At 43.0% G+C, this 243,793-nt stretch overlaps 3 protein-coding genes and 1 long non-coding RNA gene across 9 annotated transcripts in view; 2 read left to right on the top strand and 2 right to left on the bottom strand.

Moving 5' to 3' along the window:
• Positions 1-2,955: 2,955 nt before the first annotated feature.
• Positions 2,956-41,050, bottom strand: RAD1 (RAD1 checkpoint DNA exonuclease). Of its 4 annotated transcripts, none has more exons than XM_033933009.1 (6): positions 40,917-41,050; positions 32,233-32,500; positions 21,383-21,491; positions 13,640-13,898; positions 4,408-4,506; positions 2,956-3,779 (listed from the first exon to the last, which is right to left on the bottom strand). In XM_033933009.1, the coding sequence occupies exons 2-6, from the start codon at positions 32,425-32,427 to the stop codon at positions 3,596-3,598; spliced, it is 846 nt and encodes a 281-aa protein (XP_033788900.1). In that variant the 5' UTR covers positions 32,428-32,500; positions 40,917-41,050; the 3' UTR covers positions 2,956-3,595. The 4 variants fall into 4 exon arrangements, with proteins under 4 accessions (XP_033788900.1, XP_033788916.1, XP_033788890.1 ...); XM_033933025.1 differs by having other exon boundaries at positions 32,233-32,511; positions 40,917-41,044; XM_033932999.1 differs by having other exon boundaries at positions 40,854-40,918.
• On the top strand, positions 40,941-129,922 carry DNAJC21 (DnaJ heat shock protein family (Hsp40) member C21). 2 transcript variants are annotated; one of them, XM_033932987.1, is made up of 12 exons: positions 40,941-41,149; positions 48,970-49,063; positions 54,509-54,632; positions 61,632-61,754; positions 65,611-65,915; positions 69,558-69,721; positions 71,176-71,266; positions 76,239-76,403; positions 84,969-85,008; positions 100,957-101,147; positions 115,133-115,214; positions 128,948-129,922. In XM_033932987.1, exons 1-12 carry the CDS (start codon positions 41,053-41,055, stop codon positions 129,110-129,112), a joined length of 1,641 nt encoding a protein of 546 aa, XP_033788878.1. In that variant the 5' UTR covers positions 40,941-41,052; the 3' UTR covers positions 129,113-129,922. The 2 variants fall into 2 exon arrangements, with proteins under 2 accessions (XP_033788878.1, XP_033788871.1); XM_033932980.1 differs by having other exon boundaries at positions 40,942-41,149; positions 128,945-129,922.
• Positions 129,923-137,174: 7,252 nt separating this feature from the next.
• Positions 137,175-221,405, bottom strand: AGXT2 (alanine--glyoxylate aminotransferase 2). The gene is made up of 14 exons (XM_033932919.1): positions 221,122-221,405; positions 219,091-219,176; positions 218,540-218,724; positions 209,552-209,675; positions 205,067-205,161; positions 193,897-193,990; positions 189,612-189,705; positions 180,559-180,659; positions 173,832-173,924; positions 172,141-172,273; positions 163,309-163,397; positions 162,422-162,571; positions 148,346-148,444; positions 137,175-137,556 (listed from the first exon to the last, which is right to left on the bottom strand). Exons 1-14 carry the CDS (start codon positions 221,234-221,236, stop codon positions 137,443-137,445), a joined length of 1,572 nt encoding a protein of 523 aa, XP_033788810.1. The 5' UTR covers positions 221,237-221,405; the 3' UTR covers positions 137,175-137,442.
• LOC117355013 overlaps positions 221,312-243,793 on the top strand; it is a 39,134-nt gene continuing 16,652 nt past the window's right edge. For both annotated transcript variants that reach the window (XR_004538263.1, XR_004538262.1), the window contains exons 1-3: positions 221,312-221,417; positions 229,412-229,542; positions 229,897-230,011. This is a non-coding gene — a long non-coding RNA (uncharacterized LOC117355013). The remainder of the gene's footprint in view (positions 221,418-229,411; positions 229,543-229,896; positions 230,012-243,793) is intronic.

The raw sequence follows: 243,793 nt of genomic DNA, 5'->3' as shown, positions 1-243,793 counted from the left end.
ATGAGGAGAAGCTAAAGCATCTAGGGCTCTTCAGCTTGAAGAAGAGATTGCTCAGGGGTGATACAACAGAGGTCTATAAAATACTGAGTGGAGTAGACAGGGTAGATGTGAATCGCTTGCTTGCTCTTTCCAAAAATACTAGGACTAGGAGGCATGCGATAATGCAATGAAGTAGATTTAAAACAAACGAGAAAAAATATTTCTTCACACAATGTGTAATTAAGTTCTGGAAATCAGTTAACTTAGCGGGGTTTTAAAAAGGCTTGGATAATTTCCTAAAAGAGAAGTCCATAGGCCATTACTGAGATGGTTTGGGGAAAATCCACTAATTATTTCTAGAATAAGCAATATAAAATCTGTTTTAAATAGATAGGATCTAGCTAGGTACTTGGGACCTGGGTTAGCCAATGTTGGAAACAGGATACTGGGCTTGATGGACATTTAGTCTGTCCCAGTATGGCAATTCTTATGTTCTTAATCTAAAACAAGATCACAGACCATACAAATGGGACTGCACCATACTGGTAAAATTTTCAACCATGATGGAGAAGCAATAGAAATGGTAGACGACTTCAATCTGCTTGGATCAATAATCAGTATCGAAAGAACACACAGTGAAGAAATCCAATGACAAACTGTACTTTCAATAATGTCATATGGATATGAAAGTTAGACACCGGAAAAGCACGACAGGAAGAAAATTGAAGCCTCTGAATTATGGTGCTGGGAAGAAATACTGCGGAGGGTTGTTCCCTCCGCAGAATAAGTGCATGATTTCTTAGTGCTGTTTAATTTGGAGAATGCTAATCATGATGTCTCTTGGGTTTCAGCTTTCCCCATGTCGCCTTGACAAAGAACTCGAAACGCGTTGGCGTTCAGGGGAACGATTTTACAGCTGAAAGCTAAGTACTCAGAATTGATACGTATGAGCAATGATACATAATAGCATGCTCTAATATTAGAAATGACTAACAAATTAACAACTAGATAAATCGATAAAAAGAAAAGTAAAACAGAAAAGAATTAATACGGAGGAGGAGGTACCGTGGGGTAAATGAAGAGTTTATTCCCCTCAAACTATCTGGTTTGTGGAGCTGTCTGATACCCCTATCGGACCTCATTTAGAACTCATTGCAGTGGACTCTGTGACTATTTTGTTATAGATATCTCAAGCTATTATTAAGAAAAACTGATAGTGAGATGGCTCAAAGGGAAGAAATACTAGCATTTGAAATGCAAGAGGAGAAGTTCTAGAACAGTGGTTCCCAACCCTGTCCTGGAGGATCACCAAACCAATCAGGTTTTCAGGATAGCCCTAATGAATATGCATGGAGCAAATTTGCATGCCTGTTACTTCCATTATATGCAAATCTCTCTCATACATATTCATTAGGGCTAGCCTGAAAACCCTGCTGGTCCTCCAGGAGAAGGTTGGGAACCAGTGTTCTGGAAGACAAAACAAGAAGACATAAACCAATACCATTTACAAAGATATTGAGATCCACAGCTGGAGCAACAACTAGAACGAGATTCTAAAAGAGGAAAATACATGCAGGTAAGATAACTTTAGTCTATCCCTTTAGCCTTAGGCAGAATTACTAAACATGCTAGAGAGATTGTTTTGAACCTATAGGGTAAGATGATCACATTTGTGCTTTTCTCTACTCCCAGCTCTGCACTTGTTTTACTTTGCTGCACCATATGTCTGAATAGCCTTCTTGAACTGGTACATCACGCGCCTTCTCTAGCCATATTCTTATTCCTCCTAAAAGCCACCTTTTTTTGAGTCTGCTTTTCAATCTCCCCGTCTTGTTTATTTTAACCATATTTTCTTAACACTTTTACTGACATCTTTATTTGGCTTTTCTGTGTGTTCTGACTACATTGTAATCTTCATGGACCAAGGACCATCTGTCATAGAAACATAGAAGATGACGGCAGAAAAGGGCTATAGCCCATCTAGTCTGCCCACTTTAACAATCCCACCCCCTGAATTTACCCCCCTAGAGATACCACATGTGTATCCCCTCTACATTTTATTACCTCCCTAGAGATCCCACATGTGTATCCCATTTCCTTTTAAAATCTGGCACGCTGCTGGCCTGAATCACCTGAAGCGGAAGTTCATTCCAACGATCGACCACTCTTTCGGTGAAGAAGAACTTCCTGGTGTCACCATGAAATTTCCCACCCCTGATTTTCAGCGGATGTCCTCTTGTGGCCGAGGGACCTTTAAAAAAGAAGATATCATCCTCCACCTCAATACGGCCGGTGATATATTTAAACGTCTCTATCATGTCTCCTCTCTCTCTCCGTTCTTCGAGTGAGTATAGCTGCAATTTATTCAGCCTTCCCTCATACGGGAGGTCTTTGAGTCCCGAAACCATCCTGGTGGCCATTCTCTGAACCGACTCAACTCTCAGTACATCTTTTTGGTAATGTGGCCTCCAGAATTGTACACAATATTCCAGATGAGGCCTCACCATGGATCTGTACAACGGCATAATAACTTCGCGCTTCCGGCTGATAAAGCTTCTTCGGATACAACCCATCATTTGTCTTGCCTTTGAAGAAGCCTTCTCCACTTGATTGGCAGTCTTCATGTCTTCGCTAATGATCACCCCCAAATCACGTTCCGCCTTGGTCCTAACTAAGGTTTCACCATTAAGTGTATAAGTTTTGCATGGATTCCTGCTGCCGAGGTGCATGACCTTACATTTTCTGGCGTTAAAGTTTAGCTGCCAAGTTGAGGACCAGTGTTCCAATAGAAGTATCTGTCATGTGTATCTGTTCTGAGCTGCCTACATCTTGTAGAAGTGGTAGTAGTTATTAATAAAGTTGTTGCTACTGGGATGACTGCTGCTCCTTAAAGCAAATCTCCTGGTTGGCAGCATTGCGTGTACAGCTCAGTCATGGTGCATGGGTGGGAAGGGATATATAAAAGAGAGGGCAAAATAGAGGCAAAGTAGTTTAATTTTTATGCTATAAGTATAAAAAATAAATACAGAAAACATTTTTTATAAAGTTAACATAAACAAATGTGCCCTTTTAGTGCTCAGTTATCAATTTTGCAATACATGCAAAATCAGATTCTTCACACTATGTGGTCCTTTTATTAAGGCGCACTAAATGCTAAGGTATTCATTATATTCTATGGGCGTCTTAGCATTTAGCGCACCTTAATAAAAGTACCCCTGTGTTCCTAACTCCTTTTTAGACAGTAAGAGCCTGATTTCATATAACAGGGCCTAGTGGTGCAATTCATCACAGTTGCAGTCAACTGCTAGGTTCCATTTATCGAATCACACCTACCTCAACTTAGGTGCCAGTAGGCATCTTAATGTTAAGTACCAGTATATTAGGCCAGGTTCTTAATACATCTTGACATTTCTACCCATGTCTTCAATGTTTACAACCACTGCTTGGAGCAGAGTGTTACCAATGCCAGCTGCTACCAATGTATTGCAATAAAGTTATCCATTAGACTGTTCAACTCTGCTTTCCATATAAGATGTGTTATTTCTCTGCAACTATTAGCAATATAAATATCCTAAATATAAATGAACAAATGAACTGCAGAGCCCATAGGCTGCATCTATGGCTCTCTCTCATCAATGTTTTCATCAGGACAGCAGTAATACTCCACAAAACAGATCTGTCCATCTTCATTCCGGATCATGTACTGCAAGGAGAGAAATCCCCGGTTATCGGTTCGAATGGACACTTTACAGGATAATGCCAGGGCTTTAGTAGATGGCTTGAGCAAAGATAGCTTATACCTGCAAACAGAGAATAATAAACCTAAGTTTCCAATAAACACAGTTTGCATAAATTAAATGGAGTGTCTTGAAGCTTTACTAGTCTGGGTGAAAACGGAATTCTTTTTTATAGCTTTTATTAAACAAACTAATGGGAATGTGAGGCACAGTGGTTAGAGCTACAGCCTGAGCACCCTGAGGATGTGGGTTCAAATTCCACGCTGCTCCTTGTGACCCTGGGCAAGTCACTTAATCCCCCATTGCCCCAGGTACATTAGATAGACTGTGAGCCCACCGGGACAGACAGGGAAAAATGCTTGAGTACTTAAATGTATACCACTTAAGACTATTTAATTGGTATATAAATACTAAAATAAATAAAATAATGCAAGTGTCTTCCTAAGAAGATGCTGTACATGGGATCTTGAGACCATAAAGGTCCAATCTGATGATGCCTAGCTGCTATCCAAAATCTGAATGAAAAATCTAATCTCACATTGCTCTCTTTGTAGGCCCAAAGATAATTTCTAAACTGTAAAGGAACAAGTTTACAAAGTTTACATATGAATATGTTAGTATATCCAGAAATTAACACTTTGAAATACTTTCAGAATTTACTACAAATCCAGTATTATTACTATGGACTAACCTATTGGTCTGCGTCTGACTACAGTGGAAAGCTTCCATTAAATCCGAGTCTTTGGGATAGTCCAGGTGTGCACTTCCTGAATCTCCAAATGTAGATAATCTGAAATACAAATTCAAAATATTGGAACAAAGTTTGCCAATGAAGCTAATAAAAATATGATTTTTAACTAATTGGGGAAAACATAACTAAGATTGATGATTCATATTTCTAGATTTTTAAATCAGAAATAGCAATATGGCCTGAAGGACAGATCTCAAGTGATATATGCAAGATGAGAGAAAAAAGGTCAGGAAACATTGATGAATATGAAGCATTCCATTGCATCCCTCCAGATTGGCTTAGGTTGATGGGTTGTTATGCACTCTAATCAGCACATGGAGACTGAGAACGTCTGACTTATAAGTGAGCCAATATGCTGTGCAATCCCCAAGAATTAGTATTTTTCAGGCTCCTGCAGGTGGTGGATGTGGTAAGCTTTTGCAGTCAGCTTTTAGGCTTGGGGATTCTCGAGGAGCCTTTGTTTTCCTTGCTCAGTTAGTGAAAAAAATAAAACAAACAATAAATGTTTCTAGTGCCATTTGCTCTTTCAGTGCTTATTTTTGGTTTTCCTTGCAGCTAGACCAGGCTGGGGGGGGGGTCTGTGTGGGTCTCCTTTGTCTCAGAGATGTCACATCTAGGTGACTGGGTTATTCCCCTCCACTCCCCTTAAGGACTACTATTTGTGTGTGCCTCACCTGTCCTTTTCTGCTTTGCAGCAGACAGATAATCTTGAGAGCTGGTGGAGGTTTTAGCCATATATTTAAAAAAACAAACAAACTAATAACAGATTAGGTTCTTACTCCAATAATCTGGGTTCTATTAGAATACACAGGAGTCCATACTTGAGCTGTTGACTCCCACTTCACGCAAAACTGCAAAAGAGTATCACTTTAAGAACTTGAAACTTCTCCCCTTCTGCAGTGGAGAATAGCTCCCTCCTCAGTTGGTACCAAAGCAATTGAACTCCACTGTAACAAAAAAAAGGAGAAGGAGAGGGACAGGGAAATCCCCCAGCAACCATTCTACTCTAAAATTTAGGAAGTAAAACAATGATTAATAAACAATTAAGAACATAAAAATAGCCTTACTGGGTCAGACCAATGGTCCATCAAGCCCAGTAGCCCGTTCTCACGGTGACCAATCCAGGTCACTAGTACCTAGCCAAAACCCAAAGGAGTAGCAATATTCCATGCTACTGATCCAGGGCAAGCAGTGGCTTCCCCCATGTCTTTCTCAATAACAGACTATGGACATTTCCTCCAGGAAATTGTCCAAACCTTTCTTAAAACCAGCTATGCTATCTGTTCTTACCACAACCTCTGGCAATGCATTCCAGAGCTTAACTATTTTCTGAGTGAAAAATAAATTCCTCCTATTGGTTTTAAAAGTATTTCCTTGTAACTATGTGTCCCCTAGTCTTTGTAATTTTTGACGGAGTGAAAAATTGATCCACTTTCACCAGTTCTACTCCACTTAGGATTTTGTAGACTTCAATCATATTTCCCCTCGGCTGTCTATTTTCCAAGCTGAAGAGCCCTAACTCATACGAGAGGAGTTCCATCCCCTTTATCATCTTGGTTGCTCTTCTTTGAACCTTTTCTAGAGCTACTATATCTTTCTTGAGATAAGCAGACCAGAATTGAATGCAATACTCCAGATAGTCGCACCATGGAGCGGATAAAGGGGCATTATAACATTTTTAGTCTTGTTAACCATCCCTTTTTTAATAATCCCGAGCATCCTGTTTGCTTTTTTGGCCGCCGCCACACATTGGGCAGAAGGTTTTATTGTATTATCTATGATGATACCCAGATCCTTTTTTGGGTGCTAATCCCCAAGGTGGACCCTAGCATCTGGTAACTGTAATTTGGGTTATTCTTCCTAATGTGCATCACTTTGCATTTGTCCACATTAAATTTCATCTGCCATTTGGTCACCCAGTCTTCCAATTTCCTAAGGTCCACCTGCAATTTTCCACAATCCACATGCGTTTCAACAACTTTGAACAGTTTAATGTCATCTGCAAATTTAATCACCTCACTTGTCATTCCAATTTTCAGATCATTTATAAATAAGTTAAATAGCACCGGTCCCAGTACAGACCCCTGTGGCACTCCACTGATTACTCTCCTCCATTGAGAAAAATGACCATTTAACCTACCTTCCGTTTTCTAGCCGATAACCAATTCCTAATCCACAACTCAACTTTGCCACCTATACCATGACTCTTTATTTTCTCAGGAGCCTCTCATGAGGAACTTAATGAAAAGCTTTCTGCAAATCTATATACACTATATCAACCGGCTCACCTTTATCCACATGTTTATTCACACCTTCAAAAAAGTCGAACAAATTGGTGAGGCAAGGTCTCCTTCGGCTGAACCCATGCTGACTGTCTCATTAATCATGTTTATCTATGTGTTCCACAATTTTATTTTTTATAATTGTTTCTACCATTTTGCCTGGCACGGAAGTCAGGCTTACCGGTCTGTAATTTCCTGGATCCCTTTTTAAAAATCGGTGTAACATTGGCTACCCTCCAATCTTCAGGTAAACAGTAACGAGTGAACAATAAATCACTCACATGAGTAACTAAGAGCCAATCTGTTAAGTGTAACTAGCAGGTGCTATAGGACCCTCCCAAGAGGAAAGAGAAAAGGAAACCTCCTGTTCCTGTAACACATCTCTGATGGACCCTGTCAATGTCCGAGGCAGAAATCAGGTAGTTCAGACTCCTGTGGATCCTAACAGAACACAGATTATTGAGGTAAGAACCTAATATCTTGTTCTGTTGCAGATACACAGGAGTACATATGTGAGCTGATGTACCAAAGCAGTGCCAGATGTCTAGGGGGGGCAGATGAGCCTGCCCACAGAACCGAGGACCCAAAGGCAACATCCTCTTGCGCTGCCACATCCACTCTATAGAACTTTGTAAAGGTGTGAAGAGTAGCTCAAGTAGCTGCTCTACAGATTTTATCAGGCGAAACAGCTTGAGACTCTGCCCAGGAAGTCACTACACCTCTCGTAGAATGTGCTGCAAGAGAAATGTAGTTAGATGAAATCGCCACGTGGATCCATCTGGCAATGGAAGCTTTGGTCAGCACAAAAAGATGATCAGAAAGCCTGGAGTCATTGGTCCTCTCCAGGTGCATAAGCAGGGCTCTGCGCACTAGTGCTGTCCAATTCACAAATTTGAATCGGGTGAATCAATTCGAATCGATTCGTTTTGTAAAAAAATTGGCCTGGCCGATTCGATGACTAATCCTCCTCCCCCTGTCCGTCTCTAGCTGGCCATCTACTGCTGCTCCTGCTTTTGGGGGCGAGGGTCAGTCGGGAAGGCGAGGGCGAGAACGGGGGGGGAGGAGGGCAGAGTCCGGGCGGGTTCTGGAGCTAAAGGGAGGGTGCAGTGTCGGCTGTCAGTTGAACAAGAGCAGCCGCAGGAGGAAGCACCAGCCGTGCGCCACTGAAAGCTGGAGGTGTGAGCTGGGCGCTACTGAGAGCTGGAGGCACAACCCGGGCGCCACTGAGAGCTAGAGACACGCACACTCCTGGAGAAGATCAGCGAGGGGGACCGGCTGACCCAAGCCGCTGCCATTATATAAAAGGGGGGGGAAACATGCAGGCCTTGGGGGGGGGCTGGTGTAGAAGTACACGGAGGGAGGGAAGAGGGGATTTCAAAGAGATGTACATATACCGGACTGGGGGAGGGGGGAAAGAAATAATGGCTAAAAACAGAAGAGAGGGAGAGAGACAGTGGAAAATGGGATTTAGGGAGTGAAGGAGCAGAAAGGGAGAGAAGATGGACACAAGGGATGGTGTGTGTGTGTGTGGGGGGGGAGATACAGATATTGTATAGGAGGGTAGTTGGGAAGAGAAAGGGAGAGCTGGTGGACCCTGGGGTGGTGGGGAAGGAGGGAGAGATGCTGGATGAAAGGGTAGTTGAGAAAAGGAGAGATGGTGGATCTGGGGATGGTGGGGCCCATCAATGCAGCTGGGGGGATGGCGATGAAAAAAAGAAAAGATGCCAGACCTCCAGGGGAGGGAAGGGAAATGGAAGGGGAGGACAGAGATAGAAGATGGATTGTTAGCACAGAGAAAGAAGGAGACTCTGGCAAGCGAGTTATCAGAAGACCTCCAGAGTCTGGGACCAACATGATTTGAATAATGACTAGACAACAAAAGATAGAAAAAATAATTTTATTTTCTGTTTTGTGATTAGAATATGTCAGATTTGAAATGTGTATCCTGCCAGAGCTGGTGTTAAATCCTAGCTCAGGTTTGTGGTCTAACAGAGAGAGGAAAAGTCTTTTTTGTTTACACCACAGTGCCAGTGTAGATAAGAGAGGGCAAAGGGGGTGAAGAGGCTATAAAATAAACCCATCAGGATGTTTGAAAAAAACACTCAATTGGGCAGGAAAATCGAATCGAAAAATCGATTCAATAGGCTGAATCGAATCAAAATTTTTTTCCTGAATCAGGCAGCACTACTGTGCACATCCATCTTGTGCAAAAGCTTGTTCTGTTTGGCAAAACCCATAGGCTGAAAGGTGGGCAAACAAAGTTCCGGATTAACAAAGAAGATGGAACCACCTTCGTAAGAAAGGAAGGAACTGTGTGCAGAGAAACACCTGCCTCCATGAAATGGCTCCCTCCAGGAGAGGGCCTGCAATTCTGAGATCCTTCTTGCTGAGACAATGGCAACCAAGAACACTGTCTTGACTTTAAGGTCTAGCAGGGAAGCCTTCGAAAGAGGCTCGTACTGAGCACAGGCCAGGCCCTTCAAGAACACAATGAGGTCCCAAGATGGGAATTGGTCTGCACATCAAAGGTCTCAGCCTGAGAGCCTCCCTCAAAAACCGAGTGATGTCCAGGTGAGAAGCCAGAGACCGAAGGCCACTCCGAGCCTGAAAGCATGAGATTCCAGCTAGAGAATGACATGGTGGCGGGTTACCCGCGGCTAGCCGCATTTAGCCACGGGTAACCCGCCGAAACGGGGAAGAAAAAATAGTGGCCTCTGTGGGACGGGGACAAGGCCATTCACCGTCCCGTGGAGCGGTGAATGGACTTGTCCCCGCAGTGAGGCATTCAAAGATCGCGCGGTCCCCGCCATCTCCCTCCCTCCCTCCCTCCTTACCGCCAGTTGAATTTCTGCCGGTCCGCATGAAAAAAAAAAAAAAAAAGCCTCCTTCCTTTTCCCCTGCTCTTACCGCCATGCTCATGCTGCAGCTACTAAAGCCGAAAGGAAGTCTTTCCGACGTCAATTCTGACGTCGGAGAGGATGTTCTGAGCCAGCCAATCGCTGCCTGGCTGGCCCAGAACATCCTCTCTGACTTCAGAATTGAGTCGGAAAGACTTCCTGTCGGCTTTAGTAGCTGCAGCATGAGCATGGCGGTAAGAGAAGGGGAAAAGGAAGGAGGTGTTTTTTTTTGTTTTTTTTTAGCAGCAGGGAGGCAGCAGGCTGGCTTTGGCTAGGGAGGGAGAAAGGTAGGCAGGCAGGATTCTGGAGTGGGGGTGGGACAAAGTGTGGAAGGCAGTGAGAGGGACATAGAAAGGAGTCACTAGGGGCACTAAAGACATGGGAAGGAGGCACTGGGGGCACTAAAGACATGGGAAGGAGGTACTGGGGGCACTAAGGTCATGGGAAGGAGGCACTGGGGCACCAAAGACATGGGAAGGAGGCACTGGGGGCACTAAAGACAGAAAGGGGCACTAAGGACATGGGAAGGAGGCACCGGGGGCACTAAGGACATAGGAAGGAAAGAGGGAGGGAATAGAAAGGGACAATTCTTTGGCCCGAGTGCCTGAAGTTGTAAGAGAGGAGAAGATTGATCAACTCGAACAGCTGCGCAAGCGCGGCTTTTTGAACACGTGCGGCTGGGCAAAAAAGAAAGCCGGCATACTCTACATCAGTGTTTTTCAACCTTTTTACACCCGTGAACCGGCAGAAATCCCTCCTTCCTTTTTTTCTTCTCCCTTCCCTCCTCCCCCTATCCAACATTAACTCTCTTCCCATACCTTTCCCTTCTCCCCTCCCACCAGCATCTCTCCTTCTACTTCCCTCCAGGTCCAGTAGCAGCTCTCCCTTTATCCAGCAGCTTCCCAGCCTCCTACAGTGGCTTCCTCCCCTTCCAAAATTCTCAGTACTTGCCTGCAGCAGTGATTTACTTAGGCAGCCTTGGGTTTGTTGCCACCTTTGAGGAAAGAGGAAGTTGCTGGTGAATCACTGCCCTGGCAAGTAGGAGAGCTGCTGGGAGGGGAGACAGCCACTGTGAAGGCTCCCCAGGATCTTGCTCGCACACGCTGACCATCTCCCTTGTACCTGCAGCTCTCTCCCTTCCACCTGCATCTTCCCCGCGGCCCTCTTCAGCAACTCAGCAGGGGCGGCGATCAAGACAGGCTGCCAATGTCGGGCCCTTCACTCTCTGAGTCCCACCTATTTTGTTTCAACTTCCTGTTTCCGAACAGGCGAGACTCACAGAGGGAAGGCCCCGACGTCGGCAGCCTGCCTTGATCGCCTGAGGCTGGGAGGAACCGCAGTCGGCAGGAAATTTAACTGCCAACTCGATCTCGCCGGCCCTGCGCGGACAGGCAGAAATTTTCTGCCGACCGGCACCGGTCCGTGGACCGGCGGTTGAAGAACAGTGCTCTATGATACTGGCTTGGGAGCAGCAGTCATCCCCTGCAGGATTGCATCCTTTCCCTGACAGAATATGGCCGAGCAGGGGACTTCTGAGCACCAAAGCCCCGAAGAATTTTTTAAAAAATGATGGAAAAATATCCAAAAATAACAAAGCACACCTTCTGAGTTCAATTGAAAAAGGAAAAACTGAGGAGGGAGCTGTTCTCCACTGCAGAAAGGGAGGAGTTTCAAGTTTTTAAAGTGATATCCTTCTGTATTTTCACGGGAAATGGAAATCAACAGCTCAAGTATAGACTCCTGTGTATCCGCAACAGAACTAAATTTAATAGAAAGCTTGCCTTCTCCTCATAGCACTGTGAGCTCAGTCCCAACTGCCTGTCTTCCCTGTCAGGTTCAGAAGGCGAGACCTACTGGGGAAAGTCTACAAAAGATTGCTACTCCTTCTCTGAGTAGTAAGGCCTGTTCTATATGAAAAGAGGGACACTGGGAGATACATGATTTACTTTGTGATGCCCAAAAAAGAACAGACCTTCAGGTCCACCTTGGATTTGAAGGGAGTGCCCTTCATGTGCCCAGTTTTCATATGGAAACCTTATGATCAGTGATCCATGTAGTAAAGCCCAGGGATTTTCTAACTTCCTTGGATCTGACAGAGGCCTATGTACATATTCCTATTTAGCAGGGTCACGAGAGGTATCTTTGCTTTGCAGTTTTGGGGAGACATTATCAGTTCTGTGCACTCCCTTTTGGTTTGGTAAAATCTCCTTGCACATTAAAGTAATGGTGATGGTTGCAGCAGCCCTAAGGAAAGACAGCATCTTGGTGCACTCTTATCTGGATAACTAGTGTGTAAAAGTTTAGATATCCTTTATTACTACTACTGCTACTTATTTCTACAGCGCTGCCACATGTATGCAGCACTCTACATTAAATTGTAAGAGATAATCCCTGATAAATAGAACAAATAGGGATTAGGGAATTTCTCACAGAGGGAATGATGAAACAGACATTGGTAAGAGTTAAAAGCAGCCTCGAAAAAGTGGGCTTTTAGCCTAGAATTGAACACTGCCATAGACGGAGCTTGACGTACTGACTCAGGCAGTCTGTTCTAGGCACATGGTGCAGCAAGATAGAAGTAGTAATCCTCAGTAATTTCCAAAGCTGATGCAATATTTACATAATAGAAGAATGAATATTGAAGGGAGTGGAGAGGCTGGAGTGAAGATTGGAGAGGCTGGAGCTCTTCTCCCTGGAAAAGCGGAGACTCAGAGGAGACATGATAGAGACCTACAAGATCATGAAGGGCATAGAGAAAGTAGAGAGAGATAGATTCTTCAAATTTTCAAAACATATAAGAACAAGAGGGCATTCAGAAAAATTGGAAGAGGATAGATTCAAAACAAATGCTAGGAAGTTTTTCTTTACTCAGCGTGTGGTAGACACCTGGAATGCGCTTCCAGAGGAAGTAATAGGACAGAGTATGGTACTGGAGTTCAAGAAAGGATTGGACAATTTCCTGCTGAAGAAAGGGATAGAGGGGTATAGATAGGGGGCTACTGCGCAGGTCCTGGACCTGTTGGGCTGCCGTGTGAGCAGACTGCTGGGCACGATGGACCTTAGGTCTGACTCAGTGGAGGCATTGCTTATGCTCTTATGTTCTTATGAATATGTTATCTTTCAGCAAATTTTAATGTAAAATTACAATTCTACGATTCAAAATAATTTAAAAAATACAAAACAGTGGCCTCTATTATTCAGCAGCACATATCTTAGAATTTCACTCTTTTATAGCATTCTGGCCATGCCTAGTGCAACTGCATACCAGGATGCACCACACAGAGTATGGTACTGCCTTTTTGAAGATGGCAGCGTTAGAGGCAAAAGCAAATTGGCATCACTCTTGCCTTCAGGTATGGGGGGGGCCTAAAAAGGGGGTCAGGCAGTTAAGGGATGTCACTAGATACCAGGGAGGTTTCCTTTAACATGAGGGGTGGGGGAAGAAAGAGGGCCCACAAGACCATCAAGGATTTTTGTGCCAATGTTGGGGGCAGGGAGGTTGGATTGGGGGATCATATTGGGGGTACAGGGAGCCTGCTAGACTATCAGGTATTTTTAGGAGTGGGGGGGCATAGACTTTTTTTGCTTTAATGTAGGGGGATAGGGAAATTGGATTGGGTCAGGTCAGAGAGAGGGAAGGAGATCATTAGACTACATGTAAGAAAGCTGTTTTGTTGTTGTTGTATTTTTAATTCAGTGTTACCTTTCCTGTCAGTACCTGAGCCAATCACTGCTCAGGCACTGACAGGATAGGTGACTTTTAGCAATAAGCTGCAGATTACAGCTGTGATTTTAATGTGGCAGTAAATTGCATGCCCGTTAATTATATAGCATGCCATCTTTTCCTCAGTAATTTTGTGTTAGGGTCCAGGCTCTACTGTGAGGCTTTCTTCATGGTTTCCCTAGCACAGCTTAGTGAATAAGCCTCTAGATGTTATAGATCCACTTAAGCAAAAAAGCAACAAATCCAAAATGTGGAGTGGAATTCATTACCTGAAATACGGCTTGTCTGGAGACATGGTAATCTGCAGTACTTCACTGGTCATGTCCAGCTCAGCAAATGCCTCTCGTAGGCCCTCAGACTGAAGAATAATCTTATTAATGACATTTGTGCTGCAGAAATCAAAGTCGAGTGTATCTTCAGGCTCCTGGGTATGAATTTTACATACTGTTACCACTCCTCCTTCTTCAAGAAACAAAGTCACGGGATGCCCATAGCCCTTATAACACATCCGCAGAGCTGTTGAGGAGGCTAAAATAGAGAAAGAAAAGTTAGAAATAGTTCCAAGGTAAAAAGATCTGTGAAGGCAGGAGCCAGAGAGATGTAGGATAAATTGGAATTATCTTGCTCTCATCAATAGCAGAAAAGCATAAGAGGATCTGATCTGTTACAAAAGAGGAGAGGCTTAAATGCGTATGTGGTATGTGCTTTTTTGGTATGCTATGAAAATTGAGTATTTGGCACAGCAGGCAGTGGTATTGTGTGAATTATCCATTCTGCAATAATGAATCAATCAGGTTATTTACTACAATACTATAAAAACATTACATGTTTTAAATTTTTTTTCCTTTGGAAAAAAAAAAAGCTCACATGACTATTCAGTATGAATTCTTATAATGCATAGTCATCTGGTGATTTTTATGCCTAATGGCCTTTAAAACAGATGAGTAATAGTTGCTGTTTCTTAAACAAGTTGTTTAACTGCTATGATCAACAATTCCAGAGTGCAAGGTAAGATCAATCAAACTGCATTTCCTGAATGACCCAGTGCTGGTACAAGGGTATTATGTGCCCTAAACAACTCTTCAGTCTTGCAGTCCCTTCAGTTTTCTTTCAACTCCCTAAGCCCCGACCATGAGATTTTAATTAAATTCAATAATCATGATTATTCAAACATCAACCCTCCCAGAATGATCCTGTAGAAAAACCCTATAATTAGACATCAGACTTTGAAGTAACTAAAGAACCTGACTTACAATGCACCTTGAGCTTGGATTTGGAAAGGCAGTTATTAATCTAAAAGGCCAAATCTTAAATATTAAACCAGTTTCATACATACAGTATATATATATATATAGTGGAGGAAGGGGTACTCTAAAGATTTCTCTGCTTTATATGTGGTGCTCAAGCCAGGCTGGGAGACTTGAACAGCGGGACTGAAAGAATTACCAGAATGGACTCCCTCTCCCAATATGACTGGGCTAGGGATTCCGTTCTGTGAATTCAAATAACAGACATGAGAAAAAGCCGTGTAATAATCTAATACATGTTTATTAATGCCTTTCATGTCTGGGGAGAGCCATATATGGATTTTCTGTCCTATTAACCCTCTTTCTTCCTCCCCTCTTAAAGTCAATCGATTTGTACCTTTGCTTAATCTTTGTAAACCGCATAGAACTTCACGGTATTGCGGTATATAAGCTGTTATTATTATTATTATTATATGTTATCAAATTTTCTCTGCTCTCCAAGGGAGAAATGAAAGTCAAAGAAATTTATACCATGTGACATCTAATATAATAAAACCCTAAGCGCGCATGCGCACTCTTACCTGCGTGGTTCCGTTTTCCATTTTCCATGATCTGTAGGTCCCCAGCAGGCAAGAGAGCGCATGCGCGCTTCGACTCCTTCCCTCCCTCACTGTAAGTTCGCCGCCATTGTCACCCCCTCCCACCCGTGCACCCTTTTCCGGCGCACATGAACCCCCATTGACCCTTCCACCGCAAGACGCACAAACCTCCCAGCTCCAGCAGTGGCCGCATCACACTAAAGATGCTGCTTCGCAGCCTTCCCATGCTCTGATTTCCTCTGCGGCCTCTCTGATGATGTCATCAGAGACGCCGGAAGAGGAAATCAGAGCATGTGAAGGCCGCGAAGCAGCGTCTTTAGTGTGATGCGGCCGCTGCTGGAGCCAGGAGGCTTGACGGTCGTCTCGTGGTGGGAGGGTCAGTGCGGTCGGCTGCACAGTGGCGATAGTGGGCAGGGGGGAGAGGGTTCTACTGCACAGGAGGATGGCTGGCAGGCAGGTTGGCTTTGGAGGGTGCGGGAGTGACAAAGTATGGAAGGCAGTGAGGGTGAGCAGGGAAGATGTGCTGCTGGACCGGAGAAGCAGGAAAGAGGGACAGGGGGAGCAGGGAAGGGGTGCTGCTGGACAGGGGGAGCAGGGAAGAGGAACCGGGGAGCAGGGAAGAGGTGCTGCTGGCAGGGAGGGAGAGAGTTCTACTACACAGGGGGATGGCAGGCAGGCAGGCAAGCTGGCTTCAGAGGGAGGGAATGGGACAAAGTCTGGAAGGCAGTGAGGGGGAGCAGGGAAGAGGTGCTGCTGGACCAGGGGAGCAGGGAAGAGGTGCTGCTGGACCGGAGGAGCAAGGAAGAGGGACAGGGGGAGCAGGGAAGAGGTGCTGCTGGACAGGGGGAGCAGGGAAGAGGGACAGGGGGAGCAAGGAAGAGGTGCTGCTGCACAGGGAAGTGGGTTTAGGGAGGGAAATGCTGCTGCTGCTGCTGCACAGGAAAATGTAAGGGAGAGGGTATGCTTCTGCTGCTACTGCACAGGGAAGTGGAGTGGGGAGGGAAATGCTGCTGGTGAGAAAAGAGGGCTGGGGCTGAAAGGGAAAAGATTGGAGAAGGGGGCTGGAGGGGGTAAAAATGGGTTTGGAGCTGGAGCTGAAAATAGGGGGTCATGTGAGGGAAGGAGGCTTTACTAGCTCCTGTTAATGTAACGGGTTTAAACACTAGTCATTTATAATAATTATCATGTTAGAATACAATGGCACATGACTTCCTTCCCAGGAATACCTTACGTCACTTTACATTTAAATCCAAAATTTGCCAATGTTAAGCCTGATTTTTAAACCCAGCAGATGGCAGTATCTTACTTTTTCTATCCTTATAACTTCTGTATGAACGTTTCCTAATTAGCTTGTGTGTTTTAATCTATAAGGACCAGACTTCCTTTTAAGGCCTCTTTGTAAAGGCCTAAGTTTCCTGTTTTTCTGGCAAAACCTATACCCAGCCCTTTTTATTTCCGTGCAGATGCCTACCTTACAATGGGGTCTTATTATTTCAATCATGTCCACAAATTAATCCCTGTCCCCTTTGTTTTAACTTTGCCTGTCAGCGTGTGTGTGTTTTTTTTTTTTACTTTCTAACTCTGGATTATTTTTCCTTTCTGAGAACTGTAGCTTATAAAACTTTAATATTCTTATTCAGTTCGATTCTATCATAGCCATTTAAAATAATCTTTTACAGACAGTTCTACAATTCACCTGTCTCATTTACCCCAAATGATTTCAAAGTTAATCTCCTTGTATCACTTTGCATGCTATTATTTTCCAGTTTAAATCATTAATAGCAGCTGGGCATGCCCATGGTGTCCACATATCTTCACTAGTAGAAAAGCCTGTGCAATTTTATAAAAGGAGGTATGAGTAGGTGTACCTTCCCTATCCTTCTCCGTACTCTTCTGCTCTTCCTTCTACTCACTGCTGGAGACATCAACCCCAATCCTGGCCCTCCTTATCAAGCCTCACCCTATTCATGCAGATCACACTGCAATTCTCCAATTTTATTCCTGTTCCTCTCCTTCACTACCTTTCTCATGTGTTCTGTGGAACACACTTTATCTCCAACAAGCTTGCTTACATCTATGACCTCTTTCTCTCTCTTTCTTTCAACCTACTTTCACTAACTGAAACCTGGCTCCCCCATGAAGACCCTGCTTCCCCCCTGAAGTCACTGCCCTATGATATGGAGGATACCACTTCTTCCAAACACCTTGCACAGTAGGTCATGGAGGAGAGTATGGGCTGCTACTCTCACTTGCCTGTATACTTACGAAGGAAATTTTTAAAAAATAAAATACAATTCTGGAATCTCTTCTGGCACACCCGGAATCTCTTTGGGGCATACCACTGTCCTAACCTAACCAACTTGTAAAGCTGCCATTTCTCCTGTTCATTTCTTCTCTAGTCCTCCACCCTATCAGCATTATTCCCCTTCTAATTTCCTAACTGAGCAGCATATATAGATTCACCCTTTTGTCCTATGTGTCTGTCATAATTAGATTGTAAGCTCTATTGGGCAGGGACTGTCTCTTGAGTGTATAATGTACAGTGCTAAATGCATCTGGTAGCGCTATAGAAATAATAAATTATTGTTGTTTTTTCTTTGTTATTTCTGGGCCATAGAGCTCAGAAGTCCACTCGGTACTGTCCTTAGATTCCAACTACTGGAGCTGCTGTCGAAGCTCACTCCAGCCTATCCAAACCATCTCATCATTTGCGGGATTCAGACCATGAAAGTCTGTCCAGCACCATCCTCATGTTCCAAATTACTGGGGCTCCCGTCTAAGCACTCCCAAACCCAACCTAAACTGAATTACCATATATAGGACACAGATCGTGTAAGTCTTCTCGGTACTGGTCTTAGTTTTTAAATTTATACCATTTATATTCTAATTAGAGATCCTCTATATTCATCCCATGCATTTTTGAATTCTAGCACCAAATTCCTCTCTACCACCTCCCTCAAGAGGGCATTCTAGGCATCTACCACCCTCTCTGTGAAAAATAATTTCCTAACATTACTCCTAAGTCTACCACCCCATAACCTCAATTTATGCCCTCTAGTTTTACAAATTTCCCTTCTCTGGAAAAAATTTGGTTCTATATTATGGATGCAAGAATTTAAATTCAAATTAAATCATGATAAGACCAAATTCCTTGTTGCGTGTCCACCTAGAATTTTACATGAACCATCAATTACTATAGACTCAACACTCTATAAGATCAATCCAATGATTAAAATATTGGGAGTTGTTATAGATCAACACTTGACCATGAAAAAGCAAGTAGATGCTGTGGTGCAAAAGGGTTATTACACATTGTGGGAGCTATGTACTATAAAAATCATATTTTGAGTTTCAGGCCTTTAAACTTTTAGTTCAGTTGTTACTTCTAAGTCTTCTCGACTATTGTAACAGTGTCTAGGCTTAGACCGATTCAAAATACAGGGGTCAAATTAATTTATGGTCTAAAGAAATATGATCATGTGACTCCTTTCTACCGTGAGTTGCACTGGCTTCCAGTGGAGGAGCGTCTTTTGTTTAAGCTGGGTTGCCTATGGTATTGCTCCAAACTATTTGACCGATAGATTTCTTATAGCATTCCATAAACATAGGAGAGAATCACATGCATTGTTTAATTTTCTGTCTGCTCAAAGTTGTAAGAGCAAGAAATCCTTGGAACATACACTAGCATTTCAGGCTGCTTTCTATGACAGGGAATTTAGGCCACTGTTGTGTAGTGCTTGCTCTTACAAGCACTTTAGAACTCAATTGAAAATTCATCTTTTTTCAAAATATTTAGTGAACTAATTTAAATCATCCTTAGGTTATGTTATTTTTAATCTTTTGTTCACCGCATTGAACTTATGGTTATGCGGTTTATAAGTACAATGTTATGTTATGTTATTTATTTAAAACATTTTTAAAATCCATCTTTATCCAAGGTGGCTTACAGTATTACATACATATTTCAGGATTAATACCTTTAAGTATTTAAATGTCTATCATATCACTCCGTCCCTCCTCTCCTCTACAGTATACATGTTCAGGTCTGCTGGCCTTGTACGTCTTCCTTTGGTCCACTTCAAGTTTTCTTATATCCTTAGCCAAAAATAGCCTCCAAAACTGAACACAATACTCCAAGTGGGGCCTCACCAATGACCTGTACAGGGGTATTAACGCCTCTTTTCTTTTGCTGGTTATGCCTCTATGGCCTAGAATCCTTCTGGCTACAGCCACTGACTTGTCATACCATTTTGCCACCTTCAGATTCTCAGACACAATCACTCCAAGGTCTCTCTCCCCGTCCATGCATGTTAGCCTCTCTCCTCCCAGCACATACATCTCACTTGGATTTCTACTTCCCAAATACATCACTCTACTTCCTTGCGATTAATTTTAGTTGCTAGATATTAGACCATTGTTCCAAATTTTGCAGATCCTGTTATGTTTTCTACTCCCTCTGTCCACTCTGTTACAAATCATCTGCAAAAAGGCAAACCTTACCTTCTAATGCTTCGACAATGTCACTCACAAACATATTGAACAAAATAGGCCCCAGAACCAATCCTCAGAAAATTCCTCTGACATCTGTCCATCAACCAGTTTCTAATCCAGTTCACCACTTTGGGTCCTAACTTCAGTCTGTCAAGTTTGTTCAAGAGCCTCCTATGAGGAACCGTGTCAAAAGCTTTGCTGAAATCTAAGTAAATTACATCTATCACACATCCTTGATCAATTTTCTGGTCTTCCAGTCAAAGAATTCCATCAGATTAATTTGACACAATTTACCTTTAGTAAAACCATTAGATTCTAGGAAATTCACTATCCTTTCCTTTAGCAACGCTTCCATTATTTTTTTCAATAACTGAAGTGAGACTTACTGGCCTGTAGTTTCCCTCTTCATCTCTGTGACTATGTTTGTGAAGAGGGACTACATCCTCTCTTCTCCAATCCCACAGAACCTCTCTTGTCTCCAGGGATTTACTTAACAAATCTTTAAAGGTATCCACCAGAACCTCTCTGAACTCCCTCAATATCCTGTGGTGGATCCATTCTGGTCCTATGACTTTGTAAACCTTCAATTTTTCAAGTTACATAGAAACATAGAAAGTGATGGCTGAAAAAGGCCGAGGCCCATCGAGTCTGCCCACTCCATTGACCCACCCCCCCTAGTTAATCACTCTCTGATGACTTTTCCCTCGAAGAGATCCAACATGAGCATCCCATCTGTTCTTAAAATCTGGCACACTTTCTTCCGTGAACGGCATGCTATCTTCTCCATTCTCATATGCATCTTTACCAGCCAATTGCGGTCCTTTTCCATGATTTTCTTCTGTGAACACAATTATTTGTTTAGCGCGTTGGCTTTTTCCTCTACATGGTGGTTCATAGCTTCTTTCAGTCACACAATTCTATTTGTCGTCTTCCTTCTTTCACTAATATACCTGAAAAAGATTTTGGCTCCCTTTTTTGGTATTTTGAAAGATGGCACAATGGAGGCAGGGGAGATTTAGTATCACTCCTACCTTTAGAAGTGGGTGAACATAAGAATAACCATACTGAGTCAGACCAATGGTCCATCTAGCCCACTATCCTGTTTTCACAGTGGCCAATCCAGGATACAAGTACCTGGTAAAAACCCAAATCATAGCTACATTCCATGCTACTGATCCTAAGGCCAGCATTGGCTTCCCCCATGTCAGGTAATTGGGAAGTCTGAGTGGAGACAGTGAGGTATCCATGTCTTTGGGGGGAGGAGGAAGGTTACCAAAAGCAGGAGGGATTATGCATTGCTCTTGTGGTGGGTAGATGGGAAGCCAGCAAATCTGAATGGCATTCTGAGAAGCTGTAGATGTGTTCTGAGAGGACTGGTTTTGGGTTTGGGGGTAGGGCAAAGAAAATTATGTGGAATTATGCATGCCCTTATTAGTTATGTGGGAAACTATGCATGTAGATAATCCTTTAATTCCCTGGGATGTAGCTTTTGTTAGGGATAGTAGGTAGTTCAGTAACTTTGGATAGGCTGATCTCATTTCCTTATATTTACACTTAAGACTATAAATTCTTTGGATTAGTAACACAGTAGGCAAATTAAATATCTTATGATGGCCCTAGGAATATGAAAAAATTTAAAATTACAGTATTTACAAATACCTGATATTTACAATACCTGGTAAAGCATTGGTCCCAAATATAGTCAAGCAGTCTAAAAGTACTGTTAAATTAATTCTAAATACCACCGAGTCTTCCTTGATTGTGTACTCTTGAAATATTCCTGCCTAAAAAAAGAAGACATAATAAAGTTGCCTGTGTTCCTCTCCTCCTACTCCAATTTTGCAAAACTCATATCAACCAAGTTACATAATCTAATCCAACAGATCAGATTTTACTTTTACTACTTGTATGTATTAATTGAATTTATGAGATGTCAATCATATATCATATGTAAAATTTCCTTTATAACTACTAAGGATTTTATCTATATTATCATACAAAAAATAATTTGGTTTTCAAAGTCTAAAATAAACAAATTTAACAAAATCTTTTAAACTACAAATCAGAAAATATAAAAGTCATATTTCTACACATACCACACATGGGCCACTAAGGGCTCCTTTTACAAAGGTGTGCTAGTGTTTTTAATGCACGCAACGGATTAGCGTGCACTAGCCGAAAATCTACCGCCTGCTCAAAAGGAGGTGGTAGTAGCTAGTGCACGCGCGCTATTCCGCGTGTTAAGGCCCTAGTGCGGCTTTGTAAAAGGAGCCCTAAAAGTCCAGTGTTACACTACAGTGTCTCATAAAAGTCTTCATATTCTGTTGCCTAAAATAACAACAAAAATTGTGGATCAGGAGATCGGATGTACCTGTTTGTAGTTTAATATGCATCCAAATAGCATAAAAGCAATCTGCAAAGGATATTAACAGTCACAAGTGACTCATACGAGGGTCATTTCATAAATAATGCACACTGTTTTTTAAAATTTACATGTTTTATTTTTTTTCAAGTATTTCTTTACAATCCTTCAATATAGTCTCCCTGCTTTGCAATGACTGTGTCCCAATGTCCGGGAAGCTTCATTATTCCATCCAAGACACCATTTTTGTTCAGTTGCTGAATGGCTTGGGTACCGGCGGAAGAAAGCTCTTCAAGAGAAGCAAAACGATGCCCACGCATAGGTTGTTTCAACTTTGGAAAAAGGTCAAAGTCTGGTGGACTGATGTCTGGACTGTAGGGAGCATGAGGTAACACCTCCCAGCCGTATTTGCATAATTTTTCAATCACAACATTCCCTATGTGTGGGTGAGTATTGTCGTGAAGAATGAGTGGCCAGCCAAGAGCAACTGAGGTCGTGTTTTGTGCATTTTTCACAAAAAATCATGATAATACACTGCTGTGACACTTCTTCCACATGGAACTTTGTCTGTGATGATGATGCCTTCATGATCATAAGCAAAAATCATCATTTGTTTGTCTTTTGATTGAGCTAATTGAAATTTTTTTGGTCAGGGGGGGGGGGGATGGAGCTCTCCACTCGTCATTGAAAAACTACACAAATAAGGCTGAGAGGTGTTACCTCATGCTCTCTACAGTCCAGACATGAGTCCACCAGACTTCAACATTTTTCCAAAGATGAAACAACCTATGTGTGGACATCATTTTGCATCTCTGGAAGAGCTTTCTTCCGCCAGTACCCAAGCCATTCGGCAACTGAACAAAAACAGTGTCTTGGATGGAATAATGAAGCTTCCCGGACATTGGGACTCGGTAATTGCACAGCAGGGAGACTATATTGAATGATTGTAAAGAAATACTTGGAAAAAAAAACCACATATAAATTTAAAAAAAAAAAAAGTGTGCATTATTTATGAAATGACCCTCGTAGAATAAAAACAAGTCAAATGGTTTATAAAATTTCAAGTGACCCGAAATAGGCCGCATTTCAGCCTTCCTCTGAGGTCCTAATGGGTTCTTGGCTGTCATATATAAAGACATGGAACATTTTATGGAAAAACTAAAAATGTCTTCCTCAGGGGCTGTCATATAAATAAAAAAAAGACATGGACCGTGCTCATTGAGGGTTTGCTGCTAGAAGGGACCCATGAGGAAGAACAACGGGACGTATGAAGAACAAAAGTAAGTGCAAACCTCCTATCTTTACTTTCTATTTAAACTACAGTACTTTATTTTGAGGACTGTTTCTTAAATGTTCTTTAATATTTAATGTTTTTATAGATTGTGTTCTGTACAGGATCTGAGTTACATACAAATTCAACTTAATAGCAGTTTAAAAAACGGAACCCATTCTTAACCCGGGGACTGCCTATACAAGACAATCAAGAACCCATTAGGACCTCTGAGGAAGGCATTCTTAATTTTGCTGAAACACGGCCCATGTCAGGTCACTTGAAATTTTATACACCATTTGGATTGTTTTTATTCTGTGGGTCACTTGTGACTATATATATCCTTTGTGGATTGCTTTTATTTATTTATTTGATTTCTATCTCGTTCTCCCAGAAGCTCAGAACGAGTTACAAGTAGACATTCACAATTGTTTGAAGACAGAGACTAGTCATGACAACAAATAGGTTACAGTAGACAACAGAGCTTATTCTAGAGACCAGACTGGTCATAGCGAAGAGTACTAGGAGAAGTATATTGAGGAGGCAGTTTTTAATGGCCCGATTGGTGGAAGAGGAAGGTCTTTACTACTCTGCGGAAGGTCATTAGAGAGTCTAGCAACCTGATCTGTGTGGGTAGTCGGTTCCATAGCTGAGGTAGGAAATGGCTGTAGGATCGTTTATATGCCGTACTCATTTGGAGGGATCTCCCTGCAGGAATGCCGAGTGTTTGTTCTGCTTTGAAGCGGAGGGGGCGGTTAGGGGTGTATCACAAGAGTACATCTAATTTCCTGTTTCACAATTTTTGTTGTTTATCTGCTTCATTTATCTTGTGGAACCCTTTGGTGCCATCTGCATTTTGTTTGGTCTAAAATATACAAACATAATATACTCTAAACTTTCAGTGCAAAAGAATTATTATAGAAATTAGCATCAGTGAAGAAGAGAATGCATCTTTCCTCTTCTTTCTGCAAGCAAGACTATACTGAGCTGGAATCACGCTAGTGTTCCTGCCACACCCACTGTACAATGAACAAGAGGAAACAATGGTTGAAGAGCAATTTTGGCACCCCTGTGCAGCCATACAACTCGCAAAGTCTTCGGTAAGCCACTTTGTGCAGGAATCAGTTGATGCCTGGTTGATGTTCAAGGTCATTTTCAGCAGCGACACTATCAGCAAATGCAACTGCACGCAGCGTTTTGGGACTGAGCAACTATGTTGATTAGTAAGCTTTTATATACAACTTGAAAGCATTCCTTTTTGGTTTTTATGAGTATATTGGCACTATCTACTGGATTTCATAAGCACACACCTGAGGAAGGATTTCATAGCTGAAACACAAACCGTGTTGGGGTCCAAAAAGGATAAAAGACTCTCTGATAGGCTTCCATTATTATTTATTTTTTTGTATAGGTTTTACCCATTTATATGCTTTTAATAAATTGATTGTTCTTGTGGCTAATGTGCTGTGTCCCTTCCCCACTTTCTTGTGTGATGTTCAAGGTCAATCATGATGGAACAATGCAGCGAAAGCATCTGATGAAGCTTCTGTACCCCTTGAGATTGATGCTGATGGACCAAACTTAATTGTTCTGAAGGTCATCTGACACTGCTCTTCATGGCCACAAATTTCTTTCTTTATCATTTGGAAGCACAACTGATGCTTACAGGGATCGTGACTAGGCCATGGCTCTGCATTCACCAGTTGTGGATATCTTCTCTAGATAGGGTCTTATACACCATACATGTCATAAAAAAGAGTCACAGAAAAATAAACGACTCAATTTTTAAATGTAACCTTTGCTTCCACACCTTAAACCACAGAGAATGCTAGATAAGGATTCATGAAAAAATAACAAAAGCTTAGAAAACAGGGAAAAAACCTAAGGTAACTAGGAATATGATAAAAGAAATCTGATAAAAGCCTGAATAACAGTGACAATTTAGAATGAAAAACACTAAAAACAGTTTTCTCTCACAAAGTGCAATAGGCACATGTCCAAAAGGAATGAAGAAGACAATTCCATTTGCATGATAGATATTATCTTGAATTTGACTTTATCATTTTGATTGTGGATCTCAACTCTCATTTACGTCGTTTTTCTGCCACTGAAAAATTAAGATAACTGAATCTCAGCTGACGTGGCCAAACATAGGGCTGCTAATTAGTTTGGTGATCCAAAAATTAACTATTGAAATGAGATGCAGAATGGAACAAACCTACTTTTGTCTTTGGAAACTGGGCCCACATAGACCATGAATTGGGTTTTCAAGAGACCTCTCCCTAGGTATACAAGGCCTTACCATTGGCCTCACATCTGTTTTTCTTATCTGACATGTCCATATTTGCACTACTTTGTCACTGAATCCCCTTGCCACAGTCAAATACCTGACTGGCTGACTCATTCAAATATACGATTACATTTAATGTTTATAATCTTTTGTAAACTGCGTAGAACTTTTCGGTAACGCGGTCTTTAAGTATAATGTTATGTTATGCCCTTTTTCTGTGTACTTGCACATTACCCTGACTGGGCTTTGTGCATGTATTTTGATTGGTTGCCCTGTTCAGGTTCTGCCCTGTTTTGGGTTGGGCAAAGCAAAAATATAACTGCATTATGCTCTGGTATTTTTTAGGGAAATTTCTTTATAACTTTTTCTTTGGCTTTTTATTCTGGAAGAAAGATGGAATAAAATATTTAGGAATTTGGATAAAAAGTACATTGGAAGAAACAATGAAAGTAAATGAAAAATCCTTATTACTAAAAGTTACAGAATTGTATGAGCAATGGAATCCTTTGCATATTTCTTGGTGGGGGAGAGTGCAAACAGTAAAGATGATGATTTTGCCTATAGTTTGTTACCAAATGAGTATGTTACCAGTTTATTTTCAAGAGTCCTTTTACAAAAAAATTAAATAATATTTTGACAAAATTTGTTTGGCTTGGGAAAAAACCAAGAATTGCTTTAGTATCGTTGCAAAAATCAATTGTGGAGGGTGGGGTAAATTTTCCAAACTTCTATAGGTACCATCAAGCCTATATATTGCGTCAAGGTATGTATTGGATCCTCCCTGAGCTTATTGATCATCAACCAGATTGGTTATATTTGGAACGGAATTTGGTGTCCCCTATGAGACTTCCACATGTATTAAGTATCAGATTTCATAAATATGCTAAGGACAATATAATTTTATTGGATACTTGGAAAACTATTAAATTTATTGATAAATTAACAGAGGTACCAATAATGAAATCTACTTTACAGTCCTTATGGTTAAACTCCAAGATTCAAATAGGCGGTGCTGGAATCGCTTGGAAGAATTGGATGCAGGCAAATATTAGGACATTAGATGATCTTATTTCTAATGGTAATCTGCTTGAGTTTTCACAACTGCAGCATTCATTTGGTATTTCAAACACTCAACAATATATGTGCTTACAGTTGAAGCAGGCTATTCAGATGGAGTTCCCTGAATGGAAAAATTTGAAAACTTATTTTAGCTTGCAAATCCTTTGCTACCAAATAGATTTAATAGGACATCAGGCTGCCCAGTGGTATAAATTGATTTCTGGATTTTTAAATAAAAAACCAAAAAATAGTCTTAGAGACATTTGGAGTATCGAGTTAAAACAGCATATTTCTGTTTCTCGTTGGCCACAAATCTGGACTTGGAGATTAAGATGTACAATGTCAGCATCTATGAGACAAACATGGTTGTTTTTATTACATAGAATTTTTTGGACTCCAGTTCGGTTGAATAAAGTAGATAGTTCTAAATCTAATAGATGTTGGCACTGTCATATTGATATTGGGACTTTGGATCATCTTTTGTTTTTTTGTCCATTGATACTTGGCTTTTGGAAGTCGATATGGGGGCAAATTAATAATATTCTTCAAACCTCTATTCCTTTGACATATGAAGCAATAATTTCTGGTACGATTCTTCAGGATAAACCCACTTTGAATAAAAATAATAGTTGTCTTTTTATGATCCTATCAGGAATAGGGGTTCAAATGATTACGTCTAATTGGAAACATCATGATAGGATTAATTTTAGTTTTTGGTGGGCAACTGTATGTGCAACATATAAATATGAAAAGATTATGGCAGAACGTCTAGGGTTTATTAAATCTTTTAAGGGGATTTGGGCTCCATTAACTAATTTTCTCGCATTATAATTAAAATGATTCCTTTTTTTATGTTAGATTCCTATGCACATCCAGAGGGGTTCTGGGGTAGGGGGATGTTTTAATTATTTAGAGGTATAAATTTCATAATATTTTATAATATTGTTAGTTAAGTATACTTCATTATTATTGTAGGTTAAGAAGGGATTTAAAATATTTCTTGTATTAATTCTGATGTTAATAATGTATTTTCATACAGTATTCTTTTGATTTTATAACTGTATACATTGTCAAGTTCAAAATATCAATAAAGAAATTGAAAAAAAAATAAAAATTGAAAGATGCTTGAAGTCTGAAACCCTACTGTTTAAAACCTTTCTCCAGCACACTACCGGAAACTCCTTGGCAAAGCCCTTGCTAGGCTGATGATTCCAGATTTTGAGACTATCCAACTGCTGGTTTTAAGAAAGGTTTGGACAATTTCCTGGTGGAAAAGTCCATAGTCTGTTATGAGACAGACATGGGGGGGGAAGCTACTACTTGTCATGGGTTTTGCCAGGTACTAGTGACCTGGATTGGCCATCATGAAGATGGGCTAGATGAACCATTAGTATGACCCAGTAAGGCTATTCTTATGTTCTTATTTTGAGATGTTTGTAATATATCTTATTTTTAGATAAAGTAACATATCATAGAACCTGGAATGTTTTTTGGCACATGGAGGCAATATTTTGGAAAGTAAAGCCTCTTTTCATGTATGTAAAAGGGCTTTTATAAAATTGCACACACACATGCAAGTGAAATGTATGTACGCTCATGTAACAGAACACCAACATGTGCCTTTCATTTAGCAACTTTAGGAACATTCTGGGTCTCTGCTCCAGAGATTGTACTAAAACTGATAATCTCAGTAGGAGAAGGTGGTTCCTCGTATTTGGAGGGAAATATAAAATCTGGTGCAAGGAGGAGTCAAGGGTCTTTCCCCCACTGTCACCCGCCCTGATTAAGGTTGGAGAAGAAAGGAGAGACTGTAGGAGATTTGGACTAGGGAAACAGATGGAGAAATGTCCTGGATTACTGTTAAGATAGTCAATTTAGGAGCACTGCATCATAGGGTCTACTCTGCTTACCCTTTAAACTAGTGGCTTTACCTAAGAGAAGAGTAGATCACAGAAGTATCTGAATAGGGGACTGCTGGAGACAGAAAGAAGTTCATTTCTTCTGGGAGAGCTCCAGGGTGCCATACCATCTGCAGCACTTTAATTTAGAGAGTACCATGAGGAAGCCATGGAGAATTTGCCACTTCCTAGAAAACAAATGGCAAGTCAAGGAAAAGCGGATCCATCTAGGGGCAATTAGGATTCCATCAAGGAAGAAGAAGAGGACAGAGTTCATCAAAGAGATCAAAAACTATGAGTAATACTTAACCTTTTACTCTCAAAGGATTTTTCTGGCATGTGCTATTGGCCTTTTAATTTATATCTTTCACATTTTGTATACATATTATTTGGGGATGTTACAGATTAAAGAAGTTTACTGAGATTAGTCTCCATGCGAGCCTTTTCCTGTGTTCTCACTGATTTCCAGCTGAGGCCTTGAGAGCACTCTCTTGAGCTACCATGTCCCTTCTGTCTGTGCATTTAGGCTGCAGTATCTTTCATCAGAGATCTTTTCAGAAATAACGCAGTAGGGACAGGTAAACTAAGGGCTCCTTTTACAAAGGTGCGCGCTAGCCACTATCGCCTCCTTTTAAGCAGATGATAATTTTTCAGCTAGAGTGCGCTAATCTTATGCGTGAGCTAAAAACACTAGCGCACCTTAGTAAAAGGAGCCCTAAATCTATTTTTGAAATGCCTCAGGGGACACCCTCACTCCAAACAACAGAAAATAGCTACATTAATTAAAAAAAAAAAATAAAAAATACAGTAGTACCTTGGTTTACGAGCATAATCCAATCCAGGATCATGCTCGTAATCCAAAATGCTCGTTTTTCAAAGCAAAGTTCCCCATAGGCTTTAATGCAAACTCAGAAGATTTGTTCCACAACCGAAGTTTGCAATGGTGGCCGAGGGGTGAGTACTAGAGAGTTGCGCGGGGACAGAACTCCCACCCGTCCCCGCCAAAGTCCCACCCGTCCCCGTTAGGACTCCCATCTGTCCCCACGAGGAATCCCTCCGTCCCCGCGAGGAATCCCCTACGTTCCCGCCCGTCCCTATAAACTACAGAAATAGTTATTTCATTTAATTATGCTACAGAACTAAATGCTCTGGTAGAAACCCATTTAAAAATAAGCAAAAAGACTATTAATTTGGAATTATTAATTGGGAAGAATACATACTTTGTAAATGGGTTTCTACCAGAGCCTCTAATGTTTATACATTTTTATCAACACAACTAATATACTACTTTATCCTAAAGCAAAAAAAAAAAAAAAAAAAGAAATAGAATTTTTTTCCTACCTTTGTTGCCTGGTTTCTGCTTTCCTCATGTACTCATTCAATTCCTTCCATCCACTGTCTCTCTTCTCTCTGCGTCTTCCATTTGCTCTGTTACTGTGCCTCTCCCTTTCTCCCCCTTCCCAAATTGGTCTGGCACCCATCTTCTTCCCTCCGCTCCCCCCATAGTCTGGCATCTCTGTCTTCTTCCCTGCCAGCGTCTTCTTCTCACTCTCTCTTCCCCATTTCCTTTCAGCGTCCTTTCCCCCCCCCCCATCTTCCCCATGTCCTGTCAGCATCCTTCTCCCCCCTCTGTCTTCCCCATGTCCTTTCAGCATCCTTCTCCGATAAAGGACGGCATTTGCGAGCACATTGAGAGAAATGGCCTACTGAGAACAAGCCAGCACGGATTCTGTAAGGGAAGGTCGTGCCTAACGAACCTTCTGTACTTCTTTGAGGGAATAAGCAGTCGGGTGGACAATGGGGAACCCATAGACATCATTTACCTCGATTTTCAAAAGGCTTTCGACAAGGTGCCACATGAAAGGCTGCTTAAGAAGCTGTGGAACCACGGGGTGGGAGTGGATGTGCACAGATGGATCAAGCACTGGTTGTCGGGTAGACTGCAGAGGGTCGGAGTAAAGGGTCAATATTCTGACTGATTTTGAAGAGAAGGGATTTTCCCAGTTTGCCTGAATAGTGGATGCCGCGTGAAGAGGGGAAGGCTAGTTTAAGCCTTTGGGCAGTTCTGGAGGAGTCGGGACTGGAGGAGTTGAAAGACAGTGGGATAAGAGGAGGCAGGATTCCGTGAATGATCTTGAAAGCCAGGCAGGAACATTTGAAATGGATTCTGGAGATTATTGGGAGCCAATGAAGTTTGGCAAGGAGTGGGGAGGCATGGTCAGACTTGCGTTGCTTAAGCCCTCCCTCCGATGTCAGCGCTGACATCGGGAAGACTTCCATTTGGCTGTGTGCTGCGGCAGGGCAGGTAAGGAGGAGACTAGCCTCACGGCTCGAGTGCCATCCAACCCCACAGGAACCCCGCAACCCTCGGAGGCGTCCCCACGGGATCCCTGCGACCCTAGGGGGCATCCCCACGGGATCCCCGTGACCCAAAGGGGGAACCCGCGGGATTCTCGTCGTCCCCGTTCCTGTGCAGCTCTCTAGTGAGTACCTGCCTGCGGGTGCTGCACAGCGATTCCAAAGTGGTGCCTTCCTTGCCTCGGGGTCACCATGCGGCTTCCCTCCTGCTTCGGCGATGCCTCTGCCGTCCGTCAGCGCTCTCCCGGCTCCCATCTAAACCGGCCGCCATCCTGAATGAGCATGCGCGCGACTTCTCTCTCCTCTCCTAAGTCAGCCGCTCCCCCGACAACATGCTCACCACGTACAAGGACGTCCTGCGTGCTTGTACGTGGTGAGCGTGTTGTCAGGGCAGCGGCTGACTTAGGAGAGGAGAGAGAAGTCGCGCGCATGTTCATTCAGGATGGCCGGTTTAGATGGGAGCCGGGAGAGCGCTGACGGAGGGCAGAGGCATCGCCGAAGCAGGAAGGCAGCCACATGGGGACCCCGAAGCAAGGAAGGCACCACTTTGGAATCGCTGTGCAGCACCCGCAGGCAAGTACTCACCCCTGGGCCACCATTGCTGAGTGCTCGTTTATCAGGGCAGTGCTCGGTTTACGTGACAAAAGTTTGCCGAGTGTTTGCTCATCTTGCAAAACCTTGCAAACCGGTGCACTCATAAACCGAGGTACCACTGTACACAGATATATGTGTAAAGTGCACCCATACTTTTACACCTTTTTAGAGCAAGTGTACATTGGTGCATTAGAATTCACGTGTTATCACGGAGAATAAATTTTAATTGGCAGCTATGTTGCTTTTATAAAATAAGCTTTGTGGTCTTCTCATGTAGGCATCTAATTATAAGATCAAGCCTATTAATGATTAATCAGTTCTGATATATATACCATCCTGCATGACACTGCTTTTCACTCAATTGTAGCTTTAGTAAAATATTAATGTGTAGTTTCTTTAGATTATGATGTACTTTTCCTTTGAGTCCTATTCATTCTATGATTTAAGCCTGTGTGCATTGACTTTGAAGCCACTCTTCTTCCTTTGCGCAGTGTACTCCTCCAGATATTCAAATGACATTTTGGAATCCCAAAATATTTATGTTTAGTCCTGTCCACTTATCAAATATTCATGGTATCCAGAAATAAGCCACCTGCAATATCTGAAACCATTTCAGCACCTGTTTACCAGAAATTGATATTAGCTATCACATTGTATCTATGGGATGACATGGAAGACGACATTGCAAACATACCTGGATGAAAGCATTTGCCTGCATGGACTTGGCATTTTCAACTGTCACTTTGATGCCATTCTTGGTTGCAAAACATGTTGCATGGTCCTTAAAATGAATAGCCTTTAAGATATTTGACAGATTTCTGACATTGTCAAGGTTGGCAACTAAAATATACTGATCATCGCCAGTTTCTGGCTGAGTTGAGAGAGGCATTGCCTGGTTTTTCACTCTCACAAGTTTCCAGTGATGCTAACAGGAAATCAGAGGAACGGTTTATCAGGAAAACCTATAAAGAGACTGTGATTAGGTTTCACATTTACTGTTGAATGAAGATATGGAATTGTCTAACAAGCTACTAGAAACAAGAATTCTCTGTTTAAAATAGCAGTTACTTACCTGTAACCAGTGTTATCCAGGGACAGCAGGCAGATATTCTCACATGTGAGTGACATCATCCATGGAACCCAGCATGGACCAAAGTGAACAGTCAATTTAAAAATCAAAAGACTTGCCATTACCGTGCATGCATAGGGACCATCAATTCAGTTACAAAGCTAAGAAGGGAAGGTAGGCAGGTTATGAGAATATCTGTCTGCTGTCCCTGGATAACACCTGTTACAGTAAGTAAATACTGATTTTTGGCAGTCCAGCACAACTTTTTATGATAGTTTCAGCGATGCTAGCACCATGGATGCAAAAGCCCACTTAAAATTTTGCTTAAAGCATGCCTTAAAACTTGTCACAATTTGTCGTGACAGATTTTAACCAGTTTATCAGCTGCTATAGCTCCAGAGCAAAAGTAGATACAGACTTCAGATTTTTATCATAGATTATCCTTGCACTGGTCATTACACTGTCAGATTTGCAGCAATTCAGTATGAAGAGCTGCATCAGAATATTCCTTCAAATTTTGCAACATTGACACAAGGGCTGAAACGTATCAATTATAAAAAAAGTGTCTGCCTGAATCTTTTTCTAACTAGTACCAACTGAAAGAGGAAATATCACTCTACATGATTTATATTTATTTGTTTTGCAAAGCAACCCTTCTTGAAATATAAGGATATTTTATGTGCATGGCCCATGATATACACACATCACATGGCTAGAAAATGTATATGAAATAGGTGTTGCGTTGATCCATGGTGGTTTCCAAATGAGCAAACCAGTATCCCCATCGCCATAGGGGCCACACCCAATAGCCATGCAGGATAGTCAGTTCAGTCACAAAGTTCTCCAAAGTTTTATCTCCAATTAGAAGCCAATCTCCCTCCAACCCTAATTGTTAGCTAGGGAGACCTCACATGTTGAGAATATGCTGCCTGCTTGTCCTGGGATAAAGCACAGTTTTCATCAAATATTATGAGCAGCTAAAAATGACATTTTATTCACTGCTGTGCACAATGCTACCAGCACCCAGTAAAACAATGGACTTTAGTTCAGTGACTTTTGTTACTAAGGTCCGATATTTTGGGAAGTTTTGGGTTTTTTTTAATGCTGTGCTAGTTCTGCATACAAATTTTGAACAAAATCTGAATCATAATGGTATTTATTTATTTATTTCAATTTCTATCCTGTTCTCCCAGAAGCTCAGAACGGGTTACAAGTAGACATTCACAATCGTTTGAAAACAGATTACCGTATTTTCACGCAAATAACGCGCACCCGTATAAAACGCGCACACGGGTATAGCGCGCAGAAATCACGATGATATGTACAAAAACTTTGGTATACCGCGCTCACGGGTATACCGCGCATGCTGCCCGACGCTCCTTTCGCCCGCCCTGACTTTCCGACTCTCCGTTCACCCCCCCCTGACTTCCGTGCACTGTCCCCCCTTGAAGGTCTGTCCCCATCCTGAAAGCCTGATGCCCCCCCCCCCCGACGTCCGATACATCCCTCCCCCCGAAGGACCGCCGACTCCCCAACAATATCGGGCCAGGAGGGAGCCCAAATCCTCCTGGCCACGGCGACCCCCTAACCCCACCCCGCACTACATTACGGGCAGGAGGGATCCCAGGCCCTCCTGCCCTCGACGCAAACCCCCCTCCCCCCAACGACTGCCCCCCCCCAAGAACCTCCGACCGCCCCCCCAGCCGACCCGCGACCCCCCCTGGCGACCCCCACGACCCCCCCACCCCCCTTCCCCGTACCTTTGGTAGTTGGGCCAGAAGGGAGCCCAAACCCTCCTGGCCACGGCGACCCCCTAACCCCACCCCGCACTACATTACGGGCAGGAGGGATCCCAGGCCCTCCTGCCCTCGACGCAAACCCCCCTCCCCCCCAACGACCGCCCCCCCAAGAACCTCCGACCGCTCCCCCAGCCGACCCGCGACCCCCCTGGCGACCCCCACGACCCCCCCACCCCCCTTCCCCGTACCTTTGGTAGTTGGCCGGACAGACGGGAGCCAAACCCGCCTGTCCGGCAGGCAGCCAACGAAGGAATGAGGCCGGATTGGCCCATCCATCCTAAAGCTCCGCCTACTGGTGGGGCCTAAGGCGCGTGGGCCAATCAGAATAGGCCCTGGAGCCTTAGGTCCCACCTGGGGGCGCGGCCTGAGGCACATGGTCGGGTTGGGCCCATGTGCCTCAGGCCGCGCCCCCAGGTGGGACCTAAGGCTCCAGGGCCTATTCTGATTGGCCCACGCGCCTTAGGCCCCACCAGTAGGCGGAGCTTTAGGATGGATGGGCCAATCCGGCCTCATTCCTTCGTTGGCTGCCTGCCGGACAGGCGGGTTTGGCTCCCGTCTGTCCGGCCAACTACCAAAGGTACGGGGAAGGGGGGTGGGAGGGTCGTGGGGGTCGCCAGGGGGATCGCGGGTCAGCTGGGGGGCGGTCGGAGGTTCTTGGGGGGGGGCGGTCGTTGGGGGGGGGGGGGGTTTGCGTCGAGGGCAGGAGGGCCTGGGATCCCTCCTGCCCGTAATGTAGTGCGGGGTGGGGTTAGGGGGTCGCCGTGGCCAGGAGGGTTTGGGCTCCCTTCTGGCCCGATATTGTCGGGAAGTCGGCGGTCCTTCGGGGTGGGGGTGCGAGTGGTCCTGCCGGGGGGGGGGGATGTATCGGACGTCGGGGAGTCGGCCGGGCAAGAGGGCTTGGGCTCCCTCTTGCTCCGATCGTGGATGCGGGTGCGGGTGGGAGCGCGTGCGAGCGGTCGTTCGGGGTGGGGGTGCGAGTGGTCCTGCCGGGGGGGGGATGTATCGGACGTCGGGGAGTCGGCCGGGCAAGAGGGCTTGGGCTCCCTCTTGCTCCGATCGTGGATGCGGGTGCGGGTGGGAGCGCGTGCGAGCGGTCGTTCGGGGTGGGGGTTCGAGCGGTCCTGCTGGGGGGGTGAATCGGGCGTCGGGCGGGGTGGGAACTATGTTTTAAAACTTTTGTATACCGCGCTCACGCATATAACGCGCGAGGGGTATGCGCGGTAGGTAAAAACGCGTATAACGCGCGCGTTATATGCGTGAAAATACGGTAGTCATGATACTAGTTAGGTATGGAGCTTTTTTTTATTTTAGACCACTTGGTATGGAATAACTCCTATGTATAATCTATATTTCTGCAGAATAAAGCAATCCCTAGCAAAAATAGCGATCACTTCCATTGTTAGAAAAAGCAATGTTCAGCTTCTTTACCATTGGTATTTAACTCCTGATCGCTTCAGTTGGTGGTATCCTCAAGTGTCTGCCTTATGCTGGAGAAACTGTAGAGCCAGAGGCACTATGTGACATATCTGGTTGACCTGTGTGATAGCTAAAGCTTTTTGAAAAGTATCCAATTTCAGATTCTGAAGATTACAGTACTGCAAAAACCTTGGGACCCTGGCATCTTTCTTTTAAATAGAGACATACCGTACTTGGTCTTCACAAACTACAGACCCATTTGGTTCATCATCTGCTATACGTTGCTAAACTTCCTTTGGCTTCAGCGTAGAAACACTCAGATGTTCCTTCAATGCTAAAACGGATACTTAAGACTGTATTACATATACAAAATGTTATGGGCCCTATGCAGAACGCTCCAGAAAGAACACTTTGGAGGCAAACAGGCAGATGGTTGGCTTCATTGTGCCTCTGACTGCCCAAAGATTTTAAAATACAGTGGCGGGGAGCTGGTAGGTGGGGGAAATTGGGAACTGGGGAGAGGTTGGATCCAGCTGAGAGGAGTGGGGGGCTGGAGTTGGGAATAAGGGAATGACAGATGCTGCAGGGGGGTAGGGGTTAGGAAGGGAGGGAAAGAGAGATGCTGCCTGTGGGTGAGGGAACAGGAAAAGAGAATTGTTGGATATAGGTGTGGAGTAAGGGGAAAAGAAGAAAGAGGGAAATTGGGCACAGAGAGAGGTAGAGATACATGGGGAGAGAAGGATGAGAGGGAGAAATGTTGGGTATGGTGATGGAGAGGGACCAGAGGGACAGATGTGGCATAGTACTGGAGAGGGGTGATAGAAAAAGTGGGCATGGGGCTGGTGGGCAGTGGTGAAAAATGCTGCACATGTTCCAGGAGATGAGACATGGAGAAATGTTGGATGTGGCAGTAGAGTGGGTAGGAGAGATGCCTGGATCTCTCAAAACAGATGGACAGTGAGAGAGGGAGAGAGACATGTTGCCAATAGGTGTATAGGAGAGAGGAAGAAAAGTTGGACTTATGGAGTGACAGAGAGAGATGTTGGTTGGGGAAGAGAATGAGATCTGGAGGAGATGAAGCTTGCAGGAGACAGAAAGAAAGAAATATTGGATGCAGCCAGACAGGCAGGCATTTCTGAAACTACAGTAGAATCCCAATTAACTGGTACTCTCGCTCAACTGGCAAAAAATTGTCCTCCTTCTAGCTCCTGAAACAGCAACGGTAGTAGCCTGAGCCATGAACACCCCTCCCTCTCTCCAGCCCTGAAGCTGCGGCAGCGGTTCTGAGCTGCGAAAACCCCTCCCTCCAGCCCTAAAGCAGTGGCAGCAGTCCTGAGCTGCATACCCCTCATCCCTCTAGCCCCGAAGTAAGCCCCAAAGCAGAGGCAGTGGTCCTGAGCCATTAACCCCCTCCCTTCCTCCAGCCCCGAAGCAGCAGCAGTGGTTCTTTTCCTCAAGCCTCCCCCTCTTACTCAAAGCAGCAGTGGCAACTGGTTAGCAGAGGCAGTGCTGAAAACAGGCAGCTTGTGGCAAACCCCGGCAGGGCCTTTCCTCTGACATGTCACATCCGAAGTGGCAGAAGGAAGGCCCTGCTGGGGCTGGTCACGAGAAGCCTGCTTACAGCGCTGCTTCTGCCGATTGGCTGCTGCTTCGGTAAGTGATGGGGGGTCCAGGAGCCCAGACCCATATGGAGGGAGGGAGGGAGGGCAGACTGAGGGGGGAAGAAAGGTGGACCAGAAATGTGTATGTGGTGAGGGTCCAGTAGGGTGCATGGGAGGGGAGATGGATGGATGCTGGACCCATAAGTGGGGGGAGAAGGGGGTAGAGAAAGTGACTCAGACCAAAGGGAGAAACAGATGTGGGACCTACAAGTGGGGATGGGGGGATGAAAGAGAGTAAGGTGGAATGGGAGACAAAACTATTTTTACAGTAACTCTCAAGCAACCATAAACTACAGTTTTGTGACTTAACTCCAGAGATTTATGGACTGGATTTGGACGTGAGATTTGTCTTTTGGTCAGAACTCACCAACGGACCAGTATAAGATCTGATCGAGAGGTTTGACTTGTTAGTCAGAATCCATCATGTGATCATTGTAACCGGAGTTTGGAAATTATAAATCATATTTTGGAGTGAAGGAGAGAAAGCATCTTTATATAGTTGGATTGTATTCTGTAAGCAACTGTTGGAGTTTTAGATTTACCCACATTGTGGTCTACATTATTCTGAGGAGTAAAAGTCTGGTGCATGCTTGCTGTGAGATCTCATTCCATGAGAGAGTACCAGTTCTGGTCCTAACAAATACAGTTAACTTTGTGTGCCCCTTCTCAACATCCAGGAGAAACAGAGGGTTGCAATTACTTTCCGCACCCTTCTCTCCCCCCCCCCCCCATGGATTTGGCATCTCTCTTCCCTAGATCTGGCATTGCTCTTCCACCTTTCAATTCCCTGCAGTCCAGTAAAATTTGCTGCCTTGACAAAGCCCATGGGTCTTTCTTCTGCAGCATCTCAACTACAGTGAATTGCACTAGAAGAGGTAGGATTCTTAATAATACCCCTCTCAACTTAGTTTCCTCAGTTAAAATCCTCGGAGTAATAATTGATGACAAATTGATTTATCATGAACATATCTCTCTCATAGTAAAAAACTGTTTCTATAAATTACGACTGATTCGCTCAATTGCAAAATTTCTTAGCCTAACTTCAATCAAGATTCTTATACATTCTTTAGTAATATCAAAACTCGATTACTGTAACGCTCTTCTTCTCAATATTACCCAAAAAGAAAAAAGGAGATTACAACTAATACAAAATACGGCCATCAAACTAATATACAACGCAAGAAAGTATGATCACGTTACACCTTTATTAATAGATGCCCACTGGCTACCAATCAGTCATAGGATTTCTTTCAAAATAATATTACTTATTTTTAAAACATTAGCATCAAACGAACCTTCCTTTATATTTAGATATTTAACCCCACATAATACCCAACGTCCACTCCGTTCATCAGGACAAAATCTTCTTTCAGTACCTTCTCTAAAAATTATTGGAACACGAAGATCAGATATGTTCACAGTGATGGGGCCTCAATGGTGGAATGCCCTACCACAATTCATTAGAACAGAAAAAGACATCACAACATTTAAAAAATTCTTGAAGACATACTTATTTAACGATGCGTTTAATACTTGAAACTTCTATATCCTTTGGAGACTTATTTATACCTGAAACTTTTATTTTTTCTGGAGATGCTCTTAATAATGTTATGGTTTATATAACCCTTACCTTTTGTTTTTACCTTTGTTTTTCTACCAATAATTTAAAATGTAACTTTATTCTTTTTCCTCCCGACTCATGTTTGTATAATATGTAACAATATTGTTAAATGTCAGCCTCCTTTTATTAATTTTATTGGATTATGTACATCACTTAATAATTTTAATAGGCGATCAATCAAATGCACTAATAAACTTGAACTTGAAACTTGTGACAAGAGGATAGACCCAGGGGTTGGCTGTACATAGTCTGTCATGCTGCTGCCTTCACCCAACAGAAACTTTACAGGACCACTGGGGGGGGGGGGGGGGAGATAGGTGAGGGAGAAATGCCAGGCAGGATGGAGGGGGGGGGAAGACTTACCTTGTAGACCAAGTAAGATTAGAGGCTGGGTATTTTGCTGTCCTTAATCACCAGTGCCCTAGGCCACAGATCTACCTGGTCCACTGGTTAAGCCAACTCACACAAGACTGAATTAACCACCTTCTGCTAGACTGATAATCAGGAAACTAATGGCACGACAATATGTAGGGAAGGGGTAAAACGCGGACCTCACGGACCTGACGGACCTCGCGGATCTAAACCCGTACGGCCTTAAAAATCTGAGGTCTGTGTCCCTGTCGCTTGTAGTTTCTGTCGCTGACAGACCTTGATTGAGATTTGAGCGCTGACGGATCCGTCTCAGCATAGGGAGGGAAAAGTGTTAGGATCCGTCAGCGCTAAAAATCTCTTCGAGGTCTGTCAGAAACAGAGACTAGTGCTGGAGTAGCAAAGCAGAAGCCAAGAGAGCAGAGACATAGGTTTTGGACGTGCGTTATGGAAAATAAGTCTCCGAACTCCAGCACTAGTCTCTGGCTCTGACAGACCTGGAAGAGATTTTTAGCGCTGACGGATCCTAACACTTTTCCCTCCCTATGCTGAGACGGATCCGTCAGCGCTCAAATCTCAATCAAGGTCTGTCAGCGACAGAAACTATAAGCGGCACGGACACGGACCAACACGGACCTCAGCTTTTTAAGGCCGTACGGGTTTAGATCCGCGAGGTCCGTCAGGTCCGTGAGGTCCGCGTTTTACCCCTTCCCCAATATGTACACTCATTACCAAAACAAAATACATTACAAATTAAAAAAATTAATAACGTACAGGCAAATACAAGGCTAACTTCAGGATTAAGATGACATTTATTTTGCTTTTACTTCCCCTCTGGTTATAGTCCCTTCTACTCACTCTAGACCAGGGGTTCTTAACCTGGGGTCCATGAATGGGTTTCAGGGGGGTCTGTGAGGGTCAGATAAACATTAACATTTATATTCACTATATAGCCCGGTACTCTTGATTTTTCTCGCAAATAAGATAGCAGTAGTAAACGTAGTATATATTTTAATTTGCACAAGACGTTGTATTTCAGAATTACGAGTGGCCATTACTTTTTGCATTAAAAGGAGTGGTTTCTAGATTGTTTACGTTTAATAATACTTTGTGCATGTCATTAGTATGAGACAATCAAATCTCGACAAATAAAGTGCATTATATTCATTGCATGCAAAGTTGTGTTTATGTGAATATTTCTGCGGAAGGGCGTCCATAGATTCTTAAAGGGAGGTTAAGAATCACTGCTCTAACCCGTTTGGAAAGCAATTGCCGGAGTGGTCATTTCTTTTCCAAAATGACTGAGTGGCAAACCCTATGGAACCTTCCCAGAACACGGTGGAGTTTTCTCACTAGCGAGGGTAACTCCACTATACTCACGCTTCCTCTCCCGCGTTCATCCTTCCCGTTCCCTCCCTCGCGTTAAAATCGTAGAGCACTTACCACAGCCTTCTGTTCCCGCCGCTGGTTGTCCGGGTTACAGCGCTTGCCGTCAGAGTGACGTAGCGTGACCGCCTGGTCCCGCCTCTTCCGGTCCGATCAGCCGTGGGGGGGCATGTGAAGCCGGCGTCCCGCAACCATGCTCTGTCACTATGAGGTGTTGGGGGTTCGCCGAGACGCCACTGACGATGAGCTGAAGAGGGGCTACCGGAGACTAGCACTGAAATGGCATCCGGGTAAGTAAGGAAGCCTGGAACTGGGACCGAATGGCCGATGACAGGCTGGGGCCGAGCTCTCCCTGTGGGCGGGAGTAACGATGGACCGGGAGCGAGGCGGCTCGAGCTGGCATTTGGATGGGTGCGAGCTCTGTTCCTTTCTCGAGATGTCATGGCTTTGGTTTGTTTAGGCTCCGTGAAGCTGAGCACTCGTTCTCTCGTGGTTTAGGCTTAAGTTATTGTGTTTTTGAGACAACCTAAACTTGTCAGACAGTTAATAAGACCCGCTGACCTGAAAGTCAGTCGTACGCAATATCCTGTCTTTGGCAGTAGGTAGTTTGAGTCATTAAAATATCCAGCGTATCCCAGAGATACTCCTTTTAGCTCACCTTATGGGATAAACAGTGGCTTTTCCCTATGTCCAGAGAAAACCAAAAAAACTCTGTGGAGTGATGATGTTCCTAAATGGACTTTATTAGAAAGTGTCAGAGTTCCAAAGCTACACTGAAATCATCCACATAAAAGTAAATCATCCACATAAGAGCTTTAAAGGACCTAGTCCGCTAGGGATACAGGACCCAACACGGTCCGCGTTTTGACAAAAAGTCTTCTTCAGGGGTCCCTGGGGGTTCTATAAAGGTGAGTACGTGGGAAACAATTGTGTGGGAGCCGGAAGTGAAACTTAAGGCTCTTATGTGGATGATTTATTTTTACGTGGATGGAATTATTTTATGTGGATGATTTCAGTGTACCTTTGGAACTTTGACACTTTCTAATAAAGTCCATTTAGGAACATCGTCACTCCACAGAGCTTTTTTGGTTTTCTCTGGATTTTCTTCTTTGTGGATATTTCGGGTCAATTCTTTTTGTTTTTTCCCTATGTCCACCTGCCTAATAATTTTGGTTTCCGTCATGCGTTTTTCAGTAGTAGTTGAAGTCCAGTTATATTTAAATAAGGAATTCTCTGTTATCCCAGGACAAGCAGGCAGCATTTTCTCACATGTGGGTGATGTCATCCATGGAGCCCCTGTACGGCCAGCTTTATAAGTACATCGCCACTTTAAGAACTTAAGAAAGTTTGCAAAGTGCCCACACATCACACATGCGCGAGTGCCTTCCTGCCCGACACAGGCTCGCGTCTCCTCGGTTCTTAGTTTTCCGCAGAGCTAAGAGGTCGTGTCTTTGAACATTATTCATTTTTTTTGTTATTGCCTTCCCACTCGTGTTTTTTTTCTTAATTTATTTTTAAGTTTACTTCTTTTTAAAGAAAAAGAGAAACATTTTTTCCTCTCTTTTTTCCTTGGGGGCTATGGCCGCCGAGACCGTTATTTTCCTCAGCCATCAATTTGGCTGATGCGGTCTTTTCGACCACTTTCAGGTCGCAGATGGGCTAAAAAAAAAAAAGTGTTGGAGGTGCTCAAGGCCAACCTCTCTTCCTGACAGTTGGTCCTTCAAGTACCTTTACCCAGTGGAACTTGTACCCAGTTTATTACCCTGCAGAAAGGTTCAATAATCAGCCGGAAACTTCAACAGGAAAGATTGTTCAGGATCAGCATGGGCATCGATCAGAAACCTTTGTTGTCGAAGACATTGACACCGACCGACATTGACATTTACATTGCTCCACTGGTCAGCCAGTTCAGAGGCCGTCAGCTTCCCAATCGGCATCGTAGGTCACTTTGCATTGAGTCTCTTGATGCCAACCAAGCAATGATTACCACCTTCCGGCTTGCCTCAACCTTAAGGTGTGCATTCTCATTGAGGTCACCCTCTTCGGGGCAAGCCGCAGCACCAATGATACCGGCCGATAAGCCAGAGGTGCCAGTGCTTGCCTTCTGGGTACAGCTCGATGTCCTGTTCTGAAGGGATTTGGGTGATGCATGTAAACTGCTTACCCCCAATATCGACTCCCTCGGTACCGGTCTAACTAAGTACATGGCTACCAGGTCCTATGGTACCACAGCTGGTTTCTCTGGAGCGACATTGATGTTCCACTTTCACCACCGGACCAGTTCTTCATCAGCAATCCAATAAGCATCGTTCCTTCTTGCATGCTTCCAAGAGAAATCATCGCTCTCTCACGTTCTACCTCTTTCTGCTCATCGGACAGGTACTGGACTCGACATAAGCATCGATCTTCTCAATGCATTTCTTTGCCGAGGCCTTCATATCCCTGAGGCTTACAGTCTAATTCAGTTGAGGACTTCTTTGAGTCTACAACAAAGTCTCCACTCAAGTGTCCACCAATGGCTAAATCTTCTACTGAAAGACTTTTTGTCATTATATTTATTAGGCAGGGGTTCTCCCCTTCTTTGTCGTGAGGCCCAGAAGACTTGGAAATGGGTGATTGCTCGCAATATAATTTTGAAAGCAGTATACATTCAAGAGAAGCAGTATTTTCTCACAGACGGATTCAGCAGGTTTCTTTAGCCACATGAGTGGATGCTCAACTCTGCAGTTCTGCATCACATATTTTCTCTTTGGGGGACTCCTCAGCTAGACCTATTTGCATCCCCTCACAATCACAAGTTGTCTCAATTTTGCTCCAGGCAGTATTCTCCCCAACGCCTGGAACCTGATGCGTTTCTTCTGGATTGGACACGCAAGTTTCTTTAGGTGTTTCCTCCATTCCCTCTCAAGCTCAATCAGGAATTGGCCATCATGATTCTGTTGGCCCTCAGTGGCCCAGGCGTCCTTGGTTCTCCCTTCTACCTCAACTCGATATCAAGGAACCAGTGCCTTTTCAGACTTTTCCATCTCTTCTAATTCATAGTCACGGATTTCTTCTGCTTCTCAATCTACAGGCTTTACACCTGACAGCTTGTTACCTCTCAGGTTGACATGGACTGAGTTTTTTTATCTTTCTACAATGCGTCTGACAGGATGAGAAGTGAACCGTCTACGCAGCAGTGTTACCAGCAGAAATGGTCTACTTGGTCTACTTTTCATCATCATGATGCTGTATCCACCTGTATATCTGCAGTATTGGATTTCTTCTACATTTATCCAATTTAGGCCTCAAGCCCACTTTAATTCAAGTTCATCTCAGTGCTATCCATGCTTTTCACAGCCCAGCTAATGGTAAACATCTAACTGCTCTTCTTGTTGTGTCCAGATTCATTAACAGACCTTTTTAAGGTCAATCCACCTCTCAATCTACCTCTAGTAGTTTGGGATTTCAATGTTGTTCTCTCTAGACTTATGAAGTCTTCTTTTAAACCAATGTCCTCGGCTTGTCTGAAATACCTCACTTGGACATTGGTTGTGTTCTCATCTCTCTTACCTCTGTTCAAGGAATGAGTGAACTTCAAGCATTGGTGGCGGATCCACCGTTAACAGTGTTTCATCATGACAAGAGTTGTGCTTCGCACCCATCCAAAGTTCCTTCCTGAAGCAGCCGTGGAATTCATCTAAATCGGTCTACTGCACTTCCACTGTTCTTTCCTAAGACTCATTCTCATTCTGGAGAAATGGCTCTTCATACTCTCGTTTTCAATGAGCCTGAGCTTCCTAATAAGTTGGGACATCCTGTATCCAAGAGGTATCTAAAGGTAGCTTGAGTTGCGCTCTATGTCCTGAAAGATGGAGTTATGCCCAAAGATAGCTGGAACCATGCTCTACATCAGGGGTAGGGAACTCCGGTCCTCAAGAGCCGTATTCCAGTCGGGTTTTCAGGATTTCCCCAATGAATATGCATGAGATCTATTTGCTTGCACTGCTTTCAATGCATATTCATTGGGGAAATCCTGAAAACCCGACTGGAATACGGCTCTCGAGGACCAGAGTTCCCTACCCCTGCTCTACATCCAGAAAAATAGTCACGCTCTACATAAGGGAAAAGGTGGAGCCATAGCAGAGATGGAACTATGCCAACAGATATCTGGAGGTGCGCCTTCTGCACCCCATCTAGAGAGATCGAGCCAACAAGCCACTGGAACCCTGGGAATATTATTAGACACAGCAAGACAACTGCTAAGTGAAGTGGGGAAATATTAATCATGTTTGCTAATGACCCCATATCCATGATTATGGGATGAAATGTCTTAAGTTGTGTATTCTCTTTATTTATTTAGTGTATGTGCTGTAGGTAGATGTACAGTATTTCCTGGGTTGGTGAAAGATGGGAGTGCAATTATGGTTCGGTACTTACTTCATTCATTCATTCATTCAGTTTCAGTGTACATTGTCATAAGTAGAGAATTTCATTCACTCTCCCTTCTAAAATAGTGAAACTACCGTACTGCTATTGTGATCATCTGTTCATTTTTGAGTATGGATATGCCTCAATTGGAATCTCGGATCTTATTCTAAACTGGTTTCAATCATATCTTTCTGATCACCATTCCAAGGTAACCTTTAACATCTAGTTTTTTTCCAAATACTTTTGCTATTCCACAAGGATCAATACTCTCACCGCTTCTTTTTAACATCTTTCTTTCATCTCTTATGACACTCGGTCAATCAATTGCTCTTACAATGTATGTGTATGCAGACGACATACAAATTTTATATCCACTAGACACCGAAAATCCCAATGACATATCCGAGTTAAATACAAAATTAGAACAAATTAGCCACTGGTTAAGTGCCAACATGCTAGCACTTAATATCAACAAAATTTAAATAATGCTAATTCCGTAGAAAGATGGCCTCTAGTTAAAGTCACCAATTTTGATCAATAACTGTATTCTTCGGTCAGTCACCTCAGTTAAAATCTTAGGCATTGTGCTTGATCAGAAACTTAGGGCCTGTTTTACTAAGCTGCGCGGCAACAGCCCTGAAGCCCCTTAAATTTCTACGAACTTCGGGGCTGTTACCACGCTGCAACTACTAGTGCGGCTTTGTAAAACAGGCCCTTACTGACCATGACCAGATCAGTTCAATCGTGAAAAACTGCTTCTTCAAACAGAATGATAAGATCTCTAGCAAAGGTACTGGCCCAGCTGCCCTAAATATACTGATACATTCCCTGGTCATTACAAGATTGGATTGTTGCAATTCCCTTTATAGCAACTTACCACAAAAAGAAATAAGACATTTGCAAATATTACAAAATACAGGAATAAAAATCATAAACTCAAAAAAATTTGATCATGTTACACCCCTCTTGAAAAATGCACACTGGTTACCGAACCCCCATAGAATAACATTTAAATTAGTTCTATTTACATTTAAGATCTGTCAGTCAAACCAACCTATTTTTCTTGATAGACTGTTAATACCTTTTGCCCCTTTAAGAACACTAAGATCTGCAGATCAGAATCTTCTGTCTATTCCTTCTTTAAAAATTATCAATACTAGAACAACTGACATTTTTTCAGTAACAGCGTCACAAACATGGAACCACCTCCCATCATTCATAAGGGAAGAAGTACGACTAGATAAATTTAAAAGCACCCTTAAAAGTTTCCTTTTTAATGACGCCTTTTCAGAGTTAAATTCAGGAATTAACTTTGATGTAATTAGAGCTATGAACTAGCCTTTATTAGGTTGCCACCCAACCCTCCTTGATGCCTTTACCTTTATTGTATTACTACTTTCCTATTACAATTGTAGTTACACCCTCCTTTCCTATATCTTTAGTAAGTAAGTTTATGTCCTAGTACTGTCTATATGTCTTTACCCTAAACTTTTAATGTAAATTGCTTCGAAATACTTTTATAAGCGTTTTACCAAATTTTTAATAAAACTTGGAAACTTGGTATGCAATATACATCGGGAAGATATGGACTCCATCTGTTCCTTGGGTACCATATATACTTGAATATAAACCGAGGTAACCTTCTTTTCCTCCCAAAAGAAGGAAAAAATGTTGACTCAAATATAAACCAGGGGGTTTATATTCAAGTGCCCTGCCTTGCACCCAGCCCCGATGCCCACTACAGGCCTACTGAAGCCCTGGTGGTCCAGTGGTGAGCCGAGACAGGAGCATCCTGTCCCAGCTGACTTTAAACCACCCTGCCTCCCGGTAGACCATACCTTTAAAGTCCTGGTAGTCTAGCGGGGCTGGAACAATTTTCCAACACTCCTGCCCTGTGAGAGCCGTGATCAAAAATACATGCTGTGAGTTCCCGTTGCAGTCTTGCAAGTTCCCGCGGTTTCACGAGACTATAACAGGAACTCGCGGCAGGCATTTTTGATTGTAACTGTCACGGGGCAGGAACATAGGAAGATTGCTTCTGCCCCACGTCACTGCTAGACCACCAGGGCTTTAAAGGTAAGGTCTACAGAGGTCAGGGAGGTGGGAGGGAGGCAGGTTGGTTTAGAGTTGTAGTGAGCTGGGACAGGACGCGGGAAGGATCACTCCTGTCCCAGCTCACCACTGGACCACCAGGGCTTCAGGCAGGCCCAAGGAAAGCTACAACAGGTCTGGGCAGGGGTAGAGGGGAGGACTCCAATATAACCGAGGCCCCCATTTCTGGACCATTTTTTTGGCCCAAAATCTCTGTATTTAAGTATACAGTAGACTCGCGAATTTGCGGTTTGTGAATCACAGACTCAGTCATTTGAAGTATTTTCTGAGTCTGCGAATCAACCTTCTGCACAGCCGATTCCTCCTGCCACAGCCTTCTGCACACCCGCCGCCACCCCTGCAGCCCTCTCCTGCCTCCTAAACCGCAAAGTTACTGAAAGAAGAAAATCTAGATGGCATAAGACAAACACAAAGAAAAAAGTGCCATCTCTTTTTTGTTATGTATTATCGTATTTTTTGCTCCATAAGATGTACCCTAGATTTAGAGGAGGAAAAGCCAAGAAAAAAAATTCTGAACCAAATGGTGTACCCTATCCCACCACCCTGCCCTGTCCCCCCCTCTGATGGTCTAGTGGTAGGCTGGAACAGGGCAGAGAGGCCTAGTGGCTGGTAGGCAGGCATTGGGGCGCCCAGACTGCCAGGATGTCTATCTTTATACCACATTTTCGACCAAAATTTAATCCCAAGTCCGAAACACCCAGAACAAGACCATTTGGATGTGGTAGGGGCCAGTCCTGTAATGGACTGGCCACCCAGACATAGCAACAGAACAGTGGGCACTGCCAGCTTGCATCTGATTGAACCTAAACCTCTGGGTACATGATGGAAGAGGCTGCCAAAAAAAGAAACAAGACATGGGATATCTTTAGGAAATCCCTTCCAAGGGGGAGGAGTGAAGAGGCTCTGCTGCTATGGGACTGGGAGAGCTGCAGTGATATAGCCTGAGGCCAGCTCTGGAAACCTTCCAAGAACCTTTCACCCAGGACTTCTAACCAGCTGCAGCTTGTATAGGTCCTGTGCTTCATGGTCCAGGAACTACTAAATCAGAATATGAAAAAGCAGCCATTTTCCAGCCATGGCAAAGTGACCTTAGAGTGTGGGAAAGACCCACCTAAGGGGATGAAAAGGCCCCTTTTTGCCGCAGCCCCAAAGTTTCTCTTTAAAATTCAGGAAATGCTCCCCATTATACTTGGCACTGGGTTCTTGTCTGTATGGAAAAAAAGGGGTCCATCGGGCCAGTCTGCAACATAGATTCATCCGGTGGACTAGGTGCTGGCATCGGTGCATAGCTTCCCAAGGAGAGTACTTTAAGGGTGACCATGGTGAACTTACTTGTCAGACCTTGTACATAATAGATGTAGAAAAACCTCTTTGAGATCCAGTATATAGTTCAGGGAAACGCTTATAAGTTAAGGAAAATCTTTGATTTCTGGTATTGCTTTGTTTATAAAGATGTTATAATGTAGATGTGTTAGTCAAAATTGCTACTGTCTGACTTGTTCAAATTCTGTTGATGCCCATATTCAACATCCTTTCTGCTTGTTTGCAAATGTATTTAGGACTAAATAGTCCTATTTTTATTTCACAGACAAAAATTTGGAGAATGCTGAAGAAGCAGCAGAGCAGTTCAAATTAATTCAAGCAGCCTATGATGTTCTGAGTGACCCACAGGAAAGAGCATGGTATGTATTGTAGTGAATAATCAGGTAAAAAATCATAAGGACAGCATAAAAATCACTCTCTAGTATTATGTTATAAACAATTTTTATTGGACACCAATAAAGAACAATACATAAAACAGCAATAAGAATTCAATTCAGTAATTTTGTGTGCCATGACAACATTGCAATTACCCTGCCCTCTATACCCTATCCAAAACTCCCCCTCCACTTCCATTACTCCTATAATTATAAGCTTTACAAGGTAGAGGTTTTGGACTCAAAAGCAAACAAACCAAAAAAACTGCAGACTTGTACACGGTGCAGGCAAATTTTATTTGGACAAATAAATCTTAACTAAAAACCTTTTACCAGGCAGGGGACCCAACACGGTCCGTGTTTCGGACAACCTTCATCAGGGGTCCATGGTGATAAAGGAAAAAAGGAAAAATGTCACAAAAAAAAAAGAAGAAGCCTGGAAAAAATAGCGTTTGGTAGCACACCAGTGAATCGCCAAAATGCAATGCAAGTTCGTTACTTGCATTGCATTTTGGCGATTCACTGGTGTGCTACCAAACGCTATTTTTTCCAGGCTTCTTCTTTTTTTTGTGACATTTTTCCTTTTTTCCTTTATCACCATGGACCCCTGATGAAGGTTGTCCGAAACACGGACCGTGTTGGGTCCCCTGCCTGGTAAAAGGTTTTTAGTTAAGATTTATTTGTCCAAATAAAATTTGCCTGCACCGTGTACAAGTCTGCAGTTTTTTTGGTTTGTTTGCTCTGGTTTGTTTTTTCACTGCAGACGAAGTTGGACTTTTGGTTCTTTTTCTGGTTTGTTGCTTTGGACTCAAAGAACATAAGAATTGCCACTGCTGGGTCAGACCAGTGGTCCATCGTGCCCAGCAGTCTGCTCCCGCGGTGGCCCCTAGGCCAAGGACCTGAGCCCTAACTGAGTCTAGCCTTACCTGCGTATATTCTGGTCTAGCAGGAACTTGTCTAACTTTGTCTTGAATCCCTGGAGGGTGTTTTCCCCTATGACAGCCTCCGGAAGAGCTTTCCAGTTTTCCACCACTCTCTGGGTGAAAAAGAACTTCCTTACTTTTATACAGAATTTATCCCCTTTTAACTTTAGAGAGTGCCCTCTCGTTCTCCCTACCTTGGAGAGGGTGAACAACCTGTCCTTATCTACTAAGTCTATTCCCTTCATTATCTTGAACGTTTCAATCATATCCCCTCTGTCTCCTCATTTCAAGGGGACTCCTTATAACTTCCTACATTCAAATATCTCCCACCTTCTCCACTATTACCCCATATTGCCTTCCCCTCAGTGTCCAAGTGTAATTATCAGAACAGGGATTACACGTGTAGATCATTGAGAATAGTACTCCTAATTCTAGGTGTTAGTTTGTACATAGCTTCCCATATGCTCCAAAACTGTTTTTCTCCATTTTAAAGAGAAGTCTGACTTCTCTGACTTCCCCATGAGCATAAGAGAATGAAGAGCATTCCTCCAGTGATACTCTCTCTAGTATTTTTTTCAGTTCCAAAATTTTATTGAAATTTTATATAGTAACATACAATAAAACAGGAGAAACATATTAAACAAACTGCTCATAACACTATTAACACAAAGCTTAGGATATTAAAAGGCAAAACCCTTGAAATGAAACACCCTCCCCCCCACCCCCATCCCATTTGCAGAGGGTGAAAAACCAATATCCATCCATATCTACATGTTAACATCTCCATTCTTTCACTAAAATTCAATTACTATCTGCAAACTTGTATGGGCGCCCATAATGATCTAAATTTGGCCCCTTTACCTCTCTTCTCCATTATGACCGCCTCATATTTCCCAACTACACACACTGAATTCCACCAAAATTGGAAAGACATCAAGGATGCATTTTTCCAGGTTTTCAAAATGATTTGGATTGCTACAGCCTGCTCTCGAAGTTTTAATTCAGCAGCGACTTCCTGTTTCCGCCCAGGCGGGCGGCTGCTGAATTAAGACTTCTGAGGCAGGCTGACGGCAGAAAGCTCATCTCTGAGACACTGCACCATGACTGCCGGAACATTTAAAATAACAGTGACCCGGGAGGGGGGCAGGTGTGGGGGAGTCTGGAGCTGATGAGGAGGGAGGGAGATTTAAAGAAAAATTTAAAGTTACAGCCAGATCAGTGGCGTACCTAGCATATGTGACACCTGGGGCCCATCATTTTTTTGACACCCCCCCATCTATATGAAAAACATGATTTTTAGTAACAATCCACACATCGCACAAGAGTATACCTAGGAAAAGGCAGCACATACTGCAGTGAGCAGTACATCAATACACCCATTGTAAAACTAAACAAGCCAGACTAGTACAGATCAGTCTTACACAGTCAATCCTAACAGAAAACCATGTCTTTCGAACACACAGAAAACGCCTTCACCTAGTATGGAATATGTAATCACAAACTAATCCCTTCCCCTTTTTACAAAACTGTAGTGTTTTTGAGACCTTAACTAGAACTGTTACAGAACGGGACCTGGGAGTAATCATTAGTGAAGATATGAAGCTGCCGATCAAGTGGAGAAAGCTTCATCCAAGGCTAGACAAATGCTGGGTTGCATCCGGAGAAGTTTCGTCAGTCGAAAAAAGCCCGAAGTGGTGATGCTGCTTTACAGGTCCATGGTGAGACCACATCTGGAATACTGTGTTCAATTTTGAAGGCCACATTATCGAAAGGATGTGCTGAGAATGGAGTCGGTTCAGAGATTGGCCACTAGGATGGTCTCGGGACTCAAGGATCTCCCATATGAAGAACGTCTAGGTAGGCTGCAGTTATACTCTCTCGAGGAATGCAGAGAGAGGGGAGACATGATAGAGACGTTCAAATATGTTACTGGCTGTATGGAGATGGATGAAGACATCTTTTTCCTTACAGGACCTACGACGACAAGAGGGCATCCGCTAAAACTTAGGGGTGGGAGATTTCATGGGGACATTAGGAAGTATTTCTTCACCGAAAGGGTGGTTGATCATTGGAATAATCTTCCTCTTCAGGTAGTAAAGGCCAGCAACGTGCTCGATTTTAAGAATAAATGGGATAAACATGTGGGGTCACCTCGAGGAAGTGCTTAGTGGGGTGGGTTATTTGAGTGAGCAGACTTGTTGGGCCGTCGGCCCTTTTCTGCCATCATGCTCTATGTTTCTATGTTATCTGGGTGTAAAAACCTGGAATGACCTACCGGAAGCAATCAGGAAAGAGACAAACTACACCACATTCAGAAAAAACCTGAAGACTCGTCTCTGACAGTTAACTGTTTCAGTTTCTGTATAGCAAGCCCTACTACTTTCCCCTTCCTCTTTGATCTGTCGCCTTGAGCTTGAATGGGTTTGTGCAACTCACAAATGGAAGATTAGATTAGATAGAAGTCTGTGCATGACATGTGCATTCGTTCATTGGCTGTATATCCCTGATGTCAGAGGTATGCAATGGTCATAATAATGTGACTCAACCTGTGCAACTCCTCCCTATTTCATCACCAGGGAAAAGAAACAGTGGGCTGGCAGTGATTTTTGTGTCTTTATTTGTGCCTTATGCAGATGTACCGCTTACAGATCCCCTGGTAAAGCACTGCATCATGATTCCACATCCATTCTGCCCAAATTCCTCTTCCAAGAATGCATAAACTCAGGTCATATAACAGTAGGCACCAACATTCTCTGCACTTATTTACTACGCATGTAACCTCTGGGGGAATTTTATAAAAGTCTTTTTCTGCTGGTAAAACATTTTACCTGTGGGATAGCTGTAGATAGTAATGGGTGGGAGGGGAAAGTTCACCTGGGGAGGAGCTCACTGCCTCATTTAGACAGCAAGGAGACTGTAGGAGCCTGCACTATGTCCTCACTCGATGAGATATTTGAAAGGGACCCCGTGACTCTGACTCAAGACAGGAGTGGCCCCAGCCCTGGGATAGTATCTCTAGCAGAAATGGGGTCCAGCAGTGACCTGTCCCAGCACAGTGGCAATGGTGGGCAGCCCCAGCCTAGGTGCAGTATGACTGAAATCAACCACAAGCTACTGGATATCATGGAGCTGAGAGAATGGGAGGACCATACCCTAGAGAATTTACAGGAAGCACCTACAATCTTGCCAGATCTTAACTCCATGTAATAAGGTTGCTAACAGGGACAGTGGTATTGGCAACATCAGTTCCCTGTCCAAACAGTGAAGAGACTTGTTTTATGAGCGAGGAGCTAGGAGAGGCTGGCTAACAGACTTTGGCTGTCCATACGAGGCACTCCCTCAGGGATTTAAAGGCAGATAGTGACCTGGAAGAGGGCAGTAGTGGTGAGGGGGGCTCAAATAGCAGCCTAAGATGGAGCGGAAGCACTCTTGGAAGTTCCCAGCCCATCAGAAAGTGTTTCACATTGCTAATTGGTGCTCTCTTACTGAGTCTGCAAAGACCTATTCCTGGCCAGAATACTTGCAACCTGGGTAGCATGGCCAAGTCACCACTGTTGGCCCCATTTCCTCCTCCCAGCTCAGATATTTATTTTTAGTTTTAACTGTTGGTGCCGCTGCTGCCGCTGTTGATGTGCTGTATGTTGATTCGGTGTAGGAGCTTAAACATCTGTGCATGCTCAAGGCCTTACAGCTCCCACCTTCTCTGAGAATCTTGGAGGGGGTGGGAGCCGGCAGACCTTGAACATTCACAGATGCTTAAGGCCCTGCACCGGTTCAACATATGACAGAGCATTAGTGGCGGCACCAGCAGGTAAGCATGATGCAGTTGGGTGGGGGAGGGGTTAATGGAAGATGGTGGTTCCGGGGATGGGGATGTGCATGGAGGTCAGCTTTGGCTCCTGGGGGCCTGTATTTTGGTTAGTGGCTTGGGTGGACTATTTGCAGGATAGTGACACATGGAGCAGGAGGAGAACAGGATAGCAGCACTGGAGTTCAGTAGAGAGCAGAGGGAGGACAAGTGGTCAGGTGGTGGCTTGTATATAAACAGAGACGCCTATTTTTGGCCCCAAAATCTTGCTTTATATTCGAGTAAATACGTTATTTTTAAATGTGTAGCCTGCATGAGTCCTATGCGGGTTACAATAAAACCATAAAAGTACATCCAAAATGTAAGACTTCACGGCAACTATGCATCATGCTGCTTCTTTCATGCCCGAATCCTCTCTAGTGTGCTGCCACCTCTGACAGAACATCCCGTTTCCAGGTGAGGCACTACAGAGGGAGGCTTTGTATGGTGAGGGAAGCAGATGCCTTCAGCACAGCAGCACTAAAGGCAAGTTGGGGGAGGTATTGACCATTTCTCCTTACTATTTGAGGGCCACAACAGAGGACTGTCAGGCTGTGTATTAGAGACAATTTTGCTGTGGTAGAATGCCTTACTTAATTACATTATAGTGAAGCCCAGTGAATGATTGAAAATCCTGAACTGTTTAGTGTGTTTTGCCAGGTATGATAACCACAGAGAAGCCCTCTTGAAGGGAGGCATACAAGGCGAGTACCAAGATGATAGCTTGGATCTGCTGCAGTACTTTACTGTTACCTGTTACTCGGGGTATGGAGACGATGAAAAGGTATGTCAGCTTGATTCATTTCAGCTAGTTTTCAGTGTTGGCAAAGAAGTGATTTTTGCTTGTTCTGGCAAATGTTTGGTGTCATTTGTATTAGGTCTATAAAGTGTTTTCTTCTGAAGAAAATAATGTAGAATATCAAAATCCAACTCACAGTTGCAGGCCCTATACTTCACAATATAATCCAATGTAAATGGCAATATTCTAAATGCAGATTAACCTACAAATTATGGGGAAATTCCAAGTTGTCAGAAAGACAGCTTAGCATCACGTACACAAAATTTTTTGCTGACTTTCTTTGTTGTGAATATGGGCTATATTGCCAGCAAAAATTAGAGAGAACATTAATCCAAGTTATGAATAAGGAAAGTGACAGTTTGTTGTTCAAACATTGAATACACACCAAAATACAGTAAAAGGAAAAATAACCACCAAGGCAGACAAACAAAACGACAGTTTGTTTACACATGCTCCTGTGTGAACTAATGACATTCATAAAAAAGGACAGGGGCTGGTTAGAAGAAAACAAACTTAACTCTCTGAAAGCAAATTAAACGTAAGGATTCCTTAGGAAAAAAGTGACCCCCCTTACTAAAATACTCTTAGTCTCAGCAACAAAAAAGCTTGCCTCTGTTTTGTTATCCTAGAAATCCAAAGAAGAAACAGAGTGAGCTAGGTCTTCAAACAAACTACACTTTAATGGTAACCAATGTAGCATTTACAAAGTATCATCTAAAAATACATGGGACTTGACAAGGGCTGAGTTTGGCGATTTGGCCTGCATCAGTAGTCAAGATGTTAGCTATTACTTCCAAGGATGGTCAATGCCCATGGATATAGTGCCAAACCATAAAACTAATGGGGAACTGCAAAAAGCTCCTTGGAAGCAATAACTAACATCTTGGAGTCCTGATGCAGGCCAAATTGCCGAAACACAGCCCTTGTCGAGTCCCATGTATTTTTAGATGATACTTTGTAAGTGCTACATTGGTTGCCATTAAAGTGTGGTTTGTTTGAAGACCTAGCTTACTCTGCTTCTTTCTTTGGATTCCTTGGGATTTGTGCAAAGTGAACTTTCTCTGTTATTTGGTATATTGAGTTACCCTAGACCCAGGGGTAGGCAATTCCGGTCCTCGAGAGCCACAGGCAGGTCAGGTTTTCAGGATATCCACAATAAATATGCAGGAGATAGATTTGCATCTCAAAGAGGCAGTGCATGCAAATCCATCTCATACATATTCATTGTGGCTATCCTGAAAACCTGACCTTCCTGTGGCTCTTGAGGACCGGAATTGCCTACCTCTGCTCAAGACTCAACTAGAAAAACTCTATTCTCAAAATTCATGAAAGAATTTCTCTTTGTGTCTAATGGACACCCAAATATAAATATTAACAAATTTGACAATAAAGTATATTCTGTAGCAAAGACATAGGATTCTGTACCATAGCTGTCCTTCCCCCTAGTCACAAACTTTACAGAAGGGTGTTACTCAGAACTTCCAACTCATAGGAACATAAGAATTACTGCTGCTGGGTCAGACCAGTGGTCCATCGTGCCCAGCAGTCTGCTCATGCGGCGGCCCTTAGGTCAAAGACCAGTGCCCTAACTGAGACTAGCCTTACCTGTATACGTTCTGGTTCAGCAGGAACTTGTCTAACTTTGTCTTGAATCTCTGGAGAACAGCTCCCTCTTCAGTTTTTCCATGTGCAAGTGAACTCAGAAGGTGTGTTTTGATGTGCTCTGATTTCTTTTATTATTGGGTACTTTTGCCATCTACTTTTGATTTTTCTGCATGGCTTTGGTGCTTGGAGGTCCCCCTTCTTGGGCTTACTCCAACGGGGAAAGGATGCAGTGCTGCATGGCAGAGTACTGCTCCCAGGCCCATCACTTGGAGTACTTGGAGTACCAGCCTGCTTTGTGTTTCATCATAATAAATAAAATGAATGATGGCAGATAAAGACTCAAATGGTCCATCCAGTCTGCTCAACCGTACACACTCGATAAATTAATGATTTAATTTAAATTATCCTTTTTCTTAGATATTTCTGGGCCAGAAACCCAGAGCTCTGCCTGGTACTGTGCATAGGTTCCATTTACTGGCATCTTCGTCAAAGCTCATGCCAGTCAATGTAAACCATCCCAGCCATCCAAGCCATTCCCAGTCCATCCTCAACTGAATGGCTATATACGAGACACAGATTGTGTAAGTCTGCCCAATACTGGCCTTAGTTCTTCAATATACACCCATTATTTTCTGATTAGAGATCCTCTGTGGTCATCCCATGCTTTTTTTTTTTTAAATCTCTGCCAATGTTTTACTCTCCACCACCTCTCTCGGGAGCGCATTCTAGGCATCAACCACCCTGTCTATAAAGAAGAATTTCCTAACATTACTCTTAAGTCTACTACCCCTCAACCTCAAATTATGCCCTATGTTTTTATCATTTTCATTTCTCTGGAAAAGATTTTGTTCTATCTTAATACTTTTCAAGTATTTGAACGTCTGAATCATATCTTCTCTGTCCATCTTTTCCTCTAGGGCAGGGATTGTGGGCTACATGTGGCTCTTCTGCCATGTGGGTGTGGCTCTCAGGTCCCTACCCTTTAATCTCCCTACCCAACCCCACGATTGCTGCCCCCCCCCCCCCCCCGAGCCTACTGAGGTACCTGGTGGTCATACGGGGGTCTTCGTGGCAGGAGCTCCTGCCTCCTCACGGCTGACTTCTAAAATGGCTGCCATGACCTCTCATGACAGCTCGCGATACCACAGAAAATTCCGCAAGTAGCCATGAAAGTTCACGGTAACCATTTTAGAAGACAGCCGCATGGAAATTGGGGCGAAAGGGCTGCCATCCTGCCACAAAGACCCTTGATAGGCCCAGGGAGGGCAGGGGATCGTAGGGTTGAGAGAGAGATTAATGGATTGGGGGTCGGAGAGAAACTTGACTATGGGTTGTGGGATGGGCAGGTTGGGCGGGAAGAGAGGTGCAGAAACCTGTGAGGGAGGGGTGAGAAGAAAGGGGGAAGATAAACTAGACTTTGGGGAGGGAAGAGAATGAGAGACCTGGAATATCTCAACTCCCTTCTCTACCCATTGTGGCTCTTTGTAAATCTTTGGTTAAATTTTTAGGATAAGTTGACTCTTTGCTTTAAAAAGGTTGCCGACCCCTGTTCAAAGGTGTACATATTCAGGGCTTCCAGTCTCTCCTTATATGTCTTTTGATGCAAACCACCTACCATTTTCGTTGCCTTTCTCTGGACTGCTTCAAGTCTTCTTATGTCTTTTGCCAGATACAGTTGCCGAAACTGAACACAATACTCCAAGACTAATGATTCCAGACTTTCTGATCATCATTTTGTACTGACCAACCTCCAAGGCTTCCATTACCAGATGGATTCACTTGTTGATATCATCTTCCTACATTGCCTGTGGGATACAGCCTGGAGAGAGGAGGGTTGTACAGGGGTATAAACACCTTTCTTCTACTAGTCACAACTCTTTCTATACAACCTAGCATCCTTTGGCAACAGCCACCACCTTGTCCCACTGTTTCTTTGCTTTTTAGATCTTCGGATACTATCGCCCCAAGGTCTCTCTCCCCATCTGTGCATATCAGCCTTTCACCTCCCAGCACATATTGCTCCTGATTTCTTTGCACTTCTTTGCATTGAATTTTAGTTGCCAGATGCTAGACCATTCCTCTAACTTCTGCAGATCCTTTTTCATGTTTTCTACTCCCTCCTTGGTGTCTACTCTGTTACAAATCTTGGTATCATCCACAAAAAGACAAATCTTTCCTTATAACCCTTGCTCACAAACATATTGAACAGAATCTGCCCCAGCACCAATCTTTGAGGGACTCCACTACTCACCTTTCCTTCCTCCAAGTGAATTCCAATAACTACTACCCTCTGGCATCTTGTCCGTCAAACAGTTTCTAATCCAGTTCACCACTTTGGGTCCTAACTTCAGCCCATCAAGTTCATAAGAACATAAGAATTGCCATACTGGGACAAACCGAAAGTCCATCAAGCCCAGTATCCTGTTTCTAACTGTGGCCAACACAGAACCCAAGTAGCAAAACAGATTTTATGCTGCTTATTCTAGGAATAAGCAGTGGATTTCCCCAAGCCATCTCAATAATGGCCTATGGCCTTCTCTTTTAGGAAATTATCCAAACCTTCTTTTTTTAAACCCCACTAAGCTAACTGATCTCACCACATTCTCCGGCAACGAATTCCAGAGTTTAATTACACGTTATGTGAATAAATATTTTCTCCAGTTTGTTTTAAATCTACTACTTAGTAGCTTCATCGCATGTCCCCTAGTTCTAGTATTTTTGGAAAGAGTGAACAAGTGATTAACATCTACCCTTTCCACTCCACTCATTATTTTATAGACCTCTGTCATATCACCCCTCAGCTTTCTCTTCTCCAAGCTGAAGAGACCTAGCTACTTTAGCCTCTCCTCATAGGGAAGTCATCCCATCCTTTTTATCATTTCTACCATTTATCTATTTTTACCTTTTCAATTCTGCTATATCTTTCTTGAGATATGGCGACCAGAACTGCACACAGTATTCGAGGTGTGGCCTTACCATAGAGCGATGCAAGGGCATTATAACATTTTCATCTTTCTTTTCCATTCCTTTCCTGAGCCTCCTATGAGGAACCGTTTCAAAGGCTCCTGACTGGCCACACAGGCCTTTGTATGCAGATCTGGTGCATCTGTAGACAGGCAGATGTTATGTTAATCAGGTTTTCTATTCCACCTCTACTTATTCAGTTCAAAGTCAGATTATATTACAAGAGGTTGGGTCAGTTACAATGGGCAGTTCAGATACCTGAAACTGCTGGTTCCTCCTGGGTTCCTCAGTTGAGGCCCAGTTCCTATAGAGAATCTAGAATACTTTGGTCTTACTGCATGACTCTTGAGTGTACAGCCTTCATTCGGAAGGTTGTGGTTATGACTCTCCTTAGAGCAAAGAAGCTTGTAGCGGTTGCATCTTATGCTAAGACCTGGAAGACCTTCCAGTTATGATGCACCAAGGAACAGGTAAAGCCAGAGAGGAATCACATTTTGGTGATCCTTGCATTCCTGCAAGCTGGTCTTAAAAAGAGCCTGGTGGTTTCATCTCTTAAAGTGCAGGTAGCTGATATCTCGTGCTTTCATGCTCTGAGAGGCCTGTAGTCTCTGTCATCTCTTCCAGATGTCACTCAGTTTTTGAGGGGGGCTTTCAGATGAGACCCCCATTACCAGACCATTCCCAACTTAGGATCTCAATGTGGTCCTGAAGGACCTGTCCCGTGCTCAGTATGAGCCTCTGATGGAAGCTTCCCTGTTGGACCTTACAGTTAAAATGGTGCTTTTTGGTTGCCATAGTCTTGGCGAGAAGTATCTGAGAATTACAGGTCCTCTCATGCAAGAACCCTTTCTCCGTTTCATGAAGTGGGGTGTTTATCTACGCACAGTACCTTTCTTTCTTTTAAAGGTAATTTCTGCTTTTCATGTCAATCGGGAGCTTCATTTGCCCACCTTTCTTCCTATGGGTTTAACGAAACAAGGCAGACGTTTCCTTAAGCTGGATGTATGCAGACCCCTGCTTTTCTATCTGGAGAAGACTAATGATTCCAGACTTTCTGATCATCATTTTGTACTGACCAACCTCCAAAGTTTCCATTGCCAGATAGATTCACTTGGTGATTTCATCTTCCTACATTGCCTATGGGATACAACCTCTTATATCTATCGCAGTGCATTTGACAGGAGGTATTATGGCTTTCTGGGTAGAGTCCCGGGCTATTTTGCCCAATAAAATTTATAGAGCAGGTACATGGGCTACTTTTATAAAGTTCTACAGAGTGGATGTGGTAGCTCGAAAGGATGCTGCTTTTGGGTCCTTAGTTCTGGGGGGCATGCTCATCTGTCCCTCCCTAGACATCACTGCTTTGGTACATCAGCTAAACTACAGACTCCTGTGTATATGTAACAGAACAAAAGATTAGGTTCTTACCTCAATAATCTCGTTTCTATTAATTAACACAGGAGTCCATATAGCCCACCCTTTGTGGACTTTTGATTCACCTGATTTCTGCCTCGGATGTTGCCAATGTCCGTCTCGGGGCCTCTTCTGCTATATCTAAGATTCAGCTGAGACATCACTACATGAACAGGGGACTCTGTTTTTCCTTTCCCTTTGAGGAGGTCTCTGGCCCCTACTAGTTTCACTTAACTGGTTGGTTCCTAGCTACTCATGTGCGTAATTTGATTTTCAATGTTAAATTAACTGTTTATTGATCACTGTTCTATTGCCTAAGTTTCAGAGCAGAACAGAAAATGTTTGTTGCTGGGGAAGCTCCCCATGCCCCTCCTTCTCTTTCTTATGTCTTCAGTGGAGTTTGATTGCTTTGGTACAAACTGAAGAAAGAGCTGTTCTCCACTGTAGAAGGGAAGGAGTTCAAGATCTTAAAGTGACACCCTTCTGCAGATTAACAGTTAGTGGGAATCAACAGCTAAAGTACTGACTCCTGGTTATATTAGCAGAAACAAGATTATCGAGGTAAGAACCTAATCTTTTGTTGTTGTTAGGAACATTTTCAGGAGAACTCTTTTGCTGAAAATATTCCTAAATCTAGCGTGACAAAATTTGACTGTCTGCTATTTCTGTGAAATGGATTGAAGGGTCAATTTGTAAAACGTTAGGGGAATTTCATTCTCTTTTTTGATCATCATTTAAATTTAGTTAGGTAGTCACTGGAGAGAGGAGGATTTTAACAGGAGAGATTTTAATTAGATAACTCCAGAGCTTGGCCTGTTAAAACTGTTTAAAAATTAGCCTCTTCGATAGGTAAGCATAAGCATTTTCATGTAAAAGTAAACAAATATTTACCAAATCTGCTATCCAGTGCAAGTGGAGGAAAGCTGTCCAGCCATAATTCTGTATTCATGGATAGCCTGACACTTCACTTCTTGTGGATAACAGGTCGCTTTTTTGTTTCAGGGCTTTTATACAGTATATCGGAATGTCTTTGAATTGATAGTAAAAGAGGAGATGGAATGTAAGAATGAAGAGGACACAGAGGAATTCCCTACTTTTGGTGATTTTCAAAGTGACTATGACACGGTAAAATTAATATCCAGAGAGCCTAAGGCATTTATTTAGATACAGAGCTTATATGGGGTAAGGTGCACTTGGAAAGACCCTTGTGCAGAAGCAGAGGGCTGAATTCCTGCTGGATGTCTGCTTGTAAGGAAAAATTAAGTCTTGCCTGATGATTTTCTTTCTTTAGTCACAAAATATGAACTCGGAAACTGATGGATTATGACCATTTCCTATCTGATGGAGACAGAGAGCACAACTGAACTCTCTCTTATAGGACAGTGAGGCTTCTGGATAGTAAGTATTTTTCATAATAAAGCAGAAGACGTACAACAAACAAACTTCTCCTATTCCAACAGAACATACCTGTACTCAATTACATCATAATATACAATTGGAACTTAAAGGTGTCAATCTTAACAGAGAAAGAAACTAAGAACAACAGAGTGAGATTCTGGATTCATATACTGTGACTAAAGGAAAGAAGATTATCAAGTTAGACATAATTTTTCCTTCCTTGTTATCTCAGCATATCAATTCAGAAACTGCTATGATGTAATAAAGCAAAAATTAAGTAGGGTGGGCAAAAGAGAGCATGGCCAAAAGAACTGAAGATCCAAAGGTTCGCATCTGAACGTGCTGCGGCATCAACCCAGTAATGCCTGAAGAATGAGTGCAAAAATCCCATGCCATTGATCCTGCAAATTTCTTCAAGGGAAAGGACCCATTGATTCTGTCCATGAAGATGAGTGTCGTCCTAATAGAATGGACACGCAGAGTCAAAGTAGAAAGCTTACCGGAAAGAAAATAAGCCAAGAAAATTGTCTCCTTAATTCACTAAGCAATAGTAGTCTTAGAATTATATTCACCATTGCAGGTTCTGAGGAAGCAGCCTGTTTCTCTATGTGTTCAAAATCCAGCACTGCACTATCATTGAACATTCATACACAGCAAAATACTATGAGTATGAGAGAACAGAACCCTTCTATTGCCTGTTCCTCCACAGCAGCAGGGGGCTGGAGAGAGACGTGGTATCACCAGGTGTACCCCAGAAGGGACCAGCAACAGCCTTACATCCCCTGACTCAACTCAATTAGTGCCCTTAAACAGAAGCCAACACTGAAAAAGCCAGAAGCTGAGGAGAGACTATCCACCACCTGCTGGAAATAGAGAGATATACTACTACTACTACTACTACTACTACTATTAATTACAGGCAGTCTCTGAGTTACAGACACTCAACTTAATTATGACTTCTACTTAAGAACGCGGTTGTGGCCTCATTTGATTTCACTGAGCAGTATTTCCAGTGGCATAGACTCACACTTTTCCTGTAGCAGATTCAGGAAAGATGCATGACCACATTAAGAACAGAGTGTGGTTGTGCATGCTGTACCTTAGAAGGAACACTGGTAGGGCCTGTTAGCCCTTCTGGAAGCAGAAGTAAGCAGCAAGAATCTTAAAATCTACAAGTTCTGAGTTACATACAAATCCGACTTAAGAACAGATTTAAGAACGTAACTCGTTCTTAACCCAGGGACTGCCTGTATTTCTATTGTGCTACCAGATGTATGCAACACTGTACAGAGTCACAAAGAAGACAGTCCCTCCTCGAAAGAGCTTACAATCTAAACAGACAAAACAGGATGTCATGGATACAGTTAAGGGGAATGGTTAATCTGCTGGCTGGGTTGGAGGGCAGTAGGGTGTAGGGTTATGGATTGAAGGCTTTATAAAAAAAGCTATATCAAAAACATACTGATTAACCAGAAGCTTTGCAATCCTATAAAACAGTTAGTTCTCTCTATCTCCAGCTGCTGGTAGATGACCATAATCCATCAGTTTCTGGATTCATAAGGAAGTTCATTTTATTGATGGTGTTAAGATTGCTTTTTAAACTGACAGATACAGTGTTGTTGTTAGTATGTGAGAAACAAAGGGCTCCCTTTACAAAGCTGTGATAGCAGTTTTAGCATGCGCTAAATTGCCGCGCATGCTAGATGCTAACGCCAGCATTGAGCTAGTGTTAGTTCTAGCCGCGTAGCGCGGGTTTAGCATGTACTAAAATTCTGCGCACAATAAAAACGCTATCGCAGCCTAGTTAAAGGAGTCCAAAGGATGTTTACCAGAGTGTAACATAAGCAAAAGTAAGAAAAATTTTTACTTATGGCAGCATGATTGAAATCCATTTTGACCCCTCTCCTCTGATTGGAGTCTATATCTTTCACATTATGTTTATTGTTTTGCATTAAAAATCCATAAGAATAGCTACACTGGGTTAGACCGATGGTCCATCTAGCCCAATGTCCTGCTTCAAACAGTGGCCAATCCAAATCACAATAACCTGACAGAAATCCAGAGTAGCAAGATTCCATGTTACTGATCCTAGTAATAAGTGGTGGATTTCCCATGTATATCTTAATAGCAAGTTATGGACTTTTTCTCCAGGAACTTGTCCAAACCTTTAAAAAAATCCGATATGCTAATTAATTTTCTAGTGCAATGTGTCTAGTGGTCCTGAACTTTAGGGTCTTGTATCTGAACCCACAAGTTTTCAATTCCACCTCCTTCCTAGGGAGCTGCCCCTGCCCCCTCAGTTTGTTTTCTGCAAGCAAGTAGCCCAGAAGTGTTTCTGATCTGCTCTGCAGTTTTATTATTTTCGGCAATTTTTTCTCAGTATTTGTTTGGAGACTCGGTACCCAAAGGTTTCTTGGGAGAAGATGCAGACTTGGGCCTCGGAAGTCTGCTGCCAGCAGGATCATCCCCTTGGACACCTAGCTAGCCAGCCTGCTGGTATTTTTTTATAGCTCGCATCCCTGATTTAGTTAGGAGCGTGAGTACAGGCTATTTGGACTCCTCCTCGGCTCGGCCAAAATTAATAACTGGGCCGGCTGCATGATCCTCCTCTCCTCCCCATGCAATGAGATTTTACAGGGATTGACTAGAAATGAGCTGCTTGTAAACTGATCGCGTGGGGTAGTTTGAAGAAACAGTGGAAATAAGATTGCTCAAAAATAGCATGATGAGTCAATGTAAGTATTTTAAATTAAATGCGATATTGAACTGAAAACCAGTGTAATTTTATCAGAAGTTGTATAATTTAATCAAAGTTTGTAGCTTTAGTCTTGAACATATAGGGCCTGTTTTACAAAGCCGCGCTAGCGGCCCTGAAGCCCATAGAGATTTAAAGGGCTTCGGAGCGGCAGCCACTAGTGCGGCTTTGTGAAACAGGCCCATAGTATCTCAGTCTAGAAGTATAGAAACACTTTCTATACTTAATAGATCAGTAATGATATGATCAAACAACTTTCAACTGAATGAGGCAAGTATAGAAATTCCTGAAGAGTGGAGACCCGCCAGTAGACCTGAAATGTTAGGGAGGGGTAGGTATGAGGATAAATCGAGAGGGGAAGGAGAATATTTAGAAAACAATTTACACAAATACTTGAAAGTGTGGCTAATATATTCCTGGACCTGGAAATCCTAAATGGCAGATGCTGGATTTTTTACTTACATAACTAGGCTGTCTGCTTTTACCAGAGGGAGGGTGTACGTGTTCAGCATTTGAATGGGGGTAAGGCAGAGAATCCTAAAACGCATGTAGTTTTTACATTTTCAAAACTGTTGTTTTTTTTTTTTTTGGAAAGGGATAAAAGCAGTTACAAATCTTTGCATGTACTTTTTCCCTAGGTAATTAAATGGGAAAATTTGTATTTGAAAATTTGTGTAAAGTATATGGGTTAATACACCTGCAGACGTTTTGAAAAATCTCCCTCATAAAAGAACATTTTCCACTAGCCACACATTTTAAGAAGTTTTCTCTTTGTTTTTGCTGTTGTCAAAAATAAATTTTAGACATGTTTATCTCCACCGTCCTTAGGTGGTTCATCCATTTTATGCGTACTGGCAAAGTTTCTGTACGCAGAAGAATTTTGCATGGAAGGAGGAGTACGATACACGACAAGCATCAAACCGATGGGAGAAACGAGCAATGGAAAAAGAGAACAAGAAAACACGAGACAAAGCTAGGAAGGAGCGAAATGAGCTGGTACGTGAACTAGTGGCCTTTGTCCGCAAGCGGGACAGAAGAGTGCAGGCACATCGGAAGCTTGTGGAGGAACAGAACGCAGAGAAAGCCAAGAAGGTAGAACAGCTTCGGAGACAGCAGAAACTACAGCAAGCTAAGTATGTAAGCAAGCAGTGCACTAGTTTGATGGTTTATTTTTAAGCAATTATCTTTTCATTCCTTTACTAAAGAAGTACTATAGAGACTTTTCTGGATAAATGCTAAGAGTGAGTGAGTTGTGATGAACTTTTGCAGTTTGGAGTGGTTATTTGTAATAGTGACAGTTGTGCAACAGTTTTTCAAATGAAAATATGAGACTGTATGTTTTCCTTCCTTGACTTTAAACATGCTCCAAGCCTGTCTACATTATATTCAGGTAAAGGTCTATGCGTTATTGATCCCCACACATAGTTTTGGCCCGGAAGAGGCTGGATAGCTTTTCAGAGAATTAGGTTAACCAGGTAGATAAGTATTTACACAGACAAATGAAAGTCACACCTTCATCTTTGAAGTGCAACGACTTTCTCATTTATATCAAATTTACTTTATTTTTATTTTATTATAAAACTTTCTATGCTGCCCTGCATTTTGGGTACTAGGGAGTTTGGGCTAAAATAAATTATAAACAGCATATAGAAGATCAGAAGAGGAGAGTAGAAACCAGCAAAATAAGGTGAAGGGTAAAGAGAAAGCTGATGTGTATTGGTCGATTGTGTCACCTATCTAGCCTGATATAAATAATTTAGTTTATTTTGGTTAACAGAATACTAAAAATATATGTTCTTGTTTTGTAATAACTTTTATTGTATTTTTCACATTGAATATTATACATACAAAGTAGTGCAGTAGCAAGACATAGAAGCAGGCAGAAAAGATACTCCTTGTGGTATTCTGCGCCATGCAGAATTTGCGCAGAATTCCCCAGGCACACAGAATTACCTCTGTTCTGCACAGAATTTGGCATCAGCACTCCCTCTCTCGCTGTCAGCGAAATCTTCAAGCAGCCTATGTAAGGTCTGCAGGCTTCCGTCTACTATATTCCCACCCTCAGTGATGTCACTTCCTTTTTCTTCACAGATGGGACCATGATAGAGGGAAGCCTGCAGAGCTGGCAGCAGGTTGCCTTTTAGAACATTGGCATCACTGAGGTACACAGGGACGAGCCTTAGGAAGAAGGACATATGCAAGGCCAGGGCCTCCATTGGAGTAGATGCCATTTGGTGCAGAGGGAATGAAAGGAAAGAGAGAGGGAGTGATGGGTGAGAGGGGGAGGGGAAAACCTTTCACACATGTACGGGTTTTAGGGGAGACAGAGTGTCAGAGAACCTGACTGGGGGAGGGTAGGAAAAAACAAAAAAATACTGGATTGAGAGAAGGGGAAAGAGAGATGCTGGATTAGGGAGAATGTAGACAGGGGTTAGAGATGCTGGCTTCTGGGGACAGGGGTGAGGGGTGAGAGATGCTGGCTGGGGGGGAGATATGGGGAAGACAGGGATGAGAGATGCTGGCTTGGGGGGAGACACGGGGGATAGGAGTGAGAGATGCTGGCTGGGGGATGAATATCAATCATTTTTGGCATAGAGAAATCTAATTGTATATGAATAGAATTTCAGAATATTTTTAATCTTGGGGGCAGTAAATGGTTTCCATGTTGTGCCATTTGAATGATTCTTGGCCTCCTGCTACCAGTTCTCCAACCAGTTGAACCTGACTGTCTAAGAGGTTTCAAAAAGTTGTCCAAAATGCATTTCTTCCAATCTTTGGAAATTTGGTTTGAAATTGGAAATTCCCCAAAACTGTTGATATATTTGACCTGTTTTGTCAAATGCTGACCAGTGTCTAGTGTTTTCTTTCGTTCACATTGTAGCCTGGCCTTAAGGTATGAACGCTGTCTCCAACTCCACAGAAGCAGAGAAAAGTTTTTCATTGTTAAATTTGATACTTGCTGCTAGAAAAACTTGAAGGCTTTGTTTTCTTTAGTATAATTAAAATACTGAATTGTACTGAAATTCTAATAATTAGCAACAGAATTGTTTAAATGTTGTCAAATAAACTTGCAGAATTTGCAAATTTTGTGCGTAGAATTTTGCCAGGAGTAAAAAAGAGAAATAATGATCAATACAAGCACTTTATTAAAACAGCAAGTCAAACCTCCAGCCCCCTCAAACATGGCAATATACAGTGGTACCTCGGTTTACGAGTGCACTAGTTTGCGAGTGTTTTGCAAGACGAGCAAAACATTCGCAAACTTGGTGCCTCGTAAACCGAGCTTGCCTCGCTGTACGAGCGCCCCCCCGGCGATCCGGCATCCCCCCCGCTCGCGTTGCCCCCCCTCCACTGCGATCCTACTTTCCCCCCTCCCGAGCAGTCAATGACACCCTTTACCCGACTTGGCACCAGTGCCGGTGCCCGAAGATCCTCCCTCTTCTGGCGTGGCCTGGGCTGGGTGGTGCGTTGGAGATCCTCCTTCTTCTGGTTTGGGCTGGGCTGGACTGGCTTTGAGCATTTGCGCATGCTCAAAGCCTTCTGGTCTCGCTCTCAATCTCGGAAAGAGCGAGACCAGAAGGCTTTGAGCATGCGCAAATGCTCAAAGCCAGTCCTGCCCAGCCCAGAAGAAGGAGGATCTCAGACGCACCGCCCAGCCGCGCCAGAAGAGGGAGGATCTTCGGGCACTGGTGCCAAGTCGGGTAAAGGGTGTCATTGACTGCTCGGGAGGGGGGAAAGTAGGATCGCAGTGGAGGGGGAAGAATGGAGCAGCGCCGGTAGCCTCGTGGGGGGGGGAGGTGGAACCAATCAAAGCAGTTTCCCTTACTTCCTATGGGGAAACTTGCTTTGATATACGAGCAATTTGGTTTACGAGCATGCTTCTGGAACGAATTATGCTCGTAAACCAAGGTTCCACTGTATGCTGCTCTCTGTATTCTGATCAGTACTTTCTGTCCCATAGGAGTTACACCTATTCACTGTTTCTGGGGCAAACATAACTTACAGTCCTGAAGCAATAACGCTACAAGAGAATGAATGAGCAGGCAACAATGTAACAGTTATTGCCATTGCTGGTATGACTGACTACCATATTTCCCCATATATAGGTCACGGCCTATATATGGTTTTTGCAAGCCGGCCCAGTGAGTGCGGCTTGCAAAACTGAGGCGGCCTATACACGTTTTAAAAATCATCCTCCCCCCACCTTACCTCCTTCGTTGGATGGCCTGAATCGCTGCCACCTCGAATCGCAGCCAGTGGTGCAGGGCAGGAGAGATCTTTTCTATCTCCGTCCCGGCCCCACGCTGCTTCCTGTGTGCCAATGCCGTCAGTTCTCATGGGACTTGCAAGTCTCGCGAGAACTGAACTGCCGGCATCAGCTATTATGCTGAGAATTGCCTGTAAAATAAAAATCGCTCCTACTACAGCCACTGCATTAACTCACCAGATTTTACTGGTGAGTTTTGAAAATCCGGCCCTGAGTGACACCCTTTTATGAAATTATTAACTTTAGGAAAATAACAGCTTCAGTACAGAATCCTGTGTCTTCTAACAGAAAGAAGTCTACCAAGGTGAGAACTTAATCTTCCATTAGTTATATGTTGTGATATTTATGGCTGCTTAATTATGGATTAAATTTTGCTATTGTATTAATTTTGACTATTGTAAAAAGCATTTCTGAGCTCCTGGTGTAGATGGTATATAAAATTGCTATTGAATGGTATTTTAATTTTTGGGGATGGCTTAGTATTGTTCTGTAATATGTTCTTTTAAAGGCTTGCAGAGCAATATAAGGAACAGAGCTGGATAACTATGTCTGAGCTGGAGAAGGAGCTGCAGCAGATGGAAGCAGAGTACGAGAAGGAGTTTGGAGATGGATCAGACTACAGTGAAGAAATGAGAGAACTGAAAGAGGAGCAGCAGACAGAAGGACAGAATGGTAAAGAAGTTTATACAGACTTTTCAAGTATTTAATGGTCTTTGATAGTCTTTGTAGTGTAAATTGTTAATTATGAGATCAGTTTACATAATGCTAAAGCTAATGCATGACAATTAGCTGAGACTAATCTAATCTAATCTAAATCTTGGGTTTATATACCGCATCATCTCCGCAGATGGAGCTCGACACGGTTTACATGGTTAGGGAAGGAACGGAACTCCAGTGGAATTATATAAGTATGAGAGAAGAGAGGTTGGTGTGAGAGTGCCAGGATAGATAGCGTAGCAAGTTCATTCTGGCCTGCAAGAAGTTGTAAACAGACCAAACAAAAAAAGGGCTCTTACCTCAAGATATGCCAGAACACCTGAAGAGGCAAGTGAGATGACATTTATTAAAGTGAACCAAAAGTAGTCCAACAAAAAGTACCCATAAGCGCATGCTTTATATATATATATATTCCTTTCCATTTTATTTATGGTCTCTCCAGTACCTTTCACTTCAGCTATTTCTTGTCCTCTGAAGAAGTCAACCTAGTTGCCGAAACTTGGATCCTAGTTGGGACTTTCCTTGGATTCCTATGCACAAGTACTTTGTATGACCTATTTGATCAAGGACTTTCTGTTGGCCTACTGTTGTTTCACTTTAATAAATGTAACTATAGGTTGGAATCAGACATCTCACTTGCCTCTTCTGTTGCTCTGCAAGAAGTTGTGACAAATTAGAGTGTCCATATAAAAACCAACTCAATAAAGTGTGCTCATTTAAATAGGGGTGCTCCTAAATGGTGTCAGTCAGCTCTCAAGGGTATAAAGAATAACGTATTGCTGTAGCACGCTGGGGAATGTTTGAACTCCATAAATGTTTCTGATTTGTACTGTTATTCTAAAGTTTGGATTGTTCCATTGCAACATTTAACATGTTTGTTATACTTTCAGAGCATCACTGTATTTCAGGGAGTCTCCCCATACCCCTCCTCTTTTTGTATATCTGTATAAGGCTGTTGCCTGCTTTGATACAAACTGAAAGGGGCAGCAGGAGGAGTTGAAAACCTGGAGTGAATTCCTTCTGCATAGCTTGTGTGCATAGGGAGAATACCCTACTATCCAGAATGACGCACCTGTCTACTAGAAAAGATATTAGCAAGGTAAAACCCTGATCTGTTTTTCATGCAGTTGATAGGAGTAGATAGGTTGCCATGCTACCAGAAGTACTACATGTTGTTATTAATAACTGGCATGTTAAGTCTAATAGCAGGTTATTTATGTGTACCTTTCAGCAGCTATTCCACACTTTGAGCATTTTGATAGAAACACATATTGTTAATAATGTACTGTAAAACCCACAACTCCAGTCTGCATTCTAAATTTACAATATAATTTATATCTTTCTTAAGTTAACAGAAACCCACTCCTGTCCTAGTTTCTGCAGCTGATTTATTATTTTCCTTTACATAGACAAGGCAAATGACGATGCTAATGAAGATTCTGAATTGTATGATGAACTTTACTGTCCAGCATGCGACAAATCTTTCAAGACAGAGAGAGCGTGAGTTTGTATTTGTTATACATATTTCTTCTGATTCTGGATGTTTTAGTATTTGGAATTTTAGGGACTTATTTTTGAAGTAATTACAGTGGTACCTTGGATTACGAGCATAATCCGTTCCAGGAGCATGCTCGTAATCCAAAATGCTCGTATATCAAAGCAAGTTTCCCCATAGGAAGTAAGGGAAACTTGCTTTGATATGTTTCCACCCCCCACCTCCCCCCCCCCCGAGGCCAGCAGCGCTGTTCTCCCCCCACGAGAACCGGCATTGCTCCCCCCGCGAACCGGCACCCTCCCCCCCCAGCGATCCGGCACCCCCTGCTGCCATCGGGCACCCCCCCGCCGCGACCTGAGGTCCCCCCAACCCACCCGAACCCTCTTCTTACTTTTCTGTAGCCTCCACAGCGGCACCGGCACCAGCATGTCCTGTGCGTGGTGCCGGTGCCTGAAGATCTGCTTCCTGTGCCGGGCGTTGAGAGTTCATGTTCGACGTGAGAGTTCACATTCGACGTGAACTCTCAGGCCTTGCACAGGAAGGAGATCTTCAGGCACCGGCACCACGCACAGGACATGCTGGTGCTGGTGCCGCTGCGGAGGCTACAGAAAAGTAAGAAGAGGGTTCGGGTGGGTTGGGGGGACCTCAGGTCGCGGCGGGGGGGTGCCCGATGGCAGCGGGGGGGCCCGATGGCGGCGGGGGGGGTGCCGGATCGCGGGGGGAGGGTGCCGGTTCGCAGGGGAGGCGCTCGCAAATCGAAGTGCGCTCGGTTTCCGAGGCGCCGAATTTGCGAATGTTTTGCTCGTCTTGCAAAACACTCGCAAACCGGTGCACTCGTAAACCGAGGTGGTCAAAAATAGGGGTTTATCAGTGTATCAGGTGTGGCAAAAAAAAAATGCTTAGTACCTTTTTTTTTTTTTAGATGAATTCCATTAAGTAACCCAAAACATGATTTTCCAACCTTTCTTCTCCAAGCCTTGGCATCAAACCCCATCCCTCCCCCCCCATCTCTCATAAAACAGCATCCTTCCTCAGCCCTCTGTATTTACAGCAACCCCTGGAGCAGCCAACCCTTATATCAGTACCTTCTTCCCCCTTCCTACAATGGTAAGCTTCTGCTTTTACTCCTTCACTATTTTGCTGGCTCTTCATACATCACTGTGAAAGGCAAGAAGGCATTCTAGTATGACAAGACACTCCATTCCTGAACCTTCGGGTAGTCAGTCCCGCCTCACGAGAACTCATGTAGAAAGCTTCATTTGCATTCTTTTTTTGCTTGTCCTTCAGCTCCTCAGTTATTTTCCTTTAATGAGACAGTAGGAGCTTGTCTTTTCTGTTCGTATTTATTTTCTGAGGTGTAGGAGAAAGTTGACTGTTGCAGCATATGCAAAGGCCTGGAAGTGTTTCCAGACTAGGTACACTCAGATAAGCAAGGACCTATGCTCGGCTTCAATCTCGATTGACACTCGCTTTTCTCCAGGAAGGTCTAGAATAAGGTCTAGCAGTTGGCTCCCTGAGAGTTCAGATAGTTGGGCTCTCTTACTTTGGGCCCAGGATCAATAAACGCACTCTTCTTTATTGTTCCTCCAGACCGGCACAGACGGATGGGTTTATGCTCCCCTGCCAGCAGGTGGAGACTGAGAACACATTGACTTTTGACAGTAGTACAAGTGGGCTATGCAGTCCCATCTACAATAAATCTGTTCTCAGTCTCCAGCAGGAAATCTGTTCTCAGTCTCCAGCAGGTGGAAGTGGTAAGCCTGTGCAGTCTTTCCTCTTGTTAGTTAGGGCCTGTTGGATCTGATTAGTGGCCTTTATTGTCCCTTTTTTGCTCTCCAGACAGAGCTTGGGGGACCCTTTCTGGGGTCTGCCTGACCTCGGGGGTCTTTCACACCTTTTCCCCCACCTCCATAATTTTTGTTGAGAGGTGCCTCAGCTATACACTTTGCCACAGTTGGGCAAAGACTACAGCTTTGAGAGCCTGTGGGGTCTGACTCTATTATCAGTTAATTTTTAGTAAAAAAAAAAAAAAAGGCCCAAGGCAGTACTAGTCTGAAAGGAAGCATTTAATTGAGGTTAATTGTTTTTTATTGCTAACCAGAACTTACTTTTTTCCTCCCTAGCAGTTTACAATGAGCACTTTAAAGAGACTGAAAAAGAGTTCATTGTGTGCCCGATGAGCGGTTGATGTGACCGACGTGTGCACAAAGTTCTCCACCTGCTGCGAAGGGGGATCTTGTTGGCTTCGGGTGCCAGCAAGCAGGGTTCCCATTTCCACGTGCACTGTTCGTTGGCTGTAGGCTTCCCCTACCACCCACACAGGGATTTCCCCAGCTGGCAGTCAGGGATATCCAGATTTTCCTTACCACTGATAGTGCTAGGGATTCCCTTACCACTACAGTTGATGCTGCCTGCAGTTCTGCTTTAGCAGTTGGGCCCATTCAGGCCTCTATGCTGCTACAGCCATCGGGAGAGGTTTTTTAGTGAGTTTTTCATTAGATTTGGCGGGAAGTTCCACCATTTTGCCTGTGTCCTCAAATGACCTCCCTCCTGTTTCTTCTATACCTGCAGTGTGTACTTTTTTGCCACCAGGGAGTTTTGCTTCTGATTTTGTTTTTAGCCATGTAGAAGGCTTACTTGCAGGTGACTAGGGTCCTGCTTCTTCCCTAGGGGTCTCCGGTTCTTTGGGAGGAGTCTCTTCCAGCATCTGCCCTTACCCCTACCCCCCCTCCCCGCCTCTGTCTAAGCATCCGTGGGTTTCGTGGGATAAGGATTCTTTCCTTACTGAAATGGTTTCACCTGATGAGGGCTTGAACCTCTTGGAAGACCCCCGGGGAGGGGGGGGGGAATGATGCAGTTGTTTGGGTTTCTGAGCTGCCGGTTGGCAAGGATGCTTCAGTTGTGCGCATTTTTCACTGGGAAGAGCTACAGGAGCTTATTTTTCAGGTGTCTTCTGTTTTGTGGTTTGAGGAAGAAGCTAAGGACCCCCCTCGGGTTGTGGGGTTGTGGACCCTCTGCTTCGGGGGATCTGGTCTGCCTCCCATTCTTTTCCTATGCATCAGGATATTCGGGATGTGGTGCACGCTCAGTGGAAGACCCTGGATGCACCTTTTCACCTGGCACAGTCCATGACTCATCTCTATCCCATTCCTGATAGGGATAGGAATACTTTTAAGTCTCCTGTGGTTGATGCTGTAGTCTCAGTCATTGCTCACAGGTATAGGGTGCCCATGGAAGGCGGTTTGTCCTTGAGCGACCTCCAGGACTGAAGATGGAGTCTCTTAAACAGAGCTTTGACGTGGCTGCCTTGGCTGTCCAGGTGGCAATTTACGTTGGTTTTGTGACCCGGTCTTGTTTCTGGTGGTCCAAGCGTGTCCTCCCTGGTACTCTTAGCCCTAACCTCTCTTCTTATTTATTTATATAATTCCATTGGAGTTCCGTTCTATCCCAAACCATGTAAACCATGTCGAGCTCCACTTGTGGAGATGATGCGGTATATAAACCCAAGATTTAGTTTAGTTTAGTTTAGTTTAGTCCTAGACTTGGAATCTGCTGAATGGTCCTTTGTGGATCAGGAGATGGCTAAGATTGAGCTTGGCACTTCTTATCTTTCTGATGCCATGTATGATCTATTGTGGGCATTTGCCAAGTCTATGGCCCTTGGGGTGATCACTTGTCGCACCCTGTGGCTTCGTGGTTGGTTGGTGGATGCGGCCTCTAAGTCAAAGCTCAGTAAATTTCCTTTAGGGGTTCTTTCCTTTTGGGGAAGAGTTGGATAAGCTTGTTCAGGCCTTGAGTGATTCTAAGGTGCTTCGGCTTCCAGAGGACCAACCTCGTCCGCTGTCTCGGGATGGTGCCAGCCGTGGGCATCTGAGTGAGTTTCATCGATATCGTCCTAGCTGGGGTTCGGCCTCTTTCCCTTCCAGAGGATGTTTCTTTCAGCACATACAGTCCTTTCGGGGACCCTGCTGGCTCCACCTCTGCCTGTCTGGCCCAATGATTTAGTTCAGGTCCTTCCCCCAGTTCTGGTAGGGGCCCAATTGCAGGAGTTTTACTGGGGGTGGGCCAAGAACACAATGGATCAAGTGGGTCCTGGATGTAATTCAGGATGGCTTGATTATTTTTCCTTTAGTCCTACCAGACCAGTCCAGAATCCCGCCTTGAGTTTTTTTTCATTATTAGGTTAGTGTTTCCTGATTTACTGGACTTCTCGATATGTTACATCTCACTTGTCTCCTGGCTTAGTGACACTGTAGGACAGTAGAATGTATGCCTGCCAGGATGCTTCAGGTATCTCTAATTTCATTGCTTTGTCTCAAATGTTCAGGTAATCTTGAGCACCATTGCTTATCTATTTGAAATATTGAACATTCTACGGCTGTATACTACTCTTAAAGGGTCAAATCACAGAACTGCTTTCCCTTCTGTCTTTGTCCACTGATCAACATTCATGACTATTCCCACTGGTCTAGTAGGACTAAAGGAAAGAAAATTATCAGTTAAGGCATAATTTTCTCCTTTGTTTGCTTTCTTCTTTTTCTCAGTTTTGCTCTACTCCCTCTCTCCCTCCTTCTTTTCATCACATTTGTGTGGTGGTTTCTCTCTTCTTTGTGAATGCCCTCTTCCCTTTTACTTTGTCCTCATATTGTACAAGCAGTATGCAAAACCAGATCAGTGCTACAGCTTGGGTAGGCCACTGGTGAATAGCAGATGAACAGTGTGTGCTGTTAGGTGCTGCTGCTGCTTTCACCTTGTTCTGTAGGTTAGAAGTACTTGTATCAATAACCAGTAGACTTGGAAAGGGAGAAAGAACAGTGTCGCTCAAGAGAAGCCTTCTCCCTTCCCCTCACGGCTTGCTTCTTATGTATGGCTGGTGATATACTAGATTAATTACTGGTCTGATGAGAAGTAGTTTGACATGTTCACATTAATTGGTCTGAGCTGTTTCAGTAACATATTATTCCATGTCTTGAACAGGATAAAAAACCATGAAAAATCTAAGAAACATCGAGAGATGGTAGCACTGTTGCGGCAACAGCTCGAGGAAGAAGAGGAAGAATTTTCTATACAGCAGGGCGATGAAGATGGGATGGTTGAGGAAGAGGTGGCAGCCACAGACGAGGAGGATGAACCCAAACTGAAGTATAGCTCTTTCTACAAAAAGATGATAGCTGTAGAGCAAATGTATATGTGGGAGAAGACAGGGGGAGAGTGGATTTTTTCTTGTATGTCGTAAGCTGTGATACGACATCACTTTTTTGCCTTGTATGTTAAATGGCAAACCAGCAAATATTGTGTGGTTCACAGCAAATCTACAGCTGCTGTTCTTGAAAATAAATATAAACATTAATAATTGCATGTTTTAATTTATATGAACCCGACATCGCGTTCTCTACAATACCATCTTGTACCATCTAGGCTTTTCCAAGATAAGTTGATTGTGGCTGTTTGCGATTCTTCTGGGGAGTTGGCTGGGGTAGGGTTCTCAGAGTGTTTTTCTGCTATTTTTTCACACCTAACCTTAGTATATTTTATTGTGATTTAGCACTTATGAGTTTTGCACACAGAGGCAACCGATGATGGTGTGCAGGCAGAGGTGATGTACCTTTGCCCTCAGTGTAAAGCACTGGAGTTTGTCTCCTTTTGCTGATCCTCCACACTGAGGTTGCCTCCTTCACCTTCATCACTATTATTATTATCATTATTATTACTATTATTTAGTGGTTTTGGTGTGACTAGTTGGCGTTCTACACTCTCAGAACTCTTAGACTGATTTTGCCTCATTATTGGATCTTTTTAAGCACCTGTGGCAAGTTTTGAGGAGTCTGTTTGTGATTAATTTATATGAAACAAAATTTATTTTTCCCTTTTTTATTAACATGTTTCAAACATTTGAAACTATTCTCTGTACTTTTTAAATCTCTAATATTGTAAAGCTATATGGTGCCTGTTTACATATTGCGGCCCCCCCATATACACTGTAAAGAGATTATTGGTCTAGTACTAACATACACTTCATAATATATGTATATATATATTAATTCTTTATTTTTTTATTTGTATGGACCTTCGGATATCAACTGGACCATGAATAATGCCCAGCAATCTCTTGTCTTCATCAGTCCACTTTATTGTTTATTTACTCAAAACTCTAAAATTCATTTAGTTTCATACTTATTCTTAATTTCATTTGAAATAGTTTATTTAAATAGAATATTTGAAATAGTTATGGAATTATGAAATTAAGAATAAGTATGAAATTTAATGAAATTAAGAATAAGATTTTAAGCTACTGTATACTAGGAATTACTAGGAATAAGCAGTGGATTTCCCCAAGCCATCTCGATGGCCTGTGGATTTCTCTTTTAGGAAATTATCCAAACCTGTTTTAAACCCCGTTAAGCTAACTGATTTCACCACATTCTCCGACAACAAATTTTAGAGTTAATTACACATCGTGTGAAGAAATATTTTCTCTGGTTTGTTTTAAATCTACTACTTCATAGCTTCATCACATGCCCCCTAGTCCTAGTATTTTTGAAAAGAGTGAACAAGCGATTCACATCTACCCTTTCCACTCCACTCAGTATTTTATAGACTTCTATTATATCACCCCTGAGCCATCTCTTCTCCAAGCTGAAGAGCTCTACCCGCTGTAGCTTCTTATAGGGAAGTCATCCCAAACCTTTTATCATTTTCGTTGCCCTTCTCTGAACCTTTTCTAATTCCGCTATATCTTTTTTGAGATACGGCAACCAGAACTGCAGAGTATTCAAGTTGTGGCCATACTATAGAGCAGTACAAGGGCATTATAACATTTTTATCTTTGTTTTCCATTCCTTTCCTGATAATTCCTAACATTCTATTTGCTTTCTTAGCCACCGCCGCACATTGAGCTGAAGGTTTCAACGTATCCTCAACGATGACACCTAGATCCTTTTCCTGGGCAGTGACTCTTAGCATAGAACCCAGCATCATGTAGCTATAGTTCAGGTTCCTCTTTCCCACATGCATCACTTTGCACTTGCTCACATTAGACGTCATCTGCCATTTTGACACCCAGTCTCACAAGGTCCTCTTGCAATTGAGCCTCAAAAGCAATATTGCACACCTATAATAAGGTGTTCTCTGTGGACGGCAAGATACAATATTCACACATGTGGGTGATGTCACAGCTGACAGTTCCAATTGGCCATTGTCACATAGATAAAAAGTCTCTGAAAAAGGCTTCTGATCGTGCCCAGTAGCTCTTACCATTATTCAACCATAAGAGCATTGGTTATAGTCCAAAACTAATTTAAATAAAGGGAAGGGAAAGACAGGATTGTATGGCTGTTGTATCCTGCTGCTGTCCATGGAGAACACCTATTACAGATGTGCAATATAAGTTTCAAGTTTATTTAATCTTTGATATACCGTTTATCAAAAATATACCTAAACGGTTTACAATTATCAGAATGTAGTTAAAATAAAATAAAAACTTTAAAGTAAAAATGTGGGGGAGGGGGGACAACAAAACAAATTGACTTACTGGAATAAAAAGGAAAAGTGAGAAATGGTAAGAGCTTAATTACAATGGCAAGAATAAAATGAGAAACAGGAGGGCATTAGCATACTAGGTTAGGGGTCGCTTCAAGAGAAGCGTTTTAATTCGGTACTGCCGATTACAAGGATGCTGTTAGGGCTCAGGGAGAATAGAGTCAAACTGAAAAAGCGTCTTTGAAAAGGAATGTTTTTAAATTACATTTGAATTTTTCAAGAGATGTTTCTTGTCCTGGATCTGACAGAAGGTTGTTCCATAACGTGGGAGCAATGACTGAGAAAATGGTTTTGCGGATAGAATTAAGAAATAGTTCACAAATAGGAGGAACAGAGAATAGGTTTTGAGTAGTGGAACGCAGATTCCTGGAAGGGGTATATGGAATAAGTAGTTTATCGATGAATACTGGTGAATTGGACTTCTTGATTTTAAATGTTAGCAGAAGTATTTTATAAGTGATGCGGTGAGGAATGGGTAACCAGTGAGCTTTGTGCAAGAGGGGAGTCACATGGTCAAGCAGAATGAACAATAGCCACACACATGGAGATTCACAAGCTGAAGGTTGCTTGCTAGTTTTTGTAAACCAGCAGACCAATATAATAAGAAGGAAGAGGCAAATTGAAGCTATTACATTATAGCAGAATTTGTTGATTGTTCATTTGCTAATGCTATAATAAAGGTTGATCAGTACAATACGTCAAAAGCAAAACTTGACTCGATTTAGGAGGTTGGTTGAGGCGACATTTGCTTATATAGGACAGATGATTTATGGACTGTGGGACTTGACTTCTTTGTCTTTTAATTGTGTTTGTGTTGTTTTAATTATAATATATGGATTTATGTACACCGCCTTGGAATATAAAGCGGTTTGTAAATTTGTAATGAAATGGAAATACAATAATGTTTTGCAAACATGGGGTGAGAACCATGTTGCTGCTTGGCAAATATTTGTAATTGAGCCAATATAAGTGTGCTAGCATTATAGACATGACCCTGAGTTTATGAGCAGTAATAGTAACTCTTGGAGGATTTGGAATGGAATGTAAATAGCTGTAAACTATACAAACCAATTGGACAGAGTTCTCTTTGAAACAGGCAAACCTGGATTATTGGTTGGAAATAGTTGTGATGGTCAGTTTGGTTTTGAATTTCATTATGGATAGATCTGAAGAGCCTTTCACAGTCCAAAGTATGTAAATTACTTTGAGGGGTAGAATGCGGACGAAGAGAAAACCAGGGCAAAATTATTGGTTGATTTAAATGGAAACTGGACGCTACTTTATGGTGGGATTTAGGATGCGTTTTTAAAAATAACTGTCAGGTAGAATATAAAGATAAGTATAATAAATGAGTACTTGTAGTTTGCTAATTTGTCTTGCTGACATGGCCACCAAAAAGTGTCTTCCAGGTGAGAAATTGTAAGTGAGAAGACAACAGATGATCAAAAGGAGGGCCAGTTAATGCTTGTAGAAATAAATTCAAATTTTAATGAAGGACAGGCTGCTTAAGAAATGGTTTCATGTACATGTTTTGATGCTGATGACTTGAAACATGTTGGAGAGATACTTGCCCTAATGTTTGATTTTGTTGAATTGTAACGGTGATACTTTGAAGGCTTATGTTTATTCAAAATGTATATTTAATAAGAAATGGTTTGATGTTGAGAAGACCTTTTTAAAAATCTGGAAGCAATAGGATGTTGCAAGATTGGTTGAGAAGGAGATCCTTCATGAAAGGAGCTTATCGCACTTTTAGTGAGCACAAACCGAAGAATGAGAGAGCCAGAGTCTGATAGGTGGAGCAGGTACTGTAATAAGAAGAATAAAAAACACAAAGGGATCTTGAAAATGAGAGGAACATCAATCTGAAAAACATTTCCATAGGCCTGCCTTGTGAACTGTTTTCTGGACTGTAGGAGAACAGATTCCACAGCTGTCAATAAGTTTAAAAATTTGAAAAGTCTCTGCTCAGTTTCTAAGCAACAAGTGCTAGAGAGTGGATGTTTGGGTAAAAATGGTCTCTTGATCTTTAGTGATTAAGAGTTGAAGTGGAGATAGATGATGGGAGGTAGTTGACTGAGTTGCTGAAGAAGTAAAAAACAGGGTTGACAAGGCCAACATGGTGTTGTTAAAAGAATTTAAGCTTTGTCATGGCAAAATTTTTGAAGAGTTTTCGGTATCAAGGGAATTAGTGGGAAAGCATACAGAAGTCCTGTTGACCAAGAGATGAATGCTTCTTTGACTATGCTGAAGTTGCTGGGATAGCGAGAGCAGAATTTCTTGAGGTCTGTGGATGGGCGACTAAACTTTTTCTTTATTTAGCGATAGATAGGTTGAAAGACCACTTGTGGGGTTGGAGATGTCAACTGAGTGAATCTTGTAAGACATCTCCGTTTCCAGGCAGGTAAATAGCTGTGCAACTGTGCAAAATTCCAAATCTGAATTGTTTTCTGGCAAAGGGAGATGAGCTAGTGCCATCTTGCTTGTTTATGTAAACATAGAACATAGAAACATAGAAATAGACGGCAAATAAGGGCCATGGCCCATCTAGTCTGCCCACCCCAATGACCCTCCCCTACCTATCTCTTATAGAAACATAGAAATAGACGGCAGATAAGGGCCACTGCCCATCTAGTCTGCCCACCCCAATGACCCTCCCCTACATATTGCTTGTTTATTTAGTACATAGTGACCTGATTGTCTGATTGTATTTGTTCTACTTAGTTGGAGAGTTGAAGTGCAAACACTTGAAGTGCTTTGCGAACTGCTCTGATATCTAAGCTGTTTATATGGCATGTTTGTTCCAAAGAAGACCATTTTCCCTAGGTTTGAAAATGAGAATTGTGAGCACCCCAGTCTGTCGGGAGGCATCAGTGGTGTTGTTTCTATGCAAGTACAATGGAAGTATTTCCCTCCATAGTAGGTTGTCTGGTTGAGTCCACCATTGAAGAGCTTGACAAATGTTTGTGATTTGTAGATACATCATGAGGTGGTTGTGTTGCTGGCTCCATAAAGTTTATGTTCAATTATAAAGGTCTTATATATAGACTAGTGTTTAAGCCCGTTACATTAACGGGTGCTAGAATATATGGCTGTCTGTCTTTCTTTCTTTATGTCTCTCTCCCTGCTCCTGTTTCTTTCTTCCTTTCTTTCTGTCTTTCTCCCTCCTGCAATTTTTTTCTCTCTCTCCCTGGCACCCTTTGCCTGTCTGTCTTTATTTCTGTGTCTCTCTGGTCCCCTGTCTGTCTTTATTTCTGTCTGTCTCTCTCCCTAGCCTCCTTTGTCTGTCTGTATTTCTTTCTGTGTCTCCCCCTCCCCACTTTCCTTTGCAGAAGCAGCAGTGCTATTTCCCTTCCCCTCCAGATCCCTGTGAAGTAGTAGCAGCATTTCCCCCCACCCACCCCCCATTCCCTTCTCTCCCCCCCCCCCCCCCCACTTTCCTTTGCAGAAGCAGCAGCGGTATTTCTCTTTCCCTCCAGGTCCTTGCTGAAGCAGTAGCAGCATTTTCCCCCACCCCCCATTCCCTTCTCTCCCCCCCACTTTATTTTGCAGAAGCAGCTGTGATATTTCCCTTCCCCTCCAGATCTCTGAGAAGTAGTAGCAGCATTTCCCCCCACCCACCCCCCATTCCCTTCTCTCCCCCCCCACTTTCCTTTGCAGAAGCAGCAGTGCTATTTCCCTTCCCCTCCAGATCCCTGTGAAGTAGTAGCAGCATTTCCCCCCACCCACCCCCCCATTCCCTTCTCTCCCCCCCCCCCACTTTCCTTTGCAGAAGCAGCAGCGGTATTTCTCTTTCCCTCCAGGTCCTTGCTGAAGCAGTAGCAGCATTTTCCCCCACCCCCCATTCCCTTCTCTCCCCCCCCACTTTATTTTGCAGAAGCAGCTGTGATATTTCCCTTCCCCTCCAGATCCCTGTGAAGTAGTAGCAGCATTTTCCCCCACCCACCCCCATTCTCTTCTCTCCCCTACCACCACTTTCCTTTGCAGAAGCAGCAGCGGTTTTCCCTTCCCCTCCAGGTCCCTGCTGAGTAGTAGAAACATTTTCCCCCACCCCCCATTCCCTTCTTACCTTGAGCTGCCCTGCTCCGTTCGGCCCCTCCCCCTTCCCTTCCCGTGTGCTGGCCTGCTGCGGCTGAAGGTTTTTTTCGGCGACTCCTCCTGTTAAAACTCCCCCCCCCCTCCCGCAACCGCTCCTGTTCAAAGCGGCCTTCTGAGGTTCGCGGCCGCTGTAACGAACCTCGCAGGCCGCTCTCCAACTCGGTAGCATGTTCCCTCTGACGCGATTGCGTCAGAGGGAACGTGCTACCATGTGGAGAGCGGCCTGCGAGGTTCGTTACAGCGGCCGCGAACCTCAGCAGGCCGCTTTGAACAGGAGCGGTAGCGGCTGTTGCAGGAGGATTGGGGGGGGGGAATTCGTGAGCGGCGGCAGGACCATGAGGCGGGATTGAGTTTTTCGTCTTCCCCTATCTGGGGAAACCGCCGTGCCGAACTGAGCTGCGCGTGGGGCCGTAGTAAGCGCGGGGCATGCTGCAGTCTTGGCGGCCACGGACATACGGATCATGGAAGCACGCTGATAAGACTGCGCATTGTGACAGGGATCTGGCTAGTCCTAATAAAGCCCAGGGAAAAGCCCAGGGAAAAGAGCAGGGAAGCATTAATAATGTGCCAGGGACTAAGGAGAAGAAATATCCTGTGTATAGGGAAAATCCTGAGCACAAGGTTAAGAGGGAGCCTGTCCCTTTAAATGCTCACAGAGCTCAGGCTGGAATGGGAAGGACAGGGCTCTTTAAGGAATTAGCTAAAGCTGCTGTGAAGGGGCGTGGTTATGGGCCGAGGCTCCCTTTTTCTGAAGTTCCCTCGTCAGTGGGAGGGGAGGGACAGCTGGGACTGGAAGCTCAGGGGAAGCTGAGAAGGAAACCAGCTACAGCAGCTAACTTCTGGCCAGCCTTCAGAAGTTCTCACCAGGATAGGGAAATGTAAAACCTTGAAACACAATCTGAGGTTTGTGACATGGACTGGTTAGAGAGTAATGCTATGTCTGGGGAAGAACACCCTATGGAATGGGAATAGGTTTAGGAAAGCCTGAATGTCCTTTTTCCTTGGTGAAAGGGTTGTGTTTTGTTTCTTCCTTTTTGAGTTTTATGTTTTGTGAAGGATTTTGTATCCGTGTTTCAAGCTGGGCTGGAAGCTGCTGAATTTACTTTTGTGTTAGATGAGTGGAACAGTGGCCACACCTGTGGGAGCACAAGTCCCTCTGCTCCTAGGAAAAGGGAACTGCCACTCAAATCTACCAGAAGCCTAATTAGTGCCTAGAACCAGGTAGCCTAACTAGTGCCAAGGCAGGTACGGTTCTAGCACTGCTTGTGGAAATAATACCTAACAGGAACTGTATTTTATGTTCTTTATTTGTGAACTTAAATTGGCCAGCACTAAAGGTGCAGTGATAAGAACTGGCACATAAGAGAAAGAAAGCAGAACAAGAGAAAATTGCAATGTTTTGGGTTTTTACTTTGAATGCCAAATTTTGACCTTTTTTTGTTTGAAACTTTTCTTGTGGATAAATAAAAGTGATATATTTGGACAAAAGCCCGGCCAGTGTGGTGTGCAGTTTATGGGAGGCACCAGGCCGCTGTGGTCCACCACGGTTACGCTCGCGCCAAGACTGGGATTCTGGGAAGTTACTAGGCCTCGCCAGGATCCCGGTCCCACAGCATGCGCCGCCTACGGTTTTATTATATAGATGTGCACATGAAACTGTGCTTCTGTCAGCAGGAGGAATAACCAGTTCTCTATATTGTAAACATTGCCCCTCTAATGTAGATCTTCTTTCTCTTTCAAGGAATCAAATCGTCATCCTTGTGGCACAGTCAGAGCATTACCTGAATAATTTGGAAAACACTTATAAACAGCACCTTGTAGGGAGTACCAAAGAAGAAAGCAGAGATCCATTCTAAGATATACAGACTAGATAAAAATTTTGAGATCTTCTCTTTAAAGCAGCTTTCTGCTTTAAATGACAGAGCTGTGTCATTTTCTCCTCCCTATGTTCATTTAAAATGTAAACTAAATTGCAAAATTTCCAGCTTCTTTGTTTAACTGACCAAGTAATACATTTTAAGCTTATTTTCATGCTACATTTATTGTACCTACTAATAATTCTCTTTTCAGACTTTCAAGAAAGCAGAAAAAGAAGCTGAAGTCAAAGAAGGTAATTTTGGAGTGTTCTGCTTAGGAGGATGGGGCAATACATGGAATAAAACCCAAAAGACTATGTTGTAATGAAGGGCTGTGTTTCACTGATCAACTTCTTTGACTGGCTGCCCAGATAGATAGAGGAAGAGCACTAGATATGGTGTATTTAGCAAAGCTTTTGACACTGTTCTTCACAGGTGTCTAATAAATAAACTGGGTATCCTCTATATGGGCTCCAAAGTAACAGACTGGGATTGGAACTAGTTAAGTGGAAGGCGACAGAGGGTAATAGTAAATAGAGCTCACTCTCTGAGGAAAGAGCTTTTACCAACGATGTGCTGCTAGGTTCATAGAAACATAGAAACAAGCAGCAGAAAAGGGCTATAGCCCACCAAGTCTGCCCATTCCAAGTATCCCCTCCCCTGAATTTACTCCCTTAAAGATCCCACGTGAGTATCCCATTTTCTCTTAAAATCCATCACGCTGCTGGCCTTTATCACCTGGAGTGGGAGTCTGTTCCAATGATCCACTACTCTTTCGGTGAAGAAGTACTTCCTGGAGTCGCCATGAAACTTTCCTCCCCTGATTTTCAGCGGATGCCCTCTGGTGGTCGAGGGTCCCATGAGCCAGAAGATATCATCTTCTGACTCGATGCGTCCCGTGATGTACTTATATGTTTCAATCATATCTCCCTGTTATCCCAGGACAAGCAGGCAGGTATTCTCACTAGTGGGTGATGTCATCCGACAGAGCCCTGATACGGACATCTTGCAAGCATGTCTTGCTTGAAGAAACTCAGAAGTTTCGAGATGCCCGCACCGCGCATGCGCCAGTGCCTTCCCGCCCGATGTACCGGGCGTGTCTCCTCAGTTCTTTTCTTTCCGCGGAGCTGAGAAGTTTCACTTCATTCTGCGCTGACTGAATTTCAGTATATTTGCCTTCTTTACTACCGCGTTATGTTGTTTATTTGATTTATTTCAATTTTTAAGTTGTTTTAAAAAAAAAAAAAAAGTTAAAATTATTTCTTCCGGCGGTTCGGCCGGGCCGGCCTCGTGGCTTAGGCCGAGCGCCTTCGACCTAGCGGCGACCATTTTCCGGCCTATGTCCCGGCCAATCACCGGTTTTAAAAAGTGCAGCAAGTGCCAGCGTGCGATTTCGTTGACGGACCCGCATCGACGCTGTCTTCAGTGTCTTGGTCCAGAACACGTTCCGAAATCGTGCCGGCCTTGTTCCACGCTCACTGCGCGATCGTTCAAACGGCGCTGCTTACTTTGGGAGTCGATGTTTAAGATGGAGTCTGCTAAAGAGCCGCCTGCTTCAACTTCCACTGCGGTTTCGCCAGTTCGTTCGAAGCCTGCATCGACAACTCCTGCATCTAGCATCGTGAAGCCGGCATCGTTCACCCCGACTTCTGCTTCCAGTTCAGCATCGGTGCCTGTCCCCGTCTCCTCGGCTCAGGTACCGCCTTCCACTGTCCCTCCGGCGGTCATCAAAGTGCCTAAAGCTAGCAAGCAAAAGCACTTGGCCACTAAGGAGCGCGAAGACCGTGCTGGAGGACCCCCTTTCGGTGCGGATCCCTCCATATCGGCTTCGCTGCGATCCCTGCTGGAAGCTCAGTTTGTCGAGCTTATGCAGTCTATGGGACCCCGGCTTATCGCCTCCATTCAGGGTGACCTCCCGGTCTCGGTCCCGGGGGGCGGCCCGCCCCCTCCCCCTCCTCCTCGTCGTACGATCTCTCTGCTCGACGAGGAGGATCGGCGGAGGGCGGCGGGTGTTTCCAGGCGGGCTTCATTTAGTGATATGCCGCCTTTGGAGCCCATCACGCCCCCTCGACAGCAGAGTGCTGTGTCAGCCCCTGATAGTCGAAGTCCTGGGCATACTGCATCGCAGGAAGAGTTCTTCCGCACTCCATACCAGACTTGGGTGGCACTGCGTGAGTCCACATCCTTACCACCTCTGCGATCCACTGCATCGAGTCCCATCCATTCCTTAGAGGCTTCGGGGGATCGTGCGATGCACAGAAGATCTCGCTCCCCATCCCGTCACCGGGAGGGGCATCGATCTCGACACTCATCTCGACACTCCTCACGTCATTCGGAGGTGTCTCCGCAAAAGAAGATCCAGCGTATGGGATACTCCTCGTCAGATTTATCCCCGCCTGAGGGACCGGAGTATGAGGAACCATCTACCTCCTATTCTCCTTGCCGCTCTCAGCTCTCTCTGGATCCGGAGGCTTCCACTTCTTCTAGTCCGTCTCGCCGGCCGGCGCTGGCGGACCAACTATCTTTTTCATCCTTCCTTCGACAAATGGCGGATGATTTGGATGTGACGTTGGACACTGGTTCTCGATATTCTAAGGAGTATCTGGACACCATGCACTTGCCTCATCCCCCAGCGGAGACGCTTCGCCTTCCTCTGCATAAACTGCTTGACCAGACTTTCATGCGTTGTTTTGAGACACCGTATTCCATCCCTGCAGTTCCCAGTAAATTGGATGCTCGATACCGCATCGTCCATCACAAGGGCTTTGAGGGGGCACAACTTTCTCATCAGTCACTTCTGGTCGAGTCCTCCCTCAAACGATCTCATCCCTCCCAGGTTTATGCCTCAGTACCTCCGGGCCGTGAAGGGAGGACGATGGATAAATTTGGTAGACGTATCTACCAGAATTCGATGATGGCGACTCGAGTGCTCAATTATAATTTCTTCTTCTCTTCATATTTGGACTTCTTCTTGCCGGTGCTCCGCAAGTTCATCCCTTTTATCGATGCTCAAGCTCGATTCGAATTTGAAGAGGTGGTGGCGACCCTTTCTCAATTACGCCTGCAGCTAATGCAATCCTCCTACGATGCCTTCGAACTCTCGGCACGTGCTGCGGCCTGTTCGGTCGCCATGCGTCGCCTGGCATGGCTTCGTACCATTGATATGGACCCGAACCTCCAAGACAGACTTGCTAATGTGCCTTGTGCGGGTGCTGATCTGTTCGATGAGTCTATCGAGACTGTTACTAAAAAGCTTTCGGACCATGAGAAGTCCTTCCAGTCTATTCTGCGGCCTAAGCCTAAGCCTCAGCAGTCTCGTCCCTCTAGGCCGCCTCTGATTTACCAGCGGCGTTATCAGCCAAGACAGACTCCTCCTGCGAGACAGCCTGCAAAGAGACAGCCCCCTCAAAAGCCTCAGCAGAAGCCTCAGATGCCGGCTGCACCCAAGGCTACTCAGCCTTTTTGACTCTCTTCCAGGGAGCATAACCGACTTCGTTCTGTCTCCTCCCGTTTTTCCCATCGGGGGTCGTCTCCATCATTTTTGTCATCGATGGGAGACAATCACCACGGACCTCTGGGTCCTTACCATCGTAAGAGAGGAATACTCTCTTCATTTCCAACGGGTCCCCCCGGACCACCCGCCAAGAGAGTATCCTTCCAACTTGACGCAGACCGCTCTTCTCCTCCAGGAGGCTCAGGCTCTGCTTCGCCTTCGGGCCGTCGAGCCGGTTCCATTCGATCAGCAAAACCGGGGGTTTTACTCCCGGTACTTCCTGGTCCCGAAGAAGACGGGCGATCTGCGTCCCATTTTGGACCTTCGGGTCCTCAACAAGTTTTTGGTCAAGGAGCGGTTCCGCATGCTGACCCTTGCTTCTCTCTATCCCCTCCTCGAGCAGAACAATTGGTTATGCTCTCTGGACCTCAAGGAGGCCTACACTCACATTCTGATTCATCCGGCCTCCCGCAAGTTTCTCAGATTTCGGGTGGGACATCTACATCTGCAGTATCGAGTGCTTCCATTCGGCCTTTCCTCGTCTCCCAGAGTCTTCACGAAGTGTCTGGTGGTGGTGGCCGCTGCACTCCGGAACATGGGTCTTCAGGTGTTTCCATACCTCGACGACTGGCTCATCAAGGCACCGTCGGCTCCAGGGGTCATTTCGGCGACCTTGACTACAATTTGTTTCCTGCAGAGTTTGGGCTTCGAGATCAACTTCCCCAAGTCACATCTTCAGCCCACCCAGTCTCTCCCCTTTATCGGGGCTGTTCTGGATACCATTCAACTTCGAGCATTCCTTCCTCCTCAACGCATGGATGCTCTCCTTCTACTCTGCCAGTCGGTGTCTTCTCGCCCGTCCATCTCGGCGAGACACATGATGGTCCTCTTGGGCCACATGGCATCTACAGTTCATGTGACGCCTTTTGCCAGACTACATCTCAGGATTCCTCAATGGACCCTGGCATCTCAGTGGACTCAGGTGTCCGACCCGTTGTCCCGTCACATTGTCGTCACTCCTGCTCTACGGCAGTCTCTTCTCTGGTGGATGACCTCTTCGAATCTATCCAGAGGTTTGCTGTTTCACTCTCCTCCCCACCAGAAAGTTCTCACGACCGATTCATCGAACTATGCATGGGGGGCCCATCTGGATGGTCTTCGCACTCAGGGGTTCTGGACCAGTGCGGAACGACTCCATCAAATCAATCTTCTGGAGCTCAGAGCCATCTTCAATGCTCTCCAAGCCTTTCAGCATCTGCTTCACGACATGGTGGTCCTTATTCGCACAGACAATCAGGTCGCCATGTATTATGTCAACAAACAAGGGGGCACGGGCTCGGCTCCTCTTTGTCAGGAAGCTCTTCGAGTCTGGGATTGGGCGGTTCGCCACAACACCTTCCTCAGAGCTGTCTACATTCAGGGGAAAGACAACGTCTTAGCAGACAAATTGAGTCGTCTTCTCCAGCCTCACGAATGGACGCTCCATTCCAACCCCCTTCATCAGATCTTTACTCAGTGGGGAACGCCTCAGAAAGACCTCTTTGCAGCCCCCCACAACTTCAAACTGCCTCAGTTTTGCTCCAGGATCTACACTCCTCTCTGCCTCGAGGCAGACACTTTTCTACTGGAGTGGGGGAATCGCTTCCTATATGCGTTTCCTCCCTTTCCTCTCATTCAGAAGACTCTGGTCAAGCTGAGATCAGACCATGCCACCATGATTCTGATTGCTCCTCGGTGGCCCAGGCAACCTTGGTACTCCCTTCTGCTTCAACTGTCCAGCAGGGAGCCAGTACTTCTTCCAGTGTTTCCTTCACTACTTACTCAACATCAAGGTTCACTACTTCATCCCAACCTGCAGTCTCTCCACCTGACAGCTTGGTTCCTTTCAACATAACTCCTCACCAGTTCTCTCAAGCAGTGAGGGAGGTCTTGGAGGCTTCCAGGAAGCCTGCTACTCGACAATGCTATTCCCAAAAATGGACTAGATTCTCTTCCTGGTGTATTTCCAATGCCACGGAACCTCAGCGAGCTTCCCTATCTTCTGTATTGGACTATCTTCTACACCTGTCTCAGTCTGGTCTCAAGTCTACCTCTATACGAGTCCACCTGAGTGCTATTGCGGCTTTCCATCAGCCTCTACAGGGGAAACCTTTGTCTGCTCATCCTGTGGTTTCCAGATTTATGAAAGGACTTTTCCATGTCAACCCTCCTATCAAACCTCCTCCTGTGGTTTGGGATCTCAATGTTGTCCTGTCTCATCTTATGAAGCCTCCGTTTGAACCTCTCAACAAGGCTCCACTTAAGTATCTCACCTGGAAGGTGGTTTTTCTGGTGGCCCTCACGTCAGCTCGCCGGGTCAGTGAGCTTCAGGCCCTAGTGGCGGATCCACCGTTCACTGTATTCCATCATGACAAGGTGGTCCTTCGTACTCATCCAAAATTCTTGCCTAAAGTGGTCTCTGAATTTCACATCAACCAATCCATCGTGCTTCCAGTGTTCTTTCCAAAGCCTCATTCTCATCCTGGGGAATCTGCTTTGCACACTCTGGACTGTAAACGTGCTCTAGCTTTCTACTTGGATCGCACAAAGCCACACAGAACTGCTCCTCAACTTTTCGTCTCCTTTGATCCAAACAAGTTGGGACGACCTGTATCGAAGTGCACCATCTCTAACTGGATGGCGGCTTGTATCTCTTCCTGCTATGCCCAGGCTGGATTATCCCTTCCCTGTAAGGTCACAGCCCATAAGGTCAGAGCAATGGCAGCCTCTGTAGCCTTCCTCAGATCGACACCGATTGAGGAGATATGTAAGGCTGCCACTTGGTCCTCGGTTCATACATTCACCTCTCATTATTGTCTGGATACTTTCTCCAGACGGGATGGACAGTTTGGCCAAACAGTGTTACAAAATTTGTTCTCTTAAGTTGCCAACTCTCCCACCATCCCATTGGGGTTAGCTTGGAGGTCACCCACTAGTGAGAATACCTGCCTGCTTGTCCTGGGATAAAGCAATGTTACTTACCATAACAGTTGTTATCCAGGGACAGCAGGCAGCTATTCTCACGTCCCACCCACCTCCCCTGGGTTGGCTTCTCAGGCTGGCTACCTGAACTGAGGAGACACGCCCGGTACATCAGGCGGGAAGGCACTGGCGCATGCGCGGTGCGGGCATCTCGAAACTTCTGAGTTTCGAGACATGCTTGCAAGATGTCCGTATCGGGGCTCTGTCGGATGACATCACCCACTAGTGAGAATAGCTGCCTGCTGTCCCTGGATAACAACTGTTACGGTAAGTAACATTGCTTTCTCTTCTTTCCTTAAGTGAGTACAGCCGCAATTTTTTTAATCTTTCTTCATACGTGAGATCCTTGAGCCCCAAGACCATTCTGGTGGCCGTTCGCTGAACCGACTCGATCCTATTTGTGTTGTAGTTTTTAATATACAATTCCAAGAACTAACACTTGTTAAGAAAACAAAGCAGTGGCTGAAAGGAAATAAAATAATTATAGAAGAAAAGAAAGGACTTTTTTTTCCCTAAAGTAAAGTCCACAATATATGGGCAAGAAGGAAAAATTATTACAAGTAAGCATAACAATTAAGACAGATTAATGTTGAGGTAGAAATTAACTTTCAAGAAGATTTTGACCGTTCTGGAGAACTGGTAACAACTTTTTTACTGCTTAGAAAAGCTGAGAGTTGTAAAGGATCAAAAAGTATATTTAACAGACCTATATTTAATAATACATTTACAGGGATTTAAGGAAAAGTAGTACTCCCAGTTGAAGAGCTCCTGGTTTAAGTAACAGAAAAAATCTTTTCCTTCTTTACTGGATCTCATTTAGTAAGATCGGGAAACATCCTGATCTGGGATCTCAGAAAAACATATTAAAAATTTATTAAACATATGTAACATCCAATCTCGGACTGAAGACAATGCAAATGTTATTACCAAAGATGTGAGAGTCATTGATTCAGACCCAAAGGTCTCTAAAATTTCTGAAACATTCAAAACATCTACCTCTACTCCTTGATTAGGCGATGTTTATAAATAATAAATATGTTGAATTGGTAGAAATGTTTCCTCTGGTATTTGCTACACAATGTGAAGAAAACACAAATTTGTCCAAAAGCAAAAATTCATACAGAACAGAAGACAAAATCAAGTCAAGTTGTATTTGAATTACCAGACTTCAAATTACCCAAGGCACTACTAAATTAAATTTTTCGTGCCCTTACTGGGGTGGTAAATTCATCATTGGTCTTTGGTAAAGTGACTTATGCTGTGCAAAATTATCAATAAATATAAATGTAAAAGTGCTTTAAATGCATAAAGTGCTTGAAAGAGGAGAGCATTTAACTTTTGTGCCCAACGGCTGCCCAACAGTTTCACGTTTGTTTTGTCAGGGGCTGTGCTTCCTTGTATTATTGCACCTAAACCTAGGAAAAATAAAAAACTTGATAAATATTACAAAAGTATAGAAATCCTAACAAACTATGTGGTTTTAAATTCATACTCTTTTTAAATTACAGATGATTTGCATGGATCCTAATCTACTTTAATAAACTAAGTTAATAGAAAATTAATTTGACATATTATGTAAACTTCCAAAATTAATGTATAACCTTATTGTTCTCATATTGTATTGACTACAAAGGTTAATGTATAACCTTATTATTCACTAACAGCAATTAATAAAAATGTATTAAATTAGAAAAAGCCGTATTAAAATGATATAGAATTGATTTCATATAAACGTTTAAATAACTAAACGTCATGAATTGATGTTCCAAGTCAATTAAACATTCTAATTAAAAAAAAAAAAATATTGTAAAGAGCATAAAAAATTTTTTAAAACTAATGTGCTCAACATATGGAGGCCGCAAAATTGGCAAAGCAAAATAATGGCAAAAAGATATTTTTAGTCACAACGTGCTTGCTCTCAAACTCTAACTACCACTTGTTGTTTATAAAAATTGAAAGTTGATAAAATAGCATTTATACTAGCAACTAACGTTAATAAACCACATCTAAAAAATGGTAATAACTTAGGATGAAACATGGAAATTAAAAATAGCTCACATCAACGTAACTCACAAAATGGTGGCGGCGTTCTCATCCTGCATTTATAGATCCCGCTGACTGATGACTTGTCCAATATCAAGGACATACACATAAAAGTTCTATGAAAATCCCGAACTTAAAATAATTGACTTATTTTATTGAAAACTACTCACTGTTTTGGAGGATATTCACAAAAACGCTATGGTCTGCACCCACACACCAAATGTTGCATCGGGTAGCCTAAAGAATGATGGCGGTTTTAAATTCATTGACCAATCGTGAGAAACGGAACGTGATGATGTCATCACGTTAGTAACAAAAACTTAATATCATTTAGCCATTTAAAGCACCCTCGCTATAGGTCACTCAAACCAATATGAAATCACTCCATTGCCAATATGTGGAACACAAAATATATTTGATGTGCTAGGCAACAGTTTTAATTGTGAAACATCCCGCTGCCGCTGTTAGCCTACAAAAGTGAACTCTATTGTCGGGCTATATTACTAAGCTAATTTGTAAAAAGTTGCATTCAAGCTATAATTGCAACATTGTAGCTTTTGTGAACTACATTGTAAAAAGCTACATGTGAATAACTTTTGCAACATTGTTGCTATTTAAAGCGAACCTACAAAAGTTCCCAAGAAACTCTATAAGAAAACTAATAGCTGTTTGTGAAAAAACCAAAATGTCAACAAATGAAAAAGAAAAAAACAAAAAAGACAACAGAATGTACCATAGATGATACTCAAAAGGGCAAAAAGCTTCAGAAAAAAACTTTTCATTCAATGTTGTTGTTAAGTCCCATAGGTTCAAGCGAATTTAATCTATGAATCCATCGTTATTCTCGTTGGACTAATAGTCTATCTCTGTTACCTCCTCTTGGATTGATTGCTTCAACATCAATAATCATACATTGTAAATGAAAAAAATCATGATTCTTATCTAAACAGTGTTGGACAATGGGAGCCTCTATCCTTTTGCATTTAATGTTTGATCTATGTTCACTAAGACGCGTCTTGAGACACCTCTTAGTTTTACCAACATAAACCTTGGAACAAGGACAAATGATCACATAAATAACATAATTACTGTTGCAATTACTGAAAAATTGTAAATCTTTGATTGTAACATAGCCTCACAACTCCTACATGATCCGCATTTGTAGTGACCTCGAATATCTTTAATTGTGTGAGGAATAGTGGTGTCTGATGGACTAATAATTTCTTTCAGATTGTGTCCTCTACTGAATGCTGTTCTTAATGGAATGTCCAGAAAAGCAGGATGTGTCTGTACAATCTTCCAGTTATTCTTCAAAACTCTGGTTATCACAGGGCTTGCATTTGAAAATTGTAAAACAGAAGTCTGTATATCTGAACATGCTTCATTTGTATTTGTGTCTCTCTCATTCAACAGATATTCCCTATGATTGTATTTTGCACGTTTGTAACATTTTTTCAACATTGTCTTATCATAGCCCCGGTCTAACAGATCAGAAATCAACTTTTTAGAATGGTTGGTGAATTCTTGTTCATTACTGCATATTCTCCTAAATCTTAAAAACTGTGTAAAAGGAAGATTATCACGGAGATGTTTTGGATGGCAACTTTGGTTACGAAGAAAAGTGTTGTGATCAGTAGTTTTCTTGAATACAGTAGTTTCAAAACCAGAGATGGACTGTATTATTAAAACATCCAAAAAAGAAATTGCAGAATGTGAAACATTATATGTAAACTGGATATTTGGATTACAAGAATTAAGCCAATTTACAAATAACCTGAAATCATCTGTACACCCAGGCCATAGGACAAACGTGTCATCAATCTACCTAATCCATGTGTGTAACTTGATGTTGAACGGAGAACAAAAAATCCAGTCTTTCTCAAATTTATTCATATAGAGACACGCAACTGAAGGAGCAAAAGTGGCTCCCATTGCCATCCCGCTTATTTGAAAAAAAAATTATCGATTGAACAAGAACAAATTCTCTTTCATACAGATTCTTGATAGTTTCAAAATAAATTCACATGGAACCCGATGAGGTCTTATCCGATTGTCCACTACATCTTTAAGAACATCTAAAGCTTCGTCGTGTGGGATAGATGTATACAACGAAGTGATATCTAATGTTGCCATCAAAAATTGTTGACCATGAGATTCTACAGATTGTAAAAACCTTAAAAAAATGTGAAGTATCTTTGATGTAAGTACTATGTTTTTGTACTTCCGGTTTCAAAAACCAATCTGTATAGATAGAAAGGGGCTCTAATAGAGAACCTTTCGAGGAAATAATAGGATGAAATTGATTCTTATGGATTTTTGGCAATGTGTATATAACTGGAACCACAGGATAGGAGTTGTTTAAAAAATTAAATTCCTGTTTAGTGACAAAACCAGCTTCTAACCCCTCTTTGGTTATCTTCTTGATGATGGATTGCAACCTTTTTGTGGGATCTAATTTTAATGGGTTATATACACTCTCATCCAATAGTTTCTTATAAATTTCCATCTCGTAGTCTTTTCGATCTAAAACGGCACCTCCCTTGTCTGCCCTCCTGATTATAATCTTGGAGTTCTCTTTAAGATGTTTCAATGCTTCTCTTTCATTTCTATTCAAATTGTTCTTTCTGTATGAAAAATTTAAAGCTTTCACATCTTGCATGACAACGTTCCTGAAAGTTGATAATATTGGATCTAGTGGAAGGGGGGTATCCAAGTGGACTTATTTTTAACTATAGATGAATCACAACTGTAATCCATTCCTGAAAAGAAAATTTTAATTTGTAAATTTCTTAAAAACTTTTCAAAATCAGTTTGAAATTGAAACATATCAAAATGTATGGAAGGAACAAATGACAATCCCATTTTGAGAACATCTATTTCCACTCCGATTTCATGTTCTGGAAAATCATTACCAGTTTTCAACTCTGCTTTAGCTGGCTATGACGCCTTGTACCTTCACCAAGGTGATTGTGGTTGTGGCAGCTCACTCAAAGTGCACCCATACTTGGGACGATTGGCTGATCAGAACCTCCTCGTTGGCCGAAGGTTGGCGCACAGTGAATCAGGTAATCCTGGTCCTGAAAGGCCTGGGTTGGATTATGAATTACAGGAAAAGCAATTTGGCCCCGATGCAGTCCCTGGAATATCTAGGGGTCTTGTTTGACACGGCGGCTGGCCAAGTGTATTTTCCAGGGGTACACAGACAGAAGCTGAGCTGTCAGATTTCTTACCTTCTTGACATAGCAGCTTTGTCTGCGTGGGACTATCTCCAGGTCCTGGGGTCCATGCGGCCTCCATAGATGTGGTCCCTTGGGTGAGGGTGCATATGTGTCCTTTTCAGCAGGCATTGCTCTCACGCTGGGCTCCACAGACAGAAGTGTTTCCTTGGACTCTGGAGGCCTGGGCCAGCATGAATTGGTGGCTCCTTCCGCAGTTCCTTTCTAGAGGCATGCCGCTGCGGATTGTATCTTGGGGTGGTTGTGATAATAGATGCCAGTCTCTGTAGCTTGGGAGCCCATTGCAACCATTGTCCCATTCAGAGGCGTTAGTCACCCTCTCAAAGGAAATGGTCAGTTGCTTGGATCTGCGGACCATTCGCTTAGCTCTGGTGAAATTATAATTGACTCTGGAGGACCAAGTGGTCCAAGTCTTCTCTGATAATGCAACAGCAGTAGCATATGTCAATTACCAGGGAGGAACCAAGAGTGCATCTCTGGCTCAGGAAGTCCGTCTGCTCTTTCTCGGGGCAGATCATCATCTTCAGGGCCTTTCAGCAGTGCATGTGGCAGGAGTTGACAATGTTCAAGCAGACTTCCTTAGCAGACAATCCTTGAATCCAAGTGAGTGGGTGCTGTCCTCGGTAGTATTTCAAGCCATTGTGTGATGCTGGGGTCTGCCTCACTTCGACCTCATGACAACAACAAAGAACTCAAAAGCCGTCTGATTCTTCAGTCGAAGATCCGAGCCCAGAAGCGAGGGCTTAGATGCACTAGTACAGCTGTGGCCCGCAGGGAGTTCTACTGTATGTTTTTCCTCCCTGGCCCATGATAAGTCAGGTCCTTTGCCGGATTGCAACTCATCAGGGAAGAGTCGCAGACCATAGTACTCAGATCTGGTGCATTTTCGCATAGGTCACAGCCTTCAGTTGTGAGCTCTTCCAGACCTATCTTAGGGTCCTTTCTGCATGGACGCTTTGCTCTTATGGCATGGCTGTTGAGCGCAAAGCTTTAGAGCACAAAGTCTATTCTGATGTGGTCATCTACTTTTTTCAAATCTAAGAAGTTGACTACTGTGTCTGTCTATGCCAAGGAATGGAAGAATTTCCAACTTTGCTGCGATCAGGAGTGTGTGGAGCCATATTCCACTCCAGTTTCAGGGCTGCTTGCCTTTTTCCAGGCAGGTCTTGACAAGGGCTTTATAGTGGCTTCCCTTTGAGTCCAAGTTTCTGGGCTCTCTTGCTTCAGAGCTCGGGACCATAGCCGGCTGCAGTTATATTCTCTCGAAGAACGCAGAAAAGGGGTGACATGATAGACATTCAAATATCTTATGGGCTGTATTGAGGTGGAGGAAGATATCTTCTTCCTTACGGGTCCCACAACAACCAGAGGGCATCCGCTCAAACTCAATGGGGGGAGATTTCATGGTGACATCAGGAAATACTTCTTTACCGAAAGAGTGGTTGATCGATGGAATGGTCTTCACGTCAGGTAGTTGAGGCCAGTAACACACTCGACTTCAAGGGACGATGGGATAAACATGTAGGTTCACTCCGGGGAAATGCTTAAAAAAGAGGGTTCTTGTTGAGGAAGGGTTATTGGAGTGGGTTCGCTCCGGGAAATTCTCAGAGGGAGGGTTCTTGTTGAGGGAGGGTTCTTCGAGTGGGCAGACTTGTTGGGCCGACTGCCCTTTTCTGCCATCATACTCTGTTTCTATAGCCCTTCGCTTGCGTCTCACCCTGACGTGGCTAGATTTCGGAAAGGTGCTCTTCGCATTAGACCTCCGCTTAAACCGCCGTTCCCTTCGTGGGACCTTAACTTGGTTTTGTCTGGCTTCACCAAAACTCCATATGAGCTTCTGAAGGGTGCTTCTCTCTTGGACTTGACATTCAAGACAGTTTTTCTGGTCGCCATTACCTCAGTGAGACGTGTCTCGGAACTCCAGGCTCTGTCTTGTAGACAGCCTTTCCTGAGGATTTTGGAGACGGGGAGTTATCTCCAGATGGTTCCTTCATTTTTGCTGAAGGTGGTATTGGCATTAAATGTCAATCAGGAAGTGCGTTTGCCTGTTTTTCAACTTACTGGTTCTAGGAAACGGGATCACATTTTGAAGAAGTTCGATGTGCGCAGATGCACTCCCGCTTCCAAAGCCATCATTTCCAGATGGATCTGTAAGGCCATTTTGTCAGCCTACATTCTTTGCGGTAAACATTCTCCTGTTTTTGTTAAGGCACATTCTACCAGGAGTAAGGCCTCCTTGTGAGCTGAGACTCAGGTTATCTCCCCTGAGGAGATTTGTAGAGCAGCTACATGGTCCACTCTGCACACATTTGCCAAATTTTACAGAGTGGATGTGGGTCCTCAGTCTTGAGGGTTGGCACAGTCAGCCCAAAGTAGCTTCTTGGGACTGCTTTTGTAGATACCACATGTCTAGAATGTCTCACCTATTGCACTGAAAAAAGAAATTGTCCCTACCTTGATAATCTTTTCCAGTAGAGGTAAGACATTCTAGACTCCCGCCCTGTCCTTCTTGCACCTGCCTACTGTCTTCTTCTGTTTATGCTTCTCCAAGTTGTTTCTTAGATGCCAGTCAGCCCTTTGTGCTGGGTAGAATTCTGTTTATATATTTCTGATGCATGCTGGGGTCTTTCCTGAGCTCCTTTGATTAATTTGTTCGCTGTTTGTTTTTGAGTTTGGGATATTGCTTCTTTGAGCAGAAGAGTTTTTTCTTAGGAATTTTCCTGTTGGGGCCTTCCTTCTGACACACTTAGCCTCTGCGGAAAAAAGAAGTTGTGTCAGAAGGAAAGCTATGTGGCCAGTGTGAGCAGCATGTGTCAGTCGCACTGCTCGCTGACAGTGAAGATAGGCCCTTTAAATGTATGCAGAAAAGAGGTTTTGGAAGTTTTTAGTTGGTGGGGCTTGGGATCCCCACCAGTTACCTCATAGATGTGCTACCACTGGGTGGGCCTGGGTCCACCTGTGGCTACACTATTGATATGTTTAGGGGTGCGGTGCCAGGGTTTCATTGATTAGTTAAAGGGGTGTGAGAATCGGAAAAAGTTAACCTCTGCTCTCTAGCTATTTGCACTGAGATACTTTGTAGTATTTATCAAATCACTTGTTGGTATGAGCTTTATAGATTACTGTTTACAGTAGGCTTTATTAGCAGTTCCAGCTGTAAAATTGGCCACTAAACATTGCACATCATGAAATTATATGCCCTTGGAGGCCCACTTAGGACTTAACTACCTGACTTTTGAAAGAAATTAACTTAGCCATTTGAGCAGGTCCTTGGCTCACTGGCCATTCCCCTAATTCTAATGGAGTTGGGGGGGGGGGGGGGGGATCCACTATGGTTTTACTTCTGGCCATGATCTAGGATTCTTGTGAAAAATGTTGGAATGTATAGCTTGAGGCAGGGGGCATGTGGCATGTGGCGGGTGTTGTGATTTTGATAGGATTGGTGTAGGAATATGGATATTAATTATTGTATTGATGGGATACAGGAGTATGGGGTTTGTGGTTTAACATGCTGTGTTAACTCATATTTAGGATGTAGTCCAATTTGGGTTTCTGCAATTAAAAGTAATTGGTAGATTATGTCACTTGGTGGAACATGTGTCGCCTTACAGCTAAATATAAAAGCTTTATAGCGGTAAAACACAAGTCTATGAGATCATACTTCAAAATTTGGAGCCCGGTCAACTCCTTCTGCAATATAGATTGACATTCAATTGTTGAGTGTTGACGATGATGTCTACAATAGAACCAGTTACTCCACTTTATGGCTCATTTCTCGATACAACTATTTGATGTATAGCTCTGGTGTCTCTCTGTGCTCTGGATATTCTACTGCAAATTGTGCTGATATTTTCTTATGGATAGGCTTGTTGTATTATACATGTAAACATGCTCTTTTCTGATTACTTCTCTTAGTGCAACTTGTCTGTATCTTGCCTTGTTACCGTTTTTTTGTACTTTTTTTGTATGTTAAAATCAATTTAAAAAATTTTGAACTTAAAAAAGTAATCAATCAAATATAGGTAAATTGATCTAATGAAATTTACTGCCTTCTGCCACCTGAATATGTCTAGGTGGACTGAGAGGAAGTGTTTCCAGGGTAAGTTAGGGAAACTGGGAGCATGGATTTGGTTGCTCAGTCTATGCTTGGCGTTTTCCAACAACTTTTTGCTCACAGAAAAAGCAGCTGCAAAATCTTCAGGTGTCATGTACCTAAAGAAAGCAACCCAAGTAGCTTAAACATTTAGCCACAAGGTACATGTATGCAAAAGTGCTCAAGGACTTTGCAGCTGCATGGGCTGGTTGAAAATAACATTCCCCCCTCTCCCCAGATGGGTGAGCTTGTAGCAGAATGACAAGTTCGTGAAATAATGCAAGTGTGAACATTGTCCCATTTCTTCTCTTCCCAGCCATCTGATGATGATGATATTCCTGCAGAGAGCAATATTAATGAAGCCATAAGTTCTCAACCAGAGGATGTCAGCTCACAGCAAGAGAGTGCTAAGGAGGAGCACAACAGTAGTACTCAGGTCACAAGTCATACTTCAGAGCCTCTGATAAATGAAGATGAGCCCAGAACACAAAGCGGTGAATTGAAAAGGTAACAGCAAAATACTGGAAGGAGTTGTTCATGTTAGATTGGAATGCTGTTTATGAGTCTTGAATGTGCTCATAGTGCAGAAGTAGTTTTGTGGTTAGAGCAGTGGACTGAGAACCAGTGAAGCCCAGTTCAAATCCTACTGCAGCAACTTGTAATCTTGAGCATTGTCTCGGTTACAAGTTTAGATTTTAAGCCCTCTGGGGACAGTGGGCTAGATTCACAAAGCAAACCGACTGCTGGGCACAATGGACCCCTGGTCTGACTCAGCAGAGGCACTGCTTATGTTCTTATGTGTACCGATCGGTTTGCAAGCCCTTTGTGACCCGTTTTCCCTCTGACCTGATTCACTAACCTGTGTAGCGATCCCATCCCGATCCGTGCATGCAAATGAGGGGAATCGGCATGCAAAGCAGGAAGGACGCGATTCACTAAACTTTTCTCCTGACACACTGACAGGCTGGCCAATCAAGAACAAGCGACTGGTGAGGACCAGTTGCTTGTATAAAAAACTCTACTCGGAGTACTGCCTGCCCCAACTCTTCTCTCTCTGGCTGCCCCGACTCTACTGCCTGCCCCGACTCCCTCTGCCTCCCACAACTCTCCTGCTCTCTGCCTGCCCCGACTTTCCTGCTCTCTGCTGCCTTTCCACGCAGTGTGAGCCCATGGTTTTAAAGCGGGGCTGCACTGCGGGGAAGGGCGGCAAAGAGCAGGAGAGTCAAAGATTGCCCATCTCCTGCCCGACCCGACACCCCCCTGTACCTAAAAGTTGGGAGCAGTGGGGTGCTCAGTCCCTCCTGCTCCGTAGGACTCCAGTGGTGGGAACAAGAGGAACCGCAAAGTTGTCCTGCTCCTTCTCCGCCATGCCTGATGCAATGCCGGTCTTAGGCCCTGCCCCATTGCATCATGTGATGCACAGGGAGGAGCCTAAGGCCCTGATTGGCTCAGGCACCTCGGCTCCTCCCCCTTGGGCTGCTTCTCCTGTCACTACTGTCAGGTCTCTCCCCGACTCAATCCGATCCGTGCAGTCGGTTGGGGGTGTGCCTCCGATCACCTCCATTTGCATGAAGATGATTGGTGAATTGATTGGCCTACCTCCACTAACACACGGATCAGACACAGATCGAAAGGTTAGTGAATCTAGCCCAGTGTACCTAAATGTAACTCTTCTTGAGCTACGATTGAAAAAGGTGTGAGCTAAATCTAAAATCCTTCCTTTCCTTTTCCTTACCCTTTGAATCTTCATTGGACAAAGTATTCACATTTGCTTAAGGAAGAAATGAGGCTGTGAAGGAGATGGTATTGCTAGCTAGCTTTTTGTCGAGTGGGATGTTGCACATCATGACAATTGTCTTCTTTTGTTTTTCCTGTCTGATGATATGTATAATGGTAATCTGTTTACATCAGGGAAAAGCAAGATCTCTATTTGACTGGAAGGCAAACATGATGTAATGCATGATCAGTGAGCCCAGAGGAATACAGAGTATACATTATATGTGATTATTATTCTTTATTCTTATATACCGCCATACCCAGTGAGTTCTAGGCGGTTTACATCAATTAGCAAATGATCTGCATTGAATAGCAGATTTACAACAAAATTAGAGGTAGGTTTACAAAATTAGAATCAGATTTACAGCATTGAATAGCAGATTTACAACAAAATTAGAAGTAGGTTTACAAAATTAGAAGCAGATTTACAGCATAATTAGAAGAATTTTTGACAGAAAATTGCAGGCCGAATTACGATAAATTACAGTGATTTGCCGCAGTCAGCCGTGAAGTTACAGCGATTCTTAACTGTCTGCACAGAGGGCAGGTTTACATCAATATTACAGAAATTGCAGGTTTGACCGAGCTAGGTAGGGGAGGTAGAGGGTGGGGGAGGGAGGGGGGGACTGGTGAAGGAGGAAGGGGGCAGCGGTGGGGTAAGTGTCCTGTGAGGTGAATGGGTTATTAAGGGTCGTGTTTGCTGAAAAGGTACGTTTTTAGTAGTTTTCTGAATGATAGGTAAGTGGGGGCCTCGAGTATCATCTGTGCTAGCCATGGGTTCGACTTGGCTGCTTGGAAGGCAAAAGTTCTATCCAGGAATCTTTTGAGAGGGCAGTGTTTAGGCGAAGGGAAGGCGAACAGTTGAGTTCTCCGTGATGTCCTGTTGCTGCAGTAGAGGTTAAAGTGTGTGTTTATGTAACTTGGGGAGGAGCCGTTAACCGATTTGTAGCAGAAGCATGCAAATTTAAAGAGGATTCTAGATTCAAATGGTAGCCAGTGTAGTTGGTGATAGAAAGGGGTGACATGTTCCCATTTCTTTAGGCCAAAGATGAGGCGCACCGCGGTATTTTGGACTGTTTTTAGTCTCCTGGTAGTTTTCTTAGTGGCGTTAAGGTAGATGATATTGCAGTAGTCGAGGATGCTGAGGATGGAGGACTGTACAAGTAGGCGGAATGCATTGTCATAGAAGTGTTTTTTTATGGTGCGAAGTTTCCAAAGTACCGAGAAGCTTTTCCTAATTATGAGGTCGGTATGGTTATCTAGAGATAAGTTTTTGTCCAGCGTGACTCCCAGAATTTTTATGGTCGGATCAAGGGGGAAGGTCTTTCCTTTTAGTTGAATTGTGGTTTCCTTAATTTTATCTTTGGGGGAGGCTAGAAAAAATTTTGTTTTGTCTGGGTTTAATTTCAGTCTGAATGAAAGCATCCAGAGTTCTATCTGGTTGAGAGTGTTTGAGATGTGGTCGAGTAGTTCTTGTGAAAAGTTGGTTAATGGAATGGTTATTGTGATATCGTCTGCATAAATGAAGAATTTGAGATTTAGGTTGTGTAGGAGTTTACCTAGTGAGGCAAGGTAAATGTTGAATAGGATGGGGGATAAGGGGGAGCCCTGTGGGACCCCGCAGGTGTTGTCCCAGCAGTATGAGAAAGAGTTATTCTTGAGTACCTTGTATGATCTATTTTGTAGGAACCCCTGAAACCAATTGAGGACCTGGTCTGAGATGCCTATGTGCGCTAGGCATTCCAGGAGAATGGTGTGGTCGACCAGGTCGAAAGCACTGCTCAGATCGAGTTGTATGATCAGGGCACTTGAGCCTTGACTGAAGAGTGTGAGGAGGTGGTCGAGAAGGGAGGCTATGATGGTTTCAGTGCTGTGGTCCGCCCGAAATCCTGATTGGTTGTCACTTAGAATGTTGAATTTTTCAAGGTATGCGGAAAGTTCCGCTTTTACCAGCCCTTCCGCTATTTTGGTAAATAGTGGGATACTGGCGATCGGCCTATAATTAGAAGGGGAGTTTGGTGGTTCTTTCTCATTTTTTAAAATTGGGGTGATCATTATTTGACCCTGCTCCGATGGGAAGTTACCTTTGGATAATAGGTAATTAACCCATGTCATCATTTTTGCTTTAAAATGGGGAGGGGCCGTTCTCATGATTTTTGGTGGGCATGTGTCCAGATGGCAGTAGGAGTGAGTATACTTGTTGTAGTAAGTATTGAAGGTTTGCCAATCGGTTACTGCGAACTGTTTCCAACTAAGGTCGACTTTGGCTCCCGGGTCTGGGTTTGGTGGATTCATGTCTGTGAGGATGGGGAAGAGCTCGAGGGGGTTGGGGCTGGCTGGTAGAGTTGTTCTTATTTTTTGGATCTTGGTATTGAAGAAGTCAGCCAGGGTGTTGGCGGTTAAGGTGGCTTCTTCGTGTAGGTTTGTGTAGGTTTCTATGTTGTAAAGATCATTGACCAATCTGAAGAGGTTATTGCTATTGGTTTTAGGATTACCGATTTTGTTGGAGTAGAATTTTTTTCTTTTTTCACTAGTGAGGGTTTTGTACTGTTTTAATTTTTGTCTCCATGCCAGTCTGTGTTCTAGCGTTCCGGTTTTTTGCCATGATCTTTCGGCTTTTCTGAGGTCCTTCTTGCATTGCAGCAGTTCAGAATCGAACCAGCCTTCTTGGTTGGGGTTTCTTATTCTGCGGGTTTTTTTGGGGGCAATCTCGTTTAGTATATTGGTACTATCTTGTATCCATGAGGTCATGATTTGTTCCGTATCTTCTATTGGATTGGTGTTGATTTCGAAGTGGGACCAGAATTCCATTGGGTCAATCTTTCCTCTGGTATTGTGGGTTTTGACTGTTCTTGTTTTTTCGCTTTTAGGGGGTTTAAGTTGGCATCCAATGGTGAAGCTACATAGGCGGTGATCGGACCAAAGGGAGTCTGACCAGTTGCCTTGTTTCCAATAAAAAGTGGGATTGGTCTGTTCCTTGGAGGATAGAGTTACCAGGTCTAACTGATGTCCTCTTTGGTGGGTTTTGATCGGGGGGTGTTTGTCAAAGCCTAGTTGTGAGAGCAGTGACCAGAAGTCCGCGGTTTCAGGTTGGTCAGTTTGCTCGAGGTGTATGTTGATGTCCCCACACAGTAGGTTGTATGGGCTTGTTAGCGAATTGGTAAGAAGTAATTCAGCAAAGTCGTCTTTGGTCGTGGTCCATTTTTTGGGGGGTATGTAAAATAGAGTGATGGTTAGTGAGGAGGGCAGAGATGTTGATGCTAGGGCGATGGTTAGCATTTCGGAATTAGGTGAAGAGGTTGTGTTAAGAACGGAAGCATTGAGATGGTCTCGGAAGATTATTGCTAGTCCTCCTCCTCTTCCCCATGTTCTGGCTAGGGAGAGTATCTTGAATTTTGGTGGTAGACAATCTTTAATAATGATGTCTTTGTCTGAAAGCAACCAGGTTTCTGTGAGAAGGACGAAGTCAGGGTTGTTTTCAGTTAGCCAGTCTTTGATTAGTGTGGATTTATTCCTCATAGATCTGATATTCAGGTAAAAGCCCTGCAGGGACTGGTGGTTGGTGTGATTGGGTGGGGAGTAGTGGGAGTACGCCAGTTTTTTTAGGGTTCTTAGTTTTTTTTGGGTGGGACTTGGTCGGTTTGTAGTGGTGGGGGGGGTTGTTGGGCAAGTGGGCGTGTGGGTGGTCTTGTGTGGTGTGGAGAGTGTATGTAGTGGTTCTGGGTTGTACTGGATAAGTAGTAGTACACTAGAAGTAGTATTAACGATATCCTGTTCATGCCATAAATACCCTTTCAGGGAGCATTTCAAACCATATGATTTTTGGGTTGCCTAAGATGGGTTGTTGCTTCAATATTAAACAACTTAATACAGTAGTTTTTAAAATGTAAAATAAAAGTAAATGTTTATGATATAACATTAAAATCAGCAGACTTTAGAATTTAGTTTTATCTGGCTTAGATGTCTATTCTTTAAGCTGCATTAGAAGCAGTAGGTAAATATTTAGAGTTGTATCCCACTTTATCACTATTTCACATCCTATAAGGTGTGCTAAACCCAGCCATGGCTGACCTCCAACATCCACTACCTGCGCTCATGTGCCTGATCTGCTGAACGTCTTTGACTTAAATCCCACACACATGCTGACTTCATACACTTCAAATTCCTGCTGACATCCTTCCAGTCTGCCATTTCACTTTCCAAACAAGAGTACTATACCCGTTTAACTCATTTTTTTTTTTTTTTTTTTTTTTTTAGTTCTAACACTCACCATCTCTTTGCCACACTCAGCTGTCTACTCAAAGTGCCTTCACTCTCCCCAGACATTGGCAAAGTTCTTCTATGACAAGGTTCACAAGATTCACATTGAGTTCTCAATCAGATCACCTCTTTCCCCCTCCCCCCTCCAGCTGTGCATTCTGCCAACCTCCCTTCAACCCCTGCCACTTTTTCCCCCTTTTCTGAAATCACATCTTCTCTCCTCTTCCAAACCCACTGCCTGCTTCTCTGATCCAATTCCCACCTATCTACTCAGTACTCTCTCTCCCATTGTCATCCCTCTTATCTGTTGAATCCTCACTCGTATCACTCGCCACTTTAACTATTCCTGATATCTTCAAACATGCTGTGGTTACACCTCTCCTCAAAAACCCCTCACTAGACCCCACATCTCTCTCCAGCTATTGCCCCATCCCCCTCCTTCCCCATCTTATCTAAGCTACTTGAACGTTCTGTTCACCTCCGTTACCTGGACTTCCTTTCATCTCAAGCTATTCTTGACCCACTTTAATCAGTCTTTTGCCCACTCCATTCCACAGAAACTGCCCTTGCTAAAGTCTTTAATGACCTGTTTCTGGCCTGATCCAAAGGCCTCTACTCTATCCTTATCCTTCTTGATCCTTGCTGCTTTCGATACTGGTGATCACCACCTACTCCTTGATACACTGTCCTCACTGGGATTCCAAGTAGAGAGCTGCACGGGAACGGGGACGACGGGAATCCCGCGGGACCCGCGGGCATCCCGCGGGTTCCCCCTTCGGGTCACAGGGATCCCGTGGGGACGCCCCTAGGGTCACGGGGATCCCGTGGGGACGCCCCCTAGGGTCGCGGGGATCCCATGGGGACGCCTCCGAGGGTCGCGGGGCTCCTGCGGGGCTGGATGTACTCAGTCGCGCGGCTCTTCTTCTCCCTACCTTCTCTGCTTGCAGCACAGAGCCGAACGGAAGTCTTCCCGACGTCAGCGCTGACGTCGAAGGGGAGGGAGGGCTTAAACAAAGCTTAAACAAAGCCCTCCCTCCCTCCGACGTCAGCGCTGACGTCGGGAAGACTTCCGTTCGGCTCTGTGCTGCAGGCAGAGCAGGTAAGGAGAAGGAGAGTAGCCTCGCGGTTCGAGTGGCTACCAAGGGAGGGGGGCGGTCCGCCCCGCCCCGGTTGCAGCACAGCCGGCCAGGTCCCCTTACTTTTGTGGCACTTCCCCGACCGACCGATAACAGCCTGGGTCCGACAATCCTCCCTGCCCTGTAGCCGCGAATCTAAATTACCTTCTTACAGCAGCTGTAAGAAGGTAATTTAGATTCGCGGTTAAGGGCAGGGAGGTTTGTCGGACCGGGGCTGTTGTCGGTCGGTTGGGGAAGTGCCACAAAAGTAAGGGGACCTGGCCGGCTGTGCTGCACCCGGGGCGGTAGAGAAGGAGGGGGGAGAAGGACGCTGAAAGGCCATGGTGAAGACAGGAGGGGGGGGAAGGACTCTGAAAGCACTTGAAGACAGAGGAAGGAGAAGGACGCTGAAAGCACATGGGGGAATACAAAGGGGGTGGAGAAGGACGCTGAAAGGCCATGGGAAGGGCGGGGGGGAAGGACTCTGAAAGCACTTGTGGAAGACAGAGGGGGGAGAAGGATGCTGAAAGCACATGGGGAAGACAAAGGGGTGGAGAAGGACGCTGAAAGGCCATGGGGAAGACAGAGAGGGAGAAGGACGCTGAAAGGACATGGGGAAGATGGGGGGGAGAAGGACACTGAAAGGAAATGAGGAAGAGAGAGTAGGGAGAAGACGCTGGCAGGGAAGAAGACAGATGCCAGACTATGGGGGGAGCGGAGAGAAGAAGATGGGTGCCAGACCAATTTGGAAGGGGGAAGAAAGGGAGAGGCACAGTAACAGAGCAAATGGAAGATGCAGAAGGAAGAGAGACAGTGGATGGAAGGAATTGAATGAGAACATGAGGAAAGCAGAAACCAGGCAACAAAGGTAGGAAAAGAATTCTATTTCTTTTTTTTTTTTTTTGCTTCAGGATAAAGTAGTATATTAGTTGTGTTGATAAAAATTTATAAACATTAGAGGCTCTGGTAGAAACCCGTTTACAAAGTATGTATTCTTCCCAATTAATATTTTCAAATTAATAAAGTCTTTTTGCTTATTTGTAAATGGGTTTCTACCAGAGCCTTTTAATTCAGTAGCATAATTAAATGAAATAACTATTTCTGAAGTTTATAGGGACGGGTGGGATTCCTCGCGGGGACGGGTGGGGATGGAGGGGATTCCTCGCGGGGACGGGTGGGGACGGAGGGATTCCTCACGGGGACGGGTGGGGACGGGTGGGATTCCTCGCGGGGACGGGTGGGACTTTGGCGGGGACGGGTGGGATTTCTGTCCCCACGCAACTCTCTAATTCCAAGGTTCTGTTCTTGCCTGGTTTTCTTTCTATCTCTCCCATCACACTTTCAGTGTATGCAATGATGGATCCTCCTCCACTGCTATCCCGCTGTCTTTCGGTGTACCTCATGGAGCTATCTTGGGACCTTTCCTTTTCTCCATATGTACCCACTCCCTCAGTGCACTGCTCTCCTCTCATAGTTCTCAGTATCACCTCTATGGTGATTCCCATATCTACCTCACCATACCAGATATCTCTCTAGGAATCCAGGCCCGAGTCTCAGCCTGCATGTCCAACATTACAAACATATTGGAAAAAACTTCCACCCCTTACATGGACCTTTTAGCATGTCAAATCTATTCCACCGCACTGAAAAACTCACTAAACTGCATGCTTTGTTATATAACACCGGGAAACTGGGCCATGGTTAGATCCGAATTTGAAAACTTCATATACCAAAACTCACTTACAGCAGCACACAATCTTATCCTAGGAGACCTAAACCTTCATCTTGAAGACCATTCATCCAAGCCAGTAGACAATCTACTTTCTTTCCTCAATGCCCTATCCTTCCAAATTTTAAACCCATGAGAAAGGACACCAACTGGACATTGCAGCCTTCATGACCCATCAAACATCTACTTCAGAAATTCAAACGTATAATGGAACCTGGTCCCCATCCCTCTGGTCAGACCACTACACTTACACTTCAACATCATCTGGACCAAAAACAAATCCAAACCAATATCCAAAATAGTAACCTACACATCACGCAAACGCATCGAGCCCGCCATTTTCTGGTCAAAAGTAGACGAAACAATCCAAGAAGATAACCCCAAAGACTTCATTTCACATTGAGGCTATTTGAGCAACAACATCCTTGATGAACAAGCCCCACTTCGAACCAAAACCAGAGCATGCAGACGATCAGACCAATGGTTCGACGAAGAATTACTCCTACTCAAGAGACAATGTAGACATCTGGAAAGAAAATGGAGAAAAACCAACCAAGATCACACAAAAACCGCCTGGAAAAAAATTAACAAACAATACAAACTTCTATTAAAAGAAAAGAGAAAAAAACATTACACCAACCTAATAGGCACGGAAACCCAAGACACCAAAAAACTATTCCAAATATTAAAAGATCTAACTAACACCATACCCTATTTGACCACTAACAATAACTCTTCCCCTTCAGCCTCCCTCCTAGCTGAACACTTCAAGAATAAAATTACAAACACCAGAGCTACTATCATTAGTAACCCAACCCACCTACTCGAAGTCACAATACTCCCCACAGAAAATGAATCTTGTGCTGCAGACAGATCTTGGTCCCAATTCCCTAAGATACATTGGACCGAATTCAACAAACTCTACAATAAGTACAGCCACACATCATGTGAACTCAACCACTGCCCGCCATATCTCCTGTCATCAGCGAGCACTAAGTTCCGTACCTTACTCCTACATTGGATACAAACCATGCTCACAGATGGCATTTTCCCGAATGACCTCAGCGAAATCATCATAAAACAACTACAGACCGTTCAAAACACAGCCATCAGACTCATCTACTCTCTTAGCAAATTTGACCACATCACTCCCGCCTATGTAGACTCTCACTGGCTTCCGATAAAAGCAAGATCTCAATTCAAATTCTATTGTCTTCTATTCAAAGTAACCCATGGTACTGCCCCCAGCTACCTAAATAACCGCCTATACCGCTACCGCTCACCCAGATCAAGGAGAACTCAGAACCTATTCACCTTCCCTCCTCATAATGGTACCCGACGGAAGAAACTTTACGACAGCCTACTAGCGACACAGGCAGCGAAAATTGACCCCACCATCACCAAACTGATGATCAAAACAACAGACATCAAAGTGTTTCGAAAAGAAATCAAAACAGTTCTATTCAAAAAACACGTCCTTACTTACTAATCTTCTCCCACTTGTACATGCTTTCTCCCCCGTGAATAACACATAAGTCAATCCCTCGAACCATACCTACCAAAAAATATCCAGATTCCTAAATAAGCATCTACCACATGTATCCAATAAACTTCTTCCTTCAATGTTAGGTAATCTTCTTCTGTTACCCGAATATATTGTTATTCTTCACTGTATCCTGTAAGTACTTGAATCTTTACTATATAATTCCATCGGATAAATTCAGATATCTTCTAATTTGTAATTCTCAGCTGTATCATGGAATGTACATGAATCATTGTTATATAATTCTCTCGGTAATGTCCAGATATCTTCTAATTTGTAATCCGCTTAGAACCGCAAGGCACAAGCGGAATAGAAATCACTAATGTAATGTAATGTAATCATCACCCCAATCTTAAAAGGCTCAAAAGGACCAACAGACCTCTCATCCAACTACAGACCAATAGCCTCAATACCTCTATATATCAAACTAACAAAAGGATTAGTAGCCAAATTCCTCACCAACTATCTCGAGGACCATAACTTACTCCATCCCACGCAATCCGGCTTCAGAACTAACTTCAGCACAGAGACACTACTAGGCTCCCTTATCGACACAGCAAGACAACACCTCAGCATTGGAAAAAAATGCTGCTCATACAGTTGGACCTGACGGCGGCATTTGACCTGGTAGACCATAACATCCTACTGCAAATCTTGGACTCAATAGGCATCTCAGATAAAGTATACTCATGGTTTGAAGGTTTCTTAAAATCCAGAATATACAAAGTAAAATCAGACAAAGAAAAATCCAAACCTTGGTCCAACCCCTGCGGCGTTCCACAAGGATCCCCACTGTCCCCTACTCTCTTCAACCTATATACGGCCTCTCTTGGCGTTTACCTGAACAAACAAGGCCTATCCTCTTATAGCTATGCTGATGACATCACCATCCTCATTCCTTTCGACCAACCAATGCTCTTAATGTCAGACACACTACACAGAACTCTAGCTACAGTTACGACTTGGATGGAAGACCACAAACTGAAACTCAACCCAGACAAAACTAAATTCATCCTCCTAGAAAATAACAAAATTCCAACCACAACCAACTTAGAAATCAACTCTATCAACTACCCTTTGCAAACCACCCTAAAACTTCTAGGTATGACTATTGTCAGAGGCTGCACCATGCAACCACAAATTAACAAAACAATACAGAAATCTTTCGCAGTTATGAGAAACCTTAGACAAGTCCGAAAATTCTTCGAACAAACACAATTTCAGCTCCTAGTACAATCTCTAATCCTAAGTATCCTAGATTATTGCAACATCCTCTACCTCCCCTGCCCTGCAATAATGATTAAACAACTACAGACAGTTCAGAATACAGCTCTGAGACTCGTCTATTCATTGAAAAAACATGATCACATTACTGAGGCATTCATCAATTCTCATTGGCTTCCAATCCAGGAAAGAATACAATTTAAATTCTACTGTATACTATTTAAAACTATAAATGGAGACAGCCCAACCTACCTAAACGACCGCCTCATCCAAACCACCTCTACCAGGCATAGAAAAAACACACACCCCATTCACTTACCCCCCAATCAAAGAAGTAAAACGGAAAAAAACTATACAACGGACTACTGGCCACTCAGGCAGTGAAGATAGACAACCAAGTCTCCAACCTATTGACAACAACCCCAGACTACAAGATGTTCAGAAAGGAAATAAAAACTATACTCTTCAAGAAATCCCTTAATAAAGCTTAATACCATGATAAAGCTTAACCCCCCTCTTACCATCCCCTCCCTAACCCCAGATCCTACTTTTCCCTCTCTTGGAAACCTTCTCTGATCTAACGTTGTAACCCTTCTTCCATAACTCTTTTTGTAATCCGCTTTGAACCGAAAGGTAATGGCAGAATAGAAATCTGTAATGTAATGTAATATAATATATAGTAATAATGTAATATAGTGTGTTCTAAAACCACATCCTATGACGTCTTATACTGAAGCTCTAAATGTTCATTTGGACAAAGCACTCGTATGTCCTCAACAGATCAATGAAATAACCCCAAGGGAGAGAGGCATCAGAATTCTTAGTAACTAATGGATCATAGGACATCCTATAACACACAGTTATTCCAGATACCGATCGTTATGTTCCAGCTTTTAATCCTATGACTCTCAACCTTTATTCATCCTTAATTTCTATACCAAAAACATTGTATAATCTCAAAGCAAAATGTTTTTCTCTTTTCAGTTTTTTTCTTGAGATCCTCATCTAATAAGCCCTCTCATTGTTAATAGTTAATTGGCTGACTACTTTTATCCTTCAGGACTCCAGCACTAGACCAATAAAAACTCTTGATGCTGTACAGCAAACGTCAACTATTAATACTTGCTAGCTGGGCATTTCAGTATCTCAGACCTGCTTCAGGGGATTCATGTCACCAGATAATCTAAATTTTAAAAAACATTATTCTAAAGTGAAGATCTCACAAATCCTTTCCCAATTTTTAAATTATCTCAACAACACTTACCACCAGTACGTCCAAAGGAATGTCACTCACTCAGGCAAACACAAATTAAAAAAGGGGGAAAAACAGCAAAAAATATGACACCAGTCATAATACTCACAGTGGAACAATGATGACAGCAATATCCATACATACCGATGTCAAGACAGCTGATAGCATAACGCATGCCAAAATTCTCCTTTTCAAAAGAACACATCTTACAACAAACCTGCAATTGACACATCCCCTAGCCAATGACTAATAGCTTCAACCCCTCATTCCCCATTACTCTTTCACGTTGTCCAAGGACAATCAACACTACCAAGCAGAACTATGAAACCCCAAACACACCGGCCCAACATCTCCAACTAAACCCAGTGGCTCCACACATCCATGATGAGAAGAAATCAAAAAAGGGAAAAATAAAAACATAAATCCTAAGCAAAAACTCTTTTTTAAAAGAAAATCTACATGGATATAAACAAATAGGCTCAGATATCGCACTCTTGATTCAAACAAGGTACTTGTGACCTGGATTGGCCACTGATGGAAACAGGATACTGGGATGGATAAAACATTAGTCTGACCCAGCATGGCTATTCTTCTGTATTAATGCCTATTGAGAAATTTAGATTATAGAATCCATTTATTAATGTCTGCTGCTCCTTTACTATAGTGCTGTGCTAGGGCCATGTCATCTTTGCAGCAAAGCTGCTGATCTGCACAAAGTCTGGTTCATAGTCATTCGTGCGCGGGACTTCGGCGCGCCGACATTGCAGCGCAGACAATTCGGGGCAAGACCCCAGCACGCCTCCTAAAAAGTTACTTTTAAAGAGCTCTGACACAGGGTGTGGGCGGGAACCCCCCCCAGTTTACTTCATACTCTTGGCACAGCCATTGTGGGGAGGGGTTGGGGGGTTGGAACCCTCCATTATAGAGTAAACTTAACTTTTTCCTGATTTTTTTTTTTTTTTTTTTAGGAAAAAGTTAAGTTTTCTCTATAATGTGGGGGGTTGCACATCTCCCCAACGGCAGCGCAAAGAGTATAAAGTGTGTGTGGGGGGGTGATCCTCCCCACACCCCCAGTCGGAGCTCTTTAAAAGTAACTTTTTAGGCGGCGTGCTGGGGTCTTGCACCGAATTGTTTACGCTGCAATGTCAGCGCGCCGAAGTCTCACGTGCTTTTGTCCCGTCACCCAAAGTATAGCTGGTTCAAGTTCAGATTCTACCTAGAATTGCATTGCAGCAAAATGCAATCCTGAGCACCCACAGAGAAACATAAATTGTAAGTCTAGATTTTCTTCCAGGTTCCAGATATACTAGGTGTGTTTGACTCCATTTAAGGCTGCAATGGGCAACTTCACCATTGGGTAACAAGCAAACATTTGTCCCAACACATGTTAACCCCTCCTCCCACCTGACTATTTTCAAACCAGAGAAAATTGCTTTATTTAAAGGCCTGCAGATGGATGTTTTTCAAGCCAGCTAAGTTTGGGAGGCATCTGCTAGGCTGATAGGGTTGAAAAAAAATAAATCTTTAGTATCTTTTTACGTTTTTCTTTAAGTATCTTGGATTACCTGAAAATCATATTTTCAATTTATGTAGTGTCCCAAAAGTTAAAGGAAAGAAAGCAAAGGAAATGAAGAAAGCCGCCAGGCAAGCAGAAGTACCAGAGCAAAATGAAGAGGTATGGTATGTGAAAAATGGGACTGTGCAGAATAGACATGGTTTAGTAGGCATTGTGGTCTGTAGTGGGTTTGGGAAGCTGACATTTATCAGGTCTTGTATTAACCATTGTCTGGAGGGTTCTTGGGAAATCTCTTTATTCCTTTTGAGAAACCTGCAGGGTTAGAACCAAGGAAGACTGTGAAGACCTGCAAAGGGACTTAACTAGATTGGAAGACTGAGCAAGAAAATGGCAAATGAGTTTTAACACTGAGAAATGCAAAGTCATGCATGTAGGGAAAAAGAACCCGATGTTCAACTATAAAATGGGGGGGATCATTGCTGGGGGCGAGCAACCTTGAAAGAGACCTGGGGGTGATGGTGGACACAACATTGAAAGCATCAGCACAGTGTGCGACAGCCTCAAAGAAAGTGAACAGAATGTTGGGTATCATCAAAAAGGGTATCACGACCAGGATGAAGGAAGTCATTTTGCCACTGTATCGGGCAATGGTGCGCCCACATCTGGAGTACTGTGTCCAGTACTGGTCGCCGTACCTCAAAAAGGACATGGTGGTACTTGAGGGAGTCCAGAGAAGAGTGACAAAGCTGATAAAGGGTATGGAAAACTTCTCATACGCTGACAGATTGGAAATGCTGGGGCTATTCTCCCTGGAAAAGCGGAGACTTAGGGGAGACATGATAGAAACCTTCAAAATCATGAAGGGCATAGAGAAGGTAGACAGGGACAAATTCTTCAGGCTGTGGGGAGCCACAAGTACAAGGGGGCACTCGGAGAAATTGAAAAAGGACAGGTTTAGAACAAATGCTAGGAAGTTCTTTTTCACTCAGAGGGTGGTGGACACATGGAACGCGCTCCCGGAGGCTGTGATAGGCCAGAGCACGCTTCAGGGGTTCAAGGAGGGTCTAGATAGGTTCCTAAAAGAAAAGGGGATTGAGGGGTACAGATAGAAGTAGAGGTAGGTTATAAGAATAGTCAGAAACCACTTCACAGGTCATGGACCTGATGGGCCGCCGCGTGAGTGGACCGCTGGGCACGATGGACCTCTGGTCTGACCCAGTGGAGGCAACTTCTTATGTTCTTATGATTGTCCTCCCATATCTTGTTTGCAAGAGTATATACAAACCAGGTAGTGTATTTGGCAATGAGACTGGCTAGTCAGGTGGCAGACACACATTATAAAGAGAAATAGAAATCCAAATGAGTTTAAAATTCTATTTACATTTTTAAAATATATTTATATACCACTTATTTCCCAAGTGGTTTACATAGAACATAAGAAGCTTAAATATTCAAAGTTGTTTGTTGATTTACATAATTGTCATTTTAGGATGCATAAATCCAAAGGATTGGTACACAATGAGGTTTGAGAGTTATTCACCAGAGGAGATTGGGCTGATCTTAAGGTAGTGAAACAATGGGCAAGATGAGAACTGGAGGCAAAAAGGAGACAGGAATGGGAAGGAAGAAGCATAATGAGCAGAAAAAACTGAGAAGTTAAAAAGCCAACAGTGAAATGGGTCCCTGTTAGGATATCATTCAGATACGTGTTGTTTCACCCCACTTATTAACCCTTTTGATTGCTTATACTGTATATGTATCAACAACTAAAGGTTTTTTAACCATTGATTATTGCACACCCTGAAGTTAAGCAGTTCTGTGAGCTCTAAGTAATGAATGTTTGTTTGCTGCTCAAGTGTCTAAGGTTTTTCCTTTACGTTCAATAAAAACAAAGATTAACATATTTAGGCCCCCTTTTATGAAGCCTTTGGAGCTTTTACTACCATGGCCGGCAATAATTAAAAAAAAAAAAAAAGCCGAAGGGGGGTATTAATTTGTTCTGTGTGAATATGAGAAAGTGACCGACTTTTCCACAAACTGCATTGGTTGTTAATATCTTATATTTTGGGGAAGTCTTTTCCCTTATTTTGAGTACAGTAGAATCCCAGTTAATCAGTATTCAATTAACCAGCAAAAAAAAGTCTCCGGCGCTCCTGACTGACAGCCTCCAAAATCGTTTTTGTGCTCCTAACCCGACAACCCCCTCCCTCCAGTCCCTGAATTTGCAGCAGCGGCAACCACAAACCCCCCAACCCTTCAGCCCCCGAAGCAGCATTAGCAGCCGGTCCTGACAACCCCCCTCCTTCTCTCCAGCTCCAAAACAGCAGCGGTCCTGATCGCCAACCTCCCCCTCCACATCACCTGAAGCGGCAACCGGTCAACAGAGGCAGCGCTGTAAACAGGCTATTTGCGGCCAGCCCCAGCAGAGCCTTTCCTCTGGCATGCCACTTCTGATGCAGCAGAGTAAAGACCCTGCCAGGGTTGGTCGCAAGCAACCTGTTTACAGTGCTGCCTCTGTTGACCGGCTGCTGCTGCTGCTTCAGGTAAGGAAGGGAAGCAATGGGGGTTGACTGATCAGAACCGCTGGAGCTTTGGGGCTGGAGGGAGGGGAGTTGGTGGGTCAGTAGCGCTGCCTCTGCTGTTTTGGGGCTAAAGTGAGGGAGGGGGGTTGGCAGGTCAGGACCATTGTTGCTGCTTCGGGTAAATGAGAGGGGTCCAGGAAGCCAAACCCATGCAAAGGGAGGGAGAACATACGTTGGGTGGGGGGGAGGAGGGAGGGGAGGGTCCAGTAGGGTGAAGGGCAGGGGAGATGGATGGATGCTGGACTCATAAGTGTAGGGGGAGGGGGAAAGAAAGTGACCCAGACCAGAAAGAGTGGGAAGGGAGGAACAAATGCTGGACCCACAAGTGGGGGTGGGGGGATAAGGAGAGGAAAAGTGTGAGGTGGGAAGGGAGACAAAACTATTTTTAGAGTAACTCTCAAGCAACCAGAAACTACCATTATCAAGCATCTACCAATCCCCATGGGGGCTGGATAACTGAGAGTACTGTATTATGGAAATCTTTTGCCACAAGGCAATAAGTCCAGCAAGAGGGCAGGGCTGTCATAAATATCAACATATACAAACATATGCGTATTACATATAAATATATATCATATGAATTTATTGTAATCTGAGCTGTTGGATTGGCTTTATTTTTTGTAGTCCAGAGATGAGTATCTTAAATTCCAACAACCACATACAGTACTTGTGTGGATGTAAAGAGCAAACTAACTGAATACCCATTGGTCATTTTTCATGCTGCTTGGTTTAGAAGAATTTAAATCAGGCTTATCCAAAGTTCGGTTTTCAAGACATGAAAACCTCTCTCATGCATATTTTTAGGAATATCCTAAAACCTGGCTATCTACATACAGCCCTTGAGGATTGAACTTGGACAAGCTTGCTTTAGATGGAAATTTCTTACAGGAGACTACTCGATTTATAGGCAGTTCTGTTGAAAGACTATGAAATTTCTTCCATTTTATATGGTAAGCATTTGGCTTACTGAGCATATGCAGGGACTTCTGCCTTCAGTAGCTCCTTCCTGTGATGATCAGTTTTTTCTTTAGCTGCTCCTAAGTTGCAGCTCTCCCCTTTCCCATACACACAAGGAAAATAAAAAAGGAAAAATAATACAATATTTATGAAATCCAGCCTCCATTTAGGAATGGATTCCTCAGCAAGTAAAAAAAAAAAAAAGCAGAATATTTTCATCTTCTCACAAGAAATAAAAACAACAAAGAGAGAACCCATCGGCAATTACAGACTCTTCAGTTTCCAGATGGCAAAACCGGCAGACTTTAGGACCAACACAGCTCCCCTCAGTACTCCCTCCAGAGCCTAACATGGTCAGCAGTAGAGCTGCTCGATTCAGGAAAAAAAATTTTGATTCGATTCAGCCCATTGAATTGATTATTCGATTCGATTTTCTTGCCCAAGCAGGTGTTTTTTTCAAACATCCTGGTAGGTTTATTTTATAGCCTCTTCACCCCCTTTGCCCTCTCCTACCCACACTGGTGCTGTGGTGTAAACAAAATAAACAAACAAAAAACACTTTTCCTCTCTCTGTTAAATCTTAGCTCACGTTCGCAGTCTAACACCTTCTCTGGCAGAATACACATTTCAAATCTGACATATTGTAACAAGGCTGCCCTGTGAACTTCTAAAAGCTAAGTTACTCACCATTTCATATTCTGCTCTTTTCACTGGTTTTCAGCATTATATCTGCTTAATTTCTCTTCTCCTCCCTGTTTCTTACTAAAAAAAAATATAAAAAAGCACAAAAAAATCCTTCTCTTTCCTCTGTTAAATCTTATTTCCTCTTCCTGCAGTTTTGTTTAAAATACTGTGTTTTAGGTGTTTTAGGTGACTAAAGTAGGGAAAATCCTGTTATAAATCCTGTGTTTTAGGGTAGCACTGATAGAACCTGCAGTTTTGTTTAAAATACTGAGTTTTAGGTGGTATAGAGCCTATATTTCTGGTGCCTGTGGCTCAGGGTGACTAAAGTAGGGAAAATCTGTTATAAATCCTGTGTTTTAGGGTAGCACTGATAGAACCTGCAGTTTTGTTTAAAATACTGAGTTTTAGGTGGTATAGAGCCTATATTTCTGGTGCCTGTGGCTCAGGGTGACTAAAGTAGGGAAAATCTGTTATAAATCCTGTGTTTTAGGGTAGCACTGATAGAACCTGCATTTTTGTTTAAAATACTGAGTTTTAGGTGGTATAGAGCCTATATTTCTGGTGCCTGTGGCTCAGGGTGACTAAAGTAGGGAAAATCTGTTATAAATCCTGTGTTTTAGGGTAGCACTGATAGAACCTGCAGTTTTGTTTAAAATACTGTGTTTTAGGTGGTATAGAGCCTATATTTCTGTCTTACCAGTATTCAGCCATTGTTTTCTGCTGATTAGGTGGAGAAGGGAGGGGTTCTGTTTTACTTCTAAGGTTAATTGCATTATCTTTGGGACATTGCTGAAACAAGGCTGCCCTGCGAACTTCTAAAAGCTAAGTTACTCACCATTTCATATTCTGCTCTTTTCACTGGTTTTCAGCATTATATCTGCTTAATTTCTCTTCTCCTCCCTGTTTCTTACTAAAAAAAATATAAAAAAGCACAAAAAAATCCTTCTCTTTCCTCTGTTAAATCTTATTTCCTCTTCCTGCAGTTTTGTTTAAAATACTGTGTTTTAGGTGACTAAAGTAGGGAAAATCCTGTTATAAATCCTGTGTTTTAGGGTAGCACTGATAGAACCTGCAGTTTTGTTTAAAATACTGTGTTTTAGGTGGTATAGAGCCTATATTTCTGGTGCCTGTGGCTCAGGGTGACTAAAGTAGGGAAAATCTGTTATAAATCCTGTGTTTTAGGGTAGCACTGATAGAACCTGCATTTTTGTTTAAAATACTGTGTTTTAGGTGGTATAGAGCCTATATTTCTGTCTTACCAGTATTCAGCCATTGTTTTCTGCTGATTAGGTGGAGAAGGGAGGGGTTCTGTTTTACTTCTAAGGTTAATTGCATTATCTTTGGGACATTGCTGAAACAAGGCTGCCCTGTGAACTTCTAAAAGCTAAGTTACTCACCATTTCATATTCTGCTCTTTTCACTGGTTTTCAGCATTATATCTGCTTAATTTCTCTTCTCCTCCCTGTTTCTTACTAAAAAAAAAATATAAAAAAGCACAAAAAAATCCTTCTCTTTCCTCTGTTAAATCTTATTTCCTCTTCCTGCAGTTTTGTTTAAAATACTGTGTTTTAGGTGGTATAGAGCCTATATTTCTGGTGCCTGTGGCTCAGGGTGACTAAAGTAGGGAAAATCCTGTTATAAATCCTGTGTTTTAGGGTAGCATTGATAGAACCTGCAGTTTTGTTTAAAATACTGAGTTTTAGGTGGTATAGAGCCTATATTTCTGGTGCCTGTGGGGTGACTAAAGTAGGGAAAATCTGTTATAAATCCTGTGTTTTAGGGTAGCACTGATAGAACCTGCATTTTTGTTTAAAATACTGTGTTTTAGGTGGTATAGAGCCTATATTTTTGTCTTACCAGTATTCAGCCATTGTTTTCTGCTGATTAGGTGGAGAAGGGAGGGGTTCTGTTTTACTTCTAAGGTTAATTGCATTATCTTTGGGACATTGCTGAAACAAGGCTGCCCTGTGAACTTCTAAAAGCTAAGTTACTCACCATTTCATATTCTGCTCTTTTCACTGGTTTTCAGCATTATATCTGCTTAATTTCTCTTCTCCTCCCTGTTTCTTACTAAAAAAAAATATAAAAAAGCACAAAAAAATCCTTCTCTTTCCTCTGTTAAATCTTATTTCCTCTTCCTGCAGTTTTGTTTAAAATACTGTGTTTTAGGTGTTTTAGGTGACTAAAGTAGGGAAAATCCTGTTATAAATCCTGTGTTTTAGGGTAGCACTGATAGAACCTGCAGTTTTGTTTAAAATACTGAGTTTTAGGTGGTATAGAGCCTATATTTCTGGTGCCTGTGGCTCAGGGTGACTAAAGTAGGGAAAATCTGTTATAAATCCTGTGTTTTAGGGTAGCACTGATAGAACCTGCATTTTTGTTTAAAATACTGAGTTTTAGGTGGTATAGAGCCTATATTTCTGGTGCCTGTGGCTCAGGGTGACTAAAGTAGGGAAAATCTGTTATAAATCCTGTGTTTTAGGGTAGCACTGATAGAACCTGCATTTTTGTTTAAAATACTGTGTTTTAGGTGGTATAGAGCCTATATTTCTGTCTTACCAGTATTCAGCCATTGTTTTCTGCTGATTAGGTGGAGAAGGGAGGGGTTCTGTTTTACTTCTAAGGTTAATTGCATTATCTTTGGGACATTGCTGAAACAAGGCTGCCCTGTGAACTTCTAAAAGCTAAGTTACTCACCATTTCATATTCTGCTCTTTTCACTGGTTTTCAGCATTATATCTGCTTAATTTCTCTTCTCCTCCCTGTTTCTTACTAAAAAAAAATATAAAAAAGCACAAAAAAATCCTTCTCTTTCCTCTGTTAAATCTTATTTCTTCTTCCTGCAGTTTTGTTTAAAATACTGTGTTTTAGGTGGTATAGAGCCTATATTTCTGCCTTACTAGTAGTCTTACTTATAGTCCCACCAACCCCAGGGACCACTATTCATATATAGAGACCCATATAATCAGGACTTCACAACCAATCAAGATGACCTTTATTCTATGCAATCACTGTGGTGCTTTAATTCCAAGACATACTATTTGGAGGCTTAAGGCTTGCCCCATCTGTCTTCAACTTGCCAGTATTAAGGAGGAGCTCTGCAAACTTAAACAGGAATTGAATACAATTAAAGCAGCTTCCATCACTCCACAAAATCATACCAACTTACCACCTCTACCTCAAAGAATAAAACAGCCCAGGAATAAATGGGTCACAGTAGGCTCAGGAAGACTGCGACATGTAACACAGAAACATCCACCTTCACTAATATTACCTCTACAGAATTCCTTCGCTCCACTAGTGCACTGCGATACTCAGGAAAACAGAAGGGAGGTGGGACTGGAACCAATGAAGGAAACTCAAGAGAACAAGAGCACCCTAAGTACAAATAAAAAAGCCAAAAACAGAAAACTATTACTGTTGGGGGATTCCATCATCAGAGGCATTAACCTTGGAACACAGGGCGAGGAGTCCAAAATAGTGAAATGTCTTCCAAGATCCTCAGCTACCAGGAGTTCCAGGCAAATACTGACTATAATTAAGGAAGAAACTAAGGATTTTAACACTGATGTTGTTATCCATCTGGGAACAAATGACCTGGCCAACAACTCCACACTTGCAGCACAGAAAGCTTTTCGGGAGCTTGGTGAGGGCGTGAAACCTTTTGTAAAGACTTTAGCTTTTTCTGAAATACTGCCTGCATATGGAAAAGGAGAGCAAAGAATGAAAAACACAGAGGACTTTAATAGATAGCTCAAAGCTTGGTGTCATCAAGAAGGCTTCAGGTACATAGGAGGATGGGGAAATACATGGAAGGACAAGAAGCTATATTGCACTGATGGGCTACATATTACTACAGCAGGAAAAAGAAACCTTGCAGAGAAATTTAGACAATATTTTTCCAGGCATTTAAACTAGAAGGTGGGGGTGGTGTATGTACGAAGGACAATTATAGAGACCACCCCCGGCAAAAGAAAAGATGTGATAGTAGTAAAGGCTGCAACATAAGCAATATCAGCAACTCATTTCTTAGTATTGCAACGGAAAGTGAAATGACACAAAAATCCATACGAAAAAGGAGATTATTGCTGAAAAATAGATGGAAAGCGATGACCACAAATGCTCGCAGTCTAAGCAACAAAGTTCATGATCTGCAAGCCCTGATATTAGAGGCAGATCTAGATATTGTTGCTATCACAGAGACATGGTTCAGTGAATCACATGGATGGGATGCAAACATACCGGGATATAATCTTTTTAGGAAGGACAGAGATGGTCATAAAGGTGGAGGAGTAGCTCTCTATGTAAAGATCAATATCCAAGCGACCGAAATGCAAGGGACCTGGGGAGAGGAAGAAGCGATATGGATTGCTCTGAAAAGAGAAGATGGAACTTCTATCTACGTGGGTGTAGTCTACAGACCTCCGACTCAATCGCAGCAAATTGATAAGGATCTGATTGTGGATATCCAAAAGTTTGGAAGGAAAGAGGAGGTTCTGCTGTTGGGAGATTTCAACCTGCCGGATGCGGACTGGAATGTTCCGTCTGCGGAATCGGAAAGAAGTAGGGAGATTGTGGATGCCTTTCAAGAGGCTCTGCTCAGACAAATGGTGACGGAACCCACAAGGGAAAAAGCGATATTGGATCTGGTCCTCACAAATGGAGAGAGTATCTCTAATGTTCGAGTGGGTGCTCACCTGGGTAGTAGCGATCATCAAACGGTTTGGTTTGATATAACGGCTAAAGTGGAGAGCGGCCGCACGATACTTAAAGTCCTAGATTTCAAACATACGGACTTTAATGCAATGGGAAAGTACCTGAAGAAAGAGCTGTTAGGATGGGAGGACATAAGAGAAGTGGAAAGACAGTGGGCTAAGCTGAAAGGAGTGATAAAAATGGCTACGGACCTTTATGTGAAGAAAATCAATAAAAACAAAAGAAAAAGGAAGCCGATATGGTTCTCCAACCTAGTGGCTGAGAAAATAAAGGCGAAAGAGTTGGCGTTCATGAAATATAAAAAAACCCAAGAAGAGGAGAGCAGAAAAGACTACAGGGTGAAACTGAAAGAAGCCAAGAGAGAGATACGTTTGGCGAAGGCACAGGCGAAAGAACAAATGGCTAAAAATGTAAAAAAGGGAGATAAAAATTTTTTCAGATATATTAGTGAAAGGAGGAAGATAAAAAATGGAATTGCTAGGCTAAAAGATGCTGGGAACAAATATGTGGAGAGTGATGAGGAGAAAGCAAATGTGCTAAACAAATACTTCTGTTCTGTGTTCACAGAAGAAAATCCTGGAGAAGGACCGAGATTGTCCGGCAAAGTTACACGAGAAAATGGAGTAGATTCTGCGCCGTTCACGGAGGAGGGTGTTTATGAGCAACTTGAAAAACTGAAGGTGGACAAAGCGATGGGACCAGACGGGATCCATCCCAGGATACTAAGGGAACTCAGAGAGGTTCTGGCGAGTCCTATTAAAGACTTGTTCAACAAATCTCTGGAGACAGGAGTGATTCCTGGGGATTGGAGGAGAGCGGATGTGGTCCCTATTCATAAAAGTGGTCACAGGGATGAAGCAGGAAACTACAGGCCGGTGAGCCTCACTTCAGTTGTTGGAAAAATAATGGAAGTGTTGCTGAAAGAAAGGATAGTGTATTTCCTTGAATCTAATGGGTTACAGGATCCGAGGCAACATGGCTTTACAAAAGGTAAATCGTGCCAAACGAACCTGATTGAATTTTTTGATTGGGTGACCAGAGAGCTGGATCGAGGACATATGCTAGATGTAATTTATTTGGATTTCAGCAAAGCCTTTGATACAGTTCCTCATAGGAGGCTGTTGAACAAACTTGAAGGGCTGAAGTTAGGACCCAAAGTGGTGAACTGGGTCAGAAACTGGCTGTCGGACAGACGCCAGAGGGTGGTGGTTAATGGAAGTCGCTCGAAGGAAGGAAAGGTGACTAGTGGAGTCCCTCAGGGTTCGGTGCTGGGGCCAATCCTGTTCAATATGTATGTAAGTGACATTGCTGAAGGGTTAGAAGGAAAAGTGTGCCTTTTTGCAGATGATACCAAGATTTGTAACAGAGTAGACACCGAAGAGGGAGTGGAAAATATGAAAAAGGATCTGCAAAAGTTAGAGGAATGGTCTAATGCCTGGCAACTAAAATTCAATGCAAAGAAATGCAGAGTAATGCATTTGGAGATTAATAATAGGAAGGAACCGTATATGCTGGGAGGAGAGAAGCTGATATGCACGGATGGGGAGAGGGACCTTGGGTGATAGTGTCCGAAGATCTAAAGGCGAAAAAACAGTGTGACAAGGCAGTGGCTGCTGCCAGAAGGATTCTGGGCTGTATAAAGAGAGGCGTAGTCAGTAGAAGAAAGAAGGTGTTGATGCCCCTGTACAGGTCATTGGTGAGGCCCCACTTGGAGTATTGTGTTCAGTTTTGGAGACCGTATCTGGCGAAAGACGTAAGAAGACTTGAGGCGGTCCAGAGGAGGGCGACGAAAATGATAGGAGGCTTGCACCAGAAGACATATGAGGAGAGACTGGAAGCCCTGAATATGTATACCCTAGAGGAAAGGAGAGACAGGGGAGATATGATTCAGACGTTCAAATACTTAAAGGGTATTAACGTAGAACAAAATCTTTTCCTGAGAAAGGAAAATGGTAAAACCAGAGGACATAATTTGAGGTTGAGGGGTGGTAGATTCAGGGGCAATGTTAGGAAATTCTACTTTACGGAGAGGGTGGTGGATGCCTGGAATGCGCTCCCGAGAGAGGTGGTGGAGAGTAAAACTGTGACTGAGTTCAAAGAAGCGTGGGATGAACACAGAAGATTTAGAATCAGAAAATAATATTAAAGATTGAACTAGGCCAGTTACTGGGCAGACTTGTACGGTCTGTGTCTGTGTATGGCCGTTTGGAGGAGGATGGGCAGGGGAGGGCTTCAATGGCTGGGAGGGTGTAGATGGGCTGGAGTAAGTCTTAACAGAGATTTCGGCAGTTGGAACCCAAGCACAGTACCGGGTAAAGCTTTGGATTCTCGCCCAGAAATAGCTAAGAAGAAAAAAAAAAAAAAAAAAATTTTTAAATTGAATCAGGTTGGGCAGACTGGATGGACCATTCGGGTCTTTATCTGCCGTCATCTACTATGTTACTATGTAATCACAAAATAGAAAATGATTTTTTCTATCTTTTGTTGTCTGGTCATTATTCAAAGCGTTTTGGTCCCAGGCTCTGGTTATCTTCTGATAACTCGCTTGCCAGTCTCCTGCCCATTTGTCGTTTTCTTTTTTCTCCGTACTAACCATCCATCTTCCATCTCTGTTCTCCCCTTCCTTTTCGCTTCCCTCCCCTGGAGGTCTGACATCTTTCCTTTTTTTCCATCTCCATCCCCAGATCCACCTTTTCTCAACTACCCTTTCATCAACTACCCTTTCATCCTTCATCTCTCCCTCCTTCCCCACAACCCCAGGGTCCACCATCTCTCCCTTTCTCTTCCCAACTACCCTCCTATCCAGTATCTCTATCCCCCTCCACACCATCCCTTGTGTCCAACTTCTCTCCCTTTCTGTTCCTTCCCTCCCTCAATCTCATTTTCCACCATCTCTCTCCCTCTCCTCTGTTTTTAGACCCATTATTTCTTCCCCCCAAAGTCCGGCATATGCACGTCTCTTTGAACCCCCCTTCCCTCCCTCCCTCTATGTACTTCTACACCAGGGTCCTCCTCTCCGAAGGCCTGTCCCCCTGAAGGCCTGCCTATCCCCCCTGAAGGCCTGCACCCCTCCCCTGAAGACCTGCACTACCCCCCTGAAAGCCTGCCTGTCCCCCCCCAAAAGCCTGCGTGTTCTCCCATGACCTCTCGCATATCCATTTACCTAATACCAGCAGCGGAGCAGCCTGCAGAGAGGCTCACCGGTACTTTAGCAATCCTTGCAGGTTGCCATAGGCCTCTGAAGCTGTCTTCCCTCTGCCGCGGACCCGCTCCTCCTCTGACGTCAGAGGCAGGATCGCGGCAGAGGGAAGACAGCTCCAGAGGCCTATGGCAACCTGCAAGGATCGCTAAAGTACCTGCGATCCTCTCTGCAGGCTGCTCTGCTGCTGGCATTAGGTAAATGAATGTGTAGGAGGTCAGGAGGGAACATGCAGGCCTTTGGAGGAGGAGGAGGACAGGCCGGCGATCCTCTCTGCAGGCTGCTCCACTGCTGGCATTAGGTAAATGGATGTTCGGGAGGCCAGGGGGGAAGCCAGACACCGCAGCACTTCCCGACTTACCTCGCCCTCTAAAACAGGAGCGGCAGCGGCCGGCCAGCAAGAGGAAGTGCTGCCAATCCTGCTTTAAGGGGGGAGGGGGGAGGGTCAGTCACCGAATCAGGAGGCCACATTTTTTTTTATTATTATTATAAATTGATTCGAATTGATTCACCCAAAGTGAATCGGTGAATCGATTCAAATAGTGAATCGGGCTACAGTAGTCAGCAGCGGCTGCTCTTGTTCACAGCTCAGCACATCAGGAGAACTGACTCGCTGACCAGGGGCGCCCTTCCCATTGGACCCTAAAATCTGTTTGCTGGGTCTGCATAATAAGAGGTTGCAGATGAAAAGTTCGCCTAAAGCGAATGTGCCTGGCTACAGCTAAGTGTTTAATAGTGGCCAAGTGGAAACATCTTGTAGTCCCATACTTCAGGACTGGCTCCTTAAATTACAACATTTGGCAGAACTGGAAAAGCTGACAGATAAACACCATGGTTGGTTTGATTCTACACAGGAAATATGGATTCAATCAGATTTGATTCTGCATCATTGAGATAAAGGGTTGGTGCATTGTAGCCATTGTTTAAGGAATTTCTTCTCAGATTGTTTATATAGATAGTTTAATAAGCTTTCTTTTGATACTCTGCACTTCTGACAGATAGGGAGAGGGGGGGAAAGGGGGTTTGGGCGGGTGAAGGACCATTCTCTTTTTTTTCCAAATTCTTTATTCATTTTTACAACTTACAAGTGTAATCAGAAATAACATTTAAACTTACAATCAAACAAACATCACTTGAATTTCTATTACAATCATCTTAAATTAATAAAATTTATCCCCCCCTTCCCGCCCTTACCATATCATATGTAATCATGTATATCATATAATATATTCTTTTCTACTAATTCAAGCAATTAATGTAAAATCATAACCCCCCCCCCCCAATTGAAGGACCATTCTCTATTTTGTTGATTATTTTGTATACAATGTTTGTTCCTTTGTAGTCTTGGGATTTATGGAAAAATGACAATTTTTTCAATAAAAGTTTATTGCTACAAAAAATAGATTGCTTTTTATATTTTCAGATTTGCCACCTCACTGTTGCCTCTTGGCCTTTGAGCTTTTCTGCTGCAGATTCCAGCAGCAAATGTTTTCCGAGTAGGAGCAATAGCAAGTTGGCAGACGTAAAAGGTTCAAAATAATTAAGCAATTCCATTATGCTCTTTCCTAGACTGTTATTGCTCTATATAGGTATTTGAATGGTGTGGGCTATATATTTTCTTTCTCTGTAGAATTACTGGATGAAGTAGGCTTCTGCCTGCTAAGGAATTTAAAACACTTTGTATCATCATGCAGGATGCGTGTTGTCATTATTTTTTCTCTTAATCCTATGCATTATTCTTTTTCTATTAGCAGACTTCAGTTTCTCTGCGTTGTGTGTCCTGTCATGGTGATTTTCCATCTCGGAATAAGCTTTTTGAACATTTAAAGGTCACGGGCCATGCGACAGCCATTAATTCACCATCTTCAAATGGACCCCTTAACTCCAAAACAAAAAAGGAAAAACGTAAAAACAGATAGGACGTCTGCATATCACTGCAAAGAACAGCATTTCAAATAGCCAAAAATATAGAAAGCAGAAGAAAACCAGATGAAGGGGGCTCCACAGGCTAACTAGGTCTCGAGTCTTTGGATGTGTACAATCTTATGCAAACCTGTTCAGTTGCACAGTTCTGATATTTCTGTGACATTCTGGCAGACGGGTCTGGTCATCTGGATGACTCATCCCTTAATAGATAGAAAACGGATACAGCTGCAGTTTGTATGGAGGACATTTGTGCAGGGAAATAAATGTGCAAATGTTTTTGTACTACATTATGTATAAAGTATAAAGTGGCTATTTTTTAATTAGTGAACCTTTGCTTCAGTGGACTGTAGAGTAGAAAGACCTGTTTTCACTGTGATAGGGGAGTTACCGTATTTTCACGCATATAACGCGCACACGGGTATAGCGCGCAGGAACAAGGAATGTATGTAAGAAAATTTTGGTATAGCGTGCCCACGCGTATACCACGCATGCTCCTCATTGAACTTTCATAATCCATGCCAGCGTTGTAAGTCCTATTTATCTAACTGTTGCTTCGTATGCAAAATGACTTCACAAGAAATATTAGTTGAGCTATTTAATTATCAGCAAATGCCGCCAGCAGGGAAATTACCAATGAAGTAATTTTGTTTCCCAGGTTTTCTATTGTAATGCCTATTCTATTGTGATGCGGTGTTTTCTGTCTTGCTGGTGCCCTCCTCCATCTTCCTGCATCGTTCGCTGAAAGCCGCGGGCAGCGGATCCTATGTGCCTCTTGCGGCTGACCCAGAAGTGTTCCTCTGATGTCACGACGTCAGAGGGAACGCTTCCCAGCCGCAGGAGGCGCATGGAAGCCGCTGCTGCGGCTTTCAGCGAACGCTGCAGGAAGATGGAGGAGGGCGCCAGCAAGACAGAAACCAATTGTATAACGCGCATGGTTATGCGCGGTTTGTAAAATCTTGTATAACGCGCGCGTTTTATGCGTGGAAATACGGTACTTGTTAGCAGCAGAACCTACTGATTGGATCTCAGGATTGGAACCCCTTGTATTTATTTGCTGATGGAACACTATAATTTTGAAGAAGGGGCAATGTAGCAAAAAGATTTTCATTTGCCATGTAAATAGATTAAGAGGGTGCTAAGTATAAAATAGGACACACAGCATTTGGCAGATACTGGCTGTTAGCATGTGCTAAGCTTTAGTAAAAAGGCCTCTAAATAAGTTACTATATTATACTACTAGTAACTTTACATGCTGTTTTACTAAGCTGTGCTAATAAATGGGCTTAATGTGCCCTTATTCAGGTCTTTCCCGGGTGCTAGGCTCATTTCTTGCATGACCATGAAAAAGCATTTTTTGTATTTTTTAATTTATGGCTGTGCACTAATGTTACCATTAGTGCGCAGACATTAAAAAATTAATGTGGGGGAACCCATATCACCACCTATTTAAGGGGCTTTAAGGGCTTCTGTGTTAACCCCGCAGTAGTCAATTAGCATGCACTAACTGGGTACCACTTCCATACCCACTCTCTTTTAGTGCATCCTGCGTTAGAACTTTTTTGCTGCATTGGGTGCACATTAGTGCCTAACACAGCCTAGTAAAAGGGCCCCTTCATTTCTTTTGCAAATAGTTTTATGGAACATTGATCGTCTCATTAGTAGGCATTTTTGTTTTGTATGATTTTGGCCATGGGGTGTCCTAAAATGCAATGACCTGATACAAAATATGTACCTGTATATACGTAAACCGCTTTGAATGTGTTGTAGAATTGTGTATAGTTTTTAGTTAAATTAGGGCTTTGTTTTTTTTTAGATTTCTGTAAATTGTAAAGTTAGGTATTTATTTTTTTAGCTAATTAGAGGGTTTTTGAGAGACAGATTGGCATTTTCTTGTTGAAAGATAGGATTGCTAGGTTCCCTTTCTACCTACATTTTGTGCATCGTAGACATCTATAATAATAAAATGCTAAGCGCGCATGCGCACTAAAAAAAACGTGTTCCCTGAGATGTCCCGAAAATACGAGTGCGCATGCGCGCCTACAACGTCACCACAGCCTGCTCTCCGTCTCCACCTCGCGCCGCTGCAGGCCCCACACTCGCAACTCACACATCCACTGCAGCCTAGCAACTCCGACCACAACCTTCCACCCTCAACCGCCTATGCCGGCTCAGGCTGGCGCGTTGAGGAGTCGGAATGCAGACCCGGAAGAGCGAAGGAAGCCTCACACTGAGCAACTTCTGCCACGGTCCCGGGTTCCTCTAAGCCTACCCTTCTCGCGGTCTGGCCGGCTACCTTAGTCCTTTGCCGCCGCCGCAACCCCCTTCCCTTCCCTACCCGCGGTCGACAAAACTCTTGCCTCCAGCAGCCGACGCAGCACTGTAAACACGCTGCTTCGCGGACTCTACTGCCTTCATTTGCTCTTCCGTTTCTCTGATGACGTCATCAGGGACATGGAAGAGCAAATCGGGGCAGTAGAGGCCGCGAAACAACGTGTTTACAGTGCTGCAGCGGCTGCTGGAGGCAAGAGGTTTGTCGACCGCGGGAAAGGAAGGGGGTGGCGGCGGTGGCAAGGGACTAGGGGAGCTGGCCAGACCGCGAGAAGAGAAAATCACGTGGGCCACGAAGAGACAAGGAGGAACTGGGAAGAAGGAAGAGGGAAAGGGGCCTGCTTTGGGGTAAGGGTGTGCTTGGAGGCACACAGCTTTGCTTGGGGGGGAGACAGAAGGGGGCCACGGAGAGACAGGGAGGAACTGGAGCTGGAGAGGGAAAGGGGCCTGCTTTGGAGAAGGGCTGTGCTTGGAAGCAGACAGCTTTGCTTTGGGGGGAGACAGAAGGGGGGGCCACGGAGACACAGTCAGGGAGGAACTGGAGGGCCAGAGGGAAAGGGGTCTGCTTTGGGGGAGGGGTGTGCTGGGAGGTAGATAGCTTTGCTTGGGGGGGAAAAAAAATGGGGGGCCACGGAGAGACAGTCAGGGAGGAATTGGAGGGGTAGAGGGAAAGGGGTCTGCTTTGGGGGGGAGGGGTGTGCTGGGAGGCAGACAGCTTTGCTTGGGAGGGGAGACAGAAGGGGGACCACGGAGACACTGTCAGGGAGAAATTGGCAGGGTAGAGGGAAAGGGAGCTGCTTCGAGGGGGCAGATCATTTTGCTTAGGGGGGGAAGACAGAAGGGGGGCTACGGAGAGACAGGGAGGAACTGGAGGGGGAGAGGGAAAGGGGGCTGCTTTCTAGCACCCGTTAATGTAACGGGCTTAAATACTAGTTCAGGATAGAAAAGGTATAAAAACAGGGTGGAGGATCCAATGGTGAGAGAATACTAGGGATGTGGTATTTTCATGGTGTTGATTCAATAAATACTAGTTTGTTGTTTTTTTGGAGGGGGAAGGAGAGCATCAGGGTGTTCCATTGGCGCTCATCAGTTAAGACCAAAATTCTGAAGCCCTGGGTCATAGTTGCCTGGTGCCTTTTATATTGTTTTCTGTGTTCACTTTCAATTGCATTACTCCAAAATTGGGCTAGTCAATGTAGCTATTGGAAATCAATCCTGCAACTTTCATGTTGACCTGCAATCTCTCCTGAATCTCTTGATATCTGAGAAGGTGGATGAGTGGGATTGCTGATTTAACTTCACTTTAAAATAGAAAGCTATCAGATTTTAGTGTGAAGTATTTCAGTAGAACCACATTTAAATCAGAACAGATGACCATTGATGTTCAATCTAGTTTAATTTTTGTATGAACATCAGTGAAAACTTTTATTACCTTTTTATTTTTTTTAATAACACACGGGAATACATTTATAAGAACTATGGAATCCATATTAAAAGAAAATTCAATAAAGTGATATGGCAGAAGGTGCCTCATGTACAGTGCTTTGTACAAGTCTTTGTACTCCTTAACTCCAAGCTGTTTTTTATAGCAGTAATTGCCATGGGTTATTTAGGATAAGTGCCTGACAACTTTGTACAGTGGGCTGGTGCAGTAGTCTTTGCCCACTTGGTAGATTAGCTCAAGCACATTCATATTGGCTTGTGATCATTTGTTAGACTGCAGTCTTGCGACACATTTTCTTTTGGATTCAGAACAGGGCTTCGACTAGACCATTGAAAGACCTGTATTTTCTTTTTGCAAAAAGAACTCGGGCCTAGATTCTTTTAAAAAACGTGTTAAAAAACGACAGGCTGCTATTGCAGCTGTTCTGGTAGTGAATTGAAAAAATAGAGTCATTCTCCAAAAAAATGCTCATGCAAATGAGGTTGGCGGAGAGTAGTGAAGACTCGCTAAATTTGCATGCACCCATCGCTGGTGATAGCGATAGGGACATGCACAGAATAAATGCAAAAAGAAAAAACAGAGAACACCAAACAAACCCAAATGCAAGGGAGAAAAGGCAAGAACTACAAGGAGATCTCACCGACCCCCGAGAAAATAGGGTGAGGGGGTGAGACAGCCCAAACAACACACTACCACAATAAGGAATATTTGGGTGTGTATTATTTATCTTTTCACTTTTAACACACAGTTGTGTATTGGTTTATCACAAAAATTCACACGAAGGTAGCCAGGGATGTTTCACAGATAATACCCCTTTGGGTTTATGCTTGCAACAGCTGGTGCTTTAGGGGTGCGTCCCTATTGCAGGCTGTGTGACTGAGGGTTCCTTTCTGTTATTAATAATATTCCTTACTGTGGTAGTGTGTTGTTTGGGCTGCCTCTCCCCCTCACCCTATTTTCTCAAAAGAAAAAAAACATAACAGCAGGAGAGATGATAAATCTCTCCTGCTGTCAACCAACACCCCACCCCCCCTGGCAGGGGGAGAGATGTCCAATCTCCCGCTGCCACACAACCCCCCTGCCTCTGACTCCTTTCCCCCTTACCTTAATTAGTTGGCTGACCAAAGAGATGCCTACTCCCTGCAGCCAGCTGGCCCGCCTCTTCAAAATGGGCCGTCCCCTCCCCGGTACATCCTGGGATGCACCGGGGAGGGGCCTGGAGCGCTGATTGGCCCAGGTTGTTTAAGGCCCCTCCCATAGGAGAAGTTTCTGGGGGGGGTTCGCTTGGCAGTGGGAGCGAGTGGGTATCTCTCGCTGCAAGGGGGGTGTTGGCAGCAGGAGAGATTGAACATCTCTCCTGCTGTTGTGTTTTTGCATTTATTCTGTGAATGTGCCCATCGCTATCACCAGTGATGGGTACATGCAAATTTAGCGAGTCTTTGCTACTCTCCGCTAACCGCATGAGCATTTTGGAGAGAATGACTCGCTTTTTAAATTCACTACCAGAACAGCTATGATAGCAGCCTGTCGTTTAATGCAGTTTTTTTTAAGAATCTAGGCCTCGGTTCTTTCTGCAAACAGAAAATAAAGGTCTTTCAATGTTCTAGAAGGGGCCTTATACAACCTGGGCCAATCAGAGCCTCAGGCTCCTCCCCAGTGCATCCCAGGATGCAGCGGGGAGGGGAAGGCCCATTTTGAAGAGGCGGGCCAGCTGGCTGCAGGGAGTAGACATCCCTCTAGTCAGCCAACTAATTCAAGGTAAGGGGGGAAGGGGAGTGTTGTGTGGCATCGGGAGAGAATGGGTATCTCCCGCTGCTTGGGGGGTGGTTGTGGCAGGAGAGAATCAGCATATCTCCTGCTGCTTTGGGGGTGGGGGGGGGGAAGAGGAGGTGTTGGTTGACTTTCTAACAGTCTCAAACACTGTCAGCTGGGATTTTAAACAGTGCCGTCCCTGTACTAGTACCCCTGGACCAGACACTGATTTTTGTCGCCAAAAGCCAACGCCGCTTTTAGAAAATGGCTCAGCAATTGTTAAGAATCTACCGGAGTGCTCATTTCAGTGTTGAAGAGCCCATTTACATGTCAATGTCAGAGACTGCTAGAAACCTGGCTAAAGACAGAGATATGCCTTTTTGATAATCTGCCGCTAAAATGCCTGCTGGCTAAACCATCAGAAAACAGTTTAGTGACAGCGTTAAAGGTTTGAGAATCTGGGTCTCAGTCAGGCACACAAATAGGATGGAACAGCTCTCCCAAAGCTCTGATCTATTTTTTTATTTTTTTTTTAAGTTCTGTGTGTATGGCCCTTACTGTATGGTTTAATCTGCTGTGCATGGTTTTCCAAACCTAAAGCAGCAGGCTATAAAACCATACAGTTATGTGAAAAAATTAGGACACCCTATAAAATATTCAGTTCTTTCTTAAGGAATGTTCACGTATCGATGTCAAATCATTTGTGTTTTTTGTTATCTCTGCAAAAGAAAGTGATATAATTGCAGGTAAACAACAGAAATTTTCCTTGATTTACTCAGAGCTTTGGATTCATGCCCAGAAATAGCTAAGAAGAAGAAAAAAAAAACCAACAAATTTTTAGATCGAATCAGGTTGGGCAGACTAGATGGACCATTAGGGTCTTTATCTGCCATCATCTACTATGTTACTATGAAACAAAAGATATCCACAAAACTGTGTATTCTAACTGAGCAATAAATTAGGACACCCTATACCCTAATAGTGTTACCCCCCTTTGGTTGAAATAACTGCAGTGAGATGCTTCTACCAGTCTCTTGACATCGGTCTGAGGAAAGTTTGGCTCACTCATCAATGCAGAATTCTTTCAGCTGTGAGATGTTTGAGGGGTTTCTTGCATGTACAGCCTGTTTCAAATCACCCCACAGCATCTCAATGGGATTAAGATCAGGATTTTCACTCAGCCACTCCAGAACTCGCCATTTCTTAGTTTTCAGCCAGTCCTTGGTGGATTTACTGGTATGTTTTGGGGTCATTGTTGTGTTTCAGGGTCCAGTTTTATGTGAAGTTCACTTCAGTGCTCTGCTGGGATGTCTGTGTGGCCAGTCTACTAAAAGTGCTGACCTCTCCTACATCGCAATAGTTTGTTTTGTGCATTTTTCTTTTAGATGTGTGTGGGGTTTTTTTAATGGTTCAAATATATAGACGCACAACTGAAAATGGCCTTTTAAAATTAAAAAAAAAAACATAGGTTTTATAGTTTCAAAAATGGTCATGTTTGCTATTGGATTTTTGTGTGTCTTCCACAAAATGTCCAAACTCAGATTTGGACATCGTATCGAAAATGCTATTCCATACCTCCTAGTTCTTGTAATATGTCTTGCAGCTGAATTTTGCATAAGTTGTAATCAGTGAATGTAGGTGTGAGTGGGCATGCTCCAAGAGGGGTGACAGTTTACACTTAAGCAAGTCTTTCGGGGATCCTATGTTGTGCATGGGCTGTATTCTAGAGTTTTCAAATAGTTCAGAAATTGTAGCTCACCCCTAAAGTGTACTAGACTTTACCCATAGTTTAGTGCAACAGTTATGCAAAATTTTGCACACTCCCATTAATGCCCTATTCATTTGTTTATACTGATTTCCAAAACTTGATACACCTCTACTTGTGAAGCTCATTTAAATTCCATGGGAATGAAGGTATTAGCTTTGAAATCATAAAAGTGTGCAAAAGCTATTAAATGCATAAAAGGAAGGGTAAGAGGTTATCTTTGCATATCTGGTTCAATCCACCTACCATTTTAGCCCCCCTCAAAACTGAAAGTCCAGTTTCAGGGCCTTGGATTCTCCAAGAGCAACTAATTCACACAAGTATTGCTTGATAATAATTTCCAGCCTTTCTACCCAGTGAAGTAATGCTAATCCAGCCTCTTACTGAGCTGGATTGTGAAGCTTTGGATTAAAATAAAGCCAAGTAAAAATATGAAATATCTCATGAATAAGATGAGCAGCAAATTGGAGTTAATAAATGTTGGATAAGCTTTTAGAAATTTCTTAACAAATAGATCAATGATGATATAGTGCTTAAGTAGCAATGAGATTGTGAGCTGCTGGAGTGGTACCACGGAGATCTGATGAAATATAGAATGAATTTGAATTCAGAATTATTTCCAGAATTAGGGTCATCTGAGTTTGGTAATGAAGACTGTATTCATCCCATTTAGCCCTGTATGAGAAAATGACAGATGTCAGGGCTTGTGCCCTGGAACTCAAAATTAAAAACAAAAATAATTTTTAAAACCAGACATAGAAGCAGCTGAACTAGAAGAAAGATGTGTATTGTGTGGTTTCTAGGCGATGAGAAAGGGCTAGGTTTGATACTGAGAGCTCAAAAAATGATTTAGTATCCAGTAGTCAAATTATCCAGTAGTCAAATTAATTTCATGTTCAGTTAATTTTGCATTCAGTTAAAAATAATATGAAACAAATCAACACTTTTTTTCCAAACAGGAGTCCTCTCTGGGCTTAAATGGCCCTGCTGCTCCCTCTGATAGGCCCTGGTGATGTAACACTTCTTAGTGGGCTTTAGCTGGCAGCTGCTCTTCTTGCCATGTGTCTGGTGAGTGCTGCACTGAACACTGCAATGGCAAAATCCATATCTTCTGCAGTGATACACATTGGAGGTTTGATCCGAAATACCTGAGCAGGAGAAAAGCAAGAGAACTGATTAACACAAAAATATTTATTATGGGAGATGATTCAACCATGGTTTGTATTCAAATGCACACCATCTCTAGTTGCCTTTATACTTGAATCTGTGACATGGCGAAACAAGGCCCAGTTTAAGGCATTTTGAAAATCCAGGAAATGTTCCAAATCTTTCCTTTTATCTAAAAGCAAAAAGGCAAAGGCCTAGATTCTTTTAAAAAAGTGTTAAAAAATGATGGGCTGCTATCCCAGCTGTTCAGGTAGCGAATTTAAAAAAGCAAGTCATTCTCCCAAAAATGCTCATGTAAATGAGGTTGGTGGAGCGTAATGAAAACTCGCTAAATTTGCATGTGCCCATCGTTGGTGATAGCAATGGGCACATGCACAGAAAAACAAGCAAAAAGAAAAAAACCCCCACAACAGTGGGAGAGATATTCAATCTGTCCCGCTGACAACCAACACCCCCCTCCCCCCACAGCAGGAAAGATGTCCATTCTCTCTCGCTGCATCACAACACTTCCCCCCTTGCCTCTGACCCCTCACCCCCGTACCTTTAATTAGATGGCTTACTGGAGGGATGCCTACTCCCTGCAGGCAGCTGGCCTTCTTCCAAAATGGACCTTCCCCTCCCCAGTGCATCCTGGGAAGGGGCCTAAGGCTCTGATTGGCCCAGACACCTAAGGCCCCTCTTATGGGTGTGGCCTTAAACAACCTGGACCCCAGGATGCACTGGGGAGGGAAAGGCCCATTTTGGAAGAGGCGGGCCAGCTGGCTATAGGAAGTAGGCATCCCTCCAGTCAGCCATCTAATTAAAAGTATGGGGGAGAGGGGTCGGAGGCAGGGGGGTGTTGTGATGCAGTGGGAGAGAATAGGCATCTCTTCTGCTGGGAGGGGGGTTCGCTTGGCAACATGAGGGTGGGCATCTCTCCCACTGCAGGGGGGGGGTTGTATGGCAGTGGGAGAGATGCCCACCCTGTCACTTTATCGGCACCCCTGAACCAGTCACTGATTTTTGTTGCCAAAAGCCAACACCACTCTTAGAGCACATTTGCATGTCAGTGTCTCAGACTGCTAGAAACCTCGCTAAAACCAGAGATAGGCTGTTTTGATAATCCGCCACAGAAATGCGTACATCCTAAACCGTCAGAAAACAGTTTAGCAATGGCGTTAAAGTTTTGAGAATCTGGGCCAAAGTCTTTTCATGGTAAGAAACACACCACTATTATTTACATAATGACATTTGTATGCAGGGTGTCCCACAAGTAGGGTTACCATATTAGTGAAGACAATAAGGACACATGATTCCCCCCTTCCCCAAACTGAGCCATATGCATGCGCCAGTAAATCAGGTGACCACAGTATAAAACCTTATATATTTGACACATGGGGTTGATCCCCCCTTTTATTTAACACCCCCTCCTATATAAGAAAAAATTATTTTTAGTAATAATCCACAATTCACACAACATTGGTGTACCTAGGAAAAGGCAGCATCTTAAAACACTGCAGTGAGCACTAGAATATCAGTAGACCCATTGTAAAACTAAAGACAGATTAGTATAGATCAATCCTGCACAGTCAGTTCTAACAGAAAACCATGTCTTTTTCATACACATAGAATAGATACACCCTTGTCCAGTATGGAATAAGTAATCACAAACTAAAATTATAAATATGTAGACAAAAGTTAAACTGAACAGCCAAGAAGCCAGACTCTACATACATTGCAACAAACAGTGTTGCATGTCCCCTAATACTGTGCAAAATATAAAGATTGAAGATATGTATTTGAAAAAACTGACAATCACCATTTTACAAATTAACAAATAGAAATAAAACATAATATTAAAAATAAGATAATACTATTTTATTGGACTAATACATTTTTCAATTAGCTTTCAGAGGCCAAAGCAGTTATGGTATCCTGAGAAAGGGGGTTTTGTCTCCAAAAGTTAGTCAAAAATATATTACAATTAGTCCAATATTATGATCAACTTATTTCCATTTTCTATTTATAAATATTTAGCAACACAGCTACAATACTACTTTATACTAAAGTTTAAAAAAAAAATTATTATTATTTTTTTTTTTTACTTTTGTCATCTGAGGTTTCTGTTTTCTTAATCTCTTCCTTCCATCCAGTCTGCCCTCTCCCATATGGCATCTTCTCTTTCTATGACCCTTCCATAAACTGTCTACCCTCTCCTCCTTCCATCCAGCCTGTTCCTTAACATAAGAACATAAGAATTGCTGCTCCTGGGTCAGACCAGTGGTCCATCCTGCCCGGCAGTCTACTCACGCGGTGGCCCCAGGTCAAAGACCAGTGCTTTAAATGAGTCCACTCTCACCTACGTACGTCCCAGTTTAGCAGGAACTTGTCCAGCTTAGTCTTGAATCCCTGGAGGGTGTTTTCCCCTATAACAGCCTCCAGAAGAGCATTCCAGTTTTCCACCACTCTCTGGGTGAAGAAGAACTTCCTTACGTTCAACTTTAGAGAGTGCCCTCTCGTTCTCTCTACCTTGGAGAGGGTGAACAATCTGTCTTTATCTGCTAAGTCTATTATTCCCTTCAGTATTTTGAATGTTTCAATCATGTCCCCTCTCTGTCTCCTCTTTTCAAGGGAGAAGAGGCCCAGTTTCTCCAATCTCTTACTGTACGGCAACTCCTCCAGCCCCTTAACCATTTTAGTCGCTCTTCTCTGGACCCTTTCGAGTAGTACCGTGTCCTTCTTCATGTACGGCGATCAATGCTGGACGCAGTACTCCAGGTGAGGGCACAACATGGCCCAGTACAGTGGCATGATAACCTTCTCCGATCCTTCTATCTCCTTTTTACATGATTTATGCCAGCCTTACCCCCTTGGCATCTCTCTCCTCTCCTGCAGGTCTGGTATCTCAGTCTCTTTTCCTTCCATCACTCCCTCTCTTCCACCCCACTCCATGGTCTGGCATCTGTCTCTTTCCTGTCCATCTCTTCACACACACACCCTTTAGAATGGTCTGGTATCTCTCTCCTTACCCTTCCTTTCCCTTTTCTTCCTTCTCCTTCCTCCCTCTCCCAATTTGGCAGTTTTCTACCTTACCTTTCTGTCCCCCAAAGATGAGGCAGCTGCTGCTGCTGCTTGTAATTGTCAGACCGCCGGCAGCATCAGTAAGCTGATCACACTGCCTCCAGCAGCCCCAGTTTTCCCTCTGCTTCAACTTTCTGTCCTTACAGAGGCAAGATGCTGCAGAGGGAAAGATTCCGAGACACTGAACAGGGTTGACAGATTTACTCTTAAAAAAAAGAGGACACCTGGCCCTGCCCTATTCCACCTCTAGCTCTTCTCCATTCCACCCCCAGACGAATCTTCCCCAAGCTCGGGGCTTTATCTGGAGGCCCTCTGCACATGCACAGATGCCAACAAGATAACGTCACGTGCATGCGCGTGTGATATAACATCATGTCAACATCTGAGCATGTGCAGAGGGCCTCCAGACGTGGCCCTGACCTCCAAAACCCAGATAAACGGTCTGTAATTTCCCAGATCTCCTCTTGAACCTTTCTTGAAGACTGTAATAAATGATTCTTTTTAATCCTTATTTATTTTTAGGATTTATTTTCTGCCTTTTTATTAAAGAATTCACTCAAGGCAATTTACAATAAGAATAAGTCAAAGAAAAGCAATACATAATTACAGCAGTAAAATATTCAAATAATAATACAAAGTATGTCAACACAATACACAATAAAACATTTTAATAAACAGATAGGGTTACCATATGGCTCCAGAAAATGGAGGAGACATCCAGGTTTTACTTCTATTGCTTTCAATGGAAGTAATGCCCAGATGTCTCAATCCATCCTCCCTACTTCCATTGCTTTCAATGGAAGTAATGCCCAGATGTCTCAATCCATCCTCCCTACTTCCATTGCTTTCAATGGAAGTAAAACCCAGATATCTCAATCCGTCCTCATTTTTCTGGAGCCATATGGTAACCCTAAGTATAGAGTGTAAGCAAAGATGAAAACATAGATAAGACAGAGTAACAGGAGTTAGAAAATAAGGGGACTAATTTAAAGAAAGTTGCATGTGATGTAAGTAAGGTGCTTGAATGTTATCTCAGGAGTGGATAAGGATGTCCTGCTATAGTAAGTTGGTATCACTCCTTGTGTGTGTGACTAGCAAGTTAGCTTGTGCTTCTTCTATTAAGGGCTTGGGTGCAGAGCCAAGCTTTTACCTGCTTCCTGATATAGCTTCTTCTGAATACAAGGTTTACAGCTGATGAGCACAAAATGAAGTTTTAGAAGTTACAATATTTGTTCATGGGAAGGATGGTGGTGTATTTATTTCTAATTCTTGCACTTGCTGCCTTCTGCTCCCAAAGTTCACTAGAAGTTAAGCAATAGAAGCCTGGAGTGTCTAACTCTGCAATCCATGAAAGCAAATGTTGTGAAGTGATGTACGTATATAGCTAAAAAAACATGTTAGGTGGTTTTGGTTTTTTTTTTAAATTCAAATAACAACCTCATTGTGGCTTATAATAAAATTGGGATCAGTTATTACATTAGCAATTAGGTTCTAGTGAACATATGGATAGAGATTAGTCAATTATAAGAAGATTAGGATCAATTATCACATTTAGCATCTAGGTTCTAGAGAGTGAAATGGATAGAGATCATTCATTATAAGAACTAGATCAGACCAATGGTCCATCTAGCCCAATATTCTGTCTTCATGGAGGCCAATCCAAGTCACAAGTACCTGGTAAGGTTTGAGACAAGATAAGTCTTTAGCATTTTCCTGAAGCTGTACTAGGAGGGGGTCTGATGTAAATATAGGGGTAGTCTATTCTAGGGCCCAGGGATTCAAAGGTAATCTCAAATAGGTTTTTTGTTGAACCTGATGAAGGGAGGGGAGGGACAGCTTAAGATGTTGCATCTTTCTTGCGGTATGGAATGAATGGGGAATCTTGATGTCCAATATTAGCTGTTCAGAGTTTTCACCATAAATCGCTTTATAGACCATGCAGGTGATCATAAGAATTGCCATACTGGCATAGAACGAAGGTTCATCAAGCCCAGTATCCTGTTTTCAACAGTGACCAACTCAGGTCCCAAGTACAATGCATTTTTTAAAATCCAAATGGATGATGTGTTTCTTTTGATGGGAAAATACCACAGTATTTTATAAGAACATGTGAATAGCCTTACTGGGTCAGACCAATGGTCCATCAAACCCAGTAGCCCATTCTTACAGTGGCCAATCCAGGTTTCTAGTACCTGGCCAAACCCAAAGAATAGCAATATTCCATGCTACCAATCCAGGGTAAGCAGTAGCTTCCCCCCTGTCTTTGTCAATAACAGACTATGAACTTTTCCTCCAGGAACTTTCCAAACCTTTCTTAAAATCAGCTACGCTATCCGCTCTTACCACAACCTCTGGCAATGCGTTCCAGAGCTTAACTATCCTCTGAATGAAAAAAAAAATTCCTCCTATTGGTTTTAAAAGTATTTCCCTATAACTTCATCAAGTGTCAACTAGAAACTATCTCAGCATCTAGGAAAAGGATTGTGAAGCACAAACTTACAAATGAAGACAGCTCCTTGAGAGGTGAAGAGGGCTACTCAGATCTTAATTACAGAAACTAGCATGTTTCTATAATTGCAAAAAAAAAAATTCAGATTTTCAGCAGCAAGAATAGAGTTTTGTCTTCTTCCTCTAATCACTGAGAAAAAAAAGGAAAGACAATAACAGAGATGGTGAGTAGATTCAATGTCACTGCAAGAGCTGGCAGGATTGTGAAGGGCTACAAAGGTGTTCAGTCCACAAAGGCAGCACAAGTTGAGGGTTGGTCCTGAAATATGGCTCAGCTTGTTTGAGGACATTGGCTCCCTAGTGAAAAGGTGTGGGTGCATGGAGTAGGGGAGAGAAGTTAAAAAAAAAAAGCCCTGCTGAAAGAATTAGCAGCATGATTGGAAAGCCTGGTGTAAGGGAAAGGGAAGGCCCACATCTTGTAATCTGGGGTGGGGAATAAAGGGAAAGGTTTCAGCAGGATTTTAGGATTCCAGGAGCTGTAAAGGGCACATAACTGCTGAAAAAGATGGCTGAGCAGAAAATATAGAGATGTGTCCTTTACCTAATGTAATGAGGATCTTCAGAAGTCTGCATGGGCAATAGTTCATCACATAGTTACCATAGTCATTGATCCCAAACTTTTTTATATATAATTTCTGTTGCATGTAAAATGTTTCATAAAAATATGCTGTAACTTAACTTCTAAGCAGGTTAACCTTTCCAAGGCTAAGTTATAATAATACAATACAAGTAAATTCTTGTATCAATAAGTCCTTTTTCTAAAGAATTTCTGGAATTATCAAAAAGGAAAAAAAAATTTCCAGACCAAATCCAAATCTAAATTAGGTGTAGCAGAAGGTGCATAGGACGAAGTATGGCCAGTAGGAAAAAAGAGGTATTGATGCCCGTGTATAAGACTCTGGTGAGACCTCATTTAGAATAATGTGTACAATTCTGGAGGTCGCACCTTCAAAAAGATAAAAAGGATGGAGTCGGTCCAGAGGAAGGCTACTAAAATGGTGTGTGGTCTTCATAATAAGGTGTATGGGGACAGACTTAAAGATCTCAATCTGTATACTTTAGAGCAGGGGTGCCCACACTTTTTGGGCTTGCGAGCTACTTTTTAAATGACCAAGTCACAATGATCTACCAACAATAAAATTTTAAAAAAACACAACGCACACTGTACGCATAGAAAATGTTAATCATCATTCCTATTCCAGGGTTTTCAAAGAGGTCAAAGCAGATGACTCTATGCACTATCACTTCAGTAACAACCATACAAAAATAGACAAATATACTCCCTCCCTTTTTACTAAACCACGTTAGCAGTTTTTAGTGCAGGGAGCTGCGCTGAATGCCCAGCGCTGCTCTCGACACTCCTAGGCTCCCTGCGCTAAAAACCTCTATTGCGGTTTAGTAAAAGGGGACCTTAGTGTAAAATATAGACAGCAGATATAAATTCAGACACATTTTGATCACAAAATTTAAAATAAAATCATTTTCCCTACCTTGTCTGGTGATTTCATGAGTCTCTGGTTGCACTTTCTTCTTCTGACTGTGCATACAATCTTTCTTCCCTTCTTTTAGCCTGTATGCTTCTTCTCCTCCAGACCTCATTTCTTCCCCCAACTTTTCCTTCCTCTTCCCTGCCCTTTCTTTCTCTCTGCCTCCCTTTCATTTTTTTCTGTTTCTCTTCTTTCCTTCTGTCTCCCTGCCTGCCCTTTTTCTTTCTTTCTCCCTGCCCTCCCCCAAGCCACTGCCATTGCCATCGGGGACCAGGACCCAAACGCCACCAATAACAGGCCCCAAGCTCTCCCTGCTTCGGCCAACCAGCATTCCTCTCCCTGACGTCAATTCTGCCATCGGGAAGAGGAAGGCTGATCAGCCCAAGATCGCGATCGACCTATTAGGAGAAATGCTGCCGGGTCCTGCCTTCGCGGAAACAGAAAGTAGGCAGGACCCGGCAGGAAGAAGAACAAATGCTTGTCTCCCGCATTAGCCTGTAGCGAACGCTTGCTTCAGGGCTCTCAACATGTGCGCGCCGGCTTCCCTTCTCCCCTCCCCCCCCCCCCGGACATAACTTCCGGTTTCGGAGGGAAGAGAAGAGAAGCCGGCACGCACATGTTGAGAGCCCTGAAGCAAGCGTTCGCTACGGGCTAATGCGGGAGACAAGCATTTGTTCTTCTTCCTGCCGGGTCCTGCCTACTTTCTGTTTCCGCGAAGGCAGGACCCGGTTTTTTGTTCAGCAGCGGCAGATGACAGCTGGGCGGATCGCCCAGCTAAAAGGCCCTAGGGAGAAAGAAAACTGGAGAGGAAGGCTGATCGGCCCGTAGATCAGGACGGCAACACGAGTCTATCACAGAGCCCGGGATAGGCTCCGCGATCGACTCGCGTTGCCTTCCTGAGCTACTGGTCGATCGCGATCGACGCGTTGGGCACCCCTGCTTTAGAGGAAAGGCGGGAGAGAAGAGATATGATAGAGACGTTTAAATACGTATGTGGCATAAATGTAAATGAGTTGAGTCTCAATTGAAAGGAAGCACTGGAATGAGATGGTAGGCTCCGGAGAAATCTAAGGAAATACTATTTTTTTACAGAAAGGGTGGTAGATGCATGGAACAGTCTCCCAGAAGTGGTGGAGTGAGAGGTTGTAAACTGAAAAAACACCATGAACATCTTCTCTCGCACCAAGCAGCATCATGGGGTAAAGACCTAGAACAATTGCTTTCACCCACTACTTATGCGGAATTTAGGAAACGTCTGAAAACACACCTGTTCCTAAAGTATCTAGACAACTGATCCTCTCTTCTCTCTCCCCTCTATAGCGATTAACTTGTTCTATTGATCACTCTCTCCTCAAAAATGGATTTCCTGTCCTATTAAAGTCCTCCCCTCTTAAAGTCAATCAATTTGTACCTTTGCTTAATCTTTGTAAACCGCATAGAACTTCACGGTATTGCGGTATATAAGCTGTTATTGTTATTATTATTATTATTATTATAGTGACTGTCTGAATTCAAGAAGGCATGGGATAGGCACGTGGGATCTTGCAGGGAAAGAAAGAGATAATGGTTACTGTGGATGGGCAGACTAGAAGGGCTATTTGGCCTTTATCTGCCATCATGTTTCTATGGTATTATTCCCTCTTGACTTGGGCTTGATGGATATGTTGTTTCTCTTTATGTTATGACTTCTTGTTAAAATCCATTCCTTGCATTCTATGAAGAATTGTACTGAAAAAATTTAGAAAAAAGAAAAAGTTTGGGATCAATGACTATGGTAACTGTGTGATGAGCTATTGCCCATGCAGCCTTCTGAAGATCACCATTACATTAGGTAAAGTGCACATCTCTATATCTAAAATGCTTGAGTACCTGAATAAATGCATGTAAACTGTTCTGAGCTTCCTTGGGAGAACAGTATAGAAAATTGAATAAAAAAAAAAAATATATATATATATATAAAATCGGAGGTATGTGTGTGTGTGTGTGTGTATGTGCCGCGATCAAGCAAAAACGGCTTGACCGATTTGAACGAAACTTGGTATGCAGATCCCTCACTACCTGGGATGATATGTTCTGGGGGTCTCGCGGCCCACCTGCACACGTGGACGGAGCTACAAACAGAAAATCAGATTTCACCCATTCATGTCAATGGAAAAAATGTAAAAAGCTGCTATTCTCACAGTAATTCAAAAACGGCTTGACCGATTTGAACGAAACTTGGTATGCAGATCTCTCACTACCTGGGGTGATATGTTCTGGGGGTCTCGCGGCCCACCTGCACATGTGAGCGGAGCTACAAACAGAAAATCGGATTTCACCCATTCATGTCAATGGAAAAAATGTAAAAAGCTGCCATTCTCACAGTAATTCAAAAACGGCTTGACCGATTTGAACAAAACTTGGTATGCAGATCCCTCACTACCTGGGGTGATATGTTCTGGGGGTCTCGCGGCCCACCTGCACACGTGGGCGGAGCTACAAACATAAAATCAGATTTTAACCATTCATGTCATTGGAAAGGATGTAAAAAGCTGCCATTCTCACAGTAATTCCAACTATAAAACACTTTCTATGACACTATAACCACTAGGGACATCGTTTCTATTCTACCACGGACACCATACATATAGAGTTTGTATATTCTAACTGTGTTTGTAACTGTTTCCTTCATGCACCCTAGTTCATAATGTTATTACATTACATGAGTACTCACATATGCTGAACTAGGAACACAGGTTCCATTCTGAACCGGGAAAAAACTGCATGGAGTTTCTTTTCAACCTGAGTTTCCACATATTGAGTTGTTTAAATCAATACTGAAACTTTTGGATGCCACTTATTCCAACAGATCTTCCTTTTCAGTTTACGAGATTGCAAATTCCATTGAGACTTGCATTCTCTATCACAATCAACAAATCACTGGGACAGACTATTACATACTGTGGAGTGGATTTAAGATCCCCCTGTTTTTCCCATGGACAACTCTATGTTGCTTGCACAAGGGTGGGTTCACCCAAGAATTTATATGTTCTTGCTCCTGGAGGTGAAACTAAAAATGTTGTTTATAATCAAGTTTTGTGTTAGTTGTATTGTATTCATTTTGTCAAATATTTCACATTATAATTTGAATATTGTACTTTTTATAAAGCTGTTAAAAATAATTTCATTCACCACTATAAAGTATCTTTATTTGAATCCATTTACAGTGTTATTGCTATAATTAAATACCCGTGCAACGCCGGGCCATCAGCTAGTTATTTATATGCTTCACTGACAGTTTAGCTTTTGATATGTGAATATTTGAACTAATCAGCTTGAGTTTCAGATAAGAGTTTGAATTGTTCAGACAATATGGGCAGAAAATAATCATTTACCATAAAAACAATATAACCTCTATGGAATCTAATTTACAGAAAGTATTGTGTACATACACCTAGCAACCATCAGAACGAAGAGTATGCGTCCATCCATGGTCCACAAGTTCAATAACAGGGATAGATCACATAACACAGATTATTAGGGTAGTAGAGGAGCTGTCAGCATAGAGTCATTTATAGGCAGCAAATCAGAGCAGGAGGAAAAAGGAGAAGGCCTCAGATCTGTACAAAAGTCATCTTCAAATTCAGAATTCATTTTTAAAATCTATATTAGGGTATTTTTCCTTAAGAGTACATTAACAGCAAATGTGATATTTTGGCACCACTGTTTGCTCTACCTGGCCGTAGAGTCCTCCTTTGCCAATCACCACTCCCATTTCTTTGCAGTCTTCCCAGATAAGATTCATCTCTTCGGGTGGAAGAGGTCTACGACTGTCCTGTGGAAGAGAAAGTTTTGTTATAAGTACAAAGGGTTCAGTATAGAAAAAAATGATGTTAGTGATACTCAACCGGAGGCTCTGAAACCCTGGGTGACTTCTCACATAGCACCACCATATGATTTTCTGTGGCACAATAAAAGCAAAATAACATATATACTCAAATATAAGTCGATCAGAATATAAGTCAAGACCCCCAGGAAAAATGATTGACTCCAATATAAGTCAGGCGGCTTAATATTCAAGTACCCTGCCCTGCCAGGCTCTGCCCTACCCCCCTCCATGCCAGGCTCTGCACCCAGTCCACAAAAATTTACGGGAGCTAGTCACGAAGCCGCTCAGCATTGAGGAGGAGCACCAAAGCGTGCTCTTGCTCATTGCCACTCAGCAGTTGAAGAAACTGGATCTCGCAGCAGCCACCACTGATCGGGTTAGCCGCGAGGCAGGAGCATGGAATGCTTGTTCCTGCCTGCTGCACCTCTGGACCACCAGGGATCAGCAGAGGAGGTTCGAGGGCAGGGAAGGGGGACAGGGTGCAGAACTTAGCGACAGCCTGCAATAATTCTGGGAGAGGGAGCTGGCCGGAATCTAAAACCTTGTCCCCCATTTTTGGGCCAATTCCCGGTTTATATTCGAGTATATATGGTACGGCACAAAATATAACAGTAGCGCATTTTCCATGTAATGGTAAAAGTAACACGGTCAGAGCTAGCAAACAGAGTAAGGAAATTGCTGACATGTTCAAGTCACTATTCAGCTGGTGACTGTATTTTTTAAAGCACCAACTGCTGTTGGCTAAATTAGATCCAGATATGCAATGCTGGGCTATATCTGGAAACTGGCATTGAACATCTGGATCTTTGGCAAACCTAACAGCAGGTGCCAGGGAAGATTCAGTGCTAGTACTTGAATACCTAACTGGGCAAACATAGAACCACATAAAATGCAGTCGTGTCTGAACAGTTAGATATACAGCACTGGTACTGAATATTGACAGTGCCTGCATATCTTCTGGGTCTGTCCTTTGTCCACCCTGACACTGCACAGATTGTAAGCAGCTGTGCAGAGAGGGACAGAGTACAACAAACACAATATAGCATAAAAGGCACAAAGGGCCTCAATGAACAAAGACTTGTCTTTACTGACCCAACATGAGTCGTGTTTTGGCATACAATACCTGCACCAGGGGTCAGCCAAAGAATGTAATTAACTCAGGGATCAGAATCAGTCCTTAAGCCAGAGCACGGATAGCATGCTCAGCATCCTGTTCTTGCTTGAACAGGAAACATTGTCATTGAACAATCAAACAGTGAAACTAGCATGCCAAACAAACATTTATGGAGCTCAAATAATACCCCAATGCGTTATAGCAATAGACTATTCTTCATACCCTTAAGGTCTGACTGACATCCAAATTTCAATTCAAACTCGAACTTTCTGATTGAGGTATTAGGCAGGTGCAGGAGATAACTGACAGGGCGAGGTTCCAGAATGACACACCTATCTACTAGAAAAGATATTAGCAAGGTAAGAACCTAATCTCTTTTTTCTAGTGCAATTCCAGGGCAGAACCACTGTGCCGGCTGGGAACACTGAGGACCCAAAGGGAGTACTCTCTTGCCACCACTTCCATTTTGTAAAAATTGGAAAATGTATGTAGAGTGGACCAAGTCACTGCCTTACAAATCTCCTCCGGGTAGACTGCTCGAGCTTCCACCCATGAAGAAGCTACATTTCTATTTTAATGTGCCTTTAAGGAGACTGGTGACTGTTTTCCACCGGCAGCATATGCAGATGAAATGGCCCTATGGATCCATCTGGAGATTGTGGCCTTGGAAGCTAGTGCGCTATGTCTAGCCTGACTAGTGAGAACAAAAAGATGGTCAGGTAGCCTGAACTAGCTGGTGACTCAAGATATCTGAGAAACACTCTTCCCACATCCAACTTTTTCAGAAGCCAGTCCTCCTTCTTAGAACCTGTGGACTGGGACCAGTGAATCTGTTATTCCGTTTTATTGGGATTCTGCGTGCTCTTTCCACTTCGAATGGAAATTTTGAAGACATTGGCACTAGTTTTGGAATGAGCATTTCAATAGAAGCTACAGCATTATTACCCTCTGAGTGTTCAGTTAGCCCCAAAAGACGTATATTTCGCCTACGTGCCCTAAGTGTCTTACGATTTCAACAAACATTTGAGATTCTCCAATTTGCAAAACAGAATAATAACATAAATTATAAAGATGTGAAGATTTTGATGGTCCCGGATTTCGCAAAAAGAACTGCTGACACCAGGAAACTATTTCTCCAACTACAGCCCCAATTAAAACAGCTAGGTGCCAAGTGCGGTCTTTTTTTCCCAGCTGTCATGCGGGTAACTTATCAAAATAAAACTCTACATTTTGATGATCCAACCAAATTAAAAGATTATATTGCACAACAAAGTACACCAATGGAATAAAATCATTTGTTCAATTCAAATGAGAAGTCGTGATAAGCTGGATTGTTTGGCTTCATCTTATTTTGAGAGGTTTATTGATACTGGATTGAAACTTGGAGACTCGGGGATCGTCGGACATTGAGGATTGCAGAAAGCTCTTTTTGTAAAGGAAGGGAAAAGAAGCGGAGAAGGAGTATCTTTTAAACAGTGTCATCTAGATATGAAAGGGTTAAATGTTTTACAGTTTAACAGCTGAACTTTAGAACATTAGAATGGAAATTGGTTCTTTCATGCATGGTATTCTGATTGGATAGTTCTATTTGATCCCACCTCATTTTATACTTCCGGCAATAACTTTATGTTGTTACTATCGCTAGGAGAATAAATAATATATAGCCACATAATATTCAGCTAGACTGAGCATTTCCTTATCTATATAATCTGTATAATTGGGATTTACAATATGTATTCAATAAAAGACATCGGATTATTAAAACAAGAACCTGTGGACTGGAACACTGGCACTCTGATTTCTTGATTGACATGGAAAGCTGAAACAACTTTCAGTAAAAAGGATGGAATGGTGCATAAAGAAACTCCGGCTTCTATGAACCTGAGGAAAGGCTCTCTATAAGAAAGAGCCTGTAGCTCTAAGGTTCTTTGCGCTGAAGTAATAGTCACAAGAAAAACCATCTTGAGTGTCAGATACATCAAGGACACTTTCTGCAGCAGTTCATATGGAGCCTGACTGAGGACTTGCAAAACCAAGTTAAGATTCCTTGATGGAAATGGATGTTTTACTGGGGGCCTGGATCATAGCATCCCCTTTAGGAATTTGGCTATGTCCAGATGAGATGCCAACTAAGCTTTACGCTCTCAAGCCCTGAAACAAGAGTCCTGCCATTTGGATTTTGAGGGATGCCACTGTAAGACCCTTGTCAAGGTCAGCCTGGAGGAAAGCTAACCCCACCGAGATCAAAGTAGAGAACAGCTCCTCTTTCTCCTTAATGCACCAGAACTGAAATGTTTCCCATGCCTTAACATAAGCAAAGATCGATGTAGACTTTTTGGCTCTGAGCAGAAGATCAATGACGGCCTCTGAGTATCCCTTGCACACTAACACCATGCACTCAAGAGCCATGCTATATGAGCAAAGTGATCTGGATCTTCTATGACCACTGGTCCCTGAGAAAGAAGGTCCAGCTGTAAGACTTGTGCCTCTCTGAAGACGTACTAGGTCTGCATACCACGGTCTGCATGGCCAATCTGGAGCCACAAGAATGACTGTTCCCAATGGCTTGCAATCCTGTGGAGTAAAAGGTCTATCATGGGCCACGGAGGAAGCACATACAAGAGCTCAATCTTTGGCCATGGCTGGACCAGAGCATCCAGCCTGCTCTTCCAGACTCAAATCTTCAACTGGGACAGACCAAAGGTCCATCAAGCCCAGCATCCTGTTTCCCAACAGTGGCAAACCCAAGTCCCAAGCACCTAGTTGGATCTCAAGTAACAAAACAGATTCCATGCTGCTTATTCTAGGAACAAGCAGTGGATTTCCCCAAGCCATCTCAATAATGGCCTATGGACTTCTCTTTTAGGAAATTATCCAAATCTTTTTTAAACCCCGCTAAGCTAACTGATTTCACCACATACTCCTGCAACGAATTCCAGAGTTTAATTACACATTGTGTGAAGAAATATTTTCTCTTGTTTTAAATCTACTACTTAGTAGCTTCATCACATGTCCCCTAGTCCTAGTATTTTTGGAAATAATGAACAAGCGATTCACTTTTACCCTTTCCACAACCTTTCATTATTTTATAGACCTCTATCATATCACCTCTGAGATGTCTCTTCTCCAAGCTCAAGAGCCCTATCTGCTTTACCTTTCTTCTTAGGGAAGTCATCCCATCCCTTTTAACATTTTTGTCACCCTTCTCTGTACCTTTTCTTAATTCCACTATATCTTTTTTGATACATGGCGACCAGAATTGCACACAGTATTCGAGGTGCGGCCATAGCATAGAGCGATACAAGGCATTTTAACATTTTCATTTTTGTTTTCCATTCCTTTCCTGATAATTCCTAACATTCTATTTGCTTTCTTAGCAGCTGCCGCACACTGAGCTGAGAGTTTCAATGTATGTTCAACGACGACACCTAGATCCTTTTCCTGGGCAATGACTCCTAACATAGAACCCAGCATCAAATAGCTATAGTTCGGGCTCCACTTTCCCACATGCATCACTTTGCACTTGCTCACATTAATAATAATAATAACTTTATTCTTTTATACCGCCATAACCAAAAGTTCTAGGCGGTTTACACTAAAAAGAGCTGGACAATCAGCGAAATACAATAATACAGTAAAAAAAATACAAATATTTGTAAAATAGAATTTTAATAATAAAACTCACTAAGTAATAAACTTATCGAACAAAGTGGTCTTAATTAATTTCTGAAAACTGCAATAGGATAACATAGCTTGCTGAATACATTTACCTAACCATTTTGATGCCCAGTCTTCCAGTCTCACAAGGTCCTCTTGCAATTTTTCACAATCTTCTTGTGATTTAACTACTTTAGTAAGATAATTCAATTTGCTGATGACACAGATATTCCCATCTCTAGATCATTGATAAATATGTCAAAAAGCAATGGACCCAGCACAGACCCCCTAGGAACCCCACTATTTACCCTTCTCCATTGAGAATATTGACCATTTAAACCCACTCTCTGTTTTCTGTCTTTCAATCCATTAACGGATATTACCTCTTATTCCATGACTTTCTAATTTCCTCAGAAGTCTTTCATGAAGTACTTTGTCAAATGGCTTTTGAAAATCCAAATACAGAATATCAACCGGTTCACCTTTATCCACATGTTTATTCATCCCTTCAAAGAAATGCAGTAGATGGTAAGGCAAGATTTCCCTTTCCATGTTGGCTTTCTCACATTAATCCATGTATAGATGAACCTGAAATCCTGTCATGTGTAGGTGGGAAGCTACCACCACCATCACCTTCGTAATGGCCCAAAGGGAAGAGCCGAGAACTTTTAATGGATTTCCAGGATATGAAATATCAGGATCTTCTGTGTTCTGGAAAGATGGAACTGTGCAGATAGGCCTCCATCAAATCCAGTGAGGCCAGAAATTCCCCCAGTGCCACCACTGCTATGACTGATCCTATTGTCTTCATGTGAAAGTGTGGAACTGTTAGCACTGCATTGATGTGGGTAAGATTTAGAATGGGTCGCTAATTGTCTGAGCCTTTCTTGAGCACGATGAAGAATATGGAGTATTTACACCAGCCTGAACTCAGAGGACATGGGCTGATGAGGACCAGTCAACACGGTTTTAGCAAAGGCAGATCATGTTTGACGAACTTGCTGCACTTCTTTGAGGGAGTAAACAGACAGATAGACAAGGGCGACCCAGTCGACATTGTATATCTGGATTTTCAGAAGGCATTTGACAAGGTTCCTCATGAACGACTACTTCAGAAAATTGCGAGCCATGGAATCGAGGGTGAAATACTCACGTGGATTAAAAACTGGCTGGATCATAGGAAACAGAGAGTGGGGGTAAATGGACAATACTCGGACTGGAAGAGCGTCACCAGTGGGGTGCTGCAGGGCTCGGTGCTTGGACCCGTGCCCTTTAACATCTTTATAAATGATCTAGACATTGGTATGACGAGTGAGGTGATTAAATTTGCGGACGATACAAAGTTATTCAGAGTAGTGAAGACACAGGGGGATTGCAAATATCTGCAGTGTGACATAATCAGGCTTGAGGAATGGGCATCAACATGGATAAGTGTAAAGTGATGTATGTAGGTAACAAAAATCTCATGCACGAATACAGGATGTCCGGGGTGAACAGAATGCTAGGAACGATAAAGAAGGGGATCACAAACAGATTGGGGAAGGTTATCATGCCGCTGTACTGGGTCATGGTGCACTCTCACCTGGAGTACTGCGTCCGGCACTGGTCACTGTACATGAAGAAGGATATGATGCTACTTGAAAGGGTCCAGAGAAGGGCGACTAAGATGGTTAAGGGGCTGGAGGAGTTCCCGTATAGTGAAAGATTAGAGAAACTGGGCTTTTTCTCCCTCGAACAGAGGAGATTGAGAGGGGACATGATCGGAACATTCAAGGTACTGAAGGGAATAGATTTAGTAGATAAGGACAGGTTGTTCACCCTCTCCAAGGTAGGGAGAATGAGAGGGCACTCTCTAAAATTGAAAGGGGATAGATTCAGTACGAATGTAAGAAAGTTTTTCTTCACTCAGAGAGTGGTAGAAAACTGGAACGCTCTTCCGGAGTCTGTCATAGGGGAAAACACCCTCCAGGGATTCAAGACAAAGTTAGACAAGTTCCTGCTGAACCAGAATGTACGCAGGTAGGGCTAGTCTCAGTTAGGGCGCTGGCTTTGACCAAGGGCCACCGCGTGAGCAGACTGCTGGGCACGATGGACCACTGGTCTGACCCAACAGCGGCAATTCTTATGTTCTTATGTCCATTTGTATGCCTTTACTGGCACAGAGCAAACCCTCACTGTCAGGAGATGCAGGGTCACTTAGGGGCGGCATAGACTCTATGGCCTGAATATCTAACAGCCTCTGAAATATAGTCGCTACCTTGTTTGATTTCTCTGGTTGTCCCACCGGGGTGTACATAAACCAGCCTGTGAACTTCATTGATGTTTCAGTTTTATATTCTCTTGTATTTTTCAAAATCTTAATAAACTTTCATGGGAAAAACCCACAAAAAACCAGCCTGTTAAGAGCTGGATGAATCTGAGCTTGTAACAACTGCTTTGAAAGATCTCCAGCATGCAAGAGATCTGCGCCCAGGCCTCTACATATTCTGAGAGTCATCCCCCCTATCTTGAGGGAAACTGTTCCAGACCTGGCATCATTATGCTTTCTTGGAGGTTGTAGAGGAATGACAAATGGAGATCTGGCTCACCTGGACCCAGAGAATCTCTGTCTGGCTTCCTGGAAGGATCTCTTGAGAGGAGGCAGATTAGATTATGGCTGAAAGAAAATATGCTAGCCTTAAACGTTTCAAAAACAAAAGTAATGTTCTTTCTCTGGAAAGAGGGAATAGCGCTAAGCTTTCCAATTCTTCTCGATAGCTCCCCCTGGACCATGTTGACTCTATTAAAATCTTAGGGGTTGTATTTGATTAAAAAAACTAACCTTCCATAACCATATAAGTTCTGTAATTAAATCATGTTTTTTCAAGCTGCGACTGATCCGCTCAATCTCTAAATTCTTAGAACCAAAATCCATTAACATTCTGGTACATTCATTAATCATTGTGAAATTAGATTACTGTAATAGCTTATTTACAGGAGTACCCCAGAAAGAATTAAAACGTTTACAAATAATTCAAAATTCCGCAATAAAATTAATAACAAAATCTAAAAAATACGATCATGTTACCCCCCTACTTTGAAATGTCCATTGGCTGCCAATTAATCAAAGAATTTCTTACAAAATCTCTCTCATAACATTTAAAACAATTAATTCTAAACAGCCCCAATTTATTGATAAATATCTTATCCCATATGACCCATCCCACAGTTTTAGATAATCTAATCGTAAATTGCTGACGGTCCCCTCCCTTCATATAATAGGAACCAAAAGGCATGACATTTTCTCAGTCGTAGCCCCTCAACTTTGGAATACCCTCCCTGCTCTTGTTAGAGAAGAAGCTAATCTCGAACGTTTCAAAATCCTACTCAAGAGTCATTTATTTAAAGAAGCTTTTAATATTTGATTTAAATTTTACAGTATCCTTTTTAACTCCCTTAAGGAATTAAGCAACAACGAGCCCTTTCCTTTTGTTTTTTTCCTTATTTATCTTTCGTTCCTATCCAAATTGTATTTCTAACCCTATTTCCTTTTGTCTCCCGTCTGTATGTCTCATTTATCCCTTTTTAATATGCCAATTATTATTGATGCTTCTTTGTAATTTGTTGGGTTTTATTATTGGCATTTTTATTATGTTTATGCTCTTTTTTATATATACAGTGGTGCCTCACACAACGGACGCCTCGCACAGCGCACGCTGCGCACAACGAACTTTATGTCTTGATTCGTACAACGAACTTCGTTTCACACAACGAAGTCGCCCGAGCTGCATCCTTCCGCGCAGGCACTGCGCTTAACTGCCCTCTCTCCGCCTGGCTCCCTCTTGCCCCCCCGACTCCCCGACACGATCGGGGCAAAAAGGAGCCCAAGCCCTCTTGCCCCGCCGATTCCCCAACTCCCCGACAATATCGGGCCAGGAGGGAGCCCAAGTCCTCCTGGCCACGGCGACCCCCTAACCCCACCCTGCACTACATTACGGGCAGGAGGGATCCCAGGCCCTCCTGCCCTCGACGCAAACCCCCCTCCCCCCAACGACCGCCCCCCCCAAGAACCTCCGACCGCCCCCCCAGCCGACCCGCGACCCCCCTGGCCGACCCCCACGACACCCCCAACCCCCTTCCCCGTACCTTTCTGTAGTTGGCCGGACAGACGGGAGCCAAACCCGCCTGTCCGGCAGGCAGCCAACGACGGAATGAGGCCGGATTGGCCCATCTGTCTCAAAGCTCCGCCTACTGGTGGGGCCTAAGGCGCCTGGGCCAATCAGAATAGGCCCGGGAGCCTTAGGTCCCTCCTGGGGGCGGGGCCTGAGGCACATGGGCCCAACCCGACCATGTGCCTCAGGCCCTGCCCCCAGGAGGGACCTAAGGCTCCCGGGCCTATTCTGATTGGCCCAGGCGCCTTAGGCCCCACCAGTAGGCGGAGCTTTGGGACGGATGGGCCAATCCGGCCTCATTCCGTCATTGGCTGCCTGCCGGACAGGCGGGTTTGGCTCCCGTCTGTCCGGCCAACTACAGAAAGGTACGGGGAAGGGGGTCGGCCAGGGGGGTCGCGGGTCGGCTGGGGGGGCGGTCGGAGGTTCTTGGGGGGGGTGGTCGTTGGGGGGAGGGGGGGTTTGCGTCGAGGGCAGGAGGGCCTGGGATCCCTCCTGCCCGTAATGTAGTGCAGGGTGGGGTTAGGGGGTCGCCGTGGCCAGGAGGACTTGGGCTCCCTCCTGGCCCGATATTGTCGGGGAGTTGGGGAATCGGCGGGGCAAGAGGGCTTGGGCTCCCTTTTGCCCCGATCGTGTCGGGGAGTCGGGGGGGCAAGAGGGCTTGAGCTCCCTCTTGCCCCGATCGTGTCGGGGAGTCGGGGGGGCAAGAGGGCTTGAGCTCCCTCTTGCCCCGATCGTGTCGGGGGTGCCAGGGACCACACGGAGTCACCCACCGTACCACCCAATTCGGGTAAGCGCAGGTATCGGTGGGTGGCTTATTTGCGGGGGGGTGCCTTATTTTACATTTTTTTCTAAAAAGGGGGGGCTGTCTTATTTGATGGCCCTGCCTTATCATCGGGGAAACACGGTAGAAAAAAAAAAAAAAATGAACAGTTAAGTCCCAGTTTTTGCCGCTGAGACTCTGCCCTCTCTCACTGTAAAATTAGACTCTACTTAGTCCGTCTTTAAATTTAAAAAATGTGTGTTGTTTTAAAAAACAATTATGTTTTTAGATGTATCTAAATAAAAATAATAACCAAAAATTTATCTTTTTTTATGTCATCTTAGCATATTTTATGCTACAGAACGAATTATTTTTTTTAACATGTATTGTTATGGGAAAACGCGTTTCACATAACGAACTTTTTGCATAACAAACTTGCTCCTGGAACGAATTAAGTTCGTTGTGTGAGGCACCACTGTATATATATTGTAAACTCGCTTAGAAATTAGATAAGCGATTAAATCAAATTTTAATAAAACCTTAAAACCTTGAAACCTTGCAAAAAGTGCCTGGAGCCATGAAAATTAGACCACCCAGGGCCTCTAGAGGATTGCGGTCTGTTGTAGAGATTTTGGCCAATGATCTGCCACGCTAGTCATAAGACGTCTAGTCGTTTTCTGAACAACAACTGTCCCTTGAAGGGAAGTCTGCAGATGATATCTTTGGAGGTGGAATCTCCTGCCCATTGCCTGATCCAGAGCATTCTTCGGGCTGAGATCGAATAAACTGAACCTTTGATCATGACTCTGACAATGTCATAGAGGGCATTGGCTATGTAATTCACTTGAGCTAATAGGAACTGGGATAAAGGCTCACCCTCTGCCAGCTCAAGCCCTCGCAACCTGGTATGACAGGTGCATGTCACAAAGGAAGCTGTAGCAGTTGCTTTGATTCTCAAGGCCAGTGCTTCAAATTGTCTTTTAAGAATCATATCCACTCTGCATATCTGTTAATATCTCTCACTTGACAGGGACATGAGTTTGGTCACCTTCGCTATCAAGGAATCTACCTTGTGTTGAGCAAACAGCTGTTGACACTCCTGTGCTATCATATACAGCTGAGCCATTGTCTTGGCTTCTTTAAGGGACCCTTCAGGAGCATCCCAATGCTCTGTGACTAGTACACTGATATCAGGATGCCAGGGAAAGGAGGAAGACTTGGTTCTCACTCTGCTCATTATAGAGCAGGCAGAAGAGGGGATCTGCTGGAAGTCCAAGTTTAACTCCCGCAAAGAGTCAGCAATAAGGTGTAATAGAGCCAAGGGTCTGAACAGATGGCGTACTGTGGGGTCATCCCCATGATCGAAGGCCACACTGTATCTTGCGCATCTGCCTGCGATCCTGCATCTCCTGACAGGGAGGGTCCGCTCCGTGCCAGTAAAGGCATCCTCTGAGTCCATAGGGAAAATAATTACATAATCCCTTTCTACTGACCACAGTACATAAAACTTTCAAAAATAAAAGTTGTCCAAATTTACCCTTCCAAATTTTTATAGTCTTTATCTGTTAGTTGTAACTCCACTTTTGGGACCTTTTTGCTCAGAGGGGCACATTGATAGATAGATATTTATAAACATTTACAGTTGGTACTTGTATACCACACTATCCTTAAAAGTTCAGTGCGGTGTAGAAAAAGCAAGGAGACCAGTCACTAACTGAGAGAATAACAATAAAAACCAAAATTAACAATTAATGAATTTATGACAGAAGAATGTCTTATGAGATTTCCTAAACTTCATATAATTAGTCATTGACCTTAGCTCTCTTGGAAGAATGTTCTGCCACTTGGAAGACCGATATGGAATTGTTATTGACAAAAACGTTTTATGAACCACCTTTTTAGCAGCAGGGAAGTGGAGAATCAAATAGTTTCTAGAATCCATATTACAGTTTCTTGCAGGCAAGTCAACGAGATTTATTTATTTATTTATTTATTTTATTTAAAAGACTTTTTAACCACCTATAACTAGGTGATTTTACACAAAAAAAATCCAGTCATAAAAAGAAAAACATACTACATATGTTATTCAAGCAATAAATACAGCAATTCCTTCATATCAGCCATTATTTACGGCACTCAAAAATATATCAATACAAGAACATTCATAACCCAGGATCGACATTTATTAAAATGCTTCTACAAATAATGTAGTTTTTAGGAGCTTCTTAAACTTCTAAAAATCTACAAGAGCTCTTAACGGTCCAGTCAACTTATTCCATAGCGTTACTCCCATGAAAAAAATAGTGGAAGACCTCTCATAAGAACATAAGAACATAAGCATCGCCTCTGCCTCTGGGTCCATCGTGCCCAGCAGTCCGCTCCCGCGGTGGCCCCCCAGGTCAGTGACCTGCAAATGATCCTCTTTTGAAGACATTTTGACCTGTATAGTACCCCTTCTATCTATATCCCTCAATCCCCTTTTCCTTCAGGAACCTGTCCAACCCCTTCTTGAAACCCGAAATCGTACTCTGCTCCACCACCTCCTCTGGAAGTGCATTCCAGGCATCCACCACCCTCTGAGTGAAGAAGAACTTCCTAGCATTTGTTCTGAATCTCATAGATCTATCACAGCTGGGGCAAGCAACACTAAGAATAAAAAAAAAGATCAAGGTGCATAGCTTAAAAAACACTTTAGGAAGCCAATGCAGCTTCACATAAAATGGAATAACTTTCTCAAATTTTGGTTTACCAAAAATTAAACAAGCTGCTGTATTTTGGACTGTCTGTAATCTTTATCTAAGTAATCCATGACATCCCAGATACATGTTATTACAGTCATCGAAATGGGTGTTATAGTTTGTACTAGAAGTTGAAACAGTTTGGGTTTAAAATAGGATCTTATTCTTCTAAGCTGCCACAAAAGGTGAAATACTTTTGTGGTAACAGCTCAAATTTGTTTATCAAAGAATGTATCCTATTTAGGGTTGAACAAATACAAAGAAGAACTGGAGATGTAAAATCCAACCTATGGTCACAAATCCTTTATTTTCATTTTGTATCAAAGTTTAATAACAAGTCTTAAAACAAGCAAAGGTCACAAAAAACAAAGGCCCGACTAGGATCCAAGTTTCGGTGCTTCTTTTTGGACTACGAGATGCCAACGCGTTCATATGCACAGTTTGTAGCACTTTGCAAGTTTATAACTATCCCCTGAGGAAGGCGATGGTATCGCCGAAACTTGGATCCTAGTCGGGACTTTGTCTTTTGGAACTTTGCTTGTTTTAAAACTTGTTATTAAACTTTGATACAAACTGCAAATAAAGGATTTGTGACCATAGGTTGGATTTGACATCTCCAGTGCCTCTTTTTGTTTGCTCTGCTTTGCCTCAAGGCTTGGTACCTTCTTTCCCTTTTCCTATTTAGGGTTACCATATGATTTCAGAAAAAAAAAGAGTATAGACTGAGATATCTGGGTCTTACTTCTACTGAAAGCAATAGAACGGGTACAAGTGGATTGATGTTTTACTCCTTCAAAAATTACAAATATTAGGGAACACTCGATAAAGTTACAGGGAAATACCTTTAAAACCAATAGGAGGAAATAGTTTTTCACTCAGAAAATAGTTAAGTTCTGGAACGCATTGCCAGAGGTTATGGTAAGAGCAGTTAACATAGCTGGTTTTAAGAAAGGTTTGGGCAATTTTCTGGATGAAAAGTCCATAGCCTGTTATTGAGACAGATATGGGGGAAGCCACAGTAGCATGGAATATTGAAACTTTTTGGGTTTTGGCCAGGTACTAGGGACCCAGATTGGCCACTGTGAGGACGGGCTACTGGGATTGGTAGCATGGATGTTGCTATTTTTTTGGGGGGGGGTTGCTACTTTTTGGGGGGTTTCCAGGTACTAGTGACCAGGATTGGCCACCATAAGGACAGGATATTGGGCTACATGAACCATTGGTCTGACCCAGTAAGACTATTCTTATGTTCTTATGGATAGAGACATCTGGGTTTGACTTCCATTGAAAGCAATGGAAGTAAAACCTGGATTTCTCAATCCGTCCTCTGTTTTCTGGAGCCATATGGTAACCCTAGTCCTATTCTTTATGGAAATCCTAAAAACCACACCAGACAGGGGATTGAGACCTACTACCAAGTAGCCACTAGGTGCTAAACTGTACATATTAATGTATAACAGACATTTAATGATGTTGCAATATGAAGTCTGTCGAGTTACTTGCCTGATCTGTTACCATCTCTACCCCAATCATGAGGCCCTTGCCGCGGACATCTCCAATGATATTAAACTTATCTCTTAGTTTCGCAAGCTCCAACAACATGTATGTCCCTACTATGTCGCTGTTTCTCTGTAAACCATCTTCTTCAATAACCTGGTTACAGAAAAAGCAGAAACACACAGCATGATGCCCTATAGATACCATTATATTTAATAGATAGCTAGCCCCTACTCTACAAATTTCAATAAACAAAACACAACTGAAGCATTACTCCTTTCATTCTATAAAAAGTTGTCTACTGTAAGCTGCATTTACATGCTTAAATGTATAGAATACTACCATCCGTAGGTTCTGTGGGCAGGAGGGGTTGGGCAATCCGTAGGTTCCACCCGTAGGTTCTGTGGGCAATCGTCGGGGGGAGGGAAGAGAGGGGAGACTGGCGGCTGTAGCTGCAGCCACTATACTAATCGCAGCAGGGAGATCACTTGCTGTGATTAAGTATAGCAACCGCGTCTAAGCAAACCCGATTTTGTAACTGGCGTCTGCAACTTGGACGTCGGTTACAGAATCGGGTTTAGTTTGGGCACGTTTTGTTCCGATTCTGTATAGAATCTGGGCCTTAATGTGCAGTTACAGGATGGTTAGTTAGCAGGGATATTCAGTGGCATTACCTGACTAAGTGCTGCTGAATATTCCAGCATTTATAGCTCAACCTTTCCTGTCCAGTTAATTCCTTTTGAATATTAACTCCATAATGATTTTTGAAAGCATGATTTATTAAATGGTCCAATAAGCAAAGAATGTAAACCTAGGTTAATACCTGTGAGCTGCAGAACGCCATTTTTACGCAATACTGTAAGAAAGTACAAAGCTGTGAGAATCCCACTTACATCGAGAACTGCGGAACCGATGGCACAGGCCATGGGATTCCCTCCAAATGTGTTAAAGTGCATTGCATGGGTCAGAGAGTCCGAAATCTCTGGAACAAGAAATAAAGAGCGCATGGGACAGAAATACTGCACAGAAGTGGATCAGCAAATCCTTTATTTATCACTTATTAATTATAAGTTCTTGGGAAATATATTTAAGACTAACGACAACCCTCACCACCACCACCACGGGGCCAATATTCAGACTGTTGGAGTTAGCAGGGCAGATTCCCGTGGTCAGCATTAAGCCTGGATATTCAATGTTGGGCCTTTTCCAGTGGCCAGCATTGAATATCTGGTTTATTTTTGGCTGCTAAACTTGGCTGGCTAACTTTCTACATTTCATAGACAGCTACTAAGGCCCTGATTCTATACTAAACGCCTACAGTTAGGCACCTAGATCAGTGTGCCTAGCCAATCTGCCCCCCCCCCAACCCCCCCTTTTACCAAACTGCGCTGCTCAGCAGTGTGAGCTAAATGCTGAGTCACCCATAGGAATAGAATGGGAGGTTTGGCATTTATCTCGTATATACATTGAGGCACCTGCCGCTGCCTAACAGCAAGTAAGCATGGTTAGGGGCAAATTTGAGGTAGAGTTTAGGTGTGGATTAAGTTAGGCTCTGGTGTTTTAGGCCAAGAAAACCCTGGCTTAATATTATTTATTTCTTGGGATTTATTAATTGCCTTTTCATGAAGAGATTCACCCAAAGCTTTTACACTGGGGCCTATTATACCTACTGGTGTCTAAGCGATTTTGATGTCGCTAGGTGCGATTCTATAAATGGCGCCTAACTTTGATTGACATGCAGTAGTTGCTGCTTTTCTAGGCGCCTACTGAGTTAGGCGCTGTTTATAGAATCTGGCCTTAAGTGCTAGTATTCAGCGACTATCTCGCACTGAATATTAGCGCTTAGCTGGCTTTGCACTTTTTTAACTGGCCAGGAGCTGTTTCTGGCTGGTTAAATAACACTGAATATCGGGCGGTATGAGTTATTCAAAAACGTCCCCAAGTATAAGTACTAAAAGAAGGCCCATGTCCCCAAACAGACTGTCCTCGTACAGGCTGATTGGGGACACCAGCAGGAAGATCCCCAATTAGTCTTCTGGTATTTTGCACGAGGAATCGGTTGGTCCATGGTTTTTCATGCTCCACACCTCTGTCACAATTTTAGTCTGCTACTGAGACAGACATGAGAGAAGCCACCGCTTGCCCCGGATTAGTAGCAAGGAATGGTGCTACTATTTGGATTTTTGTCAGGTACTTGTAACCTGGACTGGCCACTGTGAAGGCATAGGATGAAAGTAAGAGGTGATAGGCTCAGGAGTCATTTAAAGAAATACTTTTTAATACTTTTTTTAAAGAAAGGGTGGTAGATGCGTGAAACAGTCTCCTGGAAGAGGTGGTGGATACAGATACTGTGTCTGAATTCAAGAAAGCCTGCGATAGGCATGTGGGATCTCTTAGAGAGAAGAAGAGATAATGGTTACTGCGGATGGGCAGACTAGATGGGCCATTTGGCCTTTATCTACTATCATGTTACTATGTTTCTATGGTTTATATCAGTGGTTCCCAAACCCTGTCCTGGGGGACCCCCAGCCAGTCGGGTTTTCAAGATATCCCTAATGAATATGCATGAGAGAGATTTGCATACCTGTCGCTTCCATTATATGCAAATCACTCTCATGCATATTCATTAGGGATATCTTGAAAGCCCGACTGGCTGGGGGTCCCCCCAGGACAGGGTTTGGGAACCACTGGGTTATATGGACCATTGGTCTGACCCAGAAAGGCTATAATTGAATATCTACAGTATACAATAGGGTGGCAGTGAGGGTGATTGATGTCAACATTGGCTCTGGTTGCAGTCAAATGTTTTGTGTATGATTTTATGTTTGTTAGATTTTATGTATGATTTTATGTTTGTTAGAATATTTATTATGTATGTTTACCTGTGCTTCACTTTGTATAAGGCAAATAATAAATAAACCCAATACAATACAATGTATTTGAATTGATACCTCACTAATGCACAAAAAGGAAACTGTCTTCTCACATCTTAAAGCAGGCCTGTTCATGCTTCAGTAAATTGGGTCCAACAATAAGGCAAAAATGGTCCAAGGGTTCACAGAGTGGTTCAGCAGTGACGAAGACAACTCTGTGATAGTAACATTAGTAAATTACTTTATAAATTTAGTGAAGTAAGATACCCTCAGTGTGAGGGGTCAGCGACGGGAGCAATCCTCCAACGCTTCACACAACAAGGTAAAGGCAACCAAGCCCCCACCTGCACACCATCATCGGGTACCTAAGTGTGCTTTAAATCAAAATAACACAACCACCATAAACGCAGTGAACAGTGAACACAAGTGAATTCAATCACAGCTACCACTCTGGGAACCCCAGTCCTTGAATGAAAAATGAAAAAGGAGACTTAGCTTCAGTAAATCTTTATCTGTCATCCAGGGGTACATAGGGCAAGGCAGATGAAACGCCACAGAATACCAGATCCAACCAGCCTTGTTTCAGGAACACGTCCCTTCCTTAGGAACCCGTCATTCAGAAAATCAATGGCATGATCCAAGTCAGCTGGATAGGGAGGAGCTAAAGGAGCGGGGCACAAGCCGCGCTTAAAAACCGGCGTCAGTGAGGTACACTGAGGGTACCTTACTTCACTAAATTTATAAAGTAATTTACTAATGTTACTATCACAGAGTTGTCTTCGTCACTGCTGAACCACTCTGGGAACCCTTGGACCATTTTTGCCTTATTGTTGGTCTCTTTTGAAGTTTCTTTGGCAATTTTTTTGGAGTTCCTTGTGTCAGTAAATTGGGTGACAAGAGTTTAGGTGTGAAAAGAGAGTTTTCTGAAGGGAGCCAATTTCTCTCCTCTTGGCAGTGATACCAAATACGAAAAGGTACCATTGACACATCAGACACCACAACATACGAAGGTCAGAGTGTGAAGCGTGCCATTTTCAATTTGGTATCACTGCCAGGAGGAGGGAACATGAAATTCTTCCACTGAGTGATTTAGGGTGGTTTTTGGGATTCTAATCTTAGTGTGGGGGGTAGGCAGATGGGGATCCTGGGTCTGACCCTTTTATATACTTTGAAATGTATGTGATTGGGGGAAGGGGGAGAGGTGGGGGATACCTTACACTGATTAGCTGTTTTGATCTGTGCTGCTTAATGCAGGGAAGATTAAGCTGTCCCAAACAACACCATTAACATGACAATATTCTCTTTCATTTGGCAATGTAAACCTGCTATGCTAGCATTTCAGTGGGTTAGTCCAGTGGGATTTTGGTTCATATTAATGCTTAAATTAAACTTGGCTCTATGCTATCCATAAAGCCCTAGTTTTAAGATTCCTAAGTGAAGATATGCTAAAAAGAAGAAAGCCACAACAGAAATGCATTGGTATGCAAATCTAATCTATTTTTGTGGGTCATTACATCTATTGAAAATAAATCAGTCTGAAGCAGGCCACAGAGCTTTATGTCAAATACAAAGGTGTTTTTAACGAGGCAGGGATCTATACATATGTAGGAGATAATTCTATAAAAAGGTGATTAGACATAGGTGCCAATAATTGGTACAGTAGTTACACATGGATATGCACTAGGTACTATTCCTTACGATAACACCTAATTGATATAATGTGTAACTGCAGGGAGTGTATATGTGGGCGGAGCTTGGGTGAACTATGGGTGTGTCTTCAAGTGATGCACATAACTTACAGAATATTATCCGTTACGCTTGTCACTTGGCACATTAAGGGCTCCTTTTACTAAGGTGTGCTAGCATTTTTAGCGTGCGCTAACCCCGCGCTACGCAGCTAGAACTAATGCCAGCTAAATGCTGGCGTTAGCGTCTGGTGCGTGCGGCATTGTAGCGTACGCTATTCTGCGCGTTAATGCCCTAACGCAGCTTAGTAAAAGGAGCCCTAAGTGTGCTCATTTAACCTGCCCTTGACATGGCATAAATCAGTGGTCTCAAACTTGCAGCCCGGGGTCCACATACGGCCCGCCAGTTACTAATTTGAGGCCCTCGGTATGTTTATCCAAATCACAAAAGTAAAATAAAAGAGTTTCTTGATCATATGTCTCTTTAGCTATAAATTACAATATTATTAATAAGACTTAGCCAAAAGGAAAGATTTATCTATATATATAAAATCGGAGGTATGTATGTGTGTATGTATGTGTGTGTGTATGTGCCGCGATCACGCAAAAACGGCTTGACCGATTTGAACGAAACTTGGTATGCAGATCCCTCACTACCTGGGATAATATGTTCTGGGGGTCTCGCGGCCCACCTGCACACGTGGGCGGAGCTACAAACATAAAATCAGATTTCACCCATTCATGTCAATGGAAAAAATGTAAAAAGCTGCCATTCTCACAGTAATTCCAACTATAAAACACTTTCTATGACACTATAACCACTAGGGAGTCTTTATTGTGACAAGTAAATCTTTTGATTAAAAACCTTTTACCAGGTAAGGGACCCAACACGGTCCGTGTTTCGGACTAACCTTCGTCAGGGGTCCACTTTTGATAAAGGGGAAATTTATCAAAAGGAAAAAGAGCCTTGGACAAGTAACAATAGTTGACGCGCTGAAAAGACCGCCGGATTCAATCCGGCGGTCTTTTCAGCGCGTCAACTATTGTTACTTGTCCAAGGCTCTTTTTCCTTTTGATAAATTTCCCCTTTATCAAAAGTGAACCCCTGACGAAGGTTAGTCCGAAACACGGACCGTGTTGGGTCCCTTACCTGGTATAAGGTTTTTAATCAAAAGATTTACTTGTCACAATAAAGACTGCCTTCATCGTGTACAAAACCTGCAGTTTTTTGGTTTGTTTGTTCTGGATTGTTTTCACTGCAGAGAGTTGGACCCTGGTTTTTTCCTTTGTTTTGGTTTGTTACTATAACCACTAGGGACATCGTTTCTATTCTACCACGGACACCATACATATAGAGTTTGTATGTTCTAACTGTGTTTGTAACTGTTTCCTTCATGCACCCCAGTTCATAATGTTATTACATTACATGAGTAAGGGAATTTTTTAAGTACCTTCTTACTTCTCATTTATAATCTTAATGTATATTTTCTTCAAACCGGATGTAGCGGTATATAAGAAATAAATTACATTACATTACATTACATATGCTGAACTAGGAACACAGGTTCCATTCTGAACCGGGAAAAAACTGCATGGAGTTTCTTTTCAACCTGAGTTTCCACATATTGAGTTGTTTAAATCAGTACTGAAACTTTTGGATGCCACTTATTCCAACAGATCTTCCTTTTCAGTTTAAGAGATTGCAAATTCCAGTGACACTTGCATTCTCTATCACAATCAACAAATCACAGGGACAGACTATTACATACTGTGGAGTGGATTTAAGATCCCCATGTTTTTCCCATGGACAACTCTATGTTGCTTGATCAAGGGTGGGTTCACCCAAGAATTTATATGTTCTTGCTCCTGGAGGTGAAACTAAAAATGTTGTTTATAATCAAGTTTTGTGTTAGTTGTATTGTATTCATTTTGTCAAATATTTCACATTATAATTTGAATATTGTACTTTTTATAAAGCTGTAAAAAATAATTTCATTCACCACTATAAAGTATCTTTATTTCAATCCATTTACTGTGTTATTGCTATAATTAAATACCCGTGCAACGCCGGGGCATCAGCTAGCAAACTTTAAAGAGTTTTACCTCATGCAAAATTGTCATTTCTTTAATAAGACATTAACTATTTTTTTCTGAGGCCCTCCAAGTACCTACAAATCCAAAATGTGGCCCTGCAAAGGGTTTGAGTTTGAGACCACTGGCATAAATGGTTGCACCTAAAATGTAGGTTCACTCGTGCCAACCTATGCCACCATAGTATTCTGAAATGGGTCAGATGCCATTCTAGATTTGGCACCCAATGCTCAGCATTGGCATACCCAGATGGAGATGCCAATTTCTTGAATTGTCTCCATAGGGGCCTATGTGCTAAGCACTGTCTCCCTCTTGGGGCCTCATTTACTAAGCTTCTTTGTCGAAGACATGGAAGGAGCAATTTTCATAAGGCCTGGTGCTGCAAAGTCTGCAACTAATTTTGTCCAACAGACCTTATAGCTAACTTTCAAAGAACAGTCACATGAGTGGTTCCAAAGGCCCCAAAAGTATCCTGGGCTCTGTGCCTGCCTTTTGTGCAGGCAAAAACCAATTCTGCAGCACCAGCATACATAAATTTAAAAATCAAATCTAGGTCTCCTACTATTCTGCGGGGAATATATTTCCTCTCAAATTACAAATTTCAAATGTGCTTATATTTCACATCCACCATTCAGTTCATGGTGGATTACAATAATAAAAACAACTACATAATGTCGGGTAATTAAAAATTAATACAATTATTTTAAAATACACAGCTACTTCAATATATCAATCCCCTAAAAATGATTAAAAAGATAAGATTTGACCTTTTTCAGAAACAGGTCTAATCAATAAAGGAAAACTATTCCAGAGTTTTGGTTCTTGAAAAGATATCACAAGAGTAAACACACTTTTCATCTTTACTCATAACCTAGGAGGGTAACCTACCTTCAACCAATTCATAGAATGAAGACTTTTGTTGTGTGAGTGAAATACAATCAAAGATGAAGAGGCCAATTCATCTGAACCTCAAGCAAGCTTCCATAGGGAGACAATGCAGGTCTCGCAGCAATGGAATCACCCTATTCCATCATCTAGCCCAGGGGTAGGCAATTCCGGTCCTTGAGAGCTGGAGCCAGGTCAGGTTTTCAGGATATCCACAATAAATATGCATGAGATAGATTTGCATCTCAAGGAGGCAGTGCATGCAAATACATCTCATATATATTCATTGTGGATATCCTGAAAACCTGACCTGGCTCCGGCTCTCGAGGACCGAAATTGCCTACCCCTGGTCTAGCCTGATAGACCAGCGGGGCCACTGTATTCTGAAGTGTTTGCAGTTGGGGCCTTAATTTCTTTACTACTATTTATCATTTCTATAGCACAGAAAGGCGTATGCAGCACTGTACATTTAACATACAATAGACAGACTCTGCTCAGTAGAGCTAACAATATAATTAGATAGACAGAACATCTCATGGTTGGGGAGATTATGGTAGAGGAATGATACAGTGGGTAGAGGTATCAGGCAGCAGTGAGTGGGAGTTAAGAGTTGAAAGCAGTTTTTAAAAAGTGGGTTTTTAGCTTGGATTTGAATACTGCTAGGGACGGAGCATGACATACTGATTTAGGCAGCCTGTTCCAGGAATACGGCGTGGCAAGAAAGAAGGGACGGAGTCAGGAGTTGGCAGTGGAAGAGAAGGGTACAGATATGAGGGACTTGCCTGATGAGCAGTGTTCACGGGGAGGAACATAGGGGGAGATAAGTGAAGAGAGGTATTGGGGAGGCTTCAAAGTGAATGCGCTTGTAAGTCAGTAAGAGGCGTTTGAACTGTATTCAGAAATGGATGGGGAGCCAATGAAGTGACTTAAGGAGAGGGGTAATGTGAGAACAGCGGCTCTCACGGAATACGAGTTATGCGGCGGAATTTTGAATGGATTGAAGAGGTGAGAGATGGGTGCGCGGGAGGCCTGAGAGAAGTACGTTGCAGTAGTCTAAGCGCAAGGTGATGAGAGTGTGGATAAGGGTTTTGGTAGTGTGTTCAGAAAGGAGAGGATAGATTTTGGTGATATTATAGAGGAGGAAGCGACAGGTTTCAGGTAAGTAAAGTTTCAGGTTTATTATAAATCTGATATAGCGACCTAGAGCAATAGCCTTCAGAGTGATTTATATACAGTATATAAAGTAAAGAATGCCACAATAATCTAGCTGGCTAATGAAAAAAGCTAACATTATATGATGAAACTTTTGAAGTGAGAAATATTTCTTTATATGCCTTAGTTGTTTCAATCACCAGAAAATCATTTTACTAAGCGAGCACTATGGAAGTCTTTTAGCTAGTCTGACAATTTACTTAGCTAAATACCTATTTACTGTAGCATATGCCTTTGAAACTTGTCAGAATGGGGAAAATGTCTTGGCAAATCAGGGACGTCCTAACCATTAGTCACAACTAGGTGGCAGCTTAGAGCACCAGCTTTTTTTTTGGTGGGGGGGGGGCAGCAATGAGCAACTGCAGTCAATGTAAAATGATAGAACCTGACAGCTACACAAACTCACGGAAGCATCAGCGAATACTTTAACCCGCATTTTATAGGACGTATCTGTGATGATCATGATTATTATTATTATTGTTAAGTGTAATTATCATTTTTTTTTCAGGGGGTGGGGGGAACTGAGGGCAAGGGGCCTGAAAGTAGAGAATGACACGGGGAACAAATTTTTCCCCGTCCCCACAGGAACTCATTTTCCCGGGCCGATCCCGCAAGTTCTTTTCCTGTTTCTGCCCCATCCCTGCAAGCTCTGTCCTCATCTGCACAATCCTCAAACACTTTACAATCATACGTGTTTGAGGCTTATGCGGTTAAGGCAGAGCTTACAGGAATGGGGCAGGGATGGGGGACAAAACTCACGGGGACAGGATGGGGAAATTGAGTTCCTGCAGGGACGAGGACAAATTTGTCCCCGTGTCATTCTCTACTTGAAAGTTCATTGGAGACTGTAAGGCTGACAGTTTGCCTACAGCATCCACTACCATTACCCCAGCTCTTCGAAACATGCTTTTGTGACCAAATGAAAACCACTTATTCATACAGCACTACAATTGGAAGAAGACAAAGACAAGGTTTTTACCTTTTGAGGTTACCACAGCTGCCATTGGAAATCCATTTCCTATTCCTTTTGCCATAGTAACAATGTCAGGGATTACATCGTGGGACTGAAATCCCCAGAAATGACTGCCTGTACGAGCAAAGCCTGTTTGAACCTTCCAAAATCAAATCCACAAAACAAACATTTAATTAAATCATAGTGCACTTGTCCTTAAATTTCCCAATAAGAATTGTTTTTGCCTAGCCAATGTTTACACAGACCCTGTATGTTGTCAGCCAGGTCCTGAAGTCATTATTTCACAATATATGAAGAAGGAAATCCAGCTGGATTTTTCTCATATAGATTTTCTCCAGAGTAGCTGAGATTGGTGAAAGCATACTGTATTTTCAGAGTGATTTACTTAAGTAGAATGGCCTGTCTGGAAGCTTCTCTGCTCTGTCTGGCTTAAAGTATGCACAGGCTTCCACAGCTGGAAGAAAAGCAGGTGTTTGTGGCTCTTTATTAGGCCCTCTCCTTTTCTCCATATATACCCACTCTCTCAGTGCACAGATCTCCCATAGCTTTCAGTATCACCTCTATGCTGATGACTCCCAGATTTACCTCTTGTCTCAGCTTTCCTATCCGATATTGTCGCCTGGATGTCTTACCACCATCTAAAAACTGAATATGGCTAAGAACGAGCTCCTAATCTTTCCACCTAAACTCACCTCCCCCTCCCCCTCCCCCATTCTGTATTTCTGTGAAAAACACTCTCCTCCTCCCTGTCTCATCAGCTCACAACCTCAGGGTCATCTTTGACTCCTCTCTCTCCTTCTCTGCTCAGATCCAACAAACTGCTAAAGCCTGTCGCTTCTTCCTCTATAATATTACTGAAATCTGACCTCTCCTCTCCGAGCCCACGTGTTTAAAGCAGGGCTGCACTACGCAGTGCAGCCCCGCTTTAAACCTGTGGGCTCGTACTGCAGGAAAGGCGGCAGAGTGCAGGAGAGTCAGGGCCAGTGAGTTAGCCTTTTAAAGAGGCTGCTGCCGCCAGGGATCGCCATTCTAGAGAACTGATGGCAGTTGAAGAGATAGCAGGAGAGTCAGGGCCCCCCCAAAAAACAAAAATAAAAACAAACACCGAACGCATGCGCAGACCATCTACAGGGAAAGCAGATGGTCTGCGCATGCATCAGGATCGAGGATCGCACACTAGCGATCCATGAAGTCGGAGGGGGCATTCCTCCAATGGCCCTCATTTTAATTTTATTGTTTTGGGAATTGGTCGGGCCTATACGGATCGACCACGCCAAGCTGGTAAGTGAATCTAGCCCATAGAGATTATATTCATTGTTAAGCAAGTCATTTGAACATACCACATTTTAGGCCCTGTTTCCTAAACTGTATTAGACATGTTAGCATCAAAAGTTAATGGTGACTTGCAAAACCTCTGTGGTAACTTTTAGGAGCGTTTCCAGCGTGCCATGAGGCAATTGTCCGTAGCTTGCACTAATTTCACTATACCTCTGGAAGTAATGTTCCTTACTGTCTACTGTTTTAGCAGTTAAAGCACAGTAACAAACATCCACATTACAAGTTTCCGCCCATTGTTAAAGATACATCCTGCTCAATGTAGCTCTTTGTCAAAATATTAATGCTATAATTGACCAACCTTATATATCCATGCTGGCTCCTGTGATGGTGCTAAAGAGCTCTTATATTTTGATACTCACTTCATCTGCAATGCAAACTCCTCCTCGCTCTCGAATGATCTGATAAGCTTCCTTCAGAAATTCCTTGGGATATTGAACTACTCCACCCAAGCCCTGCAACACACATGGTCAGAGGCAGCAACTGAAAAATACATAGTCCCTTAAACAAAACAAGCCCCCCACCACCCCCTAAAATACAAATTAAAATAAAAGCAAAACAGTAAAAAAATAAGCAACTAGCAAAAGGTTTACCTAAGTAAATTTTGGAAATCATTGCAAGTGGCACAAAATGCTGCCACAAGAGTTATTGAGGACCTTTCCAGATTTGAGCACATTACTCTTGGTTTTATTAAAACTGCATTGACTTCCCATTGAAATGAAGATTCTGTATAAACATTTGCTGTTAATTTCCAAAGTAATTAAACGCTAGCGCACCTTAGTAAAAGGAGCCCTAAGTCCATAGGCCTTCTTGTCTTTTATTTATTTTAAATTCTTTATTGATTTTATAAAGCATATAACAAGTGCAATCAGTATACATTCAAAATTTCCAAAGCAAAACAGCACTTATATACTTGCATTAAACATGAATCAATTAACCACACCCTCCCCTCCCCGTCCTGGATGTGTGTGCAAAAGAGTAAAGATAACTAAATCTGATTTCTCTGCTAACATTCTTTTGTATCAATAATATAACATAAGAACATAAGCAATGCCTCCACTGGGTCAGACCTGAGGTCCATCGTGCCCAGTGCTCACGCGGCGGCCCAACAGGTCCAGGACCTGTACAATAGTCCTCTATCTATACCCCTCTATCCCTTTTTCCAGCAGGAGATTGTCCAATCCTTTCTTGAACTCCAGTACCGTACTCTGTCCTATTACGCCCTCTGGGAGCGCATTCCAGGTGTCCACCACATGCTGGGTAAAGAAAAACTTCCTAGCATTCATTTTGAATCTGTCCCCTTTCAACTTTTCCGAATGCCCTCTTGTTCTTTTATGTTTTGAAAGTTTGAAGAATCTGTCCCTCTCTACTCTCTCTATGCCCTTCTTGATCTTGTAGGTCTCTATCATGTCTCCTCTGAGTCTCTGTTTTTCCAGGGAGAAGAGCCCCAGTCTCTTCAATCTTTCAGTGTATGAAAGGTTTTCCATGCCCTTAATCATTCGTGTCGCTCTCCTCTGGACCCTCTCAAGTATTGCCATATCCTTCTTAAGGTACGGTGACCAATACTGAACACAGTACTCCAGGTGTGGGCGCACCATTGCCCGATACAACGGCAGGATGACTTCTTTCGTTCTGGTCGTAATACCCTTCTTAATAATACCCAACATTTTGTTTGCCTTCTTCGCAAACAGAGCATTTCCAACCAAAAGGTAAAATTTAGACGGTCCCAGTTTTTCCAATTTCTAGTAATTAATTGTATGGCCACATCTGTCATAATAATAATAAGCCTGTCTTTATTGCTATCTATTGGACTTTTAGTTAACAATGAAGTCCCAAATAGAATCATCCCATAAGACTTTCCTGAGGTCTCTTCCGTACACATAGTGAGATTAGAATTGTTAGTTGTCATTGATTATGTTCAAGTCCTAGCGACTTGATGAACATCACGTTTTTGTGGCAGAACACAGAAGTAGATTGCCAGGCCTTTCTTCTGTGCGGTATAAATTTGATGTTGCTGCCGTTGTCTCATCAATCGCGATCCTCCGCCTCCAACACTGCCCATCGGCTACTGCATCGTTAGTCTGAAACCTGTCTGCCCTGGGAGACCCTGCTGGTAGTGAAACTACCGACAGCATAGCTTTCAGGTTCTCAGATGCCCCAGTGGCACGATAAGCCCACGTATCATATAGAACAATACAGATTCTCAATTTTTTAAATATATGACAGGCCCTAAATTGTGGAACTTTTTTGCCACTATCTATGAGAAGTATCAAGAGTTTTATGGTTTTTAAAAAGTATTTAAAAACATGTTTCTCCAAGCCTTTGGTCCTCTATTGCCTTCTTGAGTCAGGAGGTTGATATTTATTTTTATTGAAGACAGCATATTTTTTTTAATCTTTAGTTTGAATTCCTTGTTTTGTATTGTTTTATATTTTATTATGTGTGTCTTGCATCCCATTGTGGTAGTGTCTGGGAGCGGTATGGGAGAAGGCCTTCATAAAACACAGTCAGATTAGGATACAAGGTGAAACAAAAGACCTTTATTAACCAATACTGAATGAGCCTCGTTACTTCTCTGGCACAGTAAATAAAGACTAATGTCTCTTAAGTTCAAAGGCAAACTTTCCTCAGTCCTCAAACCTCAAACCTTCAATACATACGTCTACTTGCATGGTTCACAAACAAAGGTCTGGCTCCCTTCAGATCTCCTAAACAGGATTCTTATATAGCCAAAGTTAAAACTTGGCTTACTTTAGCTGACTTCTCATGACTTACACACAAACCGGGGAAACTCAAACTCCTGGGCCTCTTCCATCAGCCAGAGCCTCTGCCTCAGGCTTTCTCCTAGAAACCTCTTGCCTTGGGGGTCTCCCTCCTGGAAACCTTTTCCTTCAGGGCCTCCCTGAAAGTCTCTATTTTAGGGCACTTGATCTCCTCCCTGCCTGAGTCCGACAGCAGGGTTGCCCCACCTACCCTAAGGTGGCCTACTCATAACCTCTGTGAGCTAATGCCCCCTGCTGTCCAGTGGTGTAACTGCAGTACTAGTGAGCTATCATCCCCCTGCTGTATAGTGTATAGTCTTTGTGCTAAACAAGATCTCAGTTGCACAGGGACCTCAATGTAGATTGAAGCTGGAAACTCATTTCAAGGGCTTAGGTTCACCCAGCAGCCACAGAACCAAAAATACTAAAGAACTGACAGAAAGGGGGTAATTTTATCACATCATTCTTGTGCTTTTCTTACAAGTAGATATATAAATGTTATAAAATTCAGACCAGCATAAAAATATCTACATTGAGATGATGATGCATCCTTTGTTGGTAAGTGTGTCTGAGGAGGAGTTCACAACTACGTATATAGATTATAAAATACCTAATTGCGAGGTTCTTTGTGACAGAGGATACTGTAATTTTGGCTATCACCAGACTGAAATCTCTCAAATTTAATATGACTGTATGGGAAATGCAGTACAAAATAATTTTAAGACTTTAGGTAGCCCCTTCAAAAGACCCAATTGCTTTGTATTACAGCTAAAGATTCTTGTCAGAAGTGTGGTCATCCTCAAGTTTCTTTGGGGCAAATGTTTTGGTCCTGCCCACCTATTGTGGTTTTGGTAGCATATTTTCAACTTTATTTCCAACATCTGACAGGTTCCTATGTCCCCATCTACTACGATTTTTGGAGTTTTACCATGAATATATCCTTTAAAGAAGTGTCTTAAGCAGTTTCTCGGGTGGTTATGAAAAGATTTCTCACTCAGTGGTTCACTACTGAACCCCCCACAGAACATTTAAGGCACTCCAGCTTAATACATGGTGTGGCAGGTGGGGCTCCCCCAAGCCCTGCCACCTGAAGACATTTTTAGCTGGGAACTTCTGGGCACATGAACTCTATGGCAGTCAGCAGTCACCTCTTAGCACTCATGCTGGCACCCTACACATGCCTTGGAACACTGCTACATCTCTGACTTCATCTACCAAGGGTCATCTGTTTTGGTCCATTTGGGAGCCTTTTTGATCTACACTCTTGCCAACAGTTTTCAGTCGTATTTTGAATTTCTGACCCTATGCTGATTATACTTGTCTTTATGTGACTTCTTGACTGTGAATCTATGTTTATTGCCTTACAAAAGGGGGGGAGGGGAGTCTATATTGTAACTGAGCAGGTAATTAATTGTTGGATGCACATAACATGCTACTTATTTTTTGTGTATCTGCTAACTTTGCTGTATTTACTGGCTTCTTGCTCAATAAAAGTTGTTTTAACAATAATAATTTTTTTATTAGCAACCATGTAAATAAAAGCACCAAAATGACAGTGAAACATTGTCTTAACAAGATCATAAAACAAAGTAGCAATCAATTTTGAAATTATACCAGACATAGTGCAAGCCATCCCAACAGGAAACTATCAATAATTTTAATTTCTGCATTCCCCTTCCAAATTACGTATGTACAGTAGTCTGTATTCGGTGGTGTTCCTTATGCTAGAAACAGAACATAAATCACGAGTAACAAAATATATGACCTTCCTAATTAATAATTAAGAACCCAGCAATGTGCTCAGACAGTCATTGTCCCCCATATGGGTCCCCATACAGTTGAGTTATAGTCCTATATGGTTTTGGAAAGAAAACAGGCAAAAGAATGGACTGGTTGAGATGGAATTCAGAGACCACCTTTGACAGAAACTTCGGATGAGTATGCAGGATAACCCTATTGTGGTAAAATCTGGTATAGGGTGGATTTGAAACTAGTGCTTGCAATTTGCTGACTTGACACACAGAAGTAAGTGGAATGAGGAAAATCACTTTCCAGGTGAGATGTTTCAGTGAAGCGGACAAGATTGGTTTAAAGGGAGGCTTCATCAGCATGGAAAGAACAACATTCAAATGCCAAATAACAGGCGGCAGTCTGAATGGAGGCTTGCTATGGTATAGGCCCCTCATGAGTTTGGAGACTAGTAGATGCACAGAGATGGTTTTGCTATCCAAGTGGGCATGAAAAGCACTGATTGCATTGAGGAATATGTACTGAAGAAGTTTGAAGCCCAGAATTGGAAAGATGAAATAAATTGTGTAGCACAGATAGTAGAGGGCAGTTGCTTGGCTCCAATGAGAGGAGATGACACCAGAGAGTAAAACGTGTCCATTTAAACTGATAGCGGTGCCTAGTAGAAGGTTTCCTGGATGCTTAAATAATGTCTACGATTGGAGCTGAAAGTGGGTAGGCATCTATGTCTGGGAAAATAGATACCAGGCTGTGAGTGCTAATGAGTGGAGATTGGGGTAAAGGAGAGAGCCTTCTTTTTGAGCAAGTAGAGTTGGAAATAATTGAAGAGTGATTGGTTCTGGCATGGTTTGTTGCAGGAGGAGAGGAAACTAGGCTTGATGAAGCCAACATGGCGCAATGAGAATCACAGAGGTGTTCTCTTGGTGAAGTTTGAGTAGAGTTTTCGTGATTTGTGGCAGTGGATGGAGCTCATAGAGGAAGTGATCTCATTCACCAGCAGAGGAGAAAGGCATCTGATTCAAGTCTGGAGCAGTAAAGCGGCAGCTTGTGGTTGATGGAGGAAGTGAAGAGATTCACTTGGGGAGTCCCCCACAATGTGAAAATCTGACATACGACTGATATGGAGTGACCATATGTGAAGTTGGAAAAGTCAATTTGTCTGCCAAGAAATTCTGCTTTCCTGCTAGATAGACTGTCTTGAGGAAGATATTGTGAGACACCAGTACCGAATTCTCAGACATTGAAAATGTAGAACTGAAAAACTTTTCAAATTGAAGTTGTTGAGCTTTTAGAACCCTCTTTTGATTGCGACTGCAGAGGTTACAAGAAATGTCTTGATCCTTAGGACCAAGTAACTGCACACAACAGTTGTGAAGGTCCAAACCCGAGATGGACCTATCACATTGAGTACACTTCTTGAACCCACTAGGCATAAGGGATATCGATGAAAATACCACTGATTAAAATCAAAGGGCTCAATTGTAAGGGAGATCAAGTAAACTACAGCCAAAAATAAGTCGATGATCTTGGCAGAGCCAGAAGGTGGAAAACCACCCGAAAGCCTCCAAAAAAGAAACTAATAAAAAATAAGATAAAGAGGGGAAAAAATTAATAAGAAGAAAAAAGTGTATGGGAAGGCAGAAAAGTAGAGATAATTTAAAGCTCACTGAAGCATTTGAAAAACCATGACTTCGCTCCGCGGATAACGAATTGAGGGTCCCACGAGTTGATGTTGGGCAGGAAGGCATAAATGCACTTGCAGTATGGGCAGTGCTAAAGGTTTTAAAGTGACAGTATACTTTGGTACATCTCTGTGCCGGGCTTCAAGAACAATGTTGCCCATATGTGCTTGTCCTTGGAAAAGTTAGGCTACAAATTTGAGGGAGGGGAGGGGGAAGATGTTTGGCTATAAGAGTGGGGGTGGAGAGAGAAAGAGAGAGGAGATGCTGGGTTGTAGAAAGAAGGAGAAAGAGAGGAAAGATATTGGATTACAAGAGTGGTGGCTATGTGAAGTATTTGTGGGATAGTGTCTTGACAATTTTAGCACCTTGTCAGTGTGTCATGAGATGAAAAAGGTTGAAATCACTGGGCTAGAGCATAGTCACAGGTAGACCTGAACAGTCTTTTTTGGTTCAGGCCCAAAAAGCAATGGCATGTACCTTTGGTGTGGCAGGTGGGGCTCCCCCAAGCCCTGCCACCTGAAGACATTTTTAGCTGGGAACTTCTGGACACATGAACTCTATGGCAGTCAGCAGTCACCTCTTAGCACTCATGCTGGCACCCTACACATGCTCAGTTCATTTGCATGGCTCATTGATGGCTGGGAGTGCAGCTGGTGACTGCCACAATATTCCAATAATGTCTTCAGCCTGGCAGGAGTTGGGGGATCCCCACCAGCCTAGGTACTGAGTTTGTAAGTTTGGCCTGTGCTAAGTAGGGGAGTGGGAGCCACTGAGGAACCGCATGGGCCACCCATTCCACCCAGTTCCTACTCAGAAATTCACCCGGTTCCTACTCAGAAATTGCCTTCTGGCTATGCCCTCACTGACAGATAACAAGCAGTCAATATTATTCTCACCTGAATAGGTTCAGCAATGAATCCTGCTATCCGCTTTGGCACACAGGTGTTTAGCATTTCTTTTAACTGCTCAATGTATCTGTCTTTTGCTTGACAACAGTCTGTAGTTAGAAAACATGAATATTGCTACTTTAAAAAACTGACATGTAAAACAAAACCAGAAAAGATTATTAATGATAATTTTATTATGGCTACTACTATTGTTTTAAAAATATGCCATTGAGAAATTAATCTATGGGAGAAGTCCCCAGACTAACATACAGACTATATTCTACCCTGAGGAAAATGTTCTCTTTAATGATAGCTCATGTATGGGAAAAGTGGGCCTGTGATTTCTCCAGAATGGGAGACTGCATGAAACTCTATTTCAGATACCTCAATGGTGGCAGGAGGGAGTGGGCATCCTTCCTGCCAATTGGATGTGTGTGTGTGTGGGGGGGAGTATCGGGGGAGTTAGGCAGGAGGGAATGGGCTCCCTCCTGCTGATCGTGAAGTTGGGGGTTGGGGGGTGGGAGGTTTGGGGGAGTTAGGCAGGAGGGAGTGGGCATCTGTCCTGCCAATCGCGAAGGGGGGGAGGGGGGCCTCTGTTGCAGCCAGCTCAGCTGATTGCAGCAATCAGCTGACCCTGCAGGATTCCCTGAAACCGCAGCTGTGGGGAATCCTGCCAACTCAGCTGATCAGGGATTCCTTTGCTGCGATCAGCTGATAGCAAGAGATCCCTTGGCAAAGACAGGTGGCTGATCTGCCTATCTTTGTGATCAAAACAACAAAAGACATCCCTCTCATCAATACTGGGCAAGTCTATCAAATTGATATCATCAGATAACATTTAAAGGCTTTAAAATATTTAAATGTGCTCATAAGCTCTTCAGCAAGGCGCCACAACAGCGGTACAATGTTGCTGGAAAGGTGCTTGGATTTTAATCATAACATTACATGGAGCAAGGAATTTTGCTTCTGCTGGAGTGGCAGATGTTATGACTCTACAAAAGATATTTTAACAGTAGACCACTTATCTGAAAAGGTCAGTTCATGGCTCCAACACAGTCTGTGTTTCACTAGGCTACATCAGGAAGCCGGAAGGATAAGCTTTTTATATTGATTTTATTTGCAGTGTGCAGTGCCTAAGTCCTTTGACATACACACTTGACGTTGAAAAAAGACGCCCTGTGATCAGGCAGGTGCAATTCTCTAACCAGCGCTGGTGACATGCATGCCAGTTAGAAAATAGGAGGAGGTTAAGTGTCTGTTCTTTAAGATAGACGTGATTAGATGTGATTCTGTACAGGACACCGGTGTGTGATTCTCAGCTGCTTCTTAGGCAGCCACCGAGACCAACATCCTATACAGAATCTGCCCCTTTGTGTCTATTCCACACATTTTGAACTTCATCACTGTTTTTGCCTCTACTATATCCTCTCTGAAGGGTGCCCCAAGACAAAACGGGGATAAATAAAATACTGTAAACCCAAGTGTATAGTGTTATAAATAGATCAAGTGAATACACTATGGGCATATATCAAAATATTCACAGCATTCACTAAGTCACACTTGTATTGTGCTCAGAGAGCCGTTACAAGATAAAAACACCCTGATGGTGAACTAGAAAGCCCACCTTTGAAAATGGCTCAAGTTCTCAATCACTGAACAACAATGAGGGCTCCTTTTACGAAGGCACGTTAGGGCCCTAACGCACGGAATAGCGTGCGCTAAGATGCCCCGTGCACCCTAAAATGCCCCGCGCGCTAGCCGCTATTGCCTCCTCTTGAGCAGGTGCTAGTTTTTCAGCTAGCACGCGCTATATCTCGCGCTAATCCGGTGTGTGCGCTAAAAACGCTAGCGCATGCAAATAGAGCCTTGAGTGTATAAAGTGCTTGTTATCAAATTACTTAATATATTTAAATGGAAAGACAAAAAGTCAATTCACCATATCAAAAAGTAAAAAAAATTTTAAAAAGTTAGCTGCATGTAAACATGTGAATAAGTACAAATGCAGCTAGATTTAAATTTTTTTTTACTTTTTGAAGTGGTGAATTGACTTTTTGTCTTTCCATTTAAATATATTAAGTAATTTGATAAAAAGCACTTTATACACTCATTGTTGTACAATGATTGAGAACTTGAGATGTGTTCAAAGTTGGGCTTTCTAGTTCACTGACAGGACAGGATTGTAATTCTGGGTCTAGGGGGAGTACACATTGTAATTCTGGGTCCAGCGAGAGAACACACATTGCAAATTGTACTAAAGGAGTTCAAGTAGCCCAAGCGGGAATACCCCCACAGGGTACACACATTTCCGAGTCTGGGATAGGAACACACTGTAGTTCTGGGTCTGGGGAGTCCGGGATAGGTGCACGTTGTAACTCTGGGTCTAGGGAAAGTACAAAACATGCGAATAATGCTAAAGGTGTCCAAGTAGCTCAAGTGGGAACATCCCCACTGAGACGTAACAAACATACAACATGGAGGGCTATGTACGTAAACGCCCACAGTCTGGGAAACAAGATCCTGGAACTAGAAACAGAAATGAGGAATGCCGACCTGGATGTGGTGGCGATATCTGAGACCTGGCTCACGGATTCCCACGGGTGGGACATGGTCATACTGGGTTACAACTTGCTTCGCCGGGTCAGGGAGGGCAAAATGGGAGGAGGTGTGGCATTATATACTAAAGATGACATTAAGGTCACCAGAATCACAGATGTCCACTACACTGGGGAATCCCTTTGGGTAAATTTGGCCAGAGGGAAGGACAAATGCCTGTATCTTGGCATAATATACAGACCCCCAAGACAACAGGATGACCTAGATATGGAATTAATTGGAGATTTAGAGAATATCACCTTGCGTGGGGACACAGTATTGTTAGGTGACTTCAACATGCCTGATGTGGATTGGGACACGCTTTCCTCTGCTTCCGGCAGAAACAGGAGGCTATTAAACTCTATGAAGGGAGCAAGATTCAGGCAACTGGTGTTGGAACCAACAAGGGATCAGGCAATACTGGACCTGATACTTACCAATGGAGAAAGTGTCACAGAGGTCTCAGTGGGTGACACATTGGCCTCCAGTGATCACAACATGGTATGGTTCAATCTCAGGAAAGGTTTCACTAAATCTACCACACTGACCAAGGTCCTCAAATTCAAGGACACAAACTTCAAAGAAATGGGAGACTTCGTTCACCAGGCGTTACAAAGCCAAGCAGAAACCGATAACGTGGAAGAAATGTGGTCGACTTTGAAAGCCACCATACAAGAAGCAACAAACCGCTATGTTAAATCAGTAAGTAAACGGCGAAGGAACAATAAGCCACAGTGGTTCTCTGCGGAGATTTCGGACCTCTTCAAGGAGAAGAAAAAAGCATTCATCTCTTACAAACAATCAGGGAAACAGGACTCTAGGGAAGTCTATCTGGCCAAGTCAAAATCCGTCAAAACAGCAGTTAGGGAGGCCAAATTCCACATGGAGGAGTCTCTAGCGAAGAACATCCAGAAAGGAGATAAATCCTTCTTCAGGTATATCAGTGACAGAAATAAGAACCCAGGCGGGATAGTACGTCTTAGGAAACCAGATGGAGACTATGTAGAAGTGGACTCAGAAAAAGCCCAACTGTTAAATGAATACTTCTGCTCAGTCTTCACCCGCGAGGTGCCAGGACTCAGCCCTCAGCTACAGACAAGGGTTGACGCAGATGACCCGTTTAGTAATTTCGAGTTTACACCCAGCGGTGTCTACTTCGAGCTGTCAAAGCTTAAGTTTAACAAGGCAATGGGGCCTGACAACCTAAACCCCAGGGTGCTCAGGGAATTGTGTGATGTCTTGGCGGAACCGCTATCCGCGCTCTTCAATCTCTCCCTTAGTACGAGTAATGTCCCGTTGGACTGGAAGATGGCTAACATCATTCCACTCCACAAGAAAGGCTCCAAGATGGAGACAGCAAACTACAGACCGGTGAGTCTCACATCAATTGTGTGCAAACTAATGGAAACTCTAATCAAACGCCAATTGGATACGATCCTGAACGAGGAGAATCTATGGGATCCCTGTCAACATGGATTTACTAAGGGGAGATCCTGCCAATCCAACCTGATCAACTTGTTTGACTGGGTGACGAGGAAGCTGGATGTTGGGGTGTCCCTGGACATCGTATACCTGGACTTCAATAAAGCATTCGATAGCGTACCACACCACAGGTTGCTGAGCAAGATGAGTTCTATAGGATTGGGCGACACATTGACGAAATGGGTTGGGAACTGGCTTGGAGGTAGGCTTCAGAGGGTAGTGGTGAACGGCACCCCCTCCGAAATGACCGAGGTAATCAGTGGAGTGCCGCAGAGCTCGGTCCTGGGCCCGATCCTATTCAACATCTTTATAAGAGACTTGGCAGAAGGGCTGTGAGGTAAAATAACATTATTCGCCGATGATGCCAAACTAAGCAATGTAGTGGGCAAAAGCACAACAGACATAAATTCAATGTCCGACAACATGATGCACAACCTACTCCTACTGGAGCGCTGGTCTAGGTCCTGGCAACTCAGCTTCAATGCCAAAAAATGCAAAGTCATGCACCTGGGCAGCCAAAATCCATGCAAGACTTACACCCTTAATGGTGAGATCCTAACAAGAACTGTAGCAGAACGAGACTTAGGGGTGATCGTCAGTGAGAACATGAAGACTGCCAATCAAGTGGAGCAAGGCTCCTGAAGCAGGCCTTATTGGCCGAAACACGTCGGTGTCGAGCCACCACACAAGACTATTATTTGTTGAATAAAACTTTACACCTTTGTTCTCGAACCTCCACTGTTGTCTATTGTTTACTCCTAAGTCTACCACCACACAACCTCATATTAGGTCTTCTAGTTTCACCGCTTCTCCATCTCTGAAATAGATTGTTTGTAGATTAATGCCCTTCAAGTATTTAAATGTCTGTACCATATCTCCTCTATCCTTTCTTTCCTCTAGGGTATACATATCCAGATATTCAAGCCTCTTTTCATATGTCTCTCAGCGCAATCCTGATATCATTTTTGTCACCTTCCTCTGGACCGCTTCAAGTCTTCTTACATCTTCAGCAAGCTATGGCCTCCAGAACTGAACACAAAATTCCAAGTGGGGCCTCTTCAAAGACTGGTACAGGGGCATCAACACTTCTCTTTTTTCTGCTGGCAACTCCTCTCTCTATGCAGCCTATCCTTCTGGCTACAGCCAGTTTTGTCACATTGTTTTGCAGCCTTGAGATCCTCAGACACTATCACGCTAAGTTCTCTCTCCCTGCCCATGATCTATAGTAACTAGAAGACTAGTCATAAGCTTGGTAGTTTATTTTTTTTAACGTAATGAAGAACAGAGGAATGCATTTGAGCGCACATTCCAAAGAAACTGTATGATCTATTAGGGAAGAAGCTAATATGCATGGATCAGAAGACACCCCATTCTGAGGATCTCAAGGTTGTAAAACAATATAAGGTATTGTCCAAGTCAAAAAGATGCTAGGTTGCATAGAAAGGGCATAACCAGCAAATGGGAGAAGATGATAAAGCCCCTATATAGGTTATTGGTGAGGCCTCACCTGGAATGCTGTGTCAATTTTTGGATGTCATACCTCAGTAAGGATATAAACTGGCTAGTGGTGGTCCAGAGGAAAGCAACCAAAATGGTACAAGATCTTTACTGGAAGAGACTTGAGGATCTAAATATGTATGCCTTAGAGCAGGTATACAGGCAGTCTCCGGTTTAAGGACGCCTGACTTACAAACTAAGCTCTGGAACGTGTTGCCAGAGGTTGTGGTAAGAATGGATAGCATAGCTGGTTTTAAGAAGGGTTTGGACAATTTCCTGGAGGAAAAGTCCATAGTCTGTTATTGAGAAAAACATGGGGCAAGCCACTGCTTGCCCTTGATCAGTAGCATGGAATGTTGCTACTCTTTGGGTTTTGGCCAGGTACTAGTGACCTGGATTGGCCACCGTGAGAACGGGCTACTTGGCATTGGAGATAAATTTTTAAACAATGGAGGCAGTTCATGCAAGTTTATCTCATGAATATTCATTATAGGTATCCTGAAAACCTGACTGTCTGGGTGCGTCCCCAGGACTGAATTAAGAATCCCTGCCTTGGAAGAAAGCAAGGACAGGAGAGAGATGACACAAATGTTTGAATATTTAAAAGGCATTAATGAACAAATGAATCTTTTCCAAAGGAGGGGAGGCTGTAGAAATAGAAGGTAAGATACAAAGCTGCATGAAAGCAACTCCAAAGCAATATCAGGATATATTTTTTTAGAGAGGTGATGGGATGCCTGGAATGTCCTCCTGGAGATGGTGGCAGGGACAAAAATAATGATGGGATTAAAAAAAAAAAGGAGTGGAATAAATAGAAAAGATTCCTATGAAAGAGTCATGGGATAGAAGGCTATGTTCAGTTGTGGATTAGGAATTGCTTATCGGGTAGGGTTAAATGGTCATTTGATTAAATATGTTGGATGGGAGGGGAGGGATATTTATCTTCTGCATTGTTATTGATTGAATATAAGTGCTTATTTAATTATTAATGTCTATAATTCCTGGCACTTTGTATTAGTTTCAAAAAATTAATAAAGATGTATAAAAAAAAGAAAGAAAGAAAACAGAGGGTAGGGTTAAATGGTCATTTTTCTCAATGGAAGAGAGTAAACAGTGGAGTGCCACAGGGGTCTGTACTGGGGCCAGTGCTATTTACTTATTTATAAATGATCTTGATATTAGAACGACGAATGAGGTGATTAAATTTGCAGATGTCACTAAACTGTTCAAAGTTGTTAAAATGCATGCAGATTGTGAAAAATTGCAGGTAGATCTTAGGAAATTGGAAGACTGGGCGTCTAAATGGCAAATGAAATTTAATGTGGACAAATGCAAAGTGATGCACATGCTGTGGTCCACTTTGGGGATCAGCATCCAAGAAAAAGATATGGGTGTCATTGTAGACAATATGCTGAAACCTTCCATCCAGTTTGTGGCGGCAGCCAAAAAAAATCAAACAGGATGCTAGGGATGGTTAAGAAGACTAAGAATGTTATAATGCCTCTGTATCGCTCCATGGTACAACCTCACTCTGAGTACTGCGTTCAATTCTAGTCGCCTTATATCAAAAAATAAAACTTGAAACTTCACAGAAGAGCAACCAAGACGATAAAAGGAATGGAATTCTTCTTGTATAAAGAAAGACAAAAAGGTTTAGGGTTCTTCAGCTTGGAAAAGAGATGGCTGAGGGGAGATATGATTGAAGTCTACAAAATCCTGAGTACAAGTGGATCGATTATTCCATCAAAAATGACAAAGATTAGGGGATACTCGATGAAGTTACAGGGAAATACTTTTAAAACCAATAGAAGGAAATATTTTTTCACTCAGAAAATAGTTAAGCGCGATTAATGTAGCTGGTTTTAAGAAAGGTTTGGAGAATTTCCTGGAGGAAAACTCCATAGTCTGTTATTGAGACAGACATGGGAGAAGCCACTGCTTGCCCTGGATTGGTAGCATGATATGTTGCTAGTCTTTGGGGTTCCGGAATCTTGCTGTTCTGAATGGAATGTTGCTACTCTTTGGGTTTTGGCCAGGTACCAGGGACCTGGATTGGCTACTGGGCTAGATGGACCACTGGGCTGACCCAGTAAGACTATTCTTATATTCTATTCAGCAAAAGGATAGAAACCAAACATTGAGCACTTCAGCACAAAACAGCAGTTAAACAGGCATAGGGGTATAAAGTGCATGGAGTGCCTCTTACATCCCTAATCTCCTTGTAGGCAGACTGGAGGGGCCATGTTGGCCTTTATCTGAGGACATTTACTATGTTACTATGAACATAGCTCCCTCTGTAATTTTAAACATTTCTTTTGTTTGACATTTTATCACAACCAGCTTGTTTTAAAAGTATCAGGTCCTATAAGCTTCTCTATAAACACAGATTTAGACACCCAGACCCTACAATGACTAGTAATGTCTGGGTGCCCGGATGTTTGTTTTTTGGGGGGTTTTTTTAATAGAGGGGTCTGTCAAAGTTTAGCTGGCTCCCCTGACTCTTCCACCTACCTCCTCCCCAGGCCCGGCTGCTGTAATTGAATCTTCAGGTAGTTGGCAGCACCAAGGTAAATCTGCTGCCCCCAGCCTGCCCCAGAAGCTGCCTCTCTGCAGCAACTTCCTGTTCCTGCATAGGCGGGACCTGCAGAGAGGCAGCTTCTGGGGCAGGCCAGCGGTAGCAGGTTTACCTAATTGCTGCTGCTGGCCGCCCAAAGATTCAATTACAGTAACCTGGCCCAGAGAAGAGATAGGTGGGGAAGTCAGGAGCTAGAGAGGTCATGAGGGGAAGCAGCATTGGAGAAGAGAGGGGAGGGGAGCTGGAAAAACAGTATGAAGAAAGGGAGGGAGGACTGGAGAAACAGCATGGAGGGGACCTAGAAAAACAACATTGAGGAAGGGAGGGAGGTCTGGAAAAAACAACATGGAAGGGGGTGGAGAAACAGCATGGAGGGAGGGAGGATGGTTGGAGAAACAGCATGGAGAGAGGGTTGGAGAAGCATTAGGGAAAGGAGAGAGTGTTGGAGAAAAGAGCATGCAGTAGGGTAATGCTGGATGGAAGGGGAGGCAGAAACAGTAGGAGAGAAGGTTGGAAGAAGAGAAAGGGGCACCCTTGGGGGGGAGGGGTTGGAAGTTGAGAGAGAGAGAAGCACCCACAGGAGAGGGGGGTAGGAAGGAGAGTCAGAGAGGCACCCATGGATGAGGAGGGTTGGAGGAAGGGAGGGAGAGAGAGAAGCACTAAAAGGGTACAGAGGATGGGAATGGGGACCAAAAAATGGATGGAGTGTGGGCGGAGATGTGGGAGAAATGTGGGCGATGTCACGTGTCCTTTTTTGTCTTCACAATTATGGTAACCATAGTTCTTAATATTCTTTTGGGAATCATATTTTAACATTTTCAGTGACAATAAATCATTTCTTCACTCGCTATATCATGTATGCTCCATGCTTTCCTGGTCAGGCATCTGGAATTGAATCTTTTATCACATAACAAACCTGGAGAACAGCTGCATTTCTGAGTAGTTTGTACAGGAGAATCTCGACAGTGACTTCCTCCCCATATGCCACGGTAAACATCTGGACACATCGTCTGCAAATCATAACACCTTACATGCAAGTGTGTAAATACAGGCAGTCAAAGAAGCGCTTATGTGTTTGGAAGCAGCAACAACTGAACAAGTGCTTTTTTTGTAAATATCCAGTACACACAACACAATAATTGACATTTAAATACCTATATATTACTGTACTTAGCAGAGTGGAGGAGTGGCCTAATGGTTAGGGCAGCTGACTGACAACCAAGAGGCCAAGGTTCAAAACCCATCACAGTTCCTTGTATCCTTGAGCAAGCCACTTCAACCTTCAATGCCTCATGAGGAGGCAATAGCCAACTACTCATGTATCATGCAAAGAAAACCCTGAATTCAAGAGGGCCTGGGATAGGCACGTGGGATCTCTCAGAGAGAGAAAGAGATAATGGTTACTGTGGATAGACAGACTAGATGAGCCATTTGGCCTTTATTTGCCGTCATGTTTCTATGAATGAAAGAGGGCAGTCATTGTGTGGTCACCAGAAGTCAACTTAACTGATTAGGATATTATTTGGCATATATAATGCTAAATCACACACAGCGCAGAAAGAGCAACACAAGTCCCAAGATAAGCAACATACAAGAATTGTATTTACTTAGACTTGTCTATAAAGCTCTACTTGGTTGTTTAGGGGATTGTTTGCTGTATTATAAATAAAAAAAATTGTATTTAGTGAAATTGTGTGTTTAAAATTTGCGTCAGGTTATGTTTGCCCCTTTTATGAAGCTGCGTTAAGGTTTTTTTTATCGCAAGTCCCTGCGGTAAAAGCTCCAATACTCATAGGAATTCTATGAGACTCAGAGCATTAACTGCATCAGTCTGTGATTTTAAAAAAACCCTAACGCAGCTTCATAAAAGGGGACTTTGTGAGTGTGAAATGAAGTTTGGTTGGGTTAATCTCAACCCATGGCCAACTGTTTTCAAGAGGGCTAGGGAACCCTGTTTTCTTTTTCCAACTGAAGTAGCAGCATGTCCTTGAAGGAATGCAAATGAAGATCAGAACAGTACCTGGGATTTACAAAATAACATTTTAAGAAGTACAATACAGTAGTCTCTATAATAGACATCTAAAAAACTACAGGGATGCTTGTGATGCTGTTCTTTGTTTAACACATAGCTATGAAAAAGAATAGTTTTAATCCTCTTCCTAAAATCTAACTAGCTACATGAAATCCCTATAGGCTGGATGCACAAAACTCTCCAATCATGTACCGATGGTCGCTAAACCAGTTTGACTGGTTTAGCGACTGACTGGTTTAGCGACTGACAGAATTTGCCAACCCGATTTTCAAAACAGCTCACCGCGTGGTTTTCCATGCGGTCGTACATTCTGGCATGCAAATGACCTCATTACATTAAAATGAGGTCATTAATATTAAAACGTTGTTGAAGAAATATTTTTCTTTTGGCTGCTGTTGTTTTTGCCAAATCCAGAACAAAAATGATTTTTCTGCCTTGAAACAAAAGTTGTTTCTTAGATTTCATCTCATTAAGAATCGCCAGCGCATGCTGGTATCGCAAAATTTTTGCGACAATGGACCTCGGCGATTTCTGGTTGGGTATGGGCCTGGATGGGACCCGATGTGCTCTTTCAATCTCGAGCGGCGTAGAAAACCTAAGGCCCAGTATGGACGGGATGAGATCCGTTAAAAAGAGAATTGTATCTGACCCCTCAGAAGATTCTGCGATTCCCAGTATACGAATGTTGCTTCAGCGTCTCCTGTTCTCCAAATCTTCCAGGTCTGTTTGAAGCTGGAGAATGGATTTCTCATGGCTAAGAGCACATGTGATATTTTGCGAATGAGTTTTAGTCAGGTCTTCAAGTGTATCTAAGCGTTGTATGGTATCCAAAAGTTGAGCATTTAGAGATTCGAATTCTGTACATATCAGTTGGGTTTCAGCGATCTGCTTGTGCATAATTCCCTTGAATTCTCTGACTTCTGATATGAGCAATTCAATTTGAGAATCCAGCGACTTTGGCGCCATTTTGTCTGGCGAGCCCGGATCATGCTTGGGTTTTTTGCCGCTTGGTAAAGGAGATGAGAGAGGATCTAGTTTACCCAGTTTAGAGAGTGACATCTGTGCTTAGTATAATTGTTAAAGGCAGTGAAGCGACTCAAATTGGAGTGAAAGAAAGCAGCACGATTATCAGAATTAGTAGCCGTCAATGGAGAGAGCTCACAGAATGTGTCCGACCACCATGTTCGTCAGGCCACGCCCCCCTTTCCCCTTTTCTGTCTAGTGTTTCTCCCCCTCTCCCACTGCTGTTTCAGACCAACAGTAGCAGCGGTGGCCACAGAGTTGAATCAAGGGAGAGTGCTAAATGTGGTGTACTTAGAATTCAGGATAGCCTTTGACGCAGTTCCACATACACAATTTTTTTAAATAAACTAAGGGCCCAATTCTATACATATTACCTAAAAAATCAGTGCCAACTAGTGCGGCACTAAGTGCAATGCTATAAAGATTAGGCACTCATTATAGAATCACGCTTAGCACCGCCTAAGCGTGCTTAGGTGGTGCTAAGCATTCTAACATTTAGGCACACCCTATTTATGCCAGGGTTTTCTTGGCCTAAATACATGCGGCTAAGTTAGGTGCCCAGCGGCTCCTAACTCAAAAATAGTTGCCTATGATCCACTCCTAACCACACCTACTTTTAACTATGCGATTTGCACTAGGTACCTGTTATAGAATCACACCTACCACGTTATTTATTTAATCATTTATTTAGCCCGTCCCAAAGGAGCCCAGAACGGGTTACAAGATGTGCCTAAAATTCAATTAACTCCACTTAGTGCCCATTAAGAAGTGTTGCATGCCAATTATCAGCGCCAATTTAATCTATTGCTCATTTCAAGTTTAATTAAAAGTTTGATTAAATCGTAATGTCATACTTCAAAGGGAAAACCTACTGCATTTATTACAATAAGATGTGAACAAAACAGACAAGTACAAAAGGAAAAATGGGTGGAACTACAAATTAGATTAAAGAAAAGAGAGACAAAAAAAGGTTAAAACAGAAAGAGAAGGGGTATCTATATCCATTAAAAATAAGCTAGCCTCGTGAAAGTTTCAAATGCATCTTTATACAGCCAACATTTTAGTGCTCCTTTGAATCTATTAAGGCTCCTTTCTTCCCTACTATAAGTTGGTGACGAGTTTCGTATTTGTGGTACTGTAACCGAAAAAATTAAGTTAGGCGCATCAATTTAGCATCTAACTTTAGGCTTACTTTATAGAATTTGGGGGTACACTTCCCCCTCCCCATTCGCAGTTTCCGCACTCGCGATTTCACATAATTGCGATTTTTTTGGGGGGAGGGAGAAAAAAACCAAACACACATTTTAGCTTCCCCCCGGCATTACGGCCTTACCTGGTGGTCTAGCGGGTTTTCGGGGCAGGAGCGATCTTCCTATGCTCCTGCCCCGTGCAGATCGCCAATAGGAAATGGCTGTGGGGAGTTCCCGTCGTAGCCCTGAAAACCCGCTAGACCACCAGGTAAGGCCGGGATGCCGGAGGAAGGCGGGAGGGAGGCGGGGGTGGGTCAGAGCTGGATATTCGCGGTTTTTCGCCACTCGCAGTCCGGCTCTGCCCCTATCCCCCGCGAATAACGAGGGAGATGTGAGTGCCCTCAGTATGGGCCCTAAAGTGACTGACTGGGTTAGGAACTGGTTGAGTGGAAGGCGACAGAGGATAATTTTTAGGGCTCCTTTTACAAAAGTGCGTTGGGGCTTTAACACGCAGAATACCGCGTTCTAAATTTCTACGTGTGCTAGCTGCTACCGCCTCCTTTTAAGCAGGTGGTAATTTTTCAGCTCGCACGCGCTCTAATCCGGAGCGTGCGCTAAAAATGCCAGCGCACCTTTGTATAAGGAGTCCTAAATGAAGCTTGCCGATGAAAGGAATGTTACCAGTAGTGGGCCGCAAGGTTCAATTCTTGGGTTGGTTCTTTCTAACAGTTTTTGAAGCAATATTCCTGAAAGGCTGTATGGTAAGGTTTACCTCTTTGCAGATGATACCAAATTCTGTAATAAGGAAATTTCAAAACATTCAAACAATATCTGTCCATTTAACAAAACTAGAATAAATAAGGCTAAGCTGAATGATATGGTGGGTTTTACTGAAAACTCCCAGACAGTTTATCAATTTCCTACTTTTGTGTAGAAATGGAAAAAAAAAATCTTACTGTGTGACAGCCAAAGCTGTTGGCAATGGCATATTTGTAAAATCCCATGGCAGACAGACCCAGAGTGTAAGGACTGGATCCATGATAGCTTCCTCTGTGTAGAGAGACAAACATTCAGTACCAAAACATCTTGAAATGCCAAATAAAATTCCACAGTTATCCCATCTGGACCTGGTGCCTTCCCCTTTGGAAGAGCTTGGAGAGCTTCCTGTATCTCAGCCACACACATTGGGGCATTAAGTCTTTCACATTGCTGTTTACTTAAAATTGGATGAGGTAATTGCATCAGAAATGCATCTATGTCCTCCAGAGAAGATTTGTCTCTGAGGTATACAACTTTTTATAAAAATTGTAATTGTTTTTTCTTTTGGTTTTCTACATAATAGATTATGACTCTGTATTGCTTTAACAAGTTGTATTACTTGTGACTACATAATAATGAATAAAAATACAAATACAAATACAAAAAAAATTGTAAAACTCTGAAGCAATATCTTCATCACATAAATGCCTTTTCCCCATTGCATTCAACACCAGGGTCACATGATCTTATGTTTTTGATCTCTTAAATACTGAGCTAACAGGCAACCTGATTTATTGTTTTCAGAGTAATAAAGAGAGCAACACATGAAAATTGAGGGTTCCGCTTCCTTACTTAGGGGTCCTTTTAGTAAAATTTGGTATGGGGATATATATATCAATCATAATAAAACCCTAAGCACGCATGCGCACTTCTAATGCCGTGAACCCTGCCACCATGATCCGTAGCTCTGTGGCAGAGACATGGTAGTACAGCATGTGGCACGTGCAGCGCGTGGCAGTTTGCGGTGCATGCAGCGCTTTCTTGAACTTCCTCCACCTGAAGCCTGCGGCAGTTTGTGTGCCGCGGTTTTCCTGCGTCAGACCCTGCCAAGACAAAGAGAAATGCTGCACAGGGATGTAGAAGGTGAGAGAATGCTGCTGATGCTGCACAGGGAAGGGTGGGAGGGAAATGCTGCTGCCACTGCTGCACAGGGAAGTGGAGGGGGAGAGGGAAAGGGGGCCAGGGAGCAAACTTGCTATACTGTGGGGGGAGGAGTGTACTGGGGACAGGCAGCAATCTTGGTTTTCTCTTGGGGGGGGGAGACATAAGGGGGTCCACGGAGAGAGACAGAAAGAAAGGCAGGCAGGCAGGCATGGCGCCACAGAGAGAGGCAGGCAGGCAGGGGGCCATGGAGAGAGAGAGAGAGATAGACAGGCAGGCAGCGCACGAGAACGAAAGACAGACACACAGAAAGACACCGGGCAGAGAGAGAGACAGAAAGCAAGAAAGACAGACAGACCGGGGGCCAGGGAGAGAGACAGACATAAAGAAAGAAAGAAAGACAGACAGACAGGGGGCTAAGGAGAGAGAGAGAGAGACAAAGAAAAAAATACAGACAGACAGCGGCCAAGGAGAGAGAGAGAAAGAAAAAAAAGACAGACAGACAGACAGCAGCCAAGGAGAGAGATAGAAAGAAAAAAAGACAGACAGACAGTGGGCAAGGTAGAGAGAAAGAAAGGGAGCAGGGAGAGAGAAAGAAAGACAGACATACAGAAATAAATAAATTAAAGAAAGAAAGAAATGCAGGGAAGGGGTGCTGCTGGACAGGGTGGAGGTTAAAGTAAGGTAGAAATGCTACTGCTGGACAGGGGGAGCAGGGAAGGGGTACTGCTGGACAGGGGGGAGGTAAAAGTAAGGGAGAAGGGCTACTAGCACCCGTTAATGTAACGGGCTTAAAAACTAGTTTAATCTCGTTATAACGGACTTCAAGGGACCTGGAAAAACAGTCCGTTATATCCAGAGTTGCATTTTTAAAAAACTTTATTTAGGTCAACTTGAAACAACGTACAATCAATGAACAACAGTCTCTGCACAAGCATATAAGCAACATCAATAACAAAACTCAGCAAACCATTGGTATGGCACAAAATGATTGCAAAACCAGAATACTAAAAGATGTTCTAAAGCATTATGTCGTACTATCCTGGAAAGAAAAATAATCTGTCATTTTCTTCTGGGCTGCATTTTGATAATATATCACTAGCACGCCACACGCCTTGTAGGTGGAGCCTGCATGTCCATTATTGCCAAATAAAACTACAGCTAAAAGCAGCTCTGGGGACCAAATTGGTCATCCATTATATCTGAAATTCCATTATATGCGAGTCCACTATATGCAATGATTTTCTGTATGTTTATAAAGGCGCATGGCCGGGACCAGCGGACCTCGTCCGCTATACGCGAGGTTCCGTTATAAGCGAGTCCGTTATAATGAGATTATACTGTATATATATTTTTTCTTTTTTTCTGGAGTTTTGCTCCGCTCCACATAGTCTCCCCATAATGTAGGAGGAGTAGGATAATCTCACTTTTCAAGGTGTTCTGGTGGGGAAGGGAATGGGGGTGGGGGGATGTTTTGGTTATTTGGGGGTTGTTCTCATTGTTGGTCTACATTCAACATTTTCTTGTATTTTGCTTTTGGATTTTACCCTTTTGAGGGTTTCGTGGAATACATGCAGACTGGACTTTCTGCTCCAGGTAGCAGATTATTTGACCCCCATCTTCTGTTTTATTTCTGGTTCTGATGGTGCCATAGCGTTTTGGTCTTTTTGGTATCCAAGTATGGTACCATAAGTTAGAGAGTGGATTTATATTACAGGGATAGGGAGGGGGGGGGAGTTGGACTGGGGTCTGGGTACGTTTATTGCTCTTTTGTATGCTAAGTCTGTCGACTTTGTATTGAGCATGGTTGTTGTTTCAAAAATTTTTCAATACACAGATTTAAACATGAGAGTAAAGGGTTTTGAATGTATAAGGTTCTGAGACTTTGGCAAAGTAGAGGGGGAGCTCATAAGAGTCTCCATCACCCTCCTCTGGAAATGTGAGTAAATCATTTCCCAACTTAGGGCTCTTTTTACTAAGCCGCGTTAGGGCTTTAACACGCGGAATAGCGTGCGCTACATTGCCGCACGCGCTAGACCTTAACGCCAGCATTGAGCTGACGTTAGTTCTAGAAGCGTAGCGTGCGGTAATTTCCTGCGTGCGCTAAAAACGCTAGCGCACCTTAGTAAAAGGAGCCCTTAGTAGGTTTTATATATATGCTGTTAGACTTTATTGGGCGGGAAATAGACATATGTTGTAGAGATGGGGAAGAGGGGGGGAGATCAGAGGGTTTATGCGATTTTGTACACAACAATACTGTTTCGATTTGTTTGATGGTCTGTAAAATGCTTTGTTGAAAAATTCAATAAAAACAGATTGTACATACTAAAATCAGGGAGATAGGTTCAAAACAAACGCAAGGAAGTTTTTTTTCACCCAAAGGGTCGTGGACACTTGGAATGTGCTACCGGAGGAAGTGATCAGGCAGAGTACGGTACAGGGATTCAAACAGGAATTGGACGGATTCCTGAAGGATAAAGGGATCATGGGATACTGAGGGAGGAGCTGGGATGTAACACAAGTATAGAAACCAAACCAGGTCGTGCATGTGCAAGACCGGAGGGTTAGGACTTCGATAGGAAGACAGGACTTAAATGAGAAACCAAGGTGGCAAGGGAGCCCCTTCTGGTGATACAGACAGGTCGTGACCTGTTTGGGCCGCCGCGGGAGCGGACTGCTGGGCGGGATGGACCTGTGGTCTGACCCGGCGGAGGCACTGCTTATGTTCTTATGTTCTTATATGTGTTCGAGGCTTGTGAAGTTAAGGTAGATCTTACAGCAATGGGGAAGGGACAGTGACAGCGACAAAACTCACAGGCATGGGATGGGGGAACTGAGTTCCTGCGGGGACGAGGACAAATTTGTCTTCGTGTCATTCTCTAATTGAAATCTCCCTCTAATACAATGCAATCTGTTTTCTCCTTCACCATGGTAAAAGCTAATTGTATAAAGAATCTGGAGAGTCAATGTTGGGGGCATAAATGTTAGTTAACATTAAAAAAAAAAACTTCTCTTGAATTTGGCACTGTACAGAGACCCATCTTCCTTTCTTATCCGAGCCATGTAGGACCACATTAAAGCATAATCGCTTCCTCATCAGTATCAAAACACCATTACACTTTGCGACTGCCGGGGAAAATGCAACTACAGTACTTCATAAATATTATTGGCAAATGCCTTACCCCGTTTTACTAAGGTGCGCTATGCGTTTTAACGCACATTTAGCGCATGCTAAATATACACGAACGCTAACTGCTAATGCGTCCATGCATGCATTAACATTTAGAGCGTGGTTAGCACGCACTAATATTTTGCGTGCGCTAAAACGCTTAGCGCACCTTAGTAAAAGGAGCCCTTAGAGTCGGTGCAAGATAAGTGTGTTTCTTGCAGGTAAGCACAATCAACATCTAAATGTTGCAGGTAATGTAATATTTTTTTTTTGTTTCAAGGGATTATTGAGCCCTTTTACATTTAGGCTAGCAATTTTCACATAGTAAAGGAAAGATTATGACGTAAAATACGAATGCAGTAAACTCCCAATTCGTTTTACACATTGCTATAATCGGTAATATCCCATCCCCCCACCACAATAAAACACCCCACTGCGCTCCCACCTGTGCAAACATAGCACAACCTACTGTTCACTAATGACCTGACTACTGAGCTCCCAAACACGAAGCAATAAACAATGTCCCTGTAATGATCGCAAGCTTAAAATAAACGTAGCCCTGTCTTAGAAAGAACATACGTACATATATCAACATTCCAGATGAACATTTAAACAGTCAATCAGTCAGTGCCAAGATTCCAAAGCGTTTGCAAGTCAAGTCAGTTATAGCCATACTGATTAACAACCATATCTAAATAACTACTTAGTTCTTTGGGATCTTCAAATGTTTTGGTAGTATTAAACAGGGTAATCCTCATACGTGATGGATAGAGAAGCCCAAATTGTGCCCTCAGAGTTGACAGTCTCTCTCGCATTGCTAAAAACTGCTTTCTTCTTTACACAGTTCCTTAGTTAGATCAGGAAAGGTCATTACCTTCTGTCCTTCAAATTGAAGGGGTGCCTTCAGCTTCACATGTCGCAACACCTCCATTACCTGGGGAAGGCGGAGCACTTTCACCACTATTGGTCTAGGGCAGGGGTAGGCAATTCTGGTCCTCGAGAGCCGGAGCCGGGTCAAGTTTTCAGGATATCCACAATAATATGTATGAGATGGTTTTGCATGCACTGCCTCCTTGAGATGCAAATCTATCTCATGCATATTTATTGTGGATATCCTGAAAACCTGACCTGGCTCTGGCTCTCAAGGACCAGAATTGCCTACCCCTGGTCTAGGGAATTTAGAAAGAGATGATCTAGAAGCAGGAACTTGGCGAGCAAGCGCCAAATCAAAGGGTCAACAAGGTTTCCATGAACTGCATTAAATCAAGGTCCTCTGCCCCCTCTTGGATACCTAGAGCATGCAGATTATTCTTCCTGGCCTGATTTGACTGACTCTCTAGCTCCTTTTGCAGTGACTCTATCATCCGTTGTTTCCTTTGCAGCTGAGCCGTAGTGTCAGCGTTAGTAGTGCATCGCTACTTTAATCCGGCAATTTCCTTTTCTGCCTTCCCCATCTGCGCTTGTACATGACACAGTTCGGATCGCAAATCAGCCAATGCTGCAGAGTTGTCCTGGAGGATATCCTTAATATTTAAAAGCTCCTCCAAAACGTGCTGCATCATTTGTGGAAGGATCAGACTTAGATCTTTTATTAGCAGGCATAGAACCGGCGTCAGACTTATGCGCTTTCGAGGAACATAAGAACATAAGAACATAAGCAGTGCCTCTGCCGGGTCAGACCACAGGTCCATCCTGCCCAGCAGTCCGCTCCCGCGGCGGCCCAAACAGGTCACGACCTGTCTGTATCACCAGAAGGGGCTCCCTTGCCACCTTGGTTTCTCATTTAAGTCCTGTCCTCCTATCGAAGTCCTAACCCTCCGGTCTTGCACATGCACGACCTGGTTTGGTTTCTATACTCATTACCTGATTAGCTTTCTATACTTGTGTTACATCCCAGCTCCTCCCTCAGTATCCCATGATCCCTTTATCCTTCAGGAATCCGTCCAATCCCTGTTTGAATCCCTGTACCGTACTCTGCCTGATCACTTCCTCCGGTAGCGCATTCCAAGTGTCCACGACCCTTTGGGTGAAAAAAAACTTCCTTGCGTTTGTTTTGAACCTATCTCCCTTCAGTTTCTCCGAGGAAGACACAGGAAGTCAGCAATGTCTACAATAAAGAAGATTTTTACAAAGGCAACGATTTAAGTATAAGTACCGATTGAGTATTTAGAAATTAAGCGGAAGCCTCTTGCTTAAACAGCCATCCACGCCAACATTCTCTAATGGAACCCCAGTATTCCCAGAGATGATTTTAGGATTTGTGACCTTTTTCTTTGAAAGATTTATTCAGACAAGATTTTGAAACTTTTATTCCTCTTTCTTTTGGTTAAAGCATATACTCTATTGCAGTGTTCTTCAACCGCCGGTCCACAGAAATTTTCTGCCAGTCAACAGGGCAAGCACGTCCATCGGGCAGAAGACAGCGTTCTTCAGCCGGTCCACGGTGCAATCAACGCGGCGTCTTTGGGCCGGCTCCCTGAGTGCTGCAGTGTACAAAGCCATGAGAAAAGGCTCCTACATGTGTCCTGCGCCTGAACCGGAAGCCTTCTGTCTGACATCGCAACATCAGAGGGAAGGCTTCCAGATGAAGCGCGGGACGCGCATGAATAGCCGCTACCCACAGCTTTGTGCAATGCAGTACTCAGGAAGCAGGCCCGAAGATGCCTTGTTGATCACACCATGTGCCGGACCGAAGTAACACTGGGGGGCAGGCCAGAAGGCAAGGCACAGCATGGAGGGAGAGAGACAACAGCGGTAGGGGGAATGCTTTTATTTTTTAATTTAGTGATTGATTTACATCTGCTGTCTGTTCAGGAAGAAATGCATTTATTTCTTTTCATCTGGGGTTGTACTGCTTGCAGAGTCTTGCTTCTTAGGGCTTGTTTGTAAATATTAGTACTTTTAGTTTTTGGTCCTGCTTTTGCATGGGGCTATTTGTTTTATGGTAGGAATGAATGTTGAAAAGCATACAGTGTGCTTTGTGTATTTTAATTGTGTGGTTAACCATTATGTGTTGTTAATATGATTATATTGTGTATGTGTGTATGAAAAATGAATGGAAAAAATGGTGTTACAATTAGTACTATTATGGGGCGGGGTCTGGGGCAGAGATTGGGTGGAGATGGGTACGACTTAGCCTAGTGTTCTTCAACTGCCGGTCCGCGGACCTGTGCCAGTCCACAAAATAATTATTTCATTTCCGCCGGTCCATAGGTGTCAAAAGGTTGAAGAACACTTCTTTATTGTATGGCTCGACTTTGTATGAGTATTGGACCAGGCAGGGGACTGAAACGGCACAGGAAATTCCAGGGCAGTGACAGATGAATGAGACAAGGAAACATGTTTGAACTGCAGTGCATGAAAGAAATATCATCTGCACTTATGGCAAAGATGTCTAGTCTTTATAGAATAGCTACCATGACGACCCAAATTTATAAGCTTGGTATATATTTGAGTCAACTTTTATTCCCCTTATTTTTTTATGGAGCGGGGTGCGAGGAGGGAAAGGTTACCTCGGTTTATATTTGGGTTAGTTTATATTCAAGTATATTTGGTAAGTGGATTGCATTTAAGTCTGTGCTTTTTGATTCTTGAGTGACAGTTTACATCCAATAGTGAAATAAATACAAAAGTGAGCTTTTGTATGGCTGCGGGAAAGACCCGCATAAAGGCATGGTAAGGCTGATTTTTTTTTTTCTTTTTTTTCTTGCAGCCAAAGGGAACAATAATTAGATCTAGAATGTTTTCTATTATGGCCCCAACCTAATGGAAATCCTTGTCAGGAGAACTTAGGCAAGAAAATAAATTCAAAACAAGGCTCTTCTCAGATTAAAGGGTGGCTCTGATGACTTAATGGGGTGCTGGGGGGGATTATGTTTGTGAATGTTTTTATGTAAACTGGCTTCGTTGAATATGTTTGTGAAACTACTTTGGATAAATTGTTTTTATGTTTGCTTTTTATGTAAAGATTCAAAAATATCACTCCAAAATAAAAGCGCCACTCAAGCCAAGAAAGCTAGCTTATTACTTAAGCGAAATAAAAGCCTCAGACAAACGGAGAGGTGAACCCACACTCTTCCACCAAAGCATCATAGGCAAAAAACTTTCGCACAAGTTTAAAGTTAGAAGGTGGGAGCAAAAAATAGCCAAGAATGATTAATGGTAAAAACCACTGAATACAAACAGGCCAGGCCGACGATCGTTTCGTGGCCGGTAACCACTGCTTCAGGGCCTTAGCACCAAATCCAGGCTATCAGTACACAGATCCTAACTGTGCAAAAGTTTTTTTTGCCTATAATGCTTTGGTGGAAGAGTGTGGGTACACCTCTCCATTTGTCTGAGGCTTTTCTTTCACTTAAGTAATAAGCTAATTTTCTTGGCTTGTGTGGTGCTTTTGTTTTGGAGTGATATTTTTGAATCTTTATACTATACCTCCCTCCATTCCTCCCTGTTTTTTGTGCTTTTTATGTAAGCCACTGTGAATGAACTTTTTTCGGTTTGTAAAGCGGTATGTAAGTTTTTAATAAAGATAGGTGAAAACTCCAACACTCATAGAATTCCTATGAGCGTCAGAGCTAATATCGCTGTGGCTGGTGATAAAAAAGCCTAGAGCGGCTTCATAAAAGGAGGTCTAAGGGAGTCATCCTCTAACAGTGTTTCTCAACAGTGTTCCTCTAACAGTGTTCCTCTAACAGTGTTTCTCAACTCGGTCCTGGAGTACCGCCATTGCCAGTCAGGTTTTCAGGATATCCACAATGAATATGCATGAACTGCCTTCATTATATGTAAATTTCTTTCATGCATAATCATTGTGTATATGCTGAAAACCTGACTGGCAAGGGGGTACTCCAGGACTGAGGTGAGAAACACTGCTCTAACATATATGTATATAAATACTCAGAGGATGCATGGTTTGCTTTTGGAATGATAGCATAGCTAGACATATAAACCCACAGGGTCTTAAGCATGAGTACTCATGCCATCAATAGAGCTGAGGTAGAGGTGTGTGTCTCTGTCCCAGAGAAAGATGCATAGCCTGCAAACTATGCACTATTGGAGAAATGTGTCTAGTTACAGAAAAGTGGTTAGGCATGCTTTTGGCATGTGTGCTACCACTGTAAACATTTACATGGGTAACTAATGTGTGAATTTTAGCACCTACAGTAAAGAAGTATTCCCCTCCCCCCTGAATTTTTCAGTACACTCTCACATTAACTATAAGACTAGGCTATTTATATGGCAGAATGCGGTCCACAATCTGGATCATCAAGCCTTCCCATGTGGATCATCAGGGATGCCAGGTTTTTTTGGTCATGATACCATGGCATCTCACCCTTTCCTTTTCCCCTAAACCAGGGCTTTATCCCCAACCCCCAGATCCATTCAGCATCTCTCCTTCTCATATACTTTGACAGGTGATTGGCAGGCTTGATCCGATGCCTTCCTTCAGCCCCATCCTGTCTCCTCTGATGAAACTTCCTGTTTCCGCACAGGTGGGGCACAACCAAGGGAAGGCCCTAGATCTAGATAGCAGCTGCCTGCTTGAATCAAAGGTACAGGAGAAGGACTTGGTGGGGGGGGAGGGAGGGAGAGATGCTGAGATTCTTCGTATATGAATAAGAGAACAAGACATGGGAGAGCAAGAATATATATATGGAGCAGAGAGAGAAAACAGAGAGAAATGACAGAGTGAGTAAGGGTAGGAAAAGATGATAAAAGGAATGGATTGTATATATTTGCATGCATATATGTAAAGGAAGGAACACAAGAGTGGATAGGTTTGTGGAGGCACAATGGAAGAGAGAGAAAAAATAAGTTGACTGGGAGGGGAGAACAAGAGAATGTATGTACGTGAGAGGGAGATCTAAACCAAGGAACAAGATTGTGAGCAAGTGGTAAACAAAGGAGAGAATAAAAATCTGCATTGGCGGGCAATGAGAAGAAGAAGGAAAACTGTGAGATAGATGAAAAAATAAAACTAACATGCACACAGTAATTTACAGATCCCAGGTTCCATAAGAACATAAGCAATGCCTCTGCTGGGTCAGACCTGAGGTCCATCATGCCCAGCAGTCCGCTCACGCGGCGGCCCAACAGGTCCAGGACCTGTGCAGTAATCCTCTATTTATACCCCTCTATCCCCTTTTCCAGCAGGAAATTGTCCAATCCTTTCTTAAACCCCTGTACTGTACCCTGCCCTATTACTCCCTCTGGAAGCGCATTCCAGGTATCCACCACTCGTTGGGTAAAGAAGAACTTCCTAGCATTCGTTTTAAATCTGTCCCCTTTCAACTTTTCCAAGTGTCCTCTTGTTCTTTTATTTTTCGAAAGTTTGAAGAATCTGTCCTTCTCTACTCTCTCTATGCCCTTCATGATCTTATAAGTCTCTATCATATCCCCTCTAAGTCTCCTCTTCTCCAGGGAAAAGAGACCCAGTTTCTCCAATCTCTCAGCGTATGAGAGGTTTTCCATCCCTTTTATCAAGCGTGTCGCTCTCCTCTGAACCCTCTCGAGTTCCAGACAGCTAAAGTTTCTGGACCTCACTCAAAACATTTGAGGAGCACTGCTGTAAGGTGTAGTACTTGTCCCAAGATGGGGCTTTCTGCATTAGCTCCTAATTAACATAAGAACATAAGAATTGCCATACTGGGACAGACCGAAGGTCCATCAAGCCCAGTATCCTGTTACCAACAATGGCCCACCCAGGTCCCAAGCAGTGGCATACCAATGGGGGGTGGGAAGGGAGGTCTGCTCTGGGTGCAGACCATAAGGGGGTGCTCCCAGCCTTGGAGTCATGGTCCGAGGACTTCCCCCTTTGGCAATACCGATGTCGGGCCTTCCTTTCTGCTCCACCATATAAGTCACTCTATGGCCAAATCCAACTGGGTGGGATACCAGGAAGGCCAGGGGCAGAGGAAAATCCTACATGTATAATGGCACGATTCAGACAACACCTTATCCATGTAAGTTTATACAACTCTTGTTTTCTTAACATTTGTTTCAGAAGAGATTAATAAAATGCTTATGATTATAATTACCTGAGACTAATGATATCGAAGCTTTGGGTATAGCATCTTGCCATTAACATTGCTAAATCATTTGCCTCTGAACCGCTGTTAGTCAAATAGAGTATCTAGGAAAATTAAAGTCAAGAAATAAAATTGTAATCAACCTTGTCTTCTTAAACACTGACATAATGTCCTTTACAATCATAAAACCAATGCTAATTTGTGGGCTATCTAACACCAAGTCATCACTCCACTTCAGTAAGCCTTGTGTATGGTTCCATGAGATCTCAGCACTTCAGCCAGACCAAGAATGATAAGTGCTTGGAGGAAAAACTGGCATAATCATCAAGTCCTGTTAAGTCATTCTTCTCTTTGAGATGAAACTGAACAAATGATACAGAAAGCAGGGCTGTGGAGTCGGTACATCCAACCTTCACCTCTGACTCATAGCGATTGCGAAACATGGCTCGTGTCAAAGCCGGGTTTCAGATCTGCAAAACTGACCCCCCACTTTTACGAACGCATAGCGCGGGTTTTAGCACTGGCGGTAACTGCTCCAATGCTCATAGAATTCCTATAAGCATCGGAGCAGCTACCGCCACTAAAACCCGCGTTATGCGTTTGTAAAAGAGGGGGAAAGCGTTTTCAATTTAACCTTTTTTTTTTTTTTTTGAAACTTTGTTACTTTTGAAAGATTCAATTCTATTATTAGGATTTTTTTTTTTTTTAATATACTGCCTATCAAGGTTATCTAAGCGGTTTCACACAGGTACTCAAGCATTTTCCCTATCTGTCCCGGTGGGCTCACAATCTATCTAACGTACCTGGACCTATTACATTACATTAGAGATTTCTATTCTGCCATTACCTTGCGGTTCAAGGCGGATTACAAAAGTTTGTGTGCTATGATTAAGCCATGAATTGCACCACTGGATGTGAAAAGGCAGGAGGAACTACAATCAAATGCGTGGATAAGGAGATGGTGTGAGGAAGAAGGGTTCCACTTCGTGAGGAATTGGACAAGGTTCTGGGGCAAGAGGAAGCTCTACAAGAGAGATGGACTGCATCTGAGCGCGGCGAGAACAAGACTTCTAGCAAACAACATCAGGAAAGGACTAGAACAGGCTTTAAACTAAGAAGAAGGGGAATGCCGACAGTCAACCAAGCGTCGACGATTCGGAAGAAGGTATCCCATGAAGATACCAAGGGGAAAAAAGGGTGGGAAGAAACAATGGACAAATTACAGGAGTCGACTAACCCAGAAGAGGAGGTTAGAAAGATTGTAACAAAAGAGAAGAAACTAAAGACCGAAGCACTGGGAAAGGAAATGAAGACAAGAAAATACCAGGATCTAAATTGCATACATACTAATGCAAGGAGCCTAAGAAACAAAATGGGGGAATTAGAAGCCATGGCCAATGCAGAGGACATAGACATCATTGGAGTCTCTGAAACGTGATGGAATGAAGAAAACAAATGGGATACAGCACTGCTGGGGTACAAGCTCTATCGCCAGGACAGGTCAGGACAGAAAGGAGGTGGAATAGCCCTATACATAAAAGAAAGCATACAATCGACAAAAATGGACACAGCAGAGATAACCAACAAGCTGGAATTGCTATGGTTAAAATACCGGGATGGAAAGGGCCTGAAATAAAGATGGGCCTATACTATCATCCACCCGGGCAAACCAGAGATATCGATGAAGAAATGGAAGCCGAGATGAAACGAGAATGCAAAAGCGGTAACACGGTTATTATGGGAGACTTCAACTACCCCGGGATAGACTAGAGTCTTGGAAGCTCAAAATGCGCTAGGGAGACAGAATTCCTGGAGGCTATTGTTTCATGGAGCAGCTTGTTAGAGAACCAACGAGAGGAAATGCCACTCTGGATCTAATCCTAAATGGGTTCAGGGGACCTGCAAAGGAAGTAGAGGTAGTGGGACTGTTGGGAAACAGTGATCATAATATGATCAAGTTCAAGGTTGAGGTAGGAATACCGAAAGGAAAGAGAACCATAGCGACAACTTTCAACTTCAGGAAAGGAAACTACGAAGCAATGAGGGAAATGGTAAGGAAGAAACTTAGGAACACTTCCAAAAAAAGGCAAATGGTAGAACATGCCTGGTCTTTTCTCAAGAACACGGTGAGCGAGGCGCAAAATCTGTATATTCCCAGATTCAGAAAGAGGTGCAAGAGGTGCAAAAAGAGTCGAACAAAAGACCTGGCGTGGATAACTAAAATAGTGAAGGAAGCGATAGGCAATAAGAAAAATTCATTCAGGAAATGGAAAAAGGACAAAACTGAGGGGAACTGGAAAGAGCACAGGAAGTATCAAAAAGAATGTCACCAAGTGGTTCGAAAAGCCAAAAGAGAGTATGAAGAGAGGCTAGCCAGGGATGCACGAAATTTCAAACCATTCTTTAGATATGTTAAAGGGAAGCAACCGGCTAGGAAGGAGGTGGGACCGCTGGACGACGGAGACAGGAAGGGAGTGGTGAAGGAGGAGAAAGAAGTGGCAGAAAGACTTAACATATTCTTTTCATCTGTATTCACAAACAAAGACACATCCAACATACTGGAACCTGAGCAATTCTTCAATGGAAATCAAGCAGAAAAATTATCATTCATGGAAGTGAGCCTTGAAGATGTACGCATGCAGATAGAAAAACTAAAAACTGACAAATCCCTGGGTCCGGACGGAATCCATCCAAGGGTTCTGAAGGAATTAAAGGAGGAGATAGCGGAACTACTGCAGCAAATTTGCAATCTATCCCTGAAAACAGGCATGATCCCGGAGGACTGGAAGATAGCCAGCGTTACGCCCATCTTTAAAAAGGGATCAAGAGGTGACCCGGGAAACTACAGACCGGTGAGTCTGACCTCGGTTCTGGGGAAAATGGCAGAAACACTTATAAAAGAAAACATCGATGAACATTTTGAAAGAAACGAACTTCTGATAACCAGCCAACATGGTTTCTGCAAGGGGAGATCATGCCTAACGAACTTATTGCACTTCTTCGAAGGAATTAACAAACGGATGGACAAAGGAGACCCCATAGACATCATATATCTAGATTTCCAAAAAGCCTTTGACAAGGTGCCCCATGATCGCCTACTCCGGAAACTGAAGAACCATGGGGTGGAAGGAGACGTACATAGATGGATCAGAAACTGGTTGGCGGGTAGGAAACAGAGGGTAGGAGTGAAGGGCCACTACTCGGACTGGAGGAGGGTCACGAATGGGGTCCCACAGGGCTCGGTGCTCGGGCCACTGCTATTTAATATATTCATAAATGATCTAGAAACAGTGACGAAGTGCGAAATAATAAAATATGAAGACGACACCAAACTATTTAGTGGAGCTCGGACTAAAGAGGACTGCGAAGAATTGCAAAGGGAATTGAACAAACTAGAGGAATGGGCAATGAGATGGCAGATGAAGTTCAACATTGTGAAATGTAAAGTATTACATGTGGGAAACAGAAACCCGAGTACAACTATATGATGGGAGGGATGTTATTAAATGAGATTACCCAAGAAAGGGACTTGCGAGTAATGGTGGACATGACAATGAAGCCGACGGCACAGTGTGCAGCAGCCGCTAAGAAGGCAAACAGAATGCTAGGCATAATCAAGAAGGGTATTACAACCAAAATGAAAGAAGTTATCCTGACATTGTATCGGGCGATGGTGCGTCCGCATCTGGAGTACTGCGTCCAATATTGGTCGCCGTACCTTAAGAAGGACATGGCGTTACTCGAGAAGGTTCAGAGGAGAGCGACGCATCTGATAAAGGGGATGGAAAACCTTTCATATGCTGAGAGACTGGAGAAACTGGGTCTCTTTTCCCTGGAGAAGAGGAGACTTAGAGGGGATATGATAGAGACTTATAAGATCATGAAGGGCATAGAGAGAGTAGAGAGGGACAGATTCTTCAAACTTTCGAATAATAAAAGAACAAGAGGGCATTCAGAAAAGTTTAAAGGGGACAGATTAAAAATGAATGCTAGGAAGTTCTTCTTTACCCAATGTGTGGTGGAAACCTGGAATGCGCTTCCAGAGAGCGTAATAGAGCAGAGTACGGTACTGGGGTTCAAGAAAGGATTGGACAATTTCCTGCTGGAAAAGGGGATAGAGGGGTATAGATAGAGGATTACTGCACAGGTCCTGGACCTGTTGGGCCGCCGCATGAGCGGACTGCTGGGCACGATGGACCTCAGGTCTGACCCATCAGAGGCATTGCTTATGTTCTTATGTTTTATTGATTGGCGCCTGTGAATCATTGATTTATGAGCACACATAAGCTTTATAGTTGGGATTTATAAAGTGATTCTCTGTTCTTGGTGGGTTTTGGAGTGAATTCATACTGATATTAGACTTAACAATTTTATTTTCTGTATCTAAAGTACTGCTAAATACAACTGAGTAACAACAAACAGCAAATATAACAAGATCGGTTGAAAATCTGACAATTCTCTTGTGAATAAAGTTTTTATCTGGAAATAGGGTACCTTTAGTGGTTCTGGAAAGAGTGCTGTTAATTTAACAGCATATTCATGGAGAGATGGATGTAAATGGATGTTGGTTGTGTGCCAAAGACGGCCAAGCTGTTTCTGGGCAGCTTCCATTACCTTCCTGCATGCAAGATGGAAGGAAAAATAATTAAATCCAATGAAAATTCATATACTTTTACATATTTGCATTTTCCCAGACTATGACATTTCCCAGAATTACATATTGAAAATGAAGAATGTGCAGAATCTTAACAACAACAGAAGAGAAACCCAACAGTTCCACAGTGAATGGAGAGACCAAAAACAAACAAACCGAAAACTGTGGACAAGGTGTTTCCGATGCAGGTTTTTATTCAATTAATAGATGCAATAAAAATCCAAATAGATCCCTTAAATAAGGACCCATAAATAAGCGCCATATTGTTGAAAGAGAGCAATGAAAATCTAAGAGAAAACCCTGCCCTGATGCAGACAGCAAAACATGAATGTCCGCAGTGGGTTTGGCTGAAATATTCATCTTAAGATAAGTTAAAAAAAATAATAAGTTAAATAAAAATACGTCAACTAAATAAGCAAAGATGGCTGAGAGAACATTAATAGTGAGGAAGCTGAGATGTTTTAATATGACAGAGAAGCCAACAAGGAAGCTTGCGGCATAATGAAATACATCGGGTAAAAATCTTTTCCCCATAATCAAGCCACTTCTGAGTGCTTCATAGATCTGTCAATGGAATGTTGAATATAGTTTTGATATTCTTGATAAATGAATATAGACACTGATTAAGAAATAATCACTGGCAGAATTGTTAGATATTTAAATAAGGATCCAACATGATCTGTGTTTCGACAAACACTTCTTCCTCAGGGTTCCTACAAATATGGATGTAGGTGTTAAGTGTGGAAACTATTAATGATGATTAATGAATGAGATGAGTGTGAAATAAGTGGACGAGTGAATGATATGTGTGCAAGAGATGAGAGACCCAAACAAAGTTTGAAAAGGTGGAAGTGAATTGTTTATAGTAAGCAAAGTGAACCAAATAAGAATTTAAGCGGTGCTGATGGATGGATGGATGGATGAATTAAATTAGTGTGATTGAGGATCAAGTGATACCTGTGATAAAAGTGCAGAATCTTAACTCATTCAATGTACACCGTCTGCTCCCTCTACTGCAGAACAGGAAACAGATGGAAAGAGATAGGTCCTAATATTTAAAAGCATGTACAGTATATGAGTAGCAATAATAAAGCTTTAATATAGCTTTATTATATCCCGTCATACCTTTTCAGTTCTAGACGGTATACAGTAGTGGAAAAGTACAAAGTAGATAACAGACCTTTTCGGTTCAAGACAGTGTACAGAAGTTGATAGTTACAAAGAGAGACAGTTGTCAATACAAGTTGGGGGAAAGGGGGAAGAGGGAAGAGAGGAGGGGAGAGGGGGAGTGAAGCGGGAAGAGAGGGGCAGAGGACTTTTAGAAAGGATCAGGAGCTTGTAGGATCAGACGAACTTGTTGAATAAGTGGGTTTTCAGCAATACCGGCTACTTGGGCAGTGGCATCTCTAGACAGAAATAGTTGGGATAGCAAAGTGACATTTCCACACATTATACCCCTCCTTGTCTCTACTTTTTATAAGCAGTATAGTATAAGACACCATGGCCTTCTATATATAAAGACACTTCCTACGGGGGTCGAGCTAAAGAACTGCGTCATTAGCACTCAGACTTGATGGGGTGGGTCAGAAGAGTGGGCAGACTTGATGGGCTGTAGCCCTTTTCTGCCGTCATCTTTCTATGTTTCTATGAGAAAGCTCAGCAACCAACAGCCTTCCTGTCTGTTTGCCTCCCTCCCTCCGAAGCCTGCCTCCCTCCCTCCGAAGCGTATCGCCGATTCTTCTGCTCCCCCCTGGTCCGCCGCCACTGCCACCCACTGCTACTTCCTGCCCTATGCAACAACCACAGGAAAGGCATGCCCAGGCGTCAGCCCAGAAGCCTTCTCCCCGACGTCAATTCTGACATTGGAGAGGAAGTTCCGGGCCAGCCAAGCAGCGATTGGCTGGCCAGGAACTTCTTCTCTGATGCCAGAATTGATGTCTGGGAGAAGGCTCCTGGGCCAGCGTCTGGACATGCCTTTCCAGCTGTTGTTGCAGCAGCGGGCGGGGAAACAGGGAGAGAGCCCATCACTGAAAATGGGACATTTTGGTGTCCCGAAGCTGTGCGTGGGGACAACAGGACAGGGGATCTGAAAAAGGGACGATCCCATTCAAAATGGGATGTATGGTCACCTTAGTATATTTAACCTGCTGATTCAAAAAATGTCACCAGTTTTCTCCTATCAGCTCTAGTTTTTGAGATACAGAACATGTGCCATACACTATTCTTTACTATGCTCGCCCATTAAAAAAATCAGGATATTTTAATGTAGTGATTAAATTAATATCTTTTAAGTATGAAGGAAACATTAAACATTAAAAGAAACGTGTACTACATGAAAATCTACTTATTTCACACAAGTTTATGATACAAACTTTCCAGTCATTCGACACACAAGAAGCTCCTTTTGTAAGACTTCCAAGAGTGGCATTTGCCAGGACAATCCTGCATAAGATTTAAATAATATTCTGCTATCATGTGTGCATCCCATCTTCCTTGGTATCTGGCTTCCATTGTTTTTATGTCTTTGTGAAATCTTTCATCTTGCTCTTCGCTTATGTCACCAGGAAAGCGATCTAAGTGACTGTGCAGATAATGGATTTTAACACTCATGTTACAGCCAAGTCTGTTGAAATGAAAGAGCATATCCTATACTAATTGTGTGTAGTTGTCTGCCTTCTTGTTGCCAAGAAAGATTTTTACAACAAGAACAAATGAAGATCAGGCACATGATTTGATTTCATTCATTGATGCCATGAAATGTGGGTCATTTATAAGTTGTCTGATCTGTGGACCATCAAAAATTCCTACCTTCAGCTTTTCCATGGTAAATTCAGGTAACATATGTGCTATGCAGGGCCGCCATCAGGGCAGTACTACCAGTCCTGCAATCAGGGGCCCGGAGCTGACAGGGGGCCCGGGCTCCCCCAGGGTCCTAGGCAGTGTTCTAAGGCAGGGGCGCCAGTAGCTCGCCAAGGCAAAGTGAGTCGATCACCCAGGACTCACTTTGTCTTGGCGATCTAATCTATTGGGCCGATCAGTCTTCCTCTCCCCGACATCAATTCTGCAGTCGGAGAGGAAGTTCGGGCCAGCCAATCGCTGCCTGGCTGGGCGGAACTTCCTCTCCGATGGCAGAATTGACGTCGGGGAGAGGAAGACTGATCGGCCCGAAGCAGGGAGAGCATGCGTCGGCGTCGGCTTTGAGGCCTGTTATCCATTGGTGGGTCCTGTTCCCCAATGGCAGCTGCAGTGGCAGTGGCTTGGGGAACGGCAGGGAGAAAGAAAGAAAGGGGGCAGGCAGGGAAACAGAAGGAAAGAAGAGAAACAGAAAAAAAGAAAGGGGGCATGAAGAGAGGAAGAAAAAGTTGGGGAAGGGCATGAGGTGTGGAAAAGAGGAAGCATACAGGCTGATAGAAGGGAAGAAAGATTGGATGCACAGTCAGAAGAAGAAAGTGCAACCAGAGACTCATGAAATCACCAAAGGTAGGAAAAATGATTTTATTTTAAATTTAGCAAAGTGGAGGCAGTATTACCACAGTTTTCAAAGGAATTTGCCCAAATAACTTAATAGTTAACTGGGTAAATTCCCAGAGATGAAAACTTCCCTTCACTTACTATGCACAGTTCTGAATTTATATCTGCTGTCTATATTTTACAATATGGTCCCCTTTTACTAAACCGCAATAGTGGTTTTTAGTGCAGGGAGCCTATGAGCTTCAAGAGCAGCGCTGGGCATTCAGCGCAGCTCCCTGCGCTAAAAACTGCTATTGTGGTTTAATAAAAAGGATGGAGGGTATATTTGTCTATTTTTGTATGGTTGTTACTGAGGTGACAATGCATAGAGTCATCTGCCTTGACCTCTTTGAAAAAAACCCAGAATAGGAATGATAATTAACATTTTCTCAGCGTATAGTGTGCTTTGTGTTTTTTAATTTTATTGTTGGTAGATCATTTTGACTTGGTCATTTTAAAGTAGCTCACAAGCTCAAAAAGTTTGGGCACCTCTGAGCTAGAGCATTGAAACTGTGTACCGTATTTTCTCGCATATAACGCGCGTGTTATATGTGGTTTTTACAAACCGCGCATACCCTTGCGCGTTATACGCGTTTGCGCGTTTTACAAAATTTTTTTTACATAGTTCCCCCCCCCCCAACGCCCGATTCATCACCCGGAAGGAGCGCTCGCACTCCCACCCCGAAGGACCGCTCGCACCCCCACCTGAAGGACCGCTCGCACCCCCACAGCCTCCCCCCCTCCCCCATGGAGAAACTGTCTACCTTGTTTCCAGATGCCAGCCCAGCTGCTTCCTCTGCCGGCGGTCCTGCCCCTTCTCAGAGCCCTGTGCTGTGCTGCTTCCTCTTCAGGCGGTCCCGCCCTTTCTCTGATGTCAGAGAAAGGGCGGGACCGCCGGAAGAAAAAGCAGCGCAGCAGGGCTCAGCGAGCGGTCCTGTGGGGGGGTGAATCGGGGGGGGGGCATCAGGCTTTCAGGGTAGGGACAGGACTTCAAAGAGGAAAGGAGAGTCGGGGCGGGCGAAAACAGAGTCGGGGTCTCCAGAGGAGAGTCAGGGCGGGCGAAAGGAGAGTCGGGCAGCATGCGCGGTATACGGGTGTGCGCGGTATATAAAAATTTATGTACATAAATATGTGTTTTTTGCGCGCTATACCCGTGTGCGCGTTTTACACGGGTGCACGTTATCTATGTGAAAATACAGTATTTTTATTTTATCCCCCCTTTTACAAAACTGTGAAGCGTTTTTTAGCGCCAACCGTGGTGGTAGCAGCTCTGATGCTCAGAATTCTATGAGCGTCAGGGCTGTTACCACTGTGGCTAAAATCCACACTACATTTTTGTAAAAGAGTGAGGGGTTAGTTTGTGATGACATATTCCATACTAGGCGAAGGTGTTTTCTGTGTTCTGTGTGTTCGAAAGACATGGTTTTCTGTTAGGATTGACGGTGTAGGATTGATCTGTGCTGGTCTGGCTTGTTTAGTTTTACAATGGGTGTATTGATGTACTGCTCACTGCAATATGTAAGATGCTGCCTTTTCCTAGGAGTGCCTAGGAAAAGGCAGCATCTTACATATTGCAGTGAGCAGTACATCAATACACCCATTGTAAAACTAAACAAGCCAGACCAGCACAGACGTGTGGTTTGTTACTAAAAATCATATTTTTCTTACAGATGGGGGGGTGCCAAAAAATGATGGGCCCCGGGTGTTACATATGTTACGTACGCCACTGTATGTAAAGATACCAGAAAGCTGACGTAGCAAAAACTTTAAGTAAATTGTTATTCTTCTAAATTTTGAGTATTTAACCCTCCCACAATCTCACGGGCACTCGTTTCAAGTTTCAAGTTTATTGAGGTTTTGATTTAAACGCAATATCAAATATTTTCAATGCGTATAACAAAAATAAATTTGGGGACATAAATAAAACCATTTGAACAATAAACATACAAACATATCCATAGATGATTAAAATTACATAAGGAGTACAAGGATAAACTACATTTGTTTAAAAATGCGTTCTCTGCGCCTGCTCATAAATTTGTTGACTGGAAGGATCCAGCAATGTTGCCAGATGTCATTCAGGACAAAGACAGAGAAAGAATTGTGCAATTTGGATTAATGATGGAAGATGATTTAAAGCAAATGGCACAGTCTATGAGTAAAGATCTTGACGGACGTTCTTTTTATGAATATCTCCTCTATGCCAAATCACCCAATGGACGTGAGAAGATTTTACGGGACTGGCTTAGGTGGAGCATTAGCAGAAAAGTATGTGTGTATTCGGCCCATGGAAGAAGGGGGGTGTCAGGGGGGGGGGAAGGGGTGCGTGGGGGGCCCAATAGGATTGCTCAGTAAGGGGCCCAGAAATTTCTGATGGCGGCCCTGGTGCTATGTATTCAATGCACAAACCATCTTTATTCAAAATCTTTACAAATTGTTTCACCAGGCAAGGCAGTATGATTCTCTCTCGTGCTACCAAAGGATCATTGATTACATATTGTCCTTCAATCACCATATATTCCCTCACAGGCCAATCATTTTTTGCCCAATGCTCATGTTTGACTATTATCCCAAAGGCATAAAAAGCAAGGATACATATCTAACAAACTAGAGCGGATGCAGACTATCCAATGCAATTTTCTGAATCAGTGCCCCAAATAACCCCAGGAACAGGTCAAAAAACCCCAAGGCACCAAGAAAATGTTTTTTTTTTGTTGGCATGTATAATAATTGTTAAACTTTTATTCCACACTATCAGTAAGTTTTTAAGTGGATCACATTCAGGTACTCAAGCATTTTTCCCTATCTGGAGGGGGATTAAGTGACTTGTCCAGAGTCACAAGGAGCAGTGTGAGGTTTGAACCCACAACCACAGGGTGTAGACTAACTACTGGGCCACACATTCCCTCAGGAATAGAAAACACTCCTTCCACTGGCAGATTCTTTATTTAAAGATGGTTTTTTGTTTGTGCGGTGACTCTACATAATGCGGAGACCACTACTGTATTTTCACGCATATAACGCGCGCGTTATACACGATTTTACAAACCATGCATAACCTTGCGCGTTATACGCATGAGCGCGTTTTACAACTTTTTTTTATCAATCCGATCGGCATCCCCCCTGCGAACCGGCATCCTCCTCCCCACTCGCGTCACCCCCCCCCACGATCCTACATCCCCCCAGCACCAAACATCTCTTACCCGATTGGGCATCGGCACCAGCACCAATGCACAGGACGTGCCAGTACCAGTGCCCGAAGATCCTCCCTCGTTGGTTTGGGCTGGGCTGGGCTGGGCGGTGCGGTGCAGGAGAGATCCTCCTTCTTCCTGCGCCGGGCTGGACTAGGCTCTCCGAGATAGAGAGTGAGACCAGAAGGCTTTGAGCATGCGCAAATGCTCAAAGCTTAGTCCAGCCCGGCGCAGGAAGAAGGAGGATCTCTCCTGCACCGCACCGCCCAGCCCAGCCCAGCCCAAACCAACGAGGGAGGATCTTCGGGCACTGGCACTGGCACGTCCTGTGCATTGGTGCTGGTGCCGGTGCCCAATCGGGTAAGAGATGTTTGGTGCTGGGGGGATGTAGGATCGCGGGGGAGGGGGGTGACGCGAGCGGGGGGGGGGGGGGAGGATGCCGGTTCGCAGGAGGGATGCCAGATCGGATTGAAAAAAAAAAGTTGTAAAACGCGGGTAAGCGAGCGGGGGGGAGGCTGCCGGTTCGGAGTAGGCGGGAGGAGGTTTTAGCATGCGCGGTATACACGTGTGCATGCTATATTAAAATTTTTTTACATAAATTTGTGTTTCCCGCGTGCTATACCCGTGTGCGCGTTTTACACGGGTGCGCGTTATCTACGTGAAAATACGGTACTTTTTTAAATTTTGGATGATAAGGGCTGCCTTTGGTGGCTCATGCCCAAGAACCTGCTTTCAAATAGAGTCAGCCACTATGCTAAATAACACAAGACCCTGCATTAAGACACTCAACATCTACAGTATATAGACACTATGGCCCGGATTCTCTAAATGGCGTCGATATCGGTGGCTGCCTAACAAGTGGTCACTGTTTGCACCATGGCACTGTTTAGAGAACTGCACCTCCGGGAAAGACAGGCGCCAGACATATAGGCCAGGGTTTTCAAGGTCTACATTTCTGGTGCCTATCTTTGCCGTGAATTGCACCTATGCAGGTGCTTTACTGTACCTAATGCCACTTCCAGTGTTATGCCATACCTATAGTGGCATTAGGTGTCCTGTTGTTTAGGTTGTGTTTAGGTAGTGTTGTTTAGGTACCTGTAGGCACTTTAAATTTAACGTGTACTGCCATTTCAAACAGCATTTCCAAATTAACTTAGGTGCCAGTAAGATGCCGTGTATAGAATTTCCCTCTATATGCCAACAGAATCTTTCACTTCAGTCACACATGCAGAACATGGACAGACCCTCATCTGAGACAAAAAAGGGGACCCCAAAAACATTCAGATAAAAGCTGGCATGGAGCCCTCGTCCCCCAAGAAAGCCAGACTATAAGCAGTGCAATAGTAGTAAAACAAAAAAACAAAACAAAACACAAAAACCCCAAAGCATGCATCTTCTCCTGTAATCTGCAAAATACAAAAATAGAAAAGATGTACATTTCCCAAAGCAGACATCTTTTAATCCTCAAAAAGTACTACATAAAAATACACTTTTCATTTTCTACTTTTGTTGTCTGGGCACTTTTCTAATTAAGTTGCTCCCAATCTGTTCCACTTTTTTATGTCAGTCTTCTCCTAAATTCTTATCCATATTAGCCTTTCACTTTCTTCTCTCTCCTGTCTTCCCTTCCTTCCCTATATCTGACTGGAACTGGTCTTTCTTTTTTTCACTTTTCTCTGCCTCTAAAGTTACCTACACATTGATTTTTACCCCTCATTCTCCCTTTCTCACACTCTCTAGTCCGTAGTCTACTTCTTTCCACCTTTCATCTACCTCCCGCCTTTTCCCATCTTCCTTTCATCCCCTCTCCATCAATCCCATTGCCCCATCTTTCTCCTTTCCCAGTCTCCTATTCCCTATCTTTCATCCATTCCCTAGTTCTCCATTTCTATCCTCTGTACTCACTCTCTCAGCTCTCATCCCCTCACCAGCCGCAGTTCCATCCTTGACTCTCCCTCCCTTTTCTCCCAGCCATTCTGTCTCTTACCCTCTCCCCATCTTCTATTGCCTCTTCTTCACCCCATGAAACGCGCAGATTAACCATTTACTTGTGAATAAGAAAAGCAAAAGCAGCTGGACAATTCGATGCTGTTGAATTTGGAAGACAGACTTCTGAAGCGTACTTACGGATGGCACTGACCAACACTGATAGTGGCTATTCCACCAAAGAGATCCAGGTACCGGCGACCCTCTGAGTCAAATAGCCACTGCATGTATCCTTGGTGTATCAACAGTGGTTTCTTGTAATATGTTATGAGGGATGCTGACAGATTCTGCTGGCGGATCCTCTGCACCTGCTCATAAGGATATGACTGGGACACATAAAGATAAATGTTAGTTTCCTGCCTTAATACTGCGACCCCCATATTATCATAGTTTCTGTGGGCTCTTTAGATCAGCGTATGCATACTTATGACTTGCCAAATTTAGATTCCTCAAATAATAGCCCACCCCTCAGAATTCACAGTACTGGCATTGCTCTCCTCCACCCTCCATCCCCTTCCCCACAATGACCGGATCCCTTGTCTTACTTTTTCAGAACCTTTGATACCAAGAAACTTTCCACACAATGCACACTATAACAGGTTAGTTCGCGTAATTTCGCTCTCTTGAAAATTAGACCTATTTGTGGCACTTGAAGATTTGAGCTCCCCATCGCTATCTAGATAAAATCGTACCTCATATGGTTGCGGTGAAAAGTCACATGGAGGCATTTGGGGCTGTACAGGAGGGGTATTTTCATTGCTTGACTGCCAGAGGCTACCTGCATTGAGACAGAAATTGGGAATGTTACCAAAATGTCCAAAGTCTACATCAGAAATCACATGAGACTGGAAAGCTCAATTTCCTATTGCATAAATACAACAGAAAACAGAGATGTTTAGGTTAGTTTTATTAACCTGATCTCAGTTTTCATTTGACACTGAATGGAGGAGTTTCTGGGTTTCTGCTGAACCCCTGGCTATCCAGGACTTTCTTCATTCTGTGAATCCGCTTCCAATGTCACAGATTCACAGTTCACTGGGGAATAGTTCTTACTGCACTCCATGGTAGAGAATGACACAGGGACAAAATTTTCCCCATCTCCACGGGAACTCATTTTCCCATCCTGTCCCAGAAAGTTCGTTTCCTGTCCCTGCCCCATTCCTGCAAGCTCTGTCCTCATCTGCACAAGGCTCAAACACTTTAAAATCATAAGTGTTCAAAGGCTTGTGTGGTTAAGGCAGAGCTTCCATGAATGGGGCAGGGACAAGGAGAGCAACAAAACTTGCAGGGTTGGGACAGGGAAAAATTTATCCCCGTGTCATTCTCTACTCCATGACTGCCCTTGCTTTGATTCTGTGCTCCAAATCACTGCTCTTGCATTCGTCTTTAGGAGACAGCCATGACATTGTTCAAACTAATTATCAATTGAGTGGTATGGCTCTTCAAAGCAGTGGCTGCAAGCCCAGCAGCTCTTCACTTTGTATCCATGATGATAATCTCGGAACTGAGTCATTGCAATTAATTATTGTGACTAGTTCAAATGACATTCCTGTGACTACAATTCAGCACAGATGTCATAGTAGTGTGCAGCTGTGACTCTTATGATTTCACTGCAATTAGAGGTTAAAGAAAATAGGTGACCATCTCTGGGAAAAGGTGACTAACGTCACCAGAAGCAAAAAAAAAAATAAAAATGGAGGTCCATTGGAGCGAACAATTAGTAACGCAACAGTTCAAACCCTATTCTTTTATGTGAACAAATAAAAAAGTTACAAAAGTTCAAACATGTAAGTTTTACAGATTGCTTAGAAACCCATGACATGAAAAACTGGCCAGTCTCAACCTTTTGGATCTGAGACTTCAGTCATCTTTTCCCAGACAGTCTACATATAAGTGTATGTAAACCTTTGCCTTCTCTACCTATATTTTTAAGTTCTTGTAAACCGTGTCGAGCTTCATATTCATGGAGATGATGCGGCATATACAGTGGTGCCTCACACAACGAACTTAATTCGTTCCAGGAGCAAGTTTGTTATGCGAAAAGTTCGTTATGTGAAACGCGTTAAGCGCAGTGACTAACGACTGCCTGCAGTGCCTGCGCGGAAGGATGCAATACATCGGCAGCGATCGTGGAAGCTCGGGCGACTTCGTTGTGTGAAACGAAGTTCGTTGTATGAATCAAGACATGAAGTTCGTTGTGTGCAGCGTTCACTGTGCGAGGCGTTCGTTATGCGAGGCACCACTGTAAACTTAAGGTTTAGATTAGATTAGTCACATATTTAGGTCAATATTCAGTTCTTCTGGTAATGGATTTTTATTTTTTTTTTTTTAAAGCTGGCTGAAGCATATAAAATACTCTAAGGTCAATATTCAAACAGCAATTATACACAAAGTGGGCATTTACATTTATGCACTGAATACGCATGTAGATGATTAGAAACATGGTATACATGTGTTCACATAAGTGTATAAATGCCCAAATTGTACTTAAGTGCTATTCAGTAAATACTATAGGCCTGATATCACTATGTAACATGATTTTTGTTACTGAGTAGTGCCATTTCATTTCATTACATTATATTACATTAGTTCTTATATACCACAGTGACCTCAAGAATCTGCCACCCTAGGCGATTGCCTGGTCTTGCCGAATGGTTACATCAGCACTGTAGTTGTTGCAGGTTTAAACTGTGCTCCCTTCCTCCTGTCAAGCCTTCACTTACCAACTAAGGAGTGAAACCTGCTGGAGCTGCTGGTAGGAAAGAATCTCAAAGGAATTCTCCCCTGTCGCTTGCTGAGTGAGAAGTGGAATCCACAGCCTCGGATCGCTCCCTGCATCGTCTTTCCCCAGGCAGAAAATAGAAAAACTGAGAGGAGAAGAGCAGTGGCTTCAGGGACTGTTGAGGGGAAGATTTATTTTTGTCCTGTATGTATTTTGCATTCTAAGCAACAAAGAGTACAGAAAGTGAAGAGCCACCAGTGGGGATGGAAGAGAGAGAGAGAGCTGTGACCTCAGAGCGTAAGTTGTAGACAAAAAGGAAGGGAAACTGTGTTCCCAGGGGAAGGGGAGGAGTGGATAGGCGGGCCATGGGCAGGAGCAGCAGGAGAAAAGGGATTGAGTCTGGGAGTAGAGTGTCTGTCTCACTCCTTTCTTTCTGCAGGCAACTTGAAAGGGAGGGGCTGGAGACAGTGGCTAGCTAGGACTGGATGGGCCCCAGGCAGAAAAAATTGAGCCAGACCCCAGGCAGGAGTAGACGAGCCAGAAGTAGGTGAGCCAGGCCCAAGCTAGGAGTAAGCGAGCCAAGTTGCACATTTCCTAAAGCTACAATAAAGAAGAAATATTTTTCTATATACTACTTTAGGCCAAAATAGACAGTGATACTCATTTCCTAAAGCTGACATATTACAATTAATAAATTCAGAAACAAATACTTAGAACTTTTCTACCTTTGTTATCTGAGCATTGCTTTAGTCTGTTTTTATTTAACCCTCTCCAGTGTCTCCTGTCCTTTTGACATTTCTTCTCTCTATATATAAACCAACATCTCCCCCTGTGTCCCTGTCTCTTCCTTTGTATCTAGTTTTACCCCTCTGTGTCCCTGAACCTATTCCCTCCCTGACCACTATCTCTTCTATGTTCCTGCCCCTGTCCAGCCTCACTCTCCACACCCCCCCCTTCTCCATAGTTTGGCATCTCTTCCCAACTTCCTCCATTGGTCCAGCATCTCTCCTCCTCTCTCTCTCTCCTCCAGTCTCCCTCCTCTCTGTGCCCCCCTCAAGTCCCTTTCTTCCCTCCAATTCTCTCTCTCTCTCTTTCTTCCACTTCCCAATGTGATTCCAGCATCTGCCCTCTCCTTTCCTTCAGGTCTCTCTCTTTTTTCTCTGCTTTTCCTCAGGTCTAGCACTGCAACCCCGCAATCCCCACTGGCCAGTATCTAGCTCTCCATCCCTCCTGCCCCACGGGACTGGCTCCAGCTCTCTCCTGCTGGGTCTCCACATGATGCACTCATCTCAAAAAGAGCCTGAAAGCTGCCACTGTGGCTAGTGGGGCCTTTCCTGTGCCAATTTCCGTCTCTGATGCAACTTCCTGTGGGAGGGATGTTGTACAGAAAGGACACCCCCCCCCCCCCACACACACACACACCTGAAGCAGCAGCTTTCAGGCTCTTGTTAGCCACAAATTGCAGCATGTGAAGGTATGGCAGGAGGAAGCTGAGGAATTTGAGCTGGAGCAGTTATGGTCTATGGGCAGATGACTGAGTCAAGTGCATGCAGCTTCAGGTGATCCTTACCATTGGGTAGCCCTGAGCATTTTGCCAGGCTCGCTCAACGGTAGCTACACACCTGGTTGTAGGAGAATACCTTGCAGCTCTGGAGCCTGGAAAGTAGTAGGGGAACTGTGTTTCAGGCTGTTCCCCCAGAAACAAAGCATTGCTGTTCAGTGGCGGTCCACCCCGGGTGCACGCTTCAAGGGGGTGCACAAAACGGCACCTCAGCGCGACTGCCATACTTATTCCAGTACAAGCTAGATTACTCAGAATTGTATATCCAAAGACCCGTTATTCCAAAAAGTTATATATATGGTCTCTGTAAATGTGTGTTCATAATACTTAGGAGGTTTCACAAACCTCAATAGTGCCTACTGCATGAAAACAGACTTTCTTTCATACAGACCAATGGCACATAGAGATAAATAGTATAATTTCTTTATTAACTCATGCAATATAGATAGTGATACTCATCTCAATCTACGCGGGTGGGGACAGCTGGTGAGAAAGGGGGTCTTGTCTTTTAGATCGTCCAAGTACCGATTTAGGCGGGTGTTTAGACGTTTTTTCTGTTTCGATTATGAGCACCTTTCTCTTTAAGGATGCATTTGAACTTTAAGAAATTGAATGTAAACACTGCAAGAAACTTCTCTCTTTATACTTGGACTATCTTTTATTCTAGTCCCATACTTCTGGTTCCAACCAATACTCTTTCCATGGTCTGGCATCTCTCTCCTTTCCTTCCCTCTCCCACACCCCCATGGTCTGGCATTTCACTCTCTCCTCTCCCTTTCCCCCACTTCCATCAGCATCTGCCCCCTTTCTCTCCCTCCACCACACTTCCATACCACCCTGACCTCCTATCTCACCCTTCACCACGCTTCCATACCACCCTGACCCCCTTTCTCACCCTCCACCCCTTTCCACACCACCCTGACCCATTTTCTCACCCTCCACACCCTTCCTTACCACCCTGACCCCTTCAGAAGAGAAGACTGAGAGGGGACATAATAGAAACATTCAAGATACTGAAGGGAATACACTTAGTAGATAAAGACATGTTGTTTACCCTCTCCAAGGTAGGGAGAACAAGAGGGCACTTTCTAAAGTTAAAAGGGGATAAATTCTGTACAAACGAAAGGAAGTTCTTCTTCACCCAGAGAGTGGTGGAAAACTGGAATACTCTTCCAGAGGCTGTTCTAGGGGAAAACACCCTCCAGGGATTTAAGACAAAGTAGACAAGTTCCTGTTGAACCGGAACGTTTCAGGTAGGGCTGGTCTCAGGGCACTGGTCTTTGACCTGGGGGCCACTGTGGGAGCGGACTGCTGGGCACGATGGATCACTGGTCCAACCCTGCAGTGGCAAGTTCTTATGTTTTTAACATAATTTTGAAAGATTTTAAATTTGGCTCTAATCTCAACTCTCATGGCATATGGTTTCATAAATTTGGAACTGCAAAATAAAATGCTTTATTATGAGTAGACACCCACCTAGCTCTATAAACAAAAGGTATTATCTTGAGTTGATCTCAAGGTTCTTAGTGGCGAGTAAGGAATCAAATACGAATGTATATATTCAGGCTGTAGAGAGTAGAAGACTCTATGCGCAAGGAATAGAACTTTAAACTGAATTCTATAACGAACGGGTAGCTAATGATATTGCAAGTAGAGGTGTTACCCTATCAAAATTTTTTTTTTAAGCCTAGAACTTTGCAGTATTCTGCAAAGTTTGTAATCTTTTCAGATTTCTATTTGAGGTCCCCAAGTACACAATGTTGCAATAATCCAATTTTGAGGTTATTAAAGCATGAAGAAGGGTATGTAGATATTTTTCCTGAAATAGTCCTCAAGGCTCTTAATGTGTAAAATCCTTTTTTTATATCTGACACTGTAGTTTATATAGAAAGAAAAGATAGGAGGTTTACACTTATTTTTGTTCTTCATCAGTCCCACTGTTCCCTCTCCACCACATCCAACATTTCTCCCTCTCATCTCTCTCTTCCCCATGCCCCTCCCACCACCATGTCCAATATTTCTTTCTCTCTCCCTTTGCCCAACAATTCACCTGCTTTCTTCATTTCACCATGTGCACCATCTGTCTTTCCTTCTCATTCAGGCACCCATGCCCAACAATTTTTTCCTTTCTATTCCCTCTCCACCTCAGCATCTCTTTCCCTCACTTCCTCCATTCTTCCATCCTATCTCCCAAATTCATGCTCCCCTGCCTCACTCCATTGTGTCCCATATTCATACTCCCTCCCTCCTTTCCTCCCTCCTTTGTTTGAAGTTTCTTCTTCCTCCCTTCCTTCTGTGTCCCAACGCGACCCAGCTTTTCCCTTCTGATGCCAATGCGCCCCTCCTCCTCCCTTCCATGTTGCAATGTGCCCATCATCGTCCCCTATGTTCTGTGTCCCAAATTTGTGCCTCCCGCTTTACCTCCTCTGGCCGGCTTCCTCCTCCCAGCTGCACTTTTGTTGGCAAAGCCACGAGTGGCGGCTCCTGCACGCAGCCAGCTGGTCTTCTCAAAGCTGCAATTGGTGGCTCCTGCATGCGGTTCACTGACCAGGAAGCCTTCCCTCTGACATCTGCATGAGAGGGAAGGCTTCCAGATCAACGGGCTGCATGCACAGGCCGCCGATCACAGATTTGCGAAAAACAGGGGACCGCATGCTATGCTGTGGATGCTATTATTTACTTGCTCACAGCCCTCTGTTTCTCCCAAACCCAACAACCTCCTGTATAACTTCAACCAATAAATGTTCCAAGCCTCAGTCTGATGTTCCAGCTGCCTCTCTGAGCATTCCAAGCCTCTTTCTGATACTTCAACTGCCCCCCCCTCCTTTCTCTCTACATACTGCATACATACTCTACATACTGTATATATACATACAAGCATAATTCTGGTGCTCCAATTGTCTCTCTCACAGTTCATTCCAAGCCTCATTCTGGAGTTCCTACCCTAGAAATTCTGACTACACGCCAGTGTTGCCAGTTGGGTGATTTTCCTGCCCAATTGGGCTACTTTTTAAGGCCCTTGGCGGGAAATAAAGGGCTTGAGCGGGTGGCAGGTTTTTGGGCTACTTTTTGAGGCAAATGGGTTATTTTGGGTGGGTGATGGTTCTGGACCTCCGATTGTTGAGTTTGTCTTTTTTATTGGTTCAGCTGCAGCACAACAGGCTAATCACAAATGACCTTAGGAAGTAACAAAAGTCATTAATGGACCCCAAACTAATTTGAATAAATTATTATGCCCCAACATGTCAGCGTTCATTTTCTCATACTTATAACACAAACATAAATTCGCCCACCTAAAGGTAAAACTAAGCCTATCCCAATTTTTCCAATTGTGGGTAACCATTTCCATGGCAATCCCGGAAATGATAATGAAAAGCCGGCATGTATAACGGTTCAATGGGGATTTAATATGCAATAGTGTCCCACAGATGACTACATCATAAGTTAATGGAATCAATGATTCCAGTTTGTTATTGATATGTCCCATATTGACTTCCAAAAATTGAGTATCAAAGGACAATAGAACAACAGATGATCCAGTGTCCCTATTTCAAGATGACAGTGCCAGCATCTATTAGATTTAAAGCTATTTAACTTCTGCAAACGAACTGGGGTCCAAAAAGACCTATGTAATAAGAAAAACCAAGTTTGTCTCATAGATGCTGACGCTGTACATCTCATCCTCCAAGTCCAAATCCGTGGCCATTGAGAAGCAGAAATCTGCTACTTTATCTCAATGCTCCAAATGTCTTATCAGAGATCTTAATGGATCTCATATAACAATGTATAGCTAGAAGATGTTACTCAACATGTTCTATTCATGTCCGGTTAAAATAAAAAGTGAGTAACAATAACTAACTAGTCTTAATCTTACTCTTCAGTTACTTTTCATTCTCTTGAAAATGGACCTTGTTCATGCAACCATGCTTTTGCCCTTCCTTTCAGCCACAAAAATGTAAAATTTAGAAGGGGGGGGGAGGAGGGGGAATGGACACATATCCGTGCAAACCTCCAAGAACTTCCTGGAAAAACAAAGCTCACCTGGGGTGTCAGCTTCTAGTGGGGGGTTGAAAGGAGCAGCTGCAATCCAAAGTTAAACACAATTACTGGCAAGCACACAAACTCAGCACTGCCTACTTTTAGCCCTAGGGAGGGGAGGGGGGAAGGCAGATGTCATAGCCCAGGGGTGTCCAATGTCGGTTCTCGAGGGCCGCAATCCAGTCGGGTTTTCAGGATTTCCCCAATGAATATGCATTGAAAGCAGTGCATGTAAATAGATCTCATGCATATTCATTGGGGAAATCCTGAAAACCCGACTGGATTGCGGCCCTCGAGGACCGACATTGGACACCCCTGTCATAGCCCATTTATCTGGGTCAGTAGCTTTTGGAGATTTATTGAGGGTAATTTATGAAGAGGGTGCATAAGAGGGGAAATTATATATTGCAGATCCATTTCACAAGAGCAACATAAGAGCTTGCAAATCTTTATCAGAAGTTCCCCCAGAATATTCAGCTGATCTGAGGCATAAGCGACTTTGTGCTGTATGTGTTGGTAAGAATCAGTGCATAGGTGCTTACTTTGAAAGATACATCATTACTGACCTAGTTTCCACTCCACCTCTCCTTCTCAAATGTCTGTGTATATGTCACATAATAGCAGGCACTCAGAAGAAATTATGTGGTCAATATTCAAAGCAATTTAAATGGACAGAAACAGCTCCTGGTCATTTAAATTACTTGTCTGAGGCTAACAGGGTATATTTAGCAGCTCTTAACTGGATAGTAATGCTGAAAATCCCTGGTTAGTACCTAAACCAACATCAGCTACTTTGTGGGCATTCCAAGGGGCATAGTTGGCACTTAGCCTGCTAAGTGCCAATATTCAGTACTTAACCAGCTAGGAAAAACACATACCCGTATTTGCCGGCGTATAAGACGACTGGGCGTATAAGACGACCCCCCAACTTTTACAGTTAAAATATAGAGTTTGTTATATACTCGCCGTATAAGACTACCCCTTCTTCCGATTCGCGACCCCCCCCCCCCAAGCCGGCAAAAACAGCTTTGCACCGCAGGCCCAGCCGCCCAAGACGAGTCGGAGGCCCCTACCCGCCGCATCCTGCACGTGGGCAGACTCAGCACAAACGCTGCTGATGGCCCCAATCGACACGCTGACCTCCCCGCGCACGTTGACCATCTTCTCTCTGCCTGCACTTTCCCCGCGGCCCTCTTCGGCGACTCAGCAGGGGCAGCGATCAAGACAGGCTGCAAACGTCGGGACCTTCCCTCTCTGAGTCCCGCCTATTTTGTTTCAACTTCCTGTTTCCGCATAGGCGAGACTCACAGAGGGAATGACCGCCTCTGTTGATCGCCCGAGGCTGGGAGGAACAGAAGATTTCTGCAAACACCATCGGGGCAGAAATTTTAACGGGTCCATCTCGCCGGTCCTGTGCGGACCGGCAGGAATTTTCTGCGGACCGGCACCGGTTGAAGAACTGTGATGTAAACAGTACCCGGCGTATAAGACGACCCCCGACTTTGGGGAGGATTTTAAGGTACTGAAAAGTCGTCTTATACGCCGGCAAATACGGTAAATAGGACCACATAAAACACAGTCCTATCTTTATGCAGTACATTGCAGCCAGTGCAGAATATTGCACTTAACCAACTATGTTTTACTTTAGAGGCTGACCGAATTTCGGTTTCAGTTATGGTGCCAAAACTGGCCCCAATTTTTTTCTGCCTGGTTTTGGTTTCAGCCAAAAGAGTATGACCATGGGTTTAGTTTCAGCCGAAACTGGCTGTATATTTCCAGTAGAAGCCAAAAATTTGTACTTTGTTCTGTTTCCCTCCCTCCCCCTCTCATCTGAACAGGAGGTTGCCTTTACCCCTGCCCACGTATAGGGTTTTCCCTTTCATAGAAACATGATGGCAGATAAAGGCCAAATGGCCCATCTAGTCTGCCCATCCACAGTAACTATTATCTCTTTCTCCCTCTGAGAGATCCCACATGCCTATCCCAGGCCCTCTTGAATTCAGACAGTCTCTTTTTCCACCATCTCTTCCAGGAGACTTTCAGGCCTATCTTATAATTCCTGTCAATCTAGGAATATAAGTCAAGGCAGAAGTGATCTCGACACTCCTGCCAATGCTGGCTCTGCTCTCAAAATAACTACCTTGAACTCTAGTGGCAATCTCGCAAGACTGCCACAAGAGGTCACAGCAGCTGTTTTGACAGTAGAGCTGATATGGGCAAGAACACTGAGGATCACTCCTGCCCTAACAACACCACTAGACCACAAGGCATTGTAAGGGAGTTGGAAGTGGGGTGGGGAGAGAGCTACTCTTTGTATTCTTTTTTTGCATGTGTGTATAATGCAATTGCAAATAATGCAGGTATGATCTTACATACAAAGTAGTTTATATGGCAAACAGAATGTTCCAAATAAATCTTTTGATAAAGGTTTATCAGGAATTTAAGTCTGTAAATTTGAGATGATATACTCCTTAGGAATTAGTCTTTCTGTTGAGATATGACATCAGCTGTCACTCCAAATGTGGTGCAAAGTCAGCCATTGTAAAAGATCTGTGACTTTTAATTTCAGTTTTCATAAGCTGAGTTCCATGTGTGCAAAAGCTATTTTGCTTGGAGACAAAATATGGTCCTTCATTATTTAAATTATATATATATATTTATTTATTTATTTTCTGGCTTGGATACTATTTAGGTGATTTTCAAGAATTTCCAGGCTCTTTTGGGTATGATGAAGATGAAGTGTTTTAATCAAACTTGTGGTGTACAGAAGCTAGATTCTGTGAGAAAGGAACCTGCAGTGATTGTTTTCAAGCACAAGTACTGGTCAGTTTATAGTTCTGGTAGGGAAATATTATTATAATGAAATGACATTTATATATTAGAAAATAAATTTGTCAAATGAATTGCTTTTGATTGTAATTTCTCAGCGCATATAGTCCTCACATTCAGTAATGTCAATGTGGTTTTTTAAATTCTGGATTATGCATCAGGCTGGTATAACGTCTGTTCTCTTTTACACTTTTTGTAAGAATCTATATCCTGCTTGTCCTTAATCAATGTTATAACTAAATACAAAATGGGAAACATCCCAATGTTACTTTTTCTTGCTACTTTTGCACAGTTTGAGTAAGATAAAAAGTTGGTAACCATGATGTTTTTTTACATGTTGTCACAAAGGTCCTATTTCATCTGCATTGACTTGGGAACTTAAATTACCAGACTTGCTGAGAACTCCTTCTTAAAATGGATCTCCCGGTTGTCAGCCTGTGCTTGCAGTTCCTGGGGCTAGAAGGTAATCTGTGGGTTTGGCAGAGGGCTGCCAACTGCAAGCTCGGATAATCGCCAGTGGGCCTCATTGGTTCACATTTACACAATCAAACTTTAGTTTTTGGTTTCGGCTGAAACCAGGTGATAAATTTTGAGGTAGTTTCCGTGGTGGTTTCGCTTACGGCTGAAACTTTAAAAAGCAGTTTCAGTTGACCTCTGTTTTACTTGGCTACATATGCCTGGATAGTCAATGCTGGTCCCCAAACATGGCCTGGCAGTAAAGCTAGTGGCGGTTAGCAAAACACTGAGCACCGCTGACTGAATATCTGAATAGGCCCTCTATGTTCAGCAGCCAGTTAGCAAATAACTTCAGTATCTGTGTAGTTTCAAAACTTATATGGATAGTATGAGCTGAACATCTGACTGAATGGACCAATGCAATCCGTATAAGGTGATGTTAGGCTTAGGTGGGATGAATGCCATTTAGTGGCTGTATCTGGCCACTACTGGCATAAACGAAATGGTCCAGAAAGCTTTTGATAAAGTTACTCATGAGAGGCTCCTAAGAAAATTAAAGAGTCATGGGACAGAAGGCAATGTTCAATTGTGGATTAAGAATTGGTTATTGGACAGAAAACAAAGAGTAGGGTTAAATGGCCATTTTTCTCAATGAAGGAGGGTAAATAGTAGTGCTGCCCAATTTCTGATTTGATTCGATTCACCTCGGGTGAAGGGGCGGGAACATGGCAGAGAGAAGACGCTCTGAAGCTGTTCAGCAGCTTGCAAAGATCGCTAGCGCCAGCGATCTTATTGCAGGCTGCTGAAGTTAGGGAGATTTATTCTGGAGGCCAGGGGGAAGATGGAGAGCACAGTAGCGGGTAAGCCACTTCCTGACTGACCCTCCCCACTCACCCTCTAAAGCAGGAGCGGCAGGCCAGCAAAAGGCAGCGCTGCCGCTTCTGCTTTAGAGGGCGAGTGGGGAGGGTCAGTCAATGAATCGGGAGGCCGATTTTTTGGCGGGGTAAATCGATTTGAATCGATTCACCCGAAATGAATCGGTGAATCGATTTGAATCGTGAATCGGGCAGCACTACTCTGTACAGTGTTGCGTACGTCTGGTAGCGCTCTAGAAATAAATAGTAGTAGTAGTAAGTGCTCACATGGTAATTTATAAACATAGCATGAAAAAGCTCCGGTCCTGGTCCTGGTCCCGGTAGCTTGATATGGTACAGATATAAGAGCGAAAACAGGATTCCGGAACTTGAGGCCCTAGTGGATGGCTGGTTAACAGTTAAGCTCCCTCCTCTGAACATCATTTTTAGACTCTAAAGTTACAATTTCTCTCAAATATAAAGACAAAAACTTTAGAAAATGGCTTCTAACAAGCAGAACCTGGAAACATCTGTAAAATCTACAGGAAAAGTTCAAAGACTGAAAGAAGATCCACAGACTCCAAGTGGGATTCCTCTGCCACTGGATGCCTTAGATATAATAGAGGTAATGGAACAAATGTTCACTGTGGAGTTTATTAATCACAAGTTATAATAAAAAAAAGGATAAAAAGATAAGAAGCAAAAGATAAATAGTAATAATGTATTAAGCAGGTTTTTGGCCAGTGATTGAAGTATGGAGTGGTTATACGGATTATATCTACGCTGACAGTGAGAGTCAATGAGACAATAAAGTGCAGTACTCCCTGACTCTGAGGCCTTTTCCTGCATAAATAATACGACCAAATACGATCAAAAATATGTTTAAAAATATGTCTAATAAAAATTGTTAGTAGCTTATTGAATGCAGACCTCTTCATTCGAGTGGATTATTTGATATTTTTGTATATTGGTTATTCATACCACTCAGTTAGTGATTCCTTAACATTATCACATGGCCATTAATGCAAAAATTAGGAAAAAGTAATTTTTGCAGGCATGGTTAAAAAGTGGTCTTAGCATACAGGAAAGACCCATGCACTACCCCTAGATTTAAGGGAAGAAAAAATACTTGACCGCTTCAAAGGGAAACTGTTCAAAGATGCTTTCGCATTGTAACCTCAATTTCACCAAACGCCCATATCCAATAACAAAAATTCTATTTTATTTTTATACCTTTACCTAGATGTTCTTATCTTGATTGTTTTTCTATCCTATAATGAATGTTGTTCCTCCCCTTGTGTTCCAGTATGTCTAGTTAGTTTGGAATTATGCCTATACAGTTTTAGCATTGTATAATTCGTATTTTTGTGTTTCACCTAGAAATTTTTGATAGGTGATTATATCAAATTTGAATAAAACTTGAAACTTCAGGGCGTGCTAAGGCCACTTTTTACCACAGCTTAGTAAAATGACCTCCTTTATTATTTGTATTAATGCTTACATACCTTGTTATAAATGGCTTAAATGAAATAAGACACCATTGGGAGATTTCACAAGTGATTTATTTGTAATAAAATACAATGTGTACATTGCTGGAATAATTAAGTACAGGATCGAATATCTACCTTGATAAAAGGACTTTATATATCCTATTTGCGTGAAGTGTGCCAAGTGCAGTGCGATGTGGAAAAGAACAGAAATACAATATATAGCTTTGAAACAGAGGGAGGATACATTTTAATACATAACCAATACCACCCAAAAATATTTCATCTTTTATGTCATTTACATATATATCTATCTTTTAATACATATTTCTTTAAAATTCTGTATTTAAAATGCAGCAGCAAGTTTGTTTATCTTGCTGCCTTTTAGCTAGGTGAACAGAAAGTACTGTGAGCGCAGTCCAAATCCATTCCTCATCTGTTCAAAAGTGCTTATCTCATCTGTCTCGCTCTTAGACAATCATTGAAATTTTGTTAATTATCCTGAGATAGTTTAAGCAGCATACAAAATACCAAGGTCAACATGCCAGGCAGACTCTACCTGTAGTGTTTGGATGCATGAGGTGAAGTGTCCTTCTTGCACATATTTGCAAACACTCTGTGGTTGTGAAAAGTCAATGTTTTCCTTCACCACAGAGAAGCAAGTTTGCTTGGGAAGTCTGAAACACAGGTACATTTCCTATGTTTATTTTTTAATTAATTTCCATTTGTTACATTAATAACATATTACAAGAAAATAAATTTAAGCAGAAACAAAGAGCAGAAAAACCCAAAGGGAAAAAATATAAACTCTTAAATCATCATATAGTCCACATTAATGAGGCTGTCCTAATTCCTAAGAGGACTAAGAAAATATTTCTAAGGAAAACAGTCTCAAAATATTCATTCAGGTCAAGCAGCAAATATTTAAATCACTTTTAATCTTCAACCAACACATTAGTTTCTAAATCTTTCTCCAATACAGGTTTATCTTTCAGAAATAATTCCAACTGAGATGGATCCACAAATATGTCTCAATTATTCCCATAGGAAATTAAACATTTGCATGGAAATCTGAGGAAGAAAGTAGCTCTCACAGCCAAGACCCTAGGCTTGAGCTGAAGGAACTGTTTCCTCCGAGATTGTGTCTGCTTAGCTACATCAGTGATGACCACAGAACAAAGCCTGTTACTTAGCAAAATATAGTTTAAGAATATCCTGTTTTTCTAATTCTTTCTTAAAAATAACCAACAATGTGGCTTGTTTTGCAATATAGTCCTTAGAAGATTCCAGAAATTGAGATATATGGAGCTAGGCCCCTGTATGAAAATACTTATAGTTCAGACATAAACATTCTGGATTATTAAAAACACCAGATTTTCCATGCATTGGTATTTGACTATGAAAAGGGTAAATTTTGGCATTAGCTATAAAAGACAAGCCTCTCTTGTATGGCATGGCTTCAGTCAAGTGAAGCATCCTGAGTGTTCAGACAAGTCAATCAATCTGCATATATCAAATTAACAATGGCCTTGCCTATGCAATTAAAATTATTTCATAGATCAAACCTTACATAAATTTCTCTGAGAAGTCCATGCATTATAAGTGGTCTGAAAAACAGCACATACCACATTGAAATAAAGCTACATTTACTGGAGCACAGCAATTAGCATTGGCACAAAGGTATTGCAGATAGCTGATTAACCATCAGGGATGGGTGATCTTCCAAGAAGTTAATTTGCAAACCTGTGTTTGGAATTAAGGTGGGTGTTTAGTTAGCAGAGATTGATTTATCTATTGGCATGAACAGGTGAAAATCATAACTTGCCCAATGACATGCACTGTTCAATTAAATTTGTTGAGTTTGATAATTTAAGATGCTGAAAAGTACCAGGTGGGAAGTCTGACTTTGATATATATGAACAAAGAAGCCCAGACCATGAGTTGCCATATAATCTGAAAATATATTTATGGAATAAATTCAACAAAGTATTCACTCATCTTATCTAAGACAAATAATTGTCTAGCATCCCCCCCAAAATCAAACACTGAAAAAGAGCATATCCACTTATGTTTTGTTTTATTTCTCTTCACCAATGATATTAGTAATAATAAGCTCCACAGAGGGTAGAAAAAGCCTCAGAAGTATAATGGAAATCTCACAGAGAAAATCTTGCAACTCTTTGTAGCTCCTCTTTTCAGTCATAGACACAAAAACCTCTCTGGTGCATTATTGATTCAATATCAACAAAGAGTCACCAGATGCTGTCAGTGTTTCATGAAGTCAGGGGAAAGTCTTCAATCTACTGCCAAATTCACTTAGCACATACCATAACTCTTCAATCCTTCATAGGGACTGCCTCACTCTCTTTAACTCTCTACTTTTACACACCTCTTCTAGTATTCTGATGCATTTATAGAAAACGCTGACGTAAAGTGGCCGATGCCAATCCAGTGCTCCCACTGGAGACTTTCAATTGGTCTATCACATGCATATCAAATTATATGGATTTAGGAGACGAGATTCGACAAGTCCAATGTTCTTTTTATCTGAAGAGTTTTAATAAAAATGTTGCCATTCAACCCTAAGGTTTAAACCAATAGGTTCAGCTGAATAACATACATATCCAGCGTTGCTCTCGCTGGGCCAGAAATCTACAGATATCACCTCCTCTTATTTCTGGCAGAACTTGGTCAATTACCACAGCTCTCATTTCTTCAAAATTTTGTTAAAAGTTTGATTATCTCTGTAGAACGTCCAAGTCCTAAGCCCACCCAAAACATGCCTCTAACACACCCTCTTAAGATTTAGACGCACTGGAGAAAGATGTAGGTGCACATAAATACAGGTAAGCAGAAAGATGTCTAGAAAGTCTTTTGGGAGAATGCCCACTTGAATGTTTTGACTAGTAAGACGTCCACGCATTGGTATATACTCTCTTTTGGACGTCTATTGAAAATGAGCTCCATTGAATCAATAATGCACCAGAAGAGAGGTTTTTATGCCTATGACTGAAAAGGGACGCTATAAAGAGTTGAAAGATTTTTCTATGAGACTCCCATATACTTCTGAGGCTTTTCCTACCCCTCTGTGGAGCTTAATATTACTAATATCATCGGTGATGAGAAATAAAATAAAACATAAGTGGGTATTCTCTTTTTGAACATTTTTTTGGGGGTGCTTGGTGCAATATTACCTACTAATCCCATTTTTGTTTTGCTTTTTGTATAAAAAATAATTGTTTAGACCAGGGATTCTCAATCCAGTCCTCAGGACACACCCAGCCAGTTAAGTTTTCAGAATACTTACAAGGACTATGCACAAGATAGGTTTGCATACAATGAAGATAGTGCTTGCAAATCTATTTCACGCTTATGCATTGTGGATAGCCTGAAAACCTGACTGGCTTAGGGTATCCTGAGGTCTGGGTTGAGAACACCTGGCCTAGAACAATTGTTTGTACTTCTTGTATTATGGGAGTTTTTGTATGGGAGGTTTTGTATTGTGGGAGTATGTATTGATAGTGTATGTAATGTTTGATGTAATGTTATATTTTTGTATATAAGTTTGTAACCTGCCCAGGGTAAGGGTGGGATATAAATGAATAAACAAACAAACTAGGGCCAAAAGAGATACAGTTAAGCCACCTTTAAATAAAGTGCATTATGCAGTTGGTATAGAAATTGACATGCTTTTAGCACATGCTCATGCTAATACTTAATACAATGGCTTGACAGGTGGCAATTCAATAAAGGGGTGCCTGGATGTAGGCACCTCAACATAGTGCCAGGAATGCATTCTATAATAGCATCTTGGGGCCTAGACTCAATTATAAATAGTAGCATAAATTTACAGCCAATTGCCAGCAAATGAGATGAGTCAGCATAAGACGTTCCAATTTATTCAAAAGGTTGCAAATAAGACCCAGCATGGCCGTGTTTCAGCTTTTGTCACTCTGCACTTCAAGAGGTCTCATTGTAGTCTTGCATGTTGGATGCTGGAATTTTGATACCTCTATTTAACACTTCAGACCCCTGATGCAGGTAACAAAAGCCAAAACATGGCGTCAGGTCTTCCATGTGCAACCTTTTAAGTTAATTGAATTATTTATTGGAACTTTTTGTGCTGTCTCATCTTTTCATTTGGTGGTCACCACTGTCACTTTATCTGTTTGCTCTTGTAGAGACCTTCCTACTCTTTTGTTGGAATATCCAGTTATGCCAAGTCAATGGCAGGTGTAAATGGGCATGCCTAAGTGTAGCACGTAATGTATACAACTTACATGAGATGGAACTCCTCTTGTATGAGGAAAGACTAAAAAGATTAGGGCTCTTCAGCTTGGAAAAGTTGGCTGAGGGAAGATATGATTGGGGTACATGTGAATCGATTTTTCACTCCGTCAAAAATTATAAAGATTAGGGGACACTTGATGAAGTTACAGGGAAATACTTTTAAAACCAACAGGAGGAAAAAATGTTTTCACTCAGAGAATAGTTAAGCTCTGGAACACATTGCCAGAGGATGTGGTAAGAGTGGATAGTGTAGCTGGTTTTAAGAAAGGTTTGGACAAGTTCCCGGAGGAAAAGTTCATAGTCTGTTATTGCGAAAGACATGGGGGAAACCACTGCTTGCCCTGGATCGGTAGCATGGAATATTGCTACTCCTTGGGTTTTGGCCAGGTACTAGAGACCTGGATTGGCCACTGTGAGTTATCTAAATGGCTGAATAGCCCCCAATAATGGGGTTTCTCACTCTGCAAAAATAATTCTGGTTAGCTCAGGGGGACTATTCATACCGTATCTTTCCTGTAAAGCTTTCTATGTGATCATTTTACTGTGGTAAATAACTGGAATCATTTTAACATTTTACAAAGATAATGCAAGGGGGTGTAATTCCTTGAGGAACCGATTGCAAAGCATTACACCATTTAGAAGCAACGCAAAGACCACTTACTATTTATAATCCTTAAGGCATTCAAGCAGTATCTGAAATAAATGTATACAAAGGTGGAGGAAGTCACGTCACCCTCTGAGATGGCTGCTTGAAAAAAAGAGCTCTGTCGGGCTGTGGTGCAATTGTGCTTTTCCTCATCCCAATCGTGTGATTTTTATTCGGAAGGTGTGCTCCAGTGAAGGGGTGAAATGTCTACACGCAAGAAATTGGAAAAAAAATTTCTGTTTTGCAGAAGAAGCCGGAGATTGTCAGAAGTCGGATGCACTGGCGGGCCTTGGTGCTAAGCAGCGCATGGCGCCAAGGATGTCGGAATTGGAAAGTGACGACCTGGGCTCTACAAATGATTATGCTCAGGACATTTGTCCTGTTTGTCTGCTTTGGTGTACAGCACTGTGTACATCTAGTAGCGCTATAAAAATAGAAATGGTAAGTAGCAGTTGTTGGTGACATAGCAAAGGTGAGAGGCGCCCCTCCCCTGCCCTCTTCTCCACTCCTAAAGGCTCCTTCCCCGTACCTCTGTAACATTCCTGGCGCGAGCAGCAACCCCAAAGCTGTTATCGTGCCTGCGTAGGCTCTTCCTCTGGTGTTACTTCCTAGGCGCAGGTCCGGGAAGTGTCGTCAGAGGAACAGCAGACGCAGGTGCGATATCAGCTTGGGGGTTGCTGCTCGCTCACACCAGGAACGTTACAGAGGCACAGGGAAGGGAAGCTGTGCATACGCGACAGTGGGGGACAGGGAAGGAGTGGGAGGGCTGAAAGAAGAATGGGTGCCACGTCCCTACCAAGATGGTGCCCAGGGCAGACCCCCCCCCCTTCTTATTGGTAGTACGGTAGTAATTTGCTGGACAGAAGAAAATGCTTCCTAGACCAGCAAATGCTGCAAGATCAATGTCCTCAGCTCCTGTAGTTACTACTATCACTTATAATAATAATAATAACAGTTTATTTATATACTGCAAAGCCGTGAAGTTCTATGCAGTTTACATAATTTAAAATACAATAAAAGCAGAAGATTAGAGAGTAAAGAACCAGTAGCTAAAAACCCTAAGAATCTAATAATTACATAGGGCTCCATTTACTAAGGTGCGCTAGGGCTTTAACGCATGGAATAGTGCGTGCTACATTGCCGCGTGTGCTAGACCTTAACGCCAGCATTGAGCTGGCGTTAAGTTCTAGAAGCGTAGTGCGCAGTGTAGCGCGCTGTAATTTCCTGCGTGCGCTAAAAACGCTAGCGCACCTTAGTAAAAGGACCCCCATAGTATAAAATTTTTACAAATTAACTACCTAAGTACTTAAAAGGTAAATGTGTTTTTTAGATGTTTTCTAAATTCCCCATAAATTTTGGTAAAAAGGAGCAGTTGATCTAAGTCTTTGCCCCATGCTGAAAGAAGATGCTTATGATATTTTTTAAGTTTGCACCCTTTAACAGGCGGAAAAGCAAAAATCAAATGTGGGCTTCTTTTATGTCTATTAGTTGTAAAAGAGAAAAAGTTCATTTATATATTTGGGAGTCAAATCAAATAGAATCTTAAAACTAAAGCAAATGAATTTAAATTTCACGCGTGCCTCCACTGGCAACCAACGCAACACCCGATAAAAGGGTGTCACATTTATTCAACCCCAAAATCAACCTGACCGCTGTATTTTGCACATCCGCAATCGTTGCATATGTTATGATTTCTATAGGGCTACTAGATGGACACAGCGCTGTCTATTAAGCATGTAAGAGACAATCCTGCTCAGTTTGCAGCAGTAGAGGCCTTTATGAATGGAACCTACAGGAAATCTCAATTCACTGAGCACACGGAAGCAGAGTGAGGCCTTATGTATTGCGTTACAGCATACATATTGGTTAATCGGTAATCAGACTGCACTATTTCAGGCAATCCACAGTTAACACATCTCTAGTTGAAACACGTTGGATAGTTTCCATAGGTCAAATCAGCAGTTCATCAATAATTTTAAACATAGATTTGATACGATATCTTCATAGCAATCTTACTTTCCCCTTGTAACCTATACTACTATTAACAAATATGTAATGACAGTTTAATTTGAACACTTAACACATGACAGATTGTTTCTGTATAAGAAAAGAATTGACATACCTCAAAATGAAATATACTAAAGGCAGAACAAAAGATTATGTACGTACATGAATATTAAATCTGAACAACAACCAGAAAGTGTGTCTAGCTTAGAATCATTAATTAGAATCACTATCAATATCTTACAAACCACTTCCTTTAACATTCCCATCAGTGTCTGAATAATGAAGGAGAAAATTCTGAAATTCCTGTGTGAGCCTACAGGTTTCTGGGAGCTCTGCAGCCACGGTCCTGCAAGCCAATTTTCAAAAGGGGAGTGCCCGTTGATTTCCCTTCTGAAAATTCAGGTTATCTAAAGGTGGCAGGGACAAATGTTCCTGTGGAAAAGTATCTGCTTTCTCACAGTTGTAAATAATAGAGGAAAAAGTGCATAAGCATTTACAAGTGAAATCCCTGCATTCACTCTTTCTTTCCCACACTAAACCTGCCCCAGCCCTGCCCTTTTTATGATCAAAAGTGTGTATGCCTTGAGGAACAAGGGATGTACTTTTGACTGTATGGGGTGGAGAGATTTTCAAACAGGGTAATATAACTGCATAAATAATGATTAATGCAGCTAGATGCCTTTCAGAATTGTCTTCTATTACAGTGACACATCATGGAAGACCCTGACACCAGGAAGCTAGAAATTAATTTAACCAGTGATAGAAAAATAATATAAATAAAAATACAGTATTAAGCTTGATGTACTATGTTATTTACAATAAGGTAATTTATGAAATTGTGCCCTGCAGTGGTTAAGAGTGGAAACTTGGGCTTGCAGTTATATTTTTAAAAGTTCACCGGAGTACAACCTTTTTTCTGTAAAAATTAAATAAAAGCTATAGCAACATGCCCCTTTGCAACAATTATTTTCTGCTTTCTACAATACATTATTAGTGTACATAAACAGATCCCACAGAATTCTGAATGCAACATTTTTAGAGAATCATTCATAATATGAAAGGTGCAAATTACTGATGCTAAGAACGCACTAAAAGTGCACGCCGAAAGGCCTCAAGGCTCTTCTCAGTTACAAGTTTTCCCAAAGGCACAACATTGGAGTAATCCTTCATTGTATAAGGCCCAAAAAGTCTGAATCATTTAGGACATGATTTATCAAGCTGCTTTTGTACTATAGACCATGTACCTTTTCAAAACAGAACTTCCACCATGTTCTTTGATTTCATTTTCTGTTGGCCTTCAGTAATATTGCACTATATCCTATCTGTACAGCATCCCGAATTGTATATCCACTGGAATAGCCCAATCCTCCTTGCTGTATCCCATTCCCTAAACTATACTACACCATTCTTCTTGTAACTCTTCTGGAAAAGTCCAGAAGTCTCTTTGTAATCATCCTGGAAATGTCCAGATGTCTCTTTTGTAATCCGCCCAGAACTGCAAGGTTGAGGCAGAATAGAAATCAGTAATGTAATGTATATAGTTTTCTGAAGGAACAAATGTGGAAAATTCCAAAGAAGGTGCCAGAAACTGTGTCCTCTTGCATTTTCTAAACTAAACTAAAACTTAGGGCTCCTTTTACGAAGGCGCGTTAGGGCCTTAACGCGCGGAATAGCCTGTGCTAAAATGCCCCGCGCGCTAGCCGCTACCGCCTCCTCTTGAGCAGGTGGTAGTATTTCAGCTAGCGCGCGCTAGCGCACCTTCGTAAAAGGAGCCCTTAGTTTTATAGACCGAGACACCAACCAAGAGGAGCTCGACTTGGTTAACAATAATGTAATACATAATACATAAAATTGACAAGGAAAAGTAGACTGAAATAGTTAATTTCCAAAATGTTTAGCAAACACAAAAGTTCTCAGGACTTTCCGGAATAAAGCAAAAGAACCTAAACTTCTTAATGTAAGCAGTAAAGCATTCCAGAATTTGGTTAATTTAAAAGCAAAAGAATGACTAAATCTCTTAAAGGTTCTGTTTTTACCACTGAGAGAGTGAAATGTAAGTTTTGATTTTGGAGAACTTCTGGCAAGATGAGATCTATGAACATTCCAGTCTAAAGGAATCAAAGTGGCAAAAATGCCAAATAGGATCTTAAATGCAATACAAATGCACTTAAATTGAATTCTGAGATACACCGGAAGCCAATGTAATTCCTTGAGCAGAGGGGATACGTGATCGAATTTACTCTTATCGAAAATAAGTTTAGCTGCAGTGTTCTGTATTAATTGAAGTCTCTGCAGACTGACCTTTGAAAGACCCAAATACACTGAATTGCAGTAATCCAACCTTGACAAAATGATTGATTGAACCAATACAAAGAAGTATTGTTGGTGAAAAAGTGCTCTCACTCTTCTCAGAGCACGGAGGCTGAAAAACCACTTTTTAATAAGAGAGTTTAGATGGTCCTTAAATATAAGTGAAGAATCGATAACAATACCCAGTATTAACGAGGAAAACTCAATGCCCAATTAATTTAGACTAAGTCAAAAATAAATAAGGGGGACAACAGACTTGGTACTATGTTCTATATGAGTGATTAAAGAAAATATGGCAAATCTGAAATAGAATCACTCCTCTAGTACTTAAATTTTACTTCTTTTAAGAAGTTATACCAACTTATAATGAAACATATGCTCAGAGACACGGAGGCAAAAAACAAGAGGCAAACCCAAGAATATCGCCTCACCACCCAATTATCGCATATCAGTGTGATTCAATAAATATCAAAGAATTTTTCTTTTGGCTGCATAACAAAGTCTAACGTGTTCTCATGCTGCTACAGATTCAAAAGTAACCAATTAGTATGTTCACAAAAGTTTTTCTAGGGTGGTATTGTCTCAAAAATGCTCAAAAACGTTAAAAGATGTTGCCAACAGGCTAACTTCATCCACCTGTTTTCATACTAATTGGTTCCCTGACCCAGGATCAAAACGGGCCATATCGGAACCTGTGATTTGAGATAAGTTTGTTACTTTTGGATCTGTAGCAGCATAAGAAAATGTTAGACTGTGTTTTGCAGCCAAAATAATTTTTTTTAAAAATATTTATTGAATCACACTGATATGCGATGATTGGGTGGTGAGGCGATATTCTTGTGTTGAAAAAGCAATGGTGAAAGCTAAAAGGATGTTTGGGTGAATAGGGAGAGGTATGACCAGTAGTCAGACCTCATTTAGAATATTGTGTACAATTCTGGAGACCACACTTTCAAAAAGATATAAACAAGATGGAGTCGGTCCAGAAGAAGGTTGATGGTCCACGTCACAAAGCGTATGGGGACAGACTTAAAGATCTCAATATGAATACTTTGGAGGAAAGGCGGGAGAAGGGAGATATGATAGAGATGTTTAAATACATGAAGCGAGTCTCTTTCAATTGAAAGGAAATTTCAGAATGAAAGGGCATAGAATGAGGTTAGGAGGCGATAGGCTCAGGAGTAATCTCGTACTTTATTACAGAAAGGGTGGTAAATGCATGGAATAGTCTCCCAGTAGAGGAGACTGTGTCTGAATTCAAGAATGCGTGGGACCGACACATGGAACCTGTTCGAGAGAGGAGAGAGTGATGCTGCGAATGGGCAGACCGGATGGGCTATTTGGCCTTTATCTGCCATCCCGTTTCTACGACTGACTTCACCTGTCTTTAACAAGCTTTCAAGCATTATCCTTCCTTCATCAGCTCAGTGAAGAAGCAAATCAGTGAAACTGGGTATTCCTAGAAGATACAAAATATCTAGAGGCTGATTTTTGGACTGTAGAAGGCAGTCTGGCTACTTCCTGTGGTCCGCAGCAAATCCAGAAATTCAATGCCAGGGCCAAATTTCTGGTCTATTTTTCACCATGTTTGACAGAGCCAGCCAAGCCAATAGGCTAAATAAGACTGAATGTCAGGCGGTTAATGTCTATTTTGGGGTTTTGAAAGGCATTGAACTCTTGCTTATTAACAAATGATTTCACAGTTAAAGTTTTCTGTTGGTTTTTTCCATCTATTTACTTTTTCTGTGATTTTGTAAACCATCTTGAACTGCTTTTGCCAAGAAGAGAGTATTGAAAGAAAGATTAATAAATAGTAAATAGTACAAACTCACCTAGGTTTTATGTTATTTGTATATGTTAATAAAGTTTAATGAAAGGAGATAGAGGTGACCAGGAAGTAACATTTTAGAGATCTGATATTGGATGAGAAAGCCAATGCCTCTACTGAGCCCTTTTGTTTCAGTCTCAAAGTGGTTCATTATGCTAATTTTAAAGTTTGCCCGTCCAATGTGCCCCTGATGTTTTCTTTAAGCATCTTTACTGTAAGGTTGTTACAGGAGTGAGAAATGGGGATTTGCATACTGATTTTTCTGTGTGGTTTTCACAATCAAAGTTGTTTATATGTTTTAGGCAGGTACTTAATTTGTACCTAGGGCAATGAAGTGTTAAGTAACTTTCTCAGATTCACAAGGAGA

This window comes from Geotrypetes seraphini, chromosome 1, assembly GCF_902459505.1.
Source record: "Geotrypetes seraphini chromosome 1, aGeoSer1.1, whole genome shotgun sequence".
Taxonomy (NCBI): Eukaryota; Metazoa; Chordata; class Amphibia; order Gymnophiona; family Dermophiidae; genus Geotrypetes; species Geotrypetes seraphini.
Note: the sequence above shows the minus strand (reverse complement) of the source record. Positions and strands in the feature narration are given on the sequence as shown.

What these genes read in the sequence shown, in the direction of transcription:
- RAD1 (XM_033933009.1), bottom strand. Translation starts at nt 32,427, where the DNA reads ATGCCTCTCTCAACTCAGCCAGAAACTGGCGATGATCAGTATATTTTA. An exon ending in CCAGACAAGCCGTATTTCAG is followed by an intron (nt 4,507 to 13,639) that starts GTAATGAATTCC and finishes TTTGTATTTCAG; the next exon opens with ATTATCTACATTTGGAGATT. An exon ending in AGTCAGACGCAGACCAATAG is followed by an intron (nt 3,780 to 4,407) that starts GTTAGTCCATAG and finishes CTCTGTTTGCAG; the next exon opens with GTATAAGCTATCTTTGCTCA.
- DNAJC21 (XM_033932980.1), top strand. Translation starts at nt 41,053, where the DNA reads ATGCTCTGTCACTATGAGGTGTTGGGGGTTCGCCGAGACGCCACTGAC. An exon ending in AGCACTGAAATGGCATCCGG is followed by an intron (nt 41,150 to 48,969) that starts GTAAGTAAGGAA and finishes TTTATTTCACAG; the next exon opens with ACAAAAATTTGGAGAATGCT. An exon ending in CAGAAACTACAGCAAGCTAA is followed by an intron (nt 65,916 to 69,557) that starts GTATGTAAGCAA and finishes GTTCTTTTAAAG; the next exon opens with GCTTGCAGAGCAATATAAGG.
- AGXT2 (XM_033932919.1), bottom strand. Translation starts at nt 221,236, where the DNA reads ATGCAGGGAGCGATCCGAGGCTGTGGATTCCACTTCTCACTCAGCAAG. An exon ending in ACAGCTTTGGCTGTCACACA is followed by an intron (nt 189,706 to 193,896) that starts GTAAGATTTTTT and finishes TATGATTTGCAG; the next exon opens with ACGATGTGTCCAGATGTTTA. An exon ending in TCATTGCTGAACCTATTCAG is followed by an intron (nt 173,925 to 180,558) that starts GTGAGAATAATA and finishes TGTGTGTTGCAG; the next exon opens with GGCTTGGGTGGAGTAGTTCA.